Source organism: Balaenoptera physalus (genome assembly GCF_965194825.1).
Source record: "Balaenoptera physalus genome assembly, chromosome: 11".
Taxonomy (NCBI): Eukaryota; Metazoa; Chordata; class Mammalia; order Artiodactyla; family Balaenopteridae; genus Balaenoptera; species Balaenoptera physalus.
Window position 1 is genome coordinate 6,638,002 of NC_138896.1, and position 240,896 is coordinate 6,878,897.

A 240,896-nucleotide genomic window follows, 5' to 3' on the forward strand; every position below is an offset into this window, starting at 1 on the left:
GTTGCAACATCTGGTTTATCTTGGGTTGGACTCAAATGATTTTCTTATCTCTTTGGAATGTATTCTATTTTCTTAGTTTTTCACATGTTGGGTAATTTTTTTTTTAAATATCTTTATTGGAGTATAATTACTTTACAATGTTGTATTAGTTTCTGTTGTACAACAAAGTAAATCAGCTGTATGTATACATATATCCCGGTATCCCCTCCCTCTTGAGCCTCACTCCCACCCTCCCTATCCCACCCTTCTAGGTCATCACAAAGCACCAAGCTATGCGGCTGCTTCCCACTAGCTATCTATTTTACATTTGGTAGTGTATGTATGTCAGTGCTACTCTCTCACTTTGTGGTCATTTTGAATTGTATCATACACATTAATGCTAAATTAAGAGAATACTGGATTCTGTTATTTTTCTGTGATAAGTATTTTTTTTCTTTTGTCTTAGCAAATAGTTCTTTGGTTTTTTATTGGAGTATTGTGATTTACAATGTTGTGTTAATTTCTGCTGTACAGTGAAGTGATTAAGTTATACATACATATACATTCTTTTTGTATTCTTTTCCATTATGGTTTATCACAGGATATTGAATAGAGTTCCCTGTGCTCTACAGTAGGACCTTGTTATTTATCCATTCCATATATAATAGTAGCAAATAGCTTTTATGGCTGAGATTAAACTGCTTTAGCAATCCTTCCTCCGACTCTTTTCCTCTCAGGATTCCTCACGCTCTTCAGCATTCATGTTTCTTGGCCTCTCTTTTCTTGTTTACCAGACCAGGAAGAATAGAATATTCACATGTATGCTCTTGCCTTTGCTGTGTGTTCTCTGTTCTTAGCCTCAAGGAAAAATTGCCAATAGAGAAACTAAGCTCCTCATCAGTGCACCTCCAAGCAAGTTTCCACTCCACCAAAATCTGCCTGCTTATGTTAAGTATTCAGGATAGCAACCTTCAGAACAGCAACACGGATCAGAGTTCAAAAATTTTTTGCTTTGTTTAAACTGCTGTGATTCTGTTCTATGCGTGCATAGTTCAGATATGAGTCAGCAATGTGAGTAAGACAGAGTTTGGGGATTCTGGCTCCAGCTCTTTCCCTTCTGGTATTTCCCCCACACTCTTCAGTGTTCATAGTATCCAGGTTTCATTGTTCTGGTTCCCCAGCCAGAAGGATTTTGGGATTTCCCATGTGCATTCCCTGCCACTGCTGTTTGCCCAAAGGACTAACATAGCTCCTCAAAGATGGTAATTATTTGTACAACCTGCTGCCTTCCTCCTCCTGGTAAGCACGGGTTTTCTGCCAGAATATATCTGCTCTCTTCACTGTCTGTTAGTCCAGGTTTTATAGTTATTGTCTGCAAGGGGGTTGGGGGAGGTTCATCCAGTAGGGTCTAAGTCCCACATGCCCAGATGTGAAAAAATTCTAGTGGATTTCAATGGATTCTACTTACTATTTTTCTGAATTCTGTTTTTTGGGTTTTTTTGCTGTTATTTCTTTGATAATTTTTTTTCTCCATTTTAAAATTCTCTATTTTGGGACTTATTATGCAGATACTGGCCTTTCCCATGGATTACCTTTTCTCTCAAAATGTCTTTTATTAGTCTTTTGCATTACATTCTGGGGATTTTCTCAATTTTATTTTGCAATCTTTGAATTAAATTTTAAAAATTTTGACCCTTATTATTTTATTTTCAAAAAAATCGTATCTTTTATTGTTTCTTTTTGAGAGCATCCTACTTTTATTTATGAATGAAACATCCTCTTGACTCTCCCTGATCATACTAATTAGTGTATTTAAAACTTTATTTTTCTGACTTGTTTAATTTTTGTTAGTTTTTCTATTTATTTTGGTCCTTCTCTTTCTTGCTACAGGACAAGTTCCTTGATTTTCCATTCATGTTTTAAATTGAGGCAGTAAGAGAACTGATTTGGGATCTCTGTAAACATGGGCAGTGTTTGGCCAGTGGCTGGCTTTTACTTAGTGAGCAGATGGGGAACGGGTGGTAAATATGTCCACCACCGACACTAACTATGACAGTTCTGTTTAGTTTGTTCAACAGCTTCAGAGAAGAGTCTTCTAATTGCTTGTCTGAGAGTAAATTTCATTCTTGTGTTCTGTACACCAGGGTAGGTGAATGGGTGAGGGCTGTTGTAGGATAGGGAGGGTCAGTTTTTCTTACATAGACCTTTAATTACCTTCTTGTTTCCATCCTTATTTCTCACGCTTGCTCACTGGTTCTTTCTACTGGTTTCAGGACTGGAGATTCCCAGTATTCTTGCCATGTTATATCTTCTGACGCAGACTTCTTTATGTTGTTACTTCTTCTATTTCATTCATACTGTACTCATCTCCTAGAAATTTGATGGGATTTCTTTTATGTTTGCAGCCACCGTTCTGATTGATTTTTCTATTTATTTATACAGTTTTTATTCCCTAAACTATTATTTTCAAAGTTATTTTTTTCGTTCTTCCTACTGCCTTTCTTTTTCCTCCCTCCCTCTCTCTTCAGTCTCTTTTCTCTCTCTGATTTCTCTCTTTCTCTCTCTCTCCCCCTTTCCTTCCTTTCTCCCTTCTTCCTTCCTTGTTTTTTTGTGACAACAAGGAGCGGCAAACTCCATTCTCAATTGGCTATTTTGAATCTTACTATTTGGGGACGTTAAGTAATATATTTATTCCTTCAACTTTTTCTTCTATCTATAAACTGCTGAATATAACTTCAATTAAATATAATAATTCACATTAAAAAGGTTGTAAATCTGCTTTAATTAAAAACGTGTGTTTATTATAAATATTTAAATATTCAATTTTAATAGTATTTGTTATACTTACAAAAGTTGTGTATGATTATTTTAGAAAATACAAAAAATCGACAATGCCATATAATCAGTAAGTCTTATCATTTAAAGACGAATAGTGTGCACATAAATGAAGTGTTATAACAGTGCACAAGTGCTTTAGAAACTTTAACATAGAAATAAATACATAAGACTTTGTAAATTTAATCAATGTGCAATATAATTACAGGATCTAACATGATAGGTTTATTTACAGATTCAGCAGAATAAATATTGCCCTGCAAAGAGGTATACCAGAGAGCAAAATGAGAGGGAGCCCACTGGAATTTGTGGGACCATTTCTCTATTAATTATCTCTCTGGAGGGTTTTCCTCATCCTTTTTCCTTCTAGAAGATATCTTTCTTTTTTCACAAGCACGTACTGTTTACATACCTGCAAACAGATAGGACTCAAGCCTTTAAGAAAATTTGAGGATGTTGTTAGCATTCTTCTCATGTAAAGGGGAAAATCTAATTTTGAAAGTGTACACAGAGAAAACTTTTGGATTTGTAAGTTATTACAAAAGTCTGTAATTTTTGCTGAAGGAAAATCTTTAATCACAGATATTCAACCACAGAGCATGTCTAATCAATTGGCAAAGTAACTAAAAGTACTGTATCTCAATTTTGTTAAGTTCATGATTTTATTAATCTTGGGGTTGTTACTAGAATAAGGTAATGACTAAAATTACCACTCTGTAAAGTAGGCACTACATTATTATTTTAATAGGAACTTGCTGAGGTCAGAGCTGGGTCTAAAGGTAGGAGCTACAACTCTATAGGATCATATGAGATGCAATTAAAAAATTCATTTCTTACCTTGCTATTTAATTTTTCATGTGTGTATACCTTATCTCTTTAATCGGACCAAAGATGTCCTAATTGCTAAATTCTCACCTAGATTAGAAATATTTGTGTTATCCATTAACTTCCTCCTAGCTTGCACCCTTAGATTTAATCAGCATAGTTGCCAAACTGCCCATTTCCACGGTAGCTCTTCTTATTCAAGTCTCCTAACTCTTTTCTCTAACTTCTTTTTTGTTTTTTTGTTTTGTTTTGTTTTTTGCTGCAATTCATCCTTCTCCTTTCCTGAGAATATGGACTTGATCATGTTGAGTATGCCTACCCTTCTCCCAAAGCTACATGGTTTCATCGCCTACATCAAAAGTTCTAAAGTTGTTACCATACAATCAATTCTGCTTATCTTCAGGTTTTAGGTTATCTTCTCATACGTACTCATTTTTTCCTTCTCTGCTTCACCCACACCAAGCAAAACATCATTGCCTAGGCGAATATTGTGAAATAAACCTTTGGGATTTTCTCACAATGTTTCCTCTATCTGGAATGATCTTCCTTGTCTAGGTTAAATCCCACCAACACTTCTAGGCTCAATTAAAATTCAAACTTCATCAATCTTCCCTACAGTTGTAATTAGTCCATATCTTGATTGTATTAACATACATATTATATACTACAATATATAGGTAGCAACGCACACCTCTGTTTGCCAGCAGTAGAATGTCAGATCGTTTGGATAAGAGATCAGTTGTTAAATATTTGTATTTCTTACAAATTCTGCCACATTATCTTGCTAATGCATCAATTATATTGGCTACTGCTGTTTAAAACTATGAACATCTTGGCCTTGGACTTCTTAATTTGAGACTGAGTTAAATAAGTATGAGAAGTAGAAATAATTGATAGAGTTTGCTTTCTTTTGTGACATTAGATCTAAACTTTAAGAGAATATGTGGTGCTGTGAGCATTACAACACAGTGGCAGAGAGATGTCTCTCATCAATTAGACCATCTGCTACTATATCACATAGAAGGCAAGTGCAATTAACTGGGGAGATATTTATGTGAAAGGTTATATATTTTATATTTCATTTATTCACTTTTTTTATTAATGCATCGTTTGCATATATATTAAAATTCAACATACTAAGTGTACATTTTGATGAATTTTGGTAATTTGTACAACTTAACTGCCACCACGATTAGGAATAGAACAGTTCCCTCCCCCTACAGTTTCCCTCTGTCCCTTTGCACTCGATCCCCCTTTTCCATTCTTGATCCCAGGTGAGGACTTACCTTCTTTCTCACTGCATAGTTTTGTCTTTTCTAGAATTTCATATCAATGTAATGATAATTATATAGTATGTGATCTTTTATGTTTGACTTCTTTCACATAGCATCATGTTTGTGAAATTCAATCATGTTTTACATATGTTAATATCATATTACTTTTTATTTTGGAATAGTGTTTCATGTTATGAATATACCCCCAGTTTTTTAATATATTTACCAGTTGATGGTCATTTGGGCTGTTTCCAAATTCTAGCTGTTACAAATAATGATGCTTTGACAATTCACATACATGTTTTTGTGCAGACATATGCTTTCCTTTCTCTTGGTTAAGTGCCCAGAAGAAGAATTTCTGAGTCATATGGAAAATTCATACTTAACTTACCTGATTGACTTGTGTAAGACTTCCAGTACTATGTTGAATAAGAGTGGTAAAAGTGGGCGCCCTCTTCTTGTGACTGATTTTAGAGGAAAAGCTTTCAAGGTATCACCGTTGAGTTTGATGTTAGCTGTGGGTTTGTCATATATGGACTCTATGATGTTGAAATAAGTTCTCTCTCTACCTAGTTTGCTGAGTTTTTATCATGAATGGATGTTGAATTTTGTCAAATGTTTTTTCTGCATCTGTTGAGATGATCATGTGATTTTTAGCTTTCCTTCTATCAGTGCAATGTATCACATTTATTATTGTTTCTGATCTTAAGAGTAAAGCATTCAGTCTTTCACCATTCAGTATGATGTTAGCTGTGAGTCTGTATAGATGCCCTTCATCTGGTTAAAGATGGGTCTATCCATTTCCAGTTTCTTGCGTGTTTTTATCATGAAAAGCTTTTGGTCTCTGTCAAATTATTTTTCTGAATCAGTTTTGATCACCATGTGGATTTGCCTTTTATTCTATTACTGTGGTGTATTATATTAATTATTAGTGTTAATCCAACTTTGCATTCCTGGGATAAATCTTACTTGGTCAAGGTGTATTGTCATTTTTATATGTTGCTGGATTTCATTTGTTAATATCTTGTTGATATTTTTGCATCTATGGTCATGGAAGGAACTGATTTGTTTTCCTTTTGGGGGACATCTTTTTCTGTTTTTGCTATTAGGATGTTACTGGCTACATAGATTGTGTTAGGAAGTGTTCCCTCTGCTTGTGTTTTCTCAGAGATTATAGAGAATTGCTGTCATTTCTTCCTTAAATGTTTGGTAGAATTTTCCACTGAAACCATCAGGGCCTGGTGCTTTCTTTTTAGAGAGTTATTAATTACTGATTCAATTTCTTTAATGTGTATGCTCCTATTTAGATAATCTATTTCACTTTGTTTGTGACTTGGTAGTTTTTGTCTTTCAAGTTACTGGTCCATCTCATCTAAGTTATCAAATATTGAGATGAGTTGCTCATATTATTCCTTTATTATTCTTTTATGTCTCTGGGATCAGCAGTGTTGGCCCTTATTTCACTTCTCATATTGGTAATTTGTGTCTTTTTTTTCTCTTTTTCTTGGTTTGCCTGGCTAGAGATTTAGCCAATTTATCAATCCTTTCAAAGAACCAGCTTTTATTTTTATTGCTATTCTCTATTGTTTTTTGTTTTCAATTTAATTGCTCTTCTTCCTCTTATTCTCTAAGGGAGAAGCTTAGGTTATTGATTTCAGGTCTTTTCTCTTTCTAACGAATACATGCAATACTATAAATTTCCCTCTATGAACTGCTATTTTTGCATCCCATACGTTATAAGATGTATTTTTATTTTTATTTACTTCAAAATATTTTAAAATTTCTTCTGCGATTTCTTCTTTGACCCGTGTGTTATTTACAACAGTGTTGTCCAATCTCCAAATATTTAGGGATTTTCCAATTATCATTCTGTTGCCGATTTTTACTTTAATTCCTTTGTGGTCTGAAAATATACTCTTCATGATTTCTATTTGTTGAATTTTGCTAAAGTGTGTTTTATCACTCAGGATGCTTAATTTGGCGAATGTTCCATGCAAACTTGAGAGGAATATGTATTCTGCTGTTACAGCGTTCATTCTATAAATGTCATTTAGGTTACATTGATTGGTAGTGCTATTCAGGTCAACCATCCTTACTGATTTTCTGCCTGCTTAATTTCTCAGTTGCTAAAAGGGGGGTCTCCAAATATAATAGTTCATGTTTCTATTTCTTCTTTCTGTCCCATCAGCCTTTCCCTCACATATTTTGATGTTCTGCTGTTAGGTGCATACACATTAAAGATAATTGAATTATTTTGGGGGGAACTGACATCTTTATCATTATGGATCTATTTATCCCTCATAATTTTTCTTGCTCTGGAATTTGTTTTGTATGAAATAAATATTCCTCTTTAGGTTTTTTTTTTTTCAGTTAGTGTTAGCATAGTATATCTCTCTCATTTCCTTTTCTTTGAATCTGTCATTTTATTTGAAATGTGGTGGGCTTTTTTGTTTGTTGTTTTGGTGTACAGCATATAGTTCAGTTCTTATTTTTCTTCTATTCATTGTGACTATCTCTGTCTTTAAATTGATATATTTAGATCATTCACATGTAAAGTTGATATAGTTAAATCAATATCTACCATGTTTGTAACTCTTTTATATTTGTTGCTTTTGTTTTATTTCTTCCTTCCTTTTTACTATACTTTCTGTGGTTTTAATTGATCATTTTATATGATTGTTTTATCTTCTCTCAGCATATCATTATATGTCTTAAAAAATTTCTTTCAGTGGCCGCCTTATAGTCTGTAAAATCTAATTGTAACTTCAAAAAACACTCTACTTCTTTAGTTGTAGTAAAGATACCTTGTAACACAGTGTTCCCATGCATCCCTCTTTCCCTGTATGATATTTGTGTCATTCATTTTACATCTGTCCTTTACATCCACCGGGAGCTCAACTGAGCTGGGAGAAAGCTGAGCTGCCAGATGTTGGAGTAGCCAATTAAAGCAACAAGCTCAAGATAAACGAGTTAAGCCTTTAATAACTTACTTGAGATGGTATAAGTAAGAGGCTAAAATTGGAGATAGCTCCGACATCCCCTGTTCCATTTTTCTCCATGGAACTGCAAACAGTGGATGGTCAGGTGGGCTAGCACAGATGTGGCTTCATCTCCTGTCAAGGGACTGTGATAAAAATGCAGCCATTCTGCGTTACTGCCTAAGCATTTTACAGTGTGACAGCCCTGCTCACACCCAGAGCCTGGACATTTAGATAAGGACCTGCGCTTAGGATTCCTGCCACAAAGTCTTGCTTTGCTTTTCCTGGGTCACCTTTCAAAAATAACCGCTTAGAGTTATAGAACCACCTATGGAAGGTTAGTGACCTCTGCCCCAACCACCTTATAAGTAACAGATGCCTGTTACCCTGTGCTGTGTCTCTTGCTTGCCTGTGACCTGGGATAGAGGACTGCCCTTCCCCTGGCTCACTGTACACCTACGCCCCTTTTCTGGGATGTCCAAGTGATAAATCTTGTGACTTTACTTCCTTTGTGTGAGTGTATAAAAACTGCACCTTCAATCAAAACTGCTCTGAGGTTTACTCTTCCCCAGAGTGGAAGCTCAGATGCTGAGGGACCAACCTGCTGACCCCATTGGGGGGGGGGGTGTACCTCCTTAGTCTGCAGGGCATAATCTGCATATTCTTAATGTAACACATGAGCTATGCCCCCCCCCCCAAAAAAAAGAGAGCCTTGAACAAAGGTCTCTGGCAGTATGGATCCTGGGGTCAGGGGCAAGGGTAGGAGTGGAAAAGTATTGGGTCAGAGGAGTGAAAAGTAGTGAAAGGTTTCCCCTTCCTTCCCTTCCCATAAGGAGGCCTCCATAGAGGTGCCTGTAGAAGATCTTTGCCCAAGGCCTCTGAGAGAAAGACCTAGGAATGAAATCACCAGGGCTAGGAAAGCAAATATGCAAAAGCATGACCGGGGAGAGGGGCCTGAGTCCTTGGCTGCAACTCCCTTAAGAGTCTGTGGCACACTGGCTCTGCACCAAGTCTGGTGTGGGGTGGGGAGGGCAATTTTCCCCTGCCTGGGCTGCCAGGGGAGCCTCTGTGATTTACTATGGTCAGGGCTGAAACACAGGTTTTCAACCTCACCTGATATCCATTTGCTATGATCACTCAATATATTGTAGTGTTATTACTTGAACAGTTATCTTTTATATCAAGAATAAAAAATATTTTATTCTAGCTTCATTTATTCATTCTCCAACGCTTCCTTTCTTTATGGAGCTCTTAGTTTTTGACCTATATCATTTTCCTTCTCCCTGAATCATTAATTTTCACATTTCTTGCAGGACAGTTCTCCTGCTGCTGAATTCCTCCAGGTTTTATTTATCTGAGAAAGACTTTATTTCTCCGTCATTTTGAAGGATAATTTTGCTGGATATAGAAATCTAGATTTATGTGGTTTTTTTTTCCTTTTAACATCTTAAATATTTCACTCCACTCTCTTCTTGCTTGCATGGCTTCTGAGAAGAAGTGTGTTGTAGTTTTTCTTTCTTGCTGCTGCTGTTGGTGTTAACTTGTTCCTCTATAGGTAAGGTGTTTCATCCCCAACCCTAGGCTTCTTTCACAATTTTCTCTTTGTCTTTTGTTCTTTATAATTTGAATATGATATATCTAGATGTGGTTTTTGGTATTTAGTCTGTTGGTTGCTCGCCGACCTTCCTGGATCTGTGCTTTGGTGTCTGTCAGTAATTTTGGACAATTCTTGGCCATTATGACTTCAAATATTTCTTCTGGTCTCCTATCTTTCCTCTCTTTCTAGAATTCAAATTATACATATATTACATCTTTTGAGATTTTCCCATATTTTTTCTGTTATATTCTGTTTTTCTCTTTTTCCATTTTATTTCTTCTTTGCACTTCAGTTTATGAAGTTTCTACTGACCTATGTTCAAGCTCACTGGTTCTTTCCTCAGCCATGTCCAGTCTGCAGAGGAGCTCACTGAAGGCCTTCTTCTTCCTTCGTAGTGGTTTTGGTTTCCAGCACTGCCTTTTGATTCTCATAGGTCACTACTTCGGACTACATTACCCATCTGTTTATGCTTGAGGTCCACTTTTTCCAGTAGCAACCTTAATATACTAATCATAGTTATTTTAAATTCCTTCTCTGATAATTCAAAATATGTGTCAAAATAGGGTTTGGTTCTGATGCTTGCCTTGTCTCTTCAGCATGTTTTTTCTTACCTTTAACATGCCTGGTAATCTTCATTTAAAGTCAGAAATAATTCATCAAGTAATAGGAACTGAGGAAAATAGGGCTTGAGTGTGAGGTTTTATGTTAATCTGGCTGGGAGTTGGGCTGTGTTTAATGAATGCTTCAGAGTCTGCTAGTATCCTGTTGTCTTTCCCACTGCCTTGCAAAAGCTCTAAGTACTCCCACTCAGATCAGGTCCGTGTCTTACAGCTCTTCCCATTGCAATGCCCTGTTATTATACTGAAGCCCTGTTGGTGTGGTGGCAAGGCGTTGCAGAGAGAAGGCATTCTATAACCTGATGACCAAACCTCAGTCTTTTAGGGGTCCTGTGTCCCTGGGCTGGGACCATCACTCATTCCTCCCTTAGCTATTCTTCCCTTAGGTGAGACAAGAAGGAGGGAGGAAACTGGAATCACAAAGTGCCTTTCCTCCATGTAGAATATGGTTCAGGTAAGGACATGTTCCCTGGCAAGTAGATCTTTGTTATGGAGAACACTCTGGGCATAGTTCACAAAGTTTACTTTTCCTCCTCCTGCCAAAGCCATAAGAACATTTTTCTTGGCATTTAATGTGAGAATTTGGTGGAGTTCTTTGAGGTCAAAACCACAAAAGAGTTTAGGACTCCCCCTAAAACTGCAGCCACCAGGAATTTCTCACTCTCAAGTGAATCCAAACTCAGTCCCTAATAATTCATAAAAATTACCATAAAACTGTTTCAACCTGTTTACAACTCCAGTGATTTCTCTTTCAGGTAAGCTTATCTTGGCTGTGATGCTCTTGCTTCACCTGTCTTTCTTGATTTGAGGATGGCAGTTTTCCCTGTTTGTTTAGTTCTCTGATGGATCTAAGAAAAGTTGGTGATTTTTAGTTATTCCAGGCTTTTCTTGTTGTAAGGACAGGAATAGTGCCTTCCAAGCTTTTTATATATTAGAACTGAAACCAGAAATACCACTCATGCGTTTTGACTCCTCTAATCCTGAAACTCCAATTATTTGCATGTTAGACCATTTGCTATTGTCCTAGAGCACTTGGGGAAACTATATTTTCATTTCACTTTTATGAATATGTTTTTATTTCACTTTCATTTTTATTTCACTTTTTTTTTTTTACATCATTTTGGATATTTTCTCTTGACCTATTTGTACATTCACTGAATCTTTCCTTTGCCCTGTCCAGCCTATTGGCAAACCTGTAAGACAGATTATTCATTTTTAATATTTTATTTTTATTTCTCACATTCCCATTTGACTCTCTTGTTATATGTTTCAGCTCCATGTGAAATTTCCTGTCTCGTCATAGGCATTGTTACATATTTGGTTTCATGTGAAAGTTACCTGAAACTAAGTGCACTGTCAAAAAGGATAATTAAGTTTGTTGAGTGCATACTATTTGTAACTTATTTCTTTTTAAAAATAGTATAATTAAAGATCGTGTTTTAATTATTAATTTACAAGTAAAACTTAAAAAGAACTAAATAATAATTATAAAGAAAATCAACATTAGACTTAAATTGTAGAAGTGGGTAGAAGATATTTCATAAAGCCTTTGGATGGACAAAAACTATTTATGTATGTACTCTAACATTTTTTCAGGAAAACTGGTCATTTCTGTTCAGTAGAGACAGATTTTTATAGTCAAAGGAATGGTGAAAATTTTCTGCCTTTGAGGCAATTGTAAAAATGTTTTAATGTGCCTCAGCTGGAAATTTCTATGTCTTGCCAAATTAGATAATCACTTTCTCCCTGCAAAATTGTCTTTTATCTTGGAAATGGTTTGAGAATATAGTATATTTTAAAACTATGCAAAACGTTTAAAAAATTTTACTGTTTGGTATGAAAGTGCTGATTTTTAAAATCTCTGCCTTAGCTACCAATGTGAGAATTCCTATAAATGAAGTAAAACAAAAACAAAACAAAACAAAACCAAAAAACAAAAAGATACCCAGCATTATAGCTTGTGGGAGGGACCTATCAAGATAACATACTTTAACTTGTAGTAGGGAATGGTTGGTTGATTATACCTCATTCCTAAAGAACTTTAAAGAAAGTTTTATTTCCCCTCTTCCTCTGGTGGAATAAAAAACATTTTAGAAAAGTATTTCTAGAATACTATCTACTGAAGATTCAACTTAATTAGATTTTAATTATGATTTATTTTCTATTTAACCAAATAATAGGAAACTCACTACTAAGTGTCAAATGGACCTATATGTGGTTGCATTCTTTTCCAGATGCTTTTCTGATTTATTCTAAAATTAATTATCTAATATTTTAAGGTTAATAATGAAACCTGTAATTTTTTTTTTGGTACTATCATAATCTAATAATAGATATCTAAAAAGCTTTCTAAAATTGTATCCTGATGACTACACACTTATTAGAATGGCTAAAATCCCAAACACTGACAACACCAAATGCTGGATAGGATGTAGAGCAACAGGAACTCTCATTCATTGCTGGTGGGAGTGCAAAATGGTACAGCCGCTTTGGCAGAGAGTTTGGTACTTTCTTACAAACTAAACGTACTCTTACCACACACAATTCAGCAACCATGCTCTTTGGTATTTGCTCAAAGGTGCTGAAAATATATCCACACAAAAAGCTGCACACAGATGTTTATAGAAGCTTAATTCATAATTCCAAAACCTGGAAGCAACCAAGATATCCTTCAGTAGTAGGATGGATAAATAAACTATGGTGCATCCAAATAATGGAATATTATTCAGTGCTAAAAAGAAATGAGCTATCAAGTGATGAAGAGACATGGAGGAAACTTAAATGTGTATTGCTAAGATAAAGAAACTACTCTGAAAAAAGTACGTACTGTATGATTCCACCCATATGACATTCTGTAAAAGGCAAAACTATGGCAACAGTAAGAGGATTGATGGTTGCCAGGCCTTGGGGTGGGGAAAAGATGAATAGGTGGAACACAGAGGATTTTTAGGGCACTGAAAATACTCTGTATGATACCGTAATGATGGATATATGTTATTACACATTTGTCCAAACTCATAGAATGTACAACAGTAAATTTGTACTATAAAGTGATGCATAGAGTTTGAGTGATTGGGGCGTGTCAATGTAGGTTCATCGGTTGTAACTAATGGGGGATGGTAGATGGAGGTTGTGTCTGTGTGTGTGTTGGGGGGTATATGGGAAATCTCTAACTTCTGCTCAATATTGCTGTGAACATAAAACTACTCTAAAAAATAAAGCTTTAAAAAAAGATTGTATCTTACTCCTTTTTCAGTGGCACATCCAGTGTATTTGAAGGTGGTCATCTGCATTCGGTAGAGAAAGAGTTTCATAGTTAAAAAAAATTCTGACTTCAATAAGGTAAATCACTATATTGTCAGAGTTTTAATAGTGTCTCTAACGAGGCAGGGCAGAAATTTCATGAGTTTTGGGGGGTCTGGTCTAAGGTGGGCTTTTCAATGTGGAGGCCTGATATGATCAGGTGAGGTTTATGACATAATTTAAAGTGGTGGACATAGAGACATGAGGACCCTGAGGGGAGAGAATAAAGCCATTCTTCAGAGTAAGCAGTGTCTTTTTTTCTCTTTAAGAATATTTTCTTTTATCCATACCAGAAGAGAAGATGCAAATAAAGACCCTAGTTATAAGTTAAATTAAGAACTTTCATCAATCATATTTTAAACAAATGGAATCTACTGAGATTTTAAAAAACCAATCAATGAGCTAAAACTGTAATTTACATTTTGCTTTCTTTTTTGCATACCACATATATATCTTTATCATGCTGTTAAGGACATCATAATAATAAAACATTTCATCAAAACATTTACAAAAGTAATGAGATACCTATTCACGGCTCTTAATGAAAGAAACTAAATACCTCTCTGCTCATGGAAGTCTCTACCTTGGACTTTTATTTAATAGCAACAAATCCATTATCTTGAATACTTAACTAGCTAAATTTTTAATATTTTATTTATTAGCTTTATTTTTCTGGATAGAGAAGGAAAGCAAAGAGCTCTAAACGGGCAAAAATAACATAGCTTCTTAGCCTTTAGAGGGAAATTCTTTACTGTGATACCACTCTAAATATGCTTCTGATAACCCTCTTTCACAAACAGGAAGTCCGTACGCAATATAGGCATATTTATTTATAGCTTTAATTATAACATTCATATTAGTAACATAAAAGGGAACCTTCAACCCTTACTTTTAAGGAATTCATTTTAGGCTTCTGCTGTTAATAAGGAATGGGGACGCTGATAGCTTAAATTTTTTTATATTAAAAGGCTCATTTGCAAAAAACAAAGTAAATGGAAGAAAAATCATTTATGCAAGGACTGCTAATCCAGCTGTTTTGCTTCGGGGCTTAATTGGATTTACCTAGAATTGATATTTGGTGTCAGCATGTGTTATATCATCAACACAAACAATAGTTACCCAACATAAAGGAGGCTATGAGGAAAAGTAAACTCCAAGATTAAAAACCTCTAACCAAAGACAAAAATATTAATTTATTTGACTCAATCTTAGTATAAACACTATTTAGTCATGTATGTTTTAGACTTACTATACCAGTTTGTTGCTATATTTCTACATTTCTACCCTTTACATTTATCTTATACACAGAGGCAGTGAAGGAAACTAGAGTCCAATAAAATGGCTTTGAAAATAGTTACACGTGTGTTCTTCTCTTGGCAGGCAGCCACATAGACTATTGTCTCCAAAGGCAGGTTTGCAACATCTGAATTCCAAAGGCAGATACATATCATCCATCACGAGGCCTTTCCCATTTGTGTGTAGAAAAATGAACTTATCCTTTAAAACTAAGCAACAAAAGCCATGTTTGGGGAAGAATTTGCACACTATTTATGTATATTTTATTCCATTTATCTTTAAGAAGTTAATATTGGGTGTCTTCAAGTGAATATCAGGAATATTTTATTTCTAAAAATGTAAAAGAGATTAAAGAGAACATTTAAGTGCTTAAAGAAAACATTTTTTCAATATAAATGTTGGTGAATATATGTATTATGTATATGTCAATCTGGAATATAAATATATTTTATATATAAATGCATATCAATATCACACAACATTGCAGCATAGTCAATATTTTTAGTTGCATAACTCGCATTCAGACATCCTTCACTACCCTCTCCATCTTGTTTGAAAATGTACCCCCCTCATTTATACTGGCACTTCTAAGTTTCCTTTCTTGTTCAACTTTTCCTTTTTCCATTACAGATCTCACCTAATATGCTAAATAATGTATTTGTTGATTATGTCTGCTGATTACTATTTCTTCCTGCTCTAAAGTAAGCTTTATGAGAGCAAGGTTTTTTTATTCAGTGATACATGTCATTTGTCTATAACAGCATAGGATATATAGAGTATATGCATAATGAATGAATGAATGAATGAATGAATATGTTACAAATATTATGTGTGTACATATTTATGTGTGTTAGTGTATGTGGGGATAGATGGATAAATAGATAGACAGATAGATAGATAAATAGATGTGTGTTTTCAGACTTTCACATTATACTTTTCACACCTTATCTCTAATTTTTCTTCTTTTGGAGTTTAAGCCATCCTTCACTTATCTGTCATTTAAATAGACTATGGAATGCATAATGTTTAGACGTTTAATTCAAAAGGTCCAACTTAGCTGCCTAATATTCTGACTTCAGAGTTCTGAGATATATGCTTCAAACATGCTTGAAAAAAACAGCCTTTTTCATTTTCTCAACTTACGAATACTATCATAGTGCCCGGAACTTGGCTGACTAATATTCCTCCCAAATCAAATGAAATGAAAAACTACTCGTAAGTTGAATGAAACAATCTGAGTTACAACCAAATCTTCCAATGAAATGGTCACCTGAGTTCAAGGGTATCATCTGAGCCATGGTGGTTTAAGTGCACCCATTACCATGCCATAGCAAAATAGAAAATTATTCTGCATAATCATGTGGTAAACTGGTGGATTTAAGATCTAGAAGGCTCATACTTGAATACTTCCATCACCAATGGCAAACCAGTTGGGCTGCCACAACTTATTAAGCCACGCAGGTGAATTTGACAGTTTGTGAAAAAAATATTTAAAATTTTTACTCTAATATTCAGGTGTCTGCTCAAAGTGTCCCTCCTCAGTGATATCTAAATAGTACCCTCTTCTCATTTTTACTGCCTATTATAATTTATATTTATTTTACTTCTTTGATTATTGTCTTCCTCACTAGAATATAAGCTCTATAAAGGCAAGAACTTTGTAGGTTTTGTCCATCCCTGTCTCGCCAGTGTTAGGAAAAATATGCCTTACAGAGTGTAGGTGCTCAAGTAATAGTTGTTAAATCAATAAATGAGAGAAAATAAGTAGCACAAGGAGGGAGTGTCCTTTTAAAGGGCATTTGGTTGCCTCCAAAGCCCCTTTTCACCCTTCAGCCCCCCTCCAAGGAAGGTTCTGAAAAGCCTTAGTACTAAGCATTTAAAATAATAGACACTTTTTTTCTGAAAAGCATTTTTATCTTTCCTGTAAACATCTCTACAATGTGAGTCAGAATTCTATTGTCATGTTTATGACGTCCCATTAGAGAATTCAATACGTTCATAATTGCATGCTTATTTCTCAGAAATTACCTGATTTTTAAGTTACTTTGTTTTTGAAACACTAGGTTGAGTGTTAATATGAAAGCTCAAGATGTATATACGTATGTTACTTGAGGAAATGGAAGAATAAGGAAGACTGCAAAAGATGCAGGCCTTTGATGGTAGAATAGAAAAGATCAACATTTCAATTTTAGACATGTTAAGTTCAAGGCATCTTTTAGGAATTCAAGTAGATATGAAGAGTATACAGTTGAACATAAAAGCCTGGAGTGAGGGGAGAGGTCTTAGCTGAATATATAAATTTTGTAGTCATTATCATATGAATATTTAAAGCCATAAGAAAGGAGGTGAATGTAGACAGAAAGGAGAGGTCTGAAATTGAGCTGAGATTCTCTGATTCTAAGCAATTGTGATGATGGAATTTACCAGGTAAGGACTACAAGGCGATGGGATCAGAGAAGTAGAAGGAAAATATAACCAGGCAGCTGCGGTGCCCTAGTCATCAAATAAAGTAAAAAGATATCTGAAATGCTGGGATTGAAATGCTGGAATCGAAATATACTGGTTTTCAAGGTTTTTAAAATTATTTTTCTTTCTATTTTTTTCGTTGTAAAACTAACAGGCACATGACAGAAATATCAGACAAGAGAAGAGAAATTAATTCATATTCAAGTTCAGTAAAGCATGAGTAAAGATTTGTTGGAAAACCTAAAAGCCAGTATTAGCCAAGTCCTTTCAGTCTTTTTCTCTTTATGCATATTTTTAAATACTGAACTAATAATGTATAGATTTCTACCAAACTTATTCATTTTACATTAAATCATAAGCATTTAAAACATTACTGCCAACTGACTACTATTTTAAAACTTTATTAGATATAATTGACATATAACATTTTATTCGTTTCAGGCATAGACTACTATTTTTTTAAATAAAAAAATAACCATTCATAAGGGATTAAACTGTATTTCTTAATCTAGTATTGGTGGATTTTCAGATTTTATCTTTCAGCCAAAGTGACTGTTTTGTGTCTCTCCTCCCCAGGGGTACAGGGTCCAACCATTTCCTAAAAGGCAATGGGCTCATGCCTGTGTCTAAGAGCTCCCTTCCATGGCCTCCAGAGTCTGATTGATTTCCTTCTACTCCTCCCCTAGTGGCTTAAGGCACCTGCTTTGTAGGAACTATCCAGAGAAGTGGGCAGGGCTTACACCTGTATCCCCACCGATGCCAATCACTTTCTTCACTGCCCAGTCCTCATCTTTCTCCTGAGGATCTTGTAGAGGCCCTTGGAAAGAAATCTTGCAAGTAAGTGCAAATTCTCCTTGTGCCTAGGGCCCTTAGCTATTCCAAAGTAACACACTAGCCCACTCTTGGCCTTTAAGGATTCACTAAATGTTTTGCTTATTTCTTTTGCACTCACTTCTGTAATGGTCACCTCTTTCTCTCATGTTCCAACTGAGGTGAGACTGTTCGTGTGTCCTATCTCTCCTTGGATGGGTTTATGCATCTTTGAGTTTGGTTTACTTGGCTGCCTTGAGGAATCAGCTCTTTAATGAATTCAAGAAAAGTTATACTGTAAATAATCTAGCCTTTTCTCCTTATTAGGTTTGAAGCAATTTTCTTTGCAGCTTTCCATTCCTAGACAGAAATGGAATAGTATCTAAACCATTCATTTGGCGAGTATTTTCCAAGCTCTACTAACAACAAAGCCATTATACTAAGCCATGTTGTGGGCACCTAAAGATGTATAAATCATGGTGGAAGCGTAATATTCTTTTCACTCTCAGTGCAGTAGTGTGGAGGAATCCCTGCTTGTTTACGCCACTGGCAAACTTGCTCTCCCATCTGAGGTTCAGCTTCTGGACTCCAAGTCTCATTCCTAAGAATGGCTTATAAGTCTAGAGATTCCTGGTTGCTTCGTAGTCTGTATCAGTAACCACTACCATATTACAATTTTGCCTACTGAAGGCACTCAAGGCTTCCTCTTTGCTCTTTATTTCTTCCCTCAGCTGGCCAGGTAAGAGCCAGAGGGCCTGGAGCAAACTGAAATAAAACCCCTGCAAGGTGCTGGTACATAGGATGTAATTCTTCTGAGGACAGAACCTCTCAGCTATTGGTTTTTTTTTTTCTCACAAGCTTAATTAGCGCCTTCATATTTAAAATGAGAGAGCTGAACTAAAGAACCTTCAGAGTTCTAGCCAAATGACAATCTGTGACTCTTTAATTTTGCTGTCTTCAGCAAGAAAGATGAATTATGATTTAGAGTTGGAAAAGAACATAGAAATATATACGCTAAAGTTATTGCTGAAAAAATGAGAAAACTGAGACAAAAGAAAGTTAAATGATTTGCCCAAGGCCACACAGATATATAATGAAAACAAAAAACAAAGAAGAACAAGGTTTAAGTCACTATTCCTTGACCACAAGGAAGGCGCAAGAGAGTGGATACCAGCACAGATGAAAGGAACTGTGTTCGAATCCTGGGTCTACTGCTTACTTATCTGTAAAACCTAAGCAAAGTGAGTCAACCTTTCTAACCTTCTATTTATTCTTTCAGGAAATAGAGACGATAATAACAGTATCTGTTTCCTACAGTTGAAGTAGGCATCAAATGACATTATTGCTGAAAGCGCTTGACCAAGTGTTTTCAATAAACATACAAGGGCCTTTCAAACAGTAAAATGGTCTTTATGGTATTACTGTATGGACTGCAAATGCATGAGAAAAGGGAGAAACCGTCAAATCAGAATGTACAGTGTTTTGAACAGAACTACGTTGCACTGTCTCATAGGCCTGGCCTAGTTAATTCTGCAGGAAGGGATTTCTGATGATTTCTTTTTTCTTCTCAACACTTTGCTGTACTCTAAATTTTTTCTTTGAGCATGTGTTGTTTCAAAACTCAACAAAAAAAAAGTCTAAAGAAAAAAATTATATATAAGAAGGTCAGGAGTAGGTTGCAAATTTGGTTTCTGTCATTATTCAGAATGGGCAGCTTTTAAAAATGTTTAATTAACGAATTAACATATCTGTTTGCAAGTATGTGGGAGGTAGTGGTATTCTAATAACACTGCACTCCTTTAGATGAGAGTACAGATGGGGGTGTGTGTGTGTTTGGGGAATAAAAAAATGGAGAAACAGATTTGGATCCAAGCTGCAGGAGAGTAACCGCAGAAGAACTCATATTTTTTCTCCAAGGATTAGCTGTGGTAGCGAGCACTGCCAGCTGGAGTTTCTAAAATTTATTTTCTAGCCAGTGCTATTATTTTTATTCCTGTTTATTGACCAAGAACTGCTTCATTTACTGAACTGACCGCGTTGCAGAGCAGTTGGCCTGCCCTGTGGTTTCTGCTGCACGGGGCCCTGTATGTAATGCCCACTGCTGTCCGATAGATGGCAGCATTTCCCAAACAACGCCAGCACCAAGCCTGGGGCCCTTGCTACTCTGCTCCCAAAGAGAAAACAGCTCCATAATCTGTTGACAGGATTAAGGACCCCTGCTGTTTTACAGGAAGTAAATAAATCCTTATGGTATTCTGGGAATCTCAGGAGTATAGAGAGTGGCAAGGAATTGTTTATTCTATGGTAGAGGTATCAAATGAATATTTACAGCATTTAAAACAATTACCTCAGATTGATGTGGACTGGTGTTAAAAACCCAGCCTGTTTGCATTATCTAGTTTAGAATATTTCTTAACCTCTTGCCCAGTAGGTTTACTTTCTGAGTACAGAATTTCTTGCTAGTACAGTTTTTAGAGTTGGTAGTGAATGCTAAAGCTGGAAGACAGTGACGTTTTCTTTCTAATTCTGATGAAGCACTTAGAAATTAAAATATATCTACTGTGTATGCAAATCATTGTGTAAAACCTACACCACATGATATTATAAACTATAGGAACACAATACGCAAAATAAAATACACAATAATAGAAGATAAATAGTATCAGAGTGGGTATGTTTAAGTACAAGGTTATCTTCTACTTCAAAATTCACCGAAATTCTCAGTTTTAGATATTATTTAAGGTAGACATAAAAAAGGACTCTTGTCATAAATCTACAATATTGATGCTGCATTATATGCTTTTAGTTAGTATTCTTAAATACGTCTCTTACATAATTCAAAAATGACACAGAGCAATCATCTAAATCCATCAGTGAGGTATACCCAGGGATTGATTCAATGTTCCTATTCAGGTTTTCCACTGCCCTAAGGGTGAGCTATTTTTTTTTTTTAACTCCAAATTTTTTCTGCAACTTCCTTTATTCTATATGTTCCAAGGAGCTGATGATTTTTTTTTAACACCTTTATTGGAGTATAATTGCTTTACAATGGTGTGTTAGTTTCTGCTGTATAACAAAGTGAATCAGCTATACATATACATATATCCCCATATACCCTCCCTCTTGCGTCTCCCTCCCCCCCCCCCCACCATCCCACCCCTCTAGGTGGTCACAAAGCACCAAGCTGATCTCCCTGTGCTATGCAGCTGCTTCCCACTAGCTATCTATTTTACATTTGGTAGTGTATATATGTCCATGCCACTCTCTGACTTCGTCCCAGCTTACCCTTACCCCTCCCCGTGTCCTCAAGTCCATTCTCTACGTCTGCATCCCTATTCCTGTCCTGCCCCTACGTTCTTCAGAACCATTTTTTTTTTTAGATTCCATATATATGTGTTAGCATACGGTACTTGTTTTTCTCTTTCTGACTTACTTCACTCTGTATGACAGTCTCTAGGTCCATCCACCCCACTACAAATAATTCAATTGTTTCCTTTTATGACTGAGTAATATTCCATTGTATATATGTGCCACATCTTCTGTATCCATTCATCTGTTGATGGACACTTAGGTTGCTTCCATGTCCTGGTTATTGTAAATAGATCTGCAACGAACACTGTGGTACATGACTCTTTTTAAATTGTGGTTTTCTCAGGGTATATGCCCAGTAGTGGTGTTGTTGGGTCATATGGTAGTTCTATTGTTTTTAAGGAACTTCCATACTGTTCTCCATAGTGGCTGTATCAATTTACATTCCCAACAAAAGTGCAAGAGGGTTCCCTTTTCTCCACACCCTCTCCAGCATTTATTGTTTCTAGATTTTTTGATGATGGCCATTCTGACTGGTGTGAGGTGATACTTCATTGTAGTTTTGATTTGCATTTCTCTAATGATTAGTGATGTTGAGCATCCTTTCATGTGTTTGTTGGCAATCTGTAGATCTTCTTTGGAGAAATGTCTATTTAGGTCTTCTGCCCATTTTTGGATTGGGTTGTTTGTTTTTTGATGTTGAACTGCATGAGCTGCTTGTATATTTTGGAGATTAATCCTTTGTCAGTTGCTTCATTTGCAAATATTTTCTCCCATTCTGAGGGTTGTCTTTTTGTCTTCTTTATGGTTTCCTTTGCTATGCAAAAGCTTTTAAGTTTCATTAGGTCCCATTTGTTTATTTTTGTTTTTATTTCCATTTCTCTGGAAGGTGGGTCAAAGAGGATCTTTCTGTGATTTATGTCATAGAGTGTTCTGCCTATGTTTTCCTCTAAGAGTTTATAGTGTCTGGGCTTACATTTAGGTCTTTAATCTATTTTGAATTTTTTTGTGTATGGTGTTAGGTAGTGTTCTAATTTCATTCTTTTACATGTAGCTGTCCAGTTTTCCCAGCACCACTTACAGAAGAGGCTGTCTTTTCTCCATTATATATTCTTGCCTCCTTTATCAAAGATAAGGTGACCATATGTGTGTGGGTTTATCTCTGGGCTTTCTATCCTGTTCCATTGATCTATATTTCTGTTTTTGTGCCAGTACCATACTGTCTCGACTACTGTAGGTTTGTAATATAGTCTGAAGTCAGGGAGCCTGATTCCTCCAGCTCCGTTTTTCTTTCTCAGGATTGCTTTGGCTAGTCGGGGTCTTTTGTGTTTCCATAGAAATTGTGAAATTTTTTGTTCTAGTTCTGTGAAAAAGGCCACTGGTAGTTTGATAGGGATCGCATTGAATCTGTAGATTGCTTTGGGTAGTATAGTCATTTTCACAATGTTGATTCTTCCAATCCAAGAACATGGTATATCTCTCCATCTGTTTGTATCATCTTTAACTTATTTAATCAGCGTCTTATAGTTTTCTGCATACAGGTCTTTGGTCTCCTTAGGTAGGTTTATTCCTAGGTATTTTATTCTTTTTGTTGCAATGGTAAATGGGAGTGTTCCCTTAATTTCTCCTCCAGATTTTTCATCATTAGTGTACAGGAATGCAAGAGATTTCTGTGCATTAATTTTGTGTCCTGCTACTTTACCAAATTCATTGATTAGCTCTAGTAGTTTTCTGGTAGCATCTTTAGGATTCTCTATGTAGAGTATCATGTCATCTGCAAACAGTGACAGCTTTACTTCTTCTTTCTGATTTGGATTCCTTTTATTTCTTTTTCTTCTCTGATTGCTGTGGCTAACACTTCCAAAACTATGTTGTATAATAGTGGTGAGAGTGGGCAGCCTTGTCTTGTTCCTGGTCTTAGTGGAAATGGTTTCAGTTTTTCACCATTGAGAACGATGTTGGCTGTGGGTTTGTCATATATGGCCTTTATTATGTTGGGGTAAGTTCCCTCTATGCCCACTTTCTGGAGAGTGTTTATCACAAATGGGTGTTGAATTTTGTCAAAAGCTTTTTCTGCATCTATTGAGATGATCATATGGTTTTCCTCCTTTAGTTTGTTAATATGGTTTATCACATTGATTGATTTGCATATATTGACGAATCCTTGCATTCCTGGGATAAACCCCACTTGATCATGGTGTATGATCCTTTTAATGTGCTGCTGGATTCTGTTTGCTAGTATTTTGTTGAGGATTTTTGCATCTATGTTCATCAGTGATATTGGCCTGTAGTTTTCTTTCTTTGTGACATCTTTGGTTTTGGTATCAGGGTGATGGTGGCCTCGTAGAATGAGTTTGGGAGTGTTCCTCCCTCTGCTATATTTTGGAAGAGTTTTGGAAGGATAGGTGTTAGCTCTTCTCTAAATATTTGATAGAATTTGCCTGTGAAGCCATCTGGTCCTGGGCTTTTGTTTGTTGGAATATTTGTAATCACAGTTTCAATTTCAGTGCTTGTGATTGGTCTGTTCATATTTTATATTTCTTCCTGGTTCAGTCTTGGAAGGTTATGCATTTCTAGGAATTTGTCCATTTCTTCCAGGTTGTCCATTTTATTGGCATAGAGTTGCTTGCGGTAATGTCTCATGATCCTTTGTATTTCTGCAATGTCAGTTGTTACTTCTCCTTTTTCATTTCTAATTGTATTGAGTCTTCTCCCTTTTTTTCTTGATGGGTCTGGCTAATGGTTTATCAACTTTGTTTATCTTCTCAAAGAACCAGCTTTTAGTTTTATTGATCTTTGCTATCGTTTCCTTCATTTCTTTTTCATTTATTTCTGATCTGATCTTTATGATTTCTTTCCTTCTGCTAACTGGGGTTTTTTGGTCCTTCTTTCTCTAATTGCTTTAGGTGTAAGGTTAGGTTGTTTATTTGAGATGTTTCTTGTTTCTTGAGGTAGGATTGTAACGCTATAAACTTCCCTCTTAGAACTGCTTTTGCTGCATCCCATAGGTTTTGGGTCATCGTGTTTTCATTGTCATTTATTTCTAGTTATTTTTTGATTTCCTCTTTGATTTCTTCAGTGATCTCTTGGTTATTTAGTAGTGTATTGTTTAGCCTCCATGTGTTTGTATTTTTTACAGATCTTTTCCTGTAATTGATATCTAATCTCATAGCATTGTGGTCGGAAAAGATACTTGATATGATTTCAATTTTCTTCAATTTAGCAAGGCTTGATTTGTGACCCAAGATATGATCTATCCTGGAGAATGTTCCAAGAGCACTTCAGAAGAAAGTGTATTCTGTTGTTTTTGGATGGAATGTCCTATAAATATCAATTAAGTCCATCTTGTTTAATGTATCATTTAAAGCTTGTATTTCCTTATTTATTTTCATTTTGGATGATATGTCCATTGGTGAAAGTGGGGTGTTAAAGTCCCCTACAATGATTGTGTTACTGTCAATTTCCCCTTTTATGGCTGTTACCATTTGCCTTATGTATTGAGGTGCTCCTATGTTGGGTGCATAAATATTTACAATTGTTATATCTTCTTCTTGGATTGATCCCTTGATCATTATGTAGTGTCCTTCTTTGTCTCTTGTAATAGTCTTTATTTAAAGTCTATTTTGTCTGATATGAGAATTGCTACTTCAGCTTTCTTTTGATTTCCATTTGCATGGAGTATCTTTTTCCATCCCCTCACTTTCAGTCTGTATATGTCCCTAGGTCTGAAGTGGGTCTCTTGTAGACAGCATATATACGGGTCTTGTTTTTGTATCCATTCAGCCAGTCTATGTTTTTGGTTGGAGCATTTAATCCATTTACTGTGAAGGTAATTATTGATATGTATGTTCCTATTACCATTTTCTTAATTGTTTTGGGTTTGTTATTGGAGGTCTTTTCCTTCTCTTGTGTTTCCTGCCTAGAGAAGTTCCTTTAGCATTTGTTGTAAAGCTGGTTTGGTGGTGCTGAATTCTCTTAGCTTTTGCTTGTCTGTAAAGGTTTTAATTTCTCTGTCAAATCTGAATCAGATCCTTGCTGGGTAGAGTAATCTTGGTTGTTGGTTTTTCCCTTTCATCACATTAAATATGTGCTGCCACACCCTTCTGGCTTGCAGAGTTTCTGCTGAGAAATCAGCTGTTAACCTTATGGGGATTCCCTTGTATGTTATTTGTTGCTTTTCCCATGCTGCTTTTAATATTTTTTCTTTGTATTAATTTTTGATAGTTTGATTAATATGTATCTTGGCATTTTCCTCCTTGGATTTATCCTGTATGGGACTCAGTGCTTCCTGGACTTGATTGACTCTTTCCTTTCCCATATTAGGGAAATTTTCATCTATAATCTCTTCAAATATTTTCTCAGTCGCTTTCTTTTTCTCTTCTTCTTCTGGGGCCCATATAGTTCAAATGGTGGTGTGCCTAATGTTGTCCCAGAGGTCTCTGAGACTGTCCTCAATTCTTTTCATTCTTTTTTCCTTATTCTGCTCTGAGTTAGTTATTTCCACTATTTTATCTTCCAGGTCAGTTATCTGTTTTTCTGCCTCAGTTATTCTACTATTGATTCCTTCTAGAGAATTTTTCATTTCATTCATTGTGTTCTTCATCATTGTTTGCTCTTTAGTTCTTCTAGGTCCTTGTTAAACGTTTCTTGTATTTTTTCCATTCTATTTTCAAGATTGTGGATCATCTTTACTGTCATCACTCTGAATTCTTTTTCAGGTAGACTGCCTGGAAATAGACCTATTTCCTCTTAATTTGTTTGGTCTGGTGGGTTTTTTATTTGCTCCTTCATCTGCTGTGTATTTCTCTGTCTTCTCATTTTGCTTAACTTACTGCGTTTGTGGTCTCCTTTTTACAGACTGCAGGTTTGTAGTTTCCATTGTTTTTGGTGTCTGCCCCCAGTGGGTAAGGTTGGTTCAGTGGGTTGTGTATGCTTCCTGGTGGAGGGGACTGGTGCCTGTGTTCTGGTGGATGAGGCTGGATCTTGTCTTTCTGGTGGGAAGGACCACGTCTGGTGGTGTGTTTTGGGGTGTCTGTGAACTTACTATGATTTTAGGCAGCCTCTCTGCTAATGGGTGGGGTTGTGTTCCTGCCTTGCTAGTTTTTTGGCATGGGGTGTCCAGCACTGTAGCTTGCTGGTTGTTGAGTCAAGCTGGGTCTTAGTGTTGAGATGGAGATCACTGGGAGAGATTTCACAGTTTGATATTATATGGGGCTGGGAGGTCTCTGGTGGACCAACGTCTTGAACTTGGCTCTCCCACCTAAGAGGCACAGGCCTGACACCTGGCTGGAGCACCAAGACCCTGTCAGCCACAGGGCTGAGAAAATAAAATAAAATAATTTAAAAATATATTATTAAAATTTAAAAAAATTTAATAGTTATCAAAAAAAGAAAGAAAGAGAGCAACCAAACCAATAAACAAATCCACCAATGATAACAAGCGCTAAAAACTATCCAAAAACAAAAAACAATAAAACGGACAGACAGAACTCTAGGACAAATGGTAAAAGCAAAGCTATACAGACAAAATTACACAAAGAAGCACAGACATGCACACACACAAAAAGAGAAAAAGGAAAAAAAAAATCTATATATTAAAAAAATAAAAAGGAAGAGAGCAACCAAATCAATCAACAAATCTATCATTGATAATAAGCTCTAAATACTAAACTAAGATAAACATAAAACCAGAAACAAATTAGATGCAGAAAGCAAACCCCAAGTCTACAGTTGCTCCCAAAGTCCACTGCCTCAGTTTTGGGATGGTTTGTTGTCTATTCAGGTATTTCACAGATGCAGGGTACATCAAGTTGATTGTGGAGATTTAATCTGCTGCCCTGAGGCTGCTGGGAGAGATTTCCCTTTCTCTTCTTTGTTTGCACAGCTCCCAGTGTTCAGTTTTGGATTTGGCCCCCGCCTCTGCGTGTAGGTCACCTGAGGGTGTCTGTTTCCCGCCCAGAAAGGAGGGGGTTAAAGGAGCAGCTGTTTAGGGGGCTCTGGCTCACTCAGGCCAGGGGGAGGGAGGGGTATGGAATGCGGGGCGAGCCTGCAGCGGCAGAGGCCAATGTGATGTTGCACCAGCCTGAGGCGTGCCGCGTGTTCTCCAGGGGAAGTTGTCCCTGGATCACAGGACCCTGGCAGTGGCAGGCTGCACAGGCTCCAGGGAGGGGAGGTGTGGATAATGACCTGTGCTTGCCCGCAGGATTCTTGGTGGCTGCAGCAGCAGCCTTAGCATTTCATGCCCGTCTCTGGTGTCCGTGCTGATAGCCGTGGCTTGCGCCTCTCTCTGGGGCTTTTTTAGGTGGTGCTTTGAATCCCCTCTCCTTGCGCACCCCAAAACAATGGTCTCTTGCCTCTTAGGCAGGTCCAGACTCCCTTCCGGCTAGCTGTGGCTCACTAGCCCCCTTCAGGCTGTGTTTACGCCGTCAACCCCAGTCCTCTCCCTGGGGTCTGACCTCCGAAGCCCGAGCCTCAGCTCCCAGCCCCAACCCGCCCTGGTGGTGAGCAGACAAGCCTCTCGGGCTGGTGAGTGCTGGTCGGCACTGACCCTCTGTGCAGGAATCTCTCCACTTGGCCCTCTGCACCCCTGTTGCTGTGCTGTCCTCCGTGGCTCTGAAGCTTCCCCCCTGCCACCCCCGGTCTCCGCCAGTGAAGGGGCTTCCTAGTGTGTGGAAAGTTTTCCTCCTTCACAGCTCCCTCCCAGAGGTGCAGGTCCCTTCTTTATTCTTTTGTCTCTGTTTTTTCTTTTTTCTTTTGCCCTACCCAGGTACGTGGGGGAGTTTCTTGCCTTTTGGGAAGTCTGACGTGTTCTGCCAGCATTCAGCAGGTGTTCTGTAGGAGTTGTTCCACATGTAGATGTATTTCTGATGTATCTGTGGGGAGGAAGGTGATCTCCACGTCTTACTCCTCTGCCATCTTGAAGGTCCCCCAAGCTGACGATTTTTTAAAAGTCCATTTGATTTGTGGTCATAATGCATACTACGTAATTATCATTTTGAGCTACAACACATTTTCATGTATTGAAGATAAAGATTTCCAATAAGAAAATAAAAATGATCTTCTAAGTGATAGTCTCTAATAAAATGTCTGGTCTTTAACAGTGTAACTAGTCTGTAAAGGCCTTACCAGGCCCTAAATAGAATGTTTCTTTTAAATCCTAGTGTTTGAAATGTTGACTATTATGGTCACTCTTATTTTTATGAAGAATAATTGGATTAATTGGCCTTAATAACCAATGAAACTTATGCTTAAGTAATAGATGCAGCAGTAATTCTGCCTCACTTGAACTTCTCAATTGTTCTGGTCTTCAGTTATCACATGGGTAAAATGTGAAAATAATTATTTTATTTAGTGGTGGTAAATATTATTGTTTGTGTAAATTTAATGCTAAACACTTGCTTGAGTAACAATCCAGGAGAGGCTTTGGAAACTGGATACAAATGGCAGATTCCTCTTGCTTATCAACCCTCACACTTCATTATGCCATGTGATTGTGTAGTTTCACAAGGCCAGTGAAGCTATTGATAACCAGTCAATGCGTACGACCAGTCCAGATGTTGCCCATCACGTGTATCAAGCTTGACAGGATTCATTTAGCAGCCAAGTGTAGTGAGAGCATTGCACACTCCTGTAGCATTGGGAACATAATTCAATAATATGCAATAACAGTGATAAGAAGGTGATGAAAACCTGACCAGTAATTGCTTTTTTTTTTTTTTTTTTGGTTAATGATAAATAATTTTGATGCTTTAAATACTGCTTGAGGAAATTGTAGAAAACAATCAAATGCCAGTCTAAAACAAAACACTTTACAATGCATTGTTTTGTTATTGTGGTAAGAACACATAACATGAGATCTACCCTCTTAACAAAATTTTTAAGTGTACAGGGCAGTATTGTTAGTATAGGCACAAGGTTGTACAGCAAATCTCTAGAACTTTTCATCTTGCTTAACTGAAAGTTTACACCCCTTGAATAGCAACTTCTCACTGCCCTTGCCCCCAGCCCCTGGCAACCATCATTCGATTTTCTGCTTCTGTGAGTTTGAGTATTTTGGATAACTCAAACAAGTGGAATCGAGCAAAATTTGTTCTTCTGTGACTGGCTTATTTTACTTAGCATAATATCCTCAAGATTCATGCATATTGTCACATATTGCAGGATTTCCTTCTTTTATAAGGTGAACACTTTGTTGTATATGTATACTGCATTTTCTTTATCCATTCATCTGTTGATGGACATTGAGTTTTTTCCCACATCTTGGCTATTTTGAATAATGCTGCAATGAACATGTGAGTGAAAATATGTATTTGAGATCCTGATTTCAATTCTTTTGCTTAAAAACCCTAAAGTGGAATTGCTAGATCATATAGTAGCTCTATTTTTTAATTTTCTGAGGAACCTCCATACTATTTTCCATGGTGGCTGCACCATTTTACATTCCCACCAACAGTGTGCATGAATTTCAGTTTTTCTACAACCCCACCAATATTTGTTTTTGTTTGCTTGTTTGTTTATTTGTTTTTTGTTATTTTTATAAAGACCATCCTAGCAGATGTGAAGTGATATCTCATTGTGGTTTTGATTGCTTTTTTTCTCATGATTAATGATTGCGAGCATCTTTTCATATACCTTTGCATATATCTGTTTGCCATTTGTATATCTTCTTTGGAGAAGTTTTTATTCAAGTTCTTTGAGCATATTTAATTATGCATTTGTTTTGTTTTGTTTTTTGCCATTGAATTTTAGGAGTTCCTTCTATATTTTGGACATTAACCTCTTTTCACAGATATTGTTTGCAAATATTTTCTCCTATTCACTCTGCTTATTGTTTTGTTTGCTGCACAGAAGTGTTTTAGTTTGATGTAGTCTCACTTGTTTATAGTTGCTTTTATTGCCTGTGCTTTTGATGTTGAATTTAAGAAATCATTGCCAAGGCCAATGTCATGAAGCTTTTCCCTTATGTTTTCTTCCAAGAGTTTTACAGTTTCAGGTCTACGTTTAAGACTTTAATCCATTTTAGTTGATTTTTGTGCATACAGTGCATTTTTTAAAGTCTCCATTTTGTTTTAAATTCTAGTAATCAATCCTATGTATGCAACAGATCTATACACACTCTCCTTTTTAAATTATCTCTCTTGACTTTTGAAATATATAGAATTAAAGATTTGCTTCAATAGCTATAAATAATTGTGACTGTTTTTAAATCAGTCATCAGTATTTTGAATTATCTCTTTGAAATCATGTGATGACATAATATAAATATGTGATAAGGACCAATATTTTTGAAGGAGTAATATATTTTTCCAAAAGTAGGAAACAAAAGATTTGTCTAAAGGTTAGAAAGACATCAAATATACACTTTTCAGGTATCATGTAATTTTTACAGCAAACCAAATTAAAATGTAATAATAAGAGTAACACAGACCATTAACAAACATTTAATTGAATGTGATTTAGGTTTTCACCTTTTTATAAGTCTTTGTGTAAATGTACTAAAAATTAGAAGACAAAATCCTTTTTTAAGTCTGAAAATAAGGTCACCATAGCCAACGTCTATACTTCTGTTAACCTATCTTAGTTACTTTTTTACTGCTGGGCCAAGGCCAGTGTTCTTTCCTGACATGAGCTTGTTACTCTGCTCTACAGCAGGCTTCCAGGTCAGCCTGTTGGCTTAGAGATATTGCTTATCCTGTCCTCATTTCCAGAATAAATTAGACACTTGGACTGCTTCATTATTTCAGGTACCTAGGTAGATTTTCCCTTTGGTAGTAAACACAACTTGACATCTTATTTCTTCCTCTTTAACATCTCTGGCATCTCTCCCTTCCTTTCAGTTCCCACTGTCCCCAACTCATCATCTCACATTACGTTACACTTCATAACTAACTGGGCTCTGTTCATGGTGTCGTGGCCATTTAATGTCTCCCAGAAATTCTTCCTAAAACACTCATCTTAGGAGCCATCAGTGGCCAACACTATTAAACCCCTCTGCCTGATTTTTAAGATGTAATCTAACCATGCCTTATTTATTCAATCTGATTTTCCACTCCTTCCCAATATGAGCTCTGTGGATCTCATATAGTTAGCACAAAGATTAAATAAAATCTGGTGTGCAAAACGTAAGCTATTACTTGCCACGTTACAAGCACCCAAACAACAACAATGATGGCTATTTTTGTTACTTGATGTTTTTGTTATTGTTGGAACTCCAGCGTGAGATCCCTGGCTTTACTGCAAACTAGTGACGAAGTGAATGTTAATAATTTTAATGTATTATAAGACATGTCTCAGCCATTGTGAGAATAAGGTTAGGGAATAGTAATTTCAAAAATATTTAGCTCTATTGTCTTTGAAGAAAGTGTTTGCTCTCTTTTCTGTTTTACTGTCATTCTCCACTAAATGAAAATCAGAATACTTACATCATAGGGATAATGCAGGAATGTAATTAGTTTTGATTTTTAAAACATTTTGACACTGCAAAGTGCTATAACCGAGTATTAAATATTTTAATAAAAGCTTAACTCATATAAAGATATCATAGTACTCGTCAACACAGCATGATTTGAAACTGAGACTTGTGGTCTCCTAACTGAGACTGTCCTGAGCTCTGGAATGAGACTGACTGGTGTTCGAACCCAAGCTCTGCACTTGCATTGGGGCAACTTACCTGTTATGCTCTGTATCAGTTTCCTCACCTATAAAGTTGGGGAATAAGCTTTCTTCTGTAGGTTTGTTTTAGAGCACACCTGTATGTATTAATGCTCAATGAGTAACAATGCATAAAACAATATTTTGAAGTCAAGTCAACATGTGGAGTCAACATGACTTATTGATCACATGGACTTCGCCATCATGGGTTAGGCTCTGACTGAGGCACAGTGAGAGGATTTGAAAGTTATTCAAAAAAATGTGTATTGAATATTATGTGTCTACTACGCATCAGGCCTTCTTCTAGGCACCCTGGTAGAGTGAACAAAACTCAACCGCCTCAGAGCTCCTAGTCCATTGGTTGCAAAAAATGTGTAAAAAATGGATAAACAATGTTACAATTTACTTTAAGAGTCAAGTTACGAAAACTTGAAACTTAAAAAAAAATAGCAAAGAACAGAAAATTTAAATAAAGGTCTAAGGTAGCAATTACAAAGATGTCCTAAGGGAGTAGATGATGAATTGCCAAGTGTATGTTATAAACATGTGTCCTAGATGTTTTTAAGTCAGGGAAATCACTTTATATATGCTATATAAATAATAAATATGTTTATGAAAAGGTTTCCCCAAACTAACTTCACTCCAAATTCATGTGCTGAACGACCATGGACTATGCTACGTCATCATGCACAAAAAAAGGATGGCTGCCTGGAGTACAGGGTCAGCAATGAGTCTTTTTTGGACACCTAATAAACATCGATGATGTACACTGCTTTATTATGATAGACAATTCACACACACACACACACACACACACACACAATTTCCAAAGATCTAGGAAGTATGACTTCCAGACTTTGAAATCAAGCTGAAGGTCTATAAGGTAAGATAAAACCCAATCCTTCAGCTGTTCCACTTACTTTTGTACAGAGGACTCACATCTGAGAGCGCGCAGAGGCCAATGTTGCTTTGCTGACATCTGCAGGCAGGGCTTCTTCTTGTCACTAAGTGAATGCTTATGATCAGGAAGGAGGATTTTTTTTCTGGGTGTCTTTTGTGGAGTTTCCTATCTTGCTTTTCATCTATAATGAAATAGCATTTAAAAGAAGGTGGCGTGTGAGATGAAATCAGAACAGAGTCTTTATTTCCCATGAATAGAGAGCGGCTATGCCAGTTAACTTTTGCCTTTTATTTTGTTTTGACACCATTGTCAAAACGTTTAACTCTTCCTTTCCCAGAACCTGTCATTTGTGGAAGGAGACTGGTGACCTGCAAAGGAATTCAACTGATGTTATTGAACACAGATCTGATGAAGCGAGCTCAGTATGAGATAAGAAAATCATGCAGAAATAAACAACTTGACATTTTACTTCCTTCTTACGGGGTAGCTCAGACGCAAACCACATGAGTTAGGCCTATCAACTTAGAAATAGGAAACATGACAAATCGCTGTTTTTCTAAACCTGAAACCAAAGAAATTGTACACTTCCTGAAGAATTACACACTTGAGTGGTTCTAGGTAACCTCTGGATCTTCAGAACCCATTTGAGGGCTTCGAAGGCTGTTAAAACAGAGCTTGGCAAGTGTTTATTGGGTCAAGGCATATAGTTCAAAGGAAACAGAACCAACCTGGTGTGCTCATCCAACAGTGTAAAATGACTAAATCAAGCCAAGCCAGAATACTCAGAAGGGAAAAGTGTGTTAGGGAAACCCTCTGACTAACAGGATATAGATGATGATTGCCACAGGGTAAAAGAGCAAGTGTCTTAAAATTGGATAATGGGGACCCACGTAATAATTAACTGTCCTTCTTTCTCTTAAGTTCATGAGCACAAGACAAGGAGTAGTTGGCAACTGGGTCGAGAAGAGTATGTCACAAAGAATATTGAGTGCAAATGCTTTACTTCTGTGTTTAGGTGAGTTCAGGAAAACATAAAAAATGAAGGTGATTCCCTCAGTGGAGTTTGAGGGAGGGAAGAGAACCAGGGATGCTCTATCAGGAAGGAAACATAAAGGACCAAGAGAAGAAAACCTAGAAAATTCCTACTCCTTCAGACATCACTGAGTGTGAAAGAACATTCCAAAGATTAGGGCTCCACTGGCAGAGAGCCTGTTGAGCTGGTATACTAGCTTCCGATTGTCAGAAGTGTGACAAGAGTGAAAAGGGAAAGAGTATGCAATGCCCATTTTGGAGAAAGTGGGAGGTAAGGAAAATGATTTGGCCGCCAGGCCCAGCAAATGCAGTATTTCATGACATGAGCTCCCTGGGAATGTGGCATCAGACTGGGCTGGCACAAATGTTTAGTTATATCCTTGGCCTTTCCATGTTTACCACCTACTGTTGTCACTCTCATATCCTTAGTGTCTTCGCTATCACACAGTTGCTGCGTGTTTTCTGTTTACTGCCCTTTCCTTTATATGCTTCTGATTCCAAATGCTTTATTTAGTGCAGGATATCTCAATCTCGAGCCTATTGACATTTTGGGCCAGAAGACTTTTTGTCATGCAATACTCTTCTGTGAATTGCAGGATGTTACCAGCATCCCTGCCCTCTACCCATTAGATGCCGGTAGCATCCCCTCACACAGTGGTGACAATTAAAAATGTCTCCAGACAATGTTCCCTGGGCGTTGAGACTGCCAACCCCCCGGGGGGGCAGTCACTGTTCTAGCTTGTGCTTATTGTTGTTTATGCCAAAAACAAATGTGCTTCCCTAGAAATATTTTCCAAGTGGTTATGAGTGAGAAGAAAGTCTAACCTGCCTATTTATTCATCATTAGTTAATTGCTCTGAATTGGTACTTGGTGTCACATTTCAAAGCCTGTAAATTTTTTGTCTCAGTGTTTTGATGAATGCATTCATCTTTTTTTTGGAAGTCAAATTATTTATCTATATCTATCTATCTACCTATCTTCTTTTGAAAATTCTGATCTAATTGGCCACGAACATAAAGAGTTTATCCTCTTTTTTTAAAAAATAAATTTTATTTATTTATGTATTTATTTTTGGCTGCGTTGGGTCTTGGTTGCTGTGCGCGAGCTTTCTCTAGTTGTGGCGAGTGGAGGCTACTCTTCGTTGCAGTGCGTGGGCTTCTCTTGTTGCAAAGCACGGGCTCTAAGCACGTGGGCTTCAGTAGTTGTGGCACGCGGGCTCAGCAGTTGTGGCTTGCAGGCTCTAGAGCGCAGACTCAGTAGTTATGGCACACAGGCCTATCTGCTCCGCGGCATGTGGGATCTTCCCGGACCAGGGCTCGAACCTGTGTCCCCTGCATTGGCAGGTGGACTCCCAACCACTGCGCCACCGGGGAAGCCCGAGTTTACCCTTTTTCGAAGAGTTGTTGTTGAAAGGAAGAGGAGGGGAAAAGGAGAAAGAGCTCAGAGTTGTTTCCTCTAAAACGTGGACCTCTTATTGCCGTGTGTGTACTTGTTGCATTTTCTGGAGTGAAGAGTGTTTTCAGCCAGTCTCAGTCTAGCACAGTTGATGGCTCAGGTTCTTTCAGGTCAGTTTTCTCATATGTGGCAAAAGCCTCTCAGTTTACAGATGACTTCACTAATAGATATCAAATGCCTTATTGGCACAAGATCATTCCCTTGGCATTTAACAATGTCTTATTTCAAAGTTGTGGATTGAATGTCCATTTAATGTTCTTGGTCAGAGTATCAATAACTAACATAGAACCTACTCTATAATTGATGAGCTAGTACAAGCTCTATTGTAAAATTGTATCCTTCTTGCTTCCACAGTACTGTGGATGAAACACGAATGCTTAAAATGCTCTGGAATGCAGTTTTAAGTCTTTCATTTGAATATCATTATGTCTGATCCCCAGGAATGTCCAAATTCTAAATCAAAGGATAAACCTCTGTCTGAAGACTGAATTTGAGAGCTGGTTAACATGCTAGTTTCTTCATTCTGTCTCCTGCTCTTTGGGTGATGAAAATGAAAGTTTACTTTTAATGAGCTAGGTTCAGGAAATTAAGATTTCCTCCAGCCTTGTCCTTCCTTCCTTCTTTCTGTCTGTCCTTCCTTCCTTTTGTTCATTCCACTGACATACAGGGAACTGTGGAGGAACTACTGTGACCAGACATCATACCAGGCAAATGGGACAGAGACAGGAAAAAGTTCAACAGTGCCCTGACCAAATGAAGGATCTAGTCAAGTAAACGAGCTATGGAAAGATGAAAGGGAGAGTATGGGGTAATGAAAGACCACATGGGAGAAACATCTGGTTCAGGCTCCATGAACTCTCTCTCTCTCTCTCTCTCTCCCAACTCTTAGCCCCTTCTTATTCTAGGGAGCTTTAGGGCTTATATGCAAAAATAATTAACAGAAGATAAATATGCCAAACAGGAATTAAGATATTTCTAGATTATTCTGCAAAGTTGAGAATTCATTTCTGCATGGAAAATTGGTTATACATGTTTTTACTGCTCTTTTTTTTTTTAACATTTTCTAATATTTTGACAAGCGACTTCTTGGAGCTTTGCTTTCTTTGTCTGCAAAAACGATATAATATAGAGATTCTTGAAAGGACATTGTTTTCCCACCTTTTCAAGCAAATGATGCATTATTTCCCACCTTATTCTTGCTACAATGCACACAAATGCACACAGATTCTTGATTGATATCTGTGAAATATCCTGAAAAGTCCTAATATTGATTTACATCCTCTCTTGAAGAAATAATTACTATTGATTAATCTGAGGCATTTAGCTTGATAATAATTGAACCCAATTCACAACAAAAATAAGTAAACTGTGGTGCTTAAAATTTTTTAATAGTGACTGCCTTTTTCTTTTATTTCTATGTCTAGATGAGTGTTGACCTTGGATAAAATCCATTAGCAAATTCAAATTAAACAAAGCCAAAATATTGATGTGGGTGGGTAGGCTTGAAAGCAATTGAAACTTCCAAAAATAATGTTGGAAAAATTGGCATAATAGGGAAAATCATTAAATATGACATATTCTTCAAAACTGATTTGAAAATGGTATATCAATTTGTGACATAAGTAATACAGTAAATAATGATAAATAAGTACTATGATTTATGCAAATCTGATATGTGACTATCTGAATTATTTAAGGAAATATAAGGGCTCTCGTCTTTTAAAGAAGAAAACATTCATTCTGTTCCCTTCACAGCTATTTTAAATGATCACATACTCAGTTTGAAAAACATTTCTTTGTAGATGTCAGAGATGTTAAAAATGGCAAACAAGAATTATATATTTCTAGTTTTTTCTGCTTAAAATTTATTTTTGGATAAGGAAAAATAAGTATAATCCTATTTATAATATACAGATTTTAGAAACAACCTAAATGCGCAATAATAGAATATGATTAAATAGAATATCATTTATTAAATGGGATAGTAGGGAAAATACTCATAATAAAATGTTGAGCAAGAAAACAATATACAAAATCCATCTTATATAGCTAAAACAAATTGTTTAAAAATGGTTGATTGCTTTTTCATAATGCAATATAGTAATATTGTCACAGTTCAGTGACTAGTTATTTATCACACAGAAAATTTTCTACTTGCAAAACACCATGTGCTGAACTCTGTGGAGAATATAGAAATGAATAATTCTCTCATTTGTTTCTTGTTTTTGCAGTGGTGTTATGTACATTTCATGGAGGTTGTACTGGGTGAAACTTAATAAAAGAGTACTCCCTGCTACGGCCCAGTGAGTATGTACCCTTCACTGTTAAGTTTGGTGCAAAGATAGCTTGTAAGTTATGTTAGCTGCTTCACCAAATCATTCATTGTCAATCACAGCCACATAAGACTCAGTCCTGCTCTCTATTTTTCTGGACATAAACAACATTTTGTAATTGTTTTCAGTTCTTTCACCACAGCAAGTTTGAGAAAGCATGTAGAACAAAGCTCTAGACCTGGAGAGCGCACACAGTGCTCCTTTCGAAAGGGGTTTCAAAGTCAGTAGGCCCGAAAAAGGTGATTTTCTCACAATAAACTGGGAAACAGATGAAAGGCAGGTTGATCCATTTTTTCCTATGTGGCAAGCACATATTCTTAATGTGAATGGACTTGTACTCTGAAGTGCAATAAAAATTAGACAACGAGGGCTTCCCTGGTGGCGCAGTGGTTGAGAATCCGCCTGCCAATGCAGGGGACACAGGTTCGAGCCCTGGTCTGGGAAGATTCCACATGCCGCGGAGCAACTGGGCCCGTGAGCCACAATTGCTGGGCCTGCGCGTCTGGAGCCTCTGCTCCGCAACAAGAGAGGCCGCGATAGTGAGAGGCCCGTGCACCGCGATGAAGAGTGGCCCCCACTCGCTGCAACTGGAGAAAGCCCTCACACAGAAACGAAGACCCAACACAGCCAAAAATAAACATAATAAATAAATAATAAATAAATAAATAATTTAAAAAAAAAATTAGACAACGAGAGACTGATAAGTTAATAGACAATGCCTAGATACCATTATTATTATTAAAGGAAAAAAAATGTAGATATTACTCCAATGTAAATGTTTTCAATTAACAGCATTGTCTCTTATTGTACCCACTTTTCATTAATTCATATATTACATTTCTTCAAGTATGTTTTTAATACTTCTGAAGCATATTTTTGTCAGTATTAGAGTTACTATCTTTAAAAATTAATTTTTTATTGTTAAGAAAATGAATTAGGCTTAATTTTGTTTTATTATACAAGGTACAAATCCATCTCCGTTGAGGCCATGTGAATAATATACACATAGAAAGCATTAGAGTACTTTCCAGATAGGTAATAAAATTAAATAAGAAATTCTGAATAATAAAACACCTAGAAGAAAATTTTGGAAATACTTATCTAATCTTGCACAGAGATTATAAAAGTAAGTAGAGAACTCCAAATAAAATTTTCAGTATATTTGGTTATGTGTAAGTAACAGACTTCCAAATGCAATAAATATATAAATGAAATTGTGAAGAAAGCCAAAAAATGAAGAAAGTATTTTCAAGTCAGAAAACAGCAAAACATTTGTGCAAAATAATAGGAATAGGCTAAATCTAACCAAGTGGGCAAAGAACACACACACTTCATGAATAAAATAAGTGAATTGACAATAAGCCTGAAAAAGTAAACACTAGTACCACAATATTTGTAAATTAATGTAATTAGGATAACTACAGAGGCTTGTAAAATGTAGCAGCACCTTGTGCTGTGAAAGTGAAAATAAATACAAATTATTTTATGCTTTCTTTCCTGGAAGAAATTTATATCGAAAGTTTAAAGGAATGTACAACATTTGATCCAGTAGTTTCAATTTTAGACTATATGTCAAATACATGTTAAAACATAGAAAAACATTCCAGTATAACTTTATTTATAATATACTGAAATTAGAAATAGTCTAAATGCCCAACAGTAGAACATGATTAAATGAAACATTACACATTAAATAGGATAGTAGGAAAATGCTCAGGATAAAATGTTAAATAAAAAAAAACTTTTTTAATAGATGAACTGCTTAAAGTTGGTTATATTTTATGATTATATTTTCATGGTAAAATTAAGAATGAGTTTTAATTTCCTCTTTGCTCTATTTGATATTTTTCTGCTTCTCTAAATAAATTTTAATTAGTTTAATAATCAGCTATTAATAATCAGTGTTACTTCAAGAGAGAGAAAGAAGGAATTGCAACAAAGGTTTAGTGTTTCAAAGATTGGATTCACGTGTAATTTCAGGCTTGCTTAATCCACATGTTTCTAAGTACCGCAAATCATAACTATCAAAGTCATTGCATATTCACCACAACAGAGTCGTTAAAGCATTAAAGTTGATAAGGCAGCTGTGCTGACATGAGACTCCTTATACCGTAATGGTCAGAATAGCTGGAGTCGATCTTATCAACCATCTACACATAAAGGAGCCTCGCAGTCATATCTTCACTGACATGCTATATTGCACAGAAACCCTTGTGATTTGTTGCTATGGTACCTGGGAGATCCTTGGAGGTTCCAGTTCCACACTCTAGCTTGTTTGGGCATGTTTCAGGCATTCACAAACGAAAGAATGGAGTTTCCGTGTACACCCACGTGGTTTTCCGGAGTCCTTCCTCCAGCTGTATAGGTAGCAAAGAAATCAACAAATGATCCCCCTTTAAACACAGTCATAAGTTTATGCTGCATAGATACCAGAATCCAGTTTTTTATAGGCAGAAAGTTTAGGGGTGCTAAACACCAAGGAAAAAGCCATTTAAAAGAAAAGAAAGAAGATGAAAGGAAGTGAAAAGAAACACAACTGCTGTCACCACCTCCTGCATTTCCATCCTCCTACAATAGAGGTTTCTTTGGCATTTGGCCTCAGTCTTAGTGATCACAGGAATCAGGAAGGGGTGGGGAGAGAGGAATAGTTTTCACTGTAAAACTGTAATAAAGACTGGTTCCATAATTCAAAGGATGGATTTCTATTCTCCTGATTAAAGATGAGAGAGATTCTTGTGTTCTCATTCTCACTTGGGAAAAGCGATTTACTTTTCTGTGCCTTGTATTTCTCTATCTGAGAAGAGCTAAAATATTTGTCATCTATCAAGTCTAGGATTGCCTCTAAAAATCTATTACATTTATAAACATTTCACCTGTTTTGAACAAACAAGCAAAACCTTTCATTGGTCTTCTCTGGGTTTGCCAGTTTCTTATCCTTCTATAGTTTTCATCACTAGATCAATGGATCACAAAAATTATCAGTTTTCCAAAGATTGCTGGAAATTTTTTACATGGATTCCAGCGTATGGCAAATACTACGACAATAGACAGAAGAGGACCTACAAATGCTGGTAATGGAGTAATCGGGAGAGTTGGAAGGAATGACAGAGACATTAAATTATTAAATTTACCAGAAGTGTGATACTGATTGTTCTTTTCACTACATTGATACTATATTAATTCATTCTCATTCTCTCTCTGTCTCCATCTCTCTCTCTCCCTCTCCACCTTCCACACTCTCCCCTATCTATAGTATATACGTGGAACAGTTGTGGTTTTTTAAAAATATTACTATTAAAAGTTTCTGTGAAAATTATTTGATAGTGCTGGAAGACTAATAAAATTATATGAATTGTTGTTGATTATCCAATACTACAGTTTTGAAGTCCTTCAGAAACAAAATTTTAACATCCTTAACCTTTACTTGACTCTCAACCCACACTAATTGACCACACCTTGGATTTGGGTCACAGGGCAAATGTGTTTCCACTGCATCATGGTAAAGTCAGAAATTCTCATCTCTGACCGTAAACTGTTAATCCCACTAACTTTTTCACCTCCCCACATTCACTTTAGCTTTCTCTGTCATCCCTTCCAACTCTCCCAATTACTCCATTACCATCATTTGTAGGTCCTCTTTTGAAATAACTCTTATTTTTTTCCCCCACTTAATCTGGATAACTGATATTCCCTCTTAGTTATCTCAGTGTTCACTCAATCTCCTTACTGCCTTTAAATTTGCCTGGAGAACAAAGGTGCAAGCTATAGGTCAGCAGCTGAGAATTTTGGAAGGAGATCAAAATCTTCAGGACAGATGTGGAAGCTGAGTGTGAAGAGGGACCAGATGAACGGGTTCAAGATTGAGGCTGAGGCTAGACAGAAACTGCCAGAACCATATTCTTTTGGTTGCCTGCCTTTGGAGTGGCAGAAGTTGGGTGGTTAAATGTATTAGACTCAGTCCAACATCCAATGAAGAAGAAAACCCATTACTCATCACATTGGTTTCCCCATGGTTTCAAGCTCCCTAAATTTAGGCACGCCACCAGGCATTTTTCTTTTCTTTTCTTTTTTTTTCCCATCCTGTTATACACATTTATTTACCCCTCTTGAATATTTCCTAGCGGAGCTCTTTAAAGCATATCCTGGTTCACTAAAGCTCCCGCTTTATTCTTTCCAGACACCATTGCCTCTTACATCAATGAAAAGATAAAAGCCTCAAGACAGAAACCACGATTACATTCCCCTCAATAAAATACTAAATAGCTTCTTCCAATCCCTGTCTGTCTCTGAAGAAGAAAGGTTTCTATGGGTCCCTGGTCTCACTCTCACCCTGGGTTTTTTGGAAGATGTTGCTTCTTCCACTTCTGCATACGCCCACAGTGTTTCCCTTTCTAAGGGAAACTTTCTAACTGTGGATAAAGGGTGGGTTTACTTTTGCTCATACCTGGTATCTCCAGAGCTTAGCACAGAGGAGGGGTTCAGCAAATAACTGTTAACTAATCATTGGGTGTCTTCTAGGACTTGGTCTGCAAGATACAGTGTTTGAAGACCCCATATTGACTTTGGACTTTCCTCTTCCCTCTTCAAAAAGATTTGAGTCCCCTCACCCCTGCACAAGGGCCTTTTTCCTAATCTGGGGAGGATAAGAAGAAATATTGGTTCAACCTGCTCAAGTTCTCTTTTAAAATATTTTCTATCTCACACCCGGATAGTACCTTTAAACCTAAAAGTCAAGAAGTCATCATCTTTATTCTAGGTTCTGCTGTAACCACTTCCCTCAGGGGGAACTATGAATTTTCATCAAATCTGGGGGTAGGATATATGGGAATTCTCTGCACTATCTTTGTAACTTTTCTGTGAACCTAAAACTATTCTAAAATGAAACAAATTTTTAAAAAATAATAGGATACTATGAAAAATTTTATAAAAACTATAATTTAGAGGAAATGGACAAATTTCTGAAAAAAATACAAATTACAAAGGCTGATTGCTAATTATTCAAATTTTCAAAAAATTGCAGTACTTCTACTTCTGAAGTTATTAAAGCTTAAAACTGCATTTAGACTTTTGGGGCAATCATATTTTCATGTACATGAACATATTAATAATATAAAAATAAATATAGCCATAATAACTACATAAAAATACATTTATTGAGATGGAAATATCTATCTAACTGTTTTTTCTTTAATATTTTCTCATGAATTGTACATGATTATATATTTTTCACAACATAATTTTAAACCTTATTTACAGATACATGGATCCATTGTTAAACAGATTGTCCATTTAAAAAAATAATTTTAATAAATTTGTAAGAAGTGTAATTTTCCATCAATGACTTTTTGTTACCTTAGTAATGGAACTATATATAGGGTGTGGTCATTTCAGACTTGTGATGTGTACCAACTTGTTTTCCTGAGTTCCTCCCCATCTCTGTTTCCACTGGCAGAATGTGAGTGAGTAGGATGAAAATTGTCCTACTTCAAAGATATCCACATTCTAATCCCTAGAACCTGTCAATACTGCCTTACATTAAAAAAATGCTTTTTTACACATGTGATTAAGTTAATGATCTTGAGAAGGGAAGAGTATCCTGCATTATCCATGTGGGTCCTAAAAGTAATCACAAGCATTGTTCTAAGAAGGAGAAGTAGGGATATTTGACCTCTCGGCCCTGTGACCAAAGAGGCAGAAATTGGAGTGATGTGGCCACAAACCAAGGAATATGGCAGCCAACAAATGCTGGAAGAGGCAAGAATGGATTCTCCCCTAGACTCTCAGGAGGGAGTGTGGCCCCGCTGACAACTTGACTTTAGCCCATTGAAACTGATTTGGACATCTGTTCTCCAGAACTGTAATAAAATAGATTTCTGTTTTTTAAGGCACTAAGCTTGTGGTAATTTGTTACAGGGAGAGTGGGAGACTAACACTGAGCTCTTATCACCATAGCCAGTCTATACACTGTACATATTTTCACATTCTGAAGGCAAACATATCTTAATTATTTTGCATTTATTTGATTGCTAGATTGTAAGAAAAATAGAATTTTATTGTATTTTTATTATGAATTTTCTCTTCAAGTTATCTTACCATTTTTTACTCAATTAGATTATTAGTATCTTATTTATTTTAACTTATGGTATATTGAAGCCATTACTACTTTAACAAGTTTGTCTCAACTAAATTTCCCAATTTGAAATTTAATTTTATTTATCTGATTTTTATCCATATATAAGTTTTAACTAAATTATTTTGTGGTCTAATCTCTTTCTTCTTTACTGTGATGTTTTCCACTTCTCTTTTGCTTAGAAAGAATCACCTTATCATTTGCTTATATTCCCTTCTTTCTTTTTTTATGTTTTACAGTTTTACAGTAATCTTTTTATTCCATATATAATTTAAGCTAGTGTAAGATATGAGTTGAGAATCTGATTTTATTTTATTTTTCCAAATATATTACCAATTGTCCCAGCACCACTTAACTCTTTATTTTTTATTCTCTCATTTATTTGTGTGACTATCTTTATCAAATACTATTTTATATCTATCAATCAGGTTTTATTAATTATTATCTTCTACTACTCATTTAAAAATTTTTTGTAGTATATTTATTGGCAAAAACAAGCCTCCCCTTATTACTCTTTTTTTTTTTTTTCCCCCAAAGTTCTTGAGTCTTCCTACCTAGACCAAACCTTTTATTTGCAGGTCAACTTAAATTCTCAAGTTCTCAAAAAATATATATATATGTATTTTTTAAAAGTTTATTTGGACATATATATGTACACTTGACCTAAAGGGAAAAAAAGGAAAAGATATTTTCATTTTTAAAAATTTTTTTTGTTGAAGTATAGTTGATTTAAAGTGTTGTGCTGATTTCTGCTGTACAGCAGAGTGACTCACTTATACACATTTATACATTCTTTTTTTATATTCATTTCCATTATGGTTTATCCCAGGAGACTGGATATAGTTCCCTGTGCTATACTGTAGGACCTTATTATTTATCCATTCTAAATGTAATAGTTTGCATCGACTAACCTCAAACTCCCAGTCCATCCCTCTCCCAACCCCCTTCCCCCTTGGCAACCACCAGTCTGTTCTCTATGTCTGTGAGTCTGAGGAAAAAATATTTTAAATAAATAATACTGAAATAAAAAAAAAGTTTATTTGGGATGATATCAAACTTATCAATAGATTTATGAGAAATTGACATCTTAGTCTTTGGCCTCCCCATTCAGGAACATGATTTGTCTCTCAATTTACTCAAAATTTCTTCTGCATCTGTTTATAATATGGATATGTAGATGCACTAGGCCCACAGAAAGCCAAAAAATGAAGATGTAATTAAAATAAGCAGGTTTAAAAAATATAAATAAATAAAATATGCAGGTTTGAGACTGTCTGATTTGGGATGCATAACTGAAGCGCAGTGAGATGAGAAAAACTGGGTAACGATAAAGGTCCCTAAATAAATATGAAGTGTTGATTAAGCCTCAAAACTGAATTGTGTAAGGAAATACCTGATTTTCCAGAGACTTGTGGTCACTAATATTAGGAGCATCTCTCAGCAACACTATATACATTTATTAAGATAAGTAAGTAAATAAAAATACATCTAATTCATATGGACAAGGAAAAAAAAAGAATGGCTGGATGGCTTCTCACATCAAAGTCTGTGGACACATCAGTGTATTTGGGAGAATTGCAAAAGGGTGACTTATTTTTAGTTTCCAGATGCTCGATTAAAGCAAGTTTAGCTCTTATTGGTGAAAGAAAACCCTATTTATAACCATGAACTAACTACATGGTATATCTGGTGATCCTGTTACTTCTTTTGAATGGAGAGAGGAAGGCAGGGCAGTATCAAGAGGTAATGTCACTAGAAAACAGTAAGTCGAATTTGTGAATTCTCTGAAAGTTGAATGGGAACAGAACAAAATGATTTTGCAATAATGTTTATACAATTTCTTCAAAAATATCAAAATAGCTAAAATACCATGTTCCTTTCCTAGTAGGGGAAGTATGAATGAACAGGGAGGTCTGGGAAGAGACAATTACAGTAAACACATCTGAAATGAATGCCTAAATGATGAGGCAGGGTTGCACTTTATTTTTTCCTTTCACTCTAAAAGGAAGGAGAGCTGAGGCTCAGTTAAAGCTGGCAGAGCCTCTGCACCTTGTGGACCGTTAAGCCATCGCCCAGCTTACAATGCCCTTCTGCCCAAGCTGTGCCCAGGAGTGCAGTGCTTATTGTTTCTTTCAGCTTAACGATGGAGGTACCTGGTCCATGCAGTGAAGCAATATAATGGATAATAAAACTCCCCGAGAGTTCTGATACAAGTACAGGGGAACAAGTCATGTGAGCTAATGAAAACCTGGGTGGGCTTCATGAAAAGAACCCTTGAAAGCAGGTCGCAAAGGTAATATGGAGTTATGCTCTGTGATGTGTGTTCTCCAGGGAAGTGATTCCCAAGGACGTAGGAACACACGACTGACTTTCAATGAGAGACAAGACTATTGCATTACTTACACTGCATGAAGGTACCAGGAAGTGGCTTAATCCATCAAGGGATATGTTTTTATGATTGCTTCATTGGTTCAGGCAGAAATATTCAGATATTCAGACCCGCAGAATATTGTTCAACCCCCCAGAAGCTGAGAGGGTGGATGAACCTCCCTAATTTATAACAGGGAGTGGTTCAGACTTAGGAGATTAAAAGATAGAGCAGAGTTGGAGGTTGTGTTTATTAGAATACAAAATTGACATTAAGCATGAAGTTTCCATTCCTACTGTCATTCAGAGACTACATGAGAAGCAGTCTTACTCTTCAATACTAAGCCAAGACTGACTCAAACCCTTAATTCCAAAGTCTATGTCCAAGGTTTCTCAAGGAATTCACTGGGTTTCCTCTGCTGCTTGGCTACCTAACTGTGAAATTATGGTCTGGGTGCTGTAGCCCATCCACCCAGCATGAAACAAAGCCCTACTTCTTTTCAAAGGTACACCTAAGATTCTCTCATTGTCTCTCTCTCTCTCATCTCTGTCTCTATATTTCTCTGTCTCTGTCTCCTCTCTTTCTCTCAGACACACACATAATCCCCCCCACCACAAACACACACACACACACGAGTGCCCACACATTCCTGATTTATGGATTTATGGGGAGTATTAGCAGATGATCACACAGAACAGAACTCCACAGGAAACAACCTCAAAGTGTTTTTTCTGAGCTCCACTCCCCATCTTGATTCTGAGGGCTCCTATTTTGGCCCTTCTCCCACTCAGCACCCAGTGCCCTGTAACTTTCTAACTCATGTCCACCCTCCATTTCTCTATACCTCTTGGATTGGCCTTGCTGAACGTCCACCCTCTATGGCTTTTGCAGCCCAAAGGTACAGCCAAATCATCAGGTGCCATTAGACTAAATGTTTTTCCGTTTAGCATCCACACTTTCACATGTTTGTTAGACCTACCTACCTAGTGGTCACTCTGTGCCAGACACTATTCTAAATACGGGGGAATATAGTGATCAAGAGGTAATCTGTCTTCGTAATGATTTTAGAATGTGTTGGGAAAAACAGGAGAAACAATTACAAAATTATAAATAATTTTCACAAGGTTTGTTTTCTTGGGGAAAAAAACCCAACCAACCCCAAAACCCCTTAGTTCACCCAGTGAGTGTAGAAAGCCTTGCACATGGGGACATGTAAACTGAGACCCGGGGTGAAGCAGTCTCCCAGGTGGCCCGGAGGGAGGAGGGCTCTCCACACAGAGGGAAGAGCAGAGGCAACGGCAAAAAGCAAGTGCAAAGATTGGACAGAGAACACCGTGAGGGGCAGAGCTTGATGTGGAACACGGAGCTTCCGGCAGAATAACGGAAAATAGTGAGACTCATGGTTACATTATCAGATATGCATCTCAGACGCAGAGCTCTGCTGGCCACACAAGGGAAGGCTGAGGGCAGGATTAGGAAGAGGAGGGATGAGGCGAGAGGAAGGGGCACAACGAGGGGTTTATTCCAGTGATCCAAACCAGAAATAGAAAGGATGGAACCAAGGATGAGGGAATAGGGATGAGATGGGGGGATACATAAAATATTTTTAGGAGACCATTTTTTAAAATTCATTAAACACAAAGGCAAGGGGAAGAAACTAGGAAAACCCTTAGATTCCTGACTAGGGTGACAGAATTGAGAGGGGTCCTGGAGATTCATTTAGGAAGTGTGAGAATGGGATTAGATCGAGATGCTGGGAAGGAAATAACTGTGGTTTTGCAAATGTGAGGTTGAAGTGTCGGTGCAGATGACCAGAAACCAGTTGACATTTGTTCCTTCTGAAGATTCAGAGAGTTTAATGAATTCATCCAAGGTTACATAATCAGTTAACTGTGGGGCTCATACCCTGCTCTATGAATCTGTGATTGATGCACTGTTACCGAGTCACGTGGGTATGACTTCTAGCTTATCTGCATCTGTCTACAGGTGTGATGGATGTGCCCATTCACACTGTTGTATCAAGTTCCCCTTCGAGGCTGGGTAATGACTAGCCCAATTGTGGGTTCAGACGTCGGGGATGAAGCGGGCCGGAGCTAACTGGTCCTTGACAAAAGTGAACCTGTGACTTTGGCTTCAAAAGCCCCGTTTCTAACTAGCTGAACTTGGAGACCACTGACAGTTGTGGTCATAATATATGGGAAAGAGGGTGATTTATTCAAAGGAAGAAACTCACCTGGATTCTGGATGTCAATCAATTTTCAAGAGATGCAGACACAGCCAGCAGGCCACTCCCTGGAGGTCCTTTGTCTTCTGAAGCTGAAAAACACAATATTTCAAAGAAGACTAAAAATCAGAAGAAAGATTATCACTGTAAACCTAGATTCTAGTCTAGACTATTTACATTAATTCTCAAGGCATATGTACAACTGACCAAACTGGGAGAGAAGATGACAAGATGACAGGCTGAATAGCAAGATTTCCAGCTGCAATCTGATGCCCTCCTGGTTTTCTACGTGCCTGACTCGTCCCTCTTGTTGATCCTTGGAGCACCAAACCAAGAATCAGATTCCAGGATTTCCATGTGGCCAGTGGTCAGTGTTTGTCTCTGACCTAAGAATTACTAATACACTCCATTTCCTTGAGTCTCCTCATGAGACAAAATTTTATACACTTGGACAAAAGGGCATTACCCTTTGTACTTTCCTGTTTTATTTTTATTAAGGAAAATAAGATGACCTATTTTAAAGGCCAATTTAAGTATAGCTTTTTATGAGCCTTTCAAATGCACGAGACTTTCCTCAATTCCAAAATCCTGAGAGTTTGTGTTAATATAGATTTTTTGCCAATTTATTTCACCCTGCCTCCCCCTGTTAGAGTGCAAACTCCATGAAACCAGAAAATGGGTTTTATACACTTTTACATATACTGCAGTACTCAGCTCACTGTTTTACATGTAATAAATAACAACATTTGCTGATTTAAAGCACATTCAATTCCACTAGAAGTAGGGGGAAGAGGCATGGGGTAATTATTCATTTAGCTTTAGTTATCTAATTTGCACTATAGAAATAATTCCCACTTCTGCAAGGCTAAACGAGAAACACAAAGCAAATATATATGAAAGCACTTTATGCAACACAGTGGACCACATGGATGTAAATAATTATATAATTGTATAGCTTTTCTAGTGGTATCATCATACAGAAAGTGAAGTACAAAAGGAACTTCACTTCATCCTTAGTTCTTAACTCATTTATTTTTATGAATTTTAAAACCTCCAGCGATTTCTACAGTGCTTTCAAGAATCACAGAACTCTACTTGACAGAATAATAAATCAAGTCAGAAGACTGTGTGGCCAGTTACTTAAGAAGTAGACTATTCCAGTGGACTATAATGAGAAAAACATGGACGAAAATACGGTTTTTTTATTCCTTCAAAACCAACGTTGATAAATGCTCTTGTTTTGTTAATAATCTTTTTTTTAAATTAAATGCGAGCTTCCCCAGATGTCTGTAAATGCAACTATGTATATATTTTTTCTCTTTCTCTATTTTTTCTGATCTATTTAAACACTCTTTCAATGTCTAATCTCTGTTGGGCTCAACATTCTTTCTACGTAGTTCTTACAATTCTCTTTCTAAAGTTTGTAGAATTACAGGCAGCCCTTGTTTTACTGCCCTCTGCTTTATCGAGCTTTGCAGATACTGTGTTTTTTTACAGATTGAAGGTTTGCGGCGACCCTGGGCAGAACAAGTCTATTGGCCTCAGTTTCCCAGAAGCATTTGCTCACTTTGCATCTGTTTCACCTTTCGGTAATTCGTGCAATGTTTCAAACTTTTTCATTATTATTATATTTGCTTTATGGTGATCAGTGATCTTTAATGTTACTGCTATGACTCTTTGAAGGCTCAGAAACTGGTTAGCACTTTTTAGCAACAAAGTATTAATTAAGGTGTGTACATTGTTTTTTAAGACATAATGGTATTGAACACCTAATGGACTACAGTATAGTGTAAACATAACTTTTATGTGCACTGAGAAACCAAAAAATTTGTGACTCGCTTTATTGTGATACCCATTTTATTGCAGTGGTCTGAAACCGAACTGGCAATATCTCTGAGGTATGCCTGTATGTTCATTTGATTTTTAAATAGTATTTCATTTAAAAAGAATATTTAATTAATTCTGAATTTTATAATCCATTATGTTTAATTACTCTTTAAAAAGAGTGTTCCACCTAAAAAAAAAAAAAGAGTGTTCCAGTTTTCTATTGCTGTATAACCAATCATCTAAAAATGTAGTGGCCGGCCTAAAACAGCAACAATCCTTCTTATCTGTCACGATCTCTGTAAGTCAGAAGTTTCAGAAGGGATGTTAGAAGGGACCAGCCAGGGCAGCTGTGGCGGAACAGAGGTGATGGAGGTGGGATTGGGATGGCTGGAGACTGTCTGAGCATCTTTCTGTCTCTTTACATAGTCTCAGAACCCATCCATATGGTCTCCACATGGGCTATATTTGGCTTCCCCAATAGCATGGTAGCCTCAGGGCTGTCAAACTGCTTACTTGGCCAGTAAAGACTTCAAGAGCAAGCATGCCAGGAAGCAGGAAGTTGTGTCTTGGTTCCTCAGCATTGCAAGTCACAGAGCATCACTTCTGCTGTACTCTGTTGATTGAAACAGTGACAAAACCCTGCCCAGTTTCACGAAGTGGAGGCAGAGGCCACATTTCTCTGTAAGGAATTTCAAAGAATTTGCAGATATGTTTTTAAACTGACATAATGAAAACAATATGGCTGTTATCCCATGCACTTGCCTAAGTAATGAAAATCTTACTTCCCATAAATTCAAATATTTAACAGTTATTGAGTGTTTACTATGTGTCAGGCACTGAGATAAGTGCTGTGGGTAAAAAAGATGAAGACATAGTTTCAGCCCTAAATGTGTTTGCCTTCTAATAAGAAAGAAAGGCGTAAACTGGTAATTACAATGCTTGATAAATACGTGCATTGTGACGGCACAGAGAGGGGACAGGGAGAGAAGATGGCTTGTGCCTTCTGGAAGCAGTAACCTTGAACTGAGTTCTAAACAATGAGTGCTGGTTGATTATTTATTCCAGGGAGGGGGGTCAGAATGCAAAGCCACAAAGGCAAGAAACGGTGATGCAAGTGTGTGTGTGTGTGTGTGTGTGTGTGTGTGTGTGTGTGTGGACACAAGTAGTGAGTGTTTCTGAAACATATGTTTGTGCTAGGGAGTGGCTGGAGATGAAGCTGGAGAGAAAGACAGGGGTTACATCATGCAGGACCTCATGGACCAAGGTAACTGGCTAGAGCTTCTCCTGTAGATCCTGGGGAAACTTGGAAGGATTTTAGGCAAAAGAGTGATATAATACCATTTATTCAGGCAGCTGTGGAGAGGGCAGAGTTAACAACAGCAACAAAAAGAACCTATTAGAAAAATGTTGCAATACTTTGGTGACAAATACTGGGGTAAATAGTAGTAGCAATGAAGAGGGTAATACTAATATCATAAACACAAAATCAGGTCTACAGAACTTGATGAGAGATTAGATGAGGGACCTGAAAGAAAAGGAACTGGGAAGTTTGCTAGTGTGGGGAGCAGGGTAAAGAGTGCTGTCACTAACACAGAAGAGGAAGGGGTTCTAGGAAAGATGTTTTGCTCACATGGAATTTAATGGGCCTTCGAGGCAGATATGATGACAATTATAATTATTAATAATAATGACTGGAACTTGGGCTTTGTTTATACATCACTCTTCTTAGCAGTTTTAAACTACTGTGACACTTACTTAGCAACCCTTCAGGTCATGGCCAGGCATACGTTCCCAAGATTTTTGCCAAGAATACACCTACGGATTCCCAACCTGAAGTTTAAATGCATAGCTTAATTAACGGTACATCAATAGCCCTGATGAAAGACACTGAACAATAGGATAATATTATCAGATACAAATAAAGATAAGGTACTCTTGATGACTGTTATTGCTATTTTTCTCACATTAGGAAAATAATGGCTTCTTATCGTATGAAAACCTTTGTGCTCATGTGCATCCTATCTTAGGGTGCAGTTTACCATTTTATATCCCTAAGTCTTTGGGAATTCAAGGACTTATTTTTTATTTATCAATGTGTGTGAACTAAATAAAACCTGTTTGGGTCCTCTTACTTGAAAGTCTGAAGAGAGATATTTTTCTACTAATGATGTAAGTAAAGGACACTTAACAAATCTTATTTGATTTTAAAAACCATAACTTGATTAAATGTTAAATGTTATTTATTTAATCACTTCAAAAGCATCACAGATTATTGATCAAAAACATGGATAATAGAACCATTTTATTTTAATTTTGCCAGTAAATAAATGAGAAGACCTATGATAATCCTTAGTAAATGCTATTTTACCATCTTTTTAAAATCACATCTATGAATTTAAAATATATGTTTAAAATAACAGTTCATGGTTGGCTCCTGCTTTTATACAATCTGATATTTTTTGCTTTTAATTGGAATGCCTAGATCATATATATTTAACATAATTTTGATATATGCATGGCTTAAGTTTACCATCTTACTACTTACTTTTTGGTATTATTTCTTTCTTTTCTACTTTTGTAATATTAGAATATCTTTATGGTTCTATTTTTATCTCCACTGTGGTTTACTTGCTATAGGTCTTTATTTTATTTTTTCACAATTGCTCTGGAGTTTAAAATATACATTTTAACTTATCAGAGGCTGCTGTCAAATACTAATAAGAGCAAACACTGTTATAGTTTAAAAATCCTATAACGGTGTCCTTTCATTTTCCCCGGCATCATTTTTGTTATGATTATATATTTTACTTCTAATATGTTTTAAACTTCAGTGTACAAGGCTACTATTTTTCTTGCTACTATATTTTTTAGACAATAATATTTTAAAAAGAGTAAAAGTAACTAAACATTGGCTTTTATATTTACCCATAATTTTACAATTTCTAGATATCTTCATTCCTTTCTGCAGATCCAGCTTTCTATTTGATATTATTTTCCTGCTAGTGAAACAACATATTTTAATCTTTCTTGTACTGCAGGACTACTGATAATAAATTCTTTCAGCTTTGGTTTGTCCAAAAAAGTCTAGACATTATTTTTTGCAAGATATTTTTGAAGGGTATAGAATTCTAGGTGATAATTTTCTTCGAGTACTATATAGATGTCTCTCCATGGTCTTCTCGTTTGCAGTTTCTGTCAAGAAGTCTCGTGTCATTTTTATCTTTCTTTCTCAGCATATAATGAATCTCTCTCTCTGGCTGACTTCAAGCTTTTAACTTGGGTTGTCAGCAGTTTGTGTAATAGGTGTAGCTACCTGTGTTTTCCTTTGTATTCACCATTCCTGTGTTTCCCTAAGCTCTTTGGTTCTGTGATGCATTCTTTTTCATTGCATTTGGTTAAATCTTAAAAAATATTTTTTAGTTGTTGTCCTTAAGTTTACAATATACCTTTTAAAATAACCTGAATCTACCTTCAAATACAACTATGTTGTTTTAGGTATAGTACAGGTACCTTATTATTTCCGTTTAGTCCTTCTCTGCCTTCTTCTTTTTGTATAAATACAAGTTTCTGACCTATCCCATTTTTTCTATGACTGAAGAGCTTTTCTTAACATTCCTTGTAATGCAAGTCTGCTGGAAATGAATTTCTTCAATTTTGGTTTGTCTAAGAAAATCTTTATTTCTTTTTAATTTTTTAAGGTTAAACTTCATTATATGTGTAATTCTAGACTGGCAATTATTTTCTTGAACAATTTGAAGATTCCATCCACTCTCTTCTTGCTTACATGGTTTCTCTTGAGAAATCAGCTATATTCTTATTCTTGTTTCTCTATAGGTAAAGGTGGTTTTTCACTCCTCTGGTTTTCTTCAAAATTTTCTCTGCCTTTGATTTTCTTTCATTTAAATATGATACATCTTGGTGTTGTCTTGGCTTCCAGGATTTGTGGTTTGGTGTCTGTCTTAATTAAGGGTATTTTTCAGTCATTAGTACTGCAAATATTTCTTCTCTCCCATTCACTCTTTCTTCTCCTTCTATTTTTCTAATTATGTGTATTTTATACTGTTTGATATTATTCCACAGTTCTGAGGTGTTCTGTTCTTTCTTCTTTCTTTCTCTTCTTTGCATTTAAGTTTGGGAATTTTTTGGACTCATTTTCAATTTCCCTGATTTCCTCCCCCTAGCTGTGTCAAATCCTCCGATGAGCCATCCAAGGCCTTCTTCATGCCTGTTACTATGCTTTTTATTTCTAGTGTTACCTTTGAATTTTTTTTTTTTTTGTTTAATAATGTCCATCTTGCCGCTGACATTACCCATTTGGTCTTTCATGTGGTCTACTTGTTCCATTAGACCCCTTAATATGTTGACCATAGTTATTTTAACTTCTTTGTCTGATAATTCCAACATCTGTGTCATATTTGAGTGCAGTTCTGACGATTGCTCTGCCTCTTCAGACCACTTTTTCCTTGCCCCTTGTATGCCTTGGAATATTTTGTTGGAAGTCACTTATGTTGTACGATAGGTTCTGAGGTCAGAAGCCCTCAGTGTGAGTATTTATGTTAATCTAGCTAGCAGTTGGGCTGTGTTTAATGTTTGTATTGTAATTACCTGTGGCTTCAAACTCCTCTGGCATCCTCGTTTTTGTCTCTTTTCTTGGCTTTGGGACTCCTTATTAAACTGTTCCTTACAGAGAGTCTGTCTTGCAGCCCTGTCAGCTGTAATCCACTGTTGTTATTATGCTGGAGTCTTGGCGTGGTGGTAGCGTGTGGGAAAGGAAAAAAGTTCCCTCATCTTCTGATTAAGTTTTAGCCTTTCAGTGGGACTGTGTCTCAGAGGTATGGCTTTCACAAGTGTTTCTGTCCTTCCTCTAGGGTTATAGCTTTTTCCCCCTCCCTCTGCTCCCTACTCCCTTTCTTGGCTGCAACAGTCCCAATCCACTTCCTTGAAGTTCAGTTGCTTGTTAACTAGATTTATTATTATTATTTTTTAATTAAAAAAAAATTTCCCCCCCTTAGATGAGATAGGAAGGTGCTGTGGGCTAGAGTGGGGAGGAATTCTCTTCTCCCAGGTGGGATAAGAACTAGGCATTGCCATCCAGTGAATTAGTTTCATGGAGAGTAAGATTTTATTATGCAGAAGGTTCTGGCAGGGATTCACAATGGCTACTTTTTACTTCCCCTTTCCAGGACCATGAGAGTAAGCAACTGATCTTACTCCATGATCATCTTACTCATGATCACCAGAGTAAGAAACTGGTGGAGTTCCTGAAGTGAGAGCCCAGGAAAGGATGGAGACCCCCTGTGACTACAGCCTCAGGAGTTTTTCATTTTCATGCTCGCCCACACTCATCCTCTAGTAAATTATCAAGTTTACTAGTTGTGATGGTTAATTTTACGTGTCAACTTGTCTAGGCACCCAGTAGTTTGGTCAAACACTAGTGTAAATGTTGCTGTGAATATAATTTTTAAATGTGACTAACATTTAAATCAGTGCACTTTTAGGAAAGTAGATCATCCTCCATAATATGGGTGGGTCACATGCAACCAGTTGAAGGCCTTCTGAGAGAAGACTGAGGTCCCGTGAAGAGGAAGAGAGTCTGTCTCCAGATGCCTTTGGACTCAAGACTGCAACATTAACTCCTACCAGAATGTCAGCCCGCCAGCCTGCCCTGCAGATTTTGGACTTGCCAGTCCTGCAACTGTGTGAGCCAGTCCTTAGGAGATATAGATATAGATGATATAGATGTAGATACAAATATAGATGATATAGATATAGACACAGATATAGGTACAGATATAAATATAATGATATAGATACAGATATAGATATAGATATAAATATAGATATAGATATCTCCTATTGTTTGTTACTCTGGAGAACGCTGACTAATACAATGCTATTTACCTTTTCTGCAGGATGCTTTTTCATATTAATAGAGTCACTTAAAAATCCTTATGATAGTTCCCACCTCTGAATCTAGTTTGGTTGATGTTTTTATCTTTTGTCAATGGGTCTTTCTTTTATTCTCAGTTTTTTTGGCGCCTTGTAATTTTTGATTGAATGCCAGACATTTTGGTAGAAGAGCAGCGCAGAGACTAAAGCATATTTATGCCTGGAAATAGGTATGACTCTTCCCCCATAAGACCATTACTGTATAGGATGGAATCAATAGGGTCAGCTGTTGGGCTGAGTTGGGGTTCTGCTGTTCTTATTACTTTCAGTGCACCACAGGCTCAAATACTTCCTGGGAAGCACTGCCATTGCCTTGTGCTTACTGTAAGAGCTGGAGTGCCAAAGAGCTTTTCTAAAAATTCCTCCCCTACATCTAGCTTTCAGTAGGCCCTACACATTCCTAAGTGTAGGTTCCCTAAGAGAATCCTAAGAAGGGTTCTCTTGTCTCTCCACAAATGGTAAATTACTGTTATTTGTTACTCAGTGAAAGCCTCACGGTGGGGCAGGGGTGGTTCTCAGTTTTCCTAAACAAGCCCAAGTTGTAGGTATGCGTTTGTGCCTGAATGTCAAGAATGATGCTTTCTCAGCATTCCCTCCTGTATTATTGTATCAGTGGACCCTGGGCAAGAGGTTTCTTGCCTCTTACTAAGAGATTGATGGCTTTTGCCAAGTGACACTGTAAGTGAGAATGACATGTAGGTATGGCTCTCTGTTTCCTAAGTGGTGGTGGAACTGTCATAAGCAAAAACAAAATAAAAAGTTTTCAGCTAATGGCCAGTTGTGGAATTCTGAAAATTCTCTGTTTTAGGAGAAGATGAGATGATATATGAGAAAACAGAAATAAACAATTCTCCCCCAAATGGCCAATCAACTAACTAAACTAATTAGTTAAAAAATGCCAAATCACTTTGATATGTAGTACTGAGTCTGGACTTGTAAGATATCAAGATATGACTTTATTCTGGCCTTGTCAGTATTTTATTTTATTTATTTATTGTTAAAATTTATTTTATTTATTTATTTTTGGCTGTGTTGGGTCTTCATTGCTGTGCGCAATGGCTTTCTCTAGTTGTGGCGAGCAGGGGCTACTCTTCGTTGTGGTGCGAGGGCTTCTCATTGCGGTGGCTTCTCTTGCTGCGGAGCATGGGCTCTAGGTGCACAGGCTTCAGTAGTTGTGGCTCGCAGGCTCAGTAGTTGTGGCTCGCGGGCTCTAGAGCACAGGCTCAGTAGCTGTGGCTCATGGGCTTAGTTGCTTCGTGGCATGTGGGATCTTCTCGGACCAGGGATCGAACCTGTGTCCCCTACATTGGCAGGTGGATTCTCAACCACTGCAGCATCAGGGAAGCCCCTGTCAGTATTTTAGAATCTTGTTTATCCCCTTGTTCAAAGTTCCTTTATTCTTCTATGTACTGAGTTTCTACGGGAACATTAAATGTGATACAAAAACTTGGCATGATGCTAGACACAAAACAATGGTGTTTTATCGGGTGGGAGGTGCTGGATTCTTGTTTTTGATGGCTTGTTTATTTTATTTGGATTCCATCATTTTATATAAGCCTTCTTCCATACCGACCTCTGATTATCCGTATTCCTTCTTCCTTCCATACACACAGTTTTACAATGTTACTTCAAATGCTCTAAAATAAAGTTACTTTGTTAATGAGAATTACTTCTTTTTTTTTTAAAAATTTTTATTTATTTATTTATTTATTTATTTATGGCTGTGTTGGGTCTTCGTTTCTGTGCGAGGGCTTTCTCTAGTTGTGGCAAGTGGGGACCACTCTTCATCGCGGTGCGCAGGCCTCTCACTATCGCGGCCTCTCTTGTTGCAGAGCACAGGCTCCAGACGCGCAGGCTCAGTAATTGTGGCTCACAGGCCTAGTTGCTCTGCGGCATGTGGGATCTTCCCAGACCAGGGCTCGAACCCGTGTTCCCTGCATTGGCAGGCAGATTCTCAACCACTGCGCCACCAGGGAAGCCCGAGAATTACTTCTTGAAGGAATTGAGTGGCAATTATGAATTATAGACATTCTTACGCATTTTCCGATTTTCATTATTCAAGTTTGATGATTAAATCCACGTATAATTCCGAACTTTTGCTCTTGTGCTGCTGCTACTGCTTATCCCTTTTGGTCACTGAGTTATATTTTACTTTATCTGAGAATAATTTGAGACAAAGAATAAAAGGTAAATTTACATTGTTACTACTTTCCAAATAGTTCTTAGTATGCTTGAACTTTGGAAGACTATTTAAATTAACATTCTAATTTTGATGGAAAATATTGAAACAACTGACAAATATTAGTATTTTTACACTTATCTATGCATTTTTTTCAATAACTGTATTCTCATGTTTTCTTATTAAAGTAGATAACTGACAACAACTGCTAACTAAAGGAGATAACCAATTACCCACAATAACAACTGATAAAGATAACAACTGATAGCTGGTACTAGGCTTATAGTATGGGATAATAGTTTCATTACTCAATAAGCAATATTAGATCTTAACAGTTCTGCAATATGATTTAACTAGAAGGACACTGGACTTCAGCGTCAGGCTATCTTGGTTTCCACCTAGCTCTGCCACTTTCTGTATACTTCACTGGGAAATTCCTTTTCATTTCTGGTTCTCAGTTTCCTTACTTTCAAAATTTTATTATAACCTGTGTACATCAAAGGACACTTGAGGAGAACAAATGGGCTAATGTGCTTGTACCTAATGCAATTAAAAATTAATGCCATTATTATGTCTTGCATAGGTTAACATTACACATTTGAAGACACTGACATGCAAGACTTCAAAGGATTTAAAGAAGAGTCTATTATGGATTCAATACAACTTCCTGATAAAATTCACAAACTCAGAATTTCAATCAGTCTCATTTTAGGGATTGGTCCTTTCTCAATTCTAACACATATTTTCTCTATTTAAAGCTTCTTTTCAATATTTTAATATTTTACACAATATCAATTGTTTTTCCACATGCAATTGGCAAAAACAGAGTTCACTGCTATTTTGATTGTGCCATCCAGGCAATAAATAGATTCATTCTACTTGTGTTGGCTTGTGGATTTGAAAATAAAGGACCTTTTCTAAGAAACCAAGAGATAAACTTTTGAATTGCCCATCTTCCAGCTTTTAAAAATTTTAATCCAGGAAATAATTTCCATGTGAATATATACTCTTCCAATTATAACACTGCCCCCTAAAAGCTTTTTATGTATCCACACATTCCTCTAATGAACCACACAACAGTTCCATTCTTTAAAAGATCTGCAGAGCGAGCCAACTCATTAGTAGGAGGAAAACTAATTTGGGTAAAAATTAAAATTTCCCATAAGAGTCTGATCATAAGTCAAAATAACTTTGAAGACATTTGATGATTTTTGCCCTGATGCTTATACATTTTTTTTTAATATATTTATTTATTTATTTATTTTTGGCTGTGTTGGGTCTTTGTTGCTGCACGTGGGCTTTCTCTAGTTGCGGCGAGCGGGGGCTACTCTTCGTTGAGGTGTGCAGGCTTCTCATTGCGGTGGCTTCTCTTGTTGTGGAGCACGGGCTCTAGGCGTGCGGGCTTCAGTAGTTGTGGCACGTGGGCTCAGTAGTTGTGGCTCGCGGGTTCTAGAGCACAGGCTCAGTTGTCGTGGCACACGGGCTTAGCTGCTCCGCGGCATGTGGGATCTTCCTGGACCAGGGCTTGAACCCGCGTCCCCTGCATTGGCAGGCGGATTCTTAACCACTGCACCACCAGGGAAGTCCCAATTATACATTTTTTGAACAAGAGTACAGTTAAAAGAAAACCGTGGTGATCATAAATATAAACCCAGAGTCAGAAATGTCATGGTCTGTTAAAACATTCTTCCCAAAATTTGAGAGGAAATATTTCTTTGGGACTTTGGTGAACATGAACACTTGGAATTAGTCCTTCTGCCTAATGTGAACTCATTCGCTTTGAATATTTACCGATATTCTTAATAAAAAGAGATCCAATGACTCTGACTTTCAATCCTCTTTCCTCATCTGGTGGTCATTTAAGATCTGATAGATACAAAAGCTTCTCCTGGGAGGCATAGTCTAGTATGAATAAAGGCCAATATTAATGTGATTAAAAGAGTATTAGTCCTTTCTTTTGTTAAAATGAACTTGTAATTCTCTGTAGACATGATGTATGTGGTAGTGGAAAGAATATAAAGTATAGTGTGAATGTCTGTCACTATAGCCTGTAAATCCACTCCCTGTGGGGAACCATCCCAAGGCTTCGTCTGGAGATCAGGGCATTCTAACCAGTCATTTCTCCTCGAGGTTTGCTTCCAAACAAAATACGTTCTGTTTAAGAAGTTCTTTTAAAGGGTAAAGGTGGTTTAAGGGTCAGAAAAGATGGGAGTATCTATGTCTCAACTCTGCCATTGTATTAAGGAGAATGACCAGTTCCTCCTGTTCTGCTATTGTGTGTTTATTTGAGTATAATCTGCCTTGTACATCTCCATGGTGTTTCTTACTTTATAGACAGTAGAAAATATTTTGCATAAAATACTTATGTTTTTTCTGCCTTTTCCAAATAATTTCTTTACTGTGCTGCTCAGAAGCTCCAAAACAGCCTTTGAGCTCTTAGATTTTTAGAGCCAGATGGAAAAGAAAACTTAGAGCCATCATGGATATTCTCCCACCTAGCCTTAATTGTCATCATCAGAGCTTGTAGGATACATGATCTCATATGTTGGCAATAGAGATAAAATTACAAAACTGGCCAATCCTACTCTCTTGTTAAGTGTTATAAAGTTTCTCAATCGTAGCATTACTAAAGATAATTTAAATGCAGCTTTCTTCTTCTTACCCCTCCATAGACATGACAGTTGTTTCTTGCGAGTGAATGTTTTCTTTTATGTGAATACTTATTTATAAAGCAAATTGTGTGTGATCGACCATTATTTACTGTAGTATAGATACCAAACCATAGTCTTGAAATTTGATCTAAGTTCAAAATCCAGCATTTGCCAAATACTTAGCTATTGTGAGCTATAATTTTCTCGTATGTTGTGTAATGATTAAAGGGGATACTGTATAGGACAGCACTTAATAAAATGTTTAGCTAGCACAGAGTAATTTATCAATAAATGTACATATATGCACAAGTGATCTAAGCACACGATGCATATATGCACGCGTGCACACACGTGCATATGCGTAAGCTAACAGTGGTGTTAGGTTTGTGATTAGGATTGTGGACATGCTGCTTATAGCACTGCAGGAGTCAGTGTTTGAGTCATGGTGAAGAGACTCAATAGATGGTGGAGAAGTGAAGAAATCATTTGTTGCATCTCTGAACACATTCTCCATTTTTAACCATCTGAAGGTCCTCATAATAGAACCATGATTCCTTCTTTTATATTTTGTGTGACTAATAGGACTATATATAGCTCAGTATCTCTTTATGATAAATTGGTTAAATGAATAAATGTTAGTTGTTGGAAAAGGAAAAGCCTATTTCATTAGGACTATGTCAGCTAAATAATTTTTAAAAGAAACTACTATTAAAAAGGTAATGTTTACAGCAGAAACTAACACACCATTGTAAAGCACTTATACTCCAATAAAGATGTTTTTTTCAAAAAAAGGTAATGGAAAAATAAGCTGTATATGAATGTGTTCATTTGTTTATACAGGGATGAAAAAATTGAATGACAGTTGAGGATTGATTTTTTTTGGTTTAAGAAACTCTCATTTACCCTCACTAATTATTTTATGATTTATTTTACATCATTTTATGATGTAAAAGTCTAAACAGACTTCACATTTCTTTTTTAATTTTTCATGAACATGGTCAAAGGAAATTTGGCTAAAAATATCTACATACCGAGAATGGTACAGAAACATCAAATCCATGATTATAATTGATTTTAAAATGTTGAAAACCAGTTAAGTATGAAAGACTGGCTATAAGACACATTGTGTGATAGGTACTCCAGCTATTCTTCCCATTGAAAGGCATTTTTATACGTTCAAACGAAATTGGGAGAAAATTTGATCCAAATAAGAAAATACTAATTGCTATTTGTAAGTTTGCACTCTCAAAAAGTTATCTTAAAAATTTGCTTGGCAATTTTTTTGTGTTAGAGCATTATAATGACACTACGTTTTTGAAAATTGTTTCATGGTGTATGAACTATTTTCTTTGCAAAGGTTTTTATGTTGTCTTCTTTCATATGTGGTTCTTGGGCATGAGAAAACTATACTTGTACATTCATATTGGTTTTAATACATATTTCCTCCAAAAAAATATTGTACCAAATTCCACTGACACAACCAGTGTTTGATAATGTCTATATTCTTTGGGACATAATAAAAACTTGTACTACTCAGGTAATCGGACTGTTATATCCATATCTATTTATCTATATATCTAAGATGTCTATACAAATATACTACAGGGATACTGATTCAATTTATGAGTCTAAAAATGTTAGTGACATAACTGTAAATTAACTACAGCTCAATAAAAAATTTAAAAATAAAAACAACATTACAGTCAAAAAATAAAATAAAATGTTAGGGATAAATGTTAAGTATGATGTGTATAAATCCACAATTACATTTAAAAAGTTATTTCTGCAAGAAATAGATCTTACTAATTCATATTCTTCAGCCTCAAAGATTTTAAGACACTTACGTTTAGACCACTTTCTATGTGAGCTTCAAGAGAAAATGAAATTTCTCAGCATATAAATTCCAGGAAGGAGACTGACTAAAAGTTTTCCACATAATTTTATGTGGCCATTGTACAAAGTTTCACATGGGACCTAAATGTCATCACTCATAGTTAGAACTACAATTTGTATTTACACCGTCTGCAAGTGTTAATTTACAGTATGTAAGTTTAAAAAAAAATTCTCCTTTTAAAGACCCATATTATTATCAGTTCGTGTGTTGGCATGGCAACACACAGAGGATGGCCGCATGTTTAGAAAAAGGGACAAAAATGTGGAAAATTCTTTCCAATACAAGCCCATGTGTGGACACACAGTAGCATTCAGCATTACGTACAGCAAGACCCCAAGTCTCTACTGCTCATTAGAACTTCGCGGTGGACATTTAGTTTTTACAGATTTGGCTACTGCTATTTGAGGACTGGAGCTGCCCAGAGAAGCACAGTCACATCTGGATTAAAAAGCACACACACAACACTGTCACCATCCTCCACAGATGCACTCCGAAGATGAATATATCCCACCAGCACGTTGTGAGCATAACGTGGCAGAAGTCTGCCTTGGCCAGGTATATTCCATCTGATTACGTGAGAGTATCTGGAGTGGTGCAAAATTTTCGGGCAACTGTAGGCAAATGAATCATCTGATGGTCCCTGGACCCAACATTAGCACAGTAAACCACGATGGGAAGGACTTCTACACAGGCATCGTGAGTGGCAGCCATTCTGCAGCTGAAGTTGAATTCATAGACTATGGCATTGCTCTGCAGCTGTGAGGCAACAGCCCTTGCACTAAATTGCCAAAACTCAGCTGTTAAGGACCTGTATGATCAGGCAGGTTTGGGGCTTTTGTTTGTTTGTTCGTTTGTTTGCCAAGTTGCCATTTTGTTTTCCGGTAGAAAGTATGTATCAAATAAAGAAACTAGTTTATATCAGTTTGGCATTTTGGAAGCAAATTCGCTCTTCCAGTCCTTTAGGGTGACATTCAGTGCATGGGAGCAACTCTGTGTTTGTATGGCTGTATAAATTATTCGTTTAGGACACTAAATGATATCCTTTTGGCACATTTCCGCATGGGCCTAATTTATATTCAGGGAATATTTTACATAATGAGAGAATATAGCCAATGTGAGTTAATGTTCACAAAATTTCTGTTGTGATTGATGTATCACTGTTTTCTTAGACAAAATGGATGATCAGGGATCGAACAATGGAAATGAAGCGAGAAGCACCTTAAATCATATTTTGCATCCATAAATAACTAGCGTATTGAACCAAGGGATCTGATTTGATTTAGTCATCGTCTGTGTCAAAATTTTCAGGCTTAAAATAGGGTAAATGCTGCTTAAATAGTCTAATAGAAGATCACTGGATATCTTGTTCCATCACATCAGCAGAAGCTGATTAGTTAATGAAAAAAGTCACTTAAGACAAGAAATCATGGAAAATGAAAACATACACACATTAAGCTTCACAGTTGAACCTAAAGCATATAAATACACATCTTGTTTTCACTCATCTTTCCATATGATCCTTCTCTGAGTATCAGTCAGTTAATTAAAGTTTCTCATATTTTCCTGTGGCCTTTTAACCAAAAACCACACTCATGTTGTGTCCTTCATAATTCCCAGTTTTTGTCTAAATGGGAGCAATGGAGAGCATGAAAACTCTTTTATAGTAATTGTATAACAATTTGAGTGCAAAGTCTTTCTTGGATTTTATGATGTTTTTCCTAATTTTTAAACAATGCTTTGCCCAAACCCACTGTGCCATTTTTAGTAACTCTCAATCATGCATTTTAAAAACATTTAACTTACTTTTTATAAAACAAAAAATAAAACTTCTTTTGACACTCTTGTTTTATTGTTTTACATAGTATGCAATTAAATAACTACAATACCAAGTACATCTGACAATAGGCTTAAGAGAAAATATAACTGACACTTGATAAGTGAATAACCACACCTGTGGGAGCAGAAAAGTACATCCATACTATAGAGTGGTCCAACTGAAAATATCCAGCTGTATGTATTGCAGAAGGTGTGGATAGTTTCAATGAATCAGCCAGTGGAAGCACTTTTACAGATTTGACCTACTAGACAACCTGTCTCTGACTTTGTTCTTCATGGTCACAAGATGGCTGTTGTATCTCCAAATGTTGCATCTCTCTTCCAGTTAGGAAGAAAAAGTAAGTGGCAAAGATACAAGTGCAGCACTTCTATTAGAAACATAAAGTTTTCAGAGAAATCATTAGCAGTGTTCTGATTATTTCTCATGTACAAGCAATTGTGTCACATAGGTACCCCTAGCTGCAACAGAGGCTAGAGGTTAGTCATTCAGCTGAGCACACTGATGGCCAGTAAAAAGAAAAAAAAAAAATTCAGGATTCTGTTGGTAAGAAAAAAGTGAAGCTTATATGTGGTAAGGAGACTAGTGGTATCTTTGTGCTTCTGTCAGATAGCAGCTCAAATAGCTCAAAGGCCACTTCCTCGGGGAAGCCTTCCCAGACTTTCTATCCCAAGTTCTCTGTTACAAGTTCTCACAGTCCCAGATACATTTGCTTCAAGTAATTTTTCTTTTGTGTTTATGTTAATTTGATTACTATTTTCTCTTTTATAGAACAGTCATGGCAGGAGGTTGTTTCTATTTTTGCTCACGAATTTATACCTAGCAGCTAACAAACTGCCTGACATATAATAAGTAGTTGATATGTTTATTAAAAGAACAAATGAATAAATAATTACTTTAAAAGATATCCAAGGAAGAAAGTCATTTAGTGTTGCTTTGTACTCTATTTCAGTATTTGAACACTTTCAAAATTAGGTCTTGTTTTCCCCTACAAATGATTTTTTTTTCCTCATTGAAAGCCATTTTTACTCTTCATTTTTATGAAATGAGAGTATCCTCCTCATAGCAATTTCATTTATTTTCTCTACAATGAATCTAGAGTAAGGTATATAATATTATATTATATTATATTATCCAGGAAAAATATCCATTTTTTTAAATTCAGAAATTCCTTTTTCACAGTTGCTGCTTTGTTCAGTCATAAATATAAACACTAATGTGAGAAGGAACCTCAAGACTCATTTAGTTCAACCCCCTCACTTTGGAGGTAAAGAAACCGAGGCCCAAAGAGGTTAACTGAATTTCTCAAATGACATATAACAAGATACTGGCACAGGCAAAATATAACCCTGGTTTTCCAATTAATTTCCTGCTTTGTGCGCTATTATTTTACACTACATGGCTTTAGAGATCCAAACAAGACAGAATAATGAACAAAGGCCTCATTACCACATGTGTCCAAAACAATTATCCACTGTCCTTGGTTGTTCCATCTATATTGGAATTGGCCAAAGCTGAATTTGCTTTCATGTTTATAAGTGGGAAATAAATATTTGAAGATGTATTAATTAGGGTCATTTTTATATTTAAAATCCTCTAAATTACATTATATCCTTGCTAGTTTGTCAGTAAGAGTTTGTGCTTTTGAATTTCATAAATATGGGCATAAAATACTGAATGAATTTGAAAGGGCTGCCATAACAAAGTACCAAAGAGCAGGCAGCTTAAACCACAGAAATTGATTCTCTCACAGTTCTGGAGGCTAGAAGTCCAAGATCAAAGTGTTGATAGGGCTGGTTTGTTCTGAGGCCTCTCCCTGCATGTGAGGCTGCCCTCACATGGTCTTTCCTGAGTGTGTGTCTCTGACCTAACCTCCTCTTCTCCTAAGTATACAAGTCAGATTAGAGAACAGTCCACCTGAACAGCCTTATTTTAAGTTAATAACCTCTTAAAAGGCCTATCTCCAGATACAGTCATATTCTGAAGGGGTCGGGGTTAAGACTTCAGCATAACAATTCTGGGGGACACAATTCAGCCCATAACAAATACCCTTCAGGCAATTCCTACTAGAAGTCTGCAGAAGGAACCAAGATTCTAAGATAATATATTTTTGTTCTTTACTGAAGAAACTTTATTAGGGCCTTAATTAATCAATATGCTTGTAACAGTATCATTTTATAACTTCAATATCAGGCTAATATTGTTAATGAAAAACTGGAAAAATTCTGTTGTAGGTTGAGATCCAATTATTGATTTGCTATGACTCCCCAACTGTTTTCTAAAGACACAAGCTACCCAACTGATGTGCAATTTAGCTATTCTTAAGAACCAAAACTAGTATTGAGATATACCTAGACCCAAATATCACCCCATCTAGCTTCGGGGCCTTAGAAGAGTTCTTAATCTCTCTAAGCTTCCTCATCTATAAAATAGAGAGAGTGCCTACCTCAAGAATTACTAGGTGGCTTAAATGAAATTAAGGTACACAATATATGGATGGGTATGATTATATTTTCAATATCATTTTTCACATCTAATTTTGTCAATTTATTAGTGCACGATACTTTTATTTGCAAATTCCACGTCCCAAGAAGTTTTAAAATTTGAATCCTTAATGATTTGTGTAACTCTAATTTGAATTTGATACATTATGTGTTACAGAGAATGTATTTCAGAAGGTAGCCAGCCCAATAGATTAATAGATTAATTTTACTCTCAGTTAAAAGGGCAAAATTAAATTTGAATTGTTTCTTATGAGACTGGACAGTGGAGTAGAAGTTCTTCGTTCCTGATGCCATCTCGAAAGGTTTGTCTGGAGAGCATGGCATTATCCCAGATCCCCTGGAAATGGCTAAGGGACTGAAAAATTGTCAATGTGTTGCTTAATTACCTGCACCTGTCTACATAAGAACATCTTATGTGGTGATTATGGATCTGGTGCAAACCATCATGCATGGAGCTTTACGGTGCTTCAATTTCCCTTCATCTCTCAATCCAGTCCCAGGGCTACCTTTTCGCTTGTGAGCACCGCCATTCAACACAGAATAAATTGGTTCCACTCAAGAAGATTAGAAATGGTGGGAAATATAATTCCCCCTTATTCTTGGCAACAGTGTGTGATTCTAAACCAGCAGAAAATACGCAGGAGAAAGAAGAAAATATTTGTTTTCTTTAACAAAGTTGAAGCTCCCTCAGCTAACTGGCCGGACACTGACTTCAAAAACCACACTGAGGGCTTCCCTGGTGGCGCAGTGGTTGAGAGCCTGCCTGCCAATGCAGGGGACACGGGTTCGAGCCCTGGTCTGGGAAGATCCCACGTGCCGCGGAGCAACTGAGCCCGTGAGCCACAACTACTGAGCCTGCGCGTCTGGAGCCTGTGCTCCGCAACAAGAGAGGCCGCGATGGTGAGAGGCCCGCGCACCGCGATGAAGAGTGACCCCCACTTGCTGCAACTAGAGAAAGCCCTCGCACAGAAACGAAGACCCAACACAGCCATAAATAAATAAATGAGTGAATGAATGAATGAATGAAAGTGAATTTCTTAAAAAAAAAAAAAAAAACCACACTGACACTTCTCTCTGACCCTGCTCTTGTGGAGCTTGAGGGACAAGGTTGGAAGGGTGTCTGGGGGAGGGCTTGGGGCTCCTCTCTTGGCAATTACTCTATGCTTTCAACTGCAGGAAAGAACAAGCCAACGCAGAATCTCATGAGCCGTGTGGCAAAGGAGGGGAGAGGATGGTTCCACGGAAAGTTGAAGCTTCTGCTTCCTGGCTTCCTCATGCCGTGCCATCTGCCTCTTCTGAGAGCTCCTGTCTCCCACTGTGTGCAGCTGAGTTTCCAGCACTCCTGGCAGCATGATGACTGAGACAAAGATATTTCCTCCAGTTGCCAATGGCACTCCTCTCCTGAAACGGTCCCAGAAACCTCATCCAAGGCTCCCTCCTCTCCATCCTTTGGTCTCTGTGAACAAAATGGAGGGCTTCGTCACACCTCTCATAAATGATCATCTTCGTTTCAAGGCCATGTGGATCCAAATAGAAAATGATATTTTTATTTTCAAATGTAAAGTGTTTGGAAGATCTCATCTATTGGAGCATGTAACTATTCGTGTAGCCAGAAGAGGAGATCACTACCCAGAAAAAGAGCCAGACTGCTGTGTCTGGATACTTAAAAAGACATTTGGAGGGGGAGAGCATCTGCAAATGTGGGTGAATATGGGTTTGGAACTTCTCCTTTGATCAGGAAATAGGTGGACCATAAAATGTCTGATGCATGATGCTGCCTGCAGCAAACCCGCATTCTGAGACCCAGTCATCTTATTACTCTAGGAAGCACCAATAGGAAAAGGAAGAAGGCTTGAAAGACCATACACTTTCCAACTGCAATTGATGTGCAATTTTGAGTTAACCAAAAGTTGTCATTTGCTTGCTTCTGCAAAGTGACTGATCATTTATATTTCATATCTTGAGCCAGAGATCCTTTTTTTACCAGTGTTCAAAATCACATACTGATATTAAGAGATACAGGTTTGCTTATGACTTGTTTTGTTTTCTATAGTTGTTTTTGAGTCTCCAAAGGGCAGGGGCCATGCATTATACTTTTTTGCACATCAGATATTTTCTTGCTCATAAGAGACATCCAACATGTATGTTATTCAAAGATGAGAATGATGTGAACACATCATCAATAACAGAAGCTTAGATCTGGAAGGGATATTTTATCATCTGCTTTTTGTTTTGTTTTATTTTTGTGTTATCTACTTTAAGACCCGTATGTTACAAATGAGAAGACTTAAAGTGGTTAGTTTCAAGATCTAGGATATAAATTAGATCTCCTGATTTTTACACTAAAATAAAATGGTGATAAAATATGACAATAACAACTGCAACAACAAACCTTATAATAAAACAGTGGAGCAAGCTTCTGGTTGGGGAGTGGAGTGGCAGTTTGGTTTAGTGGTCATGCATCGGCTATCCACTCAAAATCTCAAGTCTGTTTTCTCATCTCAGCCGTGTGTCGACCTGAGTGGCAAAAGGACTCTATTGGGAGTCAGCCGTCTGCGGACAGTAGCCACACACCACAAAATAGACATGAAGAGTAAGGACAGATGCTTTTCCTGGGGAAATCTACGTCAAACCCTAGCTGATCAAAATGAGCTTTTTTTTCCTTTGTATTTACAGAGAAGTCAGCAAAAATGTAACTCCCATCCTAATATGCCTGTTGACTACATTACTAATTCCACCGAATTCTCAGGATTGAGGAACAGTGTAGGGAGACCCCTTCTGCATGTTTGTCTTGATGGAAAATGACACAATTTTCACAGACAAGAGGTGGGCTAATTATATTATAGAGATTAAAAAAAATCTTGTGGACCCTTTTTCTAAAAAAAAAATCGTAGTGCAAAATTCAGAAACGCCTGTCTGTTTACTAAGCCTCGATCTGTGTGATTACACAAAGAACCCCTCCCTCCATGGCGCCTCTATCTTATTTCCTTCATTTGTAAGCACAGCTTGGTCTATATTAGGGACTTCTGGCTAGATCCAGGAATTTTTAATGTTAAATTTATTTCTAAGGAGATTGGGGTTTTTGGAACAGAAAAGCCTTGATCATTAAAAGATTTCTGCAGCATTACATGAGGGCAGCCTCGTTACTGTCCTGGATGAATTTGGAGCTAAAAAACAGAGCAAGACTTTTGGTTCATCACTGACACCTTGAATCTGTAGTTGACATTCATGTTGGTAGGACTGGAACAGATATCATAAACGGCAGAGATGAAACACTTTCTATATCCCTTACAAAAGAAATAAATAATATTCATAGGTGTGTCTTCATCTTTTTCTTTTTCCTTACCACATTTGAAAGTTAGGTCAAGAGAGATAAATATTATAAATCAATACATAAATGCAATTAGCTAATAAAACTTAACAAAAAGAGAATAAGGACATTTATTAAAATCAAATTAAATGAATAATATAACCGAAAAAGATAAAAATCAACAGAAATAATTCAAAAGTCCTTTTAGATCTGTACACTGAAAACTATAGGACACTAATCAAAGGTATTAAAGAAGGCACAAATAAATAGAAAGATGTCCCATGTACATGGGTTGGAAAAATTAATATTGTTAAAATGTTCATACTACCCAAAGCAATCTACATATTCAGTACAATCCTTATAAAAGCTTCAATCACACTTTTCACAGAAAAAGAAAAAAAAATACTAAAATCAGTACTGTAGCTTGAAAGACCCCAGATAGCCAAAGTAATTTTGAGAAAGAACAAACCTGAAGGCATCACATGTCTTTATTTCAAACTATACTAAAAGCTATAGTAATCAAAACAATCTGGTAGTGGCATAAAAACAGACACATATATCAATGGAAGAGAACACAGAGCCCAGAAGTAAACTCACACATATGCAGTCAACTTATCCTTGATAAGGTCACCAAGAATAAAAAATGGGAAAAGGATGGTCTCTTTAATAAATGGTGGTGGAAAAACTGGATATCCATATGCAAAAGAATGAAACTGGACCCTTATCTTACACCATACACAAAAATTAACTTGAAAAGGGTTAAAGACTTAATGTGATACCTTAAATCATAAAACTCCTAGGAGAAAACATAAGGAAAAAGTTCCTTTACATTGGTCTAGCAATGATTTTTTGGATATGACCCTGTGCTCTTACAAAGTCTGTTAAATCCAACTGAGCTCTCTTTTGCCCTAGGTTTTCCACTCTGTCTTTCAGCAGCCAGGAACACCACCTTCCTTTCAAGAAGTCTACTTTTCAGATATACCTAGCTGTATAATATTATCTAACCACATTTTCTCACATGTAAATTCAGAACATTTTCACTTAATGATTCTGAGGTCTTATTCATATGTCAATCATGATACCGTTAAGTAAAATGACAGAAGAAGTGGAGACAGTTGACTGTAATTCTATTATCGCTATATTCAAACTAGGGATACATTGCATCATCTTTTTAATGTCAATTATGAATTCCTTTTTTGATCTTGTTTTGTAGGAAAAGTGTTGACTTAAAATGCTTAGGATTGGTGGCCATGTGATAGTTTTCAAATGTTAACCTTTAATTTCTATCACTTACAGAAATATAATAATGCAGAAACTAGTTTGTGACATGCCATAGTCTCTTTAAAGAGGTAGAGGAAATAAATGCATTAGTGAGCTCAGGAATGCTAGCAGAGACTCATCCAGCATTTCATTTTCTTTAAAATATCGAGCTACACGTCACCATATGGAGATACAGATAAGTTTGACTATTTAAAGGAATAATTCCGAAGAAATATTACATTACAAATGCAAACAGATTGAAAAAGCTGAGGTTGCTCAGTATGTATTGATAATATTAGATTATATCTCTGCATTCAGAGTAATAAGATTCAAGTTTCCAGGAAGGGAATGATAAATTATATACCATTTTATTTGTTTATTATTCAAACAAGTTGGTGATTTATGTTACTTTCAGGGAAGTAGGAGTAAGAAAAAACTTTCTAAGGGGAAGAAACATAGTATATAGGACTTTTAACATGTAAACATCTGAAAGTCAAAGCTTGAATATAAACTGGAAATGTATATACAAGAGTTGGTCTCACCTGGAAAGAAAAAGTACGAAATTGCTGTGTCTCATGTATGTGATCAGTTTGTTTCAACACAGAGTTTTCTACAACAGTATAGTTTCTTCATGATGAACATGATGGCCTGAACCTTCTAACTATAACTTACAGCGCACCCAGGTATTATCTCATGTGCGTTTGCTTGAGAGAAAAATCTCATATAATTTGACCTCCATTTAGGGGAGTACTAGTCCTTTTTGCTTACAATGCATTTCCATTTATGTCTAAACATTTACAACTGTAAATAATTAATAATCTAAGAACTTTTGCCCTTCTTTTACTCTGCCTCGAACTACCCTTGCCATAATATTTCTTGAATAAAATTTTTAGGAATAGAGACTGTTTCCTTGAAAGAATAGAGAGGCAATAAAAGGAAAGAGAATGTAAGAGAAAGATTGTAGTTTTGAGAAAACATTAGAGGAACTCATGTGGAAAGATATACACAAGTAGAGTAATCAACCAAAGCTAGATAAGCTAGGAAAAAAATATTGGTAAAGCCAGTGACATAAAATATTAACTCTCTATACAAAATGGCTATATATAATAAAAAGCGGCATCAAAATAACCAAACATTGTTCTAACAAGATCTAATGAGAAAACAAATGGAGGCTATCTTCTGTCTACAATGGAGTAGCTTGTATTAGATCAAATATCCCACAGAAAACAACTTAAAAGCTGGCAGCTTTAAGGCAACGGAAAGCAAAGAAGGCAGACAGGACTTGAGAGGTCAAGACATAGAAGGAAGGAAAATGTGATTAGGTGAACCCAAAATTCTCTGCCAAGTGTTCTCCTCAAGGCATTCGGTGATTCCTAATTTTGAGCATCTCAAATTCCATGAATAAAGCAGCTACTGAGAGGCTAAGAAATTAAATTCAGGGTTTACCAAGGAAAACCTTACATTTTTAGCTGGGAATCCTGAAGGACTACCGTTTAAGAGTAAAGGCAAACCACAAACAGACCAGCCCTCAAAGATACCTAAAGCCTGACTCAGTTCATCTCAGTTCTTTGTTGGATCAGATGACCTGCTCCCACAGTAACTGTTTTCTACAAGAAAAGTTAATCCCATCTGAAGGAGGTAAATACCATTTGGAGGCTCTAAAATTTTTCCTATAGAATGCCATTACTTGGTGATTTCAAAGGAGCAAAATCTAAGACTGAAAAATGATTTTCAACCAACAAAATGGAAGTTAGATTACAATGGAATAACATCTTTAAGATAAGGGGAAAATACGTACCAACAGGGAGATTTACCATATTGAAAATAGTCTTCAAAAATGAAAATGAAATATAAATGCTTAAAGAAGTAAAAACTGAGGTTATTAGTCACCAGAAAAACCACACTTCATGAAATAATAAAGGGAGTTCTACAGATGGAGGGAGAATCATCTCAGATGAACACATGCAAATGGCAGAAGGAATAAAATACACCAGAGGACGAATAGTGATAAATTTAAGAGACTGTTGACTATATAAAACAATGATCATAAAACTGGCTTATGTTGATCTTGTAATATTTTTGTCAGTACTTGGTATCATGGTAACACCAGCTTCACTATTTAAAAATGCATATAATGTAGAGATTCAATTGAGATCATGTATTTCAAGGAACTTACAGGTGTTACAAAAAGCAGATGCACAAAAAAAGTTGTGGGGTAGTGGAAAGGATTTGAAACCTCTTGCATTTGAGTCTTAGCTGTCCAATTCAGTACCTACACAACTTCAAAACAGAGGCTAAGTCTCTTTGAGTCTCAGTTTCTATATGCATAGAATGAGGATAAGTATAATTTCCTCATTAAATGTTCCCATGAAGGTTAAATATTTAAATGTTTCTGTAAAATGATTATTAGCTCAATGACTGGCCACTAATATATTCAGTAGTCAACAAATGTGAGTTTATTTTTTCTTTATCCATCTTTTATTCCTTTGTTCTCTCTAGAGATCATTGCCTGTGGAAGGAAGTGGGATGGGAAACAGGACTGGGAAAAGGGAGAAACTTAACAGAGATGCAGGTCCAAAAAAAGCCTAAGCCAACCCCTGGAGATCTCTGGAATATATTGGGTTTTGGCCAAAACGTTCATTCATGTTTTCCATAAGTTTTCATGGAAAACCCGAACGAACGTTTTGGCCAACCCAATTTTATATATGTGTGTGTGTGCATATATATATATATGGAACCCAACTTAACCCATATTGGACTTAAGGGGCTGGGCCTTCATAATTCTGTCTGGATCCATGATTGAACGTAGGCTGTCTTAGTCTTAGGAAGTATGGGACCTGGGCAAGTTTGCTCTCTGTAGTGGAGGCAAATCCTGGAAGACCAGACAGCTGGGGCAACAAATCTCCCTTCAAAGGATTCAGATGGCAAGTCTCAATGTCCACCACATTATCACTCTTTTATCCCTCCCTCTTTTCCTCCTTCCTTTTCCATTTCCTCCCTTTCTCTCCTCCTTTGTGTACCAAAAGAAGCCATCAATTTGAACCTTCTTATAATTCAATATGAGGGCTATGCAGGAGGATTTTATCATAGTGGACACTTCCATTTGAACTGGATTCAAAATTTGCTCACCTAAAAATATATAGAGTAGAAAAAAACAGAATTATTCACTCCAAAGAGTAAAATTACTTTGACCTTAGAATGTGATTTATCACCTTTCCTAGGACATGTGGCTCTGATCTTAATCATTAGTTGTTGATTTTAAAGATAGAAACCAAGATAAAGCCACTTAGTATATTTATTTAATAAAATATTAATATTGATATTAATATTAATACATTCATTCCATTGTGCATAAAATTAGTGCTAGGCTAGAATTTTCAACATGTGTTTAATCTTTATAACAGCCATTAGAAAAAATGTAAATTATTTAAAATACATATAATTACTTTGTCCTGTTTTACATAACTTAACTAAAATTTGAAGAATTGTTTAGTTATAATGCTTTGAAAATATTGAAGTATAATGTGTTAGGAATATGGAAAATTAAAACTTTTACTAGTTCTTCGTAGTCTTTTAGACCATAAATATTTGAATACATTATACTTTTTATAGGGAAAATTCTGTGTCTAGATTGTTTCCTGATGGTAATTATTGTTGCTACTCATGGGTGAAGTGTGATAGTCCTGCTTCTCTTATCCCTTTTCACATGATTCAGCCTTGACATGAACTTCTCTAAATTTATCCTTTTTGATTGTAGGAAGAGACAAGGAAGGCAGAGAGTGAATTTAAAAAGAGGAAAAAGAGAGTGAAAAGAAAGCACTGCAGAATTTGGCATCCACTCCAAACAGGAGCCCTGAATTTATCCTTTACAAAAATGAGCAAGGAATCAATTTCCCTTGTATTTTCTTCCCCCAAATCCTAAGTTCTTATAAATCTTTAAGTGAACTCTTAGGAAAAGCCCTTGGGTGAAAATAGATTTGTTTAGGTTAGTTGGAAAACTGATTATGACATAAATATAAGCAGTCTATTAGCAGATTAGATTCTTGCACCATAAAATTATTTGCATCCAAACTGACAAGCGTGTGCTAGAAGAGTGTGATGCACCTGTTTCTTGGTTGTTCTTCATATGCTTCTTTGAGAGCTAAGATTAAGCATGTGTAGAATATTGTGTGTAATGACATCAAACATACCTAGACTGTGATGTCAGCCTGAGACATTTACTCTAAAACAATAGCGGGATTATGTTTCTGTCCATTTCTACAACTTATTGAGAATTAGGTGTTTGTTTTTTTTTAATGCTTTGATATTTTCATATAAGGAAACGAGGAAAAATTTTTGGATTCATTATTTTCTTTGACATGGAGAAATTTCATTAAGCAATATGTGAACTGTATATAACCATAGCCTTAAAAAGGTAATTGGTGGCTTCCAATTTATTACCATAGTAATAAGATGGGATCTCTTTATAGAACGTATACCATTAAATAAATACGTAAACATTTGTTTTACTTTTGCAAACCATTCCTTGAGATTTTAAATCATAGTAGACTTCTTAGTACCTGCCTGAATTAGCCATGGAGTCAGCAAAGCAATTTTGAAAAATAAACAGTATGCTTTTTAATTGATATATTTACTTATGTATCATCATAAAACAGGAAAGGTACCTTTTTTAAAAAAAAAATTCAGGGGTAGGTATATAAACTGCTTTTCTTTATCTTCAGAAAAAAAAATAAAATCATCAACTATTACATGTTTTCTGGAAGCATCTGGAAAGCTTTATTCATTCATTAGATATATATTTAGTGAGAGTTACTATAATCCAGACACTATTCTCAGGACTGGTAATAGACTGATGAACAGACAGATAAAGCCCCTGTCGTCATGGAGATTACAATCCATAGGGGGAGACAAAGAAATAAAAAAGCAAACAAAAACAAGCAAATAAACAAATTAGTGTAACATATAGTTTAGGCAATGATGAATGTTGTATCAGTTTGATTTTAGTCAAAGAAGAGTGCCAAAAGAACATCATCTAAGACAAAACCTTAGTGATTATGTATTTTAAGAATTTAGTATAATACATTCATCATGAAAGTTTTAAATAATGTAAGAAATTTGGTGTATCTGAGCACTGAAATCATCACAGGGCAAACACCAATAAAGAAGAAATTATAATGCCATGGGTAATTATTTTCTTTATATCTATAACATGACTTCTGAAAATAATTCCAACCCTTTCAATTATGGAAGACAGTCAGAAATGTTCTCCCCAGAAACATATTTGAGTACGACAGTCATGAAAGTGATCATATAAGTCATTGTATCTCACAGTCAAATTGCAATTTTGAGGAAAGATCAGACTGCAGAAGTGAGTTTCATTTAACTGGAGCCACGGTGGCTCATTTGTCCAGAAACAGCCATATTATGCAATGGTGTGCCAAGGGAATTAATAACTGATGGATGATCAGACCTGCTCAAAGTGGTGGTAATAATTTGCTACTTGAACCACCACATTTTGGCAAATAAAAAGCCTTTGCTGGTGCCAGATCTGTAATTACTTTACTTAACGGTGATGACATGTGTGCCTGTTCTGTAAGATCCCATACTAATGCTTCTGTTGTTGGCTAAAAACCACCCAGTACTTGAGATAATAACCTCATTTCTGCATCTGTCTCTCTGCAGGATGGGGTTTTTAAGTCCCTTTTTCCTTTTCATTTTGTTTCAGGTTTTTGAAGTTAAAAGGAGGCTTTAAACCTTGCCTTTTTCAGAGGGTTTTGTTTGAACAACTTCACAATCTCTTAAACACAATTATTTAAAAATTGCTTGCATATCCACATGATTATCTTAGATAATTGTCTTGAAGTGACAGTTTTTTTCTATATAAATATTAATTTTTTATATGTCTATTTCTGTGACCAAGTGTTATGCTGATAGAAACCTGGGCCAGATTCCCCCCAGTGACTTCATCACTTCCTGGTAGTAAGTCTCAATTTCAGGCCTCTAGTTTATGGCAACCAATCAACAGTGGTGCCCTAGTGTGCTGAGTGAAAAGTACCCTCATTAGAGTCTGAATGCCTAAATTACAGCTATCAAGTGATGGAGGCCATGGAGAGAATAAATCCAAACGTATGGAATATCAAATGGAATGTTTCTACTAAGGAAGGGAAATGTTCTGGCAAATTTCTCTAAAAAACATGAGAAAATATTTTCTGATTGGTGAAAAGTTTTCATTCTAAAAGGTTTTTCTTAGCTATTTTTTTAAATCAAAGTAAAACTACTTTATTGGATCTTAATATAGCAACTGCAGTTTCTTTTGGCTAGTGTTGTTTAGTATATACATTTTTTCAATACTTTCATTTTAAACCAATCTGTGTCTTTATATTTAAAGTGTGTTGCCTTTAGTTAAGCAGCTTCCTTAGAGTTGGGTTGTGCATTTTATTAATTCTGATAATCTTTGCCTTTTAAAAAGGATGTTTAGGCCATTTATGTTTAATTCAATCATCAATATGATTTAGGTTTAAATCTAATATTTGCTTTTCTTTTTTTTTTCTTCTTTTTTTGGAGTTGTTCTAGCTGCTCTTTGTTCCTCAGTTAGGTTTTTACTGTCTTATTTTCAAATAATTGAGTATTGTTTTATGATTCATTTTATCTCCATTATTGAATAAATACCACTACTTCTTACGTCTGTGTGCTTGCTTTGATATTTCAATATGCATCTTCAACTTATCACAATCTATCTTTAAATAGCATTATACCACTTCGCATATAGTACAAGAACACACAACAGTAGACTTCTACTCCTCTTGCCTTTTGTTCTTTGTGCTTTATTGCTGTGAAATTTAAATCTACATGTTATAAACTTTAATCATTCTTTCAGTTGTAAATTATTGTTTAAAGAGAGTAAACATTGAGAAACATATAACTTATATTTATTCAAATATTTACCATTCTCTGCACTCTTTATTTTTTTAGATCCAAATTTCCACCTGATCATGTTCTTTCTCTTGGAAGAAATTTCTTCAGCATTTACTGTAGTATAGGTATGTTACTGGTTAATGTTCTTAGTTTTGTATGTGTGTCAATGATTCTTTATTTCACCTTTATTTTTGAATGTTATTTTCTCTGGGTATAAACTTCTGGGTAAACAAGTGTTGTGGTTATGGATTTGTTTTTTCCACTATTGGTGCTTTAAAGATATCACTCCACTGTTTTATCTTTGCATAGTATCTGATGAGAAAGTCTGACGTCATTCTAATGTTTGTTCCTCTATATAATGGGCCTTTTCTCTTTATCAATCATTGCTTTTCAGAGTTTGGTTATGATATTTTTTCATGTGGCTTTCTTTAGGTTCTTCTTTTCATAGCTCCTTCAGCTTCTTTAATATATTGGCTTAAAGCTTTTATAAAATTTGAAAAATTTTATTTCTTCATCCTCTCCCTTCTCCATTCCATCATAATAGGACTTCAGTGACATGATTTTATTTTTTTAATGCATTTATATTTTTGGCCACACCGTGCGGCTTGTGGGATCTTCGTTCCCCAACCAGGTATCGAACCTGTGCTCTCTGCAATGGAAGTGAGGAGTCCTAACCACTGGACCACCAGGGAATTCCCATCATTTTGGATAGTTTCTATTACAGTGTCTTTAACTACATTGATATTTTCTTCTGCAATGTATAATCTGCTGTTAGTCTCATATAATGCATTTTTAAATTTCTGATAGTATCTTTCAATATCCTGAACTTTCATGTGGGTTTTAAAAATACCTTCTCTCTATCTCCTCATATAATCATGTTTTTCCAGACCTTCTTGGCTTTATGGCACATATTTATAATTGTGTTATTGTCTTTTTCTTCTCATTCAAACATCTGTCATTTCTAAGTGTATTTCTATTAATTTTTCTCCTGCTATGGAATCATACTTTCTTGCTTCTTTGAATGCTGGTGAGTTTTTAATTGGATGCCAGGCATTATGAATATTATGTGGTTTCAAGCTTGATTTTGTTGTAGTCCTTTAAATACTGTTGAAGTTTGTTCTTGCATATAGTTAAATTACTTGGACTCAGTTAGATTTTTCTGAGATTTTTCTAGTGTGGTTCAGGGCAGCCTTAAGTCTAGGACTGATTCAGTTCGAATATTAAAGTGAAAACACATACAGAACACTATCTGATGCTCCTTGTACTTAATTTTCTCTCCATTCTACCTTGTAGAAACACCAAATTAACCACAATTTCTGTGAATGGCCAGTGGTAGAGACTGTTGAACATAACCCTGATTTGCCACGCTATATTTTAATTGTATTTTTATTATTTGTTTTTAGATATTACAGGGTTAAAACTTCATTCAACTATGAAGATGATATTTTGCTAGGAGTTTCAGAATTTAGACAAGGGCAAAAATAAAGCATTGTGGCTTCCTCCCCCTAAAACTGTAGGGCATGCTTTCTTCAATTTTTTTAAGGCAATGCTAACATGCTCTCTGAGAAACAGAGGAAATCCTGATGGACTTTTATGACATCCTTGTCTTTGATAACCTCCTTTCTGGTTCACTGTGAACTAAATGAAGATAAAATATCCCAGATGGAGCTGCTGGAACAGGAGAGGTATCTGTAAAGCTCTTAAGGCATGTGAATGACCCTATGGTAAATCCCTTTAAGCTTTTCCCCAGATTCTTCTTTCTTCCTTTTATACACTCCCTTTAATCTTATTAGATCTAATTCTAACATTCACAACATGCTCCATACACTTGTTACATCACTGAAGCAAAGAAGTGATTCCTGCATTTGAACTATTCAGGGAATCCCTATGGTTTATTCGTATGTTTGCTTTGCTTTATTTTGTTTTGTCTTACAGCCTCAAGGCTTAAGCCTCAGGGCTTTCTCTACAGTTAAATGCCTTCCTTTATACTCCAATGTCCAACTGCTTTAGGACCCAACTTGGAATTTAGGATGAGGACTGACAAAGGTTTTTACCCATGCTAGGATATTCAGTGGAGAACTAAGTCAAAGAATAATATTTTTGAACTATCCCTGTAGACTTTTGGCAGTGATTGATTTCACAAGTGAAGTAGCAGTTTAATTGTATCTCTTCTCTCATCTGTGTAGACTCCCAGCCATGTCATCTGTGTTTTACTTCCAGTTTTATGTATTTTTTAAGAGAATCATGAAAAACTCCCCACCCTCTTTTTGGCAAAGAGCTCTAAGCGTCTCTGAACAAAGGAGCAAAGAAACTACACTTGATGTTTTTATTGACATGCACGCACATGCTAAACCTTGACCTACAATGCGTTTATACTCACTTGTGAAAGAAGTGAGTCACCTGTGTCTGCAATTGTCACATGTAAGTTATTTCTCCAGCTTTGTGTCCCCATCTAGCTTAGTATGTAATGGAAAAAACATATTTTAAATAGCTTAGCTAGAAGTTTTATCTATTACAAAGCGTTTATCCTTTTTCTTAAGCATAGCACCTGTTATCACTTTGTTATTGTTTGTGTTGCCCAGAATTTTACCATGGGTGTAAGACAGAAACTTCTGTGAGATAGGATGCACCTAAGTTTGAGATTTTATGTTGCCTTGTGCCTCAGTAACAAGGTCAGCTGAGCACTATTGGCAAAGGTCACTTACAAGGAACATAATAATTTATTATAGATTTGTAGATTCACAGCAAATGATAGCTTGCTAAACATATTTAAGGAACAGTGATTGCATGATGTTAGACTTTTTAGGAGTAGTTATACAAAACTTAACAAAATAATCTCAAAGAATAAAGCTAACCCTGGTAACTAACTCTCTTTGCAGAAAATAGCTTTGAGTGAGAGCTTGCTCTTGCTTTGGCTCTTTAAACCCTTTCCAAAACATTATGCCTTTGAATTAAAATGATACAATGTAGTATTGTTTAATTTTGATTTCCCTAAATTTTGTGACAGTTTTGATAATGTGACAGGGTTGAATAGAGTTTGAGAAGGGAATTAATTTTGACTTAGGAAAAACTCTGTACTCTACTGTTCAAATAAAATCAATAGCTAGTGTTGATAAATAAAATAATAAATATTAAACACATAGAAATAAACATAAAAAGTAAAACAAAATATTACAAATTAGGTTCATTCATTCATTTATGTAATACCTAGTATTTTCCAGGCACTATTATAGGCTCTAAGGGTACAGAGTTGAACAGAGAGACATTTTCTGCCTTCATGAAGTTAATGTCCTAGTTAAAGAAATGAAACACTAAAAAAACTGGTATATACATATATACATGATGGCGGGTAGTGACAAGTGATAAAGAAAGCAGTATACAGGGGATGAAGGCTCCAAGAGGAGGCAGGCTGGGCTAGTTCAGGTGGATTAGGGAAGGCTACCTAAGGAGGTGAAATTCCAGTGGTGATTCAAAAAAGAGAGTGAGAAAGCCACCTTAATATACAGGGGAAGAACTTCCCATACAGAGGCAGCAGCAAGTGAAGATGCCCCGGGAAGAGGATGTGCCTGGGATGGTGTGAGCAGCAGCAAGAAGGGCAGTGAGACCAGAGCAACATGAACCACGGAGCTGGGATGAGAGAAGAGAGAGGAGAGGAAACCAGGGCAGCTCACGAAGGGCCTGGTAGTCCACAGACAAGACTTTTAGATTCATTGTTAAGTGTAGAGTTGAGAGTAGAAAAGTAAGGAGCCTTATTTGATTTTAAAAGCATATGACTGTTAGTTGGAAAACAGACTTGTGCTTGGGAGACAGGAGTAGAAAGAGGAAGACCTACTAGGAAGCTATTGCTCTTATAGTCCAGATGTGGATGACCCTGAAAACATTTAACAGGATAACCCTAGGTTACTACAGTGCATATTTTACTAAGACTCAGAGTCTGGGGTCCTAACCTATATGCATTAAGTTGGGGTAACAGAAAAAAATGATCTTTTTGTTGAGTTCATGAACTTCTTAGTATGTATGTGTATTTACATCATGAAATAGCTGTTATGTCTGAGCTAAATGCTAAACTGACAGTGTAAATGCCTTTTAAAACACACACATTAATTATTTCTGCTGTGAAATGTATGAATATTCAGTGGGATATAAAAAGGAACATAAATGGTCTCATGTCAGGTTAGGTCAAGTTTTACCACCAAATGAATAATAAGAGAGAGTACTTTGGATTTCCAGAGATTTCTGGACTCTAAAATTTCAGATCTGTCACAGACGGACCTGTATAATAATGGTTACACCTATTTATATAGAGTCACTGTAAATATTGTTCATAAATCACCAACAGTGTACAACTGTCAGGTAGCCTTTCATCAGAAAAGATTATCTGAATACATGTTCCAATTAACCAAAAGATAAATCAAAATTAAGAAAATAAAGTAAATGAATATATCTATAAAAAGGAACTTGCAGGTTCTCCCTTATTCATTTGACCCTAATGGGCAACAGAATATTCCACCCCAAAATATGCTACTATGGTATATTTTGAGCTGTAGGCACTTGAAAAAAACAGCAAATGCAGGGAGAGGCTTTCTGTGAACTCCCCTTATCTGGCTAAAGATAGATTCTCCCCCCAAAATTCAATTGTCATAGATCCCTTCCCCACGAGCTTCATCAACCAGGGAAGATTGACTTTTGTCATAAGAGAGAAGTCTAGACATCCACACCACACCCACTTCGTCACAAACTGTCACACCTCCCACCTACTCTTCTAAGGGCCCATTCATCTCTCCTAAAAATCATCCACTCTCCACTAAGAGGACTACATCACCTATTAAGATGGTATTTAAGCCTGAATTTTAAGCCACCTCAAGGAGTAACTCATTCTTCCCTGGGTATTTTCCATGTATATATGATGTACACATGTTAATAAACTCCTGGTTCTTTTTCTCTTGTTAATCTGTCTTTTATTACAGTGGTCTCAGCTAAGAACTCAGCAGGGTAAAAGGAAAATTACTTTTTCTTCCCTACCAATCCAAACCTAGGAATTCAGTTAGATCAGTTGTCCGTTTGTTCTGAAGCCCAGAGGCAAAACTTAGTTTATCAGACTTTTCCTTTCCTAGTACCAGGATTTGGGGTTCTTAGGCCATATCCTCCTTTCCGCAATTCAGACTACATCCCTTGCATGTTTGGTAGCCAATCCACGAAGGATTTCAGAAAGTGGATGAAGCCATGGGTTTCGGTCAACGTGGGAGGGGTATTTTGCAGTATAAAGGCTTTCTGGAAATCCCTTAAGTTGTACATTCGGTGGGTTCTTATTCTGTGTGCATGGCAGGGGAGGGCGTAGTCTGGGCTCGTCTCTGAAAGGTCTGTCCAGCAGAGAGCACCAGGCAGGGAGCCGCGCTGGCTGAGTCCTCCCTCCCCCACTCTAACAGCCAAGGTTGCCTAAGGAGCTACACATACGCTCAGGGCTGAGAAGGTGCCACTGTTCTTCAGAGGAACAAAGACCAAGACGTTTGGGTCTTGGCTTCTGAGGGCAGAAGCCCCAGAGTTAGTGGGTAGGAATGCGCAGTCTGTTTATGTAAAACTATGCCTACTTACCAGTCAATTTTGCTAACAAAATTTAACCCAACCAAAGTAAACCAACCAAACCAAATGAAAGTTCTGCTTTGAACACTTAAAATGTAAATACAATTTTTAGTTGGATTTTTAAACTGTCACTTGGTCACCTCAAGTATCCCGCACTCAGAAGCAGCTTAAATTCCTACATTTCACCCCCTGTGGTTTTCATTCCGTGACTTACCAGTTTCAAATCAATAGTCTACATGATCAATGCTCATTTTAAGCATATACCTCAGCATTGTATATCTTATTTCATAGACGATTCAAACTTTCCTCATGGAAATACACTTATATAAACATAATTGTATGATTACTTTAAAATACCATCTTTAAAAAATCTACCCTTTCCAGGGCTTCCCTGGTGGCACAGTGGTTGAGAGTCTGCCTGCCAATGCAGGGGACACGGGTTCGAGCCCTGGTCTGGGAAGATCCCACATGCCGCGGAGCAACTAGGCCCGTGAGCCACAACTACTGAGCCTGCGCGTCTGGAGCCTGTGCTCCGCAACAAGAGAGGCCGCGAGAGTGAGAGGCCCGCGCACCGCGATGAAGAGTGGCCCCCGCCTGCCGCAACTAGAGAAAGCCCTCGCACAGAAACGAAGACCCAACACAGCCAAAAATAAATAAATAAAAAAAAAAAAAAAAAAAAAAATCTACCCTTTCCAAATAATTCCCTAAGCACTCTCTTTCTGGAATGAAACATGGCTAGTCTTTACCAAACTCCTTCTGCATCTATGTACCTGTATGTGTGGTTAGTGCTGCTCAGCTACTTCACAGTTTTTTTCTGAGTTGTTAGAACTTGGAACTTCTCCCAACGTCATCTCTCTCTCTCTCTCTCTTTTTTTTTTTTTGAATGCTTTTAATTACGAGAACTTTAATAAGGCATCTGAAGTCTTTCAAGTTGGTTTCCCCACCTATATAAAAAAATGCCATGGGTGTGGAAAATAATCTACTGACAACACAGTCATATCCAGAACAGAAACATTTATATTCCAATTCCATATTGCACTGCTTTTTCTCTATTGGCTGTAGACCAAAATTGTAGTAGTGTTATGTTAGTTTTTTCGTATCACCAGGGTGAATTTGTTCTAGAAACACATTTCTCTGAGATTAAAGAGTAGGAAGATCAAATTCTCTTAGAAGAAGGGAGGGAATAGTAAAATATATGCATTGTTCACTAATCTATAAAAAAAGGATACTTTGGATGCAACTGTGAAATTATCTGACATTTTACATACAAAAAGAGCAAAGGACTATAGACAGGGAAAAGGAAAAAGATGAGAAAAGGAACCTATTACTCAAGTTAAAATGCTGTTTTCATATTCATTCTCTAGCCCACAGTGAGGCAAGGATTTAGGACTTGCATGTTTTTGTTCATCCACTTGCTTCAGGTTCATCCAGAGAACTTATGCAGCCCAACACCTTTGGATGACTCATACCAGTTAATGTAGATGGAATTCCATTAGCTATGCACAAATATACCCATAATGCATCAGTAATGAGGAACTAGCTTTTTGTAGTCAATATTGACTTCCTAAGTTTACTTCATGGTTGCTTGAGATGTGATAGTTTGTGGTGATCATTTCACATATATACTCTTCTCATGTGATTCAAAGCGCTTCCTATTTTGTAACAGAACTAACAGAGTATTTATCCAAACTTTCCATGACATGCATTACAAGAAATTTTTCTAAGTTTAAAAATAATTTCTCACTGTTAAAGTTACTGCCTGTGTTGGTTTGCCAGAGCTGCTCTAATGATTACCACAGACTGGTGGCTTAAAAAACAGAAATTTATTTTCTCACAGTTCTGGATGCTGGAAGTCAGAGATTAAGATGTTGGCAGGGTTGGTTTCTTTTGAGGCCTCTCTCCTTAGCTTGCAGACAGCAGTCTTCTCCCTGTATCTTCACATGGTCTTCTCTCTTTTTGTGTTGGTGTCCTAATCTCTTCTTATAAGAACACCAGTTTGTAAAAAGTGCAAGAGTTTGAATAGAGTATGAACAGGCCGCATGAATAGAGCAGCACGCAGGTGCTAACTCTATCTTTTTGCCCACATCAGACATACTGTCATAGAGTGAGAATCGGATTTACTAAAGTTGCCATTTATCACCTAAGGAAACAAAGACTCAGGGAGGACAACAATTTTGTTGTTACAATTAACAATGCAATAACTCAAAACCAAAATCTAAATCCAAGTCCTTTTCTTTCTCTTATTTTATGTTCTCTGCATTGAATTAACTCCAGATTCTTCATTTCTTTAATGCTTTGATTCCTTGATTATCAAAATCCTTGTGCAGTGAACATCCATTGTTTTATTCTTACCTGGCTTCCTTTCTTCTTCACCAGGCTTGAGAATTTCCCCTCCCCACCTGGCAAGGAGGTGTTCTGTCAATCCAGGGGCACTGCCATCCTCACCACACAGATGGGCACATTACCCAGGATTCTTGGTTAAAAGACTCTTGAGGGGATTGGCACTGATGCTGGAGAGACAGGTGTCCTTCTTTTGGAGATTATGGCCATTGAGGGGCTTGTGAGCTTTGGAATTATAAAAAAGAGATCCTGATTGAAAAAGAGGACAGGAGAGCTGAAAGAGCTAGAGAGAGGTAAGGAAAGGAGTGAGAAAGAGAGAGAGAGACAGAGAAGAAAAGGGGGGGGAAGGAGAGGGAGGAAAAGAAGAAGGAGAAAAAGAAGAAGAAGGAGAAGGAGAAGGAGAAGGGGAAGAAGAGGAGGAGGAGGAAGGAAATAAACACGTGGCTATGCTATTTGACCTTGGATCCAGCATGGAAGCTTCCGTATTCTTTAGTTAGTAAACCAATGCATTCCTTTTTTTTTTTTTTTTTTTTTTTCTTTTCTTGAGGTAGAGTTTGAGTTAATCTTCTGCCACTTGCAAAAGAAAAAGAACTATCGCTCTGAGAAAAATTCCATTCTGGATTAAGAAAGTCAATTTCAAACCACAGTCTGTAAGGTCAGGAACATGCTTCATGGAAGTAGTTAACTTCTTCCAATGCTGAATCCCAGCCCTTGAATGGATAAATAGTTCTACAGGGAAAGGGAAGCTGATAACTTACAGAGTACATTTAGGATGGAACCACCGAGATGACTGTCTACACAGACACCGTAGAGTGCTTCTTTAATTATACAATTCGAGAACTTAAAATTTATCAACTGTCCACTTTCTTTGAGGATTATTATTTTAGGTCTGTCCTCATTAGGATTATTGTGGAAAAACTTAACTTCAATCAACATAATACTTTCTTAGACTAGAAAAGAGATCAGGCTTATTTCTCCAATATATGGCACTTTTAAAGCATATTTAAGGAGATTACAGCCTTTTGCCCTTGTGCCCTCAGTGATGTGTTAGATATATATTTGGAGGGATGTAATAGAAGCACCAAATATATATTTGGAGGGATATAATAGACCTCAACTTCCCCATACCCAACTCCAACCAAATTTCCAGAATTAGGAGTTATTGTGTACATGGAATAAAAGTCACTATAGGTTCCTATGGCTTACCATAAATCCACATTTCTAGGCTTGTTCTCAAGATATAAATTGGGTATGTTAAAAGCCAAGGTGCCTGGCTATATGGTAGAAGATGAGAGATTAAACTTCAGGGCCGAGGTTTATTTTGTATAGTTGGAAGGCTTAACGTCCATCTCACGGTCTGAAAGGAAACCACTTGCAGAGGACAAAATCCGCAGCGAGGAAATCTGCGAATGGTTTAGCTGTGACTTATCAAAGTGTATTTTCCTCTCTGGCTAAGGGAAGCCACATACAAGGTTTCATATTCACGAAATGAGTTGGTTCTTGATAAACTTTTTTTAGTTATAGATTCAAAATTCCTTCTTTCAGCATTTACTGTGTTGATTACAGTGAGTCTGGTTCTTTTTTCCATGGTTTCCCTATGATCTGCCTATTTTAACTCCAGTTTTATGGAAGTGTATTTAGAAGCTTCTCTGACTGATCCAAGAGATCCTATCAAAAGTGTACAAAACATAAACTGTTGAACCTAAATCCAGATTAACTTATCTAAAGAAGGGTCGTTTTGTTTTGGTTATGATAAATCCTATTCAGTATTATTTTTGAAAAACAATCAGAAAATGTTTTGAAGCATATGAAATATGTTAGTGATGGTATAGTACTCAAAACAGAGTACCACGTGTGTGTGTGTGTGTGTGTGTGTGTGTGTGTATTTTACCTTTGAAGAATGTAGGGTAATATATGTCAGTTCAGCAGTTCAACTAGTTTATTATTATCTCAGTTGTGAACACAAATCATACCCACAGCAGCAGATGGCTTCCCAAACCACTGATGTATAATTACCCTAAGCATGTGAGGTGACAGAAGGTGACATGCAAGGAATGTCTATAGGAACAGCGTTCATAAATAAAAAGAAAGATAAATGAAATTTCTCTCCCTTCATATTTTTGAGCATTAAGGGTTAAGTGTTCTTTTTCCCCTTGACTGATATCTAGATGCTTTGAGGCCCTTGACTGATATGTAGATGCTTTGAGGGAAGCTACTGAAAGAAGAAAATAATCCAAAGTCAAAGGAAAAAAAGATGTTAAGAAAATGAAGAATGCCCAGAGCGCCAAAAGATACATTTATTCACAAAGAAAGTGGTCACCTCATAGAAGACTATTATTAGATAAAAGACTGTTTGGAGTTGAAAGATGGAGGATTGAAAAATCTGATTGACTTCTTTCTTTAGGTGAAATAAGCAATAATCCTATATTATGTAGCGTAAAATTTTGCCTTCATAAAAATGACAAATTTTACTGTAAATTTAACAAATTTTCTTAGTGATTATTTAACAACTATGAAACCCTAGTTTTTCCATTTGAAAAATTAGTTGATTTCTAGCACATTTGCTTAATAGAAGATCATACAATCAACAGGATGATTTTTATTCCTTCACATTGCTCCCTAAGGAAGGCACTTACCCTAAGAACTATATTGCCTGATGACAAGTAACTGTTGCACTTACTTTGATAGTGTCTAATACTTTGCTTTGCCTAATTTGCATCTATCTACTAAATGGTTTAATTAATTTTGCATTGTGCTTACCGACTAGTTTTAATTAGCAGTTAAATCAGTTCAGTTAACAAAAAAATGTAGGTGTTTACATGAATGCAAATACAATGAGTTCTCAGGGCTCAATTCAAAAACCAGTTCCATGCCACTGATGCTGGATTTCTTTAGGCTTTGCTTTAAAAAAAAAAAATGCATTCTATAGCTATAGTTTCTCCCTCAATAAATTATGAATGTTTATGATTCACTATCCGGTGCTCCCTTTTTTCTGTAGTAAGGAAGGTCACGTGCCCAGACTAAAGGTGAAAGCCCTCGGGGAGGTAGCCGCTGGGCTTCAGTGAAGATACTTCTCATACCTGAGTTCTGGAAATGGCTCTTACGGCTCTGGCTGCATTTGGGATTTCCTTGGTAAGTTGTCCTGGGGCAACCACAATGGAGGGGTGCCATTAATTTCTCCAGAGATGGTTAGATGGTGACACAACAGAAAACATAACCCTGGTGTGGCTCCTTGGTTAAGTTGATATTCAAGGAAAAAAAAAGAGATGATTCAATTTTTAAATCTGTTTCATTTCTAAAATCAGTGAATTCTTCATCCACCAATTTGTCATCTATATAAAGAAAACAGTCAACCACAAACAATTGTGTTTTTAAAAAATCTTATCAACCAACTATTTCTAATTTCTAAAAACATACTTGTACAATTCCTGGACTTTTTGATCCATTTTGGAAGTGGTCTGCTTTAAAAAAAAAAAGTTTCTGCAAAAAGAAAAGGCTTTATTTATTTGATTTGAGATTCAGGCTATCTCTACAATTTCATAAAAACCAGAACAGCAGGTTCTTTTAGCTATATAGTATAGTAAAGGGAAATGGAAAGCAGATCCAGTATGTTGGCAACTTAAAAACTGTACACTAAGAATATGAATAGTAAAATCCTAAAATATATCTTTTCTTCAAAGGTAAACTTTAGAGCTTTCATTGTTTGGATGATGACTTTAGTTCTTCCAATCACTTTATGTATGTTAAATCACGTGTACACTGTTTAAGAGGTATTTTAGTAGCAACATATTTCTCAGTAATCTCCAACCATAAGCTTCTTCCAGTCTTTTTAGTGTCAGTATGAACACCAGGAGAGTTGGACTTTCTTGTCAGGCTTTAAGAATCTCATCTAAGGAGAAGGTGGTGCCCAAGAAAGAGTCATATATTTATTTGAACAAAAACCCTTTTCTAGATCCAACAATCCTACTGTTGCACATATATCAAAGAAAGATGAAAACTCTGATTTGAAAAAAATACATGCACCCTAATGTTCATAGCAGCACTATTTACAATAGCCAAGACATGGAAGCAACCTAACTGTCCATCGGCAGATGAATGGATAAAAAAGATGTGGTACATATATATAATACAATGGAATATTACTCAGTCACACAAAAGAATGAAATAATGTCATTTGCAGCAGTAAGAATGGACCTAGAGAATATCATACTAAGTGATGTAAGTCAGACAGAAAAAGACAAATATCATATGCTATCACTTATACGTGGAATCTAAAAAAATGATACAAATGAACTTATTTACAAAACAGAAATAGACTCACAGACATAGAAAACAAACTTCTGGTTACCAAACAGGGAAGCAGGGGAGTGGAGGGATAAATTAGGAGTCTGGGATTAACAGGTATACACTACCATATATAAGACAGATATAACCTACAGTATAGCACAGGGAGCTATATTCAATATCTTGTAATAACTTATAATGGAAAAAAATATGAAAAAGTATATATATATAACTGAATCACTTTTCTGTACACCTGAAACTAACACAATATTGTAAGTCAACTATACTTCAATTAAAAAAAAAAAACCTTTTCTATTCTCTATATGTTAATATCTTTTACAACATAAACTGACAAATTCAGCATTACACAGTACCATTGGGTTAGTTGCTCTTGCTAAGGAATAATTTCAGAACAATTAATAAGTGTCAGGAACACGGTCAAGCTTGGGATTAACTGTAGTAAGGAACACACAGGACCTGGAAACTCGGGTGGTAATGAACTCCACTAATGATCTGATGGTGAATACTTAAGGATCTGGTTGCGAGCCCAGGAAACCTTGAAAAACAGTTTCATATACACAGCCACCAGAGAGAAAGGGATACATCAACACATGTTGTAGTGTATAGAAAATTCTGTTTGGCAATGAATTATCATAATGAAAACGAAAGCAAAAATACCTACTATTATCATGCCTCACTTGACAAGTAGTGTACTCTTCAAAAGTAAATTAAGCAGGGGCTTCCTTGGTGGCACAGTGGTTGAGAGTCTGCCTGCCAATGCAGGGGACACGGGTTTGAGCCCTGATCTGGGAAGATCCCACATGCCGCGGAGCAATTAGGCCCGTGAGCCACAACTACTGAGCCTGCGCGTCTGGAGCCTGTGCTCCGCAACAAGAGAGGCCGCGATAGTGAGAGGCCCGCGCACCGCGATGAAGAGTGGCCCCCGCTTGCCGCAACTAGAGAAAGCCCTCGCACAGAAACGAAGACCCAACACAGCCAAATATAAATAAATAAATAAATAAACTTCTAAAAAAAAAAAAAAGTAAATTAAGCAGAAACTAACACACCATTGTAAAGCAATTATACTCAAATAAAGATGTTAAAAAAAACAAACAACAAAACAAAAAAGTAAATTCAGTGATTTTTATGCCAATAGGGATGCATAAATGTATAAGGATCTATCTATATATCATTTTTTTCCAATTAATTTTAATTAAAACTTTCCTAGAACATCCTCATCACCCTAAAAAGAAACCCTGAATTTATCTGTAGTCATTCTCCATTCCCACCCATTTCTATCCTCAACTCCAGGCAACCACCAGTCTAATTTCTGTGTCTACACATTTGCCTGTTCTGGTATTTCATGTACATGGAAACATATATGTGGTCTTTTGTTCACCTAGCATAATGTTTTCAAGATTCATCCATGTTGTAGCACGTACCATTATTTCATTCTTTTTTATTGCTGAGTACTACTCTATTGTAGAGATGTACCATATTTGTTCATCCATTCATCGATTGATGTTTAGGTTGTTTCTACTTTTGGGCTATTAAGAATAATACTGCTATGAGCATTTTTGTACAAGTTTTTGCATGGAAATATGTTTTCATTTTGTTTGGGTATATTCCAAGAGCAGAATTTCTGATTCATGTGGAAACTCTACATTTCCTATTTTGAGGAACTACCAAACTGATTTCCAAAGTGGCTGAACCATTATAGGTTCCCAGTAACAATGTAGGAAGGTTCCAATTTCTCCATATCCTCTCACCAACGCTTATTTTTTTCTGGGTTTTTATTACAACCATGTTAATGAGTGTGAAGTGGTATCTCATTGTGGTTTTGATTTGCATTTCCCTGATGATTACTGATGTTGAACACCTTTTATGTATCTTTTGGGCATTTCTATAACTTCTTTTGAGAAATATCTATTCCAGCCATTTGTCCATTTCTTACGTGGGCTATTTATCTTATTGTTATTGAGTTGTAAGAATTCTTAGTATATTCTTGACAAAAGTCTTCGTCATTTACGTGATTTACAAATACATTTTCTTATTGTGTGAGTCATCTTTTTACTTTTGTGGTAGTGTCATTTGAAGCACAAAAGTTTTTAATTTGGATGAAGTACCATTTATCTATTTGTTCTTTTGTCACTGTGTTTTTGGTATCATATCTAAGAAATCACGATCTAATGTGTCATAAAGATTTAGTGATTTGTTGAAAAAAGTGTTTTTTCTCCCACTGAACTGCAATGGCACTCCATTGAAAATCAACTGGTCATAAATATGAGAGTTTATTTCTGGACTCTCAGTTCTATTCCATCCATCTATATGTTTATTCTTAAGGAAGTATTACACTGGCTTGCTTAGTGTAACTTTGTAGGAAGTTTTGAAATTGGGAAATATGAGTTTACCTACTTTCTTTTTCTATTTCAAGATCTTTTGGTCCTCTTGGGTCCCTTGAATTTCCGTATGAATTTTAGGATCAGCTTGTCAATTTCTGCAAAAAAAGTCAGCTGTGATTTTGGTGATGACTGCATTGAATCTGTAGCTCAATTTGAGAACTGTCATCTTCATATGGCCCAGTGTTATATCTTACATAATTTGTTAGGTTATGTAAGTACAATATCAAAACCAGGAAGTTGACACTGGTCATACATGTGCACATACCTCTATGACATTTTATTCCATAGATTTGTATAACTACCACCACAATGAAGATACTGAAATATTTCATTACTGCAAAGATCTCCATTGTTCTGTCAATTTGTATTTATCTCGTTTTTAGTAAATTTGGCCTTCTTTCCACCTGTTTAAGGGCTCCTTAATATTTATTATTTTTGTGAGTTCTCTTTTCAGGTCTATTGAGTTGGGTTTTTTGTTTGTTTGTTCTAGATTTCCAAGAATTTTCTTTATTTACTAGAAGGATTAGAACTCCATCAATATTTTTGCAAATATTTCCCATCTTACATTTAATTCTGAAATGATTTATAGTTTACCTTCCTTTTTTACTTTACCATGTCAAAGCATTTAAAAATGTAGTTGGACCTTTTGTACATTCAGGTAATGAAAGAATTCACTTATGTCTTCTTCTAATACCTGTATTGTTTCATTTTCTACATTTTAAATTTTGATTCATTTGGAGATTATCCTGTTCATGCAGTGAGATAAGATTCTAATTTTATCTTGCCTTCCCCAAATGATTACCTACTTTTCCCAGCACCAATTATTTATTTATTTATTTTAAAATTTTATTTATTTATTTTTGGCTGCGTTGGGTCTTCATTGCTGCACGTGGGCTTTCTCTAGTTGTGGCGAGTGGGGGCTACTCTTCGTTGCGGTGCGCGGGCTTCTCAATGCGGTGGCTTCTCTTGTTGTGGAGCACAGGCTCTAGGAGCACAGGCTCAGCAGTTGTGGCTCATGTGCTCTAGAGCGCAGGCTCAGCAGCTGTGGCACATGGGCTTAGTTGCTCTGCAGCATGTGGGATCTTCCCAGAACAGGGCTCGAACCCGTGTCCCCTGCATTGAAAGGTGGATTCTTAACCACTGAGCCACCAGGGAAGTCCCCCAACACCAATTATTTAAATTTTCATCTGTACCCCACTAATCTGAGATCCTTCTTCTATTGAACGTTGCATTGATCTGTGTGCAAGGGTCTATTCCTGCAGTTTCTATTTAGTCTAACTGGTCTCTCTGCCTGCTCCTGCATTAGTAGCACACAATTGTTGAGGATTCTTGGTTCTTGAGCACCTGGTAAGGCTGCTCCATTCTCAAAGTGCTTCATTTTCAGGATTTTTCCTGCTAGCCTTGCCTGTTTCCTTTCCATTTGGTCTTTATTGGAGACACACTGCTTTTCTAAGTTAGTCTAAAGAGACTTAACACCTTTATGATGTTGAGTCTTTCTGTTTAAGAACATTCTATTTGTATAATTTATTTATGGGTCTTTCAGTAGAGTTTGAATGTTTTTCTTTACATAGATTTGACAGATTTCTTATAAAGTTTATTCCTAGATATTTCATCCCTTTCATTGCCTCTTTTTTAAATCTCATTCTCTGTGGATGTGTGTGTGTACATACATGTATATTTAAACTAGCTGTTTGTATAATAAAATGCTGTTGATCTATATATAATATTTCTGTGTAGTTCTTTTTTTAATTTTGGAAATTCTCTTGCTATTTACAGTAAGTTTTCAGTTGATTCTGTTGGGTTTTTCAGATCAAAGAGATCATCTGTGAATAGCAGCTGTTTTATCTTCTCCTTTCTAATTTATATATCACTAATTCTGTTCTCTTGTATAATGCTGTTGGCTAATACTTTCAGTACACTATTTTATTACATAATATCAGTGATAATAAATATCATTGTTCAATTCCTGCCTTTAGCAGAAATGGCTATTTCCTGTTAAGTATGATGCTGGCTTTTGACTGAGATAGTTATATTTTACACAGATAAGAGACTTTCCTTTTGTTTCTATTTTATTGACTTAAAAAAAAAATCAAGCAAGGAATGTTGCATGCACTTTCAGCATCTGCTTTGATGGAGTTCTCCTGAAGCTGATCTTAAGGATGGTATGTATGAGCAAGTCATTTATTAAGGAAATGCTCCCAGGAGAGACTGGTAAGGGAATGGGGAAAGCAGGGCAGAGAAAGGGGACAAAGCAAACCAAGTGTAATTGCAGGGAAGAGCCCTGCAGAGGGTAGGCTTCAGCTGTTTCTTGCAGGGTAACTCTGGAATGTAAATTACATCTCAGAGTTATCCCAATCTGAGCAGGAAACTGACTTTCATACCCCAAACTTTACAATCACTGGTGAATAGTCACAGGGATCATGGTTGGGAGAGGGGAGTAAAAAGAACTCACAGGACTTTGTTTTCTGTGTATCTGTTCAAAATGACTTGGCAGCCCAAGGACAGCAGTGTGAAGATCAACACCATTTCGTGGCTGTTGAAAACGCCCCTAGGGGTGAGTAAGGTGCTCAGAAATGGTAAAAAGAAATCTGAAGGGATATGAGCAGAACACAGACATTGTGCCCTACAGCATCTATGGAGTGGATTATAATTATTATTCTTCGATCTTTTGATACGATACATTAATAAATTCTCTAAAATTGAGTACCCTTTCATAACTAGAATGAACTTGTATCACAGTAAAAGCTGGTCCTTGTGATTTTTGGTGGGGGCAGGAGGTAGGTTTGTAAACTTTCTCTGTTATCTTCTAGAGGAAATTGGCCTGTTTAAACTTTCTAAGTCTTCTGAAGTCAGTTTGGTAAATTGCATTTTCCTCAAAAAATATCCATTTCATCTATGGCTCCAATTTAATTTCCATGAAGTGATATGATACAGCCTGTGTTTCCAAGGTTTTGCCACCCTTGGTCAACTCTGTCCTCCCACCTATTCCCCATCAATGTACCTTTTTGCAGCATTGTTTTTTTGGGTTTTTCCCCCCCTAGTTATTGCTCCATGTTCTATTTCAGTTTAGTTCATGGCAATCCCCGTCAGGGGAGCCTGATCCTTCTGGGTATGAATTTTTACTTTGATTTGTGGAATCTGACCCTGCCGTGCCCCCTCTGCACACATCCTCCTCTTCTCCGTACCATCCCCTTTTCTCCTTTTGTGTGTGTGTGTGCAGGTTTTGTTGATCTCGGGAACTTCGAGCCACATATGCAGACAATTTAGAGTTTGCAGATTTTTTTTTTTTCTACTTCACCGTGATTTTATTTTGAGTGGATGACTTGCTATTATTGTTCTTTTTCTCTATTTTGCTTTATATGGTTTTTAGAAAAAAAAAAATTGGGAAGATCTAGACTCGAGCTGCCATTCTGTTCCTACCCAATCTTTGGATTTCCTGCAGTATTTTTTTAACCTCAATGTGTCATCATCTTTTTTCTCAAATCTGGTCCTTTCTGTAGTATGTTATTAGTAATCCCATCACCAATTTGCTACCTGCATAAGCTATAGAAATCTGATCCATTCTTCGGATATTGAAGTAGAGGACTTGTTTAGGCTATTTTCTCAACAAAACGTGCCCAGTCTTCTTTCTGCCCTTTATCTCACTGTACCTGCACCTGTTCTGAAAGCTTTTCTAACCTTCCCACTCTTTGTACATGCTTTTACCTTTCTCTCACTCTCCTATTCTGCTAGTCAGTATGAAACACATATTCATACCTCTGGGAATCTCCTGTTGATCCACCACCAACACCAACAAAATTAGCTATTCCTTATTAGACATTCCTTTATCAGAGGAGATAGCTGTTCTAATGTTTACAGTACTTAATATACCTTAATGCAATCATTTTCTTAACTCTAAGTTATCCCTGGTATACTGTGAGCTCTTTGATGGCACATCATAGGTCAACAGTTGGTCTTTGTTGAACTGGTATGAAATTAATTTGACTTAACTGATAATGATGAGTAAAAAATGACTTCTCTATCTGGTTCCCCATCCAGAACGTAGGCTCTATGAAGGCTGGGAGTCAGGTATTTTGATTAATTTATACCAAGAGACTTGCATATCTCTTGTAGCACAGTAAGTCCCGCATGTATGTCTGACTCTAGTTCTATTCTTTCAGTGAAAGATGGAGAAACACTGTGTCACTGAGGGTAAAGGACATAGACAATAAACCTATGTTAGCTAGGGACACATTTAGAATTATAATTCCTATCTCTTAAATTCCAGAAAGCAAGCACATCTACTTCCTGCTTTCTTCTCCATTTTTGCCAGCCAAGAGCAAGGCTAGAATAAATATAGTGAATGATTAAAGACAAAAGGAAAGAGAAAGGGGAAAGGAGAGCTTTTGATGTGGATCTCTATCTCAGAAACCTGCCGTGTATCAAAGTAGACAGCAGAGCTTTCATCCCATTCTCACACTTCTCTCAGGTTTCTACCTAGTTCATGCTTTTAGTAGAAAGGTGTTTGCAGTTCTTGACATCTTGCAGACATGCCAAAAAGATTAATTACAATAATTTCATCTGCAGCTGGGATTACTGATATCTAAAATGTTTCTATATTATCTTGTGCATTCCAACTCGTGCCACTCAAACTGGAATATAAAGAGCCAATTTATGAGATGACTACAAATAACGAAGGACACATAGAGGAGTATGAATTTGCATCTGTAACAGAGACTGGATAAGTTCTATCTTTAGGAGCTAAGAAGATGAATGAGTAAAAGTATGATAGATACAAATAGCAGGGTTCATTACACAATAAGAGGATATTATCAGATATGTGATGAAGATAAATTCGACTGCATGTCAGGGGTATCATGTTATTGCCTCTAATCTATCATCTTGTTAATGCTATTTCCATGGAAACATTAAAAGAAATTAAACTACTAAAACCTGAAAACAGATTTGACAGCTACATGTAACAAAAGAAAAATATCAAAATTTTGCTGAAATATGTGCCATGTTTTAGCAAGTCATGTTAATTACTAGTGTTTAGATAATCTATACGTTGTAGATGGATAAACTGACCCTATCAATAAAGATATTTTTACAAATAATAATTGTATGTATGTACATTAATTCACTGAGAAATTTTAACTTAGGGTTTTCCTGTTCCAGTAGGAGCAATTCAGTTCAGCAAAAAGAAAGGCTCTGCCCAGTAGTGGGATTGCTGGGTTGTATGGTAGTTCTATTTTTAGTTTTTTAAGGAACCTCCATACTGTTCTCCATAATGGCTGTATCAATTTACATTCCCACCAACAGTGCAGGAGGGTTCCCTTTTCTCCACACCCTCTCCAGCATTTATTGTTTATAGATTTTTTGGATGATGGCCATTTTGACCGGTGTGAGGTGATACCTCATTGTAGTTTTGATTTGCATTTCTTTAATGACTAGTGATGTTGAGCATCCTTTCATGTGTTTGTTGGCAATCTGTACGTCTTCTTTGGAGAAATGTCTATTTAGGTCGGACACGGGGAGGGGGAAGGGTAAGCTGGGACGAAGTAAGAGAGTGGCAAGGACATATATACACTACCAAACGTAAAATAGATAGCTAGTGGGAAGCTGCTGCATAGCACAGGGAGATCAGTTTGTGCTTTGTGACCACCTAGAGGGGTGGGATAGGGAGGGTGGGAGGGAGACACAAGAGGGAGGAGATATGGGGATATATGTATATGTAAAGCTGATTCACTTTGTTATCAAGCAGAAACTAACACACCATTGTAAAGCAATTATACTCCAATAAAGATGTTAAAAAATAAAAATAAAAAAAGAAAGGCTCTGTATTTTACAAATTTGTATAAAAGAATTAGCATTAATTGCTTATTTTAAACAGGCTTTAATAATGAGAGGTTTTCCTGAATGTTGTATTTTTAATTGCATTCCCTATTTTCATTGGCAAGTACTTTTATTTTTAAACCATCTAAATTATTGTAGAAAGTGACATAAATAAGAATAATATTCTTATTAATGAACCTAATAGGTTAAAATCATAACAACAAACCTGAATGTATGCTTCTTATAATTTGTCTACTTATAACTAGTATTCTAAGAATTTTATGCATATAATTTCATTTAATACTCTCAACAAGCCAAGGGGATAAATACTATTGTTATCTTATGTTGCAGTTAAGAAAAATGAGGCATTAAAAAAATTGTTCATAGTCACAGAGGATGCTCTACTTTTAAAGTTCTTACTTCTATTCACTACACCACCTCCCTATATGGGACCTCCAAAAAGACCTTTTATCTGAATGACAGGGCTTGGTAAAAGAGCATTGATTATTCTGATAAATATGACAATGACACTTTTGAAATAGATATAATTTTATCGCAGCTTCCAAAGAAACCAAGGCACAAGCTTCTTTCATGATGATTCAATGCACATGAGGTGAACAATATCTCCTGAAATAATACAACCAAACCCTGCTGACCAGGATCACAGGGAAGGACCTGGAAGAAAGGAAGCCATGGTGGTGGTGACAGTGACTAGTGTGGCTGCTATTCTTTCTCAGATGGAGAGTAGTGTCTCCATGAACTTACACAGACGTATGTTTACTGTGGAAAATGCTCGCGCTGATGAAATTTAAAATCAGGGCCCCCAAAACACAAACATGAAAGGTCCTGGAATTCTTAATGGCCATGAGAGAAGTTATAGAGTTGAGAGAAATGTCTGCCATGGAAATGTGAGGTCTTAAAGATGATCTAAAACAGTCTCCACATTTTTTAGGTGAAAATCAAAGATTCAAGGGAAGTGATGTTACTTACTCAATCACACAGATTTTTAATGACGAAGACCAATTAGAACCTAAATCTTTTTTATTAACTATAAATAAATGAGAATATTTGTCTAAAAAAAAAATCACTCAGTGATTACTGCAGAGAAGTATACTCAGTAAATGTCCTCTCTGGCCTTCTAAATTACAGTCCAGGGCCCACCATTTCAATCTGTGATTGATGTTAATAAGCAACGAGTTAGCAATTATCTGTTGAATGCATTTTCTGTGTAAAACTTGATAATATCAAATTCTCACGCCACACTCAATACTATGTAAACACTCAGTAACATAATTTGACATTACTTCTTTGGTCAAAGGGCTTCTTTTATGTTGGATTCCTCTTTCCGTATAACCAATCCTCAAAAACAAGTTTGGGCACTAGTCATTTAGCATTTGCCTGCAGGAGGTAGTCTTCGACAAATATTCACGGTCCGCTACCTTGGTTGAGGATTCTCGTTGGTGACCTGGACACCTTGCTGTACCACAGCGGCACCCCTTTCGCAGAAGACCACTTGAGAGCACTTTCCGGGAGCAACTTCGCATCGTGCGTTGAAGAAAACGTGCCATCTACTGCTGCAGTGTGCAAAATAAAGGGCCTCTTGGAAATCAAGCCTGGGATCCACAGCCAAGAGGTGCGGGTTCTAACATCACAATGCTGTCTTGTCGTCCAGGGCCTGGGCTGTATCACATGAAGGACCTGCCGAGCATCACTTACAGTGATCCAGGAAGTTGGAAAGAAAAACACAATCCACTCCTCTGGCCAACAGAGCTTTTAATAGGCCAGCCTTTCATTAAGTGAATTCCTAAATGTTGACCAAATTCTTTTAGACAGAGGCAGCTAATGGCCGAGGGTGCATGTGATGCACTTGCTGGTACGTGGACTCTGGTTAAAAAAAAAAAAGAAAAGAAAAGAAAAGAGAAGAAAAGACCTCCTTCAGGCTGCTTTCCCAGAGCGCTCACATGTCGGGAGTGGGGCTGGGCAGGAACTTTTCTCCAGTGGTTTCTTTCATGTCCCAAGAAGGGTGGTCATGTGTTTTAGTTTAGCTGATACATTCCAATAAAATGATTTTCAAAGAGACAGGACAAATAATAGGCGTTTTACATATGGTGGCCGTGCATGTCACATGGAGCTCATTTTCTCATACACAATATATTTGTTATTCCGCAAGCTGGTTATAATTCATTTAAGGTTCCTTCTTATTTAATTTTACCTAATAAACTAATGAAATGGCCCGGTGAAGTCTTTATGGTCAGTAGAATTTGGGTGAGTGACTTAGACTACGTTTCCTTTAGGATATTAAAGATATATCCTTACCCTCCCAACTTTTTTCCTCTCACAAAGCTCAGGCAAAAGAAAGCATCTCAAGTCTGGATAGCATTATTATACTAAAAAAAATAATTCTTGATGTCAAGATTTTAAAAGAAAAAAATCAGCTTTATTTTTCTTGTGTACAAATATAATTATTAGCAAATGGTTTTCTTTAACTCATGGTGCCAATGGCAGTTATCAGCTGCCATTTGTCTACTCTAAAACACTTAAAGAACTTGCATTAGAAAGCAGAAGTCACTAGCAAGGAAGATTAATTCGGAGCTTAAAGAATGACCTGCCCAGCATCAACAGAAGGGTCATAATGCATCAACTGTCCATTACGTAGAAATTGTCTTTATGCAAAAGAGCTAAATAATTTAGCTTGTTTTGTTGTTTGTTTTCCAGTTGCTAATCAAACAAAACCTAAAGGTGGATTTTTGGAACATTTTCTTCAGATCCATAACACTGTACCTTATAATGCAGAGTAGTTTTCACCTCTTATGTACTCCTACATAAGAGGTGACTCAGCCCACCTCCCTGTGAATGATGTGACCAAATGTCAAATGAAGAAACCTGGCATTCTTCCTGATGCAAACAAATACGTTTGAGGGATATGATACAATTATTAACCAGGGGTGGTACAACTCAAAGATGTGCTAATGGGCAAAGAGGGCTTCTCAGCATCACAGAAAATGCAGCCCAATTAGTCAGGGTCCAAATGCACGATGTCAGCATTGCTGAACGCTACAGAGAGAGGCAGAGCAGTGAGGGTATCACAGTCTGAGGCCCTCTGTCTCTCTGGAAGGTTGAGGCTTACATCCTTAGTCAAGCAAAGGAGCAACCAGGCCTACTGAAACACTGACTCATATGTGACTTATTACGATTCCTAAGTTTGGGGTAAAGCATTTCCTAGAGGGAGAGATTCAATGATTACCTATTCTATACTACCTGTATAATATGATTTGCTGAGTACAGTGTACTTATTATCTACCAGTTTTCAGAGAACTGTGTAAATAGTAAGCTCGATAAACCATACAAAGTCTACTAATCTAGAGAAAGCTCAGAATAAAACAAAAGTGAGTAAGTGACTAATTTCTTTCATCCCTGTCCTGTTTGCGGCAGGTCCTCCCTTACGCTCTCTTTCTCTTTCAGTTTTTAGGATCAATAGGACCTCTTAGGTAAACACAATGAAATTTTAAGAATGTAGTACTCTGTTTAAGAGACAGATTCAAGAATGACTCTGCTGCCCACTAACTCTGTGATTTTTAGACAGGTCATATCTATTGTCATTTCTTCGCCTGCAACATGGAGTTTGGGCTAAATGAAGTTTAATGTCACTTCGTGCTCTGAATTTCTTCGATTCTTCTATTATGTTACCATAAGCTTTGGAATCATAACAAATCATAGTTTCTTTCAATTTCACATCTATTCTGCAGAAGTCAATGGGGAAGAGTGAATCAGGGTGGTGGGTGCAAGGGTGCGGTTATTACACTGGAAGTCACCTTCCCTGTCAGATGAATGGAGCCCTGGATACAAATCACTGTTACGTCACCAGGTACCCATGCTTGCCAAAAACTTTCACTGAATGACACAATCACTTTTACTGATAGTATTTATTGAAACACTTGTTTTTTATCTTATGTTAGTAACAGTGATGAATATGAGGTGTTATTAGTTAATTTAATGTTATTTGGGAAGCTCTGCCATTTTGTCCAAAATCTTTCCCAACTGTCATTCTTTAGCAATACCTAGGAAAGCCATTTACTTCATGCATTTGCTACTATGTGAAGACTAAAGCTACCTCAGTAATGGATTTAAAATATCAGTCCTGTTCACCATGAGCAAAAATCATAGAACAAACAGAGTGTTCAAACTGGTCTTTCCAGCTCCATTTGGGCAGATCTTTTTCTGTGTAATTCTAACAACATAAGCACGAAAATCCTGTTTTTAATAGACAAAAGTGAGAGGGCTTTTCCTAATGAAATAGAGTGATTATTAGGCATATCAGACAACTGAAATCTAGGAAAATATCTTAAAAATACCCACATACCACAACAGAATAAGACGATGTCTTTAGAGTTTAGATACCTAAACTCTAGTATTGGGTTTTTCATTTACTGCTATATAATCTGGAATAAAACATTTGAATCCTTAGTTTATTGATTAGCAGTGAATATCAAATGGGAGAATTTACATGAAAGTACTTTGAAAGTTACCACCCACTGTACAAAGGAAGGCACTGTATTGTGATATAAATGGATATTCATGATAATGATAAAATTATGCTGAAATGGATACTTACTAATTAGGAAAAAAATTTATCTCCAAGGGTATTTTATTCATCCTATCTTTATCCATTTAGGCTACTAAAGAGAGAAATAGAGCAGTTTTTACACTGTGTTCCCTTTGCAAGACTGTACTCATAGTGCCTTCCTTAAACTATTGTTGGAATCACAGGTGGACCCAGACCATCCTGTTTAGATTTGGTCAAACCCACCATCTTTAAGGGGAAGTAACTCAAGGAGAATGGCCTCTTGAGGGTGGGTTTATAGCAAAGCCTTTCTGGCAAAGGATGGTTAATGCATTTAGTCTGATCCAAGTGGAGTCAATTTGTTCATTTTTAAACAACAATCTGCTACCTTGTGATGGCATCTGGCATAATCAATTTTTCACAATAAATTGACACGTCTTTGATACATGCAGTTCTTAACATGTTGCTTGTGTTATGCTGTCTTTTATACAGTACAATTGGTTCGTTATTATTTTTTTTCTTAACCTCTGGGGAGACTTCTTTCTTAGAGAAAACAATTCTGGTACAAAACAAATTTTATTTTCTGGCAAAACTGGGGGAAAATTTAAGTTTGGTAGTGTTGCAAAATTGGGAAAGATTTTGTGGTTATACTTTGAGGTTTAATGTAAGACTTTAGAAAGAACTGAAACAGTTTTCATGGCTGAAAAATATAATGTACTGCATGAATAAAATTGATGTTCTATTGTGAAGATTAATTTTGGGGGGAAAGAAAAATGTTTTGGCCAATTTTAGGAAAAGATACATCCACTGGTGAAGATGTAAAAATAAATATGCCACAGCTGCGAAGAGATACTGTTATTTCACGATGAGGAGAATTAGGCAGAATTACACACTGGTAAAATTGCCCTATATTATGTGCAGATAAAGTTGGAGAAATTCTACTTTGTTCTATCACTAACTAGTGAACCACATCTTTCAGTGTGCCAGACTACCTCTGTGGAATAAGTTTTTCACTTCTTGGAAGTTACCTGAATTCTTTTAGACCAAAGAGTGTGCATAGTTGTTAAGTTTCGTTAAAATTGTTACCAGTGCTACATACACAGTTAATATTCAAGAAATGCTTTATTAGACTAATAATAATGCCTTAAATAGCTTTCCATTGGCTTCAACAAGGTCAGATTTGGCCTGAACAAATCTACCTAGTACTTATTAGGAGGGGCTAATAAGTTCTGAGTCCAAAAATGCAGATTGGCTCTCTGTCTCCATTACATTTTCTATGTTGATTTCACCTAATACTATGCAAACAAGAGCCCAGAGGTGGGACTGTTGTCCTTCATTTTCACTCTAGAGACCACTGGGAAGCCTAATGGTTACAACATGACAGGACTATTGTGGGCGACTGTGAGATCCTGTAAACACCTTTACATTTAGAAGTCTAGAAGGCATCCCATAAATGAATGTGTCCAGTTCTATTCAAGAGTGTGTGGCTTGTTATTATCCAGCAGACTCAAGTAGGCTTTGAGTAAGGTGGTATAGTATTATGTTTATTTTCCCTTTAGAATCTGTATTTCATTGAGAAATTGCTTAGCCTACAAGTTATCTATAATGTTCTATAAAGATTAAATGAAATGTATCAAAATAGCATTGAAAATTATAACATTTTAAAATATAGCTGTTATGAGTATAAAGATTCTTGGACACTTGTAATAATTAACCACAATACTATAATAATCCTCTAAATTTATAAGAGTCAGCTAAAGTTGAAGAAAGTGTCAGTTTAGAGAGGTATTTAATTTTAACTGGCTGGGATTTTCCTAAAATACTTTGAGTAGGGGAGACAATCTATTTTATTCTTAATCTATTTTGATAAAAAATATAATATAAACAAACTATAAAATGAAAATAATTTGCTATTTATCCTAATTCAGATTAATAAATCTAATTATATAGGGATTCATCACTTTCTTCTATTTTCCCAAAATTCTTTAAGGCATTCTAAACAGTATTTTAGGCAATTGTGGGTAATTGAAGAAATATGAAGTAAATCAATCAGGTCCCAAATATCCTTTACAGACTGGCATGACCCAGATTAGCTATAGGAATACATCAGATTGATAATAATTATAACTTTTTATCCACTTTGTCACAAACAATCACAGCCTCCCAGAAGTTTTTCCTGATGTCTTTACAGAATATCTATATAAATAAATACATTTTTTGCTTTATCAAAACAGGTACTCTTTCTAAAGAAAGCAGTATAAAACCTTGCCTTAACTGAGTTGAACACACACATAGTATGTAAATCTGCGTCTAAGAATTTAGCTACAGTCTTCTCAAAATATTTTGTTACTCACATACAGCTTATTTCTAGAGAACATCGTGTTAGCTGTAAGTATTCTCTGTCATAGTGTACATTTGCATACAGCAATCTATTTTAAATAAGTATCTTTTACAAGAGAAAAGTAAAGTAAAAAGATATTCAAGTCTGTAATTTTATCTACATTTTGATTATGCTTGTTTTTGTACCTCCCCTGTGGGGCAGGATCCTTGGTTAGATCCTAGAAGGATCTAGAAGGTCAAGATGTTCAATTCCGCCTAACCTTGAATGGCTGCTTTTTTTTAAGATGTAATTTTTTTTTTTTTAGAGCGGTTTTGTGTTCACAGAGCAATGAAAGGGAGGCAGAGATCTCCCGTGTACCTTGTACCTCCACACATGCTCAGCCTCCTCCCCCACCAACAGCCCCACAAGCGTGGTGCATCTCTTACAACGCAAGAGCCCACAGTGAATCATAATTGTCACCCAGTCTGTAGTTTACCTTAGGGTTCACCCTTGAAGTTGTACATTCTATGAGTTTGGACAAATATATAGTGCCATGCATCCATCATTACATTACCACACTGAGGACCTATAGAGTATTTTCTCTGCCCTAAAAAACCTCTGTGCTCTGCCTAGTCATCCCTCGTCCTGCCGCCCAAGCCCTGTTCACTAATGATCTTTTTACTGTCTCCATGGTCTTGTGTTTTCCAGAATGTCATATAGTTGGAATCATATAGTATGTAGCCTTTTCAGATTTTCTTTCACTTAGTAAAATGCATTTAAGTTTCCGATAGCTCATTTCTTTTTAGCACTGTATAATATTCCATTGCATGCACCACTGCTTATTTATTCAGTAACCTTCTGAAGGCCATATGGTTGCTTGCAGGTTTTGGCAATTATGCATAAAGCTGCTATAGACATCTGCATGCAGGATTTGTGTCAGTGTAAGTTTTCAACTCTTTGGGTAAATACCAAGGAGTGTGATTGCTGGACTGTATAGTAAGACTATGTTTAGTCTTGTAAGAAACCACCAACTGTCTTCCAAAGTGACTGTACCATTTTGCATTCTCTCCAACAGGGAATGACACTTCCTGCTGCTCCACATCTCACCAGAATTTGATATTATCAACGTTCTGGATTTTGGCCATTCTAAGAGTGTGTAGTGTTTTCTCATTGTTGCTTTGTTTCCCTGATGACATTGATGTGGAGCACCTTTTCATATAAGCATATGGTATCTGTGCAGGTCTTTGGCCCATTTTTCAATCAGGTTGGTTGTTTTCATAATGTTGAGTTTTGAATGACTGCTTTTTAAAATCATCCTTGCCATGTTTACATTGCATTTGGGGAATTTAGAAAATATCTTTACCAATACACAATTTGGAAAATTCAAAGCCCTAGGCATATGCCTGTTTGTTCATTGTCTGACATGAATGAAGGACTTACACAGTTTTTGCATGTCTAAAGTAGAATGAGGTTTTCTGTCTTCACTTTCTTTGATGCACAGATGCAAATTCATCAAGGAAAGGACATTATTGGGGAAGAGAGATGTAGGAAAACCTCGAGTACTCATGTCTGAATTTAGCCTATCTTTCACAGAAAGTCTCATAATTTCTGCATTTATTACAGAACCTCACAGTGCATAAAAGGCCCCCTACAGAAAGAAGGTAATCTTGCCAAGATGATACAAGGCTATAAAGAAATGTGCCAGTCTTTTTGTGCCAAGATACCTGAAGTGCGCTTACCTCCTACTGGATACAGCATAGAACCCTAACAGGTTTCAGGCATCAACACTGGCTCAGTTATTTTCTAAGTTACCATTTCATAATATAGGGAAAAGAGCAATCAGGTCCATGTGAGTTACAATCATAATGAACATGCTTGACAGTTGCGTATTGTCAGGTGTATTTTTTTTCGTGAAGGGGCATCAAGCATATTATGTGCCCCTGGTTCCAAGGCTGGATCCATCCCAGGTAAATGGAAAAGTGGATCCGTTTACACTTGTGAACTCCCACTTATCATCTCTCCTAGCCCTTTATTTCCTCAGAACCTTTCTCCCCTCAGATACTTAATGAAATCAGTGCCTCCTGACAACTCTAGTTGTCTGGACATTCTGGAAAGGATGCCACATTCTGGGTCTATAATTCCCAACTGCCAATTCTGGGCCTGCCAATTCAGGCCCAGAGCCAGTATTGCAGAAAGGAATTTGGGACACCTATGAAGCCAGCCCAATCCTTACCTAGGTGTAAAGCAATAGCAAGTTAATTAGCACAATGGCTGTCAAACACTCCCCCAAAATTCTCTAACTCAGGATGTTCAGCTCAATCACTGGCCTCAATTAACTTGTTCTGTATCAGACATGAAGGCCTCAAAACATCAGTTATGAAGTGTCCTATCTGCAGTACAGTAATCAGCATTGCATCGGACCCTTCCAATCTCCGCTGAGGATCTCTAGTTCCTAAGGAGTTACTTAGAATCCCTTTGAGTCTCAATATGTGCATGAATGCAGCACATTTAGGGAAAAAGATAACATAGATTTACACATTGGTGACTTTGAAGTAAAACTGGAGTAAAATATACAACAAAAATAAACTTAAAAATTCAATTTCTTTGTAAATGTTCATGAATCCCAGATATTTTCAGAAAATCATTTTCAGGGACAAGGAAATGTTTTTAATTATATCTTTAATTTCCTTTTAATTTATCCAAGCAATATGTACACATTTGAAAATAAAAAGCCCTGCTAACAGCTTCTATTTCTACTTCTCTCCCCCCAGAGATAACTGCTGTTATCAATTTGGCATATATACTCTTTGTCTTTTAGCATAACGTGTCACAAATAAGATCAAACAATTTTCACTGTTTTTTCTTTCAACCTAAGATCTGTACAGAACATTCAACATGAAACCTTAACTATGCACTCAGTATTTTCAAACATAAAGCTAGTAGTCTAGAAGTAAAGTGATGATATCTCTGAGTCTTTCAAATGGCATACTTAAAGAAAGTAGAGGAGTAAAAGAAAAGGGCAGTCGAGGCTAGTTATTAAGTTGGAACAGTTTACATTTCTAATAACTTTGAGAGGTTAGGCAGTGTCAGATTTTAACGGAAGATCTAGCAACCCCTCAGTGTCTGTTTCCTTCTCTATTTGCATAAGCAATTGACAGCTCATTAAGAGCTCATTAGGAAACAGCGAAGACCCTGTGATCAGGGGAAACAAAAAATAAAAAGGAGCAGGTGCTGAGAAGGAAATTTTCATTTATGAGTGTCCTCAGTATTTCACAAGAATCTGAAATACATCTGTGATATCTAAAGGTGAAGGCGGTAAGCTATTTATATACTTATAAAACACAAAAGGATAATAATATTCCCGTTTGTTATATCTTAGCCTTCTTGCCTTAATAAGAAAAGATGATATAGGTGATAGAATTCGTAACTATAATTTTATCATGAAGGAAAAAGCTAAAAAATTCCACATTCCCAAAATGAGTGTTTCTTTCCTTCTTTTCTTTTCCCCCAATTTTATCTATGTCTCTATCATCTATCTATCCTTAAATTCTAGCTGGTTATATCTTAGAGAAATCAAATAATTTTACTGTTTAAGAATAGTCTATATGTGGAAAAAAATTGACTATGCTTCTTCCTGGTAAAATATGTTCAGAATATAAATTTGTTCTTTTTTACTTGCTAATACTCTCTGGACCCCAACAAAGTAGACAAAAATCGGATCTCCTCTGAATAAATGTTTGCCTGATACTTCTAAATCTCTAGATACCAAAAACCTATTGCAAAATGAAAGGCAAATGCACATGAGTGTGCTTGCTATTCTTTTGCCTTTGTATTGCATTTTGTAAAACGCATGAATGCAAAGTACTTTTAAACACTCAGGAATCAATACAAAGGAAGCAGTGGGAACACATTTAGTCCTGTTTTATTCCATTTCAGGGCTGCCAAGTTTTGCTTGACCAGATGTTGCCGAGTTTCAAAGTCAGATCTGTTCATCCCCTGGCTGTCAGCTAAAGGGTGTTTCACTAATAAACATTAAGACCTTCTGTCTATTATTATTTCATTTTGCATATTCATATTTTATGAAATAGTTCCATTTAAGAGAGAAAGAGAGAGAGAGAGAGAGAAGGAACTAATCTTTTTTATGTGGTCCATCCTCTTCGTCATCTATGTTGCTTTATCACCTTTTGGAAGAAAAAAAAAGTGAGCGCTGCGGTCTATATTTAAGGCCATTAGTATGTTCTTTATTGGGGTACGTTTGAATGCCCAATTTGATCTCAATGGCATGTCCTTTGTAATATAAAATAAAACATGGTGCTCAAGAAAAGTAACGACATATACATCCAGGCCCTTTCATAGCAGTTGGTAAAGCTTAAGCCTCGCCTCTCTGTGTGGCTGTTCGCCCTCTCTTTTTCTTTCACTGTGACAAGCAGCCATTGTCCCCTCGGTGAGATCTGCAATATTACTTTGACCCCAGCCCATCAATCTGCCTCAATTGGATAATGATCTGCAATCACTTTCTTTCAGGGGAGTCTATAAATTTGCCAAGGTCCCATTCTTTTCTGAAGGACTCCTTATGTTCACTCCCATTTGTGCAAATGCACCCTCTTTTACAGGCTAAATAGCCATGCCCATGTCCATTCTGTGAAGAGGCACCGGGCGGGTCTCTGTTGATTTTCCATGCTCTCCTCTCTTAAAAAGGACTAAGTCTGACATGCCGGGACGCAGTGGGGGGTGGCCAAGCCAGGCCACATCACAGGCAGCCGCTTGCTTTTCTCATTAAGACTGACCCATCATTAGGTCACTTTGTGCCATCCTGGTAATCAATGAGCTTAATGTTTAGTGAAAAAAAAAAAAAAGATATAAGGAAAGGAGGTTGGAGGTGGAAGGGGAAAGGGAAATGGTAGTAAGAACAGAGAAATCCCCCACTTCTAAGTCACAGGCATATAATTTGCTAGCAAAATGTAAAAAAACCCCTCAAATATCATTATTTGATACCTCACATAACCCTTTCCAGTTCTGCTTGTTTTCCACAAATCATAAAATTTCTTAGACCCTACTTTTCCCCAATGGCCTCCAGTCTTCTCAATAAGGACAAAAGTCTCTGTAACTGAGGCAACACCTCCATTTGCTGGGAAACCATGTGGTGAAGACAAAAGTGGTCAAAGTTCACGAGCATTTGGGTGATTTTCGAGTGTTCGGAAGATTTGGTTCAATATTATATGCATCCGAATAGATTTGTGACCATAGCCAAATGGAACAAAGGAACAACCAAAGAGAAGACACCCAGAAGAAAATAATCTAAACTGCTCCTACATTAAGGGGGATGACAAAAGGCTTTTTGGTCATCTTATTTCCAACACAAAGAGAAAGAGCGTTGCTATGCATAGGGAAAGGCATAAGAATAAACACATCTCAATCACAACAAGTATGAATGAGCAGAAGAGCTTGATAAGCTGTAAGATTCTGCCCTTTAGACAACATATATTGGTGATAACAATGATTTTCAAGAAGATGGAACTTCTTTCCAAATCTCTGTGTCTAAATAGTTTATAGTAAACCAATGATGCATTTGTTATTAGGTTTGGGGAGAATAGTTTAGGAAAACAATAAAGAACATCACAAGACTTTCCAAGGGATACCAGATTAAAAAACAAACAATTTAAAAAATATGTATTTTGCATTGCCCTATAGGAAAAAAATGTATTTTAATTGTCACATTCCTGCACTTATTTTGCCTTTATAAACATGTAAAGATTGATTTATAACATATATACACAGAAAGTACATTAAACATAAATGTAGGTTGTAGTGAATAATTACAAAACAAACACTCATGTAACCACCACACTGGTTAAGGCATGGGCATTTGTGATTGAAATACTAGAGGCAGGGTTTAAAGAGAAAAACTAACTCTTTCCAGCCAGTGGGGGCCTATCATGAATCATAGATTACATGAGGCCTGATGAAACCCTTAGAGGTCACAGAGTCCACATGACCTTGCCAGGAAAGAAGAGTCTAACGCCAAAAGTGGTTACATGGCTAATGTAGGGTGTCATGGCCAGCAGGGGCTGATTCAAGGCTGCATCCCAGGCTGTCCAACTACTTTACCAATGTTTATTCCATCTCATCAAGGGCCTCTGATGCGGAAATCTATAAAATGTTTCTGTAACACAAAATCCTTGTTTGTGTACTTATAAATAAGTCTCTGTGCTGAAGTGTTGCCTTCATATACTGAAGGAAAACCAACTCATTCAGTATCGCCATTGAGTTCATTCTACCAGTGGAATCACACACCCTGGGAAAAAAATTACTTTAAATACGGAGGAAAAATATTTGTTTTGTTTATAAAATGGTCATGCATAAAACGGTCTAACAATTCCAAGTACTGAAGCCAGAGACACACTTACGAAGTTTCGCTGTTACCAACTGCCAATGAATAGTGTTGTGTTGCTCCAGCTACAGGCCATTATCATTCAAATTATAAAACGGGTCATGAATGTCTAATTTCAATTCAGCTTTTTTCCACTGTGATTCTCTAGCTAAAAGGTAATTAAGGAGTTACGAGAACTATAAAATACGCCACATATAACAGTACATACATTTTGTACAACTTTTTTTTTCCCAAAAAAGTAAACTATTTCTCAGGCTTTGTTGTTCATTGGCTGGAAAAGTACAGGGTTAGTAAAAGTTAAAAAAAAAAATTCCCAAAAAATTATTGACAAAGGAACTATTGACTTAGAAAATGATCAGAAATGTTGTAGTCCCCTGGGTACAAGACTAATATTTTTCTTTATCTTGTTGGTAAAGATGATCACTATTTTCATCAAAGCTTCCTTAGGTACGAATAACAATGATCTCCATCATTTTACAGAAGAAGATACTGAGGCTCAGAGAGATTGTTCCTTGTACAAGGTCATTTAGCTGGTAAATATCTGGATTAGAATTTGAACCTAGGTCAACCTGACTCAAAGGTATATATATTTTCTACTATCTGCTGTACCTCTCCTTATTAAATTTAATTCAATATTAATTTGTTTCAAATATACAAAATAAATATATATCCAAAATTAAAAATTATTGTATGTTTTCTTTATTCACAGTTATAGACACTATGGAAACAAAGATGATACAAGGGAACCTTTGTCTGAAAAATAACTTCCTGGTTTTCTCCTTTTCACCTAACAAAGCTTCATCAGAGGCTCCCTAATATTTTAAGCATATCTATTATTCTAAATAGTTGTTAATTTATTACTTAGTTTCTTATAAGCTCTTCCACAAAACTCTTTAGTAAACTGAAAAGTATGTGATTAGAGGCCATGCTTTGTATTTCCTGTTCATCCCTCTGAAAGGTAGATTTCAACCCCAGTCATGTTTTGCTACGTACGTAACTCCATGTTTTTTTGCTTTTTTAAACCCCAAACAATTGGCTAAATGCCCTGCGTAGCAGACTGATATAAATGTTTATATTTTATCTGTAAACTCTTTCATCATGGTTCTATCTGTTCAAATATCTCTTCCAATCTTTCTATTGCTCTCCAGAGTTACTCTAGACAATTGCTGGGTCTGATCATTTCTTGAACCTTGAAACAGTTTTCTTTTCTATCAAGAAGCAAAGTTCCCTCCTTTTCCAATTTAAGCTAACACAGAGCAATTCAAAAAATTTCTTGCTTTATGCATAATTGCCATATCTTTTTTAAAAGCATTTTTACACAATTATGTAATTTGTTCTCACCTTTCTGTTTTGGCCATTTGCACATTCTTTTGCTTGTTTGTTTCAGCATCCAATGTGGTTTTTATGGAACATCCTGTGTAACACAGCTTTCAGGAATCACTTTGAGTTTTCCAAATTATAGCAGCTTAACTGTACTGAAGGGCTGGTTTGTTTTTATTTTTATTTTTTTTGTGGGGGGGGTTTTCTTCTTGATACTTTCAGAGAGAATATTGGCACTGAATGAAATTAGAGATGATCTCATCCCCCCACACCAATCATTTTGTTCCCATAAAAAATCAAGAAAACAAACAACCCAATCAAAAAAAGAGCAGGATATCTAAAAAGACATTTCTCCAAAGAAGACATACACATGGCCAAAAAGCACATGGAAAGATGCTCAACATCACTAATTATTAAAGAAATGCAAATCAAAACTACAGTGAGGTATCAAGGCTCCTCTTGAATAATCTATACAAGATTTCTCAGGAAACAACTAAGTCTGAAAGAAGTTAGAAAAAAAGCAAACTCCCCCCAAAACATGAGAAGAGGTAGTAATAAAGGCATGATAAATGTAGTAATAATATTATTAATGGTATTATTTACCTTTAATTACAATATTAAAGGTAAATAATAAACCTGAGAAGAGGGGATAATAAAGAGAAAAATAAATCAGTGAAATAAAAGAACAACAATAACAATACAGCAGAGACTGGACAAATCAAAAACTTCTTTGAAAAGGTTAGTAAGAGAAGTGGATCCCTACCATGATGTTTAAGAAAAATAGAAAAGAAGATGCAAATAAACAAAGAATGACAAGGGGAAAATAGTTATAGACATAACAGAAATTTAACATAAAAGAGTATTATAAAAAATAAGAAAATATAATTTCATAAACTTGAAAGAGTAAAAATACCAAAATTGATGCCCCCCTCCAAAAAAAAAGAAAGGAAAACTTGAATAGGCCAGTAAACATGAAAGAACTAAAATACCACCCATCTTCAAAAGCCCCCCGCCTATATTATTTTACTCATATTTTACACTAAAGTTTTTCCTCCATTAAAAAAAAATACCTTTTATTTTGAAATAATTTTAGACTTTTGGAAGAGTTGCAAAAAGAGTTCAGAACTTCTATGTGCTCTTCACGCAGCTCCCCCTAATGTTAGCACTTTACATAACCATGATACAATGATCAAAACAGAGGAATGTACATGAGGTATCCCAGGTTTGCACCAAATTCCTTTTTTTCCCCAGAATTCAATCCAAGATACCATATCCCATTCATTTATTTAGTTGCCATGTTTCCTCAGTCTCCTCCAATCTGTGATTGTTCTGAGTATTTTCTTGTCTCTCATGACCTTTGACACTTTTGAAGAGGACTGGTCAGATATTTTGTAAAATTTCCCTCATTTTCGGGTTGTCTGATGTATGTTTCCTGTGATTGAACTGATACTAAGGATTTGAGGTAAGAATACCATACAGTGCTATACTCTTCTCATCGCATTATATTAGGCGTAGAACTTGATCTCCTTATATATTATCACTGGTGGTGGTAACCTTGGTCACTTGGTTAAGCTGGTATCAGCAAGTTTCTTCTCTGACAAGTTCCTACTTTTTGCTTTCTATACTCCATTTGTTTATGTGTCCACTTAGTATACCAATATTTACTCATGCACATTTATTTTATTCTTTGGGTTATAATCCAACACTAAATATTTATTTTGTTGGTCAAATTGCTCCACCTTCTTTCCTCAACATTTTATATGAAATTTTATTTTTTTAAATTTATTTTTATTATTGAATTTTCAGTTATATAAATTTTGGAAGCTTTAGATTTTTCTCTGATCACTACTTTAATTATTTCCCATAGGTTCTGATATACAGTTTTCATTATGGTTAGTGTTATGAATTCTGCAATATTGATTTAATTAACCAGTCTCCCAAAATTTACTTGACACCTGCTTTTTTTAAAAAAAAAAATCTAAGTTAAAGACTTTTTATTTTTATTTTATTATTAATTTTTTATTTAGTTACTTTGAACAGATAATTATATTTGAATCATTTATACTTTAAGAAATGTATTGAGATTTTCTTTGTGACATAATACATAGTCAATTGTGAATGTTCCATGTGCAACTGAAAAGTAGGCATGTTATAAATTATTGGGATGTATACAATAAGCTACAAGGACATATTGTACAACTCAGAGAATATAACCAATATTTTATAATAACTATAAATGGAGCATAACCTGTAAAAATTGTGAATCACTATATTGTACACCGGTAACTCACATAACATTGTACATCAACTATACTTCAATAAAAATAAATAAGTTATTGGGATGTAAAGTTTGGTACACTCATAAATACCTTATTGGTCACACTAAGTTGTTTATATCTTTACTTATTTGTTTTCTTTGGATTAATCAAAACCAGAAAGCAGTGTGTTAAACATGCTATTGTAAGTGGATTTCTCTGTGATCTTTCTTAATTTCTTCTTTAGGAACATATTCTTTGCACAGATTTTATAATTTTTATGTTTTTATTGCAAATTAATGAATTTGATTATATTAAAGGATTTCAGCTCAACAAAGCACACCATGTACAAAGGAAACAGGAAAAAATGACAGATTTGAGAAAGGTACTGGCAATATTTAAAATCAACAAAGAACAAATATTTAGGTTAGATAAGAGATTCTTGTAAAACAACAGAAAAAGAAAGAGAAGCTTAATGGGAAAATGGGCACAATATATGTAAACAGGGAAAAGAAGAAACCTAAAAAGCAAATAAGCATATGAAGATATACACAAATCCATTTGCCATTAGATATACGCGTATTAAAACAGTGAGATCCCTTTAAAGCTCTTAAGATGAGAACAATTGGAAAGCAGATAATGCCAAATATTAGAAGGAATGTGAGGGTAATGAGGCCCTCATACCCTCATGCATCGCTGGTGTGAGGGTGGACTGATCATCACTCTGCATAGTGTTCAGTAACACACAAGAAATTAAATTCAAGCATAGTGTAGCTGAGAATATATACCAGTGAGATTCTCAAACAGGTTCATAAAGGAAATATGTGTGCAAACTCACCACAGTACTATTGCTTGTGGTGGTGTTGAGTGTAAAAAGGAAGAAACATACTGAGTGTGATTTAATACACATCAAACACAACGGAATGGTTGCATGTGGGAAGGAAAGCAGAACAGCAGAATGAAAATAAGAGGTAAAAATGATTCAAACAAGAAAGAAAGGGCTTTGCATGGTCAAATGGTGATGGGTAGCCATGAATGGATGGGTGTAATTAACTCAACTGTGCACCTGGGGTATGTATATATCAGCCAATGTAAAGACCCACAGGAAAGTCTGGAATGAGTCAATACTTCCCGCCAGAACTCTACCTAATGTCCTCGGGGCTTGCATTTGATAAAGGTAAATATGGTTAAAGAGGAGAAAAATTTGATTTCCAAGAACTGCTGTTTAGATGCTTTGGTTCATCTAAGGCCAGACCTGAAATACGACTAAGTTCAGGTCTCCATAACGTAAAGGAACTCCATTTCAGACGTGGGCTCATAACTAACATAAATATATATTAATTTTATTTAGAATTTTAAACTATTGTCAGCAGCAATAAAAGTAAAATTTTTAAAAAATGATTTACTCATAAGTTAGTTTTCTTCCATGATACAGGACATTAACTACAACATTTCATATTTACCCATGATGTAGCAATTTGAAAATACTAAAGCCAGGATGTGGCCCTTGGCTCAAACATGGGCATGGCAGAGGAAGATGAACAGCTCTTGCTTAGGCAAGCAAGGATATGAAGAAATTTTTGTACTAGGGTTTCAGATTTTTAACTGGTTTCTATGTTCATGGCAAATATATATTATATAATTCATCAGTAGTTATTTCATTGCATAAGCAATAACTATTATATCATTATTGTGAACTTTTGGGGGAAGTAAGACTTTAAGCAGAAAACAAAAATTATTTTTTAAATATTATATCAACTTTTTAAACTCAAAATTGAGAAATCGAGAAGAAAAAGCACTTAAGTTCTCACAACTAATGAGCCAATAAATGCAAAGTTGAAGTTGGGTCTTACATTAGTCACTCCTTGTTTCATAACAGATTATCACAAATGCAGGAGCTTAGAAAAAAACACGTTTATTGTCTCACATATCCTGTGGGTTACAAGTCCAAGCAGAGCTTAACTGGGTTCTCTAAAGGCTCCAATCGAAGTGTTGGCTCGGATTGTTTTCACCTGGAGGCTTGACTGGGGAAGGGTCCACTTACTAGCTTAGTCCAGTTTCAAAGAATTCATTTCCTTGCAATTTTAAGACTGAGGGCCTATCTTTTGGCCAGAGGCCACCTGCAGCTTTCTGACATGTGGGCCTGAAAACGTGGTCACTTTTTTCTTCAAAGCCAGAAAGGGAGAACATCTCAGAGCATGTCTACTAGCAAGATGGAGTCTAAGAAATGTAACATAATAATAGAAGTTGCATCCCATTGCCTTTGGCATATTCTCTTGGTAGAAGTGAATCACAAGTCCTGCCCTCACTCAAAGGAAAGAAATTACTAAAAAAAATTACCAGACAATGAGGGTCACTTTTGAGTTTATCTACCACAGATCTGAATTGTGCAATTATGATAAAACATAGAGTATAAGTTCTATAACTCTCCCAAATTAATTTTTACCAGCAGGTAATATAGGAAGCTCCAAGTTTCACTGAATTATGTTTTATGTTTCTGATGACAATTTTTTAAGGGGCCAGGTTATATGATTTTAGATGATTCTATAAATTTTAAGTCCATTAGAAAGTACTTACAAAGTTGGGTTTTTAAAAAATTTTGATTGGAGTATAGTTGATTTACAACGTTGTGTTAGTTTCAGGTGTACAGCAATGTGAATCAGGTACTAACAAAGTTTTAAAGAATATTTTTGTATTTAAGTACAATATACAGAAAAAAGTACAGAAATCACAGGATCCAGCTTGATAGATTTTTGGAAATTGAATACGACCATCTTATCACCACCTGATCAAATCTTTTGCCCATATTTCCACTGGTGTCTCTTTTTGTTATTGACTTAAAGAAGTTATTTATATATTCTCGATATGAACACAGCACACAAATAAAAACTGGCAAATGCCTGGAAGGCAGAGTTGTAGCAAAGATTAGAGCATCCAGCTGCTAGTGAAATAAATCACTATAAATTAGCTAATGGAAATGCAAACAGACAGTAAGAAGTATGGAAACCAGGGCAAACCTGGGTAGCAAAAATGTATTGACCTTTATGCTATCATGCTGTCCTTCATTTGACATAGCTTCCAACTATTAGTGTGAACTTATCTCAAATAAAACATTCCAAGAGATAGATTTTGGGGACCCAACATTGGTCAAGTATTGCTCATCTCTTTTCCAATCACCCACAGGTCAGGAGTACATTAAGAACACAGCTGCCATACGTCAGTCCCTATAAAAGAGAGGCATTTCTCAGAAAAACAGAATGTATCATGGCCTGCACAGATACCCTAAAATACATCTACTTAGCAATAGAGGGAGGCAGTGTTGTGTGGAAGAAAAAGAAGTGAAAATTTGCAGACAAAGAAACTTATGTCTGAGACTCAGCTTTGCCATTCATTGGCTTCAGTACTTTTGTTCAATTGAATGAAACTCTGTACATAAGACTTCTCATCTTTAAATACTGATCTCATGGGATTATTTGTGAATCAAATGGGATAATTCCTGCCAAAGGCTGATTGTAGAAACAGACACGTATTAGTAAGAATATAGAAGATCATGATTAACAAACTTGATCTAAGTAACACATCTAGAACACTGCACCCAACAGAAAACAAAGTTTACATTTCAAGACCACATGGATCTCACCAAGACCGATCACATACAGTGTGGTAATGTACACTTCGTGGCCTTTCTAATGACCAAAACCATTCATACACTTTTTTGACCACAGTGAAGGGAAGCTAGAGATCAATAACAGAACAATTTTTAGGAAGTGTCCAGCAGTTTGGAAATGAAGCAAAATACTTCAAGTAACCTATGTATCAAGGTATAAGCAACCACAAAACAAGAAAATATTTTAAACCGAAGGCCTCATGAGAAACTTTAGTATCAGTATATTTGTAAATTCAGAACACATTGAAAAACTCCTAGATAAGAAGCGTTCCAAAAGTAACATAATAAGAAAAAATAGAGAATCTGAGTTATTCTACATCAATGAAAACAATTCAATCTATAGTTAAAGACCTTTCCACAAAGCAAAACCTAAGCCCAGATCACTTCAATAGTTAATTCTCAAAATACTCAAAAGCGAAATTTTTCAAAGCATTTTATGAGGTCAGCATAACCTCGATATGAAAAACAAAAAGGAGATTATAATGAAGAAAAATCTCTCTCATTATCATAGATACAAAAATCTTAAAATGTTAGAAAGTCAAATGCAAAGATACACAAAAATGGCAATACACCATGAACAATTTAGGCCTTTTTCTTTTTTCTAGGAAGACAAGTTTATCTTAACATTTGAAAACCCATGGCAATTTATCACATTAATAGGAAAAAGAAGAAAATGTATATGGTCATTACAACAGATGCAAAAAATTGATTAAATTCAACACTCTTTCACAATAACAATCCTGACAAGTAGGGATAGAAAAAAAATTCTCTCAACTGACAAATGTATTGACAACAAAACTGTATGGAGCATAATGTTTAATAATGCAATACTGAAATATTTTCTGTCAGCTCAGAAACATGACAGAGATTCCTACTATTATTACTCCCATTCACATTTTCACGGAGGTCCTACCTAATGTAGGAAACAAAGAAAATCGAAAGGAAACTAGAAAAGAAGAAATAAAGATGACATGATTGTACACATATAATCCACAAATGAACTAGTAAAACTAATAAGAGGATTAAAAGAAGATCAGACGATAAAAAGTCAAAGTAGAGAATAATATTTCTATATACAGGTATAAATAAATTAAAAAATGAAAATTTTAAAATGTCATTTACCATGACATGAAAAATCATCAAATAGTTATGCTAAAATAATGAATAAATGATGGACCTTTACACAGAACAATTCAAAACATTACTGAGAAAATTAAAGAAGACCTACAGGGTGGAGGAATATAACATTGCAGGGCTTTAGGTGTTCGTATGTGCGGGTACAAGTTAAAATGTTTGTTCTAAAATTTATGAAGCAATAAAAGCATCAAGAATAACTAAGACAGTCTTGACTAAGAAGGAGAAAGCCAGAGGACTGCCAGGACCTAACATGAGACCATGTTAAAATGTTACAGTAATAAAAATGTTGCATTGATGGAAAGACAAATAGACAATGAAACAGAATAGAAGGTCCAGAGACAGACCCACACATACCCAGTCATGTGATTTACGATAAAGGCAGCAAAACTTCAGGGTGGTAGTAAAAGAACAGTCCTCTTAATTAATAATGCTGAGTCATTAGAGAGCATATGGAAAAATGATGCATCTTAATCCTTATCTCACAAATATACACTGTAGATTCTAGATCTTAACGTGATAGGTAAAGCAATACAAGTTCTAGTAGAAAAGATAAAAGACTGTCTTCATGATATTTGATTTAGCAAAGATTTCTCAAACAAGACATGGAAACTCCTAACTCTGAAGGGAAAATATGAGCCACTGGAGTACTTTGAAGTTAAGAATTATTTTTTCTCATAAGCCACTATTAAGAGAGGGAAAATGCAAGCTCTAGAGAGGGAGAATATATTTGAAGTGTTTATCCCCAATAAAGGACTCATACTCTGACTCTATAACAAACTCCTACATGTCAATAGGAAAGAGACCCCACAGTCCAACAGAACGATGGCAAAATACTTGAAGGGGAACTTTACCATAAAAACGATTTAAAAAACTGCCAAAAAATATTGTTTAAATCATCAGTTTATTAGCTTTGAAGGAAATACTTCAAAACACAACATAATACCACTGCACATATGTCACACTGGCTAAAATGAGCAATCAGATCATCGGTGCTGGTGAGGACTTCTGGAACTCTCAGGGACTGAAGATGGGAGTCTATATTGGCACAGCCATTCTGCAGAACACTTGCAGTATCTACTAAAAGTGATTATATAGAGTACTGTATGATTCAGCAATTCCACTCCTAGATATTCATCTGATATATAATCAACCAGAGACATCTGTATAAAATCTCACGGCAGCAGGATTTTGATTAGCTCAAGATGAAAACTGCCCCAAAGTAGAACAGATAAATTGTTATATTATCATGGAATGGAATACTATCAGAGCATTGAGAAAGAGTTGATGATTGCTATATGCAACAACATGGATGGATCCCCCAAACAACAGACTGAGCAAAAGATGCTTTAAACAAAAAGTGCACATTACGAAATTTTCCATTTATATAAAGTTCAAAAAACAGGCAAAAGCAATTTATGGTGTTAGAAATCAGGATAATGACTACCGTTACGGAAAATACTGAGCGTAAGGAAAACTTTTGGGTTTATTCTATTTCTTTATCTGGCTGCTGGCTTTATATGCCATCTGTCTATACAGTTATGATTCATGTACATTTCCATATATTTGTTATATTTCAATTTTACATAAAGAATGGGTAAGAACTTATTTTGATGGTTCCCTAAGTGGTGATAAAATCATGGAACCCAATAGTGGAACTGGACCTGCGTGTACGTGTGCAGGCATACTGTTACCATCAGTTCTTTCCAAACTACAAAACACCAGCTGTTTTTTCAATTGTCCCACAATAAATGCCTTAAAACACTGCAAGATAAAAAAACTCATCAATTCTGATCAAAAACTGATCAAACAATCCTGATCCTGGAGTGTGTGTGTGTGTGTGTGTCTGTGTGTGCACACGGTGTTGGAGGTGAGCAGATTGTAGAATCAAGGGAGTAGGAGGAAGCGTATTAGGGTATCAGTTTGTCTCTATTATGCATAATAGTAATACTTAATTCTGATCCCTAAAAAGAGCATGAATTTAATAATCTCATATTTTTCATCCTAATTGTGGGTGTATGATTCAAAATGATCCAATTACTAAGGAATAAAATTGCTTCTTGAGTCATAATGGAAAGCAGGAATGGTTGAAGTCAGCTAACACATTTTGTTTATCTTTAACTATGGTTCTTTGTTACCCATTGTTTGAAGAAGCTACTAATATTTTTGTTGCATCCTAAATAATATATATTTGAAAGAGCTAAAATATTTTTCATACATAAACCCAAAATTCTTTCCATATTTTTGTGTTGAAATACAAACCCAGGGTTATGTATATTTCTATTGATGAAAAAAAGAACAATTCAGTCTAATGTTAGTGAAGGCAAACTAATAAGTTGAAACAATTTGATTCTTTTACTTTTTATTCTGCTATTCCATTAACCCATAAAATTTTAGGGGCTGTTCATTTTTCAAAAATTTGAGTTACAAATTTATGGTAAGTGGTAACTATAACAATGGGGATATATTTTCAAAGTACTTTCGCATACCAATTGAAATAGCATCTGATTTATTGAAATTTAAGGAATTATCCTTATTTTTGCAGGAAAAGTACCAAGAAGAAATTGGAATACAGAGTAGGACATCATTCCAGAAATCATACTCATGTAAACCAGACTTACCTGGGAAAAGAATTTAAAGCAAAGAGTCAGACCTGCATTATTTACCCAAAACAATGTATTTATTTTCAATCCGCAATTTACCTTGATATATGTTACATCAAGCCATATATAAATAGAGCTTTCAAATGCTGCATTACTAACAAGAGGCTTTACTAACCAAATTAACTATTTCAGAAGATTACAAAAGAAGTGTTAACTTTAAGGTATTGACTGTAAATACTCAGAGATTCATGAGAGTACTTGGAATCATCTGCCCTATTGTATTTAGTTGCTTCTTTTCAAAGGTAAGTTGTTTGCTTCATTACTACAATTTCACATCCTGACAAAGCTCTACATTTGCCTGGAAGCTGTCAACTTCCTATCCAAAAGAACATTATGATGTTTTCTTTTTACCACCTAACGATTATTCTGTTAGACAATGTATTTACTCCTAAGTGGTTTGGGGTAATTGATTAGCTTGTTCTATGTCAGGAAAAGCACAGATGCAGGGCCAGTGGAGACTGGGGCTGAGACAAAGCCCTCTCTCCAGTCTCCAGGAGGCATGAGACTGGCAGCGCTGGTGTGCTAGCGGGACAAAACCCGCTTGTGGTGGGTGGTCCACTGGGACGTAATTGGAGATCTGCAATATGTCCACTACAAAAAACAAAAGGGCACAAAAGCTGCTCTGTAGGGAACTGGAGGAGAAGAATTTGTTTAAATAAAATTGCAAGTTTGTCACAATGTGAAAGCCATTCTCAAATGTTCTGTGCATCGTCTAAGGGAATGCAGATTTGGAATCATTTATTCTCAGGCCAAGGCACTGATAAAAAGACAAGTTGAACTTAAACAGTATAATATAAAATAAAAGCACAGATACTGCTACTGCCAGCATGTTAGTGGCACGTAAGAAAGTCTTCTGTGAGTTACTTCAAAATGTAAATGTTTGCGACTGTGAAGTTTTGTTCTTATGCTGTACCCCCAACACAAAAATGAGATGGTAAAATTGTTATTAGCTATTTATTTATTTTATATTTCAATGACAGATCTAATTATTAAGTGTAGAAATACCTACTGGAGGGAGCAGTTGTGGAATAAAATTGTCAGTGGCACTCAGTCTAAAGTTTTATTAATAAAGTATAGCACGGTCTATTGGTTATCCCTGGATGTTTTTTTTTACCAACAACATGGTGCTGTGGACATGGAAATTATTGTGGAGGCCCCTGGGCTCAAGCCTCTAAAGAAATTAAGTCATGGCTAAACCAAATTATGTCCTGAGAAAGTAAGAATGGAAATTGTGGCCCAGGGCAAAGCACTCCAAGTCATTAGGTTAATGGTGCTCACTGCCACCCAGTGATTCTTCACTGGGATATTAGGAAGAGCATGAAGGACCACTGACAGCATTATGGACAAGAACAGAAGTTTCCTGAACACAAAACTATTTTTTTCCACCACAGCAAAATCGATTCCTTAACTTAAAACCCTTTCCTCTGATACTCTTTTCTTTCCTTTTTGTTCGAGGGTTTGCAGACCATTTATAGTTTCGTGGGAGATCAGGACAATTTCCCATTGTGTTACTTAAGTCTGCAATGAAAAAAAGGAACTAAAAGTAAAGAACAAATGGGAACAGGCAAAGGGAACTTTTTAATATTCCCTCTCTATCTCTAATTACTGTTGATACACCAAGACTTGTTTTGAGAAGTATATCTAAAGTAAAACATTCTCTATTTCCCTTTGAAGTAAGGCGGTCCTCCTTTAGGTAGTGTAAATTGGATGCTGTAAACTCATGCCAGTTGGGGGGGGGTGGTCACAGGAGTATTTGTTCTGGATGCAATTACGTGATCAGGATGCTTTCCTCGTGTCAACATGTCGATCCACACAAGAAATAGTATAACCAGGAAAAACAAACAGCTCTGCAAACATCTCTATGTCAAAGAGCTTATGAAAAGTTCATAGAGCAGAAAAGCTGCCATCTTTCAAATGTCCAGGAGACACCTGTTCAGAATAACCTTCTCTATCCACAGAATGATCCCTTTTGTTGTACAAGAAGAACAAGCAGTACGGTCTCCTACTTAGGACTTGCATTGGCATTCTTCTTCCAGAACTGAATGTCCTGCAAGAAGAACAGAACTGCTGCCCTAAATTGTGAACAAAAACTGCCCATTGAGCTGGGGATTGCTAAGTGACTCGTCACCAGTCATTTGAAGGGCGAATTCTCCTCACATTTGATTTTGATCAAGAATTGACTTTTAGATTTGTTGTTTTAAACTTTTTTATTAATGATAAGGGGCTGCATTTTGTCCCAGAGTGGAGAAAAGAAATGTCTTCTTTAGCCCATCCCATTATACTGGGGGTATAAAATTACAGGCTTTCTTGGGTAAACATTTATTAAATGTTATGTATTAATTTTTATTATTAGGAAATACTAAATAAAATTACCAATTTAGCTAAGCCACCAATGATGCTTTTTTTCTGATTATAGGAAAACACTGAGGTATTAATGAACATGGAAAATAAAGGAAACTATAAGAATATATCTACATTTAAATAGATTTTAAAGCTCTAATAATTCAAATTTCAAATCCCAAATGAAGTGATGAGGGAAATAATTTAAAATTTATGGCTAAATTCAAAAGGGGTACAAAAACTTCATTTTGAGTAAGGACATGACAATAGGCTGTTTGCCAACTAGTATTCCAAATACCAAAACCGGCTCAGTAATTTGATGTTAATTACAGATTTAGTTCATGGAATAGAAAAATGGCCTAAAAATTAACATGGCAATTTTTCTAGCCTCTATTCCACTTATGTTCTTTTAGAACAGTAACACTACATGTAGTCTCCTGCTTGTAGTTTTGGAATGTTAGCTTTAACTTTCCTTCTGTAACTCCATGTACAGTAATTTGCCTGAAATACACTTCATAGTTGGTACGTTAGGCAGCATTCTGTGATGAATAAGAATTACTTGCTTTCCTTAGAAGAACACTTCCCACAGAGGCCCATGTGCCACAGAAAGATAACGTTTTCCAGGGGCAGACTTTCAAAATGCAAAGCCCCAGGCAAAGTCGCCTTGGAGTCCCCTTGAGATCTTGGGGAGAGAGATAACACACATGAGGGAGGGATGCCCCCTCAGCCAGGCAAGATGTCAACATGGACAAGGGGGAAACACAGCGCCTCCCACAGGTCTCATCACAGAGCTGCTGGAGCAGGAGGCTACAGACAAGCATCAATATCGTGGGTCCAAAGCCATCAAAGTCATTGCTCTTTGGGTAAATACTATTGTGCCGTGCTGTCTTTGTGGCTTGGAGGCATGCACTTCTGTGAAAGCTGTGGATCGTGAAAACAAGGACTTGAAGCATCAACCATCTCTGCTGCATCTTCTACTCCGGCTAAGAATGTCTGCGGAACAATGGAGAGCAGGAAGTCAAGCACGGATGCTGCATTTTGATGTGGGCTTCTGCTGCTGATTACTGCCGTGAGGAGCCCTGCTCTCCTACTCATGACTCACCAGTGTCCTCTGATTAAACCCAGACGTGGATTTAGTTACCACGACACGCATCAGCTTTGCTGGGCTTCCTCCTGGTCTCGCTTCCTGCTTCGGAAATGAATTCCCACAGTCCACAGTCATTCTATCAGGCCCGCAGTAAACTTGTAACTGACGAGAGAAAGGAGGGTTTGTGCTTTCCGATGCACATGGGCAGCTTGGACATGGAACTTGCAGCTCTCTCTCTTAAGACCAGTCTTGTCAGCACTCAGATTTGACAACTGCAGCCAACCGAGGATGATGATAAAAGGCACAGTGTATGAAGGGATCTCAGAAATACGTCAGAGGCCACTTTGATTAAAATTTCCCCCCTCCCTTGCAGCCTTGGAATGTCTTAACTTCCAAATTTTTCAGACATTTATTTGTATGTATAGTTCGAGTCTACCAGATTCACCATCTACGGCTAGATCCCACTGTTCTGTGTGGTTCACAAGGCTGGAACCACATTTGCCTTGATCAAAACACACAAGGCGCACAATGAGTCCAGGTTACAGGATTGAATTACTTTATCTGTGACCAGGCCTTTCCATTTTACTTTAAAAGACTTCATTTTCTCTTTTAAAGGTGTGATTGTCAATAGAATTAAAGATTATCAATTAAAGAAAAACATCTGCTTTAGGGATACCTTCTCCCATAGAATCATAGCATTTCCAGTCAAAAGGCAAACTAGACGTCACCTGTTTAATTTCCTTGCCATTGCTAAAATCTCTTCTAGAGTACGTGATACGGTACAACTGCTCTATTGGTTGGAACGCTCTTTATTTTATAGAACTTAAACCTACTTCCTTATCATTTCTACTCATTGGTCTTAATTCTAGTGAAACAATGTGAGCAACAACACACCCTAACAACAGGTAAGATCTTACACAACGTTCAGTTCCACTTTGACAGACTGAAGAAGGCACCAGTGGGATGCTCCTGCACGTCCTCCTGTTCGCCTGTGTGGGAGCAGGTGAGAATTCCTTCCCTAGAATGCACAGGGAGCTTGCAGTGACACCACAACCGTACGCCCCATGCCCACCAGGACTTGGTGTCGAGGGGAAGAGCACAAATTGAGCACAATTCATCTGGCTGCTGATCTCTAAAGATAGAACTTATCTTTTAAGATTACAGAACTTATTATAGGATTCACAAATCATAACACTTTAAGAGATTTTTAGGAATTTTTAGGTAAAACAGTAAGATGTGTACCGTTTTAATTACTCAGCATTTTAATGTTGTTTTTCTATCGTGACAGATAGGATGCTGACTCAGGAGCTTTTAAATTTCTTCAGTCTGCTATTGTCTTTCCCCTTTGTCTTTTGGTTTGCAGCCAGGTAACCTGAGTTCAAATCCCAGCTTTGCCATTCAGTGATGTAACCGCAAGTAAGTTAATCTACCTCTCTGAAATTTAATGTCCTTATCAGTGAAGTGGAAAAATGCCTAACTTACAGCATTCACATGAGAATTTTAGAAGGTAAATACCAGACAGTGCTTAGTATCACATCTGCATTACTAGATATTCATTCAGTTCATTCCTCTTTTAGTATAAGTGGAAATGTCCCAATCCAGGACTGTTTTTAATGAGTAGAAAGATATCCCTACATAATACTTCTATACATCTCTGTTCAATTTAATTCAATTCAAACAAAATCTACTGAGCACCTACTATGTGTCAGACACACTGATATAATGATAATAACAAGAGCTAAGTTATTTTGAGTACTTAACTCTGCTTCAGGCACTGTGCTAAGAGTCATCTTATATACTTTGATTCTCACAACAACTATGAGTAGACAGGGACATTATTCAAAATATTTAACAAGTATGATGGTCCTGCCAGTACACTATACTGGGAGCTCAGAGAAGCCCATTTTACGAAAGAGGAAATTAAGGATTTAAGATATTAAATCAATTCGTCTTGGATAGCAAGTGGCAAAGCTTTCAAGGCTGTTTCACAAGACTGTCATGTGTGTGTTACCTTTACTAATCAAGGTAAGCCCTTCTCATCACTATGGCTTTCAGCCCTTATCCTTCTCTTACTTTTGCATTTTGTTCTACAGCATGTTTACAGGTCAGTGCATGCTGAAAACTTTGGGTTAAATGTTCCAAACAACCAGTTTCTTGATCACAAATTTTCATTGCCTCCCCTGGTCACTGCCATTAAAGATTCAGGTGTACGACATCTTTTAATGCCTGTTTCTATTGGGTGGAGTCCTGTAGTACCAGAAAGGAGCTTCGGCACTGGGCAGTAGGGGTCTCGGACCCACACCAGTAAGGCACTCATCCTTCTACAGAGGTCCAGAAAGGAGCTTCGGCACTGGGCAGTAGGGGTCTCAGACCCACACCAGTAAGGCACTCATCCTTCTACAGAGGTACAGAAAGGAGTTTCAGCACTGGGCAGTAGGGGTCTCGGACCCACACCAGTAAGGCACTCATCCTTCTACAGAGGTCCCACAGGTACCTCTAGAGTGTTCCTGGAGTTTTGTTTATTCTTCCTCTGCGCAGATTGTCTGTGTCTGAATGTTTTTTTCCCCAGGTCAGAGCTGGGGTCTGCAGAGTATAGAAGAAAGGTCCAGGATATGACTTAATTTTCACCACTTATTTCTGAGAACACAGGCACACAGGGCAGTCTGTCATGGATCTTGGTGTTCCCAAACTATATTCATGGTCCATAAATCACCTTCACGTTGTCTCAAATTCACATTCCCATCCCAGGGATTAGCCTGGCATTGTTCACTGCAAATGAAAATGGCTTATTTATAGGGAGGAAAACAAGAGCGGAAGGATGGATTTTTAGGGGGTTGGAAATAACATTAAAACATTACGCTGAGAAAGATTTGACTTACATGATAAATGTTCAGGCAGATTTAGACATTTAGAATCATATGTTCATTCGTGTGTAAGAAATGAAGAGCCAAGGGTAACATTATTGCCCAATACCCCAAGATATAATCCATATAGAATTGCATGTACATCAGAATACAATGAGAGCTCTCAGATTCCTACAAATGACTGCAAACCCTGGGATCTATTACCTTGTTGACTTTAGTGAGGCTACCAATTCATAATCCAGTAATAAGAAAAACATTCTGCTGTCTGATCAAATGATGCCAACATGAACAGTTTGCCCTCCTTGAAATGTTACACGAGCCTCGAGCCTCACAGCAGTTACATGTTTGAGAGGCCATCAGAAGAATCAAAACATATTTAAGAGTTAAAATATGACAAGCATCATAAGACATTTTTAAAAGTCAGAGAACAAGAGTGTATGGAAAAGGGGGATGAAGCAATCTACAAATTGCTATTTTAATCTCACTGTCAAGTCAGTTTTATTTGTATTTTTTTCCTTATAGTTCCTTAGGAGTAGCTGCCTTTTCTAAATCTGCTGACCATTTCTTAGTTAAGCTTTTCTGATCATGAACTAAAGAAACTCAGCAGAGACAAAATGAGAACGCCGTCTTGAGCGATCAGACACTGGATCAAGAATGAAAGCTCATCGGGTGGCAGCATCATCGCTGTCCAGTGTCTCTTGCGTACAGAGTAAAACCTATTTCAGCTGTTATATGGCGACGGCCATTATTTATGAAACATAAAAACATACTGAAATACAAAAGGGCTTGAAAAGACCAGGGTAAGATCAGATCAAAAAAATGAGAAAGAAACAGGCATCCTGGGATGGTAAGCACCCTGCCATGCACCGACAGGGAGGTTGTATATTTTTAGAATATACTGAAAGGAATGGTGCTTTTACTTAGGTTTTTATGGTTTACCACGAGATGCAATTTTCTGGCCTTATATGCAGTTGTAACAAAAGTCAGAGACGTTTTATGATAGCTGCCACAGTTCATAAATGATGGGATACACTAAAATATTTATAGAACTGTAAAATCTTGATTTCTCTCTGGTTTAGCAGATGGGGCCCTAAAACCAGTTCCCAGATTGTCACATTTCTTCACCCTCTGATGACAAAGAAGGCTGTTATCAGTTTTCTTCTCTGGAGAACAAGTTCACTAGTGTGCACAAGGTCAGACTTTCAGTCAATTATGTATATCTGGGTAATGCCAATTAAGAAAACTCTGAACAGAAATTATAATTACTCCATACATACTTCTTAGCATGAAGCATTAGGGTAGCATAGATAAGATACCCTCTGAAATACTTTTTACCCATTTCCTTGTTTTCATTTCTCAGCAGATTCACTTCCAAAGCTGTATCACTCACAGAGATAAGTATCACACCAATATAAAGACTAGTCTGTTTAGGTGGCTGAGAGAATTTCTGCTATTATATGTTTGTGTGTATGTGTGCATTTCTTTTTGAAACTGTATGTTCTAGGATTAAAATAATTAGTCTGTGTAAGGTCACCAAACTCAAGCACTCTTTACAATTAAAAGGAACTAATGTAAGTTGGACAGTGTTGAAGGTAAGAAATCCACATTGATGGATTGCTGTTGGTATTTTTCTGATTTTAGGAAATCAATAAATCAAAGAAATATAAATGCTTATAAAAATGGGCTTACATGTCCTTTATTTAAGAAGAATTATTGGAAAGGTAACCCAAATCAAATTTTAGGCAAATAGATGAGATAGACAGGTAGATAGATAGACAGATACAAAGAAGACAGATAGATAGATAGATAGATAGATAGATAGATAGATAGATAGGCAGACGGCAGGCTAAAAACATACTTGCATAAGTGCTATTTGTAGAGTTTGCAGATTTTCTATTTTCTCTTGAGGAATGTTAGTGAAATTAAATAGATGATATCTCTGATTAGGGTCTGCACACTATTGGTGATTCTTTTATTTATGGCAAATAATGGTAAATCTCTTCTAATTTCTCCATTTCTGTAAAATATACCTCAAGAAGAAAAACATTTGAAATAAAAATCTTCATAGATGTCTTCAGAGACGAAAACAGTGAAAAAATTCATCTAACCCAATGATGTCCAGAATTAACAAGGGTCATGAAAACTTTCAGATCTACTGAACCTAAATCTCAGGGTGGCCAGAGATGGATAAATCTGTAATACAGCACACTCTCAGGGTGATGGAAATGGTTAACTAAGTTTGTGGACTATCTCATCTCTTCGATGCTTGATGAGGCTACAGCCTAAGCCATTAATTAGGTGTAGATGAGCTGAATATTTTATTTTTAATCTGCATTTCCAGAATCTTCCTTAACACAGTATTTCATAATGACCTTAATCTATATAACAATTTGACTTGGTGTTGTTATTTAATCATGGCTGAAAATAATTATATACCAAGATCTACCACTATATGCCAAGATATCAGACATTTCTCTAGAGATTTTTTGAAAGAATTTACTGGCAGGAAGGGGAAAATACAAGAATTAAAAAAATAAAAGCACAGTTATCTCCCATCTAAAATCAACAGCATAAAAAGAACAATGGTAATAAAAAGATGAATACCACTCATACTCAGAAGAAACATTTTGAGAAAGCATTGGCTAACTCCTGAAAGGAAATGCTTATTTCCCTTTATCCAATGGAATTCTCCTTTAATTTGTTTTTGGAAAATATAAATACCTGCCAAACAGTGAAAACTTCATGCAGTGAAGCAAAAATAAATGAATAAATGATAACTTCCAAAATATTTATTTGGTGTTAGTCAGTCCCTACAGGGGTCAGGCTAAAATTTCCATTAGCAGAGAGATGAGCTGAAAGGGTTTGAAGCTTCTGGTGTTTCAATGTGTAGGGTGTTTGTTAGAAACCCACAGAGAGGTAAGTAATTATCCTAAATGGTGTTGCATTGCTCAAAGGGTACACATGTTGGTCTACTGTCTTTGGAAGAAGTCAACTTGGAAAAACTGTTTAGTCAATTCTAGAACAGATTTGCAAAATCATGTTCCTAAATGGAAATTAAAATAGTAAACTTGATAGCTGGGAACATTAAGCATCCATGTGTACCTGTGTTTGTGTCTAAAGACTCAGTAAATTCATCGATGATAAGTTGATGGTATGACCTGATTTCCCCCAAAGAAATGCTATTGGGGAAATTAAGCCAGAAGTTCATATCATTGCTTCAGTTTTTTTCAGATTCCTTTCGTAACTCAAACTTATAGTATAGTGCTCAACTTCTCCTTTATGGTGGCTCTGGACACACCAGCGAAGGGTAATAGGCTGAATTATAATCCCAGTTACATCACTGATCAGTCATGAAGCCTCAGGAAACGCAGTTAACCTATCAACTTTCCTGACCTCAACTGCACAGTGGAAGAAAGTAGATAAACTACCTGTCTGATGAGTGTCCCCATGGGGCTGATGAACTTGGCGTGCTTCAAGAGTAAAATGGGCTAGCATAGAAATATTAACAAATGCTGTATTATAGTACAGCTGAAGGGAAGCAGAATGCATTTTTGTTTGGGTGTACTCTTAACTGCTATCACATCTGCCATATTTTGCAGACGCTACCCTGGAAATATACCCGATCGGGAACACTCACCCATAACGAAACGCAAGCAGATTACAGCCTACGATACTGAAGACAGAGAATAACAATTCTTTTTTTATAAGACATCACCTTCTTAGCAATTTAATGTCTATAATAAAAAATATTCTTTGGATAAAGAAGATGTGGTACATATATACAATGGAATATTACTCAGCCATAAAAATGAATGAAATAATGCCATTTGCTGCTACGTGGATGGACCTAGAGGCTATCATACTAAGTGAAGTAAGTCAGACAGAGAAAGAGAAATACCATATATCACCTACATGTGGAATCTAAAATATGACACCAATGAATTTATCTATGTAACAGAAACAGACTCACAGGCGTAGAGAACAGACTTGAGAACAGACTTGTGGTTGCTAAGGTGGGGGAGTGTGGTAGGGTTAGAGGGGGAGTTTGGGGTGAGCAGATGTAAACTATGACATACAGGGTGGATAAACAACAAGGGCTTACTGCAGAGCACAGGGAACTCTATTCAATATCCTGTGGTAAACCATAATGGAAAAGAATATGAAAAATACCTTACATATATTATACGTATGTATATAAACTGAATCACTTTGCTATACACCAGAAACTAACCAACACTGTAAATCAACTACACGTCAATTAAAAAAAATTCTTCATAAAAATGAAATCTGGCATTAGTTTTTCACTAGGGGAACACCGTCCTTCCCACAAATCACAGAAAGATGTTACACTTCTTAATTAAAAAATATTCTATATTTCTGTTCCTCTTTGCTCTGTAGAAATCAAAAGACTATATTTAATTTTCTGATTTATAAATTTTATAACTTATGTAATAACTTATTTCTTTCTCTTAGAAAGAAAAGAAAGTTCTTAAGGTCTCTGTTCTTCTTCCAGCCTAGGTAGGAGTACTGTGGTAAGCAGAATTCTGAGATAGCCCCCGAGATTCCCACCTGCTGGTGTACTTGCCCCATGAATCCCCTCCCCTTCAGCAAATATGATTATTAGGTTACCTTATATGAGCAAGACGGTGGGATAGTCTCTCTCATGACACCATTATGTTATATAAGACTCAGTTAGTGAGGATGAGGGAGAAATTCCCCTGCTGGTCTTGAAGGAGCAAAGTGAGGGCCATGGGGCAGGGAATGGTAGGAGCTAAAAACGGCCTGAGGCTGATGACTGACAAGAAAGTAGGGGTTGCAGTCTTACAGCTACAAATCTTCGAGCAATCTGAGTGGGCTTCAAAGAGGACCCTGAGCCTCAGGTGAGACGGCAGCACCACTGGACACCTTGATTTCAACCTGAAGAGACCCTGGACCGAAGGCTACCTCACCTAGGCCCAAACTCAAGACCTGGGGAAACTGTGACGGGCTAAACGTGTGTGTTTCAAGCCCCTCAGTGTGTGGTGATCTATTATACAGCAAGGAGAAGGCTAACACTGGCACTAAGCATGTATTGAGAGAGGCTACTTTTCTTTTACCAGATACCTTGAAATCACTACGGAAGGGGGTGGGGGTGAGGAGATGAAGTGATTTGTTGGAACTCCCAAAACAGAAGGAGTCTGCTGCTAAGCATAAAGGCCAGAGCAGACAAAGAAAAGGAAGTACAACTTCATCTATTAAAACTGCATTTGAAGGAAAAAACTGTATGAGCTCAAGAAGATATTGGCCTCTGAAGTATACTAAAGAAATGCCATGATAAGTGACTTCCCTGGTGGTGCAGTGGTTAGGAATCCGCCTGCCAACGCAGGGGACACGGGTTCGATCCCTGGTCCGGGAAGATCCCAAATGCTGTGGAGCAGCTAAGCCCGTGCGCCACAACTACTGAGCCTGCACTCTAGAGCCCGTGACCCACAACTACTGAGCCTGCATGCCACAACTACTGAGCCCATGCGCCACAACTACTGAAGCCCGCACGCCTGTGGAGCCTGTGCTCCACAACGAGAAGCCACCGCAAAGAGAAACCCGCGCACCGCAACGAAGAGTACCCCCGCTCGCCACAGCTAGAGAAAGCCCGCATGCAGCAACAAAGAACCTATGCAGTCATAAATAAATAAATTAATAAATAAATTAGTTATTAAAAAAAAAAAAGAAATGCCATGTTAGTGTCATAACATACTGCAAAAATGAATGCCCTGGTATTCTGAAATAGTTCTTTATATATATATATATATATATATATATATATGTTAAATAGTTTTATTATAATAAGTTACATAATATATAATGTATTATATATTATAACATAATATATATGTATTACATATTATAATGTAATATATAATAGTTAAATAGTTTTTATTGTATATATATATATATTAGACTAAAAATGATGGAGCTCAAAGCTGTAAAAACTACCAGTTGTAATGAATTTACTACTTTCCCTGCCATTTGTGCAGCTTTTGACTATAGGCGTGTGTAATGTAGCAAAAATATACTTTTACTTGTTGCTCTTATTCTTAATAGTTGTATCACCAGCTTTCTTTTCCCAGTTACCATCTAGTTCTCAAAAGGAGTACTGTGAAACTCTTTCAGACGGTGTATATTTATTGAATATGATAAGTCATAATTATTTCCATCTGGTGTTGAGACAGTTTCAAAACTTTCATTACCAAAAACAATACTGCAGTGAATGTCTTTTTCACGGACTATTTTAAGGTTTTTGGGTTTTTCCTCATGATAAACTGTGGAAAGTGGGGTTATTATAACATTTGCCACATACCATAGAAGCTATCCTAAGAGAAAGACTTTAAGATTTATTTGCCTATAAAACCACCTCAGCAGATATTTTTAGAGCCATGACCAGAAATAATAAATATCCTACTCTCCAAAAAGTTTAATTAATTGCTTTCAGGAAGTATGCCACTCCATCTAATTACACATAATCTAATTACACAGAAATAAATGTTAATGGACAATGCTACTGTATGCTTGTATCTGGGCATGGAAACAACAACGTTAGGTGTTAACTATTCTAACAAATGATTCTCAAGTCTAATAATGGAATTGTATTTAAGAGTGTTTAATAATAATAATAATAATGAAGGTAATAAAAACTTATAAATGTTTATATGTTCATGGGTACATTTATATATGTGTATGTATATATACAGATAGATAGATAGATAGATAGACAGATAGATAGATAGATAGATAAAATCCATGAGTAATCCATTTACTAAAAATGCCAGAGAATATAATTAGGAGAAAAGATTTTTAAAAAAGTGAATTCACCAAACCCGTTAAAGGTGATACACACAAATAAGATAGTTGAGTTTGGAGGTGAATCGGTCACAGGTCCTTCAAACATCTATAAAGCCTATGAATTATTTTTACTGCTTTGTTGAATTTCAGGAAACAAATAAGTAAATATATGTATTTCTAGGAAGGGAGTATAAAATGTAGATTTCTGAGCATAGTTGTAAACATTTTGTCCTGTTTATAAGATTGCACCTGTCAGATTGCTTTTTTATCCATAAAATAATTTTGTTCATTGGTCTATAATAATAATATCCTTCTTTTTCTGGAAAGGGAATCAATTAGAATTTCCACTAGCTAGTGTGGATAAATTTTATAAGTTTGTGTCTACCATTCCAACGCTGCTTGTCAAATGAAGAGCCCAAACTTATAATTTCTAGGATATTGAGGATTTTGTAGTTCCCCTGTTACTTAGTTGATGGAATTAGTGTTCAGATTAGAGCTTTCTGGAATGACGGCATCTGTCACTGTGTTATGGACAGAGGTATCCTAATACTGAAGGTGGGCCAATGTTTCATGTTCTTGAATTATTTACCTGTTCATCATTATGATTGAACTGAACACAAAGCACAGTCCTGGAGAGAAACAGGAGAAGGAGAAAGAGAAGGAGAAAAAGAAGAGGAAGAATAATTGGGAAAGGAAGAAGGGGGGGAGGAGGAAGAGGAGAAGGAAAGAGGAGCATTTAGATTCGCACAGGCACCAAAACTGTGGAGAAGTTGATTGCTTTTAGAGATATATTTCTTTCCATCTAAGCCTAGCAGCATCATTTCTCAAGCCTATGAATCTGAAGTCAGAGAGGTTTTCCTACCGTTTCCTCTTGACTCTCTCCAGCGAAGTACTTAAACACATAGTGGTAAGAATAGTAGAAGTGAGCACACCACTTGTATCTGCTCTGCTGGCATAGATCAAATATTTTTATTTTGGCCACAATAGGACATGAAGATATTAGATATCCTACTGACATGGGGTGGGGAATTCATTCTCTACGCTCTTCTCACTCCAGTATATTTCCAGGGATTGATGGCAATTTCTACCCAGAAAGTTGTGATAGATAATGCTGATTGCTTATGATTTGAATTATATGTGCATGGTCCCGTAAAAGCTAACCCCTACACCCCATTAAAACCACTCCTCACTCTCAAACGTTCTCAGGGAACTGTGCATAGCTGGTAAATCAACTTATTATTCTATTCCAGAGGATATGTAATGATTTACATTTATATGCCAGCAATTTCTTTTTCATTGCCCCAGCAAGAGCTGGGAAATGATTTATAAGGATGCAAAAGTTCTGGCACAAATGTTATACAGCTTCAGCAAGTTTGCATTGCACAGTGTGATGGACTTGTTCTTGGATGCACTGATGCTCCCATATAGGTAGCACATGACACAAAGCTAGTGCCAACCTCTGTAATAATGAATGTGTTTGGGGTATATCTTTTTAGCAGGTCAATACTGAATGCCATCCTTAGGGGAGGGGGACTGTTTAGCTTCTCATAATTAGTTTACTTGCCTCTGTTGAATCCCTAATGGACTCCTGTACCATAAAAACATTCCTTTCTGGAACAGCTGGCAGCTTCATTGTGTTTGCTCTCTTTTCTCAAACCTCCCCTCCCCATGTTATTCTATCTCTGGGAAAAAAGCGAAAGAATACAAACATGAAAAATTAAAGTGATATAAGGGGCAAGAATATACAATGGAGAAAAGACTGCCTCTTCAATAAGCGGTGCTGGGAAAACTGGACAGCTACATGTAAAAGAATGAAATTAGAATACTCCCTAACACCATACACAAAAATAAACTCAAAATGGATTAAAAACCTAAATGAAGGCCAGACACTATAAAACTCTTAGAGGAAAACATAGGCAGACAACTCTATGACATAAATCACAGCAAGATTGTTTTTGACCCACCTCCCAGAGAAATGGAAATAAAAACAAAAATAAACAAATGGGACCTAATGAAACTTAAAAGCTTTTGCACAGCAAAGGAAACCATAAACAAGATGAGAAGACAACCCTCAGAATGGGAAAAAATATTTGCAAATGAAGCAACTGACAAAGGATTAATCTCTAAAATGTACAAGCAGTTCATGCAGCTCAATATCAAAAAAACAAACAACCCAATCCAAAAATGGGCAGAAGACCTAAATAGACATTTCTCCAAAGAAGATATGCAGATTGCCAACAAACACATGAAAGGATGCTCAACATCACTAATCATTAGAGAAATGCAAATCAAAACTACAATGAGATATCACCTCACACTAGTCAGAATGGCCATCATCAAAAAATCTAGAAACAATAAATGCTGGAGAGGGTGTGGAGAAAAGGGAACCCTCTTGCACTGCTGGTGGGAATGTAAATTGATACAGCCACTATGGAGAACAGTATGGAGGTTCCTTAAAAAACTAAAAGTAGAACTACCATATGACCCAGCAATCCCACTACTGGGCATGTACCCTGAGAAAGCCATAATTCAAAAAGAGTCATGTACCACAGTGTTCATTGCAGCTCTATTTACAATAGCCTGAACATGGAAGTAACCTAAGTGTCCATCGACAGATGAGTGGATAAAGAAGATGTGGCACATATATACAATGGAATATTACTCAGCCATAAAAAGAAACGAAATTGAGTTATTTGTAGTGAGGTGGATGGACCTAGAGTCTGTCATACAGAGTGAAGTAAGTCAGAAAGAGAAAAACAAATACCGTATGCTAACACATATACATGCAATCTAAAAAAATGTGTTCTAAAGAACCTAGGGGCAGGACAGGAATAAAGACGCAGATGTAGAGAATGGACTTGAGGACTCAGGGATGGGGAAGGGTAAGCTGGGACGAAGTGAGAGAGTAGCATGTACATATATACACTACCAAATGAAAAATAGATAGCTAGTGGGAAGCAGCTGCACAGCACAGGGAGATCAGCTCAGTGCTTTGCAACCACCTAGAGGGATGGGATAGGGAGGATGGGAGGGAGACACAAGAGGGAGGAGATATGGGGATATACATATATGTAGAGCTGATTCACTTTGTTATAAAGCAGAAACTAACACACCATTGTAAAGCAATTATACCCCAATAAAAATAGAAAAAAAAATAAAGTGATATAGAAGAGAAAAAGTGTATCCCATTCTATTCCATTCATTTACACATTCCATAATCAGAATCAAATGAAAGATGCATCTCATGTTTTGTTGGACTTACATCATACATACGGTTATGAAAAAAAAATGTTAACTTTGGATAATACTCAGCTTTGGGTATTTATGCTTTCCTCAGAAAATAATCTCTGGAGAGCCTACTGCTCAACTCTCAAGGTGAATGTGGTCACCACAATTCATCTCACGTCTCAAGATGATATGATTGTTATTATTTCTTATTAACCGAACAAGATGACAATCATAGATAGGCATAGCTTTATACTCCTTACGGTTGTAGCACTTTTAACTTTCCATGAACAATACAGTCAGATGTATAAAAAGTATCTGTACCAAAAAACAGGGCAATCCAGGTTGGAAATACATTTCATTTAACAAAGTGAAATTTCACATCCTTGTAGGATTGAAGCTTTAGGTAGATATCAGAAAATTCTTAATGAAGACCTTTAAAGTGGTTCTCAAAACTTTAGTCTGCCTAAGAATCACCTAGGATGCTTGTTAAAAAGCATACATTCACAGACATCACCGTAGAGAATCTGATTCAGTAGATATGGTAAAAAGTCCAGAATCCACATTCCAAAAAGTGCCCTGGGTAATTCTGATGAAGTAGTTGTAGATTAATATTCAAGAAAAACAGCTGTAGATCTTCTAAAGCAGAGATTTTTTTTTCTTTAGGCTTATAAAATACATGTTGACCCTAACCTATGAATTTTAGTCAATTTTTCTGAAATCATAGGTCTAATTTACTTTTCAAACAGAATCGGGCAAAAGTAATATGCTGTTCTGGATGACCGCCATATCCCCATTAGGTCTTGGCAATTGCAATATTCCTTCCGATAATAGTTTTTGGAATATTTTTATGTGTCTTTTTTTTTTTTTAGTAAACATTCAGATTTTCCCTGGCTTTTGATATATGCTTTATATTTTAATAGATAAATATTTTTAGACTATGAGTGAACATTTAAAAAATCAGTAATAATATGCTTTTCTATTTAGTTTTATCTTAAGATCCATGCGTGGCTGTCAAGGGCACAATACGTGCACAAGTATCTGTTAAGCTTTTTATATATTCATTCATTCATTCTTTGTAGATTTCATAATTCCCAAAGTGGCCTATGTCCCAAGAAATGTTAAAATTTAATACCAGAAAATGGGAAGAAGAATCATAGCAATGCAAACCCCATTTACCAACAAGCTGTTAAAGAAATGACTTGACATGTCCCTTTAAAGGGGATTAATAGGGTCTCACAGGAAAGCATTATTTCTTTATTCTCCTCCCAGCCTGGTGAGATAGGGTGCTACAAGATGGTTGCTTAGTAACTGGCCCAGTATGACCATTTTCCCTCTTCCCATATGCAGACATAGTTAATTGCCAGATTTTGAATTATTACAGTAATTTTCTGTCTCATTGACATTACTGGTATAAGAAATACAGAACTTCTGAAGTCAAATTTTCTGGTCTAGTGCAACATACAGTAATAAAACTGTATTCTGGATATATGTAAACTACTCATTAAAAAATTAAAGTGTTGACTTGGTCAAAGTCTTTTAGATAGAAAATAGCTGAGCCCAGGAGACTTAAAACCAGATTTATCTTTTGCCAAAACCCATGGCATATTTCTCCACCCCAACCTGATCATATCTGAATTTTCTGTGACTATCTTCATCATTAATTTATTTTCTGATAACTAAAAATGAAAATGACATGGACATTCTCCACCAAGTTTCCCATTACTTCAAATTATTAAAAGATGGTTAGAACTAAATTTGGAATAAAATTTCCCTTATTACTGACTTAAGGAACTGTAGGCAAGATGAGATTTTCTCAGGTGTTCTGCTCTTAGAAGAGTAAGAATGAACAAGTACCCCAGAAGTTGAATCTCTGACTCTAAATATATTTTGCATTTGTGACAGGTTTTAATCTATATTTGGGAAACTTTATCCATAATCCCATCAGACAAGACAGTCTGCAGTCTACTACTATACCAAAATCTTTCTTATTGTTTTTGATGTTTGTCCCATTGCTGTTTAATGTGCTTTCTACATTAAAGAATTTTTCATATATGCATTATTTCTTGATAAAAGGATTTGCTCTACTTTCAGGTCTATTTATTTTGCTTTTCAAATAAGGTATTTTTTCCCCTGGTAGCCATATTTTAACTTCTGTCTTGTCCTATCTTTTGAATTCTGGAGTGTTCTTTCCACTGTAAGTCGAGCCCAATTAATTATTTATTCTCTATGTATTCATGTAGAAGCTTTCTGCAGCTTCTACATAATTCTGAATATCCACTCCACACTTCTTTGCCTTAGAGTTTTCTCAAGAATATCTTTCTTAAACTTACTTACATTTTCAGTTTAAGTCTTTTGGTCTGGTCATTCTTTTCCTTGTTTTTGCTATTCTTTAGCCTTGCCAAGAATCAATAATTCTGGCATAATCAAAAAAACCAAATCCTGTTCTTTGATAACATCTTCATAATCAGTGGTTCATTTCCGCATCCTTTTCCATTTTCTTTCCCAATTTACAACATTCCATTTGAAGTTGCTTTCATATATTTGGGTTTTCTATCCTGGACTTCAAAGTGACTAGAGATAACATTCCAGGCTTTCTTTATAACTCACCCAATGCAAGAAGTGTTTTATTATGTTGAAGACGACTCCCTATCAGGACTGCCCCAGTGACTCAGTTTATTTCCGGATTAGCCATGTCATTGCACATAAACTCAGGTTCATATTTCTTAACAGGGAGTCTCCAAACACCATGAGTAATTGCTCGCCTGATAACATCATGTTCTAAGGTTGTTGCTTGTGTCATCACACATTAATGAACTGTTTCAAAAGATACTCAGATCTGCTTTATGGTCCAAGTGAAGTTTTTCCTTCCAGCCCACTTTTATCCTTCCTGTGTCACATTCTTCTTATTCACCATCAGTATACCTATTTTTTGAAAGTGCTGTCTTGTGCTGTTTTCTCAATCCTCTCCAAGAGTTCTTAATTCTCTCTAATAATTCAAGATATAAAGAGACTTATGTCTCAACTCCATCCCCATGAGCAAGACTATTCCTTTACTTTTATCATACATATAACAGATAAGGAAGACAACGAAAGTATATTCCCTACTAGGGTAATTTGGCAATGCCAGGAGTAGAGTTTTAGCTTTATGTCTCCTAAATATAAAGACATATTCTAATACTTTGTAACTCTATTTGAAGACTACTCTTAGAGGTTACCAATTCTGAGCAACTATTCAAAAAGGAGGTTCCTGGAAACTCTGCCTTTATGACAGTTGGATTAACCCCTGATAGTCCTGGCTTCTGCGCTGAAGTGTTAGAATTCACTCCTGATCACCACATCAGTGACGTTTCAGTCCAGTGTCTTTCTACCAAGAGAACCATGGAAGCCCTTGCTCTATTTATCACTACCATTGGAAAAAGACCGAAAGAAAGGAAGGTTTTACTTGTGTTTAGGGACTCTTGGCATATCAGTACAACAGGGAGTGCCTGTGGAAAGCCTCCAGTGGCCTTGTTACTGTCACAACTTGCATAATTGTATAAGGCCAAGGTCCTCCTGCATCCAGCATTATAGAGAGAGGAGATTTCCTTCAGCACTCCAAGAGACAAAGAGACATGAAGAGCTGCTTTAGACACTCTCTCAACTTTTACTCTGTGGTATAAATACAAGCCTTGAGATATTTTTATTCCATTGTTTCCAAAACTTCCCATCCAGGGGAGCCAGCCAGTGACAGGGGAATGTGGGTGGCAACAGCGTAAGGCTGTCATCTCCACACCATTTGAGCTACTTGACAGCACAGTTGTAGACCAGAGACAGCCTGGGTTCCTGGGTTCTGTTTTGCTTTTGACCAAAGGCTACAAATCTCAGGGCAGCATGTGTGTGTGTGTAGGCATGCACATGTGTGCTCATGTGCACATGTATGTAAGGAAAGAATTACTGAGATTAGAGAGAATACCCCAGAGAAAACATGCCAGATTGTTTGCATAGCTGTTTGCCATAAAACAGCAGACGTTTTAATGAATATGTTTTGTTCTAGTGTTCCCTTTAGACTCTGAAGTTTTCAAACTAAATCCTTCTGGTGAGCAAAGGAATGAGCCTGTGTTATGAATGAATGTCAAAAGCCAAAGGTCTATGTGTGAAGACACCAACTCCAATGAAGGGGGCGGGGCACATTTGGCAAAGTAGATGGAAGGAAGAACTATAGCGGCAAAAGGATGAGGGAAGTTTCCTTGCTCTTCTCCAAGCATGATCCCTAAACCAGAAGCTATTCCTATTGGATATTTTCAAGACAGAAGCATTAGAAAGAGTGAGCACTGGGGAGAACGAGAGTGAGGGATAGGTTAAATGTTATCTTGTAGAAATAATTCTTTTGTAACATTTTATCAAAAACATCTCTTTCAGCCTTTCTAATCATTCCATGTAGACAGCCGTCTATTTGTCAACTTCTTATGCTAATGAAGTAAATAGTGATATAATTCAAAGACAGTGAGTCCATGCTTTTATTTTAAGTAAGATCAATTTCTATCAGGATGAAAGAGAAAACTTTATTAAATGTATACCATGGGGTAAAATAGCAACATATTTCTCTCTCTTCTTCCCTCCCTTCCTGGAAAACCTGTGTGTGGGTCCCTACTGTGTACCACCTAAAGTCAAGGCTCTGACAACCACATAATTGTCCTGGCCTCTGTTCTCAGTGCACTCACACGCCGATCTCTTAACCTACTTCAGCTCTTCATGCCTTCAGACCCCGCAACACTTTCATTCTGTGTGTGGTTAGATCTCATCCTTAGACCTGACACTAGAGACAGTTATTTTGTCTTTGACCTTAGACTCCCTCCTTTCAAGCATGGCTCAAACTCAACATCTATCATTCTGCTGTCCTGGTAAAGAGCTCACCTGCTCTAGCTTAGGTCATGGTAACCATCAAATATGAAGCCTCACTTGGTTTGATCCAGTTACTGGTGTAAGACCTAAACAAAACTTTTCCCACAAAGCAGGTGCAAATCTACAACAAGGGCACTTAGGTTTTGCAACATTTTCTTAATCGTATTTCACAGTTGTTACAATCAATTCACTAATTCATTCTTTCTTGGTAAACTTTGGTCTTCCAATATTTATATAGCCTGTTCCTCATATGTAACTTGATATTGTTTTCTATTGTTTCAGCATATGTCTTATCTCCCCAACTAAATTTTAAGCTCCCAGAAGGTAAGAATTGCATCTTTTTGTATTCTTTTAAACATCCTCTACAGTAACTGATACTGTGGCATACATCTATTACCAAAGAGCAAAATATCACTAATATAAAGCCATGATATTTAGAATAGGCTTAAAACCATCTTAAATGCAGTGTTAGGAAAATAATACATAACTGGCATATTCACACATTTTTAAAGCCAATTAAAAACATAAATCCAGAATATAGTCAATCATCGTATTCTCTGTAGAACACACTTAGGAAAGGGAAAATTCACAATAGGAACTGTGAAGTATTTAACAAACGGGCATTGGTGTGTTGAATGCTGCCAATGCAATCCGTTGCTCAACAAATGACTATAAGTAAGACAGTACTGAGGAGGAGCGTTACAGATGAAGCGGGCAATGAGGTGGAAGGAGTCGCAGCTGTTTCTTTTCATTCATTCATTGAATTCTCTGTAAATATTGGTACGGCTTGCAAAGCGGTAAACAGCATTTCTGTAAATTAAAATGACTGCTCATATCCTGGCAAGAATATCAGGGGTCTCAGTGTCAGGCGAAGCAGACTATGACATCATACACTCCATGAGCTTTTCCCCTTTGGCTTTCCCCAAAATGCTCCTAATATTTGAATATATATTTTCAAAAGAGCCAACTCTTTTACCCAGAAGGTAGTCACTGTTTGTTTTCGAATCATTTTTTTCTGCAGCTTTCATTTTGCCACATGAATTGGCGCTTGTTTACACTTTTAAGGTTTTGTGGGGGGTTTTTTGCACTCAGTATCCAAATAGACAGATGTCTTCTTGTGAAACTGAATGACACATCAGAGTGTTAATGCTGTCTTTCTCATATTTGCATATTTAATTACTTGCATCACATTTTATTAGTATATTATCCAATGAGGAATTCTGACTAATTAATTTCACCTGGAATTGTACGCGGGTGTATGAAAAATTACACTTGGCCATTTGTAGAGACCAGCTGTGTATTAGACATATCTGATCCCCATCTGCAGGATTTTAAAAAGTGAGAGAAAACAGCTGATTGTAAAAAAGAGTCACTTTTCCTTGTGCCCTGCAGGTATTATTATTGGCAGATACCCTTTATTAGTCAGCTTATATGCCGAACATTAACTGAGAAGTGTACTCTGAGCATCATTCACTGGGACGACTTTACTTTCCCTCGTTTTGGTTTTAATGTGTAGTCACGCTAATGTGACTGCGTTCCACCCCTACGCAGGCACTCACTGCCTTAAGTTCCAGCCTGAATCACACACAGCCAGCTTCATTTGGACCACAAACTGTTTGGGCCTTGCTGACAGTAGAGACCAATACACAAAAAAATCGGGAGGGGGGGATAGCGTGTTAAATGATAACCTTTAGGGTCAAAGGCGGCCTCTTAGAAACGCAACCCCATCCTTCAGCATGACTCTGACACACCCATGCATGCTCTCACTTTCACTCCCCGCCTGTGTCTTGCTCTGTATTTGTGTTTGGATTCTTTGTCTGCCCTGACAACAGATGGTGTTTTAATAAAGTCCAGTAGGAATATTACTGTGAGTAAACAAGGCAGTGCATGCCAATTCTATAATTGCCGGGTACTGATGCAGCCTCTTACCTGCTCCATCCAAATTGGGAGGAAATCAACTGTGCTTGCACCTACGGCAGCAGCCTGCTCGCCCGCAGCTGTGCTGTGCGTCGTCTGCAGCCAGCCTCACCGTGGAAGGTAGATTGCAGCTCCTGTCATGCTTCTTGGCACCGGGTCTGGAGAACGGCTGCCATCTGGCTTGTCATCAAACACGGTCATTCAATCTCTCAGAGATGAAATGGCTTTTTAAAAACTCTTGCTATTTTAAGAAAAACTAACACACATAAAATGTATTATCTTTCTCTTTACAGGCACAGTATATTCTAAAATAACAGCCTGAGCTTATTTGAGCCATAGCTTGCAGAGTGTTGGTTTTTTTTTTTCCTCACTGATTCCCATGCTCAAAGGGATTTATAACCTAATCCTGTTATATGCTAATGGAAAATTTAAATTCATTGAATCTGGCCAAGAAGTGCATGCTCTCATTTGTTTCTCTCATGGGGGAAAGGGCAAAAAGTTAGGTTCACTATTTGAACTATTTTAGTTTTCCTTTTTAATTGTATGTAAATATATCCTTATTGCTTTTACCTATTATTCAAAAAAGGGGACAGGTGAAGCACAGGAAGACGGTAATCCAAATGTATGCTCTCTGTCCCTTCCCAATGGTCTCCTCAAACTACCTGCTCACTAGAAGGCTCTAGGAAAATGAAAGTGGCTTCGGCAGCCAAAAAGAAACAAACTCAATCCTTACTCATTTTGTAAGAAGGCCAGCAGCATGTGATGTTTATCCAAGGATCATATCGTAAGTGACATCCGGTTTCTTCAAATACTGCTATTTTCAACAGTGTTTTAAACACTCATGGTAGTGCCTACAATTATAATAACAAAAAGCAAAATGAACTATGGAAACTGCAGAGTAGCACTGACAGTAGAGAAAGGTTAATGTCTGCTGGCTGACATATTCAGAGAAAAACCTCTTGTTTCCTGCTTTATCTGTTCAAGTAAATAAAATATATTAAACTGATATGACACTAGACTGTTAGCGTTTAGACCATTTTTTTTCAGCTGAGGCTGCTAACTCCTCAGATGGACTGACTGATACATGAAATGTTTGCACTGCATCATTTTCCCTTCCACAGATTTTTAGATAGCGTCGTCCTGTTTTTTACCTTTTTAAGAATAATCTGAAACACACGCAGAAGCAGACAAAAGAGTCCACTCAAACTCTTTTCCACATTGACCATTTCTAACAAGCATTCATCTACAGTAAACACTGCCCTATTCAAACCCCACACACTTCCCTCTTCCTTATTTTATTTGAAGCAAATACAGACATTTAATTGTAAATATTTTACCATCTTTAAAAGCCGATGACTTTCTTGTCGCTTTTCACTTTAATATTACTTCAAACTTAAAGAAAATTTGCAAGAGTAATACAAAGAACTCCTAGAGACTCAACCAAAATTTGCTAATGTTTTATGTTTGCTTTATTTCACATCATCTCTGTATATAGTTTGAAATAAATGCATACTTTTTCTGAATCATTTGTAGGTGTATTAGTTTTCTATTGCTACCATAACACATTACCATAAAGTCAGTTCTTTAAAACAACACAGATTTATGACCTTATAGTTCTGGAGTTCCGAGGTACAGAATGGGTCTCCTAAAGGTAAACTCAGTGTGTCAGCAGGGTCTCCTTGAGGGTCTTGGGAGAATCTGGCCCTTGCCTTCTTTGGCTTCCACGGGCTGCCATAGTCCTTTCAGCCTGTAGAGGCTGCCTGTCCTCCATGGCGTGTGGTCCCCTTCCACCTTTAAAGCTAGTCATTGCGCTACTCTGAACTCTACATCTGCCCTTACCTCTCCTTCTCAGATTCTGATTCCCTTGCCTACTTCTTAAACTTATAAGACCCTTGTGATTACATCGGGCTCACTGTGATAATCCAGGACAATCTCCTTATCTCAAGATCCTTAACTCAATCACATGCGCAGTGTCCTTTTTATCATGTAAGGAAACATATTCACAGGTGCTGGGATTCAGACATCATTTGGGGACCATTATTCTACCTAGTGAAGAGAATAAAACATATTATATAAATAATAAATAAAAAATATTAGAGGTAGGGAGACAGTGTGCACCCTACCTCTAATATTTCAGTATGGACTTCCTAAGAATGAGAACTTTCTCTTATATAACCACAACAAAATTATCACGTAAGAAAACTGTCTAATCCACACTCTGTAATATAATTTCACAAATCATCCCAGCAATGTTCTAGATCCAGTACCACTGAAATCAAGATTCCACCTTAAATTTAATTGTCATGTGTCTCTGGTCTACATAATTGAAATCAGTTCCTTAGCCTTTCTTCTTTTCTGTCCTTTACCTGATATATTTTGGAGGCTACAGTCCTGTTATTTTATGAAATATCTCCATTTGTATTTAGTTTTTCGTGATTGGGTTCAGATTACGAATTTTTGACAGATGCGATGGTTAAATTTTATGTGTCTGCTTGGCTTGGCTATGGTACACAGTTGTTTGGTTAAACACTAATCTAGATGTTGCTATGAATGTATTTTGTAGATGTGATTGACATCTACACTCAGTTAAGTTTAAATAAAGGCTATTACCCAAGATAATGTGATGGACTTCATCTCATCAATCAAAGGCGTTAAGAGCAAAACTTTGGTTTACTGGGAAGACGGAATTCTGCCTCAAAACTACTATGCAGAAATACTGCCTGAGTTACCAGCCTGCCAGCCTATCCTGTAGATTTTGGACTTGCCATTCCCACAACTGCATGAACCAATTCCTTAAAATACATCTCTATATGTAAATATATCCCATTGGTTCTGTTTTTCTGGAGATCTCAAGCTGATACAGAAGGCGCGACAGAGGAGACATCCTAACCAGAGACATATGATTTCAGTTTGACCCAGTTCTGCAGATCTTAACACTGATTACTTGGTTAAAGTGCTATCTACCAGGTCTTTTATTATGAAGTCATTATTTTCACTTTGTAATGAATACGTAATTTGTAGAACGATTCTTTAAGACTGTGTACATCTACAGCTCCTCATTAAATCCTTCCTCGCCAGCTTTTGCATCCATTGATTGTTTTCTACTCCATCATTTCTTCTATATTTATTAGTTAAACTTTTAACAAAGACCTTTCCCTTCTCCTCCATTAAATGATTTAATCATCTATGTATTGATCAAAGTGTAACTGTATGTATCCTTACTTAATTCCATGGTTATAATTAGTGGTGTTCTGTGGCCAGCTCACACTCATGAGAATTTTAAGCCACAAATCTGTATTCAGTGGCATAATGTTGGTAGTTTGAGATGACCCATAGTGTGAATATATACATTGTAGAAATCAGCAAATACTGCCAATCAGGGCTTTTTTTTCTTCCTTTCTTTTTGGAGAGCCGGTTTACCAGCACACCACATGCTGTAGTAATACATTGCTATCAATATTTATTTTGATGATCAAATTGTCTGAGATTTGACCAGTAGAAGCCTCATAAAGCTGTATTCTAACTGCTTTTCACATATCTCCATCATTCTTTGAGCACTTCCTGGGTTTCTGTCTCAGTAAAATGTTCTAGAATCATTGTATACATTCCACACTCTAGCCATGAAATTATTTATTCCAAGGAAATATGTTTCCTTTTAGAGGAAAATCATGCTTAGAAGCCAAGATGGGTGCTGGGTCTTTGTCAGTAATACTGATATATACTTGTATCTATTCTTTTCTGTATTGGTATTAAAAACAGTGGGTTTATTCTGATACCTCCAGCTATAATCTAATACCACAGGGTAGAGTTTAATCTTCTTCCTTTCCATATTTACAACTTTCCACGTTGAGAGACCTTGCTCCTATTATCCTCAATATATTTAACAATACTCCCAAGCTTAGAATATATACAAATATACAGAAGTTACAGAAATTAATTTCAGAATTGCCAACTCATCTCACTGTGAAAAACAATTCTAATGCCCAAAATTTTAAATCGGTTTGAAGTTCTTTTTAGGGAAAGTTTATATCAAATAAAATACACACATTTTAAATTAAACATTTGATGAGTTTCGTAAAATTCATGAATTCATAGCCCACACCTCTGTAAAGATAGAGGATACTTGATCTCATAAGAACAATGCTTCATTTCCCTTTTCAATTAATTTCCACTTTCGGAGGCAATCAGTTTCCGACGTTTTTCACCATAAGTTGGTTTTGTCTGCTTTTGAACTTCATGTGAATTCATCATAGCGTAGGTAGTATTTTACTTACTGCTTAAGGGAGCGTAATATCTGTGACAGTCATCTATGTTGTTGTGTTTATCAGTTAAGTTATTCCTCTTTATTGTTGAGTAATATTTCTTATACGAATACACCACAATTTGTTTATACATTTTCATGTCATTTGGAATTTGAATTGTTTTCAGATTTTGGTTACTATGGATGAAGCTGTTATGAAAATCCTCCTACAAGTCTTTTTGTGAGTGTATGTTTTCATTTATCTTGAGAAAATACCTAGGAGTAGAATTACTGGGTCATAGCGTTTCAATATATTTAGCTTAGCTGAGAAAAATTTTTTGAAAGTAGTTGTACCATACTTCCCCTTCTTACCAACATGGTCAGAAGAGAATAACAGGGACTGGATTTACCTGCTAACTTTGAACAACAAGCTAAACTGGGCAAAGTATGTGAAACAAGGGATTTAAACAATGGACAGCCGGCAATACAGGATGGTGATCCCAAAGAGAAAGAAAACGAGGAAAATGATCTCCATAACTTCATCAGTTTACTAACTAGAGGATAGATAACTAAAGACAACTCCAAGTACTGATGTATTAGGGAGGCAGCAGAAAAGTAGATCTGAGAGATTTAAGCACCAGCAGATTGAGCTGACAGACTCACTGAGACAAGGAGGAGGAGACCAGCATGCAAGATGAGGGTGGGAGGGAGACGCAAAAGGGAGGGAATATGGGGATATATGAACACATGTAGCTGATTCGCTTTGTAATACAGCAGAAACTAACACACCACTGTAAAGCAATTATACTCCAATAAAGATGTTAAAAAAAAAAAAGGTACATGAAAAGGTACTCAACATCACTAATTATGAAGGAAATGCAAATCAAAACCACAGTGACATATTACCTTACACCTGTTAGAATGGCTATTAGCAAAAAGACAAGAAAGAACAAGTGTTGTTGAAGATGTGGAGAAAAGGGAACCCTTATGCACTGTTGGAAGGAATGCAAATTGGTGCAGCCACTATGGAAAACAGCATGGAGGTTCTTCAAAAAAATTAAAAATACAACTACTCTGTGATCCAGCAATTCCACTTTTGGGTATCTAACCAAAGAAAATGAAAACACTAACTTGAAAAGATATATGCAGATCTATGTTCACAGTTGCATTATTTACAATAGCCAAGACACAACCTAAGTGTTCATCGATGGATGAACAGATTTAAAAAAATGTGATATACGTGTGATATATTCCACATAATGGAATATATATATATATACACACATATGTATATAATATGTATAATATATAATTCAGCCATAAAAATGAAGAAAATCTTCCTATTTGTGACAATGTGTATTAATTGGTGTTAGTTATTACACCATGGATACCTGTGTCTTAATTTGGAGAAGTACACTTAGAAACCAAGGTCTGGGTGCTAGGTATGTTCTCTGCTATTGGGATATCACTGTGTCCTGGTCCTCTCATTGGATTGGGCTGTGAAATAAAAGACATCTATATATTGGGTTGGCCAAAAAGTTCGTTCAAGTTTCTCCATAAGACGTTGAGAAAAACCTGAACAAACTTTTTGGCCAACCCAACATATACAACACACATACATGTGCATAAATATCTATATACCCACATACATAAGTACTCATTATCTATCTATCTGTCTATCTATCTATCTATCTATCTATTAAAACCCATGAGTTCACACTCTCCATTTCAACAACTTCCCATTTAATTTTTAACTCTTTATTTTGACAGTCAGAAATCTGGCTCTCATTATCCTTAATATATTTATTTGTTTGCTCAATCATAAAATACAAAGAAAGTAGTTTCAGAAATGCCAATCTATGTCTCTGTGAAAAGAAAAACAAAATAATAAAATTCTTTTTGCCTTTAGCCTGAAGACATAGTCCAAATATTGTGCTGTAAAGTTACTTGGGGTAGTTCTTCCCCCGATCCCTTAACTGTAGTAATATTGTTCATTTGAAATATGGTTCAGCTCATTAGTGTCTGCTGGTATACAATTTTAGGATTTTCCCCACATCCTTGTGTCAATAACTATGAAGGATCCCACTTGCAACGTAGTAAATTATCTTGCCATTGTTTCACAGATGCTAGCAGAAGACAAAAGAATCTCGGTTTGTAAAAAAGGCATTCATTACTCACAGCACATCAAGAAGAATGAGTATCATATTTGAGTTAATTCCCCTAGTACCCCAAGTCTCAAGGAAGCAATGCAAAGGGACTCAAGTAAGTTTTGCATATGGTTTTGCATCACAAGTGAGGAACCTTGAGCTTAAAGAACTTGAAGATTTTTGTTTGCTTTTTTTTTCCCCTAATGGTCTACTAGCGAACCTACCTGAACTTTGCTCTGTTTTGCCTTCTGGCAAATTTACACATGAGTACACCACTCCATCAGCCACTCTGATTAATCTGATCAACAGAGGCTAGGAACAAATCCATTCAATTTGTCTCATGCAATATTTAATTAAGACTACAATCTACAGAACTCCGAACAGCAGGTTGAGGGCAACCTGCAGCACTGGCTTTAGCCATTTCCTATAGGGTTTCAGATTCAGTTAACTGAACAAATCCCACAAACCAGAAGAGTCTACCTTAGATAGCCAGGAGGATTTCTCTTTACATTTCTGCACTGACTTTTCCACTTGGCCCAAAGAATTAAACCAGGTTAAGAAAGATGTATTAGCAGCTTCACAGACTCTACCTTGACAAACAAGGAGGAATTCTGGGCCAATGCTATAATCCATAACAACTCTCACCTTTGAGTAGAGGCTGACCTATATGCCTTGCAAGGATGTGATGACATCACTTAACACATCATCTAAATTCATGGACAAATCTTGTATCATCTGTTCTAATGGGATGACTTCAGTTGGAAGGAAACTGCCCACAGAGTAAGCATAAATAATTAAGTCAGTAGTCACTCCAAGAAGTATTCCAGGCAATCAAGGGTAAGCTCATTTTGGAGGAAACACTCTAGATTTTAAATATATATATATATGTGTGTGTGTGCATATATATATATATATTCATATTCAGAAAATGCCCTTCAATTAAAAAAAAAATTTCATCAGAAGCAGATCTTGAAATTTGTCAAGGACTTTCAGCTTTTTACATACAGTCATATATATATTTTTTCTCTTTAGATGTATTAAAATGCTTGATATATTAATGGATTTACTGATGATGAATCAACCTTCATTCCTGGAAATCTGTTTACAGGTAATACAATAATTGATATTACTGATTTAAATCTATGTCATTGTCCTATGGGTCCTCTATTTGTTCCAACTATCTCTGTTGCTATTGTTTCTCTATTTCTACTTTCCTCTCTTATTTTAGGATAATCAAAAAAAATTAGTATTCAATTTTTATTCCTCTATTGCACTTCTAGTTATACCTTTTTGCATTTACTTTTTTAAGTCGTTGCTCTTGATATCACAATATGTATCCTTAACTTTCTCTCCTCTCTTTTTAGAATTCCACAACTGTCACACAAGTCTATTTTTTTAATACTTTTAAATCTGTGTTTCATATCGGGTTACCTTATTTATGCATTTTTACATTCAGTGACCCCTTCTTTTGCTGCCTTTGATCTGCTGTTAATCCAATCCAGTCAATTTTCAGTACAGGTATTGTAATTCCCAATGTAGATTTTTCACCTTTATTGTTTTCAGTAATTTCTGTTTGTCTGCTGATCTTCATCTGCTCATTAATTAAGACCTTGAACATATTTATAATATCTGCCTTAACACTCTTACCTTCTACTTTTAACATCTATGTCATTTTGTGGTCTTTTTTATTTTTCCCTTTTTCTCTTGACTATGGATAAAATTTCACATTACTTCATTCTCTAGTAAATTTTATTTTATACTAGAAATTATAATAATGCAAGAAGTTTGGATTATGGTGTCTCCCTTTAAGGAGTATTGAGCTTTGTTTTGGTAGGCAATTAAGTTATTGAACAATCATTTTGGACATGTCATGCTTTTGCTAATTTTCTTAGAGTGGGTTTATTTGCTTTTATTTACAAGCTGCACCTTATAAGGCTAAGGCTCTTACTTCTTAGGCATTTCTTTCTTGAGTCTCCACTGGTTACCTATGATGTTTATTGAGATCTCTGTTCAGGCTGTTCTAGAACTTCAAATTTTCTCAGCTCTGCATAATCTCTTACATCATTCTCAACCCTGTTACACGTGATCTCTTCTAGACCCTTTGGAATTTTGTGCTGTATATGTTCAGTCAAGCCCTCAGCTATTTGAATTACCATGCAGATTTCTGGGAGCATCTCTGCATAAATCCTTTTTCTCATGATCTTAACCTCCAACTTACAGCCACCTCAGCAGCCCATGATTCTGATAACTACTCCTCAATGCAATAAGTTTGCCATTATCTTTGGCTCCTCTTCTGTGCTCTGTGGCAGGATAATTACCCTAAACAGAAACACAGGGTGATTGTGGATTTATTTTGGATCTCAGATCACTTTTTTACTCTCCTCTCACTAATCACAGACCTGAGATGCTTATTGTCCAATATATGAAAATAGATGCCTCTTTTACTAATTTTATCTAATTTTACTGTTGTTTTTAGTATGAGGGCAAGTCTAGTACCAGCTGCTCGATCAATGACAAAAGCAGGACTCAGATTGTTCTCTTTCAAAACCGGGTAGCAGGTGACAGAGTAACTAGCTTATTTTGACTAACTGATGTGAAATCTTAGGCAAGTTGCTTATTCTCTGCCTCAATTTTGCACTTGGAAGGAAGGATTTGATTGCGTTATAGCTGATGCCACTCTCTAACTTGAAGAATTAGCATTCAACAATATTTATCAACCATATATTTGGTGTGTGGAGAGAAAATCAATAAAATTAATGTGCTGAGGTACATTGAAAAGATTGCTTACTCTAGTTACAAAAATGTGAGCTGCTTTGGACAATCCTACTTTATAGTTTTAAACCAATCAATTACATGGAGATGGGCTGGTGAGTAAATACCCTTGGATTCAAAGGCGTATCAGAATAACTGGGTGAATAGAAATTACCCCTCCTAATATAACACCTATCAGTTATGTTGGTACAGGAAGAGTTCAAGGTTTCTTCAACTATAAAGTGTGGGCTACATGGAGCAAAAACATGTGTACATTTGTCAAAATGCAGATTCCAGAGACCCAGCTAAGAACTACTGAATAGCTTCCTGATTTGGGGTCAGTAATATGCATTTTTTATAATCCTGTTGGTGACCTTTGTGAAAAATAAAATTTTTGAAATTTATTACCTGGCAATCTTATTTTATGGAACAATTATGTAGGATTTTTCTCCAGTTCTTTTCTCTTTGGTTATATTTTAATCCCTTAATATTGCCCAGATAATATTTTACTCTACTTCTGAGAGTAAAGAGAGATAGCTAATCATTTAAAATAATCTGTAATAGTATTAATAGGCTAGACAAGATAGTGCTATTAAATCTCTTCCATACCACCTAAAACTAGACATTCTCAATTGCCCGGTATGATAAGGCCTAGGGAAACCATTATTAAATGGCATCATACATGGGGAATAAGCTGAGGCTTCTCACCAATTGCAATGGTAATCAAGAGAGATCAAATGGTACAACTTGTATGACATCATTTCTTCCAATAGTCTTTCTAAACCAGAGTTCTTCATATGTACCATATACCACAGAAAATGATTTGAGTGACTAATTTCTCATTTATCTCCCAAGGATGGTGTATGACAAGAACCACTCCTGATGCAAAAGAGTCAAGTGGCTACATATGGAGGATGCCTTAGGTTATTAGTGCTTAATTCTTTCATGGGAGGAAAGATTAAAAGATTTACAGAAATCGACAGTAAGCTTAAAAGAAAAGCCAATTAAGAAAATAAGTGAGTGATCCAGAAAGGTTGCCCACCGGAATCACCAACATCTGAGCAGACTAATAATATGATCCATTTTCTCTGGTACCTTCTTGAACTTTACTTCCTCTTTGAGTTGTACGTTACTGAGCATGAAATAACATATGCAAAACCCCAATTACTCTTCCTGTCACAAAATAAGTACTCAATAAATGATGGCTTAATTAATGTTGATGATGGATGAGCTACTGAAGGAGAAAATAATACCTATTTTGAAAGAAAATTATGATTTTTAAAATATTTGATAATTTTTGTTATCTTACAAACATTTTGAAGATATTTAAGAAAATATCTCAAATTTATTGAGTTAGATATTTTTTCCAATCACTAACTGGAGAATAGCTAGGGGAGTTCTATTTCTATAATTCATGTTCTTCCTCCAATTAAATTCCCTGAAAGTGTCTAAGAACAAATATTAAAGTCTCTACCTTAATATGGCATGAATAAATTGGGCAAAGCTTCATATTCCAAGACCATCAAAGAACTTTGTACATCACTATGTTGAACCATGATTAATGCAGTCAAGGTTTATAAAAACTTTCCATATTTAAAAAGGAACTGTTCCATGTATAAGGGTCTGCAAAGCTGTACGCTTTACTAAGTTTGGCAAATATAATTAATAGGCCCCTCTCTGAATATCTGACTTAGTGACTATTTCAGAATTTCTTATTTTGAGGCTGTTACTTTTTATTGTATTTTTACACATTTAGATAAATCTGAACATTTTCTTGTTCTGAGTACTAGTATTCTGAAAATTCCTAGTGTAGTCTTGTGATTTCTGGTCTCCTTGAGAATAAAATTTCATGTGATCATACCAGTACCCGTGTCTGTTGACAGTTACAGTAATGTATGTCAACATTTTATGAATAGTTAGCTTTGAGAAATACTCACATGCCAGGATGTGGATTTTTCAAACAATTTAATGTGCTGCCATCTGACAGCAACACAGACCTTTGTAGAAAAACGTTTTCTTTCTTCTGTATTGAACTATAGTGAAATGAAGATTTTACCAACACGGAATTTCTGATAACTGGCTTCTTACTCACAGGAGTAGAAAGCTAGATAACTTGCTTGCTTGCTCTCTCTCCCTCTTCCAAATACTTTGTGTTGCTGGAACTGAATGATGAATTATAGTTCATTGTTGACTTAGGACTTTGAAACTCTTTAACAAAGACCAAACTTTTTGCTTACGAAAACAACTATTGTTGTTTTGTGCCCAATACTGGGACTTTGAAACTCTTTAACAAAGACCAAACTTTTTGCTTACGAAAACAACCATTGTTGTTTTGTGCCCAATACTGGGACTTTGAAACTCTTTAACAAAGACCAAACTTTTTGCTTACGAAAACAACTATTGTTGTTTTGTGCCCAATACTGGAATGTTTAGAAATGTTCAGTATATTCTCTGCAAATGAATGACAGCAGCCAGGTTTCTTATTGAGATTCCTCTCTAAAATTACATTTAGTAGTACAGCTTGATGTCTGCCATATACCTAATTAATCAGCATTTATGAGGATGACAACCTTTTTATTCTATCTTATTCAGACTGTCTTCCTATTCATTTTTCATCACTGCTCTTATTTTGAAGGACAAGAAAGGAAAACATGTGTGGCCTAGTTTAACAAAATGTGGCTGGTTATTATTGCTCATACATGGTTAAAGATGTTGAAACTAACAGTTAAACTGCAGACTACTGTGCATTCTATTTTTAACAAAATATGCTTGCTTTTGAGGAGATGAACATAAGTTGTTCATACACTTAAATTATATAGATTCTCAGATCCTGCCTAAATAGTGAGTATCCCTTCCTCTTAAAAAGTAATCCTGACCATCCTTTCCCTGATCTCTCATTTTTTAATTCATATTTCACTGATAATCACGAATTTACATTTGTACTTGCTTATAAGGCTTTCTGATATCATTTAATTTGTTCTATGCCATACATTTTAAATAAAATCTAAAAATGTATTTTTTAAATCTGCTAAGACATGTTGGAGACTTTATAGCTTCTGCTTAAGATGTAGAAAGCTGGGAAGGCTTTGCTCCCATGATTACAAGACATAGATAATTTATAAAAAGACACAACTTATTTTAATCCATCAGAGTTGGAATTACAGGGCAAAGAACTAACTTAAAATCTAATGAAAGATGGCACCTCCAAGGAGAGAGAGAGAGAACAAACACTTTCTTATCTGGGTCAGATTCCAAACAACATACATCAACAGATTAATTTAGCTGAATTTTCTAGCGAATTAATAAAGGCTAAGTGTGGACTAGTGTGAGAAACCAGAATCTCTGGGAGCTGCTCACGCAGGTGATTTATGCAGACAGATCCAATTGGAAGATCATGAATGAGAATGGTGGCTCCTTTGTTATGCAGGCCTGGAAGAGGGGAACAGTACTAATATGGACTGAATTGTGTCCCTCCAAATTTCATGTATTGAAGCTCTAACCTCCAATGTGATGGCATTTGGAGATGGAGTCTATGGGAGTAATTAGGTTTAGATCAGGCCATAAGGGAGGGGCCCCTATAATGGGATCTGTGTCTTTATAAGATGAGATACCAGAGATTTGCTCTTGCAAGAAGGTAGCGATCACCAAGCCAGGAAAAGGGCCCTCAAGAACCCAACCATACTGGAACCCTGTTCTTGGACTTCAAGCCTCTAGAACTGTGAAAAAATAAATTTCAGTTAAGCCAGGGAGTCTATGATATTTTGTTATGGTATCAGACTACAAGAAAGGCATGAAACCCCACCCAGATCCTTCTACTTTATCATCCCTATGGAAAAAAAACTTAAGCTGCATGTGAAAAGGCAGAAATCCTGCTACCTAACATCAAGGGTGAAGACCATTGCATCTGGGGACACAGAATTTTAAAAAAGTCCTTTATCCCTAGATAAAGGGTCAGGAATATGTCCTGGGCCCACATAATCAGAGATCCCCTATTGCTGGGGGCAGTGCAGTATCACTGAGAGGGCCCCACTACTCAGCCTCAGGGACACAGTACCTGGATAAGACTGGTGGTTAAACACAATAAGAGAATATTCCTTTCCTCCTTTTCCCAGACTAGCAAGTGTGAGGTAACAAATATGACTGGGAGGGAAGACCATGAGGAGAGACCTTCTCTAAGGCACAGGTGCAAAAGAAAGACCTAAAGCAGAAACTGAACAGTGAGAAAACCCTCTGGCAGACCAGTCCTACATGAATTATAGTTATTTAATGCTAGAGGTATCTGAAACCTGGGTACACTAAGGCTTACAACAGTAAAAACAAAAACTAAATCCACCCTAATTCCTGTTGAGATTGATTCAACCTATTATACTAAAAACCTAGCCTTCCCACCCCTCTCAAAAAAGATGTGTGCCCGTTCCAGTCATACATGTTGATTACTTCCATCTCTGTTTTTCTACACAATATGCCAGCTTTCAATGAAAAATTATGAAATAAAGAAGCAAGAAAAAAATTATACTGCCAAGAAACAAAGTAATCAACAGAATCAAACTCAGATATGACACAGTTGTTGGAAATAGAAGAAATTTAAAATAATTATGATTAACATGTTAAAGTATCTAGTAGAAAAGTGGGCCAGCATGCCAGTTCAGATGAACTTCAGCAGAGAGTTGAAAATCATAAGAAAGAAAATAACAGAAATGCTAGAAATGAAGAAATTATAATATTGATGTTTTCAGTGAAATAAACAGTAGATTCAACACAACTACAGAAAGAATTAATAAACTTCAGGACTGATAAATAAAAATGGCACAAACTAAAAGACAAAGAAAAAAATGAACAAAACAAAACAAAATGAAGCATCTACGAGATATGGGACAATATCAAATGGCCCAATGTATGTCTATGTGAAATCCCTGAAAGAGAATCAAGGAAGAATATGGCATAATAATAAATATTTGAAAAGATAATGAAAAGTCTTCTCAAAATTTATTATAAAAAACACTAAACTACATATCCACGAGGCTCAGAGAATAATAAGCAGGATAAATTAAAAATAAAAAGGAAAAGAGAGATTCAGGCTGTTGGAAATTATAGATAAAAAGAAAAAAAAGAAACAAGAATAACAAAGAAGTTTTTTTGTGTGTGTGAGAAACTTGGCAAAGAGAATACAGTGGAGTTATATCTTCAGTTTTTGGAAGAAATTACCTGTCAACCTAGAATTCTATATCTAGTGAAATTATCTTCCATATGGGATATAAAGATCTTCTCAGGCAAATATAAAGAGAAGACTTATTACCATTAGACCTGCTCTAAAGAAAGTTCTTCAGGCAGAAAAGATATGATAGCAGACAAAAACGTGAAGCTGCAAAAAGCAATAAAGAGGCATGGAAAGGACATAATGATAAATATAAAGTTCATATTTTTCTTTTAGTTGCGATAAATGATAACTAACTTCTAAAACAAAAGTAGTACCAATGCACTTTGGCTTTCTTGTATATGGTCAAGTAAAATGAATGACAAAAATAGCACTAAGGGTATGAAGCAATCTTTTATTGCAAGGTCCGTACCCTGTAAGTGAAGTAATATAATATTTTTAAGGTAGATTGTGATTAGTTAATGATGCATATTATAAACACTGGTTAAACCACTAAAAGCATTTCTCAAAGATTTAAAATACATAAGCCAACAGTGGAGATAAAATGGAATCAAAAATATAATAAAAGAAAACGGAGCAGGAAGAAAAGAAAAAAGTGATGCAATGGAACAAAAAGAAAGTATCTAGTAAGATGATTTATTTTATTACAGTGATAGCACTAATGACTTTAAATGTAAATGGCCTAAACACACCAATTAACGGCATAGATTGTCATGTTGAATAAAGAAAAACAGCAACAACTATATGCTGTCCAGAAGAAAATCAGTTTATGTAAAAATAAACATATATATGAAATATAGGTATAGAAAAGTAGAAAGTAGAAGGATGGAAAACTATAAGACCATGCAGACATGAATCAAAGGAGTGTTGAAGTGGTGGCTATATTAATATCAAATAAAGTACATCTCAGAACAAGGAATGTTACTAGGGATAAAGAGGGATATTACATAATGATAAAAAGGTCAAGTAGCAAGAGAACATGAATATCATAACTGTATATGCATCTAATAATACAGCTTCAACAGTTAAAAATTTATGGAATTAAATTAGTAATAGTCAGATCCACAATAATGTCTGCAGCTTCCAACACTCCTTCTTTAGTAATCATTAAAATAAGTAGACAGAAAATTAGTGAGGATAAAGAAGACCCTAACAATGACAACCAGTTTGACCTAATTGTCACTTATGGGGAGAGTCCACCTAACAATAGCAGAATACATTTTGTTTCAAGTACTCATGAACTATTGATCAAGATATATATTTGGCCTAACCAAGACTTTTTAAAAATAAAAGAGTTTAACTTATACAAAGTTTATTCTCTTACTAGAATATAATTAAAATAAAAATGAACAACAGGAAGATATTTGGAGAAAATACCAAATATTTTAAAGTTAGACAGAAAAAACTTTAAAGCCCATAGATCTAAGGGAAAATCATAATGAAGTTAAAAAATTTTAATTGAATGAAAAGTAAACACAGCATATGTATGGAACAGTTTAAGCAGTGCTTATAATATAATATATAGCACTAAATGTCCATATTAGAAGAGAAGAAGACTCAAATCAAAGATGTAAGCATCACATTAAGAAACTTGAAAATGGAGAGTGTTTTAAACCCAATGGAAGTGGAAGGGAAAAAAAAATTAATGACGATTAGATCAGAAATCAATGAAACTAAATAGGAAAATTAAAAAAAAAGAATAAAATTAAAAGTTTGTTCTTTGAAAAAATAAATAAAAATAGTAAACCTATAGTCAGAATTAACAAGAAATAAAGCAATAAGACAAAAATCACAAACATATGGAATAAAGGAAGGGATATTACTACAGACCATACAGTAATTGAAAGACTAATAAGGAAATGCTATGAACAACTCTATGTTCATAAATTCAACAATTTAGATTAAATAGACAATACTTAGCATCTATTCATGATGAAATGTCTCAGCAAAATAGGAATAGAATGAACCTTTTAATCTGATAAAAAGAATCTATGAAAAAGCTACAAGTAACATCAAATCATACTTTAACGGCAAAAGATTGAATGCTTTATCCTAAGATTAGAAACAAAGCATTAGTTGTTTACTCACCCCATGACCATTCACCATTATACTGATGTTCTTAGTTGATAAAAAAAATTATATGGTTTTGCAGTGAAGAAATAAAACTGTAATTGGGGACGACAAAATTTTCTTCATACATAATCTCAAAGGATTCAAAATAAAACTATTCTAACAAATAAAGGAGTTTAGGGAGTTCACAACATACACAGCTAATATACAAAAATCAACTATTTTCCAGATGCAAGCAATGAAAAATTGGATACTGAATACAAAATCAGTACCATTTACAAATGCACAAAAATATCAAATAAACATAATTAACAAGTAAGTACTTTATGTGCAAGTTCTATATTCTGAAATATACAAAACATTTATGAAAGAAATCAAAGTAGTCTCAAAATGGAGAACTATACCATGTTCACAGATTGGAAGACCAAGTATAATTAAGAAGTCAGTTCTTCCCAAACTGATTTATAGATTCAACATAATCCCAATAAAAATTCCAGCGGAATACTTTGTAGAAATTGACAAGCTGGAAAGGCAAAGAACACTAAATTTTGAGGAAAAAGGAATAAAGTCAGAGGATTCACAGTACCTAATCTTAAGACTTATAAAGCCACAGTAATCAAGACAGAATAATATTGGAAAAAGTATAGACTAATAAATCCATGGGACAGAAGACAGAGCATAGAAACAGACCCAAGCATAGCTGGTCAATTGATCTTTAAGAATGTTTCAAGGAAATTTAATGAAGGAAGAATATTCTTTGCAACAGATGGTGCTGGAAAATTTTTATACATATGCAAAATAAAAAAGAATTACAACACATAAGTCAAAACTTATATAAAACTGATTTAAGATTGGATCAAAGACCTAAGAGTAAAATGTAAAAATATAGAACTTCTAGATAAAAACATTGGAGAATATTTGTGACCCTGGATCATACAAAGACTTCTTAGATACAACACCAAAAGCATGATCTATTAAAAATTTGATAAATTATTTTTATCTAAATTAAGAATTTCTTCTCTTCAAAAACACTGTAAATAGAATGAGAAGACAAGCACATACTGAGAGAAAATATTTGCAAAGCACATATGTGATGATGAACTTGTATCCAGAATATTATAAAGAACTCTAACAACGCAGTAATAAGAAAACAAATAATCCAATAAAAATGGACCAAAGATTTGAACAGACTTTTTACCAGAGCTATAGGGATGGTAAATAAGCACATGAAAAAAATGATTAAGGTAAGTTTTCGTTAGATAAATTCAAATTGAAGCCATAATGGGAAGCCACTATGCTCCCACTGGAATTTTAGCTAAAATTAAAAGATGAATATAACCAAGGATGCGGAGCAACTGAAACTCTTACACATCACTGGTGAGAATAAAAAAAATGCTGTAGTAGTTTCTAGTAAACTTTGTTGCGGCGCGCGGGCTTCTCTCTAGTTGCAGTGTGAGGGTTTTCTCTCTCTAGTTGTGGGGCGCGGGCTCCAGGGCGCATGGGCTCTGTAGTTTGTGGCACATGGGCTCTCTCAATGAGGCGCACGAGCTCAGTAGTTGTGGAGCACGGGCTTAGTTACCCCTCAGCATGGCACGTGGGATCTTAGTTCCCCGACCAGGGATTGAACGTGCGTCCCCGGCATTGGAAGGTGGATTCTTTACCACTGGACCACCAGGCAAGTCTTTTTTTTTAAGTTTCTAGTAAACTTAACATACAGTTTGGGAAAGACCTTGTAATCACTCTTCTAGGTATTTTCCAAGTGAAATGAAAGCTATGTTCACACAAAAACTTGTCAGTGAATGTTTAGACTGATTTTATTCATAATTGTCACAAAGTGGAAATAGTCACTATGTCACTCAACTGTATGTCATTCATACAATGGAATGAAACTGAACAATAAAAAGGAACAAACAATTGATATATGCAATAAGACAGATGAACCTAAAATGCATCCTTTTAAGTGGAAGAAGGCACATGTAAAAGACTACACACTATATGTTTTATATGATCTTTAGGAGAAAACGAAATTAAAGGGAGAAAAAAACAGATCAGTGGGAGACATGAGCTGTTGGTCTGAGCAGGACTACAAATGACTGAGGATGGGTGGGGCTGGTATTCTGGAGCAATGGAGCTGTTCTACATCTTCATGGAGCTGGTGATTACATGATTATATGTTTTTATCAAAATCTTTCAAACTATACAAATCAAAGAGCAGATTTTGCTGTATCTAAATCATACGTTAAATTTTTAAAAATGGAAAAAAAGTTTGCCATAACACTGAGCACAAAATAGAGGTTCTATATCATAGTTGACTGAATGAATTGTTTTTTATATGTTTGCATCTGATAAATCATGGAACCACCTTAATGAATAGTACAGGCTTTACTGTATCTATATAATTTCCTTCAGTGTACTAAAAGTAATAGCTATTTATTCATTAATGTTCACTATGGGAAGGAATGCATCCACCTAAGCACTTATCAGTTACTTTGTTAGGTGTTGGGATATAAAGGTAAGCAAAAGAGATACACTTCATATTACCCCTGCAGTGAGAATCTCTCAGTGGCGTAAGTTGTTAGTCCAAGAATCATGAAAATAAATGTAAATGACTACAAGTTCTATGATGATATGGTGACTTGGTATTGACTGAGTTTATAAATAGTGGGGACTTAACCTATTCTGGAGGATTAGAGAAGGCACCCCTGAAGAAGTCAGGTTTGAACTGAGTGATGGGAACAGCATAATTGAATAACATGCAGGATTATAAACTCTAGAGAAACTGATAATGAATTGGGTATGGAATGAAAGAGAAAAAGTCTTTCCAGATGATTTATTGGTTTTCTCTTGCCAAATCAGAGGGCTCTTGGTCCCACTCACCAGAACACCGGTCACTTGGTGGAAGCCCATCTTTGTCAGGAAAGATCATGGCTTCATTAATCTATACATTCATGACAAAATGGTTATTGAGCACCATATACCAGAAACTGTATGATAAACAAGACAAAATTCTTGTTCTAATAGGACTTCCCTCAGATTTGATTACCTCCTCCCTTATTTTCCAAAGAAATGTCATTTAAACCCATGATTAAATTATTGTATGGCAATAAATTTGTATCCAAAGTAGACCTGCTTCCCTTAAAAAAATGTATAATTTACTGCAGTTCTACGAAATGTAAGAGAACAACCATCCTTTTCAGCTTTGTTTGAACAATTGTGTGACCTAAATAATGCCTTATGTACAGCCTAATTCAACTGGGTCTGGATGAACTTCAGTGAAACTGGAACATAATTGCATGGTGGTTTCATTTATTTAAGCACATACAATACTTGTGATTATTCAACAGGGGCTGAAGTTTTAATCCATAATATATTACATATATTTAAGAATCCTATTTGTAGACAAGTTCAGACTGATGACTTATAGAATAATACAGAAGTAACAAGGCATGTTTTTTCCATCTCTTTCTTCAGCCTAGTCTTTATTACTCCTTTCAACCATGTGACCTCAGACACAGTCGACTTTGGGAAGCAACTACAGCTGGAGGTGTGTCTTCTCTCTTATCGCCTCATATGTCACCTTACTCATCTTCAGTTGAAAACAAGGAGAGATATAGATCTATAGAGATAGATACAGAGATGGAGATAGGTATATATGAAAAGCTTATATATATGTATAATATTGCACACCGAGGGACTGGTATTAATTAGAAAGATTGTACTATTATACATAAGTAAGTCACCTTTTATCTGGAGGGTGATGGGAGAAAGGGAAAAGAGGGGGGAAATGTCACCTCTAAGCTTTACTGATTGCATGCCTCTGAATTTTATATTATCTCTGAAGCTCTCTCCTACTCTGACTTACTTTCCAGCTACTAGCCCACTGTAGTATGCTGCTCCCCAAACCTAAGACCAGGATATGGGCCATTTCCTTGTTTAGCTGCTCTTTACAAATAACTATGTCTCTAGAGAAAACTAGACTTTGTAAAACACTGTCAGTAGGAACCCAGTTGCTGCTGAGTACAATTATAGGAGCTACCACACAAACACCCAAAATGTGAGCACCAAGACACACCAGCAGGGTCCCTCGAAATGCCGGCACAGCCAAATCCTTGACTCTCACCTCACCTGTACTTACACAGATCTCCTGCCTCCGATCTCCTATGGTCTTCATGACACTATAGTGCCTGATCACAAAGCAAACTAAGGGAAACAGCAGGATGAGTCTGGCACAGGTAACAGGCCGGGGGCTTTTGCCAGGACAACTGAGTTAATTCTTCCTTTGAAGTGAGTGGAAGAAGAAGAAGAGATGTGACTTGATCTATGAGTCATATATTCTTGTACTTTCTTTAAACTCCTGTAGCAATGGCTAGCATTACTTATGAAGGTTATTTCTATTCCAAAATTATACCACTTCATGGCAGTAACCTTTATCATCATCATCACAGCGATCATGTATTAGCCAAACTTATCAAGATCCTGACTCAAATAAGCTAAGGGAAAAAAACCCCACGTAACATTCACAAGACAATTTGAAAATCTGATCACTGACTAGATATTTGATAATAAGAATTATTACTATTTCGGGGTGTGATAATATTTTATGGTTATAAGAGAATCCTTATCTTTTAGAGATACACATTGAACTATTTAAAGATAAAAAGTAATGTCTAGGATTTGTTTCAAAATAATACAGGAGGTAGAAATGGATGCAGATTTGGACAAAACAAGGTTGGCCATACATTTTTAATCATCAAAGCTGGGTGATAGGTTCATAGGCATACATTATACTATATACAGATTTGAATTTTTCTTCTTAATAAAATGTGAAAATGATCATAATTGCCTTTTATTCGGCATTTATTTTATGTCACTAACTTTAAGTATATGATTTCGTTTAATCCTGATGGTGAGGTGACTGGTACTTATTATTAGTCCCATGTTATACGTGGGATTGCTAGAGTCAAATGAGTTGAGGTGCATATCTGGCAAAGGGTAGTGGCTCAAGGCTCATCTGGTTGCAAAGCCTGCATTCTTTCTACTACATAGGTCCGAATAATCCCAGGCCCTTTTCTTTGGAACAGTTAACAGCTTTTCTCCTATTCATACACATTGGCATTGCCCTTTGGTTTGCATTCACAGATACTATTTACCTGACTGATGATTTTTTTCAGATATGTCTCTTAAAACTTCTGCAATTATAAAATGCCAGAGCAGCTAGTTTGATTAGCAAGTATAATCAAATTATTAGCTAGAACTGCTGGCTTCCTCTTCTCCTCATTTTCTTTTATGCAACAATGGAATAACGCTCTGTGTTCTGCGGAAGTTAGATTCTGACAAGTAAGCCTGAGAAGTCTGATTAAAAGTGCAGATTTCCAGGCTGTTTTCAGCAGCTGATGCATTTCTTAAGCGTTTATGAATATACTTGTTTAGAAAGACGGTGTGTTTACGTGTCGCTCAAGTCAGGACATAACAGCAAAATCCCTGTATCATCTCTTATTACCAGTTCCTCTGAGCCGTCCAGCTCCCACAGAAGCCATTTGAGAAACATTAACGACTCCCTCAAGGGAGAGTTAGAGAGGGACCTGCACTTACAGGTCATTAGTTACCTTCTGCATTGCATTACCTCAGTTATTTTTAGATAATCTCACTAATCTGGTATTCAGGGTAATTTCTAAATAACTTAGTCCCTGATGCATTTGGATTTCCAAATTCAGACCCTTAAGAAAGTACACAGGGAAATCTCAGAAAACAGAAAATTTATGACTCGTGCCAAAGAATTTCCCGTTTTGAAATACAGGGTAGTTAATCTAGTGCAGATCTTTTTTTTTTTTTTCTTCCCCCTGTTTGTTTGAGCCAGCAAAATAATTTAACATTTCTTTATATTTAATTCTCAGACTTTTTCACTAATTAAAAAAAATAAAGCCCCTGTATGGGCTTCTTTTTTTTTTTTTTTTTTTTAATATTTATTTATTTGGCTGCGTTGGGTCTTAGTTGCAGCACGCGGGATCTTTCGTTGCGGCACACAGGCTCTCTAGTTGTGGCGCAGGGGTTTAGTTGCCCCACGGCATGTGGGATCTTAGGTCCCTGACCAGGGATTGAACCCACGTCCCCTGCATTGGAAGGCGGATTCTTAACCACTGGACCAGCAGGGAAGTCCCTGTATGGGCTTCTTAAAGGCAATTTTGACTGCTTTCCATTGTCTGGGTCAGCCTATGAAAACGTGACAGAAGGTGTCTTCCTAGAAGGATGAGAACCAGGAAGATGGAAAACTGAACTGTGCTCCAGGCAGAAGACGGAACCTTGATCTTTACAATCCCCAACTTTGGGCAACAGAGAATGGGGACGGCTTCTTCTCTTATCATAGTGGGATTTCCATCACAGCGTCTTGAGGAAGGAGAATCAAGAATGAGTCAACGTTCACAGGTACCCAGAGGCCCCTAGTGCTCGAGCACCTGAACAATTCCTTTGGGACTTGATACAAACAAATGGCAAAACACTTAGGGGGGCTGTCTGAGAGAATGTCTGGTTTATTTGATTACATTCTTGATTATTGCCTTTCTTGCCTCTTCTTATTCTTGAATAAAACTCTACATGTGATTTAGCTCCCCTTTTCCTTGTGAAGTAAAATACAGGTTTTTCCGTTTAACTTTACCAGTAATCTAGAGTCTCCAGTTGCCCATGTTCACTAAAAAAATAATAAATCCAAAAAATAAAAAAGTGTAACTCTTTAATCTCTTAAACCATCTTCCACGCCAGTCCTGCTTTTTTCTTAATACAGCATCTGTACCTTCACAAATCATTTCTCTTTAGAAATGCAACTTGCAGGCATATAGTCATGAGATTTAATCTGCTGAATAGACATAGGGTCAGAATCTAGGATATGTCAATGCAATCTAACGGTTAACGAGTGGGTTAGAAACGATTTTTCTTAGCTTGGGTTCCCCCGCCACTCACCCCTTTCCCTCTCCACCCACACCCTTTATGAAAACAATGCATAAGATTAGAGTCTGGGTAAAGGTAATTTATTTGTAAAGTGATTTCAGGAGATAAAAGTGAAACCCGGAAAGAGTGAAGCAGGGAAGAAAGGAGGAAATCAAATGCAAGGTTGTGTTAACCATGCCCTTTTATTTTCCGTATTTCTGATGTTTTTGACATCTGCCTCTCCGAGGGTTAGCCAATTCCTAGAGATGGTAAGTGACTCTCCTGGGAACATGTTTTCATATGCCAGCCACTCACACATCCCCAACTGCCTCACTTATCAGGCTCTTACACTCCAGGTCACTAATCACCTGCCCTGATCACCCCAGGGCCAGGCATCAGACAACTACACCCTGTAGCCTTGACACCCTGGAACCTACTGAAATCATTCAAACTCGCCAATCCTAAACCTGCTTAGCCTGCCTACCCTACCTCACCCATTCTTTCCTGCAAAAACCACAATAAAAACTCTCACCCACATTTCCCCCTGCTCCCTGGCTCTGGCCTCCTGACTGACCCTGGTGCTTCCCTGTGTGGCCCTGCATGGAATGAGAACTGCAGCAAATGATCTTTTCCATGGCAGTCATCTCCAGATCTGTTGGCCTCATCATACCTGAATAATAATAAAACCAACATTTTAAGACAAAGGGTAGGTTACCTAAATGGCTATTCTGTATGGACAACTGGGTCTCAAATCCATCAGGACCTTTGAGAAGTTATGTACAATGTGTCTGCTGAGGACTGGGGTGGGGGGGGGGGCGTTTATTCACTGCCTGCATGTTGCATTTATAAAGAGAAATGATTTGTGAAGGTACAGATGCTATATTAAGAAAAAAAGCAAGACTGGCCTGGAAGATGGTTTAAGAGATTAAAGTGTTGTGATTTATTTATTTTTTGGGATTTATTATTATTTTTTTTAAGGAACATGGGCAACTGGAGACTCTCGATTATTGGCAAAGTTAAATTTAAAAGCTTGAATTTTACTTCACAAGGAAAAGGGGAGCTAAATCACATGTAGAGTTTTATTCAAGAATAAGAAGAGGCAAGAAAGGCAATAATCAAGAATGTAATCAAATAAACCAGACATTCTCTCAGACAGTCCCCTAAACAAGTGTTTTGCCATTTAGTTGTATCAAGTCCCAAAGGAATTGTTCACCATGCCTCAGGATTCACATGTGTGAGTGCTAAGTGGGTTTCCATAGGCATTTCCCACCCTGGCTTCAGAGCAGCTGCAAGGTAGAAAGCTAGAAGGATACAGTGCAGCTGAGGCAAGACGCTGCCAGGTTATACCTGCAAAAAGCCAGTTTCTATAGCAGAAGCCTGAATAAAAGATGGGTCCCATCCCATACACACTTCAGGTGTTCCTCTGTCCTTCATTCAGTCAAAGCCCTCACTGTTTATTCAGTAGCAGACTGCAATCTCTACAGAAGGCTTAGGGTTTTGGAAAAAGCTGCAGTCCCTTCAGCTGCAACTTGTCCCAAGATGGTAATTTATATGCATCATGCCCTTCCTCCACCATCTGATTTCCCTTACTCTCTCTCCGTTTTCACCTGGTTTAGGATGCTTGCCTGGTGGAGGGACTCAAACCCTAGTCTCTGAGGGACTGAGCCATCACTTATCTTTCATGTTTTGTTATTATGATTGCTGCAATTGCCTATATTCAATTATCACCAGATATAAAGTGCCCAAGGCTGCCTCAGTGAATCTCTGGGGTCCCACATGTACTCTCTCCTGTCCCCGTTATGTAGCAGCAACCTGAGTTTTTCATGGTAGTCACGTTCAATTACCCTGAACAGTCTAGTAACTCTTCTTTGCCTGTTGACCCAATGGCATGAGGAGCACCATGTGACCAGGTGGTAGTACAGCTTTTAAGACCATGAAAGCCATACTGTGTGCCCTAGTGGAAGTGATTTCCCTGAAGACCAGATCATCTAGCATGGCAGAGCCTACATGGTCAGAGATGAGAATGATTTCCATCATTATTGGAAATGATGGTGAGAAAGGCTAGTCTGCTTCACCCTTTGGTTCCAGGACCCATATGCTTTAGCAACTGGCATCCTCTAGCAATCAGCACCATGTGTCAGCTGTGGGCTCAATATGCATACCCCATCCTGGAGCCAAGACCCAAACTCCAGAGTTTGGCTCCTAGGCAGACATCCCAGTTAAGCCTTTAACTGGCCATTCCACTACTCTGTTATACATCTGACGTATTATATGATAGGGCCAGTGGCTATTGTGTAATGTCTAGTAATGCAGTTCCTTAGTAAAGGATGCTTTATTTAAGATGATATTGCAAGGGACATTGTGCTGGGAAATCAGGCATTTTGTAAGTCTGTGGATAGTAAGGCAATCCCATATTCAGAGCTGCTATCAATTCCAATATGGACAATTCACTGCCCTCCCAGGGTGGTAGGGTTCCATTACTGTCAACCTCTATCAAGTGGCTACATCTTTTCTCCAAGGGAAGCTGTCATTTAGAAGGCTGAGCATCAGTCTCTGTTAGCAGGTTTCTCATTCAGCTGTGGTTCAAGCTCGATAATGATGGGCAAGGGGGTGCCCATGTTGTTAACTACATGTATAACGTCCCTCCCTGCCTACATGGTTACTTAGTTGATAAGCTCTTTGTTCACGCACTGCAGTAGCTGACGTCATATGTTGTGTTGAGTGCCTCCTCTTTTAAAATTCTTTCTAGACATTATAATGGGGGCAGAGTTGGCTTTAAATCCCTCCTACTGGTCCACCCACATGACTTCCCTAAAATTCTTTGTGTCCATTCGTACAGTTTTGCTCCTTCCAATCCCATGATCAACCAGCCAAGACATCTGTGCTGCCCAGAGTTCATATGTATCTATACCACTGTCATTTCTCGCTCCATTTAAACTGAAAGACTGTGTACATTTCCTTCCGCTCTGCCCACTGGGAGAATTTCCTTTCATCTCCATCTACTAGGTCCATTCCAAGTGTGACAGCACGTGGAAGCAATCATTTTTTTTGACAAGCAGGTGATTATCAAGCTGGTCTATCCTTAAAACAGGCCTGAGATGTTTCCTTCTTGGTCAATAGCTTCCAGTGAGGAAGTTAAGTCTGAATTGGGCAAGAGGCATCATTTTAAAAAGACAGATGCTGTGGAAGTCTGAACCACCAGTCCTGTGGTTTTCTTTTACTTTCTGGATCTTTCTCAACCTGATCTTAAATGACTATTTCCACTGTACAATGGATTGCTGTGGTGCCTGATTCAGTGTGTAGGATAGTATCCAACTCATGACAGGAAGCTCTGATCACACAGTTGATGCCCTGTGATGAGATACTTAGTGTCTACTAGAATCTAGTAGCATAACTGAAACAATTTTTCACTAATGACGTGAGTCTCTTCCATATGTACAGTATACTTCAATAAAAGACTTGGAAAAAATTCAAAGATGCCCCACTAAGTGCTGTGCCTCTTTCTTAGTGGTAGATACAAGGAGGAACAATTGGTCCTTTACCTTAGAGGAGATTACTTAGCATACCTTCCAGACTATTTGTATTAGTCTGCTGGGGCTACAAAATATCATAGGTTGAGTGGCTAAAACAACAGAAACTTACTTTTTCACAGTTCTGGAGGATAGAAGTCTATGGTCAAGGTGCATGTTCCAGCCAATTGAGTTTTTGTTGAGAACCCTCTTCCTGGCTTGCAGACGGCCACCTTCCTGCTATGTCCTCATGGCCATTTCTTGGTCCTTGAATGTGGAGGAAGAGAGAGCGGGCTCTCTCATGTCTCTTTCTATAAGGACATTAATCCTATCAGAGCAGGGCCCCACTCTTAGGACCTCATTTAACCTGAGGGCAATGGAGACTCAATCCCACTGGGTTCCTCTGACAAACCGTACAGAATGACCTTCGGCCTTGTGCTCCTAAGGGATGGAAGGGAGGGCCAGTTATCTTCCCGATCCTTTTCCTGTTGCTCAAGATTGCTCCATGGGCCATTAGCTCTCCATCACCTCTGGTGTGTGCATGCACGATTTTATTGAGTTTCTGCATGAAACATCAGAGGAGCCTTGGTGTAGAAAGCAAGACGTACAACTAAGGTGGGTGATAAAATGCTAACTGCCGTAGCAGTGGCTGGAGTAAAAAGTAAGTCAAGAGGATGAAAAGTGATATTTGATCCATTAGCAACGTTATGTTTTATATTTACATGTACACTTATTAAGGGGCATTTATGCTAATCAACGAAAAAATCTTTTTACAGATTCTTTCAAGGATCTGTATTTTCAACACTTCATTAGTCAATACTGCTAATTTGTGAAAAATAACTGTATGTACTGGTATGTGTACACAAGTGTATAGGTCAGATTGCTATTCTACCATTTGAAGTCAACAGGAATAGAATCACAAAATATTAAACCTTGAATCTAGCAAATCTACTTATTCAACAAATGAGGAAATTCGAGTTCGTACAGGTTAGGTTGTTGTCATGTAATTACATATTAAATTACCATCATGTCCAGGAACATGACCCTGACCATTTGGCTGCTCACGTCATCTTTCTTTAACTATTCTATGTTATCTTTTATATACAGGGTAGAATTGTATGATCACAGATAGCAACATACTGACATTGCTTAACCGTCACTTGCAAATAATAAAATGAGATCAGTGAGTTTCTCAATAACACAATTCTTATTGAATTTACTGAGAAGATTTCTCTGGGGTACTGGCAAGGGGAACTTGGGGAATAGGCAAATATATATGAACAGCTGTTCCTACCAGAAAAAAGTTCAGAGAAATCTAAATTCATTCTATCTTAAGATTAAATCTTTTTCTTCAAGGCTATAGAAACTAAATATTCATGATGAGATGAATAATTCCAATGAGATTTCTACTGCCAACCTAGGTATGTTGTTAATATGTTGGGATAATAATCATGTGGATTTATTTGTTATGAGCAAGAACTTATCAGAAATATGTATAATACACTTTAACCTCTTTGATAATTACTCATGTACTTTTCCTACTTGTATCCATCCTTTGCTGCACTGATATGCACCCATTTCACACACTGTCTTACCATTGAATATTTATGTATTTCCTATCTCTGTTATTCCAATTGTTCTTCCCTGAAACACAGACTCTGTTCTTACAAGCTTATGACAAAATTTTATTATGTATCTGTGCTATAATAAGGAATATATCTGGTTTTTGTCCCCATTCCTGACACAGCTTCAAGAAACTTCTGGAATTTCCTGAGTGATAGAAATGTCTTTTTTATAATAAGCCTTTTTCAACCATACCTGAGTTAATGCTAATGAAGCGATTCCTGGTGGGTCCCTACATAGTTTCAAGGGAGGAGCTGGCCATGCCAAAAAGACCAGCTTCCTGGTTACTGAACGTATCAATGTACCTAGAGAGTGTTGCACCCCGACTCCATGAGATGGAAGCGCCTGTGTTTGGGACCCTTTCAGATGTCCGACTTATGTGTCTTTTCCATTTGGCTATTCTTGAGTTGCATCCATTATAGTGAAACTGTAATCATAAGTATCAATATAACACTTTCAAGTGAGTTTTGTGAGTCATTCTAGCATATTATCTAACCTGAAGAAGGAGTCATTTGGAACCCCTGAATTTGTAGCCAAGTTGGGCAGAAGTTCAGGTGGCTTAGGGATACCCACAGCTTGAAACTGCTGTCTGAACTGGGGACAGTCTTGAGAGACTAAGCCTCTAACTTGTGATGCCTGCACTAACTCCAGGTACTACCAGAATTGAATTGAATACTAGAATGCCCAGGTGGTGTTACAGCATTAGTGTTGGAACGTAGTATCATTTTTTCTATAAATTATCTAGTCTGACATTATGGTGCTATTATCTTGAATCTAAGCCTTGTGGCTCTGAAATTACTTTACCTTCTTAGATATAGTCAAAGCTAAGTTTTTCAGTATCACTTCAGGATTGTTAGTTAGGGGAGAACTTGGTTTCAGGAAAAATCTGAAAGGAAACTGCGGTGCAAGAGGAACTGATGTACACTTGGGTCAGGCGTGGTGCCGGCTTCCTAATCGTGCTAGGCCCTGAGTGCCTCACTGTCCCTCCTTGTTTGCTCCCTTAATCCTGCCCCCATATCCGAAACTTGGATTTAACATTTTACTCTGAGCAAGACAAGAACACACTGAAGAGGTGAGCAAAGAAGTAACACGATCAGACGTGTTTTAAAAGGAGCACTCTGGCTAATCTGCTGTGAATGGATAGATGAGGGTGAAAACACAAGAAGGGGAACCAGTTAGGAAGATGTTAGTGTCATACAAGTGGCGACAGTGACCACGATCATATGGTTGCAGAGGCTGGATGTGAAGCTCTTCTACTGGGGGGACTCTCATTTGTGTAGCTGTCAGTGGAACCCGGTGGGCTGCAGCCCGGTGTGTGGGATCATCCCTCTCCCACATTCTGACGGCCATGACATGACCATGGGGCTAAGACCTGGCCCCACTGAGTCCGAGGCCTGTGACCAAAGGCAGAGGGTTAGCTGTGCACCTGTCCCAGGAGCACAGCACGGTTTGCTGCGGCCAGTGGTGGTGTCCCATCAGTACCATCCGGCCAGAGGGACACCTGTCCTGCAGTGAAAGATGCTACAACTGGCTGTATTGACTCAGCTGTCCAGCCTCCAGAGTGCTGCTAGTTTATGTCCATTTCAATCCTGGGAGTTCCTATATTTTTCCTGTATAAAAGAAGTAGGTAGCTTTTAAAAACAAAATTTCTTGTACCCAAGAATGTCAAAGGATTTGGACTTGAGCCCACATTTCACCTCTTCCAGTTTCCAGAGATGTGGCCTTAAACAAATTCCTCAAATCTCTTACTTGCAAAATAAGGTTATTCAGATCTCTTGTGAGGATGACATAAAATAAACAAAGTGTTTATCTCAGGAACTGGAATATGAGAGGTATAGTCTGAAGGCAGGTACTATTACTGCTCTTGCTAATGCTCTTTAAAAATAAGTTTACCAACAGTCAGGTCAAGTGTGACTTTACCAAGAAATGCATTTTCTCTGGAGCTTTTGTAAATGCAAATGAAGATGAGTAAGTATAAGGACAGTCTTTAGATAATATTTCCTTTCTAATTTATTATATATGTATATATATACACATATATATGTATATACATATATATTATTTTTTTAGAACTCAGAGATTTCTTAAAAGCCTTGTGGACTTTTCTGTCTTGGATAGCATAAAAAATGCTAAAAGCAATCTTTAGCATTCTAGTATTCTAATGAGAGATAGGCCTTATTGACTATTTTCTTCTATGGCCAATTGTCCTAATATTTCATGAGCTCAGAGGGCAGCAATCTCATTTTTCTCAAATTGTCTCACAATGTGTGAACCAAAGTCTTTTCAAATAAAGTAGATTCTCAACTTTACAAAAGTTGAACTTGTGGCCCACTACTCTCATTATTCCTATTGAGAGATGTTTCTAATAAGAGTAAACAGACAATCTGAACTTTTGTCATTTTATTTCAAAGCTTCCAAATCTATTTTAATCAAATCTTTCAAAATAATGCCTCATAAAGTTTGGTTTAATTACTTATGTCTTATAAACCACAAAACTGAAATTAAATTCATTTTTTTCATGAATATTTCATTGGTAATAGACAGTGTCTAGATTTGGGTATTCCAGAGGAGTGCTTTACTAAGCTTTCTGTAGTCCCTATGTCACAAGAATTAAAATAGAAGAGCTTATGTTGAGCTGGAAAATCCCTGTGGACAGAATGCATCATGTCAAAGACTTCTGGAAGGTTCAACAAAGGAACTCAAAATCAGATTCAAAATCATCTAAAGTTACATTTTAACAATATACATTGTTCCCTTGTGCACTCTACAATGTAAGTTAAAAAATTCATCAAACTTTATTTACTCTAATGCAGGTAAAATTCATGTGGATAGCCATAAAAACATAAAGTTAATGAGAAAATATAAAATGCACTATATTTTTATAGAAAATAGATTAGTTAATAAAATTGAAGATTTTTTCCTGCTAACTATTTTTTTGTAGATTTTTTAAAGTGGCATGTAGTTGGTCAGAAATAAACTGAATTATATTAAAAAATAATAATAGATCATGAAAATATTTGTCACTTAAAAATGGACATATCTCATCAGAAGATATGTGCGAAATCATTGGTTGGGGGTGAGGGATGTAGGAAAAAGTGTTGACTGTTTTTGTATTTGAGTATCTAACTGGCCTATTTCTAAGTACACCATATCCCTCTCCAAGCATTTATGAGGTCCGCTGGGAAACAAAGAAATATAATTCTAGTTAGCTTATTTACTTTTTGACAGCCTTAAGAACTTTATTTGAAATTTCCATCATGGAACACCCATTATTTGATTAGGAATGCATTGGCTAAGCAAACATTTCTGTAAAAATAAATATAAATCTGATTATATTTGGTGGGTCTAAAAAAGCACTCAAATTCTTAGACTAAAACCTAATGTTTGGTTTTCTTTTTGTTTCTTTTTCTAGTATCAGTCCCCTAAGAACACTTGACTTGTATCTCGGATTTATATTGAGAGAGGAATTTCAATTCAATTCTAAAACCTCATAAATACCTCAGTGGAACAAGATATTTAATATTCTCCAAAAAATTTTATTTTTCCTTTATATAGAAAAATAAATTTGTTTCCCACTATCTGAAGGAGATACCCTAGGCATTTTTCTGAAGTGGTGATGGATTTATACTGACTCAGAAGCATCAAATAATTTATATTTTTATATTTTGTCCACAGTGTTTCAAGTAGTATATTAGTTGATGCTGGCACAAAGAGTAAGACAAAGGTCTTGCCCTCAAGAATGTAAAAATCTAGAGGAAGAAAAAGAAATATTAAAATAAAAGAAAACAAAACGAAACCAAGAAAACTCTAAGATTTGATATATGTGCAAAATATTGTACGAACTCAGAGGAAAAAAATGTTTACAATTATCTGAGAGTAATGGCAGAAAGTATTATTTAATCTGAGTTTTGAATGATGAGTATGAATTTGGCAGTGTTAGCCAGGAAGAGCAGATGACAGAGCATCATGTGCTTCAGGAAATTAAGCAGTTCATTCTTGAGGATAAAGGAGAGACAAAGAAACAGGGTAATCTCGTGAAATCATGTTAAGTAACTGGAACATAATATATTGAGCAATTCAGTTTACATTAAAGAATGTGATACCCATTATAACGGGGATAGACCACAAAGAAAAAATAGTGGCAGAATGGGGTTCTGAAAAAAGATGCTAGAGCATTAAAATAAATAAATAAAGGATCTTAAAGAATCAAGGAAACAGTAATTTTCAAAAATCAGAAGAAAATACAAGAATGAGAAAAAAATTATAATGCTTTTGCTTGGTATTTCAAAGAAATGCAAAAGGTGGGAGCCAGGTAGAAATTATAGGCTGAGTCAGTTTTGAAGAAGTAAAATGAGGAGAGTGAAGTAATAAATGACTTCAAGGAAATATGAAATGTAAGAATAAATCTACAAAAGAAGGAATAAACTATAGAATACTGCTATGTATTAAATTAGGGATATGAAGGACAAATCTGTGAAGATCACCAAATACAGAGAAATAAAATGAAAATGAGGTGTAACATGATGACAGATATGCAGGATTACAAAAATATAACATTAACGATAATAATAATGCCTAAATGTCTAAAAGGACCCAGTTTATATAAAAAGAAATAAGAAAATGGTAGAGATGGGATATGCCATTCTGTTCATTTCCTTCATTCCTCACATTGATACTATAAATGGCTCATAGGAAAAAAAACCCAAGATTTAAAATTAACAACTAGGTATATGAATAGAACATAAGATATATGCCTTTAAGATGACTACAGGAAAAAAAAGGGATATTTATGTATAGCAAAACTATGGAAATGGAAAAAAAAGCAAGGAAGCACAAAATCAGGAAAAAGATATAACAGAAGTGGAAAAGAATATAAATGATCTAGACTCACCCACTTAAGAGAAAAAAACTCTCAAAGTGTAACATTAAAAATAAAATCCATCTATGTTTGTTTGTTTTCCCAAAAGAAGCATCAAAAAGCCAAATTCACTGACTTGAATGTCAATGATAGGGAAAAGTTTTACAGACAAATGTGAAATGAAATCTGGGTAAGTATAAGACAGAGTAAAATTTAAGGCAAAAATCATCAGCCAAAATAAATAGGCTCAAAATTAATTAAGCATATATTGAAGATTAAGATACAGCTATTAGGATAATCTCTATACTTCCTTATATTAAAAAATCTAAAATAAGTTTGGGTGGTCTATGTACTTATAATGTATTTTTAAAATATGAAATAATTTCAGAAATACATTGAATTACATGTTATTATAGTTAGAGATTTTTATAATACTATTACTAGTTTTTAAAAGATTGATTAGGTCAAGAATAAATATGCACAAAGAGGAATTCAATAATAAAATTTAAAATCTTGTTCGATAGGTATACTTCTTGAAATTTTCTGCCTATAGTGAAGATACTATCTTTTCAAGGATACTTTTAATTTTTACAAAAAATGACTATATTATACCACAAAAGCAATATTAATTTTTCTAAAAGAGTAGGGCTGTTAAAGATAATATTAATTTGTTCACCATATGTAAAAAAATTAATACACAGGCAAGATAAAATATCTTTTTCATGTAAAAATAACCCCAGTCATTTAGGAATTTCAAAATCTTGTTATTTGAGTTAATAAGAAAACAGCAAGTAAAACTATATGTGAGCAATGTGATATAGCCAAAGCCAGACAAGGTATAAAATTTACAGATGTAAATGATCTTATTATTAAACAAGGCAGCATTGAACTAAACACCACAGGCTCTACCATCAAAGTATATTCAAAATCCAACAAGTTTTCACCATGACCTACAACCTCTGTACCACCTTTGTCCAAAACAACATGACACACGTGGGGATTATTAAAATAAGCCCCTCATTGGTATCCCTGTTTCCCTCTTTGCCACACTAGTACTATTCACAACACAAGCCAGAATGATCCTGTTAGGATATAAGGCAGATCATATCACATATCTGCCTAAAAGTCTTCAACGACTTTCCAAGTTATTCAAATAAAAATAAAAATCTTTATAATGGCTTAAAAGTTCCTGGAAAGTTTATCCTTAACATTCCACTACTTTCTCTGCACAGCTCACCAGTCTCCTTGACCTCTTAGATTACTCTCCCTATCACTAACCTTGCTCCACAATCATGGCATCCTTGCTATTCCCTGAATTTCCCAGGAATACTCTGCAGCCTCAGGGCTATCTAGAATACCACTTTTCCAAAAATTCATATGGCTAAGTCCTTCGATTCTCTTAAGTCTTGGGTCAAATGCCACCGATTCAATAAACCCTACACTATCCATCCTGTTGAAAATTGCAACACTCCTCACTATACCAGCCCCTACCCTAATTTTCTCTATAGCATATTTACATTCTAACATATTATATTGTATACTTATTGATTGATTGATTTTTAATTTTCTGCTTCCCTATACTAAAATGTAAACTGTGTGAAGGTAGGGATATTCAGATATTTTTCACTTTCTTGTTTGTTTTGTTTTGCTTTTACCTGATATATTTTTAGAGCATAAAATCGTGCTGCCAGGCTTCCCTGGTGGAGCAGTGGTTAAGAATCTGCCTACCAATGCAGGGGACACGGGTTCAAGCTCTGGTCCGGGAAGATCCCACATGCTGTGGAGCAACTAAGCCCGTGTGCCACAACTACTGAGCCTGAGTGCCACAACTACTGAAGCCTGAGTGCCTAGAGCCAGTGCTCTGCAACAAGAGAAGCCACCGCGATGAGAAGCCTGCACACTGCAACGAAGAGTAGCCCCCGTTCGCCACAACTAGAGAAAGCCCGCGTGCAGCAACGAGGACCCAACGCAGCCAAAAATAAATAAATAAATTTATTTATTTAAAAAAAAACAGTGCTGGCACAGACTACCTACTCAATAAATATATCTTAGATAGATGAAATTAAGAAATCATTATGTGAGTTTCAAAAAAACATTGTGTAAATTGAAAGACACTAGTAGTGGTGAACTGGAAGACAAGTGAATAGAAAATATCCAAACCGAAACAGAAAGGAAAAAATTATGAAAATTCATAAAAGAGAATTAGAGGTGTGAGAAATGACAGCATACATATAAGTAAGGTATCCAAAGTAGAAAGAGCAAATGGGGCAGAAGGGATACTTGAAGAGATAATGGCCAAGAATATTCCAAAAGTGATGAAAGATATTTACCTACAAATTCAATATGTTCTGTGAATCATAAGTAGATAAATAAAAAGAGAATCACAACTAAGCTTATCATTGAAAGATTGATGAAAGCCAGACAAAGAAAAAGTTTAAACAGCTGTTAGAAGCAAGAAGTATTATTAGAGATGAAGAAGAATATTTTATAATGATATAAATTCACCAGGAAGACATACAAATCCCCAATTTTTGTTCTATCAAATACATAACTTCAAAATGTATAAGGCAAAATAAAATTTATAGAACTAATTTATAAAGTAAAATAAAAGTTATAGAACTAAGAGGAGAAATAGAGAAGCCCAGAAAATGTGGGGTAGTTTTATATACCTTTCCCCATAGCTAATACAATAAGGATATAAAATTTAGTACAGATATAGAAGTTGTGATACACTGGATTAGTTATCTGTTGATGCATAACACTTTGCCACTGCGTTAGTCTTAAACTACACAACCTATTAGCTCAAAATTTCTGTGGGTCAAGGGTCCAGGCACAGCTTTATAGGGTCCTCTCTGCCTCAGAGTCTCAAGTGAAAGTTGCAATTGAGGTGTTGCCTGGAGCTGCAGTTTCACCTCAAGGCTTGACTGGTAAAGATCTGCCTCCAAGATCACACGTTTCTTGGCACAGTTTTGTTTCCTGCAGCCAGCTGGATCAAGGACCCCAAGTTCTTACCAGCTATCGACTAGAGATCATCCTTATTTTGTAGCTGCTTTTTACAGTCACAGTTTCTTGTCACATGTGGCTTCCTCATGCTTCTTATAGATCAAAACCAGCAAGGGAAATTCTCCTAGAAAGACTGATGGTACAACCTTATGTAATGTAATCATCATATTCTATTGGTTAGAAGCAAGCCACAAGACCTACCAACACCAGGGTAGGGAATTACATAAGGGTTTGATTATCTGAAGGCAAGAATAATTGTAGGCCATCTTTGAGTATGTCCCTCACAAACACAATTAACCAACTGATCTAATTGACATCAAAATACTTCATGCAATGACAACAGAATGCACAAGAAATATTTACCAAAATTGACCACATATTGGATCATAGAGCAAACCTCAACAAATTTCAAAGGCTTTAAGACATTCAAAGTATATTTTCTGACCACAGTAAAATTAAGTTAGAAATCAATAAAAAAAAGAGAAAACTAGACATTCCCCCCAACTGCTTGGAAATTAAACAATGAACTTTTAAGTAATGCATGGATTTTTTTTAAAAAGAAGAATAGAAATTAGAAAACTTTTTAACTAACAAGGAAAACATAAAATATCAAACCTTTGGGAATGCAGCTAACAATACTTAGAAGGAAATTTATAGCCTTAAATTCATATTTAAAAAAAGAAGAAAATTTAAAAATAAATGATCCAACCCTTCTTCTCAAGCAGACGGATAGAAAAAGAACACAAACCAAACCCAAAGACAGCAGAAGTAAGATAATAAAATAATAAAATTTAAAATGCATATTCAATAGAGAAAGTTCAAAAAGGTAATCATCAACTTCCTTAGTCATCAGAATAACATGTATATACACACAGTAAGGCACCACTACACAGAATGACTAACACAAAAATGACAGGTATACACTGCTGATAGGAGTCAAAATTTCTACAATCACATTGGATCATTTGTTGATAGTATTCACTAAAGTTGAGCATATGTGTACCCTATGATCCAATAATTCCACTCCTAAGTATAGAGTTAGTCCTCTTCACAGACATATGCACGCATGTTCTAGCAGCACTCTTGAAGTAGCCAGATATTGAGACAGCCTAAATGTCCTTCAACAATTGATGAATAAATAAATTATTGCTATGTTCATGTAGGAGTCCTAACACTCAATGTTATGGTGTTAGGAGGTGGGGCCTTTGGGACGTGATCAGGTAATGAGGGTGGAGCTCTCATAAAAGAGATTAGTGATGTTATTAAAAAAACCCCCACAGAGCACCCTACCCCCTTCTGTCACATGAGGATACAACAAGAAGTCTGCGGCCTGGAAGAGCGCCCTCACCTGACCACGCTGGTCCTGATCTTGGACTTCCAACCACCAGAACTGCAAGAAATAAATCTCTGCTGTTTATAAGCTACCAAGACTCTGGTATTTTGCTACAGCAGCCTGAACAGGTTACACAATTATGATACACTAACACATCTTTTATGGCATTGAGAATGAATAAACTATGTCACACAGAATAACATGGATGATCTCATAATGTTGGGCAAAAGAAGCCAAATACCTAAGGAATACATACTCTATACAACATTTTAAAATCTGTATAATTTCATAATCTATAATCAACTTTAGAAATGAATATATTTGTTTAAATTTTTAAAACAGGCGTCACCAGTGTGTGTTGGTGATATTCGCTTTGGGGAGGGGGTGACAGTAACGGGAAGTGTCACTGTAGGAAGCTGTTTATTGAGTGGTTTCCTCCTCCAGGTGATATTTACAAAGAAGAACTTTATTCACTTAATAAAAATTTGTTCGTCTGTATATATGTAACGTTTGAACTTTCCTATATTTATGTAATAACCAATTAAAATTTATTTAAGCTTTTGACATACATGTTTAAAAGAATCCTTATGGTGAAAACAGACTAATAGAAATAGCAAATTCTGCCAAATATTTGCAACTCAAAGAACAGTGATATGTTTTATTTTATTGTTTTGGTTATTATAGAACCAACTCTGATCATATTATCATAAAAATAGCAGTAAGTTTATGGAAAATAGACAAAGGATATGAACAACTTATTCACAGAAGAAAATACAAGTCGTTCTTAAACATTTTAATGGATGCTCCACCTCATTTATAAGAAGAGAAAAACAAGAAGATACCATTTGTCAACTCTCATTTGTCAAAGTTCAAAAATTTGGTAACATGCTGTATTGGGGGGAGTCTGAAGACACAGAAACTATCAAACACTGCAGATGGGACTGTATACTACTCTATGGGACCACTATGAATAGCAATTTAATATCCATGAAAATAACAAATGTACAAAACAACTGATCCTGAAATCCCTGAAATTGCACTTCTAGGAATGTATACTACAGGTGTACCTATGTATATATAAGATGGATTTTTTAAAACGTTACTCACTGAAGCAATGTCTGTAATGGCAAACCGTTTGAAAATACTCTAAATGACCATCAGAAGGGGGATGGTTAAATGATGTGATGGTTAATTTTATGAGTCAACTTGACTAGTTTATGATGGGTACTGAATTGTTTGGTCAAACACAAGTCTAGATTTTGCTGTGAAAGTATTTTTTAGGTGTGATTAACATTTAGATCAGTAAACTTTGAGTAAGGTAGATTACCTTCTGTAATGTGGATGGGCCTCATCCAATCAGCTGAAGGCCTTAAGAGAAAAAAAAATGACATCTCCAGAAGATGAAGGAATTCTACTTCCACTCTGTCTTTGAACTCAAGACATCAACTTCTTGCTGGGATTTCCAGCCTGGCAGATGGCCCTGCATATTTTGGACTTGCCACCTCCTGCAATAATGTGAACCAGCCCCTTGAAATCTCTCAATCAATCTCTCTTTCTCTCTCTCTCTCCATATATATATTCTCTAGAGAATCCTGACTAGTAAGAATTATGAATACATTTACTAAATGGATTACTCTACTGCCATTATAATGACATGAACTAGCAAACTAGCTCAGGATGGGGAGACGGAAGAGGAGGATGATATATATATACATACATATGTATGTATATACAGGCTCATATATGTTGAGTATGATATGATTGTCATAGATAATTAGTAATTAGTTTTATAGCAATATAGAAGTTGCCAAGAATGGGGTAGTCACAAAAGAAGATAAGACCTGAAATACATAATTGGATACAGAGAGGAGTAAGGAATGGAATTCTAGGTAAAGAAAACAATGAGAGAAAAGTGCAAACATGGGAGTAGGAAATTATGATTATCTGTAAGTCACCAATGTAACTTACAGTTATGCTCTAGTTTCTCTGAAAGGAACTGTGGGAGCTAATAGAGAAGCCAGCCAAAATCAGATGACTGGAGCCTTGATTCCGCAGGCTACGTTGGGTTTTGGTTTTTGCTTTTTGTTTTTGTTTTGGATGAAAATGGTTGCTTTTAAAGTTAAACACCCTTCAGAACTTATATGACCAGAGACAAAGTAAGAACTCCATGGTTTTGTGTTGCAAAGGATTAACCAATTGGGGTGCTAGGTGTCAATGCAGGTAGAGATTAGCTGCACTACATTTTTATTAGAACAGTTATCCTGTAGTTTTTGTTGTTTTTATTCTGATTACAAAATTCCACAGGATTTGGGCGGTCTGCCACAAACCTATTTTTTTCCGTAAGTTTTATCAATTTTAGTGCACCATGTTGTATAGCACAAGGGTTTTCAATAAGGCACATACGGAAGCATAGCAGAAACACCTATATAGCGTATATGCACAATATTCTCTTTCTAAACTTTGAAAAGTTATGAATTCTGAAATTGCCTTGCTGCTAGGATATCCTACAAAAATTGTGCACATGAATGAGACATATATACAAACTTTCTAGATGTCACAAGACAGGGTCGAGCAGTGGATTCATCTGATGAAAAACTTGGGCTCTGCCAAATGTTTCGCAGGCTTGAGTGATGAAGTACATTTAACAAGATGAGGTCAACAGAGACAAACACAAGGCTCTTATTTGAGTAAGACAGATAAATTGACTGAGTAGGTGTTTTAGCAATAGCACATTTAAAGGCTTTATGCTTTTAGTAAGCACAATCATAATCTACAAACGAAAAGATTCTCGATGACTTCACTGGTTCCTATAAACCCTTTGTTTCCAGGTTTCTATGAGGGCTTTGTCATCCACATATGTGTGAAATAACTAATACACATGTAGAGTTTCTTTAGTTGTTTGTTTTTTGTTTCATACACCACTCACCCTCCAAGATTTAGCAGTGGTTTCACATATAATAATACCTACATAAATAATGATTCTTTTAAATTTTAATTCCCCTACTCCAAAGCTTTAGAAATCATGTATTTGTTTAAAATCTATTTAAGTATGTGTTCTGAGGAGAGTATTTTTAACTTATGTCATCATGGTGTATGAGACTAGCATAGGAGCGTTTAGGTATAAACTCATACTAGCCATTTAATTTTTATCATGATTTTTTCAGGCAAATGTAACTGAGATCAAGTTAATGCAAATAAATGTGTGAAATAAATATGTGACCTACGAAATACCTGTTCCAGCTCTGCTTATCCCGTCTTCTCATGCTGTCAGAAGGTCTCACTATTCTCAAGTTTAGACCAGTGCTTGACAAGTGTCAGCACTCATCAGAATCACTGCAAGAGTCTGTTATAATTCAGACTCCCAGGCCCCATCCCCAGGGCATTCTGATTTAGTATGTTGGGTAGGGGCCTGAAACTTGCATTTCTGACAGCCTCCCAGGTGCTACTGATACTCTCAGTCAGTGGACCACATTGTGGGTAGCAAAGGACTAGATCTGGGCTCTAGATGGCTTCCATTCATTGTCTCATTATATTGTAGTTCTTCTTCTTTCTCTCTCAAAGGACATTTTCTCCATTATTGTGATAACCAATGGTAATGAGCGTAAATACGTTCATGGTTTACTCATCTGAGGTAATATGTATACATCTAACAAGGGTCTTCTTGAGATGATTTAATTCAAGGAAGTCAAATTAGTGGTAGAAATTTCCTATATCGAAAAGAATGTATAATTTGGGTACCTAGGACTATCAGTGTCTCCAACAGCAGCCACTATTAAATCCAGTGGATCAGCTGGTGAACAGCAGTGTTCTTTTGGCATTTTAAAAGACTGATAAAGATGAAGTCATATCTATAGATATAGCAAAGCAGTTTAAAATATGTATATATATACATATACACATATATATATATTTTTTTCTAACCAACTGCAGGTAAGATTGCACTTCTCCAGAACCTCATGAATCAGGATGTGTAACAGATGTCAACTGAAGTGACATGGTTCAGGTTGATGTTTGTGAATTAAAGGGCAGATGTCAGTTTCAAGTGACATGTTTTCTGTAATCTACTGTCTCTCTTTGTTTATCCTTCAGATACAGTCTGTAAAGCAACTGTTCATCTATTTAGTCTTGGGTAGGGTGTAGAAATGCAAGCCAGATCTCAAATTTAGTTTGTCGTTTGCCTTCTTGAAAGGAGATGTGATTTATGTTTATAATAAAGTATTTGAAATGTCATTTAATAGGAAAACAAATGGCAGTATGATTCCCATGAGCAAAAAAAAAAAAGTGGGGTTTGGAACTGTGAGTTAGACATTTTTATCTCACCACACTTTAAGTTACATATTTTTATTTTAATTGTAAAAATTATCTCTCTTGATATATCTTTTCCATTATTTTTTTCAAAGAGAATTCATCAGCTGGGTTAATGATGACACAAAATTTTAATATATGCATTAAACATTTAAGTTTTAATATGTTAACATGTCATAAGCTGTGAATAATAACAATGTTTTATATATGAAGTGAAAACATATTTTATGTTAGAAATAGTTATAATGCCTGGAAAGTGACTTATATCCACAACAATTTCATTTAAATATTGCTTTTGCTCCCCATCTATCTTAGATGCAATTTTATAGCCCTTTTAAAAAATTCATTTCAGTGTGACCTCTTTGAAGCGGCAACTTAGTGCCTCTAGCTTACAGATCCAATTGCACTTGAACTTGCTCCTATTCAATTACCTTTTAACATGCATAGAGCAGCTAGCACCCAGGTTTGAACTCCATTTACCATTCTAAAACTCTCCAAGAACTACAACTTTGGTTCAGTTCCACTGCAATAAGAAAGAAGGGAAAAAGGGAATTTATCAGCTTAATCAGATACTAGGTACCGTGGATAGCTTTAAACATCCCGAGTCTGAGCTCTTACCTGGCCCTAGAATGGACTTCAGATACTTTATTATGAAAAGCATGGAAGTATATTCTTCAAGGAAACCTTGAAGGATCTCTATGGTTCTCACATTGTGGACCAAAGAAAAACAGTCGCTTGAGGAAGGAACTATATCATCATCAAACAGAACCAGACACTTCCCTTCCTTCAAAGATTTGACTTTCATGTAGTTACCCAAGGCTCAGGTATTATGTCTGTAAAAATTGATGATAATAATGTCTTCCTTTACGCAGATGTGATAATAAAATGAGAAAATACATATGTACAATGTTTGAAAGATCCCAAAATTAAAAAAAAAAATCCAGGCATTATTGTTACAATACACCTAGTATTAGCCAGATTTGGGGCTTGCCACACATACTTTCCTATAGATTAGATCTCCAGGAAAAAAAATCTTGAAATTTATTCATGAAAACTCACACCAAAAGAACCACGCCAGAATATATTGTTTGATTTTTTAATTAGATTACAAATAACTCAACCAACTACAGAACTCCTTTGACAGACTGCTTTTGGTATTGACTATGAGCCTGGCAGAAAATTTCTTCTTAGTATGTCTCTGTTAACCTATGCAGGTGGGCTCTTGGGCAAATAAAGTGCATTCTTAAAAACACTTACAAATATATCTAATCAAAACTCTGAAAAAAAGCAAAATCGATCTTCCCCCATCAAAACGTATAATCCCTGAAAAGAATCTGATAAACTTGATCACTAACGTCCAGTGGTTGAGAAGGATTACCGTATGTCTTTTCATGGGATGAGCTGAATTGTATTAGAGGACACCTCTTTAGCCAAAGAAACAAATCCGTAATCATGGATTTTCAGATTTCAGTGACAGGCTGTATAAAGATAGAGTCTCAGGATGAGTCATGCTCTGATGTCACTAGCAACTACCTACTTCAAAGGTATGTAATGCAGTCCCTCTGGCTCTTTTCTCCTCCCATTTCTTTTCTACAGCTATGGCTGCTTTGGGTTGAGCAGTGATTAAATGGATAGATGCATGATGCTAATTCATAGATTCAGTCTGAAAGCATTGGTATTGCCACTGGACTGTGTCTGGGCTGGCTTCCTCTGACTAAGAAAACAAGAGTGTTACCCATCAATGTTCTCATCTCATTCAATCACTCTCACAAATTTACTAAATAGAGCGCTTTCTCTCTTCATAAATATCTTGTATTTTGGCGTGGTTTCATCACTAAATGCACCTCAGGTAATTGCCCTTGAATCACTATAGAGAGGATACAGAAGAACGCTAGTGATTATGTACACTTCTGTTTGACTTAATCATAAACTTGAATGTGCTCTTTGTTCATAAATGGAAAATGAAGCTATTCCACAAATGCCTTTACTGGTTTGTGTCCAACTCTTCTCTCTTTCCTACCGTATACTGCTACACTCGGGGTCTTATGCCTGCAGTGACAATGCATTCAAAAAAGGGTATGTTCAAAAAGGCAAGATCTGAAAAGATTCTTTTCTTCCAGATTGTTTCATAATGCCCTGGTTAAAAATTAATCATTGTGTTTTACAATGAAAATAAAAATGTCTTTGAAATAGCTCAAAAGACTTCTTTAGAACATAAAATATCCATTAAAAACAATAATGTACTTTAACGATTTAAGAGTTGATGAATCAAAACATATGGGTTAAATTTTTCTTAAAATTGCACTCTGGTTTCAAAACTAAATGAAAATTAAGCTTCAGAAAAATGTGTATGATAGGATATCAAACCAAAGTTTGACTAATAATTCAAGATAGTCAACAAATTCTAAAATTAGAAAGCTTAAAAAATGTACATTAATTATACTAAATTTTATATATTGAATCAGAGACACCAAGAAGCTAAAGCATGAATATCCCCATCCCCACCTTACAGCAGGAGATAGTAAAATAATTTATAATAGCATCATTTACAATGAATGCAAATAAAATTAATTTTATTGTTTCAAGGTGTAAACATTTTTAACCATCCTAAATGGAAAAGCTTTCATCCATCTATGATTTATTACTACTTTTTATATTTATTTGCTTCTTACCATCCTTTGCCCAGTATTTGTTTTGTCACATGCAGTGATATTTCACCATATCATTGTCAGCACCTACATAGCAAGGCATTAATCCTATACGTGTTGTGCCTGTCCCAATACATAGTATTGTGTCAGGTCTATAGTATATATATAAACTCAAGATTTGTTTTTTAAAAAATATATCACTTTAGTGAAACTTAGAAAATTTTAATTACACAATAAAGTAGGGAGAAATTGAAAGATTTAAATCTAATATTTAATGTTATATCTAATATTTAAATCTAAGATTCATTGAAGTATATATTTTACTTTAATTTCTTCATTTTCGTAAAACCTTATTTTGAATTTTATTTAATATAGAAATCATAACTTATAACTCTAAACTTAAAACGAAGCTATTCTCTATCCCATGTTCTGGGCTAGATTCAATGTCAAAGTTTACGAATATTTTGTCCTGAATCTTTTAACTCAGATATTATTTTTGAGCCACCATCTTTATTTAACATCTGAGACACTTCATTTCAAGATAGTAGCATTCTATTTTCATGAGAGAATAAGAAATGCAAGAGGGGTCAGGAGAGAGAAGAAAAAGAAGAAGGAGGAAGAGGAGGAAGGAGAAGGCAAAGCTGAAGGCAAAGAGGGAGTTGGAAGGGGAGGATGCAAACAGCAGGAGGAAGAGGCAGGAAATAAAGAAAAAAGGAAAGGAAAGGAGGAAAGAAGCAAAGAAGTGAAGGAGGGAGGGAGAAAAGAAGAAAAGGAGACAGTAGAGGGAGAGGTGTGATTATTGCCTTTCTACTGGGAACAGAAAACCCCTGGGTTTAGATTCTTTCTAAAGTAGAGGAATTCTTTTTATTTGCTCACATTTTGGTGATGGTAAGTGGGGAGGAGGGTGCCAGTGTTCTTTGTTTGTTCGCTCATTTTCCTTTTGTTTTATCAGATAAACTAGTAAAACAACCCATCTCAGCTACCTTCTGACAGGGTTTTTGTCTTTACTTTTTAATATCTTATATTCCTGCTGTATGTAGAAGAAAATTAGACAAAATGTATCAGTTTGATTTTTTAAAAATAAAACTGTGTGTGTGTGATATTTGATGTTCTAGTATTATTCAGGTAGACATTCTTTAATGTTCCTTGAGCTCCCTCGTACTGGGATCCAATATCTGGCATAGAGCCTGATGCAGGTGGAGACTCATTGCATCCTGTTTGGATTAGACCATTCACTTTAAGCTCTTCTCCTAAAAGCGAATATATACATATTTTCTTCCTGTGTAGGAATCAAAGAAGGTATTTGAAAGATACATTTTTTATAATTGCATCAAAATATTTTCCTATGGATATTTTTTGCCAACATAAACTATTTTTAGCCAGAACTTTTCTCTGTAGTAATATTTACTGAATTACAGTTTTACATAAATTTTTTTTTACATTAACCAAAGATCTTCAACTACAGAGATTTTATCTTTCACCTAAGTAGTAAACAGATAATGCCTTTACTAGACGTTCCCCAAATATGAGTAGATTGGAGTTTTACTGGGGATGCTCCACTTCCACTGACCCAGCTCCATTGTTACATTGGTACGGGTCATGAGGATTAGCTACCATATGCTAGGCTATGAAAGAAGTATCAGTAAGTTTAATAGGATTGAAATCATTCAAGGTATATTCTCCAACTACAATAAAATTAAATTAGAAATCAACAAGAGAATGTAATTTGGGAAACCCACAAATATTTGGAAATTAAGCAATACACTTCTAAATGACCCATTGGTCAACAAAGATTAAAATGAAAATTAGACAATAGTTTTAACTGAACAACAGAAAAAAACCAAAATATGTAACTGTTTATGGGATGAAGCTAAAGCGGTACTTAGAGGGAAATTTATAGCTTTAAACAACTATATTAGAAAACTAAACTTCCACTTTAAGAAAATTAAAAAAAAAAGCAAACTAAACCCGAAGCATTCAGAAGGAAGGAAATAACAAAGACTAGAGCAAATACCAATGAGACAGAAGCAGAAAAACAATGTAAAAAAAATTAATGAAACCAAGAGTTGATTCATCAATGAGATCAATAAAAACGACAACACTTTAGCTAGAATCATCAAGGAAAAAAAAGATAACACAAATTACCAAAATCAGGAATAAAAGAACAAAACTCCTAAAGATCTTAAAGAAATTAAAAGAACTATAAGGGATCACTAAAAGCAACATTATACCAATAAATTAGTCAAGTTAGAAGACAGGGACAAATTATTAGAAAGACACAACCTACTAAAAATGACTCAAGAAAAAACAAGAAATCTGAATAGACATATTATAAATAAAAAATTGAATTAGTAATGAAAATGTCTGCCTACAAAGAAAAAGTCAAGCTCAGATGGTTTCATTGGTAAGTTCTATCAAACATTTAATGACAGGTCATCACAAACTTTTTCAGAAAAATAGTGGAAAAGGGAAGACTTCCCAATTCATTCTGTGAGGTATTACTCTGACACTAAAGCCAAACAAACACATCACAAATTATGAACAAATATCTCTCATGAATATAGGCACAAAATTTCTCAACAAAATATTAGCAACACATAGAAGGGATTATAATCCTTGACAAAGTGTGATTCATATCAGAAATGTAAAGTTTAGTTTAATATAAAAATTAACATTATATACTCTATAATAAAATAAATGACAAAAATCACCATGAAACTCTCAACAGACACACACACACAAATCCAACATCCATTCATAATAAAAAAGACCATAACAGATAAGGAATAGAAGGGAATCTCCTCAATCTGAAAAAGGGCATCTGCAAATAAACCCTACAGCTAATATCATATATAACTGTAAAATATTAAATGACATTTTATGTTCATGAAGACTCAATATTGTCAAGATGATAATTCTCCTGAACTTGATCTAGAGGTTCTCTGAAATCCTTAACATCCTACTAGGCTTTTTGCAGAAATTGACAAACTGATCCTAATAATTATATGGAAATGCAAAGGACTCAGAATAGCAAAAAACAATTTTGGAAAAAAACACAAAATTGGAGGATGTATACTTTCCCATTATAAAACACACAACACAGACTATAATAATAAAAAAATAGTCAATCTCATAGAATCAGAGAATGGTGGTTGCTAGGGGCTGATGCGAGGGGAAAATGGGGAGGTAATGGTCAAAGGGTACAAAGTTTCAACTATGTAAGATATAAGATAAATAAGTTCTGGAGATCTACTCCACAGCATAGTACCTATAGCTAACAGCACTGTATTGTATACTTAAAGAGTGTTAAGAGGTTAGACCTTACTTTAAATGTTCTTACTACACACTATACTAATAAAAATGATAAAGAGGGCAGGAGGAAAGTTTGGGATGTGATGGATATATTTATGACTTTGACAGTGGTGATGGTTTCATGGGTGTATACTTCTCCTCAAACACACTGAGTTGTATACATTAAATATATACAGTTTTTTACATGTTAATTGTAACTCAGTAAATGATTTAAAATAATATGGTATTGGCATTAAGGTAGACATGTAGATATATGGAATTGCAAAATTGAGTCCTTAAATAAACTATTACATTTATGGTAAATTAATTTTCAACAAAAGTACCAAAGCAATTCAATAGGGAAAAAGATAAGCTTTTCAAAAACTAGTGCTGGGATAACTGTATATCTACTTACAAAAAAAATATTATGCCATTATATAACACCATACATAAAAACTATCTCAAAAGGGATTGCAGATCTAGATGTAAGAGCTAAAACTATAAAAACCTTAGATGAATATATAGGGTTAAATCTTTGTGAACTTGAGCTAGACCAAATATCTTAATTACATCATTAAAAGCACAATACAAGAAAAATCTGGTAAGCTGGGCTTAATGAAAAAGCAAACCATTGCATTCAAAAGTCACCCTTTAAAAAGTGAAAGACAACAGTTTTGGAGAAAATATTTGCAAATTATATAACTGAAAAAGGACTTGTACTCAGAATATATAAATAACTCTTGTGACTCAATAATAGACAACTCAATTTTAAAATGTACAGAAGATTTAAATAGACATTTTACCAAAGGCTATATACAAATGGCTAACAAGCATATGAAAAATGCTCAGCATTATTAGTCACAAGGGGAAATACAAATTAAACCACAATGAGATATCACTGCCGCTAGAATGACTATAATCCCAAAGCCAGACATCATCAAGTGTTGGTGAGAATGTGGAGAAAGTAGGATCGTCATACATTCCTGGGCTGCCTCTTCAGTGATTTTTCAAAAGCTTTTGAAAACATAAACTTGTCATAAAGCCAAGAAATCCCACTTCCAGTTATTTACACTTCCTAAAGTAAAACATATGACCATATAAAGACTTGTACACAAATTAATGTTTAAAGCAGCAATATTCATAATAGTGAAAAACTTGAAACAATCAAAATGTATTTCAACAGTGAATGGATAAACAATATGTGCTATATCTACATGATGGAATACCATTCAGTAGTAGAAAAGAATAAGCTATTGGTATATTTTACAATGTGGCTGAACCTCAAAAACGTTATGCTAGAAGTGGATGCAACGGAGTGCATATATCATAATTACATGTATATGAAATGTCCAGAAAAGGCAAACCTGTGGAGATAGAAATCTGATAAGTGGTTGTCTGAAGAGAGGGGTGGTAGCAGAGATTGAAAATGTTTACTAAGTTTCTTTTTAGGTGATGAAAATGTTCTAAAACAAGATCATGGGTTGCACAAAGTTAACTAAAAACCATTGGATTGTATGCTTAAAACTGGTAAACTTATGATATAAAATTATATTTTAATAAAATTTTCTAAGTATCTATTGGGAATAATATAAATCTCCATAGTTAAAATATTTCACTAGATATCCTGTACCATAATCTTTAAGAAATGAGCTAAAATAATCATTTAATTTAATGACATAGCTGTAAAAAATTATAAATAAGCAACCTAAGTCTGTTTTATATGTAATATTTAAATTCTGAAAATAAAACCTATGGCTTTATTATAAATGATAAATTAAAAATTATTTATAAAAACCGATTTGTTTTTGCATGAAACAATTTATATCTTCCTGACTAGAGATTTAAATGAACCTGAATGAAATAAAATTCAATTAATCTAGGACACTGAATATAAGTATATTCTTCAACTAAGTAGCTGAGTATTCTAGTTATGGCTTTTATACTTATTGAGCTAGAGGCCTCAGTTCCATGCTATTTATAAGATTTGCATGGTGAATCTTCGACAACTTAATTCCAATAATTTTAGGTTAAATCAAATATATGGTTTAATTTTCAGAAAAAGTTTATAAAGAAAGGCTGAAATTCTGTTATGAGCATTTTTCTGTAATAATACATGAAACATATAATACACTTTAAGGTAAAAACTCAATTTATATGCAGTACTATCACTAATAAAAAAACAAAGCAAATATTATTGATTTATTAATCCTCAGATAAAAGTAAAGTTAAGACATGTAATCTTGAGGAAAGTATAAACCTAGGGTTTTAGGCAAGCTCAGACTTCTAATTGCATGGTGTCTTCTAGCTTCTTTGCTCTGTAGGAATGGAAAAGGCAAATATCCCTGAGCTAACTTGGGAAACATTAAGCATTAAATGCATGAATGGAGAAAAAAAGTTACTAATTATTCAAGGCATACATTTTTTGCAAGCAAAAACTGAAAGAAAGTTTCTAATTATATTCACACTTCCTTTTCACATCCTGATTGATATTAATAAAGTGGGGAGCCAATTTCAAAACCACAACAGTGGTTTGGCACATGTTTAGAACACAGAAAAATTGGGGGTTAAATAGATATTTTTAACTCTAAACTGAAAACATCTCCTATGCTGCTATTTAGCAGAAAAATCCTCTGTTTGTCCCAGGAGATGGGACTGGTATATGGTCTTGGCCAGCATAGTAGGCTGACCTTGATATCAAAGGTCAGCCTTTGATCGCAAAGAAAAGGGATACCCAGGAAGAAGGTGAAATAGATAACTATGAAAAGCAGGGTTATTTTAATTCATAATCAATCCTCCAGTGCCATTTCTTAAAATTTGATGCTGAGCTTCTTCCCAGCAATTCTTGTTTTACCAGCAATTTCTGGTGCAACACTCTAAAAATTTTCACATTTCGGGGGTCCTTCTTTAACATTCAACCACTGGCCTGAAGGCACAGGTGAGCTGCATGAGAAAGTGGCCCAAACGCCCATGGTTCCCATTCCTGTCAGACTACCTTCTGTCTCCCAGTCTGAACTTATGGCTTCATGAGAGTTCCCTACAACCAACTGGTGGAGGAAGAGAAAACCCACCCTGGTTACCGATGGTTCCGGCATGATGTGGGAGCACTGCACAAACATGGATATTTCTAAAGCCCCTTCCTGGGACACTCTTAAAGGACAGTGGTAAAGGAAAATACCCCCAGTGGGCAGAAATTCAGGCAGTCCACCTGGCCATTTACCTGAAAGGACAAACAGCCTGACTAAGGCAGAACTGGCTACAGCCCCTGCTGAGTGCCCTATCTGCCAGCACCAGAGACTAGCACTGTGGCCCCAGTCCTGCACCATCACCTGGGGGATCAGTCAGCTAACTGACGGCAGCTTGGTTCCACTGAACCACTTCCACTATGGAGGGAGCAACAGTCTGTTGTTACTGGAACAGAGGATGGATTACACAAAGCTTCTGCTGTAACTACCATGGGTGGATTTACAGGATGCCTTATCCAAGGTCACTGTGTTCCACACAGCATTGCTTCTAATTGAGGAACTCACTTGGCAGCAAATGAGGTGTGGCAGTTAGCCCATGCTCATGGGATTCACTGATCTTCTGATGTTCCCTATCGTCCTGATGAAAGGCACTTACAGCACCTGATAGGTGGCAATACTTGAAGGACTGGCACAATACTCTCCAGGGGGGTGTATATGCTCTACATCAGCATTCAGTATATGGTACTGCTTCTCCCACAGCCAGGATTCATAGGTCTAGGAATCAAAAGGTGGATATGAGAGTGGTACCACTCACCATTATCGCTAGGAATCTACTAGCAAAAGTTTTGTTTCCCATCCCTATGATCTTGGGCAATGCTGGTCTTTGTTCCAAAGGAATAGATGCTTCCATCAGAAGACACAAGGATGAATTCTTTGAACTGGAAGTTAATACTGCCACCCAGCCACTTTGAGCTCCTTGTACCTCTGATTCAACAGGCAAAAAAAAGCAATTACAGTACTGGCTAGAGTTATTGATCCTGATTACCAAGAGAAAACTGGGTTGCTACAGTCCTATGGTGAGTAAGAGTATTTCTGGAATGTAAGAGATCCCTTAGGGCATCCTGTGATTTAAAGTCAATGAATAAACAACCTAATTCAGCCTGATGATTTGGGTCACTCTGTGAGGTAAAGAACCACAATCAGCCGAGGTTGTTTCTGAGGGCAAAGTGAATATGGAACGGGTGGTAGAAGAAGGCGTTTATAAATAGCAATTATGGCCATATGACAAGTTTCAAAATGAGGTATTCCTTTTTTTAATCACGAAAATGTCTGTATATGTATTAACAAAATATTTGTATTTTCTTCTCTTTCCTTATTATGTAACATAAGAAGTATTAATAATAGTTAACTTCATATTACAGTGTTTAAGTTACCGGAAATCAAAAGGGAAGAATGAACATCACCTAAGATTCCCTCTTTCCTGAGGAAAGAGTTAGCATGTTTCCAATTTTACACAGAATAGTTGAATCATGTCAGACAGAAGGATGACTTTGTTGTTCCCTTATCTGGAGATTAACTATGACATAAGGGGATCTGTATGTATGCCATGTTCACAAGTGTGAACAGCGATGGTCAGTTTTATGTGCCAAGTTGGCTAGGCTATATCCCTAGCTATTCAAACACTAATCTAGGTGTTGCTGTGAAGTTACTTTGTAGAGGTCATTAAAGTTCACAATTAATTGACTTCAAGTAAGAGGTATCATTCCAGATAATCTGGGTGGGCTTGATTGGCCTTCAGAGCCGTTGAAAGGCCTTTAGAGCAATACTGAGGCTTCCCAGAAGAAGAAGAAACTCCAGGCAGCATCTTCAGCTTATGCCCAAGAGTCCCAGCCGTGTCCTTCCTGCCCACCTGCCCTACAGACTCCAGACTTGCTTTGCCAGCCCCACAACTGTTGGTCAACTGTTAAGTCAATTCCTTACAACAGATCTGTTAATATAAATCTCCCACTGGTTCTGTTTCTCTGGTTGAACCCTGATTGATACAGCCGTTTAAAAAGCAGATACCTTTCGGCAAGGAACATATTCAAATTTCTACTAGACATTAACACTGAAACACCACCATTTTGTCAGATTGTCTTCTAAGGGACAGGCTGCTGAGTACAGAGCTCTTAGGAAAACGACATGCAGAGATGAGGGAACAACTGGGAACTGCTGGCCTCTTAGAACAGGAGTGGTAATGATGGCCTCTGGACAGCCAGGAACACTGCAGGAGGGTAAAAGTCACCTGATTAAGGAAGGAGCAATTAGGTATGAGGAAGACCTGTGCACTGACAGATGGAGAGAGTAGCAAAGAGAATTTATGGTTTCACCTCGCACCGACTTTGGCTATGAGCCTAAAGTAGAATTCTGTGATTGTAAGAATGAAGCCTAAAAGACATATCAGTAAGGCACAGCTGCAACTGTGACACTATTTTGCTTGCTTTCTGCATTCTTCTTCCCCCTCCTCCTCTCCATCCCCCTCCTCCTTCTCCTGCTCCTCCCCCTCCTCTTCTTCTTCTTCTTCTTCTTAATGAGAGCTACCACTTTTGAAAACTTAAGAGGACTAACTAGCAACTAGAGTTTGAGAATTTTCTGTTTTATCACATTTAATACACTCAATCATCCTATGCATGGGCATATGCCTCTGGGGATCAAAAACGATAAACCAATTGCCTAAGGCATTTGTTTAAAGCAAACTGCCTGAAGATACCTGCCTGGTGTTAGTGTTAGAATACTGATCCTGTTCTCCCTATAAAGCACAGCCTCTCAACCATTGCATTATCCTGTCTCCAAAGGGAAATAAATTCCATAGAGGCATCACTAATGACTAGAAAGAGGACAGCTCGTAGCCAAGGAAGCCACAGTTTAAAAAGAACTTACGAAGATGACAGGACTAATTTTGAGTTTCTAGTTTGTAAGACTTCCAGTATGTCCTGATTATTCTTTGCTTCTGCAAAGTGCCATTTTAATACAGATCCTTCACTTTCATTTCATCTAGTGCCACTTTTTCAACATAGGTCTGCTTTCTAGAATGGATTCTTTTTAGCATACCCTCAGCCATGTACAATGAGGAGAGGAAGGATGGGAGATGGGTATCGCATGCATAGAAGTTTGAGACTCACCTTTCTCTAAGAGAATGTTCAAGTTAGGAGACGCTCCTTTCCCTCTATCACCTAACAGAGGGCCTTTTCAAAGATTTCTCTAGCTTTGAGTTAATGGATTTGCATACCCTCATTCAAAGAGAATTACATTTTTTCTAATCAGTAAAACTCATAGATAATATCACCATGTGAGAAACGTGGATGGGATAAAGCACATTAATTCAAGTAAATGATAAGGAGGTCAAAATAATACATTAAGAGCAAAAAGAATATCATTTCCCACTATTTAAATATTAGTATCTCTTTTTCCTTTAGTCTCACCCAATCTACTTTTAAAAATTATTTCTAATATATGATCATTATGATAACACTAGTAAAGGAAACTTCTTGTGTCGTCATCGGTTTTAATGTCATGAAATGAGTTTTATATAAAGTAGAGGATCTGAAAGTACACATCTCTGTATTCATCTTTCTCCTCTTTTCTCCTTTCTTGACTGAATGTGCCAATTAATTTCCTGAGTTGGGACATTACTTCCATATTTTGTTCCATGTATTAAAAATATCTTCCATTGGCTAGGTATGAAAATAAGCACACTGTTTGCTCCTGAGAAATTAAGATTTCCAAATTATTTTCAAAATTTAAGAATCAGATGTTTCTCCAAACTAACATGGCAATTAATAACCTTACCTGACTCTGATGAAAGCTTTTAAAAATTAACTTACATATATAAAAAGTTCATACACACTAGAGACATGCGCTTACCATAAGTGTGGAAAACATTCAGTTATTCAACCTGACTTGGAATTTTAAATTTTTGCATAGTTCATTAATTAAGACACTATCTGTTTTCTAGAAATAATATGTTCTTATCATAGCTATTAGACTTTCAGCAGCTCCTTAATAACAACAGACATATTGTCAGGAAAGTTTTACATGGCTTTTTGTGTGTGTGTGTGTGTGTTTGTCCTTTTCAGACCATTAATATATGGTTCTTGTTAAAATTAATTAACAATTCCAAGAAAATGCCTTGAGAACGGTAAAATTAGAATAGAATACTAATAATTATGATAAAAACAAAGCTTATTTTTATTTGTTCTTTTAATCCTAACGTTGTCACAAAAAATATCAATATGTACCCATTAATAAGATCTTACTGAATTCTTAATATCTTCCTTTCCTCATTCAACTAGCAATTTAGCTTTTTTCCTTTTAACATTTAGGAATGCTCAAAATTCCTTTCTTCTAAAAAAATCCTCTCCAATTACCCTCCAAAAAAAAATGGATTTTGAGTAAAATGTTCATGTTCCTGCTCTATATTCCACTCCAAGATGGTGATATTGGCCAGGTCAGTTGACCTTTTTCCACTTCAGTTTCCAAATCTAAATTCACAGTGGTATTACCTGTCTTACTGGGTGATTGTGATAATAAATCGATATATTGTACTCAAAGCACTTTGTAAAGTATAGGGGAGTAAACATAATGATGAATTTAGGAAAGGAAGGTATCAAGGATGACTCAAGATTTCTGGCTTGGATAATAAAATAGATGGCATTTTTTGGAGGAGCATAAGGGGGGGTCAAGGGGCTATAAAAGAGCTCTAATTGGATAATTTTAGTTTTAGATGACTTTGAGTCTCCAAAAGAAAATGTCAGTTGTATATATATGGGTCCAGGAATCAGAGGATATCTGGGCTGGAGCTGTATATTTGTAAGTCATCTATAAATATGTTGCAATTCAAACCACAGATATGCTTGAAATCAATAAAAAAGAAAATATACAGTAAGAATAAGAGAATTCCTAGGATCAGCATTTAATGTTCAAGGTAGATGAGGTTGATCCTGAAAAGAAGATACAAATGAGAAGCAGAAAAGTAGGAAGTAAAACTTGGTGACAGTAAGGGAAGAAAAAAATTTTTTAAATAGTCAAAACTTTGAATGCAGCTGGGGGGACTTGTACAAAAATGACTGGAAATCTCTCTTACATTCTGTGAACACGAGATCAGTATTAACTTTAATGAAAATTATTTCAATGGTTCATAAAATAGATAAATCCATACTGTAATAAAATGAGGAAGTAGAGACAATGACAAAGAAAATTTCTTCAAGAAGTTTGGCTATGAAGTGGAGAAAATAGAGAAGTTAATGGAAGGAGATGAGATGCCTAGAGATTATTTGTTACTGTTGATGTTTTATGAAGGAGATGTGAGCACATTTAAAAGCCAATAGGAAAGTTCCAGTTAAGAGAGAGAGAAGAGGGAGTTTGAATGCATAAGAGAGATGGCTGGCTTATAACTTAAGATTCCTGAGGATGAACTCAACAGCACAGATGAAGAAATTAGCCTCAGGTAGGAGGAATGACTGTTTTAAATTTCAGCAAGAAGGAAATGAAATAATAATAAAACTTGTCCATAGCTAACTCTTATAGCCATTTATAAACATAAAACATTAAAATTCCTCCATCTGGGTTGCTCTTACTAAGTATAAAACTATCTTGACAAATTTTTTAAAAATTGGTTTTGAAAAAAGTTCAATGAAGCAGAAGTACAAGTTAGAGAGTGTTAATCTGTAATCATCTCTGCCTTCAACAAAAATACAGGAAATGAAACTCAAGACATTCATGTATTCATAGAAAATTGGGACATAGGTGGGTAAACAGAGCAATTTAATTAGCATGATCCTTTAGGTAGGAGTAAATGGTCTGCTTGCATCAGGTTAATGAACTCTTCCAGGGCACTGAATAGAACCATGGTGCCTTCAAAGGACTCACTGACCTCACAGGGATGAGCACATTTTCTATCAGAGTTCTTTATTTACCAGTCTTTACACTCTGCGGGAGAAGGCCACACGTTTATGAGATTTTAGATTCCCATAGGTAAAGGAAGTGCTTTTCACAGGTTTCATCCCGACACACACAACAAACATGAAAATTTCTGATAGAATTGTTTTTCTTCCTATCCATAAATAAAGTGGTTCTGCATAGCACTGTTTACTTTCATCAGTGTAACACAGATATAAAATAACAATAATTCCTTATACTAGATGACATCTCTGAACTACAGCTACCCATTATTCAGTATTGAAGATGTATGGTTGAAGTCAGAGCAGGGACGAGCCAGTGGCTGGTGAGCTTTTCATCGGTACAGCCGCTGCATCTTCTCTGGAGGTGAGACATGGCGGTGCTCATCTGACGCCCCCCGAGCAGTCACACAGATTATAAGCAGTTATGAGTCCTCACTGTACGCTAAGCAAATATTACTCTGGGCCGTGATGAAGGAAGACAAGGAAAACAAAAAACATAACTAAATACCTGATCATTTATGTTAATTGTAATAACACAAGCATCTGGTTTTATTTGAAGTGTTCCCTCTGCTTTCTAGGGTGAAGCCAAGACGGAAGGAAAAGAGAAAAAGTCCACTTTAAGCCTTTTCTCCTTAATTTATTTAACAATTATCTATTACTCTCTCACTTTTCTATATGCCTTGTGAGCATAGGGGCTATCTTCCCCAGCCTTGTAAATTAGAGAGAGTGCCACCATCTGGCAGGCAGGGCAGATATACTTGCAGCCCCTTATAAAACATTCAGATTTCTTGAGTTTGGGGTTCCTCAGCTGTGCCACAAACGCACCACGCATGCAAGGTCCACCAGGGCCCTTCAATGTTACCCCTGTAGGATTTGGAGGCAAGGGAAATCGGCACAAACATGATACCCCAGTAGCTTGCTGTGCCACAAATCATAAAGTCCTTTGTTTCTGATCCAGGAGTCTCATGACTTGTGCCAGCATCCATGAAACCATGGCAGGCTAACTGAATAGTTCGCAAAAATCTCTGCGACATCACAGTTCTCCATAGTCTTTTCCCCTTAATTTCTTTATATGGTATATATATATATATATATATATATATATACACATACATACATACATACACACATATTTTTTTCCCCCTGCTTAGGAGTAAGCCTATAAATCATTCAGAGTTTCTGCCTCTCAGAAGAAAGTTGTATAAACAATTTGACAGAACAGGCCTATGGCAGAACCCAGATGATCTTGACCCCCTCTGGGTGTGAACGATATCTTCAAGATGCCATCATGTTTGAGGCCACAACTGGGAAAATATAGAAATAAGAAATCCTGAAAAATTATAACTATAAACATTTTGTATTATGTTAAACGTTTAACATTAATCTTCTGGAACTTTGTTTAGTAATCAGCTCAGTATTCTGTCTTGTTGGTTTACATTAGCATATAAATAGAGATATATCTAAATATTAACAACATGTCTTAATCTTACTTTACCTTTGTGTCTTTTGTGCGTGCTCACTAGACCTAAAACCTTAAAGAAGAAACTGTGACAAAGTTTCATCTACCATTCTTGACTAGCATGGTCAATTGCCAAAGACTTTGGGTCACAAGTAAAAAAAAAAATCCAAATTGACTGCGTTTTTTCTTATTGCTTAACAACTGTCAAACAATGGAGAAATCTGCTTTGGATGAAGCGTGAACATTCCTCCTTCATTCCCAGTCCCACTCCACACAGTCTGCAGTTCTTCAGCTGACCACTGACTGATGTCAATGCGAAAATTCTCAGACAGAAGACAAGAAATATGTCACGGGTTTTTTGGTTCTTCAAGCTTGTGATTAGGACCAGAGCCAGCAATTACATAGACTTATGCCTATTCTCCTCTTGAACACAGGGAAAGCAAAATCTCCTTGGGGTGGCAAGAATAACTACTCTATTCCTCACACAATATGACTAAGGCTCACCAGCTTGTAAAAAAGGCATGGGCCAGGGCATGTCGGGCAAAGAAGAATGGTACGTTATTTTTCTGTCTGTTCTCTATATTCTTTCATAACTGGACAAGTCTCAAGCTTACAAGTAGCTGGGCACATGGAGAGAACTGATATACAGGAACCAATACAGCCCCATCAGAGCAAAGCAGCCCCATCAGTGATTTAACTGACACATATTTATTGTCTGCAATGTGACTGCACTGTTGTAATATCTACACTGTTGTTGTAGGTTCTGGGGGAAAAGTAACACAGATCTTGCTCTCCTTAAATCTCTAGTCAAATGGAGATGACAGAAACTGAGCATCTAACATGTGTCATTGAAGTTTAAAAGAAAGCAAAAGCAAGCTGACCTAGTCTGAGGGTAAGTATGGATCAATGAACAGTTCCTAGAATAAGTGACATATAAACCGAGAACTAAAATAAGAACAGGCATTAAACTAGGAAACAAAATGGGAGGAAAATAAGAAGAGGTATGATGCAAAGACCCTGAGGCAAAAGGTCTGATGTGACTGAATTATATGAATAGAAGAGAAGAATCATTTATGAGACTGAAAAAGTATGCAGGGGCTGGATAAAGAATCTTGTAGGTTTTAGTGAGAATTGTTTCGGGACAATAGAAATTCTCTTCCATACAGTGTGTGTTTACAAAAATAACTATTGCCGTAGTGTAAATTATAGATTGAGGAGATCAAGGGTAGGTGTGGGGAGACCAATTTTGTACAAGACAAGGAAACAGTTGATGTTGGGCTGAACCATAAAGGAGATGATGAAGAGAATTACAAGTGGACAGATTCTAGAATTATTTAAAGGCTAGAATTAATATCTTTTTGTAATTAATTGAGCATGGGAGAAGAGGGAGGGGAAAGCGTTACACAGGATTCCCAAGTTTCTGTCCAAAGCAGTCAACAGGGTAGACGATAGTTCTACTTTCTGTGTAGAGAACATGAAAAGCGGATCAGGACTGGAAGAAAAGATGAGTTCTGTTTTTGACACCCTGGCCTTGAGGCATCCATCTATGTGGGTCTGGAGCTAATGACAGAAGTCATGTATTGGGGATAAAAATTGGGGTTTTGGCAACATTTAGGTATTAAAGTCTTGCGAATGGTTAGGAGGATATTACAGGACAAGAAGTAAAGAGCTTAGGTCAGGGTCTGGAGGAAAACATAAGTTTAACAAATAAAAAGAAAACATGAGAAATAACTGACAAAGGGGACTGGAAAGTGGTCAGAGAAAACCAGGAGAATATGTTGCCATGAGAGCTAAGGGGGAGAGTGTTTCAAGAAGGTAGTTAACAGTAGAGAATGGTGCTTAGTTGTTATGATAAAGACTAAGAAACGTGGATTTACTAATAAAGAGGACATTCATATTTCAATATAAAAACCAAAGAAGAGATAAAAGCTTGTAAAATAGTCAAGAGGCAAATCCAGAACTTGAAAAAGATAACAAAATATCATTGAAAATAAAGATAGAGCAAAATCTATAAGAATATTGAATAGCTATGTTGTACACCCGAAACTAATGTAATACTGTAAATTAACTATACTTCAACTAAAAAAATAAAGATAGATTACAAAGGAGTATGGTTGAAGGCAAAGGCAGAAAAATAAAGAAGCCAGAAACTCACTAATCTGGAATCCAGGAACTATTTATGGAGAACACACCTAGTGACTTTCAAAATCCCTTCCTTTATATTTACCTATAAAAACTTCTAAATGTTAGAATATTATTTTTTAATTATCGGTTACTGGAATAACATATTTTCCTTGTGAAATAACTTGGACATATAGAAAAGTAGAAAAATAATCTATTTCTTAAAACTAAAAGAAAAACAGTATTGAAAGTCTTTTTTCATCAGAATTTTTAAATAAGTTATTATTGTATGCATATTATTTTGAAATGTATTTTCTTGATATGTTACAATCTAATTAATTATATTTTATTTTAGATTACGTTTGGTTAGATCATTACCTTTAAAATGAATTTAAGTGACTAGCAATCAAACTTTTTAAAGGTTTCCAATTTTTTAACCTTCATTTTATTTTTTTCAAATAGATGCTTCAAATGAATAACCCATTATTCCAGAATTATCTGAAGTAATTATTAAATTAAATATTTGAGCATACACTATGTCTATCCATTGTATTGTTATCCACTTCTGTTATGGAAAAATACAGAAGTGTTGCTCTTTTCTTCTGACCTATATTTTTCTCCATAATATGGAAAATATAATTGTTAAACACCTGTGTAATAAATAATATCTCTTACCTGATTACAAAGTCTACTTCAATTGTTTTTAATAAAAGGAATCATAATTAGATATATAATTTATAAAAATTATTTCAGTAATTAAGGGTTAATAAAATTCATTAGCAAAATATGATGAACACTGCTGAATGCTATATATAAAAGTTAAGAGAGTAAATCCTGAGTTCTCATCACAAGAAAATTTTTTTTTTCTATTTCTTTCATTTTGTGTCTCTATGAGAGGATGGATATTCACTAAACTTATTGTGATAATCATTTCATGATGTCACAATGATATAGTAGATCATTATGCTATAACCTTAAACTTATACAATGCTGTACATCAATTATATCTCAATAAAACTGGAAGAAAAAATTTCATGAGCAAGTGATTTGACATATGAAGTCATTTCTTTTATATACTTTATATGTAACAAACAAATACTGAACATAGCTCATTGGTTTAAATTGTTCAAAAATTATCACCTCTCAATGTGAACAATTGGACCTGGACAAAACAGGCCTATTGCAAACCCCAAGATGAGCCTGGCACCCTCCAGGAGGATCCAAGGCACAAAGTACGGGTTTCAAAAGCGAAGAAAAACAAAAAGATAAAGACACATGTAATGACAGCCTCAGAAACATCAGAGACAATCGAAAACACCTATTTAAAGATGAGCGTAAGACTAAAAACCCTGAAGAAGCAAGGCCTCTGCAAATCAAATCAAAGTAGCATCAAAAAGGTCAAGAACATATATTCTGGAGAACTAACAGGGGTTGGAACCAGGGGAATTAGCTACGAAGGTTAAACCCAAGCACCTGAAGCTCTAATGCCACAGAGGAAACCAGATTAGTTACCCCGTTCACAAACATATCGCTCCTAACCAAAGGATTCTTTCATTGTTATCTTAGCTATTGTGGAAACATCTTCAGCTTTTTCTATTGCACTTAGGTTTTTGTGTTCTTCTGTTATACATCTGTAGGTGAGCTATGATCAAAATAATCTTGAATTCAGGAGTCAGAAAAGCTGAGTTCATAGTCTAACGTGGCCAATTACGAGTTCTGAGTAATTACTTCATCTAATCTATGGTTTAATTTATTCATCTGTAAAATGGAACTAACACACACCGAACACACAGGACCATGCAAATGTCAACAAAATCTAATATTATAGCCCAGCAATGATTTCCATTACGTTGAAAGTAAAAACTAACAAAACTGAATTTTTAAATTAAACTTTCTATATTATGAAAAGAACAAAAACATTATTTCCCATAATTTATAATAGTTAAGACAGCAAATATGTGTATGTACCAGTCAGAGAAGGTATAGTTTTACGTTGTTTTATGATTAATAAGTAAAAATGTATAGGTTGACATAATATTGCTTTTGTGTTTAGAATAGTGGGTTATGGATCACTCCCTCACTTAATATACACATGTTGTTTAAACATAGGACCATAACAGTGAATACTTACATGACTTATTCCGATCCCATCTAGGCCAGCCATTAATATATCTGATGTGCTCTTTCCCTACATTAGTAGTTTGCTATTGCTGCGTAATAAGTTATCACAAACTTAGAAACTTAAAACAAGACAAATTTATTATCTCATAGTTTCCATGGGTCAGGAGTCCAGGTAGAGGTTAGGTAGGGAGACCTCTGCATAGGGTCTCAGCAGGCTGAAATCAAGGTGTCGGCTGGGGCTGTGGTCTCATCTGGAGCTCGAGGGTCTCCGGCAAGCTCACTGGTTGTGGGCAGAATTCAGTTCTTTGAGGCAGGAATGAGGTCCCCGTTTTCCTGCTGGCTGTCAGCTGAGGGCCAGTCTCAGGTCCTAGCCATGTGGCCCCCTCATAACTTGACAGTTCACTTCATGAAAGCTGGCAAGAGAATCTCTCCCTAGTCAGCTAAGGAGGAGTCTTATGTAACACAATGCAATCATGGGAGCAACTATCCTGTCATATTCATAGGTTCTGCCCATATTCAAGGGCAGGGGGAGGAAATCTTGGGAGCTATTTAAGAATTCTGCCTACCACACTCCTCACCTCTTTATCACATTTTATGGTAATTTACACAATGTGTTGTCCCTAGGACTGTTCAACCTTCTCAAAGTTTAACAAAACAAGAAGGCTATGCCAGATAGTCCAGTAGATCAAAAGCCTTCCCTGTACTGGAAAAACAAAACATTCTTAATGAAGACCCATTATGAAGGATTTTTCCTATGATCAGGAAATGAATCTGTTTCTACTTTCAATTGGCCAGGTTTCAGTGTAAATCAGAAAAGGGCACCCCAGCCAGGACACTTAACCTGGGAAGCAGAGTGCCACCTCCATTTTGCCCTGTGTTCACTTCCTTGTCTCAGTGTCCTTGTGCAAATAGAATCCACACACCCGTAAGCTCCCTGTCACTGCAGGGAGCTCTGAGCTTGGAGCCAGAAGCACAAGCTCTGCTTCTTCACAGTTACGTGAAGAGATCAGTGAAACTCAGAGGGTCATAGTTAATTTCCTGCAGTTGTACTTTATTTGCCACCATGTTCTTTTACTATGATAGTAGATGAAGCTATTCTCTTACAATATTTAACAGTTTTATATATATATATATACACACACACATTTTTATTGTTTAAAAACCTATAGGTTGTTCACTCACTGTATTGTTTTCTCTTCTCGTTTCTTATTTTTGTGCTCTAATATCTCAGAGATATTAACTACACAAAATGTCCATGAGCCCAGGTAAACTCAACTCACTCACCAGCATCCAATAAAGAGGGGCTCTGCCACATTCTACTGTACAGTGGACAAGCTAAATGGTCACAAATAGCATCTGGGCACCAACCAGCCATCAAAATCCCCTTTCTCAAAAGCTTGACCTATTGACTTTCAAAGACTAGGACAAGGTCCACTGTGCTTCACAGATCTGGAGACATGATTGGAACAGCACTGCCTTACCTGCTGTATGTTCTCAGGTGCCGCAAGGACATCTTCATAAAGATGTACACAAACGTTGACCACATAGATTCTGGAAATTAAACATGCACAAATAAATGAAAAATGCAAAAGCTTTCTTCAAAAGAAGGACGATCTGCGAACGCATTATAAATTTCATCCGTAGGTACATTTTAACTTGCTGCTTTATATAACCCTCTGCTGAGCACTGCATATGGGACATTTCAAACCAGTATCACTGGAACTGTGTTAGAACCATCACCTAGTAATTGTCTTCCCTGGAAGATAATGTTTCATAGTAACTAAACAATGGTTTCTAGAGAGTAGTTATTTTTAGAATGAATTCAGGAGAGAGAAGAATTAATGCAGTCACAATAAAAAGAAAAGGCCCAGGAAATGTACACAATGTGTCAAAGAATTAATGCAAGTGTTTCCTGTCTTTGGAGATGAGATGAGGGAGGAGAAGTTTTGTCATTGGCCTTTAGTGTTTATTGCTGAGTAAGTGAAAATAAATGGAAAGTGAGGTTCTTCCAATTTCAAACTGTTACAATACGGTTACTTTCATGGCCTACAGAGAATTCCTTAAGGCACGAACCCAGTCACAAATCGGTACACATCAGCATTTTGCATAAAAGGAAAACATCCATAACTGACTCAAGCATTGATGAAATCAATACAGAAACATTTCCAGAGACGTCCTGCAGGTTGTTTTTAATGCATTTACAGCTAGTATATCGTGCAAAAAAGTCTTCTGACTCTGTAATAAATCAACTTTAGATCCACAATCCCTAAACTTCCATGATTTTCTTTAACATCGCCTAGAGAGCATCCTGCAGACATTAAGCTGCATTTTCCCCTACTGTTTCTATCCTTATCAAATGGCTTATCTCTCTGCTGGTTTTTTGGATAGGTTTGAATACAGGGGTTAAATTCACATCTTATAGTCTTTCTACCACAGCCGCCTCCAAAGCCTGCAGAATATCATAAAAAGAGCATCTGACCAACTGCAGAGCCAAAATGCTGTCCTCAGCTCTCTGGCTGAGCCTAAACCTCTCTGTCAATAAAATTATGCTCATGCACGTAATTGCATTTGATTTTATTTACCACTGAATGTCTGAACTACTGGCATGAATCAAATGATTATTTTAGATACTCCAAAAAGCATACTTGAGAAGGATTTTACAAGTATATTACATAAAGACAGCACTTAAATAACTTCAGGAAATTTTGAATATTATTTAGAATTTTATCAGTGCAGAAATTTATTGCCCTAAATGTCATTTTAAAAGGTAGATTTGATGTTTTTAACAAAATGGGAACTTTTAAATAAAATGTGATTGGCTCAACAAATGAAGATGTTATTACTGGACAAAAAGAAGGAAATATTTTCTTCTTAGTCATTCAGCAGCCATAAGAAACCAATCAATCAGCATGGTTTAAGTTAGAGTCCTCAGATTTTAGCTTAGACCCCCTTGCTATACAGTACCAACTCTATTGTAAATGCTGATCATATTGTTTGTATTAAAGATATCCATGTAATTTTGATTGTGCCTCAGTTTTCTCATCTGTAAACTGGGAACAATACTGGTTGTTTTGAGGGCATATATGAATTAATGTTTAAAAACAAGCTTCAGTCAATACCTGTCATATAGTAACTGCTCAATATAGTTAGCTGTTACTATTACTAGTGCCTAATCAGGTTGTACAGTCCTTAAGGGTTTAAACTCTTTTTTTTTTTTAATAGATCTTTATTGGAGTATAACTGCTTCACAATACTGTTTCTTTTGCACAACAAAGCGAATCAGACATATGCATAAACATGTCCCCATATCCCCTCCCTCTTGAGCCTCTCTCCCATCCTCCCTATCCCACCCCTCTAGGTCATCGCAAAGCACCAAGCCGATCTCCCTGTGCTATGCGGCTGCTTCCCACCAGCCAACTTTTTTACATTCGGTAGTGTATATATGTCGATGCTACTCTCACTTTGCCCAAGCTTCGCCCTCCCACCCCATGTCGTCAAGTCCATTCTCTATGTCTACCTCTTTATTCCTGCCCTGTAACTAGGTTCATCAGTACCATTTTTCTTTTTTTTCAGATTCCATACATAGGCGTTAGCATACGGTATTTGTTTTTCTCTTTCTGACTTACTTCACTCTGTATGACAGACTCTAAGTCCATCCACCTCACTACAAATAACTCAATTTCATTTCTTTTTATGGATGAGTAATATTCCATTGGATATATGTGCCACATCTTCTTTATCCATGCATCTGTCGATGGACATTTAGGTTGCTTCCATGTCCTGGCTATTGTAAATAGTGCTGCAATGAACATTGTGGTGCATGTCTCTTTTTAAATTATGGTTTTCTCAGGGTATATGCCCAGTAGTGGGATTTCTGGGTCATATGGTAGTTCTATTTTTAGTTTTTTAAGGAACCTCCATACTGTTCTCCATAGTGGTTGTATCAATTTACATTCCCACCAACACTGTAGGAGGGTTCCCTTTTCACCACACCCTTTCCAGCATTTATTGTTTCTAGCTTTTTTGATAATGGCCATTCTGACTGGCATGAGGTGATACCTCATTGTAGTTCTGATTTGCATTTCTCTAATAATTAGTGATGTTGAGCATCTTTTCATGTGTCTCTTGGCCATCTGTGTGTCTTCCTTGGTGAAATGTCTATTTAGGTCTTCTGCCCATTTTTTAACTGGATTGTTTGTTTTTCTGATATTGAGCTCCATGAGCTGTTCGTATATTTTGGAGATTAATCCTTTGTCTGTTGTTTCATTTGCAAATATTTTCTCCCATTCTGAGGGTTGTCTTTTTGTCTTGTTTATGGTTTCCTTTGCTGTGCAAAAGCTTTTAAGTTTAATTAAGTCCCACTTGTTTATTTTTGTTTTTATTTCCGTTACTCTAGGTGGGTCAAAAAAGATCTTGCTGTGGTTTATGTCAAAGAGTGTTTCTCCTATGTTTACCTCTAGAAGTTTTATAGTGTCTGGTCTTACATTTAAGTCTTTAATCCATTTGGAGTTTATTTTTGTGTATGGTGTTATGTAGTGTTCTAACTTCATTCTTTCACATGTAGCTGTCCAGTTTTCCCAGCACCACTTATTGAAGAGACTGTCTTTTCTCCATTGTATGTTCTTGCCTCCTTGTCATAAATTAGGTGCCCATATGTGCGTGGGTTTATCTCTGGGCATTCTATCCGGTACCATTGATCTATACTTCTGTTTTTGTGCCAGTACCATACTGTCTTGATTACTGTAGCTTTGTGGTATAGTTCGAAGTCGGGGAGCCTGATTCCTCCAGCTCCGTTTTTCTTTCTCAAGATTGCTTTGGCTATTCAGGGTCTTTTGTGTTTCCATACAAACTAAGATTTTTTGTTCTAATTCTGTGAAGAATGCCATTGGTAGTTTGATAGGGATTGCACTGAATCCGTAGATTGGTTTGGGTAGTATAGTCATTTTCACAATATTGATTCTTCCAATCCAAGAACATGGTATATTTCTCCGTCTATTTATGTCACCTTTGATTTCTTTCATCAGTGTTTTTTAGTTTTCTGAGTACAAGTCTTTCACCTCCTTAGGCAGGTTTATTCCTAGATATTTTATTCGTTTTGTTGCAATGGTAAATGGGAGTGTTTCCTTAATTTCTTTCTGATTTTTTGTTGTTGGTGTATAGGAATGCAGATTTCTGTGCATTAATCTTGTATCCTGCAACCTTACCAAGTTCATTGATTAGTTCTAGTAGTTTTCTGGTGGCATCTTTAGGATTTTCTATGTATCATGTCATTCGCAAACAGTGATAGTTTTACTTCCTTTCCAATTTGTATTCCTTTTCTTTTTCTTCTCTGATTGCTGTGGCTAGGATTTCCAAAACTATGTTGAGTAAGAGTGGCGAGAGTGCACATCCTGGTCTTGTTCCTGATCCTAGTGGAAATGTTTCAGTTTTTCACCATTGAGTATGATGCTTGCTGTGGGTTTGTCATATACGGCCTTTATTATGTTGAGGTAGGTTCCCTCTATGCTCACTTTCTGGAGAGTTTTTATCATAAATGGGTGTTGAATTTTGTCAAAAGCTTTTTCTGCATCTATTGAGATGATCATATGGTTTTTATTCCTTAATTTGTTAATGTGGTATATCACATTGATTGATTTGCATATATTGAAGAATCCTTGCATCCCTGGGATAAATCCCACTTGATCATCATATATGATCCTTTTAATGTGCTGTTGGATTCTGTTTGCTAGTATTTTGTTGAGGATTTCTGCATCTATGTTCATCAAAAAAAGTGGTTCTGAAGAACTTAGGGGCAGGACAGGAATAAAGACACAGACATACAGAACGAATTTTAGGACATGGGGAGAGGGAAGGGTAAGCTGGGACAAAGTGAGAGGGTGGCATGGACATATATACACTGCCAAATATAAAACAGATAGCTAGTGGGAAGCAGCCACATAGCATAGGGAGATCAGGTTGGTGCTTTGTGTCCACCTAGAGGGGTGGGAGGGAGACACAAGAGGGAGGAGATATGGGGATATATGTATATGTATAGCTGATTCACTTTGTTATAAAGCAGAAACTAACACATCATTATAAAGCAATTATACTCCAATAAAGATGTTAAAAACATACACATATCAATTAGGTCTATCTGGTCTAGTGTGTCATTTAAAGCTTGTGTTTCCTTATTTATTTTCTGTTTGGATGATCTGTCCATTGGTGTAAGTGGGGTGTTAAAGTCCCCTACTATTATCATGTTACCGTCGATTTCTCCTTTCATGGAGAAAGGAGATCATTATGTACTGTCCTGCCTTATCTCTTGTAACAATCTTTATTAAGTCTATTTTATCTGATATGAGTCTTGCTAGTCCAACTTTCTTTTGATTTTCATTTGCATGGAATATCTTTTTCCATCCCTTCACTTTCAGTCTGTATGTGTCCCTAGGTCTGAAGTGGGTCTGCTGTAGACAGCATATATATGGGTCTTGTTTTTGTATCCATCCAGCCAGTCTGTGTCTTTTGGTTGGGGCATTTAATCCATTTACATTCAAGGTTATTATCAATATGTATGTTCCTATTATCATTTTCTTAACTGTTTTGGGTTTGTTTTTGTGGGTCTTTTTCTTCTCTTGTGTTTCCTGCTTAGAGAAGTTTCTTTAACATTTGTTGGAAAGCTGGTTTGGTGGTGCTGAATTCTCTTAGCTTTTGCTTGTCTGAAAAGCTTTTGACTTCTCCATCAAATCTGAATGAGATCCTTGCTGGGTACAGTAATCTTGGTTGTAGGTTTTTCTCTTTCATCGCTTTAAGTATATCCTGTCACTCCCTTTTGGCCTGCAGAGTTTCTACTGAAAAATCAGCTGATAACCTTATGGGGATTCCTTTGTATGTTATTTTTTGTTTTTCCCTTGCTGCTTTTAATATTTTTTCATTGAGTTTAATTTTTGTTAGTTTGTTTAATGTGTGTCTTGGTGTGTTTTTCCTAGGGTTTATCCTGTATCGCACTCTCTGTGCTTCCTGTACTTGGGTGACTATTTCCTTTCCCATGTTAGGGAAGTTTTCAACTATAATCTCTTCAAATATTTTCTCAGACCATTTCTTTTTCTCTTCTTCTTCTGGGACCCCTATAATTTGAATGTTGGTGCATTCAGTGTTGTCCCAGAGGTCTCCGAAATTGTCTTCGTTTCATTCTTTTTTCTTTATTCTGCTCCTCAGCAGTTATTTCCACCATTTTGACTTCCAGCTCATTTAATCGTTCTTCTGCCTCAGTCATTCGGTTATAGATTCCTTCTAGTGTATTTTTAATTTCTGTTATTGTGTTGTTCATCTCTGCTTGTTGTTCTTTAGTTCTTCTAGATCTTTGTTAAACATTTCTTGTATTTTCTCAATCCATGCTTCCATTCTATTTCTGAGATTCTGGATCATCTTTACTACCATTACTCTGAATTCTTTTTTGGGTAGCTTGCCTATTTCCTCTTCATTTATTTGGTTTTGTAGGTTTTTATCTTGCCCTTTCATCTGTGACATATTTTTTTGCCATCTCATTTTTCTTTTTTTAATGAGTGGGATTGTGTCCCTGTTTTAATGGTTGTTTGGCCTGAGGCTTTCAACACTGGAGTTTGTAGGCTATTGGGTGGAGCTGGGTCTTGGTGCTGAGATGAGGACCTCTGTGAGACCTCACTCCAATGAATATTCCCTGGGGTCTGAGGTTCTCTGTTAGTCAAGTGGTTTGGACTTGGAGCTCCCACCACAGGAGCTTCTGCCTGACCCCGGGCTCGCGAACGAAGATCCCACAAGCTGCGTGGGGTGGTTAAAAAAAAAAAAAGAAAAAAGAACAATAACAAAGTAAAAAAGTAAAATTAGACTAAGAAGCTAACAGATATGTTAAAAAGAATGTAAAAATAAAAATATAGACGAATCAATAACCAGAAGGTACATCAGTACCACAACAGTAAAAAAGAGTAGGATGGAAAAGAAAAAAGGGGGGGGGGGGGGCCTTGGCTGTGGAGGGCGGGGCCTAAGCAAGGGCGAGGTTTGGGCAGTGGGTGGGGCCAATGCTCAGGACCCACAGGGCTGGAAAAGGCCCTGGGGCCGTGGGGGGTGGGGCGTAGGCTCAAGGAACAGAAGGGGCCCAGGTGTGCCCCCCACCCCTGGTCTCAGAGGGCAGGGGACCTCACTTGGGAGCCCAGCAGGCTTCCTGGGCTCGAGTGGGCGGGGCAAACACCCTCCTCTCCTCTCCTGCTCCTCCAGTCTGGGGTCTGGGAGGGCCCCTCCCACCTGCCTCTCCTGATCTCTCCGGCCTCAGGGGCACTGATCCTGTCTGGCCATCACGTCTCCTCCCCCTTCAGTCCCCCTACATCCTACCAGCTCACTCTGGGGTTCCTCCCGTCTCCTTGGGCGTCAGAGTCCCCCACCAGCGGCTGGCAGGAGCCCTCATTGTGGGGAGACGCTAACTCCACGTCTTCCCACCCCGCCATCTTGACTCTGCCTTCTTAAACTCTATTTTGTTTATATTGGGATTTCCTAAATTGCTAAGCACCTAAATAGCACCTTAACTAGTATTTGCTAAATTAACCAGTACTCAGAAACTTGTAAGATACATACCAAATTTTACAATGGACAAAGAGCCCAATTTTATGCTTAGTTTAGATAATACTTAAATATATAAAAACATATACTTTTAAAAAACACACATATATGATGTAACCAAATAGGACTCTAAAGAAACTCTCCCAGTCACTACTGGCCTGCCATCCTGGTTTCAAGGTCCAGTTCCAGTTGCCAACTCCTCTATTAAAATTTCCTTGACAGCTCTCATCCATTTTCCACGAGAAGACTACAGCATTTTCTATGTTCATTTCCTATGTATAGTTTATCCCATTCTTCTCAGTTTTATAGTTTTTTGTGTACATGTACATTTTTCCTTGACATCAAGAACCATAAAGTATTATATTTGTTTTCTCTAAGACTCTTAGTTGAATGCCTTGTTTATTGCACAATAAATGTTTGTTGAATGAAGGAATAATCCAGTGAAAGCATCCTTAGCACCAGGCTGGGTACACTTGTTGGCACAAAGAATCACTAAGATGCTCCCTCTGCCATCAACACTATTGCAACCTCCTGTTATTTAAGTGTTTCCATGTACACAGGCCAAGAGTAAGAACCAGTGCTTGAGAATGCTTGTGTCCCAGGAATCAGAGGAGGCAACCATCAGGAACTCGGGGTGCAGGGGATTAGTCCTGAATCCTGGGAGAGACTTGGGTAAAAGAAGGAACAGTCTTTGAGGAGTGTTAAATTACAAAGCATGAATGAGCATGGTCTCTCTGAAAGGTAGGGAGATCCTGTGTGGCTACAAGCAGGAGTAGAGTCTAGGAAGGTGGGCTCCAGGCAGGCGAGGTGGGGAGAAATGCACAGAAAGCCAGAGAGCAGCTTTCACTAAAAACCTGACTGAAGGGCAGCCAATTGTACACAAAACAGGAGAATGAGCATTTTTTGTTTAGCATCCGCAGCTTTCCATTTCTTAGTATCCTAGAGGAGGAAGAGGGGAACTGAAGGCTGGCCAGTGCCCCTTTAGAGCTGGCTTTTATTCATGAAAAGCATCACTCTGGTACTTTTTACGAAGAAGAGGTACTCAGTGTTTTTTTCCAACTAGTCTTATGAGCCTCTTGGTTTCAGGGAGTTTCCTACAGCCTCACAGTATAGTGGGAACAGCACCAGACAAATCGGGATTCGAACCCTTCCCCTGGCATTAACCACCTATGTTTCCTTCAGCAAGACACATAATTTGAGTGTTCAGCTCTGTCAATAAGGACAATACTACTCAGCTCTGAGGGGTGTAAGGATCAGAGATTAATATATACGCCATCTCTCACTACAGGCATTCACATAAGGCAGCTATTATTATTATTATCAACATTATTATTCTTTTTATGTTTTGCTTATGTCTTACAATTCCCATATAGCCCAGAAGAAGGAAAAAATAGGTCTGTAATTACTTTTTCTTTATTTGAAATTATTTATCAATGGTTACTACATGCCAGGTATCTGTTAGGCACTGAATATAGTTCAGTAAACAAGATAGTTCTGACCACTGCTCCCATGGGCATTGTTATCAGCTAGCAAAAAACTGGTATTGGATAATTAATGTGAGAATTCTGCAAAGGAAAAGTTCAACATGAGCAAAAACATGAGGCAGGGAATACTGGAGTAGAGTCAGTGAGAACTAAAAATTAGAGAGCTGGTGGTGTGGTGTTGCTTGGAGCACCTTCTGGAGCTGGGGGGTGCCCAGGAGTTACATCTCCAGGCCTCACCTGTACAATGGGGATAAAGAATAGCACCCACCACCGAGGATTGCTGTGGGGATTAAATAGGAGCAGAGGCCTCCTTACAGAGTTCTTATAGGGATAAAATGAATATGTAGAAAGCACTTAGAACACTACGTACCTAGCACACCATAATGCTAAAGATATTAGCTATGATAATGACGGTAACTTGCTTGAGGAGTAGATTGTGGGAATATGGAAGATAGTATGTGGCCAGACACAAAGGTTCTAATGTTATAAAAGCTATGTAGGGAAACTAAGTGTTTCAAGATGAATGAGACTTTACCACAGTGAGCTGCGGAAGTGGAGAAGGAAGGCCTTCTAGGCAGATTATATTCTAGAAGCTGTCCAGAGTTCAACACAAGTAGTCAACACAGTCTGATGGAACTTTTGATGCAAGCCACATATGTAATTTGAATTTTTTTAGTGGCCACATTTTAAAAAGTAAAAGAAAAACAAAGTGAAAATAATTTTAATAATATATTTTATTTAACCCAGTATGTCTAAAATGTTGAAATTTCAAGATAATCAGTATAAAAATACTAAAGAGATGTTTCACATTCTTTGTCCATACTAAGTCTTTGAAACCTGGCATTTGCTTTACAGTTAGAGCACATTTCAATGGATTAACCATATTTCAAGTGCTTAAATGCACATGTGGCTATTGGCTACCATATTTGATAATACAAGGCTAGACAGTCATCTACAGCCTTTTATTCCAGCCTAGGGAATTTATGCCTTATCCTAGGTGGGTAGGTAATCAATGGGGGCAGCAGAGAGATGGAAAGATTAAATCTGCCTTCTAGAAAGTTCACATACAGCTGTAGCTGTATGGAGGATGAACTAAGTATGGGTGAAGAAAGAAGCCCAGAGACCATGGGGAGACCACAAGAGTTGCCCAGGAGTGGACTTGGGAGCTGGAATAAGGTTGCACCAACGGCGCTGGAAAGGAGAATGGAGTTGAAGGATGGTCAGGCAGCCAAAGGCACAGGGATGGGTGACTGCTGCACATGGGCCAGGGAAGAAGTGGGGTGAGAAAAAGAGGCAGGTTTCTGAAGTTCATGCCTGAGTGCCTGGGTGGTGGTGGTCCCTCAGTCAGGGAATGATGGGGAAATGCCGATGAGCTTTGGTTGGACATTTTGACTAAGTAACCTGTGGCCTTGCTAAGTTGAGGTGCCCAGCAGATTTCAAACTACATTCTAACTAAAAACAAAGGCAGTATTTTATGAGAAAGCAAATTGCTGCTCTGGATCAGCACTTCTCAAGAACGTTATTTGCCATGCAGAATGCATCTTAATCATTTCCCCAATCAAAGTTTTAAACTCAGACTGAAAAACTTCCTTTACTAGGACATACTTCTAATTTCCCAGTTAAGCCAATGGACATGTGGAGTCCTTATTTAGTCATTACTAAGTCATTACCTGATGTGATAGTTTAACTCTGCAGGCCTGGGTTGTAATCCCAGCTCTAGCCCTTACTATGCAATCTTAGACATTACAATTTCTATGTGCTTCAGTTCCACAGCTGGAGCACGTGGATAAAATGCTCTGAATGATTCCTAGCATATATTAAGCACAATGTGAATATCTGTTAAATATGCTTTAGGCAACCTTACAGAATGTGTATTCTCTGAAAATAGGGTGGCCTGTAATTTCATTGTCTAAAGCATTTAGATCTTATTTGCATACCAAGTGATAAAAAAGTTGCTACTCTCTATTTCAAATTAATCCCAAATATTTTCATTAAAGTTATTGGTCAGAGAATATCTGTTTTTTAAATTCTATTTTTTACCTTCTGAATATGGGCTATTATAACAGCAAAGAGCCTCTAGTAACTGATAATTCTCTAACATTTAAAAAAAAATTTAGTAAAGAACAATGATAAAAATAGATAAAAGCAGGATTTCTACTTTAAAAAATATTTTTCATTTATTTTCCTTTTTGCTTTCTATGGAATTTAGAATGTTATTATTATTATTTTTTTTAATTTGGCCGTGACGTGAGGCTTTCGGGTAGCTTCCCAACCAGAGATCGAACACATGCCCCCTGCAGTGGAAACAGGAAGTCCTAACCACTGGACCTTCAGGGAATTCCCTATAATGTTCATTTTTATCTTGAGTTCTTGGGAGAATAAAAGCATTAATAAAAGAAAGTGCCCAACTTGATTTGTATTTTGTTCTGTTTTATTCAACACCTATTGCATTCTACATGAGATACTGCAAGATAATTAAGTCAGGAGTTACCAAAAAAATCTAGTAACTATTTCAGGATATTGTGTTCTTAATTCTATATTATAATGCTATCTAATACATGCCAGGTCCCATATTATACGTGCCAGATTCCATATTAAAAAGTTCATGAAAGTACTGTAATATCACACTGAGCAGGTTGGAATGTGGTCAATCCTATTTGGGGCGAGTGAGTTGGGGAACAAAAGAACACACACACACACACACAAACACACACACACAACAAAGGAGAATCAAGAATGTGCATTTCCTATAGGGGTTGCACCAGGAGAGGATGAGTATTCCAGGTAGCTGGGGCCTGTAACAATGGGGAGAGATAGAAACATGGTCTGCCCTCAAGGAGCTGTTAGTTGAATGGGCTCCTGGGGGCAGGCTTGTAAGTAACCAATTACAAGACAATCTAGTCAATGCTTGATAGATGGGAACATCCTATATTTTCGAAGGAAAATGGCAGGAGAAACAGACTCCTTGGGAAAACTAGAAAAGGCTTTACACAGGTGTTCCATATCATTCAAGAACTTTCAATCTCTCATACTTACAGTAAAAATTAACTCTAACTGAGGAAGTTGTTGCATTTAATACAGTCGTATCAGTTTTCTCTCTGATAAGGTGTTAGGGATAAATCCCTGCAGAAGCCTTCCCCTTTGTTTCCCCATGAATCCTCTAATGCTGGAGAATGCACATGTTCTAGGTGAAGGAGTCCCCCCTCCCACTTGTTTTATTTAGAAATTCAGCTGCTTTTTGAGTGACAAGTAACTAGATAGTTCTTTTCTGTCCTTTTCAGAGTCTGAGAGAGGAAGAGCAGGGAGAAAGCCAGGAGCAAGCTGTTTCAGGATAGGCACTGAAGCCAGCACCAAAGGAAAGCAGCTGACTTGGAGCAGGGAAGAATTACATTTCTATTTATTTGTGGGAACGGAAGGGCAGAAGGAGACAGCTAAAGGAAGCTCTTCTGTTTTGACTCTGGTTTATCTTAGAGACATCAGTCATCTCGGTTTCAGGCACTATCTTGATTCAGATGCATCCACTGCATCTCTTCCCATGTTCTCATTGCTCCTTCTCCTGCTCAGGAAAACCCTTTAGGGATCTAATTGTCCAAAGAGTGCCTCCCTGTTGGGCATGTGTTATAATCTGAGCATTAAACTACCTTCAATGCCCTGTTTCTATCAGGTAAACCAGATAACTGACACAAAGTGGGAGACAGGGCGGTGGGCACAAACTTCATTTGGTTCACATGTCTGCTGTGAATATCCACCCTCAAAACCACTGGCCCTGGCGGTGAATCTGTACACATATAGAAGGTATGTGTTTCTCAAATGGATTTACATCCAGATTTGAAAAGAGGAGTTTTAATGTAAATAGGTAAGTGATTCCTGAACCATAGTTCTGTCAGAGAACTCCACCACAAATGATATTTTTAATCCATCTTTAAATTGAATGCAACAAAGGTAGCATCAAGCCTATGAGACCAGAAATCAGGTTTTCTGTATGATCTTGAGTAAGTCACTTGACCTCATTTATAAAGTGATAAGATGAGCTTCCCATTTCCTAAGCTTACCTTCTGTTCTGCCGTCATGTAAGTAAAATATCTAGATACCAGATAACTTGGGTGGTTACTGCAAATCTAGTAAGAGTCTTATAAATACAAGGTTTCTTAATTGAAGAAAAAGAATCGTTGGCATCATTTTTGATCTGCTAATTTTGTAACCTAATTTATAAACCTAACCAATTACTAATGACGACTTCCGGGTTTTTGTAGGATTACAGTAATAAGTTAAATGAAATTCTGCTAACTTATGGTCTTAAACTTTTACATAAACATTTTTGGCATATCTTATCTAATTTATGATCTACCATTGACAACTTAATCCAATTACAACAAGAAATAGTTGGCTGCTAGAAATATGATTTAAGAACCTAAATCAGGGGCTTGGCACTAAAAATTAGGTATGTAAGGAATCAAGTACTAATATGAAGCTCTAAATATAGAAATTTGTTCACTAATAAGGTCTAGAGCTTGAAAATTAGGCCAGCATTGTGCTTTACAAGCTAAATAACCACATTTAAAACTAAAATTGGGAACTTTGGACAAACATTTAGATGCTGCTTTGTAGTCAGAAAAGTAATATGAATAACTGCAAATGAATGTCACGTTGATTTTCATTTCAGTTAATTACCAACTTTTTAGAGTGCTTTTCTTTTTATATGTACAGTATTTTGAGTAATACTCTTTAAATGATTATAGAACTCTCTTGCTTAGTTTTTAAGTACAGAAAAGTTTCATTTTTAATTAGCTATATATTTTGTTATTTTATAAAAAATAATTTCTTGCCAGTATTCAGGATAAGCAGTAATATTTTTTAGTCAAATCTTATCTTTAAAGAACATAGAAAAATTAGATATATAGAAAATAAGCTATTTGCTCTTGAAAAAGAAATATTTATGATTTTATTCTAAGGTGCAAATTTTCATGATTTAAAAATACAATAATCAAATTATTTACATCAAGAATCTTCAACCAGCAGGGTATAAGCTAATCCAGGCTATGCACCATTCTTAAAGACCATGTAATACAGTTATCGATGGAACATAGAATTTTGAATCAGAAAGATCTGGATTTAAATCAGAGCTCTGTTACTTTCTAGCTGTTTATTTTTAAGCACACGTAATTTCTCTGAGCATCAGTTTCCTCATCATTTAATAATATATGCAAGTGCCTAACAAAATTCTGGCACATAGAGATGCTCAACAGAGAGATTTATATCTTCTGATTAGGACTATACTATTAGCCAATGGTAACAGGCCTCCCAACAGTAGTTTCTTTTAACAATGCCCAGGAGCCCTGATTTATATTGGATATTGAAAACACATACATAATTAGGCTTGATCTGTGCCCCCTGTGTCTTCCCTGAGTCCTCTGCTTAAATGCTTAGCCTCTGCGCCTCAGTATACGATATGGACTTCCACCCTAGCAACTGCTTCACTGAACTTAGCACAGGACCCTCTTGAGAGAAAACCGGGCACTTCTGTCCAGTTAATGGGAATCTTAGTTTACAAACAAGTCAGTGATCGTGTTGTTAGGGGGATGTTAGCTGCCAGATACCATTTAAGACACACTTTTCATCTGCTCTGAAAAAGCCACATTGCTTTGAAAGTCCTTCCAGATTTCTTTAAATGAAATCCAGAATACGTTAAATTAGAACCATTCCTTAAAGATACTGATTACATTCTGATCTTTTAGCAAAGTACACAAATTAAGCCAACCTGGAAAGAAAGCACAATTATTTCAAATAATAGTCTCATAATGAAAAGAACCACCTAAATGTACCCCTGCTTATCAACTAGACAGAAGGGCTCAAGCAATTACTTTATTTCAGAATTGCATGTGCATGGTGTACGGCCCAAGAGCACGAGCTACCCCGGACGCTCAAAACTCCACTCAGGGCAGTGGGGCAGGGTGCTCTCCACTGAGCACAAGTGAGTGTGGTCACCCTGGAGCATGGGGTAAGATCCTCACTTGTGTACTCAGGATTCTGCCGGAGGGCTGGACTACTGAATAGATGATGTGGTGTTTGAGACACAGAAGAAAGCAAAGGCTAATCCATTTTATCAATATGCTCATGGTCCTATTTGTGCTTCTGTGCTTTGTTATTTTAGGTGTTAGTAGTTATGACCCGAAACGTGCATATTTTCATCACCATGTTCTTTTGTAAGGGCAGATTCAAACACCATATGCTTCCATTAAAAAAGAGAAACTTTCTTCTCATGTGGGATTATTCTTTCCTACCTATTAAGTGAGATGATTTGCTTTTCAGAGCTGCAGGTGTTGAATGCCCTTATTTTCCTTTTCTATTTTGGTAGATGTTTGAAAAGCTTTAAAATAGAATTCCATTGTACAATACAAACTTTCTTTTAATAAATCATATTCTTACATTTGCTTTTGGATAATGTGGAATTCTAAATCTGGCACTAGTGCTCAGTCATTCATTTCCACAAAATTGGTCAAAGGATTGTTTTTGAGGCTGTCCTTCTGATAGAAGCATGTTTGTACAGATGCTGGTACATATCTTCAGATGTAACTTTGGATTAATTAAGCTTAAAATTAAATTTTCATTTTTAGCAAAGTACTGAAATTTTGGTTTTGAAATGACTGGTTAAAAATCTTGACGATGTAAGGACATTATTTTCTTAGCTTTACTGGGAAAAACAGTAGTTATTATGAGCCTCATTCCATGGATAATAGGGAAAAGGGTTTCCATTTTTTCAAATTAAGTGAGTTAGTGGAGGCCACAAAAGTGAGCCCCAGTTCTTGCTATGGTTATTATTCCTAAGGGCGCAACTTTCAATTCTGATTAAGGACATTGGCCTAAAAATAAATTAGAACAATCCCTAAAATGTTACATATGAATACCTATTTTAAATCTTTAAATTACAAGTTCCTTTTTACATTGAAAACACAATGCATGATGTTACAACTATATTTGAGGAGGAAGATTAAGCAATTTTCTAAAATTTAATTTACTCTTTTGTGGCTCTAAATCAATCCCTTAATATTATTTAATTTTGACTTTGGCAATTAGACTATATAACGCAAAGGCAGTGGTCATTTATGGAAGAAAGAATAAGTAATACAAAGGGTATAACCTTGGAAATTAATGAGTCTAAAAGTCAACATAATATAATAAAAGACTGCAGTCTTAAAGGGAAGCCAGGTAAGTGTGTTTCTACAGTAGTTCAGTATATAAATGACTTTCCTACTTACATAGACTTCTGCACAGCTCCTACATATATCATGCAAATATATATTTACCATAGAGACCTTTAAGAATATACGATAGCTGGGAGCTTCTGCTTCAATTACTTTAAAATATACATTAAATAAATTAATTATCTTTATTCAGAAAATTAGCACTGTCAGAGTTAGCCTGTGGTATAGTATTTAAATAGTCTAAACCTCTACGAAGAATGGATTTGCTACTCACATAACTTTAAAAATCCAGGTCAGAAGACAAAACAAAACAATACCTTTCCTAAATTATACAAAAAGAAACCCATGTGCTCTTAAGCTGAATGGCTTTCCCTATCAAGGTCAAGCCTAGTTTGTAGAAGAAATGCTTCATTGTATTTTTAAGGTGTAGTTGAAGAAAGAAAAGTTTTATGTCATGAATATCCACAAGATGCAACATGATATTCTGTTATTCTTTTAAAAATATCTCCACCAATCTGAAGATCAGTTACTGATCAGTCACGGATTAGTTGTCCTATTTGCAATGTGGCTGAACAACATTCTTATTCTCACTTATAAAGTGAGATAGAATATCCAGTTCCTACTGAGCACTATTTTTTCCGGTTGCTTTAAATCTGGGGGTAGAGAGTTGGTTGGAAGAGATAAGGGCATGCATGCATTTAGGTCTATTTAAGTGTAAATTTAATCATCTTCATTAGGATGATATAATCTGTTATAGCTATGTGTGTGAGAGGTTGTTTGATTTCTACTCAGATCTATTTCACTCTAAACAAAATCTGGCAAATGTGTAAAATGCACTGAAAACCGTCCCATCCTCCTCCCTTCCCCTCCCTTCTTTTCATATACCTAGGAACGACCCAGTTTATGAGCATGCAAACTGATATTCTCCTTTCTGGTTTTTATTCATCTTTAGAAAAGGGAGATCACAAACGCATTAGCATAGACAAACTGGTATAATCAGTAAAGTTTGAGGCTGACACACTTATAGAGTCCTGCTTGCCAAAAATAGGATTTCATTTGTACTGTCATTTTTTTCCCCTGAACCAGTTTTGCCAATGCTATAGTAAATGCCAACTTTGGGCATGCAGGACTGGGGAACACGACATTTCAGTAGATGGCGCTTCAACACAGCCCACCTGCTCTAGAGCTTACATGTGTACTCAACTTTACAGTACCTGTGGTGCAGCGAAGAGGTTTGGCCCAGTTTGCTAATATTGCGCCTAGATTGTTGTCTATGGTAAAAACTAGGCAGCTGAAACATCTAGGCAGAAGGACTGTTAGGGTATATCCTTGGTAATTAACACTAACATGCGCACACACACACATACACACACATATTCATACATACCTATACTAGCTCTACTTCTAAAATTATAAACCAGAGAAAAGTGATCTTAAAACATCCATGGTATTTCAGTAATTTCAGCTTCATGTTTATTTACTTTTAGATTAGGTTATTGGTTTATATTGTATTTTCATGTAAGTGTGTCATTATTTTCCTTTAAAAAACAATTTTGCAGTATTTTTGCAGCATTCATTCCTAATTAAAAAAATAGGGATTTCCTTTTTCAAATAGTTCTAACTAAATAAGTAAAGATAGATGAAAATGCCAACAGTTTTTTTTTATTCAGTTAAAGAAACCATCTGCAGTAATGCTCCTTAATGTATCCATAAATTGACATACACCAGGATGATTAAGTGGATGATAAGCCACGTGTCCTTAACAGGAATAGAGACACCTGGAGAGAAATGTACTGAAGGGACTTCAGTGCACCAAGAAAGCTCCCTATGGCCCATTGACCTAAAGATATCTACAAACTTCATTCCAAGAGAAGATGAGGAAAGAGAACAGAATACTTTAGCAGTAATTATCCACTCATCTCAAAAAAGATGAGAAACTGACAACTATTCAATTTTTTCCTCTGATTTATTACACAACATTCAGAGTCCAGAATATCATTACAGATATTTTAGATTGTTGTGTAATTTGCTAATCTTTTCTTGAAATCTAAATATACATTAAATAGAATTTCCATGAAAATATAGTGATATTAGGAAAATATTCCTTGCTTTTTTATAAACTCTTTGCCTTTCAATCTGTTGCTTTCATATAAATTTAACTGAAATATACATTTCAGGATATCGGACAGAAAAACAAGTAAATATAAAATAACTTGCACAATTATTATTTAATATATAATATTGATAAGAAAACTAAATTAATATATTAAGTAATGGCATTTATAATTGATATGAAATAAACTAATTCAGTGAATGGAATAAAAGAATGAAAATAAAGTTTTTGTTTCTCCTGGATCATCTGTCATTCTGTAATTCATAGAAACATAAAAAAAATTAATAAAAGGATTCATTTTGGGTTCTACTGTATTTTTTTAAACTTTTAGAGAATAAAACATAACATAATAAAGCATAGTGACATAATATGATTTTTAAATAATCAGCAATTCAAATATTGAACATGACTTTTCCTCTTTGAAAAGGCCAATAAGAAAAAATCAGCATCAGCTGTCTTCTTTCTTTATTTTTTTTGACAGAATTATTACTGATTTAAAAGAAATAAATCAAATTAAATTTTGAAAATTCCTTCTTCCTTAAAACCACAGCATGCATCATTGCTGTTATGGAAGTTTCAGATTCTTTTTCTAAGAAACATATTCTCATGTGTGTATGTCTGTTTGACTTTAATACTCATTCTATTATTTCTGTATATTTTTAACATAACTTCCTGAAGAAGAAAAAAGGCCCTATAAATTTCACATCTCTATTATTAGAATATATTGACATCCCTTGCTTGGTTGACTTTTTATTACAGTCCTGAGGTTAAAAAAAAATTGCCAGTGTCAACTCAGCTCTTTGCTATGGTTCCAAGTGAAGATTCCTCTGGCATTTCCTTTTTGCTTTCAGCTTCATAGATTTTTTCCTCTTCATCTTATTTTCAGTAGAAGTTAAGGTTTAAAAACAAAGTTGAAGGGTTTAATTTTTTTTTTTTCTTTTCCAAAAGTTTCATGTCACAAAATGCCAACATAAAGGATAGCCTTGCATCAGGCCCCTTTTGCCAGACGCCTCCACTGCGGCCCTGGCATCTGTCAGAAAGGAAAGCTCCAATCCGGGCTCCCTGCTGACTTGAGATGTGGCCACCTCCCCCAACACAGGGCCACACGGCTCCGGAGCCAAAACACAGGACCATCTGATGCGAGTCTGGCCTAATGAAAGTCCAGCATGGGGCTAAATGAGTTTCCACCGCTGCTGGGTGAGGGGCTAATGATAGAACAGCTCCCTGGGCTCACTGCTGCTGTTGGTATCTTTGTCAGGGCATATGGCAGTTGGCCGAGTGCCTTACTTGTGCAATTTCCTATCAGATTTATTCTGAGAATGTGTTGTATTCTTGCTTTCTCTCTTTGGCCTCCTCTTTCCCTGACTTTTCTGTATTTTGATGGTCTCTTTCTATGATTGTTGGGCCATAAATACTTTTTTTCAGAAGAAATTGTAAAACTGTTATTTTTATATTTTTAAATGTGGATGGAAAAGAAGAAAAATGGAAGAGAATGATATTGACTGCTACACACAGTGGGCGGTTCTGTTTCCTTTGGAGCATTATAGCTAAAGGCATACATTTCACAGAACCAGAGGAACGATCAGTTTGAAACTTGTTGAATACAGTGATGCTAATTAAAAACTTTCCTTCATCGTGGGATCTTCCCCCAACTACACCCCATATCTCCCTTCTTTTACACCCCATCACTCCATGCATATATTTAGAATTTTATTAAGATATGATAAATGTGTAGTTTCAGAAATTTTTTCATTAAAATTTTCTTTTAAGTCAATTTAATGTTAGGTTATAATGAAATACTAGACAAAATAATAGTTACTTTGGTTTATTCACTATCCTTATTTTTTATATGCTTTAAGAAGAGGACAAATTTTGGAAGATTATAATTTACTGGTGCATTAAGTGGACAAGTTTTGGATTTTTGCATATGCTTTTGTCTGATTATATGTAAATTCACATCACGATTTGAATTACTATGGGAAAATGTCTACAATAAAAATTAAAGCAACCCTCCAAATCCTCAAAACATTTCAAACATTTATGTTCTACTCTTTTAACATTTATAAGCTCACTAAACATAAATAAATAGTCTGATGCCAATTCTTATATTTCAATATAGCCTGCGTATAATTTTATCTGAATTTGATTTGTTCAGATCTGTGATTTGTTCTTAGATCGGTTCTTACTGCCCTTATTAAATTACATGGAGGCTTAGTATAATGGTATATTTTCTCTTTTCCATGAGAAAGTCACACATCTAAGAGCAACAGGTTTAGGCAGAAGATCCTAAAGCTTAGATATTTTGATATTTATAAAGTCCTGGTTTGGGGTTTTCTTTACTAAGGCATCTCATTCTTTTTTTTTTTTTTTTGTCACTGTCATTCAACTGACATTTCTGTCAGAAAACTCTAGGACTTAAATACAATGTGCAATTTGCATAGCTGCAAGGAATTGCCCATTCTAATCTAAATATAAGTGATCCTTTCATAAACTTCTGAGAAATTCTAAATGAAATCTTTTAAAAATCACATGGTTCTTACTGAATGAACCTGTGTGCATTTCAAGCTTCCACACAGGCTCCAGGTGATCTCTTGTGTGGGCCACGTGATCAGTGATATAATCTAAATGAGAATGTTTTCTTGTAAACTGCATGGTGCAGAAATACCATCACGTTCCACATGCCGTATGCCCCATTTTAATTTATTCCCATGACAAAAACTCCATTAATATAATTTTGGAACAAAGTGAAAATGATAGGAATTTTCTGTGTCACTGCAAAACTAAGCCTGCTTTCCTCTTAAGGAAATATTGCTTTAAAACGTCAAGGAAATTCAGTTTCTAATCTACAAAATTTCTTCTTGGTGCAAACATTATTCACAAAGTATTTTCAAGTCTGCAGGACTGAAATACATTATATTTTTCCCTATATTTTTATATGCTACTTCGTACGCTGTCCAGAAATTTTTTGAAAGCTGCATTACTTTTTTGTTTGTTTTTCCTTAAAAGGCTTTTTTTTATATGCATATAGTTTTGGAGGTTTGCATGAGCTCAGGAAAATCGCATCTCTCATATCGCAGTTAAAACTGTACATTACTGGGCTTCCCTGGTGGCGCTAGTGGTTGAGAATCCGCCTGCCAATACAAGGGACACGGGTTCGAGCCCTGGTCTGGGAAGATCCCACATGCCGCGGAGCAACTAGGCCCGTGAGCCACAACTACTGAGCCTGCACGTCTGGAGCCTGTGCTCCGCAACAAGAGAGGCCGTGATAGTGAGAGGCCCGCGCACCGCGATGAAGAGTGGCCCCCGTTTGCCGCAACTGGAGAAAGCCCTCGCACAGGAACTAAGACCCAACACAGCCATAAATAAATAAATAAATAAATAAATAAATAAAATAAAAAACAAAACAAAACAAAACTGTACATTACTATGTGATTTCTTATCTCCAGATAAATGTTAAGATAATGTGGAATAGTAAAAACAATAATGGACTGAAAGCCAAGAAGCTTGAATTATCACCACAATTCTGTCACCTCATAGGAATGTGGCCCTTTCTATTAAAATTATAGTAACGGTCCTGAATGTACTCAGTCCACTGTGTGTCACTTTTTCCCCTCCATGACCTCATTTAATCACCACAGCCACCCTCTGAGGTATGTATTATCATCCCCATCTTGAAAAGTCACTGAGGTTTAGAGAGTTTTAGACACGTCCAGAGTGTCACAGATAGCAAAGGAGAGACTTTCAAACTTTCACACTTCAGAACTTGAAATCTGCAAAATGTATTCTCATTACACCTTCAGACATGTTTAAGCTCTCAGAACCACAAAGCTGGACCAGAAAGGTTCACATTTGGACTAGAATGTTTCTGGTTTTTATCTCAGCTGTAAAATTCTAAGCCTGCCAGAATTTGCAATTACTACCTTCTCAACATAACGCAGTGATGCTGTCATTGTAGGGTTATCCAAATCACAGGATGGACCCAAGAAGCCTTGCAGAGAAAGTAAGGGTGGGATTAGCAATCAGCCACCTAGTCACTGACAGCTTGATAGTGTAATCTTAGTATTGAATATATGGAGAATACTTGAGACTCTTGTAACTACTGATGCTTTTTAAGTTATTCACCATTTAATGAATTAGCCAAACTGGGAGATAAATCAAGAAAGAAACAAAGAGAAGAGAAGGGAAGGGAGGGGAGGGGAGGGAAAATTAAAGAAGAGAAAATTAAGGAAAAGGAAAGAAAGAAAAAATTCCAGTTATTGCTAATTTATGCTAGCTCCATCTGATTTGACCATCTACCTCCAAAATATTAGCTTAACAAATGAAAAAAATGTTTATATTCTATAATAACAGAACAAATCAGTAGAATTAAAAGGGGACATGGATTTTCTTTCAGTAAAAGCCTGTTTTTATGAACCCCTACTAACCACCTAGTTTCTCAAAACATTTCTGTGATAAAATTGCTAGGCGAAAAAATTACAGGGACTATTTATAGTTAATCTTTTTCCTCTTATCAAGTTACTTCTTGATAGCTAATGAAAATATATTGTCACCCTGCTAGGTACCTGATGTGTCTTTAGTGTGTTTTGCATCAATATGGAGAATTAAAATATTGATTTACATTCTCTTAAATTGAAAGAAAAGAACAACCCAATAAGTTCACATATGGCTATACCCCTAATTCATTACATATGCATATATATGTCCATATATATACATTATACGTATTCTCTCTCCTCTCCCCTCCCTCTTCATGAATTTATGAATTTGGCAGCCAGGTCTTACCTGATTATGAATTAATTTGGCAGCAAAATTACTTGACTTGATGCAAAAATATTTATTGGTCTTTATTCAAACTTCTCCTTTAGGTATATTAATATGCCTAATAACAGGATATTGCCCCAGATCTTTATGAAGATGTTTTATAATATACAGTATAGGTTCTATATTACCCTTATAAAATATAAAAAATAAATCAGAATTCCAAAACACATCCAGCACCAAGGATTTCAGATAAGGGACTGTGGATGTGGACCTACAAAGCCTTAAAAAACAGTGACTGACAACACAACACGATGTAGATTTTTAAGAAAATAAATATCTCAATAGCCTGGCAAAGTCTCTTATATGTAAACCATATATCTAAGACACGTTATATATTGATAATTGTAAGTAATAATGTAATACATAAAAATATGTAACTTGGGGAATTCCCTGGCGGTCCAGTTTTTAGGACTCTGCGCTTTCACTGCCGAGGGCCCAGGTTCAATCCCTGGTTGGGGAACTAAGATCCTGCAAGCCATGCGGCGCGGCCAAAAAAAAAAAAAGGAACTTAAAAGTTGGGATTCATTTCATTTTTGGTCTTTCAGAGTCGGAAGAGATAATTTTACCCTGGAGCAATCTTATACTCCATAATATTTATTGCATAAGTAATAAATAAATAAAATAGATTATATATATATACACAATCTGAATTTCTAAAAATAAAACAATTTGTGGTCATTGATATCCAGTAGACTATGTCTACACTAGATTTTAGGGTCTTAACTGTGCAAGGTTTCTGAATTTAGAGAGGGAACAGTCTAGGTTTTGAAACCACAGGTTCAAGAAAGTTAGACAGGTTAGCCAAGGAAATATTCAATTTACATCACATATACAATTTACATCACGTATATATTAAAGTTATGTTTATATTTAACATTTCAACTCCCAACTTATTCAAGTTTTGCTCAATCCAATGGTTATGTTTCTCCTCAATCAGAACTTTTGGAGACTCCTAATTTGCATGAAAAATACATTATGTGGTTTGAAGATCATGGAAATTTCTAAATGCAAGGAAATTATTGATGAAACATAGAATACAAAAATATATATTATCTCAGGGAAATATGAAAAAAAGGTATTATTTTATGCTATGTAGTTGCTGAAGGAACAAAAATTTATTTTGCCCATGGAAAACGTGTAGGTGCTTCATATAAGTACATTTTAAGTTGTTAGCAATATAGAAATACATTAATCTACCAGAAGCGAATTTAGAGCAATTAATTTTGGATCAATAGCACTGAGTGATATCAATAAATCATACTGAAGTGATTTTAGATTAACTATGTGACCTGTCACTTCAGATGGTACAAAACTTCTCTCACTTGTCCATTGTACCAAGGCAAGTGAGAACAAGTAAAAACATGGATGGCAAGGCAAGTTTCAAAGCCATAGACATTAAACAAAGGAGTTTTGGAACACACCTTGATTATTCAGACTCGTATCCAACCATCATACCATATAACTTTATATACAGGTGTATACAATAACGCCCACAGATTGTATTTTCCTATTATTTTTAACTATCTTCTTGAAATACAAGTTTGCTTCTGCCTAGACAGGTTGAGGCAAACTCATTGACAGATTGTAACATACTAATTGCTGGTTATACTTTTTCTTTCTATTAAGAATCTTTAAGAAAGGTCCAACTTTTTTCTTTCTATTTAAGGTAAATGCTTTTCTGTTATTCCCTGTAGAATACACAGAAATTCTTTTGAAGATGTCTTTTAAAATTCTTTTTCACATATACCACAATGTCTCATTTTAAAGTTTTCACACATTACTTTATGTATGGGACACAATGTTTTGCTTTCAACCAAGAATTTTAAGACTCTATACAAACACTAACAATTCCTATATGCCCAATAACAGTGATCACATCACTCTGGGGCACAAAAATATTTTATTTGTTCTTCATGAGTTGAGTGATTCGATCATTTAGGCTTATTAATTGGTGATAATTCAGGATTTAAAAAAAAACCCCAAGACTTCATTACATCCCATTTGGAAATTCATCAGGTCTCCTTTTTGTAGTCAAAATACTGTATTCATTCTACGAATTAGGCTTTATGGTCACAAGTGGAATATAAACGTGTTTTAGTAGTGCTATAATCACAGCTCATGTGAGTAGTGGTGCAATCCCTTTCAAAACCAGGTTAGCATAGCCACATTACACTCTACCAATCAAGCTCAAACTCCAACATAGTTCCCAGAGGGGCATGAATGAATTTTGCTGTTCAAAACCATGATGAGACCTCTCCTTGGCCAGATGCAGGTACAACTACAAAACCTTTAACAGTAATACAGGGCAATTAGCATTTATAAAGTGTTTTACAATCACCAGTTTATGTATAAAACATCCTTACAAGTGAGCTATTATAGCCCCATTTCACAGAAGAAGATTAAGAAAAGCATTTGCTCAGTGACAAGTGAAGAGGTAGCATAATCTTGGTTCTTATTCTTCTTAATCCTGATATTTATTTTGAAGTGGAGATAAAGTACTAAGTATTAGGGAATGGTTTCTAGAATTTAATGATAAAGAAACTAGACACAAAATACAGGACTATGAAAGTTTTAAGAATTCACGTTTTTCCCTTTTCCGCCAGAGATTCACTGTTCAATGCATCCTCTCTAGTGGAGAAACCAGAGACAGTCAACTCTGTTTATCCCATTTTCCTTCTGTTTTTATTATTGTCGCCACTCATTCTTTTACACCCTTCAATAGGTTAACCTCTCTCTAGGCAGTTTATTGCAAGCAAAAAGAAATAATAATTTTAAAAGTAACTTATAAGTCCAAACAGATTTGAGTGACAAACACCAAAACTGAAGTCATTTCCCTATTCAAATTGTAGTTTATTTTACAAACTTCACACTGAAGGAGCTAACGTGGTTTCCCAGTTTTAAAGCACTGACTTTATTTTTCCCTGTTACATGCTTTCAAATTGCTAGGGCTGACTGAGCTAGTATATAAAACATAATCTGAAAAATAAAGATTCAAGATTTGTATCTAAAAAATAAAACCCCACAATCTGCATCATATTGTAAAGCAAACCCACTCCAAATTAACTATGCTTTGGAGGGCACAGGTATGGAAATAAAGATCTTGGACTTAGTAACAGAACATACTCTCTCATGCTTTTTTGTCAAAGCTTTTTGACAAGTTTGGTCCAAATATGAAAGTGGCAATATGACCCAGGTCCTCCATCACTCCAGGTCATGGACAGCTCCTGGTTCAAAACATGAGACTTTAGATCTTTGACCATGCTTAGATAGAAGATTGCTTCTTGTTATATTAATTAAAATGAATTTAGATTCATTTATGACATGTGATCATAATTCATTTAAAATATGCAACCCAAGTTAGAAAGCACTGAAGGCTGTTTTAGGAATTTGAGAATTATCTCATACTAGAAGTTGAGTTCTGATGAGATTAATGTTGCAGACGCCTTTAAGTTAAGGTTACACTGTTTTATTCACACACACAAAATTATTTTAAGTCTCAAATTATCTGTAGGGTACATTTCTACAAATCAGTTTTTTTTCATCTAATAGAATTTTAATTCTACTTTATCTCTATTCACATTTTAAATGATGAAACTGCTAATTGTGTATAATTTATGCCTTCTCTTTATCATTTCAGTTAGGAAATAAATGTTCTAGGAGAGTATCTTTAAAAGAAATTGAAAATGATAGATTTTTTTAATATAAAAATCTTATGATGTAAAGAACTTTTCTATGATGAGATAGTATTTATCGTGTAAAGTATATTACTCATATAATGTTGCTTTAATTTTAAATGAAGCACATTAATGTTTTTAATAATTTAATACCTGAACAGTTAAACAAAATGTTTAGCACGGACTTTGCAGATTACTGTTCAGCACTTTTCACAGAACCAATCATATTCCCCACACAGGGATCATGCTTGTCTCTGGCTTCATTTTTTAGTCCAGCTTTCATCCCATCCTTGCTTGAAAATTCACTCAAGCAAGTAATAAGAAGAGCTACTATTTGGGGCAACTTTTTATGTGCTGGGCACTGTAATAAGTTCACTGCGTACATTATTGCATCAATTCTCAGGACTCAAAGACTTAGGAATTATGATGTCTATTTCGGAGAGGCTGGGATACAGAGATGAACTCACTCACTTATGGTCATATTTAGAAAGAGGCGGGTCCAGTTTGATAGTGTCAGACTGACATTAAAGCTCACAGTCAATGCATCTTTGTAAAACTTAATTCTCAAGAGAACAGAGAGGGGGATAGGTTGAGGAAATAATGGTTATCTCTGTGTTTTAGAATAAATTATTTGACCTACCAGATTCTTAAGCCATTTTCTTAAAAATGGAAATCATTTCAGAACAGCAGAACAGTTTATGAGTCCTAGCATATCATTTAGGACTCATTCACACATGTGAATGTGCCTGGAATCTATTAGGTCAATAATTCTCAAACTTAAGAATCCACTAATTTATTCAACAAATATATACTGAACACTTGACTAGTGCTCTGAGACAGGCACGTGTCAAACAGACGTGACCAAGACTGATGACAACTCAGCTTCCACAAATTTTGCATTCCAGGATGGGACTGATAATAAACAAGTAACCCAAATATCAAGACAATTTCAAATTGTGAGAAGTTCTATGAAGAAAATAAAGAGAATGATGTGATGGAGAACAATCTGTACAGAGGTTGTTTGGATGCAAGTGAGAATAAACTCCTACCACCAAGTACTGTGAAGGTAAATAACCCTAAAAAGATAATGTACATTTTATGTTAAATTTTATATCCATGCAAAGTTGGCACCCTGTATTCACTTCAATAGTAAAATGTTTTGAATTACTATTGAAATTACTGAAACTCCTCCTCAAATATTGGAATAAAACTGATGACCCAGGAAGCTGAGTGTTGCTTATCCTGGACTTCAAGTACTCCTCCTCATTTCGTCAGAGGAAAGAGCATTTGAGAAGGGATTCATGAGTATCCAGTTATAGGCAGGGGTGTACCCTCCACTCTTGTGTAAAGACCTTTCCTGGAGAGATAAGGTTTTAATAGAATGAGAATGGATTTAATCATTTCCTTACATTAGCATTACAACTAAAGCTAATCAATTCTTAAACAAATATAACATTCTGTACTCCGAAGCTGTAGGGACATACCTGTAAGACTCTCTCTCCTCTTGAAATCTGTGTGTGTGTGTGTGTGTGTGTGTCTGTGTGTGTGTGTGTGTGTTGTGTGTTGGTCTTTAAAATTTGACAGAAAACAAGCAGTGTTTTAAAACATAACATATAAGTCCATATATGACATATAAGACACCAAGGGACCAGTTCTCCACTCCATTTTGGTATAAACACACTTAAAAGGCTTTTCATACATAAATGGCTTATACGATGATGAGTTTACCATAGATGTAAAGTTGACATCCAAGCCATTTCTATAAAGAATAATTTAAAAATAAAATAATTGTGTGGAGCTGGAAACATTTTTTTCATTATTTCAATTCCTTAACTTGGGTATATGAGTTAATTTTCAGAGTTGTAGCACATTTTTCAATGTATTAATCTTGGGACTGTTGATTTTCTACAATATTTTCCTGCAAGAAAAGCTGCACGGGCATTTGCCTCTCCACCAGATCATCACTGTTGAATCCATTTAGCCTCTGACTGTGATTACTTGCAGCTGGGGTCCATTTGCAACAGCATTTTTATATCGTGTACAAGATTAGAACAAACAAACTACTTTGACTACAGTATTCTCCAATTACATTAATTTCATCCACTGATGTCTTTATTTCCTTCCTTTCCAATTTAGCTGTGTAATGTGAAAATTGGCCCTATTTTTGTGCCTATTATGATGTTCTTAATCCTCTCTTTCTTCCCACATGATGTCAGTTGCATAAGAGTACTTCACAAAACCAACTCTTATAATGGGAACGAGTGGATTTTCCTTCTTGTGGATGAATCCCAAAATAAGTCCTACAGTTAATTTTCCACGCCTTGGGTTGAAGGGGATATATTCCTAACATCTATTAAGAAAACATATAGCAGTAATATCATCTATGTCACCTCAACTTATAATCTTCCCACATCTCAGAACAGAATCACAGTATTTTAATAAGACAAAATGGAGAAAGCTGTATAGGGAATCATGGGATTGAGCATAGCAAATGCTGACTAAAGGATTAAAAGAGAAAATGCAAGTATTAAAAATATAAAAGAGACATAAAGAGAAAGAATAAAGGGAATATTTAAAGTGGAATAAAGGAAGCTTTAGAAAATGATATTGCATATTCTGTCAAGTTGTTGAGAATCAAGGTGGTACAGTCTATCACCATGATTCATGAACAGGACGGTAAGAGGACCTCCTGAGACATAATCCTCCCTTAGATAACGACATATAAGAAAATATCACATCAGATGAATTAATGGCTGAAGACATAATGAAAATGAGACTTGTATTTTAAGAATCAAGAGATAATATATGTGTTATGATACTTAGTATATGACGACTATAGTTAGCACTGCTGTATGAGATGTTTTTCTTTTATTTTGTATCTATATGAAGCGATGGATGTTGGCTAACTCACTGTGGTAATCATTTCTCAATATATGTAAGTTAAATCATTATGCTGCACACCTTAAACTTACACAGTACTCGATGTCAATTATATCTCACTAAAATTGGAAGATACAGCTGCATGATATAGGATTTATGTACTCAAGGAAAAAAAATATTTTGTAATTTAAAAAAGATACTTAGTGTAGCACCCATTATCATCCATATTTAATTGGGTAAACACTGTTTAGCCAGAACTCAAGTACTCTTGCTCTTTTTGCATAAGGTACTTTTCACGTGACTTCCTGGGTTTCCTGAGTCTGGAACAATATTTTAAAAGAAGGTTGTAATATAATAATGGGAAGAACTACATAAATAGACTAGTTCCATGTAAATGTGTTATACAATTAAAGGTAATAAACCTTAAAAGGAAAACAAATAGATAATATTAGTATTTTATTTTTCACGTTGGGAAGCGTTTGCAGTGGAAGTCACTCTGAAGCCAGAGGTAGGAAACCCAGGCTCAGCCTAAGCGCCTGTGCAGCAGCTGTCTCACCTGGACAAGCCACTCTCAGGCTCGAGCCTCCTGCTCGTACAACTCATCACTCTAATATTCCTCCTGTACAGGGAAGGATCTGTGACTACTCACACAGTACAAATCAGGCATTTATATCCAGATTTGAGTGACTTCAGTGTCAATACCTTTATACTTCAATAATTATGCGTTTCAGTTAAAAATATATGACTCCAGACTTGTTTGCCTATTAAAACTGGGAAGACGGTTTTTCTTTATTCTCAGCATTATAGTGATAGAAATATACAGACATATACAGACATAATAAACAATATTAAGAGTTCTTATGCTCTATTTCTCTGGTCACTTCCCCTGCAATTTTGTGGCTTTCTAAAAGATCTGGGCAGTGGGTTCCAGGGGGCTTGGATTCAAGTTCTAACTTTGCTATTTACCAACACTGTAACCTTAGGAGAAAAGCTTCATCTTCCTGATATTCACTATTACTTGAATATTTTACAGGGTTGCTGAAAGGATATAAGGCAATAATATATGTAAAGACTCTCAGAATGCAAATCTTGGCAAAATCTCTACTACTTTTAATAATCAGGAT

General features: G+C 36.3%; 2 long non-coding RNA genes across 11 annotated transcripts; one reads left to right on the forward strand and one right to left on the reverse strand.

The window, feature by feature from the left end:
- Window positions 1-327: 327 nt before the first annotated feature.
- Window positions 328-114,162, forward strand: LOC309637979. Of its 10 annotated transcripts, XR_014250902.1 has the most exons (5): window positions 328-1,241; window positions 78,764-78,831; window positions 80,945-81,127; window positions 89,625-95,474; window positions 107,083-114,162. It is a non-coding gene; the product is annotated as an uncharacterized lncRNA (long non-coding RNA). The 10 variants fall into 10 exon arrangements; XR_014250900.1 differs by lacking the exons at window positions 78,764-78,831; window positions 80,945-81,127 and adding an exon at window positions 49,881-49,972 and having other exon boundaries at window positions 328-1,278; window positions 89,625-89,758; XR_014250903.1 differs by lacking the exons at window positions 78,764-78,831; window positions 80,945-81,127; window positions 89,625-95,474; window positions 107,083-114,162 and adding exons at window positions 17,857-18,007; window positions 37,560-37,631; window positions 42,918-43,549 and having other exon boundaries at window positions 328-1,278.
- LOC309637994 lies at window positions 3,864-42,186 on the reverse strand. Its single transcript, XR_014250931.1, has 3 exons — window positions 39,895-42,186; window positions 32,860-33,021; window positions 3,864-15,034 (listed from the first exon to the last, which is right to left on the reverse strand). It is a non-coding gene; the product is annotated as an uncharacterized lncRNA (long non-coding RNA).
- Window positions 114,163-240,896: the final 126,734 nt, after the last annotated feature.